The sequence below is a fragment of the Mus musculus genome, chromosome 9 (assembly GCF_000001635.26).
Source record: "Mus musculus strain C57BL/6J chromosome 9, GRCm38.p6 C57BL/6J".
Classification (NCBI taxonomy): Eukaryota; Metazoa; Chordata; class Mammalia; order Rodentia; family Muridae; genus Mus; species Mus musculus.
The window spans coordinates 67,801,524-68,089,881 of record NC_000075.6 but is presented as its reverse complement, the minus strand read 5'-3'; the positions used below and the strand labels follow the sequence as shown (position 1 = coordinate 68,089,881).

At 42.5% G+C, this 288,358-nt stretch overlaps 2 protein-coding genes and 1 long non-coding RNA gene across 9 annotated transcripts; 2 read left to right on the top strand and 1 right to left on the bottom strand.

The window, feature by feature from the left end:
- Positions 1-64,167: 64,167 nt before the first annotated feature.
- Gm20745 (predicted gene, 20745) lies at positions 64,168-71,918 on the top strand. Its single transcript, NR_045745.1, has 3 exons — positions 64,168-64,551; positions 64,928-65,248; positions 68,828-71,918. It is a non-coding gene; the product is annotated as a predicted gene, 20745 (long non-coding RNA).
- A 20,219-nt stretch (positions 71,919-92,137) lies between these two features.
- Positions 92,138-249,566, bottom strand: Vps13c (vacuolar protein sorting 13C). 7 transcript variants are annotated; one of them, XR_379424.2, is made up of 86 exons: positions 249,356-249,559; positions 237,348-237,391; positions 236,144-236,186; positions 230,997-231,092; positions 228,997-229,098; positions 223,640-223,702; positions 218,964-219,029; positions 218,597-218,706; positions 215,968-216,027; positions 213,596-213,655; positions 211,705-211,785; positions 210,747-210,804; positions 208,425-208,552; positions 206,323-206,429; positions 205,139-205,310; positions 203,563-203,625; positions 200,070-200,196; positions 199,493-199,587; positions 196,659-196,801; positions 195,732-195,924; positions 194,438-194,552; positions 193,658-193,794; positions 192,685-192,808; positions 191,132-191,249; positions 188,308-188,437; positions 186,963-187,041; positions 186,184-186,323; positions 183,936-184,089; positions 181,811-181,890; positions 180,261-180,320; positions 179,627-179,786; positions 178,259-178,375; positions 176,848-176,951; positions 176,509-176,676; positions 175,771-176,075; positions 174,154-174,301; positions 173,428-173,536; positions 170,511-170,644; positions 168,867-169,023; positions 167,963-168,042; positions 166,979-167,038; positions 166,040-166,202; positions 163,999-164,112; positions 162,859-162,962; positions 162,353-162,520; positions 160,217-160,521; positions 159,121-159,268; positions 157,292-157,442; positions 155,332-155,441; positions 153,421-153,590; positions 151,976-152,223; positions 150,730-150,959; positions 149,331-149,423; positions 146,160-146,525; positions 145,751-145,837; positions 144,246-144,395; positions 143,794-144,058; positions 141,605-141,765; positions 140,445-140,566; positions 139,355-139,649; positions 138,183-138,572; positions 136,844-136,948; positions 135,994-136,158; positions 135,216-135,344; positions 134,817-134,950; positions 134,089-134,215; positions 132,146-132,381; positions 128,147-128,288; positions 126,693-126,833; positions 125,742-125,823; positions 125,569-125,638; positions 124,306-124,417; positions 124,084-124,197; positions 122,703-122,842; positions 120,526-120,607; positions 117,781-117,894; positions 116,946-117,021; positions 116,437-116,600; positions 116,125-116,170; positions 113,977-114,100; positions 107,263-107,377; positions 106,476-106,559; positions 101,831-101,919; positions 96,821-96,944; positions 94,939-95,022; positions 92,140-94,594 (listed from the first exon to the last, which is right to left on the bottom strand). XR_379424.2 is itself a non-coding variant. In NM_177184.4 (85 exons), the coding sequence occupies exons 1-85, from the start codon at positions 249,453-249,455 to the stop codon at positions 94,493-94,495; spliced, it is 11,247 nt and encodes a 3,748-aa protein (NP_796158.2). In that variant the 5' UTR covers positions 249,456-249,531; the 3' UTR covers positions 92,138-94,492. The 7 variants fall into 7 exon arrangements, 5 of the variants coding, with proteins under 5 accessions (NP_796158.2, XP_006511287.1, XP_006511288.1 ...); NM_177184.4 differs by lacking the exon at positions 106,476-106,559 and having other exon boundaries at positions 92,138-94,594; positions 249,356-249,531; XM_006511224.2 differs by lacking the exons at positions 106,476-106,559; positions 218,964-219,029.
- Positions 249,567-257,551: 7,985 nt separating this feature from the next.
- Positions 257,552-259,350, top strand: C2cd4a (C2 calcium-dependent domain containing 4A). Its single transcript, NM_001163143.1, has 2 exons — positions 257,552-257,632; positions 258,080-259,350. Exon 2 carries the CDS (start codon positions 258,123-258,125, stop codon positions 259,125-259,127), a length of 1,005 nt encoding a protein of 334 aa, NP_001156615.1. The 5' UTR covers positions 257,552-257,632; positions 258,080-258,122; the 3' UTR covers positions 259,128-259,350.
- Positions 259,351-288,358: the final 29,008 nt, after the last annotated feature.

Sequence of the window (288,358 nt, the reverse complement as noted above, 5' to 3'; positions counted from 1 at the left end):
ACACGCACACACATCTTTACATGGATACACACACACATGAGCCCATACACACAAATATAATCTGACCAAGTGTTGTGGCAGGTATCTATAATTCCAACACTTGAGAGGCTGGGGCAAGGCGGTCCATGAGTTCAAGGAGGAGGAGGAGTTCAACAAGATCTTGACAAGGAGGGGAGGAAGAGAGGCAAGGAGGGGGAGGAGGAGGAGAAAAGGAAAAAGTGGTAGGAAAAGATGGGAGGTGGGATGGAGGAGAGGAAGAAACTATGAACCCTACAGAAAGGATGAACACAAACCAGTCACTGGTCATGAGGAACCTGTAGTTCAGCTACTGAAGTAAATCAGTTGTACAGTCAGTGATGCTGGAAAATCAGTATTCTTCACACCAAGCCATTTCTGGAATTGCTACATTCTACTTTATGGCTTTAAACTGTTCTGTGCTGCTAAGTATGGTAAACTCTCTTCTATAACACTAACACACAAAAGAGTCCAGAGAACATTTCGTTGCTTTGTGTGTTAAGGTGACTGCCTATTAGTGGCATTCTTTGTGTTATAGCCTCTCCTGGGGACACCTCTTCAGGGATCCCACTCTTTGTAATAATTTTTACAGCATTACATCTCACAAAAAATTTAATATGAGGCTGGTTTATTTTGCAAACCATGTGCATATCCAATTTTCTCTCCTTTTCACAATACACAACACATCTGTTATTTCAATGATAACAGATGTTCTGCTGAAATTGTAATAACTTGTGAGTTAACTATATTCAAAACTTTATAGTTACACACGTTCCAATAACTTAATCCCCTACCATTATCTCTTCAAATTGATTTAGCCCTGCAGAAGTTGGAGAAAATCAAATATTCATTGTGTTTGCTTCGTGCATACATACAAAAATCACATCATGATTTATCTCTCCTGGTATTAATCCTGTCTTCCCTGGAAAGATGGGGTAAAAATCCTAACAGCATCAACAGTCCCTTCCCTCTTTACTCATGAAGATAAATTTCATAGCCAATTCAGGCTTATTACATGTGCGTCTGTATGCAAGCATTTTTTATTATTTGTAGAAGCCCTATAAATCTGATCTGCATTTTTAGCCATTTACCATTTAAATAAATGGCCTTTATTCTCATCTCAGGGATGCAAGCCTACCCCCATTTGGCCATTTTCTCTTTTATTATGGAAGCAATTCTCTTCTTCCAAAGCCAGCCATCAGCCATCTTTTCCTTTCAGGGTTTCTCTCTCTCTCTCTCTCTCTCTCTCTCTCTCTCTCTCTCTCTCTCTCTCTCTCACACACACACACACACACACACACACACACACACACACACACCCCAAAAAGCTGAGACAAGCAAACCCTGTGCCAGGATGTGTTGGTTTTAGTACAGATCTCTGAGTAGAGCATGCAGGAGCCAGAGCATACGTTGAAGTCTAGAAGCAGTAAGCATCTTCTAGTATTTTCCATGCCGGAACAGAGCCACAACCATGAGTGAAAGTTCTCTGTGTTCTCTGACTATGTGCAAAGTGACTTGGTGAACGGTGGGGCTGGGGCCAAGACATGCCTTAAAAGAACAGAGGTAGAGCTGGTACAAGAAACTGGCTGGTGGGGATCGGTGTGATGCATTCCAACACAGCCAAAGCTCAGAGGTGACCTGGGAAAACTCCAGTGAATGAGCAATTGGGTATGAGCAAAGAGGATGCTGACCAGCCTCAAGCATAGGTCCATGCACTTTGTCATCTCTTCCCCCTTTGCATTTCTCTGCACTAAGTGTATGGAAACTTTCTTCTCCCACATATATGACACCAAGCACAAGTTCTATGATGCCGAATGCTGGATTTGAATCCCAGTGCAGCTGCTTCTAGCCTGACAGGTTTTTGTCTTCTGCTATATTTGGGTTTCCTCCTCTATGAGCTGGACAAAGCAGTGGACCCCACTGCATTGGGTTGTTACATGAGTTACAAGAGAGAAATACTAAAGAACCTAGAAAAAGACAGAAGCATTTAGTACCTACTGTTATTGCTGAGGCCATGTCACCCTGTCTGTGCTGGTTTTAAAGGTTAAGAATTTTTGCAGCCCACTGATGAACTGTCTAGTCAACAATTCCCTCTCCTTCCTTAACCCAAGTGGTTCCTGACCTTCGCCCACCAACACCCTGCTTAGATCTCTTTTTTTTCAAGTGATGTGTTAGGTGCAAACTCTGGTGTGAAGATTAATCATGTATACTATCTTTTGAATATTTCCCATTTCTCAAGATACTATAAGCCTTTCCTATAAATGCAATGTTGGTTCTGATAATGATACAATGAATAGTTGGCAGATTGAAAGAGACCATCCCTGTGTTTACAACAGGCTCCTCTCTATTGGCATCATGTCACTGTTAATGACAGGTCAGTGAACACCTTTCACACTTGGTATAAAATTTCCTCAGCTGCTGTACAATCTTTATAGAGTGTGACAGGTTTTACACAATTCCTAAAGACAACAGAAAATAGGAAAAGCTGTGTGTGTTACATGAGAGGCGAAGTATTAAGCCTCTAAAGAAAACTGAAACAAGGGGAAAGCCGGGTTAGATGGGCATTTGTAAAGGAATCCCTCTGAAAGCAGAAAGGACTCCAAGAATATTAAGTTTAACTCTGAATGTGTTAGTGTGCAAAAGTCTGACTTGCTTGGGGACATTAAAACCACATTTGGGGAGCTGGTACCTTCCCTAGACACATGTACCATGCTTTGTCTAATGTCCTCAATGCTGCAATGAACTGTTCATTGCTATTGAATACAATAATAAGCCTAAGTACGAACAGCCAGAAAGCACCAATAAAGGGGCAGAGGATACAACAGGGTCAGTGTGGAGAATTCATAACGTAAAATGAACATGAAGCATTGAAGAGATGGCTCAGTCAGAAAGAACTTACCTTGAAAGCATGAGGACCTGAGTTCGATCCCCAGTGCATCTCTTGGCATCGTTCTCTCATGCACTCTCACATCCTGGCTGGAGGTATTCTCAAAGCCCACATGCACGCTTCTGTCTAAGCAAAGAGGCGTATCATGAACAGAACAATCGACTCACCTTGGAGACCTGAAACATGCCAGGTGCTTCTTCTTCTATAGAAGCAATGATTGGCATCCTCAGGGGAATACAATGTAGTGAGGGATGGGGAATGATAGGAAAGTCTAACTCCATGATGACATCACGATAACACCATGGTGACATCACTAGGAGGAACAGAAATCGGGTGTGCAGAGGGGCAAGAAAACCAGCCCCAGAGAAGGTGGTAAAAGGTCCCCTGAGAACAAAGTAACGGAAATAATATTTGAAGCAGAATGAGAGTTAGCTAGGCAAAAGAAGAGGCAGAATGTTTCAAAGGAGTATGTTGGCGTGCTCAAGGGGCTGAAAAGGGGGGAGAGAGCAGCACAAATCATCGCCCTGAATATACCAAGCTTGGTGGCATGCACCTGTGATATCAGCTCTGGGGAGGTGGAGGAAGTTGGAGCAGAAGTTTAAGGGCATCCCTAGCTACACCCCTAGCCAGTCTGGGCTACAGAAGACCTTGTCTCAAAAATAAAAGTAAATAAATATAAAGGAATAAAATAAATAAGTATGAACTAGCTCTAAAGGCCAGAAGTAAGTCACCTGGCTTCACTGTACCACCAGGAGGGCAGGAATTAGAGTCCTCCAATGGCAGCTTTGAACAGAGAACTAGCTAATGCCCGTAGCCTTAAAGACCATCCAATCACAGTCTCTGGGGAGTCCAGGGGTTACCCTGCAAAGGCAGTCTACTGTCTCCAGGATAGCCCATTTCCTTCTTGCTCATTCTCAGTTGACAAACAATTCATCTTTCTAATAAATTAGAGGCTCCCTTCTCAGCATCTGTCCCTTGTTCTACACCCTCACCAGCAACGTTTTTCATCTTTCCCATGACAGACTCTCTCCTAGTCCGAGATAATTATCACACCCTCCCAGGTCCTCCGTTTAACAAATTGAATCAAAATTTCAATTAGTGGTTCAAAATTTCAAGCACCAAGAAAATATAGTGACATTAAATTGCAAGTTTGGGGAAAGTGCAGCCATTTGATCTAGCTTCAGAGTAGGAGATACAAGCTGACACATCGGAGGAGACAGAGATAATGGATTGGGAAGCAGGCTCCTATCTGTAGCTCAGGACAGAGGACCAAATAACATAGGATGTCTTTTTCTCTTTTGACTCAAATTAAATGTGAAATTCTCATTCTTCAGTTGCCACTTCGCTTCCAGCCTGATAGTCTAAAGATGTCTGTGCGGTTAGTTACCTTCTTTGACTGCTGGAGGTGGTTCCAACAAAGACACAAAGAAAGCTCAGAATGCCTCTGATTCTACTAATTGACTCATCTTATGTTTAGACAAGTGTTATTTGAGGCTAAATTACAGAGTCTTAATTCAGACAGAGACTCTTAGAATCTAAGACTAATGAATCTTCCCTTCGGCAGAAGTGTTTCTTAACGCAGCCACTTAAGAAGCCAGAAAAGACAACCAATCAGGGACTTTCCTTCTTCCTGGGCTGTGCTTATGAATTGTGGGTTAATTGCATAACAAGGCAGCCGGTTAACACCTGCTGTAGATTTACATCCTTGCAGCCATGTATCATCTCCCACCTGATATGGACTTTGTGGAATCCAGGATGCTTTAGCAGGACTGGAAGGTCAGGCCCATTTGTCAAAGCAGGGACGGTCCCTTTGTCTGAGACAGCCTTATCTGGGTTGTGGAGTCGCTCAAGGACATCATCTGCCTTCCGATCAGCATAGCCTTGAGAAAGTTGAGCTGTAAGACCAGCAGGTCTTCTTACTCATTTATTTCTAGCAACTACTTTTGTCCTTATTAGTAGGCCAGACTCTACAGGCTGCTGATGCAAAGGCAGCCATCATGTGCAAGAACCTGGGAATATAGTTCTCTAAGCCAAACCACAGCAGAGGTCATTCCAGTGGGTCCTTGCTTGAACTCCTTTCATCAGAGTAGTTTCGGGGTACTAGTGAAGTCAGGGAATGGAGTATATGTATCTCATGGACATGAGTAGGAATGGATACTGGCTAACATCTAATAGCGAACACATTAGCAAATACATTGATTTGGTAATTATTTATGGACCTAACCTTCTAATAAGCCTTGATAAGCACTAGAACTATTATATCTAAAGACTGCTAAATCTTTGTTCTCCTGGGTCTTACACTCTTGTGTAGGGCCAGGCACCAATCACACAATCACATCAATTATAATACTTAGCCTGTATCCAACAAGGACCTGGCTTTGTTCTATGTTCTTCATGCTTAACCCTTACAACCACCCTATGGAGAGATTCCTGTCCTCCTTCCTGATTACAGATAAGAAAACTGAGCTCTAAGGAGAACTGATCCCTTGCCTAGATCCTATAGCCAAGAAGTGGCAAAGGCAAGAACAGAGGGGAAGAGACAAGGTCCCAGTGTCACACTGCCTCACAGGGAATTCAGGAACTGTTCAAATGCCTTCAAGAACACTTTCCCCAAACAACGTAACAGTCACTCCCTCTGGAAATGACCTCAAAGCCTTTTCTCCACACTAGACTCGGCCGTTGCAGTACACCATCCTTGGGCATCTTGTTTTAGCATTTCTGATATCAGGGTACACACTAAAACCAAGAAACAAAGCTTACAAGGTAGAAATGTGATAGACTGTTTCCACTTAGTGATGGGGAACATAATGAGGATGCTTAAAGAGACAAAGAGTACAGATCCGTTGGGGAATTGCTAACCTAGTTTTCAGGAGGCCCAGGGTTCAATCTCCAGCACTGTATAAACTTGTGAGTGTGGTAGACACCTATAATCCTCACATTTCAGAAACACGAATGAAAATGAGAAATTCAAGGTTGAGAGATGGCTCAGTGGTTAAGATTGTATACTGCTCTTTTAGAAGATCATTAGCAACAAACACATTGGGTGACTCACAACTGCCTTTATCAGCAGCTCCAAGAGATCCAAGCCAATCTTCCAGTCTCCTCAGACACCTGTACTTATGTGTACATGCCCACACAGATACATACACACACACACACACACACACACACACACACACACACACACGTTTTTTATTTAAGAAAAGGAAGAATCACAAGCTCATCTTCAGCTATAACTTAAGTTTGAGACCAGTCTGGAGTACATAAGACATAGTGTCAGACAGAGTAGCAGACAAGACTTGCTGCTGGCTCTGTCCATCACACTGGCAAAGCACAGACTCAGGACAGAGCAAGATCCAGCTATTTGACAAATGAAGCATTACTTTCAAAAGCTGTCAACTGGAAAAGGGAGAACTCTGACCGTCTAGACACCAAGTCACACTCAGATCCAAGTGAGCTGTGGGAAATATCAGTCCACGCTGAAGAAGAAGCCAAGACCCAAGGACAAAGTCTTTCCCGTCCTGTCATGCCAGACAGTGCTTGACAGAGGTTGACTGGCCCTTTCTCCAATTCTGCCTAGCCCAGGCTGGCTCCTGATTCTCTCTCACCTAGGCTGGCTCCTGATGCCCTTCGCTCTCCCCAGCCAGACATCAAACCACAAGGAACCTAAAGCCACAGGCAGCCTGTGGCGAATGCTCTGCCTATTGTTCCCATTAAGTAAAATTCTTTACTCCATCTACAACAAAACAAATCTTTTGCCTTCAACCAAGGCATCCATAACAATAAACACAGTGTTCCCTGCAAGGAAAAAAAATCCTCATTTCCTGTACCCACAGTGGCTGAGTTTTACTCTGAATTCTTGGATGTCTCTCCTCCCACACTCCCTTGAACCAGGAGGTCTGATCTTTCCTGACCAACCAACAGTGGCTGTTAATCAAGGACTTTACAAATGGTTCTTTTGGCTTTGCACAGAATGCAGCAAGTTTTTTGAACCATAAGACATATGCACAGAGACATAAAATCTTTGAACCGGGGGAACCATGAACGTACAAGCAACCTTCTCTCTCTCTGTCTGCACCAAATAAAGAGGACAGGCATTTGGGAGACTTGAGTTGTGCCTTTCATTAGGACGCTGACTGCCAGCGTTCTCCCTAAAAATAGTCATCAGGCCAGTGGAGACTGCTCTGGAAGACTGTTCTGTACTGAGATCCTATTTAGCTGCTTAAGTCACAGGAATTTTAACTAAATTAGAATGTTCGCCACTTTGCTCCTTGTGAACATGGTACTTTTAAAGCCAGAACTCCTGAAACACGATTTGGAAAAGAAATGGGAAAATATCACCTTCAAGTCTGGGAATAAAGATGTTGGCGCTTGGGGAAGGGGGGTGCTGGAGAACGAATGGAAGCTGCTGCTTACAGGTGCCTACATAGTCCATTTCTTCACAGAGCTGTCTCCTTCAGGTACGCTTCTTGCTTCACCTATCAGCTCTGGGTATGGAATAATCAAGAAGCATCCAAGGGGTCAGATCCGCATTCTGAAGTGTCTCCATTTCTCCACATATAAGACACTAATGATTCTAGAACGCACAGTTGGGATGCCAAGCAAATAAACAATTCAAATCTGCTCAGTGAGATCTAAAAAGAATTCCCCAGCACTCGTTCCAAACTCCTCATCCAATTCCTTGGACTTCTTCTCTGAGCCTTCCATGGAGTCCTTAATTTCCATGTATCTCGCATCAGCTGTTGAGACGCTTTAAATATCAATTCTGTTTGCATATTTTAGTATGCTTTCTTATTTATGTTATATGTTTAGGGTACTTTCAGTCATATTATCTCACCACGGCTTCTCATACAAAACAGACTGGCTGGTGTGCGCAGGAGCCCTCGCGGGTAGACTGCATTAAGGTCTCCAGTAATAGTATTCACAATTAGTTTCCCGAAACTGCTTTCATCATGGCCATGTCTTTCTCAAAGGACATCATTATAGGGCTGGTAGGATTACTTAGCAGTCAAAGTAACTGCTTTGCACACACAAGGACCTGAGTTCAATCTCCAGATCCTACATAAAATTGCCAGGTGTGGTGGTATGTGTGTTTGTAATCCCAGGGTCCCAGAGGTGGAGGCAGGAGGATCTCTGGGACTTGTTTATCAGCCAATCTAGCCAAATTGGTGGAATCCAGGTTTAGACCCTGCCTCAAAGGAGGTAGACAGGATTCCTAAAGACAATACCTGAGGCTGTCCTCAAGCCTGAACAGGTATATCCTAGTATATGTGTGTGCACACAAACGACACACATGCACACATATACATAAAATTGCACTTCTACCAATAAAAATAATTTTGAGATCCAGGTGTGGTGGCACTTGGCTATAACTCTAGAACTTAGGAGGCTAAGGCAGGAGGATCACCAGTTTGAGACCACCCCGAGCTGAGTTCGATACCGGCCTAGGCTGCACAATAGAACACTGTCTCAGTAGCATTACAGCTAATTATTACAATAACTATGGTAGTGGCACATGCCTATTTTCCCAGGAGCCAAGGTGTAGAGCTAGCTGGAGCAGAAATTCAAGCTATTCTTGGTGTTACAGTGAGTTCAGGGTCAGCCTAGGGTACACAACACCCTGTCTAAAAGGGAAAAAAATCTTTTACAAATTCTTACTTGTACAAAGTTTATTGTTCTACTATTAAAGACTCTCCTGCCATACATTGCATGTGGAAAGTTAAGATGGCCGCCAACTCCAGGTGGAGATATCTTTAACAGTAGACAATGTTTTGTCTGAGGCAAGCATGTGAATGAGAGAGGATTTGGGGAGATTGCCACTCTCCTCGAAACACAGGATGTTCTGAGGGCAACCAAGGACAGGAGGGTATGACCAATCAAACATTGCCAAGTATGGAATTGCTAGCAGAATCCTCCAGCCCACCCTCAGTGTCTAAATACCCATTGCTCTGAGAGTTAACCCAGGCCAGTAGGTTAATGGTAGCCTGAGATGAATGTAGGCTTGGGCTTCTGTTGTTTGTGGGTTACTCGCATGGGGGTTAGGAAACACCGGATTCTAACAGCATGTAAAATAAACATCTCCCCAGAACCTGAAAAGGATCCAAGAGTGTTTTCAAAGTCTCAGAATTAAAATACACCAAACTTGACATTGATTCAATTGAGAATAAGGAGAAAAAAGTCTTTATTGTACTCTTAAAGCAAATATGCTTTTGTTGTTTCCAAGGAGTGTAGATATAAAACAGAAAATCTAAATGAGTGTAGCCACAGCAACAATTTTAGGAAATATCCTAAAAACCCATTATTATGTACCCAAGAGTAATTCCACTTCCAAACACTCTATACACACACACACACACACACACACACACACACACACACACACTCCTCTGAGGTCTTTTGAGTGGAGAAAGCAGTAAGATAATGAATAATGAGTCATGGTGCATCTAACCTCAGAGACACGTCATGGGTGAAGGAATGGTAAAACAGTAAGGAAGGGATAGTGACCCCTAAACAGTGGAGATCTTTAGATGAGACCAAATAAAGCTATAAAGAGAAAGTGGGAATGTCTAGAGTTTCTGGTTCTATAACACATTTAGGGATTGTTCATGACACAGAATCTCATTATGTATCTCAGGCTAATCTCGAACTTGCAAACATCGTCCTCAGCCTTAAGTGCTGAAATCACTTAAATATAACTCCACCACTCTATCTGCCTCTGTTTCTCTAATCATTGTACTCAGACTGCTTTACTCCTTAGTGACTTACTCCTATTCAGTCACTAAGTTACTAGGAAGCCCAGCAGTTTGGTTGAGTCAGCAGAGCCATGTTCTGTGGCAGATTGACTCTCTTCCATAACCCATAACACTAGAAACAAGGGAAGCCTTTTGCTTCCTTAAAATTCTTTGCTGTTGCTATGAAAAAAAAATTACCAGGATGCGGGCATAGCACCATGGTATAGAGTGCTTATCTAGCATACACAAGGTCCTGGGTTCAATTCCCAGCACTTCATAAACCTGGCATAGTGTTACAAGTCTCTATTCCTAGCACCTGGAGGTGGAAGCAAGGAATCACAAGTTTAAGGTCACCCTTACCTACATGGTGAATTTAAGGTCAGCCTGGGATACATGAGTCCTACATATTGGGTGCAGGGAGATTCTGCTAGTGATTGCATAAATAGTCACAAATTATAGGAATCTGAATAGTCACAAACCATTTGGTGTAGAAACTATAAAATGAAAAACTCCTGCCTATTGCTTTACCCACAGAAGTTAAATCTTAAAACAAACCATCCCATCACTATTTCTAAGACAACACATCGTCAATCAACAGCCCTGACACCCAAATCAAGATGTTTAGTGATGATAAAAAATAAAATACAAAGACTGGCCATTCTGAGGCTGCCATGTCAATCAACACACCCCATAAAGAAACCCAGGCAAGGAAAAAAAATCAATATTTCCAAATAGGAAAGAAAAAAACCACTTCCAATACTAAATCTGCAGAGAAGTTGACTTGCCTTTTCGAAATTCTTCCACGAAAGAGTTTTTTTTTTCAAATTATCATGCTAAATTCAGAATTCAAGTTTAAATGCCAGCTTATGCTTTCTTAGGAAACTTTATTTCCATAGTAGTATTAGTTATATACATATATATTTCACAGTCTTAGCCCTTGCTATTTTAGTTGCTCACATATGATTTTGGCTTTTTTAAGGAGTGTGGGGAAGAACAGCAGTTGTATTTAGCTAACCAAACATTCAATAATAAATCAAAGCCAATCAAATATGTGTAAGTGAAACTTTTGCTTATATCCACAGTGCTGCGAGTGATGCCAGACTAGCCTTACACTGTGAATGAGAAGAAAGCCAAGTCCACAGTCAGCTCGATACAGCAGGTGAATATTGTCCCTGACAGGGGACTCGGCACAGCACTGCCTTCTTTAGAGAAGGAAGCATAGACTGTTCAGCACCAGCACCAGCACCCAGCTTTCTGTTTAAGCTGGAGTTCAGGATCACAAGGGAAGGAAGGGATGCCCAGGAAGTATGAAGTCCTGAGCTGAAGGTGTTTACTGTGATTCTGGGCCAATGATTTGTGCTGATTTTCGAGACAGGATTTTGAAGTGTGTTGATCGAAGAGACAGTCGATTTTTGAGATCACAGAGGAGGGAGGAAGCTAGCTGGACAGGAAAGAAGTACCAGAAATCCATGTAACCAGGCTCTAGTGACGTGCAGGAAACACCAAGTTCCTTTAACTCCTACTAATAGAACACCGATTTATATCTCTCAGACCTTTCATGCAGCTGAGTATGTCCTGGATATATGATCTAAATGAAGATTACAAGAATCAGCTGGTGGAAAGGGGGAATGTGAACAGTTTGGAGACCCTGAACAACACTCCTAGTCATTCGACTGGAATTCTAGCCCAGAGCAACTAAAGTGTCTCTAACCAACATTTACTAATAAGGATCACAAGTATTAAACTATAAATGCACTGCTGGCTGTCTTTAGAGAGACCATGAAAGCCAATCATCCAATGTCCATTGCACAATCTAAATAGTTAGACTCACAAAGAGGCGAGAAGAGACCATTAATAACAAAGGGAGAAAAAATATCAGATCCAAGGAGGCCAGAGAAGTTCAAATTAGCAGACAGCCTTCAAAAACAGCTCCTGTGGTAAGACGCTCTTTCAAAAGATAGGCATAATAAAGACACGTGGCAATCTTAATAAGTGGATGAAAAGTGGGTTTCTTTTCAATTCTAGTCATGATAGAACTGAAAAATTCTAATAACTGAAAAGACAAAATTTTCCAAGTAACATTACAAATGCATTAACTAAACACTGCAAAAGAACATGGCCTTGGAGCCAAAGTAACAGGAAAGATCATGACTGAGACAGAAGGAGGAGAGAAAATGAACTAGGCTCTAGTGACGTGTAGGAAACACCAAGCTACCATTCCTACAATTGGAACCTAACAGCAGAAGACAAAGGATGAGAGTAGGAAAATATTTGCAGAAATAACTTGTGCAGCAATAACTTTCTTCAGCTAAATAACTTTTCACTGGTTGAGGATGTAAATCAATGTACTGGAGGAGTCCATGAAACTCCAGGAGCAAAGACACAAGAAAGCCACATATGTGTGCATGACAACCAGACGGACAAAAATAAAGATAAAGTGACTATCACAAGAACCAGAGGAAAGCACACATGACCAGGAAGAAGCAGGAGAAATGACTGGCAGCTTCCCTTCAGAGAGATACCAGCCAGAAGACAACAGAATGCTGTCTTTCAAATGCTGAAACCACCTTTCAACTGAGGGTTAAACTGACATACTTCCTCCAACGAAGCCACACCTACTCCAACAAGGCCATGCCTCCTAATCGTGCCACTCCCTATGGATTTATGGGGGCCAATTACATTCAAAGGACCATACTACATCAATTAGCAATTGAGAAAATGCCTCACAGACAAGTCCACAGACCAGTCTCATGGAGGCAACCCTTTAAAAGAGATTCCCTCTTCCCAGGTGAGTCAAGTTAACAATTAACACTAACTATGACACATAGAGATGCACTGACATATTCAGGCATACAACACATACCTGAGGAGAAAGGTGTTGCCCCAAGTTAAGACCTAGTCTTAAGTGGGTTTATTGACAACAAAGCTCTCAAAACAAGGAGCAAAGGTAAAAAGACACTTGTGATGATAAAGCTGTCAATGTCAGTTTAGAGGAAACACCTAAGGGTCCCTGTTATGCATAGATCCAACAGAACTTTAAGGTTCATGAAGCATGTGCTGAAGAGGAGATAGGTGATGCTAAAGTCACAGAGATAGAATCAACAGAACAAGTAGATAAAATCCAGTAAGACTACAACCTGCTAAGGCCGTGTCAGTTAATCCAACTGATATTTCCAGAAGGCTATTCCCACTCAAGAGCAGAGTGTACTTTCCTCGGGGATCACTCTGCACAGAGTTCATTGAATCAACCACAGACTAAGCTAGGAAACAGAGTTCTGAGAATACTGGAATCAGGGGATAGCCATCAGCCACCACAGGCCTACATAGAAGAGAGCAAGAAGACAGATGGAAATGCCCAAAATATTTGGACCTCAAGCACTCTTAAAAGCCAAGGAAGCAATCCTCAGGAAAGTCAGGAAATACTCAGAACTGAGTGATAATAAAGTCACATCAGGTGGAAACGCGTGGGATCCAGAAGAGCCGAGTGTAGAGCTTCAACTGCTTCTGTCTGCAGAGGGGATGCCATAAAAGCAATGATCTGAATTTCCTCCCTAAGAAGCTGAAGGAAGAAGAGAAACTTGAATCCAATGTAAGTAAAACATTGACCAGAGAGAACTAAAGTCTGTAAAACAGAAAATAGGGAAGATGAAACAAATGTAAGCAAATAGTTCTTTGGTTTAAAAATGCCACAACCTCCCTGGCTACATTTATCAAACTAAAAGAAGAGCAGGGATTGATGCTGTGGGTTTGTGTTCTAGCTAGTCTGGGGGCTGAGGCTGAAGAATCACAAGTTCAAAGTCAACCTGGACAGTTCTCTTGGTTTGTTTTCTGTTGTGGTAAAACACCATGAGCACAAGCAAGTTGGAGAGGAAAGGGTTTGTTATAAAAGCTTATAGTCCATTATGAAGGGAAGTCAGGACAACAACTCAAGGCAGGAACTAATACAGAAGCCATGGAAGAACAGTGCTTAGTGGATTGTTTCTCGTGCCTTCTTCAGCCTGATACCTTATAGCACCCAGGACCACCTGCCCAGGGATAGCATCAACCACAGTGAGCCAGGCCTTCCTGCATCCACCCTTAATCAAGACATTACCCTAAACACTTGCTGACAAGCCAGTTTAGTGTGAGGATTTTCTCAATTAAGATTTCCTCTTCCCAGATATGTCTAGGTTTGTATCGAGTTGACAAAAACCTATGAGCACAATGATTTAGTGAGACAGTGTTTCAAAATAGAAAAGTAAGAGGAGATAGCTACGGATATACCTCAGTGGAGAAGCACTTGTCTAGCATACAAAAAGACCTAGGTTCAATACCCAGCACTGCGAAAAAGTAAAAAAATGTAGGTAAATAAATCATAAAGTATACATGCATTAGCATATCTATAATAAAAGGGCTTCACTAGAGATAACATCATAAAATATTGCAAGGGAATATTACAAAAAACTATACCATTAAAAAGGTAATAATTTAGATAAGATGCATAAATTTGTTGAAAGATGCCATTATCATAGCTGACACAAGAGGATAGAGACAAACTTGAATAGCCACCCCTGGAAGAAGAAATTAAACTAATAATCAGAACTGTTTAACAGGGGGAATTTTAGTGCCAGATGACTTTTCAGGTTAATTTTTTTCAAAAATCAAAAGAATTCCAATCATATGCAAATTATTTCCACAAATAGAATTCTCACAATTTTCAAATTATTCAATGAGTTTACAGAATCTTACTGTCCAAACATGACTTTTACAGGAAAATCACAGCCAAGCACTCCTTGTAAAGAAAATAAAATATTTAAAAAAAAATTTTTTTGAAGTATTCAAATCTAGGAGCTGGAGATATGGATCAGAGGTTAAGAGTCCTACTCTTGCAAAGGACAAGAGTTTGATTCCCAGTACCCATATCAGGGAGCTTACAGTTGCCAGGGGATACAGATCCAGCACCCCCTTCTGGCCTCCATGAGCACTGCACTTATATATGTGCACATAGACACACAGAGATACACACACATAATAATAATGAAAATCTTTGAAAAGGGAATCAAAACCAGAATGATATGAGAAGATTCATATTTCATGGCAAGGAGAGTTGCCTTCACATAAGGAATACAAGGACACTTTGACATATGAAAAGAAAAGCACAATGAAGTAACTTTAGTTTTCGTAATTATTCTCGGCAATTCTGTTATACAACCCAGGATTTCATAGATTTCCCTGCAAAGACATTCTTTTCTTAGATTTGTTCCTAAGTATCTCACTGTGTCTGTTGCTGTTGCAACTCATACTGGTTTTAAATGTTTTCATTTTCCAATGGGGACTACTATTTAAAAACACAGTGCCACATATTGACCTGATAACTATCACTCCAACACAATTCGTGTATTAAGTCTAATATTTGACTTTGGGTTCATAAGACCTTCTGTGAAGACAACCATCTACTGGAGAAAAGGATTTCATGACTTCATTTCCAGTTTTATACCTTTTAGTTTTTCTTTATCTTTTGTTCTAGAAATAAGCAATGGTGCCTGGCTGGAAGATCCTAAACTTACTGTTTCAGATGAGGCTGAAACGTAATTTACCAGTTTCTAGCAAACAAAATGACTCGGGGAAATGCTGAAACATGTTTCGTGTGGTTTGCTGTCTTTAAGAGCAGTGTGGCGATTTTTCAAAGAAAGCAAAGATTTTTTTTCTTGTCCTTAACCAGTGGCATGGGTTTATGTTTGCAATTATTTCTGATCCACAAATATGTATTTCAAAAAAATTTAAGCATTATTTTACAGGTTCTGGAGGCTTCAGTTTGGGTTTTCGTCCATTTTCCCCATCTTATTCTCTCTCCCTCTCTGTCTTACACAGCAGAGGGTTGCTGCTGGGTTATTCTCAGTGTCACTGGCTCTTTCTCCTGCCATATTCTGTTACTGAGCCCATCCTGGGAATTTTCCCCAACATTTTAGACATTGTACTTTCATGTTCCTAACCTTTCTTTCCTTTTTCTTGTCCTTTTTACGTCTTTCATTTCTTTGCTGTGAATATGTGACCTCATTTCCCGAAGCACAGCTTCAGTAGCTGCCTAACAGTTTCAGCCTCTCTCAGTTCTACCTGTTGATTATCCTTTTCCTCAAATGTTAGACCTTCCCTGGGTCTTCTCACACTGAGTGTGCTTAGGCTGTATCTTGTCTTGGTCTCTTGGAAGCCCTACAAAGAAACATGATACTTGCCTGCTCGCTTTTGTGACCCAGCAGCTAGACTAGGCTTTGCAAGTTCAAATCTAGTTTCTTGTCCGCTGTCATTGTGTTCTGACTTCAGTATTGACTGTTCTGTTTGGTTCCTTATTTCTGCATGCCAGAATTCTGAGGCTAGGATCCCATCCATCATCTACCCCGCAGCTAAAGTTTCAAAGCACGCATTGTGACGTTTAGGATCTGTACCCGCGCAGTTTGGAGGTGAACTTAAAAATTCATACTCAACTTTGAGGGTAGCTCCTTTAATCTCCTCAGTACTTTCCAACTCTCTGGAGTTTCTCTTCTCAGCACTATAGCCAAAAACCAGGGACTTTCACTACCAATGCTTGCCCCAAACATTGGACCTATTAAGTAGTTGGAAAAGAGGAAAGAAAAAGGTAGCCAGTGGGGTTCAACCCTCACAGGAAAATAGATCTCCTCAGAATGAACATTGCCAGCTTCAGACTTCCACAACCTTGTTGCTCTCACCCACTCTTGGTGCATCTTCCAGGGAAAGGCATGGAAGAGGGATAAAGATTTCCCTCTCTCTGGATTATATAGGACATTTTCTGCTATGAGGACCACAAGGCATCACTAAGTTAGAGAGTTCAGTCAGTGCAAGGATCTGATCGTCAGATCCCCAGAGCCCAGATGTAGCAAGTAATTACAATCCCAGCACTGGGGAAGTAAAGACAGGAGGATCTCTGGGCTTCACCAGCCAGCCAGTCCAGCCTAATTAATCAACAAATGCCAGGCCATGGAGAGACCCTGTCTCAAAAATTCCAGTGTATCCTTCTGGCTCTCAGACTATATTGAGTTCCAACTAAGTGACCCACAGGAAAAGAAACAGAGGATCTTCCTCCTGCAGTCGGGAGGAGGTGGGAGCCTCCTCCTAATTTATTTCCAGCTCTCATGGACCCGGTCTAGCATTCCACTTTAAGTTTACTAGAAGGGGCAAGGCAAAGTGTGTTGACCTATCTCCCAGAAAGTGAGCAGTTGAAACTCTGTTTGTTTGTTTTTTAATTCTCTTAATCAGACTGTTGAAAATCATGATGAATGTGTAAACACACTGTATATCAATAAAAAAGAAACTACGAGAATGTGCATTTGTGCCACTGCCAGGTTATTTTACTGTATTCTTTAAGATATTAACTTTATTTATGTGTGTGCGCACATGTATCTGTATGGAGGTATGTGCACATGAATGCAGTACCTGTGAGGACCAGTAGAGGGTGAACTGGAGTAAGAGGAATTTGCATACGATCTCATGTCGGTACTGGGATCCAAACTCAGATCCTCTGGAAGAGCAGTAGAGGCTCTTAACCACTGAGCCAACTCCTCTGCCCAAATTTTTATGTAGCTCTCAGAATAAAGTTCCTCCTACCTTTTATTGTAATGCAAGAACTCTCTGAGGGAGCAGGTAAGCTGTGAGAAACCTTAAAATCTGCAACTACTGACCTTTCTTAATATTGCCAAATCTGAATGTTTTGTTTTTAAATAAATCTAAAGCAGATGCTGAACTTAGTGAAGGTTGCCATCATCACCAGGGACCAGCAGGTTCAAACACCTGCATTCCTCAGATACTTCCCTGTTTGTGCTGATTAAATATGCATAGTTAAGTTTTGAGCTGATAAAATATTTTGCTATTAAAATATCTACCAATTTAAGCCCATTGGTCCCTTCTGGGATTTTGATGGCAGGGGGAGTACTTGAAAAAGGGGTGGCAATCAGGAAGCCAGGATCCTGGAAGGGAACACATTTCATAGAGCTGAGAATATTCACCTCCCACCAAACCTTCCCCCAACCCCATTCCAAGAAAACACACACACACACAGAGGGAGAGAGAGAGAGAGAGAGAGAGAGAGAGAGAGAGAGAGAGAGAGAGAGAGAGAGAGAGAGAGAGAGAGAGAGAGAGAGAAAGAGAGAAAGACAGAGAGAGAGATCTATATTTTTATAAACATAGTGGGTTTTTATCCATCACTGACTATCTTTAAAAAACACACCATCTGAACTGAACCCAAATAGCTAACTGTTTTCTCAAGTTGAACTAAATCAGTCATTTCTTTCAGCCAGGGCCTTGGCTCCACAAACAGGAAGCTCAGGGGACTTGGGGTTCAGGGCAACAACAATGTTGTAAACAAACTGCCTGCAAACCTAGGTGAAGAGGTCCAGGAAAGATTAATCGTGTGCTTCCCACAGCAAGTCCTGAGGTAGGAACCCTTCAACGGGGAGAAGACGTATTAGGAGGGAAATGACAGTCAAGCCATATTACCAAAAAATGACACAAGACGCGGGTTTTGTACTTGACATAGACGAAGGTCACAGAATTAGATTTCCTCCATGCATCTCCATTCAGGTTGCCTCCTGTTCTTGTCTAAGTGCTGGGCCTTGTGTTCTGGAAGTGCTCTCCTGTGGATTTAGACTTGAAATATGCCCCGTAGCTCTCAGAAGGACAGGGTCAAGTACCTGGGAGGTAAACGCAGGCTCTTTCTTCACGTGTCACACAGCCACGTCCCTCTGCTGGAAAATAAACTGGTTGGCTATCACTCTGTCCACCGGTGTGAAGTATGGATGCAGAGGAAGCATTTATCTTTTCACCGACCTCTATCCAGGACAGAGCCTGTTCTTCACATCAAAGTCACCTACTTACTCACACACTTCTTTGGAAAGCCAGAGCCTTCTGCCTAATAGGGATGATATGTGCTCAGTCTGAAAGTGATCTTGGAGGATGCTCCAGTTAGTGTTTCCTGGAGGCTCGGGGACAAGAACACAGAAACCCGAAAAGCATAAATGGAGTTTGCTCACAAGAGATCAAAGCTGACTATAGACCCCTTTATATGACACCTGTCAAACTGTATTTTGGTATTAGCCAGACTGACAGATAAGAAATGCTGTACATTTGGAGTGGAATTAAATTATGCACCGCATTCTCATTGTTCTCTGTGGGAGCATCCTATGGGTTAGATACTAATCAATCTGAAAGAACTTTGCACAAATGTATCAGTTTTATCCCAGAGCTTATGGGTCACTGGTCATAAGACAAGCCTGGACCAAGGGAATGGTTTGAAGGCTGCGTGGCTGAACAGCATTGTTAAGTAGCAGAGACAGGAGGAAGAAGCTAAAAGCCTTGGAGTGGAAGAGATAGCAATGTTTGGGAATTCTCAAGGCTCTCTGACAACCCATTTTCAGAGAGTTCCTTCTTACTGTGTGTTCAACAATTCTGTCTAGTGGACATTTCTTTTTGTCCAACAAGCATTTGGTTTAACTGTGTAAAAGCAATGAGTCTAAGGGAACATGAAGGACACGAGACCTCATTTAGCAATGCTTCCCATTTGAAACCCTGAAAGAGCTGTGTTCAAGAAAAGCATGGGGCATTCCCTGTATGTATGACTACACAGAAGTGTTACTCCCAAATGGAGAGTGAATGTCTATCACATTTAACCTGGGTCAGCTGCATGAGGCTGGGAGGATATTTACTCAATCAAGGGCAGTTTACCAGTGGCTACACCCCTGGGCTTTGACTCCTGTAGGTGTCTGTAAACAAGTCCATTTTTACCTGACTCGGGATGTTTTCTAGTTCTATCCACTTGCCTGCAAAATTCACGACATCCTCGTTTTTAATAGCTGAATAGTATTCCATTGTGTAAATGAACCACATTTTCTTTACCTATTCTTTGGTTGAGGGACATCTAGCTTGTTTCCAGTTTCTGGCTATTACAAATAAAACTATGAACATAGTAGAGCACAAGTCCTTGTGGTATGGTGGAGCGTCTTTTTGGTATATGCTCAGGAGCAGTATAGCTGGGTCTTCATGTAGAGTTATTTCCAATTTTCTGAGAAACTGCCAGATTGGTTTCCAGAGTGGTTGTACAAGTTTACAATCCTACCAGCAATGGAGGAGTGTTCCATTTCTCCACACCCTCACCAGCATGTACTGTCACTTGAGATTTGATCTCAGCCATTATGATTGGTGTCCAATGGAATCTCAGGGTCATTTTGACTTTCATTTCCCTGATGACTTAGGATGCTGGGCATTTCTTTAAGTGATTCTCCATCATTTGAGTTCCCTTTGTTAAGAATTCTTTGTTTAGCTCTGTATCCCATTTTTTTAATTTGGTTATTTGGTTTGTTGGAGTTTAACTTCTGAGTTCTTCATAGATTTTGGACATTAGCTCTCTGTCAAATATAGGGTTAGTTAAGATCTTTTCCCAATCTATCAGCTGCTCTTGAGGTAACCCAAACTCAAAGGGACATGAGTAGTATGTAGTTACTAATAAGTGGATATTATACATAAAGTACAGAATACCCATGATACACCCCACAGAAACAAAGAAGTTAAAGAAGAAGGAAGGCCCAAGCAAGGATGCTTGAATCACACTTAGAAGGGGAAGCAAAACAGTCACAGGCAGAGATGGGGAGAGAACTGGGTGGGAGAGGGGAAGGGAAGTAGAATGAGGAGATAGGATGAGGTGTGGGGGAAACAGGAGAGAGAACCAGAGGGCCAGGATAATGAACAGAAACCTGCAGCAGCTGGGGGTAGGGGAGGGGAGACTCTCTAGGAAGTTCCAGAGACCTGGGATAAGGAAGGCTCCTAGGAGTCAATGTGGGTGACCTTAGCCAAGATGCAAAACAGGGGGGACATGGAAACTAAAATGGCCACATCCTGTAACCAGGCAGGACCCCCAGCAGAGGGATAAGGACAGCAACCCACCGACAAAAGTTTCCACCAAAATTTGTCCTGTCCAAAAGAAATGCAGGGATGGAGCAGAGATTGAAAGAAAGGCTAACCAATTACTGGCCCAACTCTAAACCCATCCCATTTGGCAAGCACCAGTCCCTAACATTATTAATAATACTCTGTTAAGCCTGCAGACAGGAGCCTCTAGCATAACTGTGGTCTGTGGTCTAAGAGGTTCTATATAACCGTTCCCTAAAAGGTTCTACCCAACAGCTATGACTGAAACAGATGCAGATAACCACAGCCAGACTTTGGACGGAGGTCTGAGACTCCTGGAAGAGTTGAGGGGAGGATTGAAGGGGTGGGAGCCCCAAAGGAAGACCAACAGAGCCAACTAATCTAGACCCTTGGGAGTTTTCAGAGAATGAGCCACCAAGCAAAGTGCATATCCTGGCACACAAGTGGCAGACGTACAGCTAAGGCCTCAACAACTGAAGTGAAGACTCTCCCTAAAGCTATAGCCGGACTGTGGTAGCCGTTCCCCAACAGAGCATCTTTATCTGACCTCAGTGGAAGAGGATGTGTCTAACCTGGCAAAGACTTGAAGTGCCAGGAGGGGGGATGAGGGAAGGGACTCAGGAACAGGGAGGGGGAGCAGCATTTGGGATGTTAATTAATTAATTAATTAATTAATTTTTTAAAGTCCTTTTTTGTGTTATCTATGAATATTTTTCTTCAAGACTGGTTTGTCTCTTTTATTGTGCTAACAGTGATTTTAAAATGAGGAATATTTAGTTTGGTGAAGTCAAATTTATCAAAATGTTCCTTTGTAGTTAATGCCTTTTGTTCTCCTTCATCTGTGGAATGGAGTTAATAATACATGTGTATGTGTAAACAAAGGTACGTGCAGGTAGAGTGTAACATGCAGAATAACTGCTGCAATAACAGAAGAACCACTGTTAGGAGAGGAAGGAGAGCCGAAACAATAACGGGCAGACACAGGTTACCAACAGACATAGGTTACGAAAGAGGCCGCAGAGCTAGTTATCTTTCTAGTTCTAATTCTCTCATAGACATGTTTGGTGGCTGATGAAAATATATCTGATAGTGAATGCTTTCAAATCCAATATGATGCTCCACGGCTTCAGAATTTGTATTCAACCCGTACTGAAGTTAATGGAGACATATGAGCTTCAAGTCTGGTTCATTTTGATGTAGGACCTTTTCACTTGCAATATTTCTGTAATAAAATTCACAAATGTTAACAAATAATTAATGGTTTCTTAAATTCCATCTTCAAAAAAATCATTACCTTATTTCCAAAAGATTCCAACCATCTATCCTATATTCACAATGTAGAGACTCAGGCTTAATAGTTTAGGTCTAGGCTCATTTATTCATCCACACGTGCCGACTTGTTCGTGGGAAGGTAGTGTTTGGGGCAAGAATGATATAGTCTTCATTTGAATCCATGTGCACATGTAGGGAAATGCAGTAACCATCAAGTGGGAGCCTGGAACTAAAAACAGCATTGATGCTGAGACTTGGGATCAAGGTTTTGCAGAATTTAAACCCACTGGATTTGGTCAGACCCTCGTTAAAATATATCTCACCTCCAAGAGAGAGGCTAAGGATGCCATTGGATAAAAAAGGGCAGAAGTGCTTTGAGCACTACATGGTCAACTGAATTCTCAGCACTCAACACAGGTTTTAAGCATGAAAATCCTACTACCCACCTTGGCTGTGGGCAAAGTAAAGGGAAGCAGAGAAACAATTTGAAGGCAAAAACAACTATGAGTTCCAAAATTATGGCAGTGGCAGAGTTGTCAAAAAAAATCCCTAAATAATACATATTGCAACCAAATATAACTTTCACAGATTCAAACATGGGGGACGCAGGATTTAAGCAACTTTAAGCCTCCACAAGAAGAGAAATTGCTAATCTCGGTCTAGTAAGCTTTCCTACAAACAAATCTTATGTCATCTGCCAGCCTCTAGTATTCACTATAAATATTTCAACTTGAGTTCTTGTTCTTTCTGATAGGCTAAAGCACAGACATAAAGATGTTGCAGGCCTTTCTGACTAATGACAGCTAACAAACGTGACTGTGGATGTCCTATCTTACCTAGCTCTTACTGTTCAGAATCTGTGTTCCCTTGACTCCCAGATTTGGTGAGAGGGAAAGTGGGTTTGTAGCCAAAGTTTGTTTCCCCTGTGAAAGGGAGGCACTTGCTCAGCAAGACGACATGTGAACGAGTGCTCAGAATAGCAGGGTGAACTCAGATACTCAGATTAAGCTGTTTAGCAACAGGCATAGTAACAGGTATAAAACTGGAGGAGGGCAACACCACACTGGCAAGACCTAAAGGAAGACCCTGTGAGGGGTCTGCCCACCCCTGCCCTACCCCTGTCCCATCCCACCACACCCTACCCTTCTTCCTGTGCTAACTGCTACCAGTTCTTGAATGTGGACTTTGGGGCAGGGTGCTCCCAAACTTCTCCTTACGTTGGTTTGCAGAGCATTCAAGCACTAAGCAACCACAGCAAGCAAATTGGGCTAATGAGAGATCAGTAGCATGTACAATCTCTGGCTGGCTTTCTCCAACTAGGTACAACTCTGATTGGCACTGCATTTAGAATAATGTTCTATATCCCATGATCCTCCTTGACAACCTCTGCAGTCTGTCTGTACCATAAGAGAAACATAAGATAAAATACATGAAACAAAACAAGCCAATCCTATTAAAATGTAATTTACTAGCAATCATACATACTTTCGGTTTTTATATTGGGATATATATTTATATGCCTATAATACAGCAATATCTGTACTTGAGTATCACATCGAACACAAGGGCAAGTCAAGATTGAAGCTTGTTCTTTTTGAAGATAGGTCAAAGTAAATGTCTCAGTTAATTTTACATAATTTTGTCTAAGAACAACTCAGAGGATGTGAGGTTTGTTTGGTCCTAAGGTTTCAGGGGGTTCCATCCATGGTTTCTTTAGACACATGGGTTAAGAAAGAACCTGAAAGTAATAGAATTGGAGTGGGTGGAGCCATTCACTTCATAGTGGGCAGGAAGTAGAGAGAATAAAGACAGGCCTAGAACAAGTTGCACCCCCCTCCAAGAGGCATGACCCCAGGGACCTGCTTCTTGAAGCTGGGCTCCATCTACCAGTTTTTCTAGAATCTTCCAAAATAGTGTCACTAGCTGTGGACCAAACCGTCAATACGTAAGCCTTTGAGTCGACAACTTCATATCCAAGTCATAATAGTCTTTAGCCTGAACAAGAGTGCTAAACTCTGGATGGTTGGAACCAGCGATAGCCATGTCAAGCTGGGTGTTCAACTGACTTTTCTTTTCTTTTAATGATTGCAGTTTTTTAAGTTCATGTTAAATGAACTGACATTTCCACAGTTTACCTCACAAGTTCCAAACATTCTCTCAGAAGCCATAAAAACCTTTTGGGCGTGGCCTAGTTAAATTCCTAACAGTACAAAGCTTATACTGGAGCCCATCTTTCTATCCTAAAAAAATCGCCATGCTCTCCTTTGCCCCAACACGTTTTCCATATAATTTATGTCAGAAAAAAAAAGTCTATATGGGGATCCATAATTCAACTTCAGGGCCATCTAGGAAGAGATAAAATTGGCAAGACATTTGAAGAGTTTCCAGGTGTTTCCTGATTTATCATTTCAAAGAAATTGACAGAGAATTTGGTATCTCACCTCCATCTTGGAGGCAACTCTACAGACAGATGAGTGTTTGTGAGGCCGTCCCTGTGTCTCTGTCTGTATCAGCAGCTAAGGCGAGAAGAGTTTGAATTTTTCAGCCGCATCCAGAGTGGTAGTAACTTCAAGGCATGAGTTGAAAGATTTATCTCATTCATATGGTTAAAAATACCTTCAAGGTCAGAGACTCTTGGGTAAAACTCTTTCTTCAGAAAGTTTCAAGAGTGGGTTTTCTTTTCCTTGAGAAGTGACAGTCCCCTTTTCCCTTTTAGTGATGGTTGCTGGTCCTCCCCCAAAACAACCTTTACGGGGGGGCGGGGGGTAGGAAGGCTTCTCTATCTTGACTCCACTTCTTGGAAAAGCTGTCTTAATACCCTATAATTCAAAGACCTGTTCTATATGTGCATGCAGGTGCATGTGTGTGTACATGTGTATGCATATGCACATGTGTGTACAGATGTATGCGTGTGCATCTCCACATGTATGTAGCATGTATGTGTAGATATATACATGTTTATGCATATGTATACAACTGCCTTGGACTTTTAGTAGAAATAGGGACTCTCACTGGCCTGGAGCTCACAGAGCAGTCTAGGCTGATTAGCTGGTGAATGCCTTGGTCTGCCCAGCTCCATTTCACCTGATCTGTGATTACAGGCATATATCATCATGCCTCAAATTTTATTACATGACATTTAGGAAACAAAGTCAGGTCCCATGGTTGCCTTAAATATAGCAAACAGTTTATTGAATGAACCATCTCCCCAGCCCAGGGATCTGCTTTTCTTTTTTCTTTTTTTGCTTCTTTTTATTTTTTATTGGATATTTATTTTATTTACATTTCAAATGTTTTCCCCTTTCCAGGTCTCCCTTTCGAAAACCTCCTATCCCATCCCCCCTTCCCCTGCCTCTATGAGGGTGTTCTCCTACCTACCCACTCCCATCTTCCCTCCCTGGCATTCCCCTACACTGGGGAATAGAAAACCCTCAGGCCCAAGGGCCTCTCCTCCCACTGATGTCCAACAAGTCCATCCTCTGCTACATATGTGGCCAGCACCTTGGGTTCCTCCATGTATATTCTTTGGTTTGTGGTCCAGTTCCCAGGAGATCAGGTGGGTCTGGCCAGTTGACACTTGCTGCCTTCATGGGGCTGCAAACCCCTTCAGTCCCTTCTCCAACTCCTTCGTCCAGACCCCGTACTCAGTCCAATGGTTGGCTTCAAGCATCTGACTCTGTATTTGTCAGGCTCTGGCAGAATCTTTCAGGAGACAGCAGTAACAGGCTTCTGTCAGCAAGTGCTTCAATACTGTCAGCATCCACAATAGCATCAGGGTTTGGTGGCTGTATATGGGATGGATCCCCAAGTGGGGCAGTCTCTAAATGTCCTTTTCTTCAGTCTCTGCTCTACACTTGGATTCCATATTTCATCCTGTGAGTATTTTGTTCCCCCTTCTAAAAGCATGGAAGCATTCAAGTTTTGGTCTTCCTTCTTGGGCTTCATATGGTCTATGAATTGAATCTTGAATATTCCAAGCTTTTGGGCTAATATCCACTTATCAGTGAGTACATACTGTGTATGTTCTTTTGTGACTGAGTTATCTCACTCAGGATGATATTTTCAAGTTCCATTCATTTGCCTGCAAATTTCATGAAGTCATTGTTTTTAATAGCTAAGTAATATTCCATTGTGTAAATGTACCACATTTTCTGTATCCATTCTTCTGTTGAGGGACATCTGGATTGTTTCCAGCTTCTGGCTATTAAAAGTGTAGCTGCTATGAACATAGTGGAGCATGTGTTCTTATTACATGTTGGAGCATCTTCTGAGTATATGCCCAGGAGTGGTATAGCTGGGTCCTCAGGTAGTACTATGTCCAATTTTCTGAGGAAGCACCAGACTGATTTCCAAAGTGGTTGTACCAGCTTGCAATCCCACCAGCAATGAAGGAGAGTTCCTCTTTCTCCACATCCTTGCCAGCATCTATCTGTTGTCTCCTGAGTTTGTGATCTTAGCCATTCTGACTGGTGTGAGATATAATCTCAGGGTTGTTTTGATCTGCATTTCCATGATGACTAAGGAACATTTCTTTAGGTGCTTCTCAGCCATTCCAGTTTCCTCAGTTGAGAATTCTCTGTTTAGCTCTGTTCCCCATTTTTAATAGGGTTTTTTAGTTCTCTGAGTCTAACTTCTTGAGTTCTTTGTATATATTTGATGCTAGCCCTTAATTGGATGTAGGATTGGTAAAGATCTTTTCCCAATTTGTTGATTGCCACTTTGTCCTATTGAGAGTATCCTTTGCCTTACAGAAGCTTTGCAATGTTATGAGGTCCCATTTGTCAAGTCTTGATCTTAGAGCATAAGCCATTGAAAGCTTAGGAAATTTTCCCCTGTGCTCATGTGTTTGAGACTTTTCCCCACTTTCTCTTCTATTGGATTCAGTGCATCTGGTTTTATGTGGAAGCCCTTGGCCCACTTGGACTTGAACTTTGTAAAGGGAGATAAGAGTGACTAAATTAGCCTTCTTCTACCTATTGACTGTCAGTTGAACCAGCACCATTTGTTGAAAATGCTGTCTTTTTTTCCACTGGATAATTTTCGCTCCTTTGTCAAAGATCAAGTGACAATAGGTGTGTGGGTTCATTTCTGGGTCTTTAATTCTATTCCATTGATCTACCTGCCTGTCATTTTACCAATGCCATGTAGTTTTTATCACTATTGTTCTGTAGTACAGCTTGAGGTCAGGGATGGTGATTCCCCCCAGAAGTTCTTTTATTGTTGAGAATAGTTTTCACTATCCTGGGTTTTTTGTTATTCCAAATGAATTTGACAATTGCTTTGTCTAACTCTATGAAGAACTGAATTGGAATTTTGATGGGGATTGCATTGAAGCTGTAGATTGCTTTCAGCAAGGTGGCCATTTTTACTATATTAATCCTGCCAATCCACAAGCATGGGAGATCTTTCCATCTTCTAAGGTCTTTGATTTCTTTCTTCAGAGACTTGAGGTTCTTGACATACAAAATTTTCACTTGTTTGGTTGGAGTCACACCAAGATATTTTATATTGTTTGTGACTATTGTGAAGGGTGTCATTTCCCTAATTTCTTTCTCAGCCCGTTTTTCCTTTGAGTAGAGGAAGGCTACTGATTTCTTTGAGTTAAGTTTATATTCAGCCACTTTTCTGAAGTTGTTTATCAGCTGTAGGAGTTCTCTAGTGGAATATTTGGGGTCACTTAAGTACACTATCGTATCATCTGAAAATGGTGATATTTTTACTTCTTCCTTTCCAATTTGTATCCCTTTGACCTGCATATGTTGTCTAATTGCTCAGGCTAGAACTTCAAGTACTATATTGACTAGATAGGGTAAGAGTAGGCAACCTTGTCTAGTCCCTGATTTTAGTGGTATTGCTTCAAGTTACTCTGCATTTAGTTTGATGTTGACTACTGGTTTGCTGTAATTGCTTTAACTATGTTTAGGTATGGGCCTTGAATTCCTGATCTTTTCAAAACTTTTAACATGAAGTGATGTTGAATTTTGTCATACACTTCTACAGCATCTTATGAAATGATCATGTTGGGTTTTTTTTTTTCCTTTGAGTATGTTTATGTAGTGGATTTCTGTATATCAAATCACCCCTGCATCCCTAGGATGAAGCCTACTTGATCGTGGTTAATGATCATTTTGATGTGTTCTTGGATTCAGATTGTGAGAATTTTATTGAGTATTTTTGCGACGATACTCATAAGGGATATTGGTCTGAAGTTCTCTTTCTTTGTTGGGTCTTTGTGCGGTTTTGGTATCAACATAACTGTAGCTTCATAGAACGAATTGGGTAGTGTTCCTTCTGTTTCTATTTTGTGGAACAGTTTGAAGAATATTGGTATTGATATTGGATCTTTTCTTTTTTCTCTATATAGCCCTGACTGTCCTGGAACTCACTCTGTAGACCAGGCTGGCCTCGAACTCAGAAATCCACCTGCCTCTGCCTCCCAAGTGCTGGGATTAAAGGCATGTGCCACCACTGCCCAGTAGTATTGGATCTTCTTTGAAAGCCTGATAGAACTCTGCACTAAACCATTTGTTTTGTTTTGTTGTTGGTTTTTTGTTGTTGTTTTTTTTTTGTTTGTTTGTTTTTTTGGTTGGGAGATTTTAATGAGTAATTCTATTTCTTTAGGGGTTATGGGACTGTTTCAATGGTTTATCTAATCCTGGTTTAACTTTGGTATTTGGTATCTCTCTAGAAAATTGTCCATTTCATCTAGATTTTCCAGTTTTGTTGAGTATAGGCTTTTGCAGTAGGATCTGATGATTTTTTGAATTTCCTCAGTTTCTGTTGTTAAATCTCCCTTTTCATTCTGATTTTGTTAATTTCGTTACTGTCTCTGTGCCCTCTGGTTAGTCTGGTTTCTCAAAGGACCAGCTACTGGTTTTGTTAATTTTTTTTTGTATAGTTCCTTTTGTTTCTATTTGGTTGATTTCAGCCCTGAGTTTGATTATTTCCTGCCATCTACTCTTCTTGCGTGAATTTGCTTCTTTTTGTTCTCGAGCTTTCAGGTGTGCTGTTAAGCTGCTGGTGTATGTTCTCTCCAGTTTCTTTTTGGAGGCACTCCGAGCTATGAGGTTTTTCTCTTAACACTGCTTTCATTGTGTCCCATAAGTTTGGGTATGTTGTACCTTCATTTTCATTAAATTCTAAAAAGTCTTTAATTCCTTTATTTCTTCCTTGACCAAGTTGTCATTGAGTAGAGCATTGTTCAGCTTCCATGTGTATGTGGGCTTTCTGTTGCTTTTGTTGTTATTGAAGACCAGCCTTAGTCAATGGTGATCTTATAGGATTCATGTGATTATTTCAATCTTCTTATATCTGTTGAGGTCTGTTTTGTGACCAATTATATGGTTAATATAATTGGAGAAGGTATCATGAGGCTGAGAAGAAAGTATATTCTTTTGTTTTAGGATAAAATAGATATCTGTTGAATCCATTTGGTCCATAACTTCTGTTAGTTTCACTGTGTCTCTGTTCAGTTTGTGTTTCCATGATATGTCCATTGATGAGAGTGGGGTGTTGAAGTCACCTACTACTGTTGTGTGAGGTGCAATGTGTGCTTTGAGCTTTAATAAAGTTTCTTTTATGAATGTGGGCGCTCTTGCACTTGTAGCATAGATGTTCAGAATTGAGAGTTCTTGGTAGATTTTTCCCTTGATGAGTATAAAGTGTCCTTTATCCTTTTTGATAAGTTTTGGTTGAAAGTCGATTTTATTCTATATTAGAATGGCTATCCCAGTTTGTTTCTTGGAAAATTGTTTTCCAGCCCTTTACTCTGAGGTAGTGTCTGTCTTTGACACCGAGGTGAATTTCCTGTATGCAGCAAAATCCTGCGTCCTGTTTACAAATCTAGTCTGTTAGTCTATGTCTCTTTATTGGGGAATTGAGGCCATTGATGTTAAGAGATATTGAGGAATAGTGATTGTTTCTTCCTGTTATTTTCGATGTTATTTTTATGTTTGTGTGTCTATCTGCTTTTGGGTTTGTTTTAAAAAAATAGATTACTTTCTTGCTTTTTCTAGAATGTACTTTCCCTCCTTGTGTTGGTGTTTTCCATCTATTATCCTTTGTAAGGCTGGCTTTATGGAAAGATATTGTGTAAATTTGGTTTTGTCATGGAATATATTGGTTTCTCCCCCTATGGTTTTGAGAGTTTTGCTGGGTATAGTAGTCTGGGCTGGCATTTGTGTTCTCTTAGGGTCTGCATGACATCTGCCCAGAATCTTCTAGCTTTCATAGTCTCTGATGAGAAGTCTGGTATAATTCTGATACGTCTGCCTTTATATGTTACTTGACCTTTTTCCCTTATTGCTTTCAATATTTTTTCTTTGTTTTGTGCATTTGGTGTTTTGACTATTATGTGATGGGAGGAATTTCTTTTCGGATCCAATCTATTTCTAGTTCTGTGGCCTCCTTGTATGTTCATGGGCATCTCTTTCTTTAGGTTAGAGAAGTTTTCTTCTATAATTTTGTTGAAGATATTTACTGGTCCTTTAAGTTGGGAATCTTCACTCTCTTCTATACCTAGTATCCTTTGGTTTGCTCTTCTCATTGTGTCCTGGATTTCCTGGATGTTTTGGGTTAGGAGCTTTTTGCATTTTGCATTTTCTTTGACTGTTGTGTCAATGTTTTCTATGGTATCTTCTGCACCTGAGATTCTCTCTTCTATCTCTTGTATTCTATTGGTGATGCTTGCATCTATGACTCCTGATCTATTTCCTAGGTTTCCTATATCCAGGGTTGTCTCTCTTTGTGATTTCTTTATTGTTTCTATTTCCATTTTTAGATCCTGGATGGTTTTGCTCAATTCCTTCACATGTTTAGTTGTGTTTTCCTGTATTTCTTTAAGGGAGTTATTTATGTCCTTCTTAAAATCCTCTATCATCATCATGAGATGTGATTTTAAATCATAATCTTCCTTTTCTGGTGTGTTGGAGTATCCAGGGCTTGCTGTTGTGGGAGAACTGGGTTCTGATGATGTCAAGTAGCCTTGGTTACTGTTGCTTATGTTCTTGCCCTTGCCTCTAACCATCTGGGGTTATCTCTGGTGTTAGCTTCTCTTGCTGGTCTCTTACTGTGGCTTGTCCCTCCTGCAAGCCTGTATGTCAGTACTCCTGGGAGACCAGTTCTCTCTTGGAGGAATTTGGGTATGGATAGCTGTGGTGCAGGGTCAGTTCTGGATTGCAGACAGAAACCAGAAGGATCCTGTCCCAGGCTGTTCCTTGGTTCCTGTGTCCTAATGGCTCTGGGAAGGTTCCTCTTGGGCCAGGAATTTGAACAGAAGTGGTGGTCTTACAGGTGCTCACAGGTGTGTTGGCACTCCTAGGAGACTGGCTTTTTCTCAGCAGTATTTGGGTATGGAGAGCTGTGGCACAGGGTCAGTTCCAGGCACAGGCAGAAACTGAAAGGATCCTGTCCCAGGCTGTTCCTCAATTCCTAGTGGGTCCCTCTGAGCAGAAGTGATGGTCTTACCTGCATTCACAGGTGTGTCCACACTCCCGGGAGACTAGCTCTTGGGTATGGAGCACTGTGGCACAGGAACAGCACCAGATGCAGACCCAGAGATCTGCTTTTAATGAAGGTGAAAACCCTGTGGATGTTGACAAAGCGTCTTCCAGGATTGTTGGAAGGAGCTATATACCAATGCACATCTGTGCTGAAAGGAATGAATGACACGGACACAAGGAGCTCCCATTTTCACCCCACACCCAAAGTGGATGCCTTGTGGAGCATTTCAGAATACCATCTGCAGGATCCTAAGCTCTTTTATTTCTAGGCAAAGCTTTGTTTGGGGAAAAAATGTTTCTACCATTTCCAAATACTGAAGGGCTTTGTAGTGTCCAAAAGGGACTCTCAGAATAAGAATTCTCTAAAGGCATCAGTGTGCACATAGGGAGCAAAGGCAGGGAGCTGGCTATCATGAGAAGCATCTGCTTTCCTCCTCCATGCACTGAGCATGCCAATTCTTCATGGCAGATTTCAGAAGGGTTTTCTTAAAAGTCAACTATAGCAGACCAGTGCCCACAATCAAGCAAGAGTGCTGCAATCAGCTTCTACCCTCTGTTCCAGTCCACAAACCAGCCCAGGCTGGGCTAAGACATATGGTTTCTACCACTATCTTTCCAGTAGCATGGTGCTTCCTTATTTGGCAAATGCAAACTTGGAAGTGTGCTATACAAAGCTAAGAATTTTCGTGGAACCATCTAGTTCTTCAAACTTTAGCAAACTCTGAGAACTGGCAACCAATTTTCACAAGTTTATCAACAAAGAGTTGAAGATAAAGAATACTTGAAAGTAAGATAAATGGGGCTGGAAAGATGGCTCTGTGATTAAGATCGTGGACTGCTCTTCCAGAGGACTAGAGATCAGTTCTCAGCACACATGCTGGGGTGATTCACAACTTTCCAGTAAATCCAGCTCCAAGGAATCGGATGCCCTCTTCCAGCCTCTGCAGGTACCTGTGCACCCTCAGCTGAATACTACACAGACACACCATAGACACAAATAAGAATAAAATAAATCTTTAAAAGTCATAAATTAATTTTTAATGTAATACAAGTTCTTATGAAAGAACAAATAATTTCAGCTATATTGGTGCCATTGCTCAAACAGGACAATTGAATACTCCTTCTAGCAGCATCTCTTAAAAACTGATGTGGTACCAAAGTAATGATACATATATGGTGCCTCCATTTACAAACAATTGGATGTGTTGCCAAGTGTCATGTGATGTCAGCTCATGTCAAGCCATAGATATACTAGCACCACTGTGGTTTGATGACTAGACTAATGGTTGGAAGAAATGCTAAGTATCACTTTGATATTTCTGAAAATGGAAATGTATTATTTCTCCCATCCAAACTAGTAGACTCTATGAAATTGGTCTTAAAAACAAACTTAAGAACAAGCTAACTCATAAAAGGAGAAAAGGCATGGGCTTCTACTTGATCTCATGGAATGTAGATGTTGCCTAGTGGGAACCAATATAGTATAAAATAAAGATGAAAGACTAGAAAAGAAGTAATGGGACAAACTTCTCAGAATAGACATAAAATGTGAAGCTATTGCACCCATATAAATGGCCACCTGAAGCATTCACAGTGGAGACAGTAATGTATCAGGTAGACAAAATGTCCAATTCTGTGGTTAGCCCCTTTCTCTATTCACCTGTTACTTGTTCAACAGGTGAGATGCCTGCTCATGTACAAAATGACTACATCTGCACAGATAAATGATGAAAACCTTGATAACAATGTGGCAATATTCTCAAGAATAAAAGGTATGTAGTTCACAGCTAGCCTAGTCTAACACTTGTGAAGGCTGATCTCAATATTGAAAGGTTCACATGTCATTAGTTAACAATGCTAAATGGTACCAGTTGATTAAATTAGACCTCTCTGCTAGTAGAATGGGTTTGTCCTGTCATTTTAGGATTAGGCATATAAGATAGACATGTGTTTGCCATATCCATCCAAGCTGCTTGGACTAAAGATGCCATTACAGACTTACAGGGTATCTTATTCAGTGTGGTTCCCAAGGTCATGTTGTCCCAAACAAGAGGACACATTTTACAACAGTAAGATCAGACATTGGGTACTGCTGAGAAACCCAATGGTCTTACCACACTCCAAAGTGTCTGGTTCTGTGTAGTTGTGATGTGACCTCCTGAAGGCTTAGTTTCAAGCCATCCAGAAAAACACCTGTGAGCTTAGTCCAACAGGACTCAGAATGTAATTGAACCACTTTTGGGGTACCAAGTGGTTTCATATTTCTCACAGACAGGATTTCAAGAAACTAATAAGAAATCTAAGCAACTACTAGAAAATGAATATGCTATCATTTTCCATAACTTACTTAAATAATTAGTGCTTCTCATCCCTGCAACCTGGATTCAGCAAGTTTGGAAGTCATAGTTCCAGTGTGCCAATGAGTTGGAGGCTGAGACTGCTCACTGAACATTCTGACCTCACATAACTGAACTAAAAGGAATTAAAAAGGGTTGATTCATGAGCATGGATGCAGTATCCAGGAAGAATATGGATCACCAATGTCTTAGAAAACAAGAACTGGATTAGGAACCCAAAATGTTCTCATGTTCTCTCTCTCTCTCTCTCTCTCTCTCTCTCTCTCTCTCTCTCTCTCTCTCTCTCTTTCTCTCTCTCTCTCTCTCTTTGGGTGCGCGCGCGCTTGTGTGTGTGTGTGTGTGTGTGTGTGTGTGTGTGTGTGTGTGTGTGTGTGTGATGACAGGTACATGAGCACTTGTGTGCATTTCAGTAGAGGCCAGATATCTCCCTCGGTTGTTCAATGTCTTATTTTTTGAGTCAGGGTCTCTCATTGAATCTTGAGCTTGCCAATTTGAGTACGCTGGATGACCAGCAAGCTCTGGGGATCTGTCTATGTCTGCCTACTCAGTGATGGGTTTACAGATGCAGGCTGCCATACCCAGCTTTGAGTGCTGGTTCTGGAATCCAAACAAGTACTCAGTCTTGTACAGCCAATACTTTACTGACTGAGCGATCACCCCATCCCCTGGAGTGCTCTGTGAACGCTTCCTTAGATAATGGATTTGACCAGTTGACCTCAATAGAATGAAGTCCACCACCCTAATGGAATGAAGGTTCCAGTGTCTTCAGTCATGCAGAAATTTAAAAGCCCATTCAAACATGGGGCTAGCAAAGGGTACAAGAAACATGGAACCAATGAAGAATGAAATAATCTTGATTATCATTCTGACCCTCAAGGCTCACTACAGAAGTAAGGACAAGAGCATCTATGTAACTCAATTGTGCAGTTTCTCCTTTGTTATCTTGTATTTGAACATTATCAGTGATTGTGGGTCATGTTTCTCTCATAAGAGAAAACAGAGTGATGGTGATTTAGCATTTGCTAAATGGAAACTGTGATGTTTCAATGCCACAAAGGACAAAAGTGGGCTCAGCAGATCCCAATTGTTGGACTGTTTTAGCTCTTCCTTTTCCTCACCTACATCTACTCATCTTCTTTCTCTGTCTTGTTCTACTCTTGGACTCAGGACTGAGCTGATTCACAAGTGCAGAGCCTTCTCCTGGTTTTTGGCTATGGTCTTTAGGACCTCTTGTAGATCAAAGGGACAGACACAAGGAGAGATACAGGACCTATGGACTCAACAACCCTCTCTTGAAACATTTGAGACCAGAAGTGTTTTGATATTTCAGGTTTCTTTTTGGATTTGGGAATCTTTGCATATACAAAATGAGGTGTCTTGTGGGAAGATCCAAGTCCAAATAGAAAATGCATGTTTCATGCACACCTCATACATGTAGGTTAAAGGTACTTTTGTTCAATGTTTCCAGTGTATCTGTCGTGGCTATGACCATCACAGAACATCAAGGGTAAAATTTTCCACTTGTAGAATCACATTCAGAACTCAATTGTTTCAGATTTGGGGATATTTTGAGTTTCCTATTTTTGGGCTAGGTCTGTACAACCTGTGCATGACCTGCTAGGTCTGGCTTCCCACAATGTGGCCTTTTAGGAATGACTGACCTTTTAGGTTGGATCCTGGTAACTCATCTCTTTGGAATGAAGAATAATGATGGGTCTCCCCTCTGCATTCTTTTGACAGCACTAGCTCTATTTCAACTGGTGGCTTTGCTACACACACACACACACACACACACACACACACACACACACACCATGGACTCACCCTAACATGAGGATATCATCTATTCCTTTATGAAGCCTTGACTGACATGGAAATTGTCTAAGGGTGTTGAATGTCAAGTTGAAGCTTAGCAATTCACCACAGGACAGTGCATGGGACAGAGAAAACCATTGATTTCACCAACCTCCCAGGACTTAAAGGCCTGAAGAAAAAAAAAAAATACCGTGGGTTCATGGGAGCACATGGCAGGAATGCACAATTCCAAAGAAACTTGAATTTAGTATCCTTGTATATGCCATCTTCCTATGAGTGGCAGAAAGCAGAATCCAAACATGTCAAATCTGGTCCGTGGGAATATGTTACTTTCCTTTTCAGAGAAGATTGCCTGACTGGAAACAAACTCACAGACTGAGTCCTATTCTGTAAGGTGAAATACAATGCTAATCTCATTGGAAAGCACAGCATTCCCCCTCAGGTTGGCAGAAACAACTATCGCCCCATCAGAATACAGAAATGGCCACAGCCAACTCCACTCTACATCACGGAAACCATTTTCCTCTTTTCTTCTTTCCTCCACTGAGCAGGAAGGCAGGCCCCTGGGAGTGTCCTGACTATCCACTTGGAAGAATATGTGGATACTGGCTGAAGAGTATATTTGCTTTGTTTAGAAAAATCTGCAAGAAAACTGTAGGCATGAAGAAGGCATTCATGGCAAGAGCAGGGACCTCATTGAGTGGTAGCTTCTACGGTCCTGATTTTCCTGGCAGGTTGCTGACTGTCTCTGCTTCCAGTTTGCTTCCTGCTAAACTAGCCTTTACAAAGACACTGGACTCATGGTTTTCATTCATATTATTCTTCCCCAGCCAAGACTTTCTGAACATTTTATTGCCACCAGTACCTTTGGAAATATGTGGATTGGCTAAAAGCTAACACTATATACAGCTGGCCTATGGAGATGGCTTAGTAGATATAGCATTTGTCACACAATCATAAGGACTGGAGTTTGGATCCCCAGCTCCACATAAATGCCAGGCAGGGTATGACCTCTCTGTAACCCCAGCACTCAGTACATGGAGATGAGGAACTGACTCTCATAGCAAGCTGACCAGTTAGACTTGATGAATGGGTGAGCTTTAGGTTCAAGTGAGAGACCCAAGATCAGTATATAAATGGAAAGTGATCAGCAAAGACACTAGCCATCAGCCTCTGACTTCCACATACAAGTGCACACACACACACATACGTGTATATATGTACACACACACACACACACACACACACACACACACATTTCCAGGCATCCAGGTTTTGTTCACTGACTAATCTCCCTTGATAAAAAAAATGCTGGCATTTCTAAATAAATAGATGACCATCTGCATGCCATTACCTTAGGCAAATCTGCAGAACCAGGCCCCTCTTTATCAGACACATCACTAATTAGCACACACATTATTTTTGAGATGCTAGGGCACATGATCTGCATGGCTTCCACAGACACTGAAACCAAATCTATGTTCTCAAAAGTGTCTTCAGTCTCCTTTGTGGCACATTAACAGCCTGTCGCTCAGCTGTCCAAGGACTTGATTTAATTATGCTGTGAGTCTCTGTCGTCATTGAAAGTCTCCACACATGCTGAGTCCTCCACTATCATGACTCTCTCTTCCTCTCTGCTGCTATAGGCTCATCCTTCCACAGGCTTTAGTGGCTAATAGACATTTGTATTAATTTCCATTTCTCCAGGTACTTAATAAGCATTCTCTCAGGCACATATCCTGGAAATGGAATCCATTTAATGCAACCAAAAAACGTAATTCCATGCCCTTCCTAGATCCAAAATGTGTCTTTCAATTGCCTCCAGACATCCTCCAATTGCCTCCAAACATCCTCCAATTGCCTTTGAGGGATCATTTCCCAAACATCACAGACTCTGGCCTGGACCTAAGTGGCTTATGCTTATATAAACTTTTTTTTTTTGGATGCCATCCTTTGATGTGTCTCATAAAAGTCATGTATGTGCATATACTATGGAGAAAATCCTATTTTTCATCCAGAAAGAGTTAAGGAGACTGTAGTACTCACTCTATAGAGGAATTTGCAAGCAGTACAGAGAACTCCATGCAAGGGTCTGAGAGAATGCTTACATTGTGCTGTTTATAAGCACAACTATCCATATAGTGTTGTCACGACCAAGGTATAAAATGTTACTATTCACATCCAAGACAGACACAGGACAGAGTCAGCTGGAGGCTTTACACTGGTGACTGTAAACAGAATGTGTCTGTATTAAAATTATTTTGTGTATCATTGTATGTGAAATAGGGGTGTGTGTGTGTGTGTGTGTGTGTGTGTGTGCTCTCTAGGGCATGTCGAGAGGTCAGAGCACAACTTTCAAGAGTTGTGCCATGCAGACCATTAGTCACACTCAAGTGGCCAGGCCCCTAGAGCAAGCACTTCCAACCACTAAGCCATCTTATTAGTCTTTTACACGTTTTTTAAAAAGATGTTTATTTCATTTTTAGTGAATTATGTATATATCTGTGTGCATATATGTGCACAGAAGAGGGTATTGGGCCTTATGGAATTGAGTTATGGATGGCTATGAACTGCCCTACACAGGTGCTGGTAACCAAAACTCAGGTCATCTGCCAGAGTAAGATGTGCTCTTAATTGCAGAGACTTCTCTCCTGTGCCCCGTTAGCTACTTTTAATTGGCAAAAGGTGTGTCTGTGTGTGTGTGAATGTGTGTGTGTACACACATCCATACATATGCATATTTATACATACATTGTGAACTGGCCAAATCAAGCTAACTAGTGTATCCATTGCTTCAAACACTCACCACTTTTCGTACTGAAAACATTTAAAGCACCTCTTCTGGAAATTTTCAACTACACATTAACAACTCTGGTCACCTTGCCAACAGCTCTACACATCTATTCTTCTAATGAAACCCTTATAACCTTTGAACCTTCCCTGGTCCTCCTATATCCTCTCTGGTACAAACCATCCTTCTCCTGTCTCTGAGAGTCAACCTGCCTAGATTCCATGTGTATGAGAGGCCATGTCTCCAGATAAGGCTTATTTCACTTCATAATATATATGAACCACCTCCTAAGTTTGTTCATACTGTTACAAATGACAGGGTTTCCCTATTTGAAGGTTGAATAGAACTCCATTGTATACACATACCACATTGTCTGTCTTAACTCTTCTGCTGATGAACACTTGGCATGACTCATATTGTGAATAATTCTTCAGTAAACATGGACCAGGCAGCTCCTCAGCCCACTACTGCGCTTCCTCTGGTTGTGCAGAATGAAGGAGACTGCTGGACCTTATAGAATGTCTGCTTTTAATTCTCTGAAGAAACACCATACTATTTTCCACAATCATTGTACCAATTCATATTCCCACCAACAATGTCCAAGTGTCTCCTGTCTCCACATCCTAGTCTACACACATCTTTTTCATAATGGCTGCCTTTAACAGGTTAAGGACTTTCAATTTCATGTCCTTGATGACTGCTAGTGCTAAGCACTTACACACACAGACACACACAAACACACACACATTTATATATATATATATATATATATATATATATATATATATATATATATATATACACACACACACACACACACACACACACAGAGACACACACACATTTATATATTTACATATATATGTATACGTGTGTGTGTGTGTGTGTGTGTGTGTGTGTGTGTGTGTGTGTGTATGCTGGTGCTAAGCATTTATACCTGTTGGCCAGCCTTTCTTTTTGAGAAAAGCTTTTTTCTTTTCCAGTCATCTTTTCTTTTCTAGTCATTTTCCACATTGGACTACTTGCTGTCTTGTTCTAAGTCAAGCTCCTTACGGATATCAGTTGTTGGCTGTTTTGCAGACACCCAGCTTACAGACAACTACATCATTCTCAGTCTTCACTCCTTTGCTATAAATCAGCATCTTCCTCTAATATAATCTCATTATCCTGTTTTGTTTTTCTCTTGTCTCCTCTTTGCTTTGGCTTCAGTTCCAAACAACCCTTGCTCAGATCAGTGTTATATGGATGTCTCCAATTTCTTCTAGAATTTTAGAGTTTTATGTTTCATTTTGGTGAATGGAGTGATATATGGTCTGATTTCATTTTTGGACAAGGGCTAGGCAATGTGTTGCTTAGGAAATGACTATCCTTCCCTCATTGTATGTTCTTGGTGCATTTGTCAATGAGCAGTTGGCCATAAATGCTGGGCTTATCACACAGCTCTCTAGTCTTTTCCTTTAGTATAGAGATCTGTTTTTACATTGGTGCCAGGATGGGTTTATCCCTATTGCTTTGTAGCAAATTTTCAAATCAGATAGTATGACACCTTCAACTTTTCTTCTTCTGATCAAGATTGCTTTGGCTATTTGGGCTCTTCTGCAGTTCCATACAGTTTTGAGGATTGTTTTCTCTATTTCTGTGGAAGCTAGCCAACTATCCATGCTTAGTGAGGTCATAGATCTTTGGGGCACGCTTACTACTGCTACTTCCCTAAACAAGTGTAATTCTTTTTTTTTTTTTTTTTTTTTTTATGTAAAAGCATGAGGTAGTTTAATGGCGGAGCTCTGGGCCGACACGTATCTCCCACAGGAGACAGAGGTGTTGACCACAAGGCTTGGAAGCTAGGGGTTTTTTTTTTATAGAAAATGGGTGGGGCTGGGGGAGGAATTGGCGTGGTTTCATATGATTGGTCCATTTAAACATCAGCAGCCTGTTAACATTTAACTTAGGTCAGAAGGGTGGGAGATAGGGAGGTGCCGGACCAGTCTGGCATGTCATTCTCTTTATCTTTATTGCTAAGCAGCCTCAGGAATGTCTTAACAACGGACCTTCCCGTGCATGTCCTGGCCTGTTCTGCTATGTTCACAGCCCGAGGTTTCAAAGCTCACAAACAACTCTTTGGGCTATTTGACATAAATTACATGAATCACAGGTCTCAAGTTTTATTTCCTTTCATTCCCCTCTTCCTCTACTAAGTAATTCTAATCTTAGAATTTTAGAAGTCTATATCTCTATGTGGAGAATAGAAATCATAACATGAGCCAAAGGTTAAGAACAAAAACAGAATAAGAAGGGATAGTAAACAGAACTAGGCAGGGACCCTTCTAATGAGGTTTGAGGGTCTGGGCATGATGTAGGTGTACGTGACCAGACTTTTTTCTGCACCACCTGCAAGCCTTTTAGCTTAGCATACAGATTATTACAACAACATGTAGGTTTAAACACATCATTTAAGACAGTGATGGGCATGGGGAAGGAGCACCAAGTCTGCACCAGTCTCTTTTAGAATTCTATTCATCTTTTCTACCTGTCCTGAGCTTCAGAGCCTATATGCACAATGTAACTTCTAACCAATCTCTAACATCTTGGCCAGTCCCTGATTTACCTGGGCAACAAAGGCAGGTCCATTACCTTGGGAAGATTTCTTTTAGGATCTTCTTGGCTATCACATTGGCCGTCTCAGTCCTGGTAGGAAAAGCTTCTATCCACCTTGAAAAGGTGTCTATAAACTCCCCAGCAGGCTCATGGCTGCTCTAGGAAGCCAGGCAGGGCGGCGCGGGGCCCGTGGGCCTTGCCCCTCTTTCTTTTCTTGCCCATCCCGCAGGCGGTGAAATCCATGGTGGGGGGGGGAGGGGCATCCCGGGAAAACCTCCACATTGGTGTTCCCCCCTGGGCCACGGTTTCCCACGTGGCACCTCACCTCGGCCAGCGAGCGCTGCTGCCGCCTCCGAAGCTGGAAGTTCTCAGTCCGGTCCTGCTGCTGCATATGGCCAGGGACATGCGCTGAGTTGTTTTTCTTAACTATCACTGACAAATTCTGTCCTAACGTCAGTCCAAGTCCACAGTCGGCACCACACACACAGTCTGTCCCATGACGAAAACCACAAACAAAAACAAGACAGCAACACAAAAACAAGACAGCAACAGGGAATAAAAGACACCAGTATCTAAGTACACTTGTTCCTCACTCTGCCAGATGTAAAACCAAAGCCCGAGGTGGGACTCGAACCCACAATCTCGGAACCCTAAAACCAAGTCACGAGGTGGGACTTGAACCCATGATCTCGGAACCCTAAAACCAAGACACAAATTCACAAACCAAGACACAAATTCAGTGGTGCCACACTTAGACAACAGACAACATGTAAGATGCACACAAATAAACGTACCTCCAAGGGGTCTTTTGGGGTTCCTGGGAGTCACGCAGATCTTGCTGGGGCCTCCAAATGAAAGAACCTAGTGGGGAAACCCCCACTCAATTCCTGATTCAGCGTGCACCCAAGAATCACGAACAGACGACCATCTTGATGTAAAAACATGAGATAGTTTAATCACGGAGGAGACAGAGGTGTCGACAACAAGTGTAATTCTTAACTACATTCTAAATACTGACCTTTATAACCAAAAACAGGTGTGCTTCTCATCTCTCATCAAAGAAGCTTCTTTTTGAAGCAGAGAGAGACCAAAACTGACGTCCACAGTTGGTCATCATGCCAACAAGTGACCATGAGATGCCAGTCCCAACTGGTACATCCACAATATAATGTCTCCCTATATCATAAGTCTCAGGAAATATCACAGGAAAGAGAGAGAAAGAATATAAGGGCCACAGGACCTCTGAGCTGTGTCCTTTAGACATGACAGGGGAGCTATATTCATAATACCTCAATAATATGGCTGCCTAAACCACACCTGAATGATAAAAGTATAAACTATCAAGCCAGCAAAGATGGAGAAATCTCATAGTGCCCTTAGCCCTAAATGAAAAGCTTCAAGGAGCCAACAAGTGCTAAGAAGGAGAATTTCATCTTCCCCAGGAATAATATACCTAGGTGGTCATCTAATGCCAAGTGGTCAGCCCTACAAAACACAACATTTGAATTCTAAACATCTACACACCAAACACAATTACACCCAATTCCACATGATCTACAATTAGATGTAAAACTACAGAACATCCACAACATAATGATGGTGGGTTATATAAATCTCCTACTCTCACCAATAAACAAGTCATTCGGACAAAACCTAAACAGAGAAACACATCTACAGAATATTCAAGAATAAACTAGATTTTCTGAGTTACAAGGATTTTAGAAGTTATAAGACATTATCAATACTGTGCTAGAGAGATGGCTCAGTGGTTATGAGGTCTTGATGCTCTTGTAGAAGATCCAGTCTGAACCAACACCATCCCTGTTACCATTAGTACTGGCTGAACCCGAAGTGTCATGTCTGAGTCTCTTACAGGTGACTCAAACTCATGTCTAAGAAGATCCCAGAAACAGAAATGACATCTACAGAATGTTCCACCCAAACATGAAAGAATATATTATTATCTTCTCAGCAGACCACAGAACTTCCTCCTAAACTGATCACATATTATGACACAAAGCAAATCTCAACAAATATAGAAAATTTTAAATCTCAGTCTCTATTCTTTCTAACCACAGTAGAATAAAACTGGATATCCACAGCCACAGGGCTAGAGAAAATACACCAGTGATTCTCTATCTTCCTAGTGCTGTGACCCTTTAATACAGTTCATGTTGTGGTGACCCCCAACCATAAAATTACTTTGTTTGTTCCTTCATAACTGTAATTTTCTACTGTCATGAATTGTAATATAAATATTATACTATAATATATGTGGGGTGTCTGATCTGTAACCCACAAAGGGGTTGTGATCCACAGGTTAAGAGCAGCTGAAGTACACAAATCCATAGACATTAAACAACATACTAATATTAACTGGGTCACTGAAGAAATCAAAAGGGAAATAAAAAAGTGTCCTAAGACTTAAATGAAAATTAAAATATAACATACCAAAATCCTAGGGATGTAATGAAGGCAGTCCTAAGAGGAAAGTTTACAGCAGCAAATGCCATCATTTATGTTTGTTGCTTAACTTCTTGAAGTTTTCACCACTCTGAACCTATTTTAGATTGGCTCCTGTGTTTTTTCAATCTCAAATTTCTCCTCCATCTCTTGGGTCATATTATCTTTACCTCGCCCACCTCATGAAATCAAGAAATTCTGTAAGGATCTCATATTTAGCAACAGAAGACATAGTCCTGGTAGCTATCATTTTGCAAATACTTTCAAGATCTATTTGTATTTTGGGAATCACTTCTATCGCACAGTAGCATTTCACTGTATGAACATACAGGAGTTTATTCATTCATGCAGTGGCTGAGAGACATTTGTGTCGTTCCCATGGTTTGGGTGGTTATAAATTAGGCAACCACAAACCAAACGCACTTCTCAGGTCAACATAATGTTCATTCATGATAGGACTACATTTGAAACTCTAAAAATCTGTTGAAGAACTAAAGGTAACATCAGGTTCTACTTCTTTCACCAGCATCTGAGTTTGACTCTTGAACTGCAGTCATGCTGAAGCCTGTAGTTTCTGTTTACATTGTAACAATCATGTTATTGAGGGTCTTTCTGTTTACATGCTTGCTGTCTGTGTATTACACTTCTTTGTTATGCATTCAAGTGGCTCTTCTTCTTCTTCCTCCTCCTCCTCCTCCTCTTCTTCTTCTTCTTCCTCCTCCTCCTCTTCCTCCTTCTCCTCTTCTTCCTCCTCCTCCTCCTCCTCTTCCCTTTCTTATTCTTAGATTTAATTATATTTTATTATCTTTATATGGGGGGATGGCATGTGCCTGTGAGTACAGGTGTCCAAAGAATTCAAAAAAATACATCTGAGCCCCTGCAGACAGAGTTATAGTCAGCTGTGAGCCTGAGAACTTAACTGAGGTCCTCAGTAGGATTTTAAGCACTGAGCTATCTCTCCAGCCACATTAGTCCATCTTTCTGATATAAAAGCTCAGGTTATAAAAGTTGTCTAAGAGCGTGAGCCTAAGACATCATGTTTCTGGGATCTTCTTAGACATGAGTTTGAGTCATTTCTAAGACTCAGACATGACACTTCAGGGTTGAGCCAGTACTAATGGTAACAGGGATGGTGTTGGTTCAGACTGGATCTTCTACAAGAGCACCAAGACCTCATAACCACTGAGCCATCTCTCTAGCACAGTATTGATAACGTCTTATAACTTCTAAAATCCTTGTAACTCAGAAAAATCTAGTTTATTCTACATGTGAACTATAAGGTTTGTTGTCTTTCACTTTTCTCTGAAATGACTCATCAACTACTTTATAAAGTGATGACTTTGGGAATAAATTTCCCATCATTTTCCTGTGCTGATATGGGGTCCTGCAGATTTTACTGTCTTTGCCAACCTCAGTTTCGCTCCAGACCTCTCCCTAATTCAATTGTTTCCACTCTGTTCATATGACTCACTCCACGTCATTAACTGGATTGGTAAGCAACCCAAAAGCCTAATCAGTATTTCCTTCCAAAACAAACCTCTCTTTGGAAAGTTGCTGCTCTGAATAGAATGTGAGATTTGGGTTACAATCAAGGAGCGGAGAACTTTATCGAATTAGCCGTTTATCTTACTGCTTTCATTTCACAGTCCATTAATCTTCATCTGAATTGTCTCCCAGTTCCTTCATAAATAAGATTTTTTTAAAGGTGTTATTCAGGCAGGTCCAGATTAGGCACTTGTGACTTGTTTTATTGTTGTGTTCTAGCGATCTCAGTAAATTGCATTCCGAGTGGAATATTCCAGTCAACTTTCCTTTACGTGGAATCCTCAATTCACCATAGGCCACATGCATTATCTGCATCCAGGGCAAGTACAGAATCAAAAGGGCATGTGTCCTCCTTTGTAATTTCTACAACCTGTGGCAAAGATGTCAGGATGTCTCCTAGGGCCTGGAGTTAGTCTCAAATGTTGATTTGCTTTGCTTTGAAGTCTTTGTTTTCATCCCAAGAACAAAAATGGGGGAAATGACCTAGGCCCTCTATATAGACAGATCCTACAGCTGTATAGCTTGGTCTTCTTGTAGGACTCCTAAAATTGGGAGCAGGGGCTGTCTCCGACTCTTTTGTCAGATTTTGGAATCCTTTTCTTCATACTGGTTGCCTTAATATGAGGATACATTCCTAATTTTACAGCAACTTGATATGCCACGCTTGGTTGATATCCATTGGAGGTCTACTCTTTTCTGAATGGAAATAGAGAAGTGGATGGGGGTAGGGTAGAGGGGAGTTGGTAGTGGGGACTGGGAGGACAGAGGGAGGAGAAACTGCAGTAGGAATGTATATAATAGTGATACTACTAATAATAATAATATATTAAATATATAAATAATATAAATATATAAAGAATAAAATTATATAAGTATATATGTGTGTGTGTATATATATATGTGTGTGTGTGTGTGTGTGTGTGTGTGTATTTGTTTATATTTTATATTTAGATTTAGAGAAACTCCACTCCATATTCAGAGGTGACTCGGGAACGGGTAACAGTCAGGATATCCAGACAAGAGCCTTGTGTGCACTTCCAATGCATGTGAGGAAACCCTCATGACATCTTAGTTTCTGAACAGTCACTCCTGTGCAGAGTCCAGCTAGCCTCCAAGGCTAAAGTGAGGCTGGCCCCTGCACTCCCCTTCGCCTGCCCACTGTTCACATAGGAATAGGAAGTACAAAGGCAGCTGTAGAGAGGAGAAAGCACATCAAAACTGTCTTCAACCTAAATACTGTGATTTCAAGTTATTTTTCCGTGCTGAGAAAGAAAAAAATAAATAAAACAGTAGCCAAGCCTCTGAAGGCGGTGTTTACTCTTGCAGGAAAGAGGATGCGTCGGAGGCCTTCTGACAGGGCTGTCACAGTGCTCCGCAATTTAACTATTAATAATAGTAAAAAAAAAAAAAAAAAAAAAAAAACCACACACACATAAATAAAGCTTTGAATTAATCCAGCATCTTTCATCTCCACGTATCAAAGAGCACCCCAATAACCACGCATCTGTGAAACATGGAAGTGACATAGGTTGTCATCCATCAGAGGCAGATGAAAGAGCAGAACAGCTATGAAGCCCTCCCCCTACCAAGCAGCCAGAATGAAGAAGGCCCTCAACAAGGGTCCCTTCTCCCCAGGGCTGTGGGAGTCCTTCCATTAAGGGCCAAAGTATAATGAGTCAGGAGGGAGGCCCTGAGCTTCTCTCTCTAGAATTCTGACACTCAAGAACATCCAGGAAGAGCATTGTATCTATCCATGATGGTAAGTCAGAGGTGGGGGGAGCAAGGAAGAACTGGGGCTTTTCAGGAGTTTCTATTCATTTGACATTATGGGAGCCATGTTTCTGCTCAATGTTTACCATGTGTCCCTACTGTGTCTTTCAATCTCATAATCATCTCTGATTTTATGAGGTTTTTTTGTTTGTTTGTTTGTTTGCTTGCTTTTACTCCCCCATCCCCATCCCCATCCCCGCCCCCAGTTCCCCAGCTGCTTACTTCTAGCAGCCTGGTTAGACATACGCTTGGATCTCTAAGTCTGTCTTCCATGTCTGCTAACTTGTCTTTTTTACTTTTTATCTCTGGCTTTGTGCAAGCCTCAGGGTGAAGTCACTAGTGTTACATCCCCAAATTCATTGCTGCTGTTTTAGACATACCTAGTTCAAAGTTGATCTTGTCTTGGAAACAAGTTTTTATCCCAAATTATTTTTTTCCATGTGTGGAAGCCAATTAGTTCGTTTTCATAGGCATCTGCTCTTGATTTCCCTGGGGCTGTTTTTGTTTCATAATTTCTTGACCTTTTATGTATCATTCCTTCTTCTGTATCTTTGTAAAACTCAGACATGCTCATTTTAAAGTCATCTTCTGATTATTCTGTGCGGTGGTTTGAATAGGAAATGGCCCCACAGGATTAGAACATGTGGCCTTGTTGGGGTAGGTGTGACCTTGTTGGAGGAAGCGTGTCCCTGAGAGTGGACTTTGAAGTTTCAGAAGCTCAAGCCAAGCACGGTCTCTCTCTCTCTCTCTCTCTCTCTCTCTCTCTCTCTCTCTCTCTCTCTCTCTGTCTGTCTCTCTCTCTCTCTCTCCCCCTCCCTCCCTCCCTCCCTCCCTCCCTCCCTCCTGCCTGCAGATCCAGATATGAAACTAAAATTCTCTTTTCCTTCTCCAGCACCATGTCTGCCTGTGTGCTGCTATACTTCCTGCCACACTGACAATGGACTAAACCTCTGAATCCCAGTTAAATGTTTTCCTTTATAAGAGTCTCTGTGGTCATGGTGTCTCTTCAAAGCAATAGAAACCCTAACTAAGACACTTTGGTATTCATATTTCAATGGGAGTAAATGCTACTGTTTGTAGCTCACTGGCTATTCCCTGTAGTTGTGAGTCTCCACTCCTAGCCCTTGTGCTTTGGAATTTTCTTTGGGAAAATCCTTTCTTTCAAGTTGGTTAGTTTCTTCCCTTAGGATCCACAGCCCAGGGCCAGGTTCTATGATGATAGCTTGGCTATCTTGTTCTGAGGGTCTTGATATCATCACAGATTTAGTCATTGAATCAGCAGGAGCCACTTGAGGCACTGGAGATATGGCTTTAAATATTCTTTCCTTCCACACAGACATTCATCTCTATAATACACCATAGTGCAAAGCATCAGTGGAAACCACCCCCAGGGCCAGCAAGATGGCTCAGTAGATAAAAGTACTTGTTGACAAAGCCTGATGACCTGAGTTCCATCCTCTGAATCAAGAATGGTGAAAGAACCAACTTCCACAAGTTGTCCTCTGATAGCATACACACACACACACACACACACACACACACACACACACAATGTGTGGCAGGGATAAAACATTGAAAAAGAATCTCCTTCCAGCCACTGAATAGAAGACAGGCATGTGTTATAGTTGCCAGTTTCATCTAATTATTTTTGGCCCTGTCTTCCAGAGCCTTTGGACCCTAACATCACAGAGAAATTAGAGCATACCACCTCTACCTGTTCTCAAGGCCCAGAACCCAGTACGTCTACAGCATCATCTGCTATCTACTGAAGTTTGGGTTCTGGGTAACTGAAGTGTTAATCTTGTTGAATAAGCCTATGCATAAATTCTTTTTGAAACATTTATTTTATCATTGAGAGGTCTTTGAGCCAAAAGGTCATTTACCATGTGAACCAACATTCACATTACATAGAGTTAGTCCAGAAGTTTTTACAGTATGGTAGTCCTTACACAACCATCCCTAGATATCCAGACTTTGCTCACTTACCTTCCAGCTGAGCTATCCAGATCTAGGTCCTGGGCCCATGAAAGCCAGACTTACACCATGCAGAGCTCTTAGCCTTGAGGCAGAGAAGATATGACCTGCCTGTGAGTACTAAAGGCACAGAGCCCTTAGCAATGAGCTAGAGAAGATATGCCTGCTTGTGTACTAATGGCAGACTTGCCACTGGGTACCACCATGGCCCTAAGCAGCAACTCCTTGTAAAGCAAGAACCCAGCATCCGAGCGTGTGCTATCCAAGTAGCTTCTGGGGATAGAAAAGGAGGCTGAGATCCTTGCCTAGAAGGTTTACTCTTCTGACCTCTTAAGTCCACATTTTTGGGAGATTTATTTTTTAGATCCTCATTAAAACATTTTGTGTGTGTGTGTGTGTGTGTGTGTGTGTGTGTGTACATATACATACACATAACCATTTGATATCATCACTTTAACGTAAGAACTCTCATGTCAGACCCTGTGAACATGGATCCCTTGTACACTGAAGCTGAATCGAATTCTCTGGCTCAGTCAGAATCCAAATCCTCTTCCAGGTCTTTACCATGCTCTTCCCAGTATGGACCTGAATCATGCCTTTGTTTTCTGACGGGCAATCTTGCCTCACTCATCTGGGACTGGACATGAGGTATGGAGTTAATATGTTCTCTTGTGTAATCCTTACCATAGTCTTATAAGTAGATCTCACCACCACTTTGTCCTTCCTACCTACAACAGTTAAAGTGGATGCGATTCTTGCAGTTACCCAGTGAAGTAGCTACTGTTATCATGACTCCCTCAAAACAGAGATGAGAACAGACTAAGCGACAGTTTCCAAGATCCTAGAAATACTGAGTCTTTAAATCAAGATTGAAGGCTTCATTGACTTTAACTCAAAGCCTGTGCTCTCAGTGGGATGCTGTGCACCCAAATCTGCCCTGGCATTGGTCCCATAAGGTCACTTGATGGTATATAACACTGTCACTTGTGTCTTCCTGAAAAATGTTCCCTCTTTGGAGTTCCATGACATTGCTCTGGAGTAACTTCTCCGACCTCTGTCTTCTCCTTCCAGACTCTTGTGAGTAGCACTATCTCCTAGGCTACTCTATGAGCTGTGTAAGAGAGAAGAAAGCCAGCTAAGGGCAAACAAACAAGCAAGAACAGAAGGGCTTATCCTCAACTTGACTGCAGATGCCATGTGACTAGCTGCTTCAGTTTTTACCTTGACTTTTTCAAAATGACAGGCTGCAACCTGGACTTGTAAGCCTAATAACTCCTTCCTCCACTGTGTTCTTTTTTGTAAGGATGTTTTATCACAGCAACAGAAATAAAACTAAAATACAGGTGGATCATCTTTCCATCTTTGAATCCTGGTGTTCCCTGGACTCAGTTATCTTTTCTCACATGCCGCTCTCGCCAGTGAGCTACACCTCTATACTCAGCTACATCCAAAGTCCAATCATTATCAAACCTTCCTATCTTTGTTTGTTTGTTTCCAACCCATATCTCTTTCAACTCCCATCTTCTTAGAGATACTCACAACTCCTCCATTTCCACAAAGGTGAAGTCACTGGATTCACTACTTAGATCACTGTGTATATCTTTCCCAGCAACGCTGTCATCTGTTGGAATATGTCACTCACAGTCTCATGACCAAAACAGCAAGTCATTTTTTAGTGACAGGGTCCCGAAAAGGAAAGTCCATGGTATCAGAGATAAAGTAGATAGAATAAGTAGACTCAGGATATTGCCCAAGCTCTATCTATGGTAAGCCATCTTATGAAGAAGTACAGCACCATATATACTATTTCCAGAGGAGAAAGGGGACAAAGTCAGCAGGAAGCTAATCAGGCTATAAGGGAGTAACACAGAAAATCTCAAGAACATTACAGACAGAGCACACAGCAGCCTTGGAAATCAGGGGGAGTTGTACGGGGGCGGGGGGGGAGGGAGAAATGGGTGTTCAGGATCTGAAGCCACAGCTTCCTCCATGGCTCTGGCCTCAGACTACTTCCAACTCTGCCAAGCATGTTCCTGGTTTTAGAGCAGGAGCTATGCTATGTTCCTTCTCTATCATCAAGGCCTCAGGGGAAAACCCCCACATTCCTGAATAAAAGGTCGTGACTAAAATTCTCACAAGGTCATCCTCTGCTTGTAGTGAGTTAGAGTGTGTTCTTGGATACATGAGACTCTGTGTCTAACTGAATAAATGAAAAACAAACAAAAAAGGTAATCTAGTTCGGATCTTCATTGTCCCCAAAGGTCTTATGTTGAATTGAAGGCTTGCTTCCCAGCGTGTGGTGCTAGAGAAATGCAATAAGACTTTTAAAAGGCAGGGTCTCACAAAAAGTTGGGCCCTTGGGAGCACGCCCAGAGGCTTGTTTCCTGGACTCTAGATCCCATCAACTTGACAGCTAGAATGAACCATCACACCAGAAAAGACAGAAACTCGCTTACATCTGCTCACTTAACCCACCACAGCCCCCTCAGAGGCTGCAGCTGTAGCTGACCATTCTTCTTCCTAGCCTGGCTTCCTCTCGCCCTCACCATCTCCATGGCAGAAGCTAGTCACTGATCCCTGGTACAGAGTGGTTAGGGTAGCAGAGGAGGGACCAAGAAATCCAAGAAACCAGGTTGGTCCTCCCTGCAGAGGCCAACCCCCTCCCCCATCAAGAGGGATGGAGGTCAAGTCAATCTGATGCCAGACATCCAAGTCTAGAGTACTGCAGCTAGGACAAAAAGATCAGTCTTCCTCCCCCAGAACTAAACGTGTCTCAGGCTGCAGGGCTTGGGAAATGCGACCAACCTCCTTGTTATCAATGTAAAAACTAAGCCAAGCTATTTGTGATCTAAATCAAAATAGAACTGTGTCTGGCAAACTCATTTTTCTCAGGTCCCAGCAGCTCCCCAAGATACATTGTCTACTGATAGGGGGGGGGAGAGAGACAGACAATGGCAACTGCCAGGAGCCATTGATCACTTGTTTCATGTGCAGAATGAACCCTTAATCACTGTCGCTTCAGAAAAAAAAAGGGGGGGGGGAATTGAGATGGATTCTCAAGTGCCAACAGCAGAGAACTTGGTAATTGCAGCTCTTTCGTTAAAACTTTGGAGCATGGAAAGTTCACTGCAAATGTTCATCTCTGCCTCGGGCCCATTTAGACCTCTGCTGGACTCTCCTCTAAGGGGTGAGGTAGAGTGTTGTGAAAGTCAGGGGAGGATCTTCTCTCACAGTGAGATGGGGCAAAGGAAGCTTATTTTATCATCTGTGACCTAGTATGGGGCATCAGGTCTTGGCACTGGATGACCTGTCAATTAGACCCTGTCCCTCCCCTGGCCACACACACCACACATCCCTTGCCTTCCTTTTCTTATTTGTGAATTGCACAGAGCATCTCCTCGTTCACCCCAAGTTCATTCTGCCCCACATCTTGAGCTAGTTCTGCCATGGACAATGGCGTTTATTTATTCTTCCATTTAGTTTGTACACACCCATTGATGACTTAGTCTGTGTTTGATGGCCACTGAAGAAATGTAGCTTCCACCTACTTGAGGTTCTTGTCCTCAATGGAAGGTAATATTGTCCCAGCCCCATAGTTCTCAGGGAGTACACAAATCTTAGGGCTTTCATATATAAAGCATAACCATGCCTTACATAGACAAATATGCAGCATATTTTCAAATTTCATGGTGGGTCAGAAAGGGATAGAGAGGAAAATGATATCACTCAGAAACACCTAGAGAGGAGAAATCACAAAAGAAGTGTCACTTGTCTGTATTTGTTTCGTGGTGTGCCTTCTTCTATCTGCTGTGTGCTCTCAGCAAATGTCTGTTCCCTTTGGCCCCCATGTGACCCTCGCATAGCTAACCAGCAGGAGTAGTCTTGAAGCTCCCACCCTTATTCTATCTCCAAAACTGTCTTATAGAGTGATTTCAGGCAAGGATCACATTGTAGTCTTTAGTGGTTGTGAAGACAGAATAAATGCCTGCAGGATAAACATGAGGATCTGAGATCAAATCCAACAATCATGAAACAAGCCAGGCACTTTGTCACATGCCTGTAATCCCAGTGCTTGAAATATGAGAACTGACAGATCATTGGGGCTTAGTGGCCAGCCAGCCTCATAAAACTGCAAGCCCCAGGTCCTGGTGAGAAACTCTGTCTCAGAGTCTAGGTAGATGGTTCCTAAGAAACAATTGTTAAGGTTGAACTCTGGCCATCATATGCACTTGCATACATGTGTTTGGGGACCCACCACACACACACACACACACACACACACACACACACACACACACACACAAACACACACCTAAACATATACACATAAGCAAAAAGTAAAACAAATAAAATAAAGCCTTAGACTGTAACAACTAGTCAGTACCCAGTATGTATTTAATAAATGTAGAGTGAATGAGTGTGTAATGGTATATGTATGGTTTTGTTCTTGATTAATTAGAAGTACCAATACTTACTGAGACCCTCTGGGCTCTGCGCATCCTGGTGATCTACCACATGGCCTACCACCATGTGTTCATACCATCCCAAGAGACAGCAAGATAGAGATAGAAACTATCTCTGGGGAAACAAGAGTTAAGTGGAGTTCTAGGCAGTGGTGTGCCTGCTACTCACCAGAGCCTATTACATCCTTCAAGAATTTTTCAACCTATTAAGTCACTGACTATTTGAAATTGGACACGATGGGAATATTTCTACCGTGGAAGCTGGCAAACATCACAAATCAGGGGTTTTGACCTTCCTCCCCCAAGAAGGCATCTGCCAAAATGTCACTGGCTCTGTGACTGGCAAGTAGCAGCCAGCACAGGCTTTCCCATTGTGTCAGGTTGCCTCCTACCAGCTGCCAGGGAGACAGAGGGAAACATCTACCCATTGGAAGGCTCCCTCCCACATCTCTATGAATGCTTCCTTTTTAATATCACAATAGACTTCATAGTCCTTGAATTAATTTGAACGGGAAGATGCACAAAAGGGGACACTTGAAAGCCACCTCTTGAACACTTGGGGTCACAGAGGTAGAGACAGGGAAGAGGACTCATGAATCTGCCTCATTATTAACAGCTCAAGGTCTTCCAGGGAGTCTGATGGAAGCTTTACAAAGGATGTTGCAAGCACATCTTCCCCTTTCTCTATCAAGTACATTTCCTTACTGCCATGTTCATGATCTGTCTCCAGATACGTACAGCCTGATATTCTCACACAGTTACCAGCAGCTGTGTTTGTTGAAACACACAATACCCAATCTAGGGTATCCCACAAAATACCTCCCCCCATGGATCATAACAGACTAAGTTACCCTGGAAGAGCAAAGAAGTCTCCTAAATCTGTGACCCCCATGTATGTCCCCAGATATTCCAGTTAAAGTCTAAGTATGTGGAATTTCTTCTTCTGCATCCTCTAAATGACAAGCCTCTTACTAGACGAAGGAGTTTAGGTCTGATACCTTTAGAATACAGTTTTTTTTTTCAGAGTAGCATCCATGATAGCTGGTGATAGACCAACCATTCCATTCACATCCAGCCACTTGCTGGACACATATCTTTTAGGGTCCAGTCTTTACTTTCTGACAGCTCAACAAACCAAGCAAGAAAGACAAAGAAAGCTCCAGGTCCATCGGTTTTTTTTCCCCCTTGCATTAAGTTCTGTGATGGGCTTCCTGATGCAAGCTTAAGGTTCAGCTGATGATGTCTGATGAGACAAGTGATAGGGCCATGTCAAGCCTGGTATGCTATGTTAGTCTGGGCCCACGTACTGTGTTGGTATTTATCATAGGGTAAATAAGGAGTTTGTTTCTAGAAAGGAGCATTATGACAGAATTAATATTGGAAATGTAGAAATAAAGATGCACAGGGTAGGAAAACTGTCCTTATTGGAGACTAAGAGTCAACAAGTAAGATATAGTTTTGGTGAATATGGACAAAATGGTTGTATGTTCTAAGGAGGTTTTGTTCCTTCTGGCTGCTTGTCCTACAATCTCTACAAACATCGTCCTCAATCACCATTAGGAAAGGAAGAACTAAGACTTCTCTCCACAGTGACCAAACAACCTAGATCTGTTTCCTTAAACAATGATAAATTCCTGAGGCCTGCTGTCAGTGTGAGAAGCAGGGCTCACCACCCAGTTATACCAAGAGACTCTAATTCTGTGGCTTTTCATATCAATATAGTCACAAGCCTGGGTCAAAACCAGTATTCTCAGTGTTCACATCTGCCCTTTAACATCTCTTCCCATTTAGTCCATAAGTCAAGCACTTGTGTTCACAGAGAGTCTGGGATACAGAGTGTGGGGTGCAGAGGAAGTTCCACAGCCTGGAGGTTTGAGGTCCAACTTCTATACCAGGCCCTTCATCTCCCAATGTGTGGCTTCCTTCCATCCTTCTTTCTTACCCACCCACCTCACACACCCCTGAAGCTCAGGGTCATTTATTTTCCAGTGACACAAGATGTGCTACAGAAAAGCAGGTCAAAGGATGCCTTTGTTATTGTTTACCAACTTGACAGCCTCCAGACTCACCTAGGAGACACACCTCTGGCACGCCTGTGAGGGAGGAGTTCTAGAGTAGGTTGGATGAAGCGAGAAGATGCATCCTCACTGGGTAGGCTGCGCCCCTACATTGCCTGGGTTGATAGACTATATTTTAAAAAAGGAGCAAGTAAGCAGAGTACAGTATCCCCCTCTCTCTCTGCTTTCCTGATTATAGATACAATGTAACCAGCTCTTTCAGGCTCCTGCCACCATGCCTTTCCTGCCATGATTGTCTAAACCCTTAAACTATGAGCTAAAATAAATGCTTTCTTCCTTAGGTTGCTTCTGTCAGGAATTCTGTCACAGCAGCAAGAAAAGCAGTAAATGCAGTGGAGGGGGTTCTAAACCTCCCTGATGCTGTGAACTTTAATGGGTTGCTTATGTTCTGGTGACCCCCCAACTATAAAACTATTTCGCTGCTACTTCTTAACTGTAAATGTTACTACTGTTAGGAATGATAATGCAAATACCTGATATGCAGGGCACCTGGGCGCCGTGACCCACAAGTTAAGAACCACTGCTATAGATGGTTCAAAAGCCCATAGCCACCAATGAGTCTTGGATCAGAGTTACAGACTACTTCCTCGGACTGTCTATGTCAAATCCTTTGTTTCTTGGGTGATATAGAAGCAGCCACTTACCCTCACTCTTGTGTGACGTAGGGCAGCAGTCATGACACTCCAGCAGGGCTGAGTCTGTTAGAGCCCAGTGCACGATCTCCCCTCCTTCTACCTTCTTTCAACGTTTTTGTTGAAAGCATTGGTCTGAGTCCAGCAGCCTGTGTGACTCACATGCTCTCCTACCCTCCCACAGTTCCTTCTCATAAGGGGCTGGGTCCCAGCAGGAAGATCACAGCCAGCAGCTCTGTACAAAGACAGCAAGAGAGTTATAGCCAAGATGACATGAGGCAAACAGCTGGAGATGGTGTAGCCAGCCATCGCTTGGGGCCTAATTACCAGCAGTCAAAGCCCTGATGACATCTGAGGTCCCTATCAACCCTGAATGCCCTCAGATGCCATGCTAGCTGGAGTTTTCTATCTAGGTAGCAAATTAAACAAGGCGTGAGGTGTTATGGTGGCCTCCAGGGGCCATCTCTAGCCCCAGCCCACTAAATCTCTGGCTCCTAAAGAAACTGCAGGTGTAAACCTGCAGCAGAAATGCCATGTCAGGCAAGAAAGAGAGCACAGAGGAGCATCCCACGGAGCATCCAATCACACCTGCTGCTGTAACAGGTGAGGAGAGAGGGTCCTGCTTACTAGGTATCCTGCAGCTAAAACCTGGCAGAACTGGTGTCTGACCCCAAGGCCAGCCTGTCACTGGGTCCTGTTCCTTCCCCCACTGCCCTTTTTCCTGACTGCAAAACAAGATTTCAGATCACGTTGGCAGTGGAGGTCAAAGTCCTGTAATACATCCCAGCAGCTCGTGTAAGATTTGTGGTTATGGAGACCCTTATCCTTCACCCTACACCCCACCATCAGCTACTTCCTAGCAAAAAAATGTTCAACCAGTATGCTGGAGTCAGAATTTTCAATGGAATGGTATTTTGATGGAGAATTTGAGAAGTAAATAGTCTTGTACAAGATTGTGAGGGAGGAGTCTAAGGTGGCACGAGTGCCCATATAAAGGAAGGAGAGGTGCTGAGGGAGGAAGAGATATGTTCCTCAGTGGCACAGCCATTGGTACATTGTCCATGCCCTTGTAAATGACCCCTTACCCACAGTCCTGTAAGCAACCTTAATTAGACTCATTGGTGAAACAACAAAGAGATTCCAAAGTAAAGGGGCCACAGGGAAGAGAGAGGGGATTCACACAGTGCAGGTTGGAGGGGACTAGAGAGAGGGCGATGAATATGATCAAAATATATTCTATGAAAATGTCATAATAAATTGTGTAGTGGGCTGAGATGGCCCCTGGAGGCCACCGTAACACCTCATGCCCTTGTTTCATTTGCTACCTAGAGAGAAAACTCCAGCTTGCATGGCATCTGAGGGCATTCAGGGTTGATAGGGACCTCATAAAAATGCCATTATTGCATACAATTAATGTATGCTAATAAAAAGCTTTTCTAAAAAGGTAGAGTAGGGAGGGTATACCTAGAAGCTGATGATGCGAAAACCAGAAAGAGGGGTTCTCACCAAGCACCAAGTGCGTAACACCCCAATCTCAGAATTTTAGGTTCCAAAATCTTGAAAAATGAATGTCTGAGCCACAGATCACCTGTTCCAGCAGCCCCACCTAAGGCATAGCAGGACGGCACAGAGCAATGTTCAGAGCCTCCCCTGATGAGGTCATATCTGCCCTTCCTCACTCAGTCATGTTTATCTGGTAAATACCAGTTGGTACCAGGCCCTTGGGAGACAATCAACACAAGCTGTTCCTTTCCTATAACAAATTTCATAACTTATGGGGCAGCTTAGTGGGTAAAGTGCCTGCTGCAAACACATGAGGACCTGACCTGAATTCAGATCCCCAGCATCCACACAAAAAGCCAGGATGGCAAAGCAGGCTTGTAACTGTCACAGTGGGCATGGGGTGAGGCAGAGCCTGGGAATTCTCTGGCCAGCTAGCCCAGCTGAAAAGGCAAACTCCAGTTTCAGGGGGAGAGTCTATCTCAACAATAAGATGGAGAACAAAGGAGGAAGATGCTAGAAGTTGACCTCTGACCTTACAACACACACACAGTGCCACACACATGCACACACACACATGCTTGCACTCTAACACAAATATACACACAGTAACACATACATATTGACACACTGACACACACACACACATACGCATATACACATATGCATGCACACTGGTACATACACATATGTATATGCATAAACATACATGTAAATATATACAGAAACATATGCACAGATCCATGTACACTGGCACACACATACAAGCTCACACAGATGCAGTTGCTTGCATTCTGGTGGACACACATAAGCATATGCATACACCAAACTCATAGTGAAACCAAATTACACCAAAAAGGCTATAAGGAGCAGCTCTATGAACAGATAGATACCTATCATATAATGTTTTCAAGAAGATATGGTAGCCCAGGAGATCTTTCAGGAAGCCCGTGTGGAGAGGCAGGCTGGTTCCAGAAATTTCCAAGGAAGGATGCCTGAGTTGAACTCTGAAGTGAGCACTAACACTAGGACAGTATAGTCTAACAACAAAACGGCCTTGGATTGATGAGTGAGTGAGCCTATCCTTTTCACTCTGGTGATGCACAATTTAAAGGGATAGGCCCTTCTTCACTGGTCACTAAACATACAGATGACCCTTACAGGAAACCCCAAAGAGTTCTACATAGCTGGGACATAAAGACTGAGATCAGCAGACGTGACTAGAGCTAAGGTGGAGTAAAGGGTGACGGGGTCCAACAACAAACAGCCTTGTGTCACACATAAAAAAACATCAAAACTTAACCATGGTTCTGGAATTCTATATCCACTATCTTCAGACTTTAGTGCCCTGTCCCTTTAAATTGTAAGGACAATGTATGCATGAATTCAGCCTCCATCAAATTCTGAAAGAGACTTATGACCCAAACAGGCTAACGATAAGTAGGATAGGCATTGAAACATGTTGGAAGGTTGTAAGCCAGTAAGACCAAGGTAACATGCAGTAGCGTGGATCCTGTTGGCATATGAGAACAGGGACCTTGGCTCTTTTTCTCTCAGATGAGACCCTAGTATATATCAGTAGGCTTGCTCCATGGAGGCCTTCCAGAGTCAAAAGACAGCTTGGAGTCAGTCGTCAATGCGGTGCACTGACAGAGCAGGAGGCAGGAGGAGAGCTTGCCAAATGTTGGTATAGAATGAAAGCAATCTCATAGCTGAGCATTAAACATCACCGATGAAACAGAGAAGATGGGAAGCATTTGGTGATGTCTGCCTGGATGTGACCAGTGTGAGGAGAATGCTGGGTGGCAGTGGTACAGGTGGGCTGGACCTTAGAGACAAGATCTGAGCTGGAGCTGGAGATACAAAAATTAGCACACAAAAGGGTTGAAACTCAACACAGGCAATAAGAAGGATAGTGTAAGTCACATGATAAAGACTCGTACACATGAGGAATTCTTGATCCCTTATTGTCTCTCTCTTCTGCTAGGCTAGGACTTCTTGAAAGGCATGAACTATAGTTTATAGTTATCAGAATTTCCCCTCCATAGAAATGATGAGGTATTTATTCATGACTCACTCATTAGCTATTGAGTATCTAGAGTGTAGCAGGCTCGGCCCTAGGCCTTTGGACAAAATCAGTAATATATAAGCAAACAAATTTTTAAAACAAGAAAAGAGAAAGACTTGGATCTCATAGTCCCTACCTATGATGGCTAATATTGTCTCAGAGATCAGTGAAGTTCCTTTCTACCTGTGTGTGTAAGGTGTTTCCAGAGAGGACTGAAGAGGGATGACCCACGCTCAGGATGGGAGTCACTATCCCATAGACTGGAGGCCCATATGGAATAAAGAAGGAAAAAGGGAGAGGTAGATAGCCCAGGCACTCACAGTTGGTATCTCTCTGTCTCTCTCTCTGTCTCTCTGTGTATGTCTCTCTCTGTGTCTCTCTGTCTCTCTATGTCTCTGTCTCTTTCTCTTCCTCCAAAACCCCCTCCCTCCCTCCTTTCCTAGCTGCCTAGAGCAGCGGGAGGAGTCCTCTATAAGTCACAGGCTCAGTGCTGTACTTACCCAGGCCTGCCTGACATCTGAGCACAGGAATATACCCACAAGACAGGGCACAGGATACATTTGACAGGACAAAAGTAAAGGCTCATGGGCAACACAATTACCTTCCCCAGCATCCTCAGCCAGGCATTCTCCACGTTCAAGCTGACCACTCCCAACGCCTCTTCCTCAGACTCTGAGATCACCCATGCTTGTCCCTTCAATGGTCCCCAGAGAAGAACAGGCCAGACTCAAAATCCAGAAATGGACATGGACCATTGCAGAATTATACCCAGCTGCCCCATCACCCTGACACACTCCACTCTGCCAGGACTTGTTCCCCCTTGAGGAGACACAATGACTTTCTGCAAGGACCTTCAAACACATGGAGACCTACCAGGATGATTATAAAGAGAGTGTCTTCTGAAACTGACAAGATTAAAAAAAAAAAAAAAGAATCCCTGTGGATTATCTTCCATATGTGAAAAATAGAAATGTATGAAAGAAATAGCTAGGTGATGAAGTGTGTATGTGCATCCGTGTGTGCATATACGTAGAACATATATTTATGTGCATGCTAAGGGAGGCTAATGTCTGGTGTCATCCTTAGTCACTCTCCATCTGAGTTTTTGAGACAGGACCTCACACTGAACCTAGAGCTCACCAATTCAGCTAGACTACAGAGCCCCAGTCCCTGCTCCCCAACACCAAGCTGACAGATACACAGACCCATGCCTGGCTTTGCTCCATAGGTGCTGAGGATCTGGCCTTGGGTCCTTATGCAACAAACATATTCCCAGGTAAGCCATCTCCCCAGCTCCTGAAGTTTGCTCCTCACTGGGACACCTCACTGAGCAATGAGGCTAGTGGGGACAGGAGAAGATGCTGCCTAATGTCAGCAGATTGAGACAATTGCATTAGGCCAGCATCAATCTTTAATGCTCATGTGTAAATTAGCCGGTGAAATTGGTTGTTCACAAATCAAAGATCTAAGGCAGTCTAAGACAGGAGCGGTGAAAAGGAAGGAGACAGGGGATGGAGAAGGCTGAATTCAGGGGCTGGGTAGAAAGGCACGGGCTTCAGGTTCACAGAACCTGAGATAAAAATACCACAGGATAATCACACACACACCAACCACAGGGTGGTTACACATCTTCCACACATCCTTGACGTCATTCACGCCCACAAGCCAGGATGAGAGAGATCAGAATCACCCCCCAGAGGCAGCACAGCCCACTCTGCAGCTCCACCAGCTGCTATTTGGGCAACTTAACCCTTGTGGGAAGATAACTGTTGTGCCAAGCTCCTAAGAGCTCCTCTGGGAATTGGATGAGTTCATCCTGGGGACTCTCCTAAAATGTGTTGGACTTAGGGTCAGCACTCAACAATGAACATCAGCTGTTGTCTTTTCTAAGGTTTATTGTTTTTTAATTCAGGTGTATTTGTGTGTGTGTGTGTGTGTGTGTGTGTGTGAGTTTATGGGCACCGCATGTGGGAAAGAGCCCATAAAGGCAAGAATAGATGTCAGAATTCCTGGAAATACAGTTACAGATGGTTGTGAGGCACTAGGTGGGTGCTGGAAACTGAATCTGGGTCCTCTACAAGAGCAACAAGTGATCTTAGTCATGGAGCCATCTCTCCAGTCATATTGTTAATTTTTTTTACATCCATTGGTTGATTCACTGATTGGGGTGTGTGTGTGTCTGTGTGTGTGTGTGTGTGTGTGTGTGTGTGTGTGTGTGTGTGTACAACTGTAAGAATCGGTTCTCTCCTTGTATCATATGGGGTCCTGGGACTGAACTCAGGTTATCAAGCTTGGTGACAAGTGTCCCTGCCAGCTGAGCCCTCTCTCCAGCCCCTGCTATTATATTCTATAAATAAGTACAACAAGACAGAGGTGAAGACACTTAGCTAATACCACCAGTCACAAAATAGCAAAGCTTAGACCAGCGTGACTTCATGGAACACAGACAGAGGAATCGCACCGGGACCACCATGACAGGTACAACTGTCCAGGTGCCACACTGTATGATCCGATCACTTGGGCAGGTGGAGCACAGGAGAGAAATCACAGGAACTCAGCCTTACACACAAGATGAACTTCCCCAGAGATTTCTAACTTAGGAAGCACTAGTTGTGGACTCTGAGGCTTCTCCTACTATACCCATCCACTATCCAGGAGACCCCAGGGTACTGTGAAGCACTCTTCCATACAGTTCCCTAGCCAATAGCCTGCCTTTCTCTAGCTTCCATTGAGTCAGGGTCAGGGCGGAAGTCAGGCGGAGAGGCAGCATTGTCAGAGAAGAAAGCTTTTTTCCAAGACCAGGTGTTGTCACACCAAGCTGTGCTTCAGGGAGCATCTAGCCAATGGGGTCTGCGAGGAAGATGCTGACATAATCTTAATTACAGGAGAGACTTTCTCAAGGATGGAAGTGTGTGACCTAGACCACGCCATGAACATGTCCTCCTGTGAGGGAAGTCACCGGGTAGAATATTATGGGTAAGAAGATATAATGCATCTTCTTATCACATCATCCCCATCTGTGGCTTAGCAAGGTAGTATTCGGAAGGAATGGAGAGGGGAAAGGCATTCACACACACACACACATACACACGCCATATATATCAGACTTGGGATCCCTCCTGCCTGCATGGGAGACCAGGGTGAACTTTCTACCCGACTGTTTTACATTTCAGATGAAGTACATTCTATTTCAGGTGCCACTGAAAATGCAGGAAAAGTACCAGAGACTCAAGTCCCAGGAATTCAGCTGGCCTCAGTTCAGAGACAGTGAGTGGTCTCATACCATCTTTTCTGCATATTCATAATTTCTCAATGTGAAGAGGTCCTTGCTACTCAACAGGAAAAGAAAAGAAGGCTGAAAGAGGGAGAAAAAAAATAGAAAGTTTCCTTGAGACATATCATCTCAAATAAAACCGGGAAGACCATCCCAGCAGCCCCCAGAGGCCTTGTCTGCCTTCAGTATCTGTTCCCCAGCGCTTACTTGGCCTTCTGTTCTCACTGACCAGCACTTCTTTGCCCAGGTATGAATGGGGCAGGCTTGCAGATAGATTACACTACAGTCGCCAATCAAGGCTGCCTCCTGAGAAGGGAGTATTTAGCTCAGTCACTAGGATGACTTAGGCAAGAATAGGCGACAGATGTGATGAGATTTATTAAGAGAAATAAAGGGCACACGGTCTTGAGCGGTGCCTTGTATGGGAGCTATGTCACCTGCTAGCCCCTGGCCGGCTCCCATGGGCTGCCAGTTGCAATGGGTATTCATCTGTGGAAATGGAAAACCACCACAATGCTTTATGTTAATGCCGCATCAATTTATTTTGATAAATATATATGCTTTGGGAACAGTGTCCCTTATTAGAATAGAGGCCATTTGCATCACCATAGAATGAATGTTCTAGCGTGCTCTATTCCATGACCTCCCTGGATGTGACGACTCCCCTGCTATCTATATCAAGGTAGCATTGCCTGATCTTGAGCTAACACCATTAGGACCAAAGAGTAGGTCTCTGGTGTCTTTTGCACTATGTCATCTTTCAATATGCCACAGGATGTATCCACAGTTCACTGATACTCTAGCCCAAATGTCTGTGTTCCTCCCCCCATCTCTAGAATCCCTGGCTAAAATCTGATCCCCAATAAAAAGATATTTGTGCATGGGCCTCTAAGGTAATTAGGTCATGGTGGCAGCTATACCATGAATGGGATTAGTAATACCTTTAACATTCACATACATGCACATACATGCATATACACACGTAAACATACATACATATGCATAAACACAAACACACACACAAATATATACACATATACATGTACCCACACAAAAACACATATGCACACAAACACACATGAAAACAAGCACACACATAAACACACTGGCACATCCATACGAGCACACACACATGCACATTACATGCACACACACACACATATCATTCACCCATTCTACATGAGGACCCAGCAAGAGAAAGTGGCAAGAAGCAAGCTGTCATTAGACACCAAATGATTTCTACCTACAGGCCTCCTAGCCTACAGAATATAACGGTCTCACCCTGCATCGGTCAAATGAAAGACCCTCCACTCAGTAATCCCACTACTCACAGAAGCATCCACCTACCCGTCCTTGAATAAGCAAAGCCTTTGGCTTCCCATGAACCAATCTCATCATGTGCGTTTTGGGCTTTACAGGGATCTGACCTGAAGGATCCTAATCTCCAGGAAGCACTTGGGTTAACCCTTGAGTTAACTTCCTGTCCCTCTTGTCATCTTTCCTCCCAGAAGTCCCTTCCAGGCTCCACACTGTGCATGGTTTGGATCAGTTAGATCCAAGCAAGATGGGAAGAGCTCCAGGCTCCACCATGAGCAGTCCCATCAGCTCTAGTGTGAAGGAGGTAGTGGCCCAAGGTTTCTCAAGGCCTCAGAGTCTCTGCTAAATTATTCTTCTTCTCAAATTGCCTCCACACTTCAGGAGCAAGCACAATCATAGTTCATTGGTGGAATACACACTTCCGAAGCAATTTTAAAATAATCGCACTGTATGCTAAACCTTGGGAAGGAGACAAAAAGAAAAAGCCCGCAGCCAAGTCATTCTAGCCTGAGCAGCGACGACAGGATTTCATAATTAGGAAACGCGGTGTCATTTCTGAACGCTAAGGCACCTTTGAAACACCTTACCGAACGGTAGGCTGAATATCTGATACCGGATTGATTTCAGATTTCAAGTCAACTGCAGCAAAATAATGAGCTGCCTCCATCCTGAGCTGCCAAGCTCCAGTATGGGGGTAGGAGGATGGTGCTGCAGTGGGAGGGAGGAGGAGGGAGGAGGAGGATGGTGCTGCAGCGGGAGGGAGGAGGAGGAAGGCATGGGAGGGACTAGCACAGAGGCCTCTGCATAGCTGAGGGGCTGCAGGCTACAGGACCCTACCATACCCTGCACAAAGTCATTTGCCCCAAGGGTCTATTCTGGACCTCAGCCATTATTTGAAGTGCTCTGAGGCTCAGAGTGAAGGGGATGACAGACTGGACCCAGAGTAACTGCAGGTGTTTCTTGGCACAGGTAGAAGAACAAGACACATAGTGTGACTTCACGTTCTGAAAAGTGATGGTGGTAGTCTCCACCGCCAGCCCTTCGACAGCATCACCAAGCAGCAGCTAGCATGCACTAATCCCTGAGCTCCCATATAGAAAATGGAACTCCTTAGACCTGGAAAAGGGCAACGAGCCATTCTTTTCAACAGCTCCTGCCAAGCCAGCATCCCACCACAGCATCCTCAAGATCTGGCCCTCTAGCCTCTGTGGCTGGAGAGGATGTTGCTTTGCAAAGCCTCCCAAACATGAGGGCTGGAATTTGGATCTTCAGAACCCATGTGAATGCCAGGTAGGTATGGTGGCCCACCTGCAATTTTGGCCTCAGCAGGCAGAGACAGGGGATCCAGACCAAGCTGACGAGCAAGATAAGCCATTTCAGGGAGCTCTGAGTTTGACTGAAGGACCCTGCCTCCTCAGTGAATAAGGGGAAGAGTGTTGAGATAGCTCATAATACAAACCCTGACCTCCTCATGCAGGCACACACATGTGTCCACACACCTGCAAACATGCACAACATACACACGCACGTTTGAAAATGAAAAAAAAAGAAAACACTCTTTCCCATCATCCCAAGTTTCCTTAATGTCACTGTCAAATTCCTAAGGACAGTAGCCTGTGACACATGTGTGGGGAGCCTGCTCACCAAGCCCCCCATTACCAGGCACCTCACTCTTTGAGTCCTTGGGAAGACCTCTGGGCACAGCTACAAAGACAGATGGGTGTTGCCATACAAGTCATGTCCCATCCCCTCTGGAAGGATGGGATAACTAAAATATATTCAGCATCCCACTCCCTACAGCTCCCCCAGTGTCAAATCTCCAATTACTCAAGGTAGCCACCTTCCCCATTTTATTCCCCTCATCAGGACCCCTTCCACTGTTGTATGGAATTTCCTATCAAAATACACGTACCCAACCCCTGGATCAGAGTGCGTGCCTCAAGAACCTACTAAGGGATGCTCCACGTATGCCCTCTACCCCAGGCCAAGTAGTCCTCATGCCTTCTCTCATTCCTAATGTGATGGTCCCAGGCCTGTGATTACCCTAGCAAGGCCAGTGCAGGGTCAGCCTTGCAAAGGGTTCTCCTAATACAAAAGCCTGAGTCAGGATCCAATGCTGTCTGCTCCTCTGTCCAAGATATTTCAATGCCATCATTGCTCTGGATCAGAGCACAAGGCTCACTTCTTAGTGCAGGCACATTTGCTTCTCCATCAGATCACGCCTCAGTCCAGAATCCCCTTCTTAATATGAAGTGTCCGTGCCTTTTGATTTCATCTGGGAATGCTCATCATTTCTGAGTCTTCTATAGACTAAATATTTATACTCTCCATGTCTTCACACAAATGGTCAATGTGAGCGTTAAGCAGGATGGGTTCCAAGTCCCATTGTAGCCTTAGACACCTCAACTCTGCCGTGACTCCCTAAACATACCCAGTGGCTACAGGTTCATGATCCACCACAGGCATGCTAGCAAGTCCATCATTTCTCTATTAGACCTTCAAGGATATCAGATGAGGTTCCATAGACGCCCCCAAGGAAAGCCAGACTAGCCATCTAAAAGGCTAAATGGAATTCAGTTAAATGCCAGGGTCTTTCATCTTCCTGCCTTTACCAGTCTCCTCTTCCACAAAGGTCCCATCAAGAGGAAAATGTTTCTCATACACTTTGGTTACCAAATTCTAATATATGTATGTGTGTTGGGGGCAGGGGGTCAAAGCCAGGGCCTTGGGCAAGCCCCTCTACCACTAAGCCACGCCCCAGCCTCAAACTTGCAAAACTTTAAACATCAGGATGCCTTTGATGTAACTGCTGTCTGGTTTGAGCCTAAGAGCTACAGTCAAAGTAGCTGTAAACAGATCAACACAGCTGCACACCCATAAAAATGTAATGGGCACTGAAGTTTGAATTTTGACATACCACCAAGTATAGTTTCTTTTTACGTGATGCCAGCCCCCCTCCACGCTCGACTCTCACTCCCGAGGTTTCTCCCAAGCACTAAGGGCCAGCTGCCCAAGATTTTCCCCATGTTAGGAACAAAAGTTCCCTATCTTGGGAATTCTCTTGGCTTTATGCAAACCATGACAGTCATTTGGAAGCTCTCTCTGGACAGCTGGTTGGTGTCTGGTTTTTGCTAAGCATGGTGGGGGCTGGAGGAAGGACAGAAGAACACAATGCATACTTGACGCACCAGATCCCCTTACCTTGAATATAAGGACAGGTGGCTGCAAATAGCCCACCATGCAAGATGTATTCACAGGGCAATGCTGCAAGCCCCACGTTCAGGAAGAAACTGCAGAGGTTGCCCATACTCTGGGAGGCTCTCCAGCTGCAACCTCAAGTCCCAACCATTCCTCCCCTCTCTTCCCCATTCAGCATGACCATCAGGGTCTGGCTCACATATCTCTGGCACCCGGAAGCTCTTTGAGGGCTGAGGCAGCCCCCAGATGACTTGAAAAAGGACAAAGTTCAGAAAGCTAAAACTGTCAGGGCAGTGACTGAACTGCTCTCTGCCAGCAACAGAACGTCTTAAAGGACACTGCCGTGGCTAATTGGGTCCTAGGGTTCTAGAAAGTCAACTGGCCTGACCAGGCCCTACCTTCCCTTTGGAAGCACAGTTTACTTCTTCTACCACTTCCTGAGATCGAAATCAGCTATTTTTTGGTAGAGAGAGGTCAAGGTATCATATAGCCCAGGCAAGCTTTGAACTCTAACAAAGATAAGCTTAGAATCCTAACCTTTCTCTTTCCAAACACTGGGATTCCCGGTGTGCACCACCTAGTCCAGTTTATGTGGTGCTAGACTAGCTCAAACTCAGAACTTCCTGCATGATACACCAGCACCCTACCAAGTCACACGCCCCCTCCCCCCAGGAGTCTCAGCTCTGCAGACATACTCCTCACCTCCTTTCCTGTATGTTCATGCTGTGCCTCTTACTTGGGACTGAGACTCTATCTACCCTATTGTCACTCTGGTTACCCATGGCAACCTTCACCCTCTGCCATATAGGCTTCCTCTCCCACAAGTCAATCAAGACTAAATCTCATGAGAAGGTGAGTGTTGCATCATGGTTATTTTTTTAAAGTCTCACACGTGATACCCACGTTCATCCCAGAACAAGCCCATTGTCTGAGGTAGTCTCCACCCTGCCATGGAAGGATAGTACTAACAGGGAATGACCCCGCCCCTTTGTTCCTCTGTCACCTGGACAAAGTGAGCACCTTGCACACTATGAATCCTCTCATTTATGAAATGGGGTTGATTACAGCATTTACCACATAATTGAGGAGAATTAATAGAAACAAAAATAAAATCCCCTATCACAAGACCAGCAAGCACCATGTTACCTAGTAGCCACTTACTATGTAGTATAAAACAGTGTATGATAGTTGCCCAGCAGGTGGATTTTTAACATGGAGGAAGAAGGTAAAGTCTGAGGGCTTTAGGGAGCAGTCAAGCCATGGGAAAGGAAGGAAGGACAAGGACCAGTTTTGCTGGTGTTCCAGTTCTGGCCCAGAGGATGCTGGCAATGCATTGTGTGTCACCTGTTGGATCACCTTTGGTTCTCTGGCTCCCTTGTTCTTGAAGACAATGGTGTTCCTATGCCCTCTTTAACCAGGGTTGAAGAAGGCCTTTCCTAAGAAGCAATATCAGCTATTCTCCGCGGGTGGGGGCTCCTCATTCTTGGTTCGTGAGGTCACTGGCATGGACAAACAGAGGAAACCAGAACTTGGCCTGGAGGGACTTGGAGGCACCAGGCCAGTTCTGAGCTCAGTTTAATTCTACCAGCCACAAATCTTTCTCAATGTCATCCAACGTGCTATGAGCATTGACAAATATTAAACAATAGTGAAACAAATCATGTTCTTCAGCCTTCAGGGCCTCCTCTGAGTACCAGCCAGAGCCGCCGAGATGACTTGGGAAGAAAACCTTGTCCTTGGCCTCCTGCAACCCCACCTAGGAGAGGAGAGGCCATGGGTGGCAATGAATATGAACTCACACTCTCTCAGCTCCATGGGCCTGCGGAAGCAGAACTCAGGAAGGAAGCAGCAGATGTGGAAGTATCCCTGAGCTTCTACTACACGTGGCTCATCCCTTTGCCCACAGACAGTCCAAGCACACCCAAGGCCAGTGACCCCTGCCTTGCCACTGTTCTGACTGGGCTTTCCCACCATTCAGGATTCATCTTGCTTGTCTATTATGATCTGTTGCTGGTGCCGACCTAAAGAAGTGCATCAAGAAAACCTGGGGGAAGGCAAAAAGATGGATCAGGTGGTTAAAGTAGTTGCCATCCAAGGGTGAGGATGGAGCTCAGATCCTCAGAGCCCATATTAATGCCAGGTGGGCATGGAAGCCTGCTTGTAATTCTAGCCTTGGTGGATGGAGACAGAGGAGCCCCACAGCATGCTGGCTAATGCGACTTGACAAATCAGTGAGCCCTGGGATTGATTGAGAGCCCTGCCTCAATGAATAAGGCAGAAGAGCTATTGAGGATGATTGCTGACATAAACTCAGGCCTCCACATGCATGTGCACATATGTGCCCACACACATGCAAACACTTAGACATCCACCCATGTACCCATATACACATATACACAATGGTGTGTGTATATGTGTGTATACATGTGTGTGTGTGTGTGTGTGTGTGTTTGTGAGAGAGAGAGAGAGAGAGAGAGAGAGAGAGAGAGAGAGAGAGAGAGAGAGCCTGAGAGATAGGCTCAATTCAGTAGCAGAGTATCTGCTTAACAGACACAGGCCCTGGGTTCTACTTTCAACACCACAACTGTGAAAAGGAAAATAGCATGTAATTCCTTGCTAGGCACACCAGCACACACTCATAATCCCAGCTACTTGGGAGGCTGAGGCAAGAGGATTATTGGAGTTCAGTAGTCCCAGGCCAGCATAGGCAACATTGTGAGACTCTAACAGAACACGACAGAAAGCAAACACTGGATAACTTCCTTGGGTAAAGGCAAGCTCTCTGGAGGCCCCTGTGGAGGTGACCTTCCTACCAGGTCGTGCTGTGCCTGGCAAGGTTCAGTGTACACAATTTTGCTACATTACTATTTTAAAAACAAACAACAAAAGCCTTTAAAAGGAAGGACAGAGAACTTTGTTCCAGTTGCACGGTGTCACTGTGGGGAAAGGATGTGACTAGCAAAGACAGGTACACATCCAAAGCCAGGCTCCCAGCATGCCCTGCACACAGAGGGGACTGTAGGCATGGAAGGATTGCCATTTCGGCACTCACTGGTGAAGGGTCACCTACCCTCTGCTTCTCCAGGAGGCACAAAGCGTCATGGGATAAATGACCTTGCTCAACTACCCTTTCTCTGTCCACTCAGCTCAGCTCCCAGAATGTAGGACGTACTCAGTAAAGCCTGGTGGATACGGACGAGGGTTGGCCGGACATTAGTGAGGATGCTGGGTGTTATGTAACTTAGAGACCCAGAAAATACTGCGCTTTAGATGCAGGGATGAAGCCTCATCTCCGGTCAGTTTCCCCCACTGGCCTGTAAGCTCCTTAAAGGTTCAGCCACACTCAGCTGCTGCTGTCTTGCCCAGATGTTTTGGGTTTGTGGAAGCAGGAGGCCTCTTGCTGACCGTGCCTGGAGAGGAGACCAAGAGGGCTGTCCCTATCAGGAGCTCCCACAGAAGACACAGAGAATGGTCCATAGACATCACAGACCCTCCCAAGAAAATGGCACAGAAGAAGACAGGGATTTCAGCCTTCCTGGCTCTGCTCCAGGACCCAGAGATTTCTTTATTCAAAACTTACAAACTCTGTAAAAAAAAAAAATTAATTCTGTGGCTTAAGATACAGGGATTTCATGCAAGGTGTATCTGCCCTGACAGCGACCTTGTCTGTTCAGCTCCACAGCCACCTCATGGAGACTGAGGAACCTGGGGGTGGGGTAAAGGGATGAGAGTCAGGGAGAGTTAGGGGTACCATGCAGAGCCTACTATGGCAGAGCCAGGGATGAACAAGGAAGATGTCTCTACAGCCTCTATATCAGCCTGACCTCATTCTATCCATGGAGAGGATAGATGTGTCTAAACAAAGCCAACTTCTCATCTGAGTCAAGGGGATTGAATGCAGGGGTCCCTGGGGACCCCTGAGCAGGCTCTGTAGAGCAGACCAGGTCCTGGGGACAACCTGTCTTCACCATGGATGTAGCTTGGACACCCCATCTGGAGCCACTGCCACTGACAGAATTCAGCCAGAGAGCCGGGCATCATTGACTTGGTACTTTGCAGATTATGAGATTGCGGAAGGCCCTGAGAAGTGGACTCACCCACTGGAGGGCCCCTGTCTCTGGGCATCAAGTCAGCCATCTGGGGTAGAGCTGTGGAGTGCTCACAAGGTGCTCCCAGCCGATCTTCATGGAGGCTCCCTGTGTGCATGAGGTTAATCTCAGTCCGATCGGATCTTGAATCAGCTGAGAGACACAATTCTAGACATGTCTGTGGGGCCATTTCTAGGAAAGGATGGGCTGAGAGGAGAAGACTCTTCCCCATGGGACAGAGCAATTTCCAGTGGCAGCCCGGATACAAAGAGGTTAGAGGAAAAGGCGGTATTTCTTACTTGCCTGCCTTCACTTCTAAATAGTGGGTGTGTGCGTCATCTGCTGCGGAAGAAGAGGAGGGGGAGGGGGAGGGGGAGGAGAATAGTAATGATGATGGCCGTGGTGGTGATAGGAGTGCCATCCTTTGCTGACATCAGAACCCAATTTCTTTGTCCTTCCAACATGATCCAAAGACTAGCACCTCCCCAGGAATCCATGCAGCCTGTAGCATGAGATTGGGACTGCTGAGGTGCCCAGCCTCATGCATGGAAGGACCAGAGGGTCTCAGCATCTCTAGTATACAAAAGCTGTTACTGGACCATTTGGCTTTTGTTTGTTTGTTTGTTTGTTTGTTTGTTTGTTTTATGTGAGGCAATCTAGTTAAACTCCTTTGCACAGATATTCATTCAATCAGTTCTGTTCCTCTAGCGAATATTAATACAGTGTGTATCTCAGGCACAGTCTGCCTACAGGTCATGATCCACCAGGCTGTAGAGATGGCATCAATCCCTGGTGGGTCTCAGTTCTCAGCCCTAAAGGGCTTCTGCTGGGCGGGCATCCTTGCTGCTGAAAGCTGGGAAGATCCAAGCGGGGGGAACTAAGCACACAACTCCTCTACACACACCTTTACCAACCAAGTGGGGAACAGCCAGTATAAAGCACAGTTCCAAGAAGGCCTGGCCAATGCTAGCGCCACTAGACGGGACCTGAGCAGGGTGTTCCTCCCTCCAAGCACAAGCATGGACCCGACCTGTGTCTTCATCACTAGACCCCAGACAGCATACAGGAGGATCCCAGGACATTCCCACACCAGAGTTTAGAACACGTGTGCCTTAGTATCCACCAGAGGTGGGAAAGACTGTGTGTGCCTCTGTAGGTCAGATTCCCTCAGTGTTTCCAGTGTGTGAAGACACACAGCAAGAGAACCAGAGGATGCACTGCCCCAGTCAGGTAACCTTTCTGAAGCAGAGGCCATGCCCTTTTCCATCTTTCTCCTATACTCACTTGTCCAGAGCAAGGGTTTCTCCTCGGGCTCAGCACCATGGGACCAGGATGGCATATCTTCCTAGCCCTCTGGACAGGGAGGACTGTGTCTATGTCACTGTCATTCCTAATAGTGTTCCACTGGGATTTATAAAAACAGAATCATCAAAAGCTTTCCTTATTTGACAAATGAATGATACTCATAGTTGTTCATTTCCAACACCTTCTCTGGCCTGCAAGGGTACCCATATGTGCATACCCCTCCCCAAACACACACACACACACACACACACACACACACACACACACACACTGTCATGTAAATATTTTTAAAAGAAAGGGAGGGAGAAAAGGTCACCTAGGGGTGGGAAGAGATGATGGCTGTATAGTTATATATAGAGAGAGATGAGCCTGCCTGGCATCTGCTAATGGGCTTTGTGCTGCATTTGATTTTGACGCCTCAACCATCCTCAGCACAGCCCCTCCAACTTCTTCAGAATCCTACATCCCTTCACCTCCTCACACCAAAACTAAGAGTTCTCACAAACACCAAGTCCCGTGCCAAGTCTCCCTTGCTCCACTCTGCTCCCTTTGAACAGAGCTGAAGGGCCTCCCTGTCCTGAGACGAGATGTCAGCCAGAAACTTAAGTTGCTATGCCATCATGTGGCTGACAGAAGGACAGCAGGCTTGGTACAGGGCTGAAGAGGGGAGACAATAAGGCATCCAGCCAGACATTCTAAAGTCCATCAGAGACATGGGCAACACCTAAAGGGCTCCATTCTGGGTGTTAATTGGACTTGAAAAGCCCTGGACTTAGACATGGAACACAGACATTCAAGGGGGGCTGGTCTTCAATCTCTGGGTGCTTTGTTCTGTAAAACTGTGTGATTAGAAGCCACCCTCCCTCACGTATGCCCAGCACATCCTTCCTCAAAGGGCACCCTCTACCCACCCAGAGCCCTGTTCCATTTTATGAAGAGCACCAGGAGGAAAGGGTGGGGTCTCCTGAGAGCCCCACCTTGGAGCCTGAAGGTCATGGGGTCAGGTTTTCTCTAAAGTCGAACCCAAGTTCCTACTCCAGTAAAGGACTGTGGGAAACAGTCATGAGCCATGCCTCTTGATCAGATGACCCGAGATCAAGTCTTAAGCTTCTGCACTCCCTTGCTCTGGGTCTCATCATCCTTTCTGGGAAATGGGAGAGCCAGAAGTCATAATCCCAGCCTGTGCTCAAAGGCACCAGAAGCAGAGGGCCTCACACGTGCGGAAGCACAATGGGGACATTAGGGTCAGCGGGAATGGGACAGGGCACCTGTTGTGACTGTTTCAATGACAGATGTGATTCACATGGAGCAGTTGTTCAAAGTCAGGGCCCTCAAACCCAGAGCAGGAGATAGAAGAAGGAGCGTGCCTGAGTTAGGGGGAGCAGGACACCTCACGACCACCTTCAGGCTGGAGGAGGAGAGCCTTGTAGAGTGTGACCATCCCTAAAGGCAGTGGCCAGCCAGTTACAATTCAACACCGGGTTCCAGGGACCATCAGCTCTGAGCTGATCAAAGCTCTACCTTCAAATACATACGTTCTTTCTACCATAAAAAAAAAAGTATGTTCTAGGCAGGGTTGACACTTCCCCTTCAGGAAATGTCCCCAAAGCCCTAGCATCTACCATAACTCATCCCCAAAGCACCATTTCAAAAGGAAAAGAGACGGTAATGGGAGAGCTGGTTCCAAAGGCTGGAGGATTACTAGGGGTAGAAGAGTACAGGCAGGAATGCGGCTGTGGGGAGGGCGGGGACCAGAGATGGAAGAGAGGATGCAAAGGAGATCCCATCCAAACTGAGCATGTGTGAAAATGCCTCACGGAAGTGTGCTACTTTGTATCCTACTTTTACAAATAAATTGGGAAAAACAAACACCAAGGTTCTGAACTCAGGTCCCTGCAAAGTAGGGATGCCACAGTCCAGGTTCTTTCCAGCAAGTCTTGAGAGCTACTTCCTGAGGAATCCTGCGTCCCAGGCTGCTACCCAAATCCTCCTGAGATGCCAGGACCTATCCTGTAGGTCCGGGTATCATAGCTTCCTCAGAGAGCACGCACAGTTGGTGGCGTCTGCCCTCTAGTGGAGTATCAGGGAAAGACAGTCCGGAGTGGGCAAAGAGAAGCACCAAACAACGCAGTCTGTGTGGGGTTTCCTTCCAGTTTCCTCTTCTCCTTCCCTTCCCTCGACCCCACACTTCACCCCCGGGCTGTAGGGCCCCTACACAAGGCTACTTCCACGTTGGCTGGTGGTTCAGGCTCGGGAGCTTTGGGCAATGCAGGCCAGGAAATGACCTTGGATGCGTAACAAATTGCAGAAACCCTGGAAATTTTTCTGAGCAGCAGCTCTTTCCAACCTCCAAGAAAAACAATACAGTCTGATGCCTGGGAAGCCTTTCTCCCTTGATGTGTTCCACACGTGGTTCTCCTAGATCCTGGAATTTCCGAGGCTGGGCAGCAAAGTCAGGCAGAGCTTGTTCCAAAAGGATGTCTGAAAACCAAAACAAATAGTGTCTTTTTAAAAGTGTCTCATTTCATCTGCAGAATGCTTGGTCCTTTTAAAATATAAAATCCCTTTTTATTAGTCTCTTTTTAAAAAAATCCATTCTGTGATACATGCAGTGGATTCCAGAAATCACTCGAGAAGATGTGTGTGATCAAGACGGGCTCACACTTGCATGTAGAAGGTGTAGGTTAAGACAGAATTTTTGGAGCCAAAGAGCTAGGTGAGAATCTGAGTTGGATTCAACATCCACTAAAGGGCCAGGCACATCAGCTGCTCAACTGTAATCCCAGCTACGGCAGAAGGCGCTCTAAATCTAGCGGGTCAGTCAGTGTAGCTGAGTCTGTGAGCTCTGGGTTCACTGGGAGGCCCTGTCCCTAAAACTGGGGAGCAGAAACTAAAGGAAGGCCCCAACATCGACCCCTGGTCTCCACATGCACCATGCATGGGCACACACACAAACGAATACACACGCATACACGGGACGGGGTGGAATTTTTTTAAGCAGCATGTGAGGGTTCTTATAAATTGTTTTTAACATGCCTGTTGCAAGTAACTGATCTGGCCTTTTGAATACTGATACAACACAGTAACTTCAATTACAATATTTAAATGTAATTAATAAGAATGCTGGTTCAAATGTCAAAAACCACAAAGAGTACTAGCCCTTAGTTACTAGCACCTAGTGACTAGTTACCCTCTATTTGGTTCATCTGAACGTTAAACCCTGCAATAGACACTGTATACACATAGTCTCATTTAACTCTAAGGACAAACCAGGAATTGTTATTATCATCATCATCATCACTACTAATTACCTTTACTGTTAATCTGATACCCACAGAGTGGCTCAGCTGGGATTCATTGGGGTATGCTGGTCAAATAGGGCTCTAACTCTCCATGCTGCTCTCTTGCCTTCTAGCCAAGTGAGGAGCATACTGGTAAGACTAACCCATTTCTAAAGTACCCCACACCCAATGATGCTGAACAAATAAGGCAAATTGTCATAACAAATAAAATTACTGATCTGAAAGAACCAATTAGAGCAAATATTTAAAAGGAAAGGGATGTGGTGCAAAAAGGGTCACCCAAAGACAGCCTTTGGGAAAGATACCTGGGTCTGGACAAATGTGCACATGAACGTGTGTGTGTGTGTGTGTGTGTGTGTGTGTGTGTGTGTGTAGGTAGGGGGCAGAGATAGATATTTTCCCCTGTTGCATCCACCTCATTTTTGAGAAAGAACCTCTCAGTGGATCTGCAGCTCACCTGATCTCTCCAATCAGCTAGCCAGTGAACCCCCAGGGTCCACTTGTCTCTGCCCCTCCAGACTCCAGGTGCCACAGCTGACTATTTACACAAGGTCTGGGGATTTGAGCACAGGTCCTCATGCAGCAAGCACGTCACCCACTGAGCCATTTCCCATAATCCTACATATGGGATCCCGAAGATCAAACTCAAATTGTGAATAAAATAGTGGCAAGCATTCCCAAGAAGACACAGCACAGTTCTACTTAAAGCACGTTTGACGCACAGACTGGAAAATAAAGATAGATAAATAGATGGTTTCTTTTTTTTTAATTTTTTTTATTAGATACTTTCTTCATTTACATTTCAAATGCTATCCCGAAATTCCTCTATACCCTCTCCCCCCCACCCCCCCCCCGCCCTGCTCCCCTACCCACTCACTCCGACTTCTTAGCTCTGGCATTCCCCTGTACTGGGGTATATAAAGTTTGCAAGACCAAGGGGCCTCTCTTCCCAATGATGGCCAACTACGCCATCTTCTGCTACATATGCAGCTAGAAACACAAGCTCTGGGGGTACTGATTAGTTCATATTGTTGTTCCACCTATAGGATTGCAGACCCCTTCAGCTCCTTGGGTACTTTGTCTAGCTCCTCCATTGGGGGCCCTGTGTCCCATCCAATAGATGACTATGAGCATCCACTTCTGTATTTGCCAGGCACTGGCATAGCCTCACAAGAGAAAGCTATATCAGGGTCGTGTCATCAATGTCTTTCTGGCATATGCAATAGTGTCTGGGTTTGGTGGTTGTATATGGGATGGATCCCCGGGTGGGGCAGTCCTGGAAAGAACCCAGATGCCCCTCAAAGAGGAATGGATACAGAAAATGTGGTACATTTACACAATAGAGTACTACTCAGCTATTAAAAACAATGAATTCATGAAATTCTTAGGCAAATGGATGGATCTGGAGGGTATCATCCTGAGTGAGGTAGCCCAGTCCCAAAAGAACACACATGGTATGCACTCACTGATAAGTGGATATTAGCCCAGAAACTTAGAATATCCAAGATACAATTTGCAAAACACATGAGACACAAGAAGAAGGAAGACCAAAGTGTGGATACTTCGCTCCTTCTTAGAATGGTGAACAAAATACCCATGGAAGGAGTTACAGAGACAAAGTTCGGAGCTAAGATGGAAGGAAAGACCATCCAAATAGATGGTTTCTTAGAAGAAGAAGAAAAAAAAAGGATGACTTCAGGAAGGGGAGGTGGTGGTGGCGAGATGGCTCAGTGATTAAGAGCACTAGCTACTCAGGCAGAGGACCCAGGTTCAGTTCTCAACACCCACGCGGCAGCTCACAACAATCTGCAGCTGCAGTCCCAGGGGATCCAGTATCTTCTTCTGGACTCTGCAGCATCAGGTCCACAAGTGGTGCACAGACGCACATGCAGACACAACACTCATACACATGAGATAAGTAAGTCTTTACAAGAAACAAACTGCCAGGCAGTGGTGGCGCACGCCTTTAATCCCAGCACTTGGGAGGCAGAGGCAGGTAGATCTCTGAGTTCGAGGCCAGCCTGGTCTACAGAGTGAGTTCCGGGACAGCCAGAGCTATACAGAGAAACCCTGTCTCGAAAACAAAAAAAAAAAAACAAAAAAAAAAAAACAAAAAAAAAAAAGAAAGAAAGAAAAAGAAAGAAACAGACTGCTTTGGGTCCTCCTCAGCAATGCATTGGCACTTACCAAGACACAGTAAATAATGTAAAAATAACTTCAAATGATTAATTAATCCCACACTTCACCTTTTCCTAAGATTAAATGCCTTCAGTGCCAAGGCCTGGTGTTGGGTCGAAGAGAGAATTTAGTTAGCATTTATAAACTGTCGGTGAGGATAATTTTCAAGAAACACACGATTACTTTAGCTCAAGAAACCAACTCAGCATTTATAAAAGGCAACTGAGTCCATCAGCACACCTGTCCATTTCTCTTTCTGCATTAATAAGACTGTCCCTCATAGTTTAACTGTAAAGTGTGCAGTTCAAGTGTGTGATTCATAATTATGCACATATCAATAGGGAATATGTGAACCAGTGTATAATTTTGCTGCAAGAAGCCTAAATAAAGAGAAAGTTATCTCCCAGCTTCCAAGAACTATCAAAATTACATCTGAGGATCCTGCTTATGACCATCTCCCTTTACCAACTGTCCCAGGTGAACCGTGACCAGGCACTTCTGGCTGCAGATTTGATCACTGAAAAGATTTACCAAAAGTGCAGGTTAGTTTCATGTCAATTTGACACAAGCTTGAGTCACTGGAGAGAAAGGAGCCTCAATTGAGCAAGCCATGGGGAGCAAGCCATGAGGAGCAAGTCATGAGGAGCAAGTCATGGGGAGCAAGCCATGGGGAGCAAGTCATGAGGAGCAAGTCATGGGGAGCAAGCCATGGGGAGCAAGCCATGGGGAGCAAGCCATGAGGAGCAAGCCAGCAAGCACCCCTCCACGGCCTCTGCATCAGTTCCTGCCTCCAGGTCCCTGCCCTATTTGAGTTCCTGCCCTGACTTCCTTCAATAATGAGCAGTGATGTGGACACTTAAGCCAGATAAACCCTTTCCTCCCCGGGTTGCTTTGGTCATGGTGTTTCATTACAGCAATGCTAGCCCTAACTGGGACACCAAGACACAAATCTCTAAGATCAACACAACATGGACATTTTAGTCATGGATCAGATGAGTGGATGCCCAGAGGGGCAATGAGAGTTTTCAGAGCCTGCCAGTCTCAGCAAGACTGTGTACTGTGAGATGAGAGGCAAGGACAGGCCTGAGACCCCCCCCCCTACCCAGGTCTGTCTGCCCAGAGCAGGCTCCATGGGGCACTCACCTGGTGGGATAACAGTGATGCTTCTCTAATCCCAGTGACAAACCAACTGCCACATCCTGCACAGCCAAGCAGTAACAGCATTCTGCCTACCCCAACCCACCACAGCCCAGGCTTGTCAGCGGTCAGCTCTGAGTCCTTCCCCTTCAGGGGCCAAGGTAAGGCAAGGAAGCAGATTGGAAAAGGATCAGGGGATTCTTTAATTAGGGCTTAAGATGAGTGGCATCCCATTAAGAATTAGGGAGATGGAGATAGAAGGAAAATGTTATTACCGACAGGTCCTGGGGCCACACATCTGCAAGATAGAGAAAGGAAAGAAAAATCTGGGGACCCCAGTAGATTAAAAGTGTTCCCCTGATATTTCTGTCTGGTGGCCTTTAACCAAGCAGATAGGGACAAGTTCTGAGAAACCTCACTGTGGTCAAGAAGAGGTTACTATCTGTAGAGCCCATGAAGTTCCTGGGGTTCAGGCTGCATGTGGCTGGCTGTAGAAACCTAAGCAATGGGAAAGTGACAGAGGGCAGACCTCTGGATGGTATCCATGGAGGAGCGGGGCTTGGAGTGGGATTGAGCCAGAAATAGTGTCCAGGGTGAAACAGCCCTGTTCAGAGCATGAAACTGTAAGGACGTTCCCATATAACTCAGAAGCTGGCTTGGCCCTGCTAAGCTTCCGAGACCAGACAATACTGGGTATATTCAGGTGATGTGACTGTAGGGGAGATTGTGAAAAATTCTCCACAGGAACAGAAGGGACAATCACAAGTGGAATCAAGCTCAGGAGGGGGACAGTTGTCATTCTTGTTCTGCCTCTAGCTCCATGAAGACAAGATCCACTCCCTAGGACCCACTCCCTACCTCTATACAGAGAGATGTTCCACACAAGCCTCTGCAGAAGGAAAAAGTCAAGGCAAGCTCCCCAAGAACAAAAGCATAGGGGCTCATTCTCAACCCCCCCCCCAGGGGGCTTAGCATCTCCGTTTATCTTTGTTTTGACAAAGATATCAAGGAAAGAGAAAATATTTCTAGAAGGAGCCAGCCTCCCCTCCCCCCACACATGCTGTCTTCATTAATCTGATCAGCCCTTAGTCACAGTGGCTTCAGCTCTTTGGTCCTACCTTAGAACAGGGATATTTTCAATCAAACCATTTCATTAGATGCTAAATAGTGCAGGCTGCCTTGTGTAGAAGCTAAATAAGAGAGTTCAGAGAGGGCAAAGTCCAGACTAGATTCCTGTCAGAACTCCATCCAGGAAAAAAAAAAAAATGTTCTTGCCCAGAAAACTGCATCAGCACCAATTGCCAGTGTGAGTCAGCCAGGCTTTGGCTTCCGCTCCATCAATGAAATGTACAACTTAGGGAGAGCTAATTAATAGTATCAAGTACCGCTTAAATTACCTCTCAAGCATTCTCAATTACCTGAGAAGGAGCAATTGACAATCATTTGGTGTATGAGATATGAATCAACTTTATCTAATTCATTAAGGCGCCCCTCCCCCGAGCCCTGGCCAACCATGCCTGGATAGCCTAGTTCAAGTGACTGATAGTATTTTTGTACCTGAAAGAGAAAGAACGAACTTGTCTTAGAAAGCCCCCTCCTGGAGCAGGGGGATGCCTCAGTCAGTAAAGTTCTTGCAATGAAAGCTCGAGGAGCTGGGTTCGATCCCCGGGACATACGGCAGAGACGGGAGGCTTTTTTAGAGCTCTCTGGCGGGACATCACTGGCTTAGCAGCAAGCTTCAGGTTTAGTGAGACCCTGTCTCAAAAAATAAGGTGGAGAGTGGTGGAAGAAAGCATCCAACGCCGACCTCTGGCCTCAATCTCTGACCTTGAAATGCACATGCATACACACACTGCACACATGTACATACATATGTGCAACCTTTTACATATGTCCAACCTTTTGCACGGTTGGACTTTACATATTTTATGCAATTTGACAAGACTGGACACATTCAGGGTGGCAATGTCATAGACAGACTTTCTGTATTTTAAGCTACTTTACAAAAGAAAATGCCTGGATTGTGGCCTTGTCCTCCTTGGTTAGCTCTTGGGCAGCTCCTCGCGCCCCCCCCCCCAATATGGCTCTGGGGGGCTTTGCTCACTCTTCTCTGACACAAGAGACATCATATCTGAAGCCCTCTATCTCTCAGAGCCCACCCGAGGTCCCCTGTGACCCATCACAGCAGCTGTCAGATGTCAAGATTAAACACTGACATTTCGTTGGGGAACCTTGAGCTGTCAGAAGTTGCCAATGTCAAAGAAATCTCAAAAAATGTCAACAATTTCTTGGGCAAATCGGTTTCTTCTAAAGAAAAAAAGAAAAGCCGTGTTTTTTTTGTCTTGCTCCCTGAGTGGGACAGTCGGGCTGAACAGAGAGATGATAGAGGCCGCACGGGGAAGGTCCTACTGCATCAAATGTTAGTCTTTGCTTGATATGTCCCCCATTCCAGTAAACTAGTTCCAGGAAAGTCATATAGAGTTGGAGCCGCCCAATACCCTGAGCACAGCAAGGCTGGCTTCTCCAGGGAGCAGGATACCATCTTGCACTGCCCCTACAGTGCCCGACATCCTTCCTTACACACTAAGTCAGGGAAAGTATTAGTAGATGGACAGTGGATGCCTTCAAACCACTCATTTACAGAGCATCATTGAATCTCTGGCTCCACCGAGTTTCACCCCAAATGCAGTATTCTCTTGGCCCTGAAGTGGCTTTCTGCTAGCTGACATCTTCCACACCGTACCCTTTGCTTCTCTCTTATTTTCTTGCTAAGTTGACATCACCCCTCCCTTTCTGCCTGTCTCAGTTAGAGTTTCTATTGCTGTGGCGAAACACCATGACCAAAAGCAACCGTGAGGAGAACAGTTAACAGTTCATCATGGAAAGTCAAGCAGGGACCTGGCGGCAGGAGCTGATGTAGAGGCCGTGGAAGGCACTGCTTACTGGCTTGCTCAGCCTACTCTCTAATAGAACCCAGGAACCACCAGCCAAGGACAGCATCACCCAGGATGAGCCTGGCTCTTAATCACTAATTACGAAAATGCCCTACAGGCTTGCCTACAGCCTGATTTTATGGAGGATTTTCTTAGTTGGGGTTCCCTCCTTTCAAATGGCTCTAGCTAGTGTCAAGTTGACATAAAACTAGCCAGAACACCACCCTACCTCAGAGGCTGCCCCCTCAGTCCTTCCCTAGCCTATAGACTTAGGCAGGGTGAAACCAACTGCTTACCCCCAGTCTCTGGTCCTCCCCTTTGCCTCCCTCCCAGGTAGAAGCACTCAAACGCCTTCTGTCCTCTCTGCCCCACCCCCATCCCCCAGTGACCTCCTTTTCCACATCAGCCCTCTGTCTCCAACACTGATCTGACGAGGAGAGAAACCTGGCCCCTTTCTGGTCCATCCATGAAGAAAGAGCGGGTGGTTCCAAAGGCCTATTCTTGCCCATTGACTTCACCTTGGCCACAAAGAAAAAGTCCATTCACCCCTCAACCTGCCTCTCCTACCTTCCGCTGACCCTCTCCTTCCATTTAAATATTATGTTTCATAAACACAAAGTATGACATGTAATTTCAAAAACACACTCACCCTCTAGGACAGTGGTTCTCACCCTCCCTAATGCTGTGACCTTTGAATGCAGTTCCTCACGTTATGGTGATTCCCCCCCCCCCCCAACCATAAAATTATTTTTGTTGCTACTCCATAACTGTAATTTTGCTATGATAATGAATCATAATGTAAATATCTGTGTTTTTCGATGGTCTTAGGCAACCCCTGTGGGAAGGGTCGCGACCCACAGGTTGAGAACCACTGCTCTAGCAACAGATGTGAACATTTTGCCATTTTTGTTAACTACCTTGCTCTTTTGATTTAATGAACAAATCTTTGTGGATATAACCAAAACCCATCCCCTCCCCGCTCCATTCCCTCCCTCTTTCCTTTCTGGGAAATAATCACTTCCCTAAAGTTGGCATAGATGCTTTTCATGCACGCCTCACGGACTGTGCGCCTTACATTTGCATGAACTATATTTGAACATGAACTATATTGGCAACCAAGACTTCTCTCTAAAAAAATTTTTTTAGATTGTCTGTTTCTGCAAAATCCTCTCTTATACTTTAGGTCCTCTCGAGACTATCTATTATACCTAACATAATGTAAATGGTATGTAAATAGCTCTCATATGCAACTGTTTTAGAAACGATAGGAATTGGTCAGATCCATAGAGAGAGACCCTGAACACTGGACTGAAGTGATGGCTCCATGGATCAGTGTACTGTGCAAGCGTGAGGACCTGAGTCTGGGTCCCTAACACTCATATGAAAAGCTGGATGTAGCTCACACACCTCTAACCCAAGAGCAGCTGGGGAGGGCTATCTGAGACAGAGGTGGTTCAAAGTCTATGTATTGACATAGGAAGACAGGTCTATAGAGTCTGTTGTTTATAATACTCTATTTTAGCTCTCTTGCACATCTTTTTAGTCCACTACTGGTAGACAGCTGTGCACACACTGTTGTCAATATCTGGAGTGTTGCAGCAAGTGTCATGCCGCTTACCATCTTTCTCATTGCTTGTATGCGTTTCTGCATGAATGCCTAAAGAGAACTGTTATCTATGTGTGCCTGGCAGAGGCAGACATTGGGAATCTTTTGAGCATGGTTCTACTTCCCAGTACCACTCCATCCCATAACACATTGGCTACTCAACCATCCACTTTAGTCAGGCGTCTGGTTGCGTCAAGTGGCTTGTCCTGGAATTATCTTCAGATTTCTTTCTTGTGAGTTGTCTGCTCACAGCCTTTGCTCGTTTTCCTGGTGAGTTGTTTTCTTCATATTGAGTGAGGGGAATTCTTAACGTGTTATAAACCACAGCTTTCTTTGCCGGTTATGTTGGTCATCCATGGCTTGACAATGTCACACGTCTATAACTTTCTGACTTTTCTCACCTCTCCCCTCTCTTACGTCTCCCCCATCCCTCTCAATCACATGCCCATCTTCCTTACCTGACTCTCAGGATCCGTAACTTTTCATTTTGTTTTGTGACACACATTTAACCTTACATCTCTTAACAAGACATGTCAAGTATTTTTTACCACTTGGTTATATTTTTTAAAGATTTATATTTATTATTATTATTTATGCATGTTTGAGTGTCTACAGGTCTGTATGTGTGAATGTGAGCGTCGGATCCCAGGAAGCTGGAGTTCTGGGCACTTTGTGAGTTTCCTAATACAGTTCCTAAGAACTCAGCTCGGGGCCTTTGATAGCCAGGTGTGTGCTCTTAACCACTGAGCCACCTTTCCAGCCCTGCCTTGTAGTTATTATGAAGAAAGACACTAACACTGACATACACAGTGCCATTTCTAAGGATAAATGAGACTATGCAAAGCACTTAACCTGGTGCCTGATACACTTGCTTACTCTTCTTTTCACAAACTTTTGCCTGCTTGTGGTCTCTGTTTGCTCTCCTTGTTCTGACCTCTTTGTTTCTCTCCGTTCGACTTCTATTCCTAAAGTGGATTTGGTAATTCCTGGCCTTTTGTTCTTTTATGTACAGCCTGCTGAGATCCATGAATTAACGAGATGCTGTCTAGAACACTTGACTTTGAGTATCACAACCTTCTAGTGGGATGCATCCAAGAACACCTTACAGCTTAGAATTTAAGAAAAATATAACGTTGCTTCAATAGTTTATCATTTTCTTGTAGTCTTGATCAACTTATACATCTTGGCTACACTCTATTACTAATTTATTCCAATTATATTTTGTATTTTATGTCTACTCTTGGTTTTATTACTCTTCTCCTGACGTGCATTGTTTAGTCATCTCTCTCTCTCTTTCTCTCTCTCTCTCTCTTTCTCTCTCTTTCGTGTGTGCGTGTGTGTGAGTGTGCGCATGTGTGTGTGTGTTTACGTGTATGTGCCTATATGCACCCACAGGGGCCAGAAGCTGATGCTTGATGTCTTCTCCCATCATCCTCCATGTTGTGTTCTGAAACAGGGTTCCTCCTTGAACCTAGAGATCACTGGTTGGCAAAGCTACCCAACTAATGAGCCCTGGTGTCCTCCTGTCTGTCTCTCAATACTGAGACCACAGGTTCTGGAGATCCTGAACTGAGGTCCCCATTCTTGCATGGTAGGCTCTTCGCTCGCTGATTCCCTCCCTACCCCCTAGCAGTGTCTTAAGAAATTACCTGAGACTGGAAACCTTCCCCTTGAATGAATGTTAATTTAACTGATTAAACACAACTAAATGATCAATATTCTCTTAGTCACATCCCACTTGGTGATGTCTCCCAGGTGTGACAGTTAAGGATTCTGCTGTCAATCCTAATTATTGATCCCCTTTTAGTAACCTTTCTGTTCTTTCTAGCGGCCTTCTGCCGTTTTCTTTGTGTTTACAAATGTGTCCCATGCCCCTTAAGACTGCAACACATGTGAACACGTGTTCAGCTCAAGTGGGATGTTAAGGCATTAACCAGATGATGGTTTTAGTGGCACACGAGAACCCCATGTTGACTCTATGAAAAGGCCCTGTGATTAAGGAACCCAGAGAACACGAAGCTTTCTTATGGGAGGAGAACAGCTCTAAGGTGAAGCCACGGGAGCCATCATGTCTTTCCACCTCGTCATGAGAGAATTCGGTCAGATGAATACACTTGAAGGTACACATAAAGAGAGCAAAGATATTTAAGGCTTCATTCACGCCCATTATAATCTGCTTTGTCTATGCTGCTTTCTCAAGCTTGAAATGTCTAGACCTAGGCTACTGCCGTGCCTACAAAGAGGTAGTGCCAAGCATCAGGTCACTCACGTCTTGGTGAGTAAATCCTCCTATGAACTTGTTTCTTCATCTGGAAAGCAAAGGCAGCTTACTGTGGTGCCCGACGATGGCTGTCAAGTTTGAAAGGTGCGCTAAGGCTTTCTGAGTGGCCGTGATCTTCTCTGCTACTGAAACAGAGGGTGTGCCACTGTAGGAGGAAGGATCCATCCCGCAGTCATGGCGAGCTCCAGGATTAGTCATGCCCACGCTCAGATCCGCCAGGCGTCTTCATTATCTGTCTCTGAGTCCAGACCATTCCCACATGAAAAGGCTAGCAACTGTTTCCCATGCCTTCTCTTCTTTTTCAGCTAAAGGCTGTGTGCTTTTATAAAAGAGCTCATAGGTAGTTTAGAATATACGCCTAATGTCTGTGGGGCAGTTGTGAGGAAGCAGGAAGAAAGGTTTCCTTTAGAAACACACCTCACACTTTTAAAATAACCTAAAATTGGTCATTTTACCCATATCCAAACTCAAAGGTTAACATAAAGGCACATTTAGTCCAAAAGACTCATTTTTAAATGAAGAAATAAGACTAAAAGAATAAAAGATAGTTTTCTCAGTATATATATATATATATATATATATATATATATATATACATACATACACACACACACACACACACACACACACACACATCTGTACAAGTTTACAAATGTACCGTTTAGTAAAAGTTATTACAAGGCTAACTCATGCTCTAGAGATAGCCCAGGGGTTACAAAGCATTTGGTGGGGCTGCAGGGGACCTGGGTTTGGTTCCCATCACCTATATCGTGTAGCTCAAAACTGCCTATACATAGAGTTCCAGGGTATCTGATGCTCTGCTCTTCCTAGCCTCTGCACATACATGGCGCACACAAAATCATGCAGGCACACACATATAAAAGTCTAATAAAAAAGATAATGTAGTTATTTCTGTGTATATAGAGAATATTTTTGGTTTGGGGCCTAACCATTAGCAACTAAGCCATCTCTCCAGCCTGGATATAGAAAATAAATTATGATAATAGCGACATTTTATTTCATGTAAGTAATTTCTTTTAAGGCTGAGATACTTTTTCCTGTTGGGGAAGCAATGGGAAATTTGCAATTGTCTGAGGCCCACTCCATCTCAGTTGGTTCTGATGGCACAGATGGTGATCCATGCAACTATATCCTAAGAGGGTGAATGGGGTGGATCAGGTACATGAGATGACTTGATGTCATTCTGACTATGGATGGTCTAGGTAGGAGATGATGAAAACTTGGAAACTCCCATTTATGGTTGAATGGATGGCAGCACCCAAGGCAGCCTTCAGTTCTATTTAAGAGTGTTTCATACTCAAGCTTCCACACAGACACATCCTTAGTGTGTTGTGTCTGGGACTACGTGCAATGGATGAAAAGCCACAAGGAGATATGCCTGTGCTGGATATAAAAACTGCCCATGATTAACTATTACTATAACTCAACATCTAGCTGAAGCATCTCAAAGAGAAAGCAGATTTATTTTGGTTCAGTGGATACAGTCCATCCTGCTGGGAAAGTCATAGCATCTGGCCTGGCTCCATGGATCATGGTAGGAGCATGAGAAGGGAGAGCCTCCCGTGCTGGAGAACAAAAAAGCAGAGAGCTTGGGCAGGCACGAGAAGTGGGTATTATATAACCTTTAAGGCCTGACTCCAGTGACTCACTTCTGCTAGCTGAGCTACAGAATCCAAAGGTCCCACAACCTCCCCAAGCACAACCGCTAGCTAGGGACTGAGTATTCAAACACAGGAGCCTGGGGAGGACATTTAGACTCGAGCTCTCACAGGTCCCCAAGGAGATGGCTTTCTTCAAAATTCATTAAATCACAATCATTTGACATATAAACATTGCGGGTGATTGTAAGAGAGTTGATTTCTAACTCCATGTTCATTGACTGAGCAGTCATTTCAGGTGACCCAGGGAATACAGTCTTATCCACTGAGCTAAGTCGCACGTGATCCACCTTCACAGCCTTCACCAAGCGGCATTCTCAAGTGGCTCCCATCCACCCTGCACTGCACTGACAGATGTGTAAGAGTCTTTGCTCTTTTGAGGTCACCTTGCAACAAGCTTCTTCTGGGTCTCTAAACTTTACCTACAGGAATCTTTGACATGAGCAAGCTATAGTTTCCTGCTGGCAGTGACTTCAGACACAATTCTAAATGTTCCATAGGCCTCAGTGCTCTTCCAGAATCTCCCAGGAGTGTGATTTCCTGAGGGGGAAAAAATCTGCTATTTATAATAGATTACTCAAATGACTGGAGTTCATTATTGGAAAAGCTAAGAACTCGGATATTAATTCACTAATTCATACACCCCCCCCCATTACTTTTTGAAAGCGTGAACCACTGTGAATTGAGTGAAGTAGGGAAGATTTGATCAGAAGTGTCAAAGTAGGTTAAGCTCCTCACAGAACTCCACGGGGAAGGAAGCCATGCCCTCTTCAACTATAGTTGCTTAATTTAAACCATCAATAACTGCGTGCTTAACTAAGCTGTAGCACCCTCTGGTGAGGCTAACCCTTTACAGCTCCCATTCAAGTCACATCTTTCAGTGCCTGCTCATTCATTGCATCACTGCTCTCTGCCATGCCCTGCCATCTAAAATACCATCTCTTCCTGGGCATGTCCCCAGCCTTGGTGAGGAAGCACCTATCCTTGGCCTGTGTACTGTTTCTGATAGCAGAACTAGCTAATGGCTTGCGGTAGAACCTGGAGCGATTCATTCTTAGTTCTAAGGAGCATTAGAGAGGTCAAGTTTTTTCTTCCTCCCTATTATACCTCAAAGGCTACATAAATTATTAACTGTCTCAGTAACATTAGAGTACATGTTAGAATTCTCCAGGATCTGGGAAATAGTTTAAACCAAGGGCTGGCTGGCTTAGACTCTTGAGTATTTTCTATGGGAAATGCCTATGCAACTGTTAGGCTTACAACACATAGAGAGGAAGTAAAAAAAACATTGGGCAGGGGGGCAAAGGCACAAAGTTTTAAAAGAAATATAAGACACCAATACAGGCCATGCTGATTACATGCTGATACTTAGTATCCCTCTCTAGCAAGGGCAGAGGGTGGGGAGTGGAGACGGAGTCTTGAAAGACATGCTCAGCCCTGATTTCACTTACTCCCTCACTGCAGCATCGTAGGTGCCTCATTTGGAGCCTGCATCTGCTCCACCTGAAAAGTCTTAAGAACTAAAATGTTAATGTCAAAGCTTTGCTCTCTTGTCCCACAGCTACTAACTGTCCCCTGTAGTGTGAAGCTAGCTATAACCAATGAATGGGTATCACTGTGCGCCTATTAAACTTTATTTAGAAGACTTTTTTACCTGGGGTCTTCTTTAGCAACCACTGGTCAATAAAGATAATTTGCTAACATGGAAGGAGATAATCACAGAAATGCAATGGAGTGTAACAAGAAAGCCTGAAAAGATGGCCCAAAAGGAAAGATGGCCAAGGGAGACACTGGTGTCAAAAGGTATTCTCCACAAAAGCTACCAAACTCAGAGTCAAGATTCACAATCAATTTTTGATAAAAAAAAAAAAAATGGTTTATCGTGGGATTTGAGCCACATTTAGAAAACCAGAGGCAGCCTAGTCCATCTCAGGAGAGGTCACCTGATCTTTCTTTGGGTTTATGAGAATTACTGCTGAGGAAGTAAGTCCTCTCTGAAAAGGCTCCTTATTATCTTAGTGAATGAGATTGACCCAAGGGACCAGGATGTTCTATTTTCTCACCATCCGATTGTTTTCTCACTAGAGGTCACTTATTTAAAACCCTCCCTTCCAGCTAATACTTAATACACAAGAGGGAGAGAACTACTTCATTCTTGGTTTTTGTTTCTTCTGGATGTCACAAATCCTTGTGTTGCACCACCGAGGGGGAACTTTGTTCTGCTAGACATCAATCTCAATAGCAAAATGCTTTGCTAGTGGAACTGTAAAGCACGGTAGTGATGTGGTCGGAATAGGAAAAAATCCTATTGCCTTTCACTGACAATCCTATGGTCTGGTTTTGTTGTTTTGTTTTTTGGGTAAATTTTGAGAAGTTTAATAATCCAATGTTATTCATTAAATAAAATAATTAAAATGTTAATAGCCTGAAGTTAATAATTTTGAGGGTGTGTGGTTAATATTGTTAACCACATGGGCTCTGGAATCACCTGGGAGACAAACATCTGGATATGTCATGAAGAAGTTTCTAAATTGGAATGAGGTGAGATGACCCACCCTATCTTTGAGTGACACCATTCAATGAGCTGGAGTCTCCAACTTAATAAAAAAAAAAAAAAAGAGCAAGTTCTTAACAGCAGTCACCTCTGCTTCCTGACTACAGCTGCAGTGCAATCCACTGCTTGACACTCCCGCCTCTACCTTCCCTGCCATGACAAACTGCACCCTCTGGAAGCCAGAATAAGCTCCTTATTGGCTTGAGATAGGTTAACTGACACAGAACAGAGACCTCTACAACCTCTTCTGGGGCTCCTGGGCCAAATGTACTTCAGAATATAGAAGTGCAGACTAGAGAGGCAACAAGGTTCCTATCCCACGGGGCCACACCCCATAATCATCAAAGGCGTTCAGATTCAGCCAAACGTCTTTACACGAAGAAAGAACACAAAGAACCTCAGGCCGGGTCAGGTCAGATTTTGCTGCCAGGTGACTTTGTTTTAAACCTGTGAAGAGTCTTTTGGCTTTCAGAGCTTTCTGTACTAAGTAAGGGACTATACAGGTACAGTATATGAAAACAAAACATTGGTGCAAATTCTTCCTGAAGGTTCTTTCAGTCCAAAATGACCCACGATAAGGATTATTTAAATGGCTTGGGCTTTTCCATGGAGGAGGTTTTGAAAATAAGTCAGGAAGAAATTTAAATTCAGAGGCATGGTCACCATTAGAGTGAGCTATGTCCCTCTGTCCTGGTAGGTTCCACTCTCTTTTCAGAGAAAACACACATGGCCTAGAACCCCTCTTAGCAGTAGTCACAAGAATCATGGCCACAACATTCAACCAAAAGGCCTTCCTCAAGGACACATGACTATGAAATGAGCAACCTTCTGTTTTTTAAGATTCTTTGCGGGGACAGTAAATTGGCTCAGCAGGGAAGCTTGACAAACTGGATTTAATTCTTGAGATCAGCATGGCAGGAGAGAATCATGAAAGCAACTCTTACAATCACCATCTGACCACACATGAGCCTTGACATGCCCCAGCCAAACAACTAAATGCCATAATTTTTTTTTTTAAATCTTTCTCTCCAAGATGAAGATGGTCTTGTAGTTCAGCAGTAACTGCAATGCCTGATTGGGACTGATATCTGGAAAGCTTTTGGAGCCTGTTTTAAGTGAGATCATTAATTTTTAGTTCTGGCTGTGCCTCAGAAACAAACCTGGAGCTTTGTTAAGAAACAAAACAATAAAACAAAACACCAGATGTCCAAAGATTCCCCCCAGATCAATGAATTTAAAGTCCCAAAGTGCCACAAAGATATTAGTATTCTCTCATACATAATTTAAACTAGAACACCACTATCCCTCCCCAGGAATCTCAGGTAAGAAGTCTATCCCAGATTAGATTTTCTTAGGAAGCCCAAGGGTATTCTTCTAATGTTTTGTTCACTTTGGATTATGATGTATCTGCCTTGCTACAGGCCCAGTGTGAGCCTCCTCTACCCACCTGATAACTCAGTGCCTGAAGGGCTTTCAAAATGTTGTACCCAGGGGGAGAGGTGGGGAGCCAGGAATGGAAAGACTAAAGGGGTTGCAAGAGATGGGGAGAAGCATTCCGGATCTTCAAAACCATTGAAGAGAATGCATGCCCAAGACTGCCACAGTGAATTCTGCTCCCCAGGACGCCTGCCTTCGCATCCCTGTCACTCTTCCCAGTGACTGAGAACTCATGACAGGCAGGACTCAGCGCAATGCTATTGTGCTTCCAGAGTGCTGCAGCTGGACCACACAGCTCCAGTGTGGGAGGGAGGCTCAGAGCCTTAGAACAGGCTTTCCCTCACCAGCACCATGTAAAACTCTCTGCAGTGTCTCACCTGTCTTCTGACTATCATGAAAGCAGATGGGCAAAGGGGAATGTTGAAATAAAGAAGAGAATGAGACTTCGGTATTTAGCACAAACACAGAGATCTCACACATATAAACAATGTAACAATGTTTTATTTCTCTCAAAAAGTTATAAGCAAGTCACTGCCCCTGAATGCATTTGTAAAAAAGACCACACACCTAATTACATACAACCAGTGGGTTACTCCTGTACCAGAACACTGTATCAAATAAAAATGCCACAGGTATCAACTGAGACAATGAGTTTATAGACTTGACTATTCTTAGTCTAATGTTCTGTACATTTGTTTCTGGAATAAACCATCAGTGCAATATAATGCCTTAAATATTTATAATACCATTGACAGCTGGGATTAACATGAAAAATGTAGTCAGATATTCAAATTCCTGATTAAGTCAGTTTTAAAGACATAGATTGCTAGTGTACTTCCTAGGCTTATCATACTGCCTTCTAGCTCTAGAAAGTTCAATTAGGTTTAAAGCTATCAGTTTTATATGTAATGATTTTCTTAACAGGAATAACAGTATTAAGCTAGGCACAGTGGCGCATGCCTTTTATCCCAGCACTTGGGAGGCAGAGGTAGGCAGATCTCTGTGAGTTTAAGGCCAGCCTGTTCTACATTGTGAGATCCTATCAAAAGGATGGAAAGAGGGAAGGAAGAAAGGAAGGAAAGAGAGAAGGAAGGAAGGAAAGAAAGAAAGGAAGAGACAGAGAGGGAGGGAAGGAGGGAGGGAAGAAGGAAGGAAGGAAAGAAGGAAGGAAGGAAGGAAGGGAGGGAGGGAGAGAGGGAGGGAGAGAGGGAGGGAGGGAGGGAGGGAGAAAGAGAGAGAGAGAGAGAGAGAGAGAGAGAAAGAGAGAAAGAGAGAGAGAGAGAGAGAGAAAGAGAGAAAGAGAGAGGAAGGAAGGAAGGAAGGAAGGAAGGAAGGAAGGAAGGAAGGAAGGAAGGAAGGAAGGACAGGAGGGGAGGGAGGGAGGGAGGGGAAGAGAAAAAGATAGAGAGAGAGAAAGAGAGAGAGAAAGAGAGAGGAAGGAAGGAAGGAAGGAAGGAAGGAAGGAAGGAAGGAAGGAAGGAAGGGAGGGAGGGAGGAAGGAACTGGAGATTGGAGATGGGGGGCATGGTGAGGATAAGAAATGAAGGAATTGAATTAAAAATCTAACAACTACTAAAAATCAGATACTGATTTCTGCACTCTCCCTTAGAGAAACATGAAGCAGCAGTGGGAAGCTAAGAAGTCTTCCTGTGCAATCTTGAAAGCGTGACTGGCATTGAGGGTGGAAGGAGGACCTGCATCAACAAAGGCAAAGCAAGATGAGCATCCATACCTTCCTCATCTCATCGCTGACTGTGCGCTTTAACTCAATGCCATGTTCAACACCCTGAAAAAGGCTAAATAAAGGTCCACCCAAAGAAATAAAATCCCTCAGAGTAACAGGCAGCCCGTGCCCCTCTACCTAACCTGCCAACAGGCAGCCCCGACCTAACAAGCCTCAGGGAGACGAGGAAGGACAGCAGCTTGATGCATACAGGGAACACCCGTTTCCCAACTCTGTACAGACCTTGAAGAAAACCTATACAATAAAGTAAGTAGGGATTTTTCATTCTTCCTAACAGGTATTTAAAAGACATTTACAGGTATGCATTAGAATTAAATGTTCATTTATGGCGCCCTTTGTAGTCTTTTATATTCTAAAATAGATCTCTGGAAATATAAAAAAATATTGTATTTTATATATTCCTGAATGCTGAGGAGCTCATAGTGCAATTTCTCAGTTTCTATTTCTCAAGAATCCGTCGTTGTGCTCATGCTCTGACAGCCGGTGGGTGCCTCGCTACAGACAGCGGTGCAGGGCTGCCCACCAAAGCTGCCAGACCGCCCATGGTCTGAGACTAGATAGAAAGGAGAAGAAAAAGCACTCGTGTAAAACTCATCCTATTAGAAGAAAAATAACATTTTCATAAAATGAACATAGAAAATGCACTGCCTCTCCTTTAGATACATTTCTTCAGTCAACTGACTGGCTTACCAAAAGTGTTCTCTTAGTTCAATTATTGCACAAATTACTTTTAAACAAATGTCAGTGTCCACTATTTGTCTGAATAAAACCTTTCAAAGAATACTACTCATTTTAAAATCTCCTCTCTTCAGTAAAGATTAATTAAAAACAAGCCCACCACTCTTTGCTTCACAATTTTAATATTAATGAATAAGTCTCTCCAAGCTGAAGTGGTATTTCTTTGAGGTCTGACCTAAACGTGTAGCAGTAGATTCCTAATATATGCAGAATTCCCAAGACTCAAAATTAAGAGTCAAAAACAAAAAACAAAACAAAACACCAAAACCCAGAGCCAAGGAATCGCTGGAAATGTTCTCTTGAGCAGGCCCTGCAGCGGCCGCTTCCCCCTCAGAAGCCTTGTAGAATCCATGGTCAAGACGGCCCCTGGGGCCTGAGGAGTTTCACTGACGACTGCCTCATGAGCTTCTGCTGCTGCCTTGCTGACTGGGCGCTCTCAATGGCATCAAAGGCCCTCTGGAAGGAAAAGCAGGGTTATCAACTGCAAAGATGACCTCTGGCTCCCCGAGGGTAGGGGAAGGCAGAGACCCGGAGTCTCCATGCAGGTGTGGACAAGGACCAGGCTACCACCTCACATGAGGTATGAACCATGACTCTCTCAGGCTGTACCACCCACCCACGCAATGTGAACCATGACCTTCCACTCTGGTGAGTTTCCAGCCCACCATTCACAGGAGCATTAACTCAAAATTACCAGTAGTAGAGAGTATGTGAGAGGTAATGGCGACTAACTGTTACCCCAGCTTGTAAAGGTTTTCCCATTAAAATCCTTGAGGGGGTTGTTAAAATGAACTCTTTACCTTGGCTGTGATGGGATCCTTCAGGTAAATTTTCCGAAGATGGCCTATATTGGCACTGTCTTTTTTATGGAACAGACCCTGCTCCTGGTTTTAAAAGAAATAATGACAGGAAAGGAATTATTCTTTAGAAAAAAAATACCTTAATCTTTAACTGGATGCTTAAATGTCAACTTATTTCATAAGCACTACACCACTGGAATGCAAGTATGCTGTGAAATAAATCACCTTGCTACAAGGAAAGTGGCTGCACACTAGAGTCATAATTTATAGACCTATTTGTGTAAAATAAAGGCTTCAGCAGGCAACAATAAATAGCCTACAGGATCACACTGTGACAACACATGACAGCTGACAGACAAGTGGCGAACCAAAAGGCCCCCCCTTCATCTCCTGATAGATAAAATTCTTATACAATGTAAAAATACACCGAGTCAATTCTTACCACTGATGTGAAGCCAAGATGCTGCAGTAGTTTGAATGAGATTGGCTCCCATAGGCTTATATGTTTGAATATTTGGTACCTCCCTGGTGGAACTATTTGGGAAGGATTAGGGGTGTGGCCTTGTTGGGGACAGGCTTTGAGGGTTCAAAAGACTGCACCACGCCCAGTCTCGCTTTCTCTCTACCTCCCACTTTCAGATCACAATGTATGTGGCTCAGCTGTTCTAGTCACCAGGCCTTTGCTCCAGAATCATGGATCCCATCTTCTGAAACCCAAAGCCCCAGTTAGACTGTTTCTTTTATACATTGCCTTCTCGTGGTGCTTTCTTACTGCAGCAAGGGAAAAGTAGCTGAGAGACAGGTGGTAACCAGGGGACTGTAAACTATGCACGGACAGTCTGCCCCAGCTCCAGGGCACTGTTTCCTGCCAGGGCGCCCTGTGCTGTGACAATCTGCACCAGAGCACACACGGGCAGGCTGACTCGGGATTCTCTTGTCTATACATGTCTATAATGAGAGAAGTAAAGGACAATCACTTTAAACCCATTCAAAATCTGTGGGTAATGTTGTTTGGAGAGTTTTAATAAAGAGGATAATATCATTGTTGTTTAAGCAAAACAAAGGTATTATACACAATGCCATATTTACAATGCCAACTGTGTATGTTTTCTTAAGAGAGATAAAAATACATCTAGAGAGGTGTGTGTGTGTGTGTGTGTGTGTGTGTGTGTGTGTGTGTGAATGGTGGGTAAGCCTGAGAACCCAGCAAAGACAAGGTATAACTTCTGCTAACCCCATACTGTGCAATGCAAAGTCCGTCCTTAGCAAAGGATGGGAGGAAAGACACAGGTCACACACATGTAAGTTATATTCACATTCTGTGTGCACCAGATCATAAATGGGGCTATTTAGACCTAATCTATTTTTAACGGTTTGTGTGTGTGATGTGTTGACAAGCAGGTGTGAGCTGAGGTCAAGACAACTCTGCAGGGTCATTTGCTTCCATGGGGGTTCTGGGGATCGAACTCAGGGGCCATGCTTGCACAGCAAGTGCTTCTGCCTGCTCAGCGTCCGATGACCTTAGACGGAACATTTACTTTCCCTGAGGCACATAGCCTACCAATTGCTTAGCAAAAAGAATATCTGTAGAAATGTCTAAGGTTGTTGCAAAATGGGTGTACATAAGAAGAAACAAAAACTCCTACTCACTAATGCTTAATTTTACCAAAAGGCAGAAGCAATTCTGGCGAATCAATTGATACTATACTCTATGTCAGAAGATAAAAGAGTTACACAAATTAGTTGTTTGTTTACGGTTTAGCATGCGCCAGCACAGGGATGGCCCTGCTCCTCCACTCGGCCTGCCTCTGTAACTGTGAGGCAGCCAGAAAGCACTGACTGAGTCTCTCTGGCTCTGAAGGTCTGATTCATATTTTCTCACCTTAACTGAAATCTTCAGCAGATTTTCACTGACTTCAGGAGGACATACAAAATCTTCAAACAGACACTGCCAGTCCACAGACATATGGCCTAGGATTTCAACCTCCTTTATAAACAGTGCTCGCCTGTGTTGGAAAAGAAAACAAGCACAGCCGCGGATCAGCTCCATCTTTACTCTGTGTGTGTTTAGTAAACAACAAAAGCTGACCCCCATAGGGTGCTGAGGGTCGGAAGCTGAGTGAAGAACAAAGAGGGATGGGAAACATTTATCAACTTCCCCGTCCCAGGGCTCAGGGAGGAGCAGGCAGAAAGAATATAGCAGCTGGAGGGTGAGAGGATTCTGGGAAATGCTGTCTTTTGGACATGACACGGCTACTGCCCTTAGGAACTCAAAGCCTCTGTGGCTACCATTAGGAGATGTGTACAAGATCAAGCTAGCCCACATCCCAGCACACGGTCTCCAGGCCCCACTGAGGGGCTCCTGCACTGGAGCGAGACTCAATCGTTCTCAGTGTGGCTGCTGGTAGGTTTCCCGTGCTCCACTGGATAGCAGATATTCATGTGCACACTATCAGTAAAAATTAGACTTAGAAAATAAAAAGGAAGAGGAAGATGGGGACATGAAGTTAAGGAAGAGGCACGTTGGGAGAAGGGACAAGGGCAGTTGGAAGGAAGAAATGGGGCATATATGATCATATTTCACTGTATATATGCATGAAACTCTCAAAAATAAACATTTTAAAAGGCACAGTCAATAGGACAAATTGACAACCTACAGATTAAGAAAAAAAATCTTCACTAACCCCATATCCAATAGAGGCTAATATCCAAAATATATAAAGAATTCAAGAATCTAACTTCCAAAAACCAAACAACCCAATCAAAAAATGAAGTACGGAGCTAAACAGAGGATTCACAACAAAGGAATCTCAATGGCTAAGAAGCACCTAAAGAAACCTTCAAAGTCCTTAGTCATCAGAGGAACACTCCTCCACTGCTGGTGGGATTGTAAACTGGTACAACCACTCTGGAAATCAGGTTTCTCAGAAAACTGGAAATAGATCTATCTGAAGACCCAGCTATACCACTATTGGGAATATGCCCAAAAAGATGCCCCACCATGCCATAGGGGCATGTGCTCCTCTATGTTCATAGTGGCCTTGTCTGTGATAGCCAGAAGCTAGAAACAACCAAGAAGCTCCACAACAGAAGAATGGATACAGAAAATGTGGTTTGTCGGGCGTGGTGGCGCACGCCTTTAATCCCAGCACTCAGGAGGCAGAGGCAGGTAGATTTCTGAGTTCAAGGCCAGCCTAGTCTACAAAGTGAGTTCCAGGATAGCCAGGGCTATACAGAGAAACCCTGTTTCAGAAAAAAAAAAAAAGAAAGAAAGAAAGGAAGGAAGGAAGGAAGGAAGGAAGGAAGGAAGGAAGGAAGGAAGGAAGGAAGGAAGAAAATGTGGTTCATTTACACAATGGAATACTACTCAGCCATTAAGAACATCATGAGTTTTCCAGGCAAATGGATAAAACTAGAAAATATCATCCTGAGTGAGGTAACTCAAACCCAAAAGGACATGCATGGTATATACTCATAAATGGATATTAGCCAAAAAAAGTACAGTATACCTAGGATACAATCCATATAACTCAATAAGGTTAACAAGCAGAGGGGCCCAAGTAAGGATGCTGCAATCCCACTTGGAAGGGAGAAGAAAGCAATCACAGAAGACAGAGGGAGGGAGGGACCTAGGTAGGAGTGGGTAGAGGGAAAGGGGGGAACATAATCAGGTATGGGGGTTGAGACATGACAGAAGCTCTGAGGGCCAGCAGAATGAATGGAAATATGCAACCTTGAGGTATAGGGAGAGGTGGGAGGACCCTCTAGAAAGTATCAGAGACCTGGGAGGTGAGAGGCTCTCAGGAATCAAAGGGAGAGGCCTTAGATGAAATGCCCAACAGTGAGAAGAGGGAACTCCAGTGAAAAGACAGGGCATCAAGTGGAGGAATTGGGTTACCATCCCACAGTCAAAAATTTTGACCCAGAATTGTTCCTATCTAAAAGAACTGAAGGGAAAATAATGGAAAATAAGGGGGGGGACAGCTGAACTGTAAAAAATAAAAATATAATAATAAAAATTTTAAAATTCACTCACAGAAAAGTATGCTCTTCATTTAAAAAAAAAAGTCTATGTAAATGTTAAATGGAATACAATATAACTCTCTACCAAACAAAAATGGACTTTAAAAATGCCCCTTCTGTCAATCTTGCAGAATTCAGGAATGCTGTTTTTGGTTTTAAACCAGCAAAACAAATGAGGAAAATCACATTTGAAACACAAGAGGTGCAGGATGGACCCTCATCTGGGAGGCGAGCAGAAGCCCCTGAAGAGGAGCGATTTGCTGGGAATCTTCCTAATTGCTCTTTCCTGTCAGTCACTTACGCCTTCCAGCCACGACAGATCATACAGGAAATGTCACAAGCCCAAATGTCAGCAAAGACTCACTTTGGACCTACTAATAAATACCAGACTTGAACATTTTAACGCTAATGTATATCACAGGAGAAATGTCTCGTTTTACTGAATAGCAATTGAAAAAATAGCATAATCCTTAAAGGACACCAAGACTGATTTTCTAGTCAGAGTCAGATTAATAATTGATGTAACTATACCTGATTTTAAGTCTCCACTAAAGACAGCAAAACTAGAAATGTATATTTGTGAATTCAAACACCACATAGGTGTGGGAGGAAAGAATAAAGGTGAGGACTCTGCCTGAGAGGGAGATGCCCAGAAGGGAAAATGAACACACAGACAACACATGCCACCACAAACTCAGAGCGCTGGAAACAGAAAGGCTGCACTGATGACATGGAGGGTGAGTTCAAGTTAACCACAAATAGAGGGTGTTCTCTTTATGGAGGCAGTGACAGTTTAGACAATACAGACACTCTGGGAGACTAAGTGTGCAAAGCAATGGTGTGTTACTCAGAATAGAACTCGGGGCCTTGCAAACGCTAGGCAAGCACTGTTTCAGCTATGCTCCCATGCATCTTGAGGCAGGTCTCACAACTTTGCCCAGGCTGGCCCTCAGACAGGTCTTGACCTTGCTGTCCTCTTGACTTGCTTTCCCAAGCAGCAGGGACAACAGCCTGTGCCATCAACCCCAAGCAGAAGGAAATGCTTGTTGGGGAGTGTGGAGGTCTGTGGCTGGAATACCAAATACATGCCTTGGTGAGAAAAATCACCTTAATGTCTAATTTTAGAATGATACTAGTGTCCTCTTTAAATTACAACTTTAACTTATGGGTAATCAGACACTATAGGAAGGTTATTTTAGACATACTTCTGGCGATAAGCAGAGAGAGCTGGGGCTCAGGGCCTGGAATAGAATATTAAGACCGAGGTTGCTGCAAAGCCTGAAGAGGAACCATTGACAGCCTCACTATGACAGTGGCTGAAAGGAGAGAGAAGAAAGGGCTAAACTTGGGTGTTCAGGAAGGCAGACCTGAATGAACCTGGTGATCAATGGGCAGGGGAATTAAAGCAGGCTCCTGATGCTGTTTCTCAAGGGGTACCATGAGAATTTTGGAATTCTTTGGGACGGATAGCTATAGGACCCTTGATCCTTGCCGAGCAAGAGCCAGCGGTGACTTCCTTCTTGTGACATTTCAATACCCACACACAGGTCTAGCCTGTCTCTGATGAGCATCCACACACCTGACCCTAAGCCCAGTGCAGTATCAGATAGCAAAGCCTTGTACCAAAGACAACTGACTGTTTTGTGCATTTTTTAAGTTCTCTCTTCTCCTGAGCACTACAGTTACACATTCTCCTACCATAAGAAGTCTCTATTCTCTCTCCTGCTCCAACTATCAGAGTTTAAATCTTGTCATCTCCTAGGTGACACACTCTGGTATGGAGTCTCCAAGACCTCCACTCGGATTTTTCAAAGGTTTATTTTGAAGTGTGTGTGTGAGTATGGGTGTGTGCACTTAAGTGCAGATCCCCGTAGATGTCAGAGGCATCAGCCAAAGGTGGGTGCTGAGAACTGAACCTGGGCCCCCACGAGAGCAGCAAGTGCTCTTGTCTGGCAAGCCATCTCCATAGCCCGTATTCACATCCCAACTAATGGACCAATACAGTGATTGAATAACCCTTCCTTATAGGTATCCTCTTTAGAAAGGCTCATTTCAATGTCTAGATTCTGTACTTCATTCAGCTTTTCTTACTTGTCCAGGTACATTTAAATCGAATAGGGAGGAGCTGGGGTTGCAGCTCGGTGGGAGAGCACTAGCTTAGCAACCATTACACCTTGGGTTTGGTTTCCAAAACTCAGGTGGATGGGATGGATACATTAGAGGGAAAGGGAGGGAGGAGGGAGGGGGGCAGAAAGAGACAGATTGGGGAGGAAGGGGGACGTAAAGGAGAGAGAGAAAGAACACTGAGCAGAGTGTGCCTGCTCTACATAATCTGCTTTAATCCTACATAACAGCACTTTGAAAATTATTGATCTACAGTAGTTATCTGAAGATAAGTTTATTTCTAGGGTAAATCCCAGGATGTTAAGTTTGATATTTTAGCACAAATCCCTTTTCTCTGGAGAAGGTGTTTGCTATTTCCAAAACACTCAGAAGGAACTAGGATGGCACACAGAGCACCACCATCCTGAAAAGGGATCTGGCAATAACCCACATAAAACCTTACAAGGGAAAGTGCCCTGCCTTCTTCTATTGGAAGTGGCTCCTTACAGTGTCCTCACTGCAAGAGGAAGGCCCCGCTCACTGTGTCCTCAGCCGCTCCTGAATGAGCCCAAAGCCAAGCTGGGCCGAGCTTCTGCATCGCCAGAACAAGGGGCTTGGAGCACGTGCAGTCAGAGAGCTAGCCAGAGCTGTGTGTCTCTGACATATGCAAATGGTCACCCTGCCCCTGCCCATCTGTCACTGTGGCCTCTGAAAGTCCTCCTGTGAGTATGAGCACAGCTGGATGCATCTGGAAGGCCGGAGATACCTGTTTGTGATCATAAGGACAGCCCTCTTGTTCCCGGGAACGGCACAGTGGAACTGGTAGGCCTCGCCCTCCAACTTCTTGATGTGATTCTGAAAAAGAAGCACGAGTTAAGACTTGGGAACTACATGTATTTAAATATAATTTGTATGGTAGCCGATGATAATCAAGGTTAGGAAAAGGTACGCTAGAAACAAAACCAGAATACTGCATCTTGGCATCTGCAGCAGGAAAACAGCCTATTTACAATACAGTTAAGGATTCACTATTGCACAGATGGACGGAATGCTTACCAAGTGAGCATCTGGTGAAAAATATTGTGTTCTTAGTAACTTAAAAATTCAAAGTTATCAGCTAGAAACAATCACACATCTTCATTAAGAATATATAAATATGGTAACATAAAACCGCCACATTAATGTCGCACTGGTCCTTAAAGGGTCCTTCCCTGGCAAGGACTTGGGGTGGCATAGACGTGAAATTCAGAAATAGTGGTTTTGAAATTCTTTTCACAGGATGGTTCACCTTTTTCTTCAGGTTCCTTTGAGAGAAGTATATGACCCTTCTTAAAAGCTGAGGCCCCGGGGCTGGAGAAATGGCTCAGTGGATAAGAGCACCGACTGCTCTTTCAGAGAGCACAGGTTCCATTTGCAGCATCCACACTACAGCTCACCATCTCCTGTAGCTCCAGGTCCAAGGACTCTGACGCCCTCTGCTGACCTCCAGAGGCTCAGTCATGCACATGGTGCATAGGCATGCGCCCAGGCACACACACAGACACATACAAAATCATTTCTTAAAAGCTAAGACCCAACCACTGATTTGGACAGGGTTATACACCACATAATGGTAAGTCTGCAAGGGCTTTGCTGTCTCTCTGTATTGGGTCATGTAGATTAAACACAAGTTGAAAAGAAACATCTTTGTATGAAATTATATTTCTTACTACAATAGACAATTATGGACACAAAGAATTTCTAGCATTTCAAAATATTTGCAGAGTATATTCCTAATGCACAAATAACCCAACTATAAATTGTAGCCAATAAAATATTTATTTTCTTTTTCAAGTATCTTAAAATTACTGACTTAAATTAGTCAATACACATTAGAAACAAATACAGTTTTATAACAAATACTAATAAATATCATTGATATCACCTATGATGAGTGATCAAAGTTCAAATGATACATGGGCATAAAATACAGAAGATAGACACACTGAGTGAACACGGCTGTCCCGCTGCATGACTGAGGAGAACGCACCCCTACGGCATCAGGATCATACAGTCAGCATACACACAGCCAGGAAAGCACGCTTGGTGTTGTGACTGTGAATCTTAAGTACATTTTTCATTTGTGCTGCAGGCAATGGAACCCACATCTTAAAAATATGTCAGTCCCTAGCCATTCCTTGCTAATTACAAAAACAAGCCACAAACAAGGATTGCAAAAGCCATAAACGAGGAAGACAATTCCCAGAGCTGAAGCGGCATCTTCAGAGTGCATCGCGGAGGGGAGATGGGCACTGGTTTCACAGTCCACCCTGTGAATTCTCAACAGTGTTTTACCATCAAACCCTCAGTTCCTTCAGAGAAAACAGGAAAACAGGACAGCATGCTGTAATAATGTAGTGGCTTTAGCTCGATCTAGGAATACACATGGCGGCAGGTTTAAGCCACAGAAGCTGGGGGAGCCTGCTTCTCTCCTCACATGTCCAGTCCTTATCAAGCTGTGCTTCACCCGCCAAGAGCCCTCATGTACAACTTATCACCAGGATACACTGAGAACATCTTTCCAGTGCTATTAAAGACACACTAGACTCTGAAATTCAGAGCGAGATACAATCACTGAGGGTAACAGGAGACCAGACTGACCAACACAAAACTTAACATGAGGGATTTAGTAACGTTTCGGTAAAGGAAAGGATCCTGTACCCATTCTTTTTCATCCCTTCCAAATTAATTCTAAGGAAACAGCACACGGCATGAAAAGGCAAAATGCAAATGTACAGTGGTATTTATCACAGAGTTAATAATATCACTGAGTACGGTACAAGAACCAATGTCGGAGGGAAGAACGGATTACACAATGCAAGACTACCTCAGTGGGTAGACAGGCAAGGGTTAAAGTGTTAGTAAAACATTTCCAAACACGGAAAAACAAAACTAGGTAGGAAAGCAAAGAAGACTGCATTAAATCTTGTATGACCGTTAAGAATCATCAGCAAAATAAATAAATTATTTAGAGTAAGTCAGTATTACAGTAAGAGCAAGGAAGATAAACTCTAATACTCCAGGACTCTGTGACATTTACAGGTCAGTGTTCCACTGACTCCCTAAAGGGCTCAATCCAACAGAGTCCACACAATCAGAATGTGCTCCCTCCTCAGCTCTGGCCACAGCAAGATGGGGAGAGCTGCAGGAGCTAAGCTCAGCTACAAGTCACCAAACCCTACAACAATTACCTTCTATTTCGTCCAAAATTATTACAGTAGATTACAGTTTAAAGGGTTGTCTGACATTGTAACAAAAACTTAAAGGCCACACAAGATGACTATAGTCTTAGCTAAAATAACCTTTGTGCTTAATACATACATTTATAAAAAGAGAAACCACAAGAATCACTAAGGAGCTAAAAAAATACAATAAAACATAATAAGTAACTAAAAAGACACAGATTTCAGAGGATCACAAAGTCTTGGTAAAACTGGAATATATTCAGGAAAACTAAAACTTGTGTCTCTCACACAAGGAGCTGCAGCATCTGAAGTCACAGACCGTGCTTGACTCTCTCGGAAGCTGCACGCACGGGGACACCGTGCCCATCCCCCATCACCCAGGCCCTAGAAGCTTCTTGGTTTTGTATTTTGGCTACGATTAATATTTACATATTTTTCTATATGTGGTCCCATGAGCACAGAAGTCTTGTTTTGAGGGAAACGTGGCAATGCCAGGGTTCAAACCCAAGCCTTGTGGCTGCTGCTTTACCTGAGCTGTGCCCCAGACAAGGATGCAGGTCATCCCTTCTGTCCATGAAGTGCTGTCTGGCCTTGGACATCAGTTATATTCTCTTTACAGTGTTTGCTTTAGACATAAAGTGTTCAACTAACTGCTTTTTATAACTATGCATTTAAAAACATAAATGCACACCTTTAATCCCAGCACATGAGAGGTATAATCAGGAGGGTATCTGTGAAGTCAAGGCCAGCCTGGTCTATACAGAGAGTTCCGAGCCAACCAGGGCTACATAGTAGACCCTGTCCAAAAAGAAAAAGAAAAAAAAAAAAAAAGCTTGTAGCTTGTATTTAACAGTTTCATTAACTTCAAATATATACTAGTGATCAAGTTTCTACTTTGGCTTCAATATTAGTTGATAGATAAGACACTGTTAAAGCACAAAATTAAACATTCTCATTATTATTTTAAATAGAAATTAAAATATCATTTACTTTGGGAATTAGCTGGGGTTTAAAGGCTAATTTATAGTTATTTTGTTCACATCAAGAAAACTCTCTGAGGATTAAATTTATGAAGTGTCAATGCCGCATGCACATGTCCATTTGTACAGGTGTGTGTGAAGGGGTGCACACATGTTACGTGTGGCATATGCATGTGGGCATTTGTGAACGTGTGGAGGACTGAGTTCATTATCAGGTGTCTTCCTCCATTACTATCTTTTGCTTTGCTCTGATTTCGAGCAAGATCTCTCACAAAATCTGGTACTCTCTAAAAGTAAGTGAGCTGGCCGTCAACAAACCCCAGGTTCTGCCTGCTTCCTGACCCCAGCTCCATTCAGCACTGGACAGACACGCACCACCCACCATGTGTGAGTACTGGAGATCTAAATTCAGGTCTTTGTGCTTGCTAGGAAGACTTTATCAACTGTGCCATCTCCCAGACCTCTAAGAGTTTGTTTATAAAAGGAGAGATATCTATACATTCAGCTGCCACAGAGGTAATCTGCCTAATTACATGTTCTGTTACTAACTCTACTTACAATAATTAAAACCAGTTAATTATGAGGTAAGCGTAACCAGCAATGGGGCTCAGTTTTCAAAAGGAATCCCTGATGAATGTTAGGGGTGCAGACCACATAAATTACTTCATAACTGAATTAAAAAAGAAAAAAATATATACGGAAGAAACATTCTACTACAATTCCTATGCCAAGACCATCTCAGGTCCAAGGACAAGCTCAGAGAAATGACATATTAGTTATTAAAATGCTACCTCCCAGGTTAATAGTCCCATGACTTGAGTAAGTTTGGGGTACTGTGTGGAGCAGAACTCTGCATAATTCCATCATCGAGATTCAGAAACACGGACATTCACTGCACAGACCTATCCTTTCCAACCTCATCTGACGGGTACACGGACAACCCCGTAGACAAGCCTTACAATTTCCAAAACGGTAGCAAAAGATGTGCTCTGGGCTCAATATCCTTTGAACTCCCAATCCCAAACCAGCGAAGTTATTTCCTGCACCATGGCATCTTTTACACCCATTGCTTAGCCCTGTGTAGAATTCCATGAAGTCACAATTTTCAACTATGAGCCACCATACTGAAAAGCTCAGGTGGAAGGGAGAGTTATAAAGAGATTTCTTTAAAATCGGCCGTGATTTACACACAGTCTGATTCACACACCGTCAAACAATAGTAGTATGATTTGCGTTTTAAGGATGGAGTCAGGCAGTACGGGGACATTTACTCCTGTGTCCCCATCTCTTGCTGTGTAGGCAGGAAAAAGAAAGAGAAGAAAGTTAGAAGCATGCAAAAAGATAAAATGTGACCACATATAATGAAAACCAGAAGCTAAGAATAACTAAGTCATCTTTATCATAAAGTATGGAAATATTAGTAAGTCTCTGCTGAGGGAAAGCCAGTCACGGAAGGATAGCAATTTAAGTATATGCATATTATTTAAGTATAATGAAACTATAGCCAAGACAAAATGCCAAAACACAATAATTCTTTTAAAACATTTAACAAGACTATAAATGTATAATCTCTTTTTCTCTCCTCTAGTTCTGTTTAGCAGAATAATTTTAGATTCTCACAGTAAGAGGAGTCGGGTATTGTGGCTGAGAGCAAAGGGTAGCAGCAAGAGAAACACTAGGCACAAAGCAAGAAGCCAGAATGAAGCATGGTAACTAAGCAAGCTGCCTCAGGGATGGTCAAGCAGCCTACAGCTGCTTCCAAGGCAGTCTTTTCTGCACAGAAAAGCCCTTGTGCCTTGCTCCTGTCCTGTACAGAAAAATGAGTTACCAATTAGCTCCCCTCAACATGCCAGGCCACCCTACAGAAAAACAAATTCTACTCTATAAACCATGAAGACTCCTTCAGAGAGTCACGATCAGGTACCTTAAAAATCACCCATGACATCTCTGCCCTAGCATCTTTCCATTTCACAGCCACGAAGACCAGCATTTACCTCTAATAGGTCGGAACCCTCCGATTCCTGCCTGTCATATGGACGAATGATACCGTCTTCGTGGATCAGACGAGGTGGACGGAGGCTGGACACCTCCTCAGTGGATTCTGCTACCCTGAATAACATAACAGAGAATATGTGAGCATCTTTCAAAATCAGACAAATTGATGTTGATCAAACTCACAGATAAATGAGTAAAAACTATCAATAATTTCTAAGACTCGTTCAAAGGGAAGAAAAGAATTATTAAAGCCATGCCTAAGCATCCACTCTTTCCTTGAAGAAAGAAAGAGTCAGACTCGGGGCCCCTTCCGCTCCACTCCAGCCCAGGGCTTCCTGGCCAGCAGAGTTGCCTGACACCCGCAAGGGCCCATACAGGATTCCCCACGGGATCCTAAGACCTCTGGTGAGTGGAACACAGCGCCGGCCCCAATCCAATCGCGTGGAACCTGAGACTGCGGTACATAGGGAAGCAGACTACCCGGGCCTGACCCAGGGCAAAAGCCCCTTCCGCTCCACTCGAGCCCCGGGCTTCCTTGCCAGCAGAGTCGCCTGACACCCGCAAGGGCCCACAAAGGATTCCCCACGGGATCCTAAGACCTCTAGTGAGTGGAACACAACTTCTGCCAGGAGTCCGGTTTGAACACCAGATATCTGGGTACCTTCCCGGCAAGAAGAGAGCTTTCCTGCAGAGAATACTCTACCCACTGAAACCAAGGAGAGTGCTACCCTCCAGGTCTGCTTATAGAGGCTAACAGAGTCACCTGAAGTACAAGCTCTTAACAGAGACAACTATAACAGCTAGTTTCAGAGATTACCAGATGGCGAAAGACAAACGTAAGAATCCTACTAACAGAAATCAAGACCACTCACCATCATCAGAACGCAGCACTCCCACCCCACCTAGTCCTGGGCACCCCAACACAACCGAAAATCTAGACCCAGATTTAAAAGCATTTTTCATGATGATGATAGAGGACATCAAGAAGGACTTTCATAAGTCACTTAAAGAATTACAGGAGAGCACTGCTAAAGAGTTACAGGCCCTTAAAGAAAAGCAGGAAAACACAGCCAAACAGGTAGAAGTCCTTAAAGAAAAACAGGAAAACACATCCAAACAGGTAATGGAAATGAACAAAACCATACTAGAACTAAAAAGGGAAGTAAACACAGTAAAGAAAACCCAAAGCGAGGCAACACTGGAGATAGAAACCCTAGGAAAGAGATCTGGAACCATAGATGCGAGCATCAGCAACAGAATACAAGAAATGGAAGAGAGAATCTCAGGTGCAGAAGATTCCATAGAGAACATCGACACAACAGTCAAAGAAAATACAAAATGCAAAAGGATCCTAACTCAAAACATCCAGGAAATCCAGGACACAATGAGAAGACCAAACCTACGCATAATAGGAGTGGATGAGAATGAAGATTTTCAACTCAAAGGACCAGCAAACATCTTCAACAAAATAATTGAAGAAAACTTCCCAAACATAAAGAAAGAGATGCCCATGATCATACAAGAAGCCTACAGAACTCCAAATAGACTGGACCAGAAAAGAAATTCCTCCCGACACATAATAATCAGAACAACAAATGCACTAAATAAAGATAGAATATTAAAAGCAGTAAGGGAGAAAGGTCAAGTAACATATAAAGGAAGGCCTATCAGAATTACACCAGACTTTTCACCAGAGACTATGAAAGCCAGAAGAGCCTGGACAGATGTTATACAGACACTAAGAGAACACAAATGCCAGCTACTATACCCGGCCAAACTCTCAATTACCATAGATGGAGAAACCAAAGTATTCCACGACAAAAACAAATTCACACAATATCTTTCCACGAATCCAGCCCTTCAAAGGATAATAACAGAAAAGAAGCAATACAAGGACGGAAATCACGCCCTAGAACAAACAAGAAAGTAATCCCTCAACAAAAAAAAAGAAGACAGTCACAAGAACAGAATGCCAACTCTAACAACAAAAATAAAAGGAAGCAACAATTACTTTTCCTTAATATCAATGGTCTCAATTCCCCAATAAAAAGACATAGACTAACAGACTGGCTACACAAACAGGACCCAACATTCTGCTGCTTACAGGAAACCCATCTCAGGGAAAAAGACAGACACTACCTCAGAGTGAAAGGCTGGAAAACAATTTTCGAAGCAAATGGTCTGAAGAAACAAGCTGGAGTAGCCATTCTAATATCGGATAAAATCGACTTCCAACCCAAAGTTATCAAAAAAGACAAGGAGGGACACTTCATACTCATCAAAGGTAAAATCCTCCAAGAGGAACTCTCAATTCTGAATATCTACGCTCCAAATGCAAGGGCAGCCACATTCATTAAAGACATTTTAGTAAAGCTCAAAGCACACATTGCACCTCACACAATAATAGTGGGAGACCTCAACACACCACTTTCATCAAGGGACAGATCGTGGAAACAGAAACTAAACAGGGACACAGTGAAACTAACAGAAGTTATGAAACAAATGGACCTAACAGATATCTACAGAACATTTTATCCTAAAACAAAAGGATATACCTTCTTCTCAGCACCTCATGGGACCTTCTCCAAAATTGACCATATAATTGGTCACAAAACAGGCCTCAACAGATACAAAAATATTGAAATTGTCCCATGTATCCTATCAGACCACCATGGCCTAAGACTGATCTTCAATAACAACATAAATAATGGAAAGCCAACATTCACGTGGAAACTGAACAACACTCTTCTCAATGATACCTTGGTCAAGGAAGGAATAAAGAAAGAAATTAAAGAATTTTTAGAGTTTAATGAAAATGAAGCCACAACGTACCCAAACCTTTGGGACACAATGAAAGCATTTCTAAGAGGGAAACTCATAGCTCTGAGTGCCTCCAAGAAGAAACGGGAGAGAGCACATACTAGCAGCTTGACAACACATCTAAAAGCTCTAGAAAAAAAGGAAGCAAATTCACCCAAGAGGAGTAGACGGCAGGAAATAATCAAACTCAGGGGTGAAATCAACCAAGTGGAAACAAAAAGAACTATTCAAAGAATTAACCAAACGAGGAGTTGGTTCTTTGAGAAAATCAACAAGATAGATAAACCCTTAGCTAGACTTACTAAAGGGCACAGGGACAAAATCCTAATTAACAAAATCAGAAATGAAAAGGGAGACATAACAACAGATCCTGAAGAAATCCAAAACACCATCAGATCCTTCTACCAAAGGTTATACTTAACAAAACTGGAAAACCTGGACGAAATGGACAAATTTCTAGACAGATCCCAAGTACCAAAGTTGAGTCAGGATCAAGTTGACCATCTAAACAGTCCCATATCACCTAAAGAAATAGAAGCAGTTATTAATAGTCTCCCAGCCAAAAAAAGCCCAGGACCAGACGGGTTTAGTGCAGAGTTCTATCAGACCTTCAAAGAAGATCTAATTCCAGTTCTGCACAAACTATTTCACAAAATAGAAGTAGAAGGTACTCTACCCAACTCATTTTATGAAGCCACTATTACTCTGATACCTAAACCACAGAAAGATTCAACAAAGATAGAGAACTTCAGACCAATTTCTCTTATGAATATCGATGCAAAAATCCTCAATAAAATTCTTGCTAACCGAATCAAAGAACATATTAAAGCAATCATCTATCCTGACCAAGTAGGTTTTATTCCAGGAATGCAGGGATGGTTTAATATACGAAAATCCATCAATGTAATCCATTATATAAACAAACTCAAAGACAAAAACCACATGATCATCTCGTTAGATGCAGAAAAAGCATTTGACAAGATCCAACACCCATTCATGATAAAAGTTTTGGAAAGATCAGGAATTCAAGGCCCATACCTAAACATGATAAAAGCAATCTACAGCAAACCAGTAGCCAACATCAAAGTAAATGGAGAGAAGCTGGAAGCAATCCCACTAAAATCAGGGACTAGACAAGGCTGCCCACTTTCTCCCTACCTTTTCAACATAGTACTTGAAGTATTAGCCAGAGCAATTCGACAACAAAAGGAGATCAAGGGGATACAAATTGGAAAAGAGGAAGTCAAAATATCACTTTTTGCAGATGATATGATAGTATATATAAGTGACCCTAAAAATTCCACCAGAGAACTCCTAAACCTGATAAACAGCTTCGGTGAAGTAGCTGGATATAAAATAAACTCAAACAAGTCAATGGCCTTTCTCTATACAAAGAATAAACAGGCTGAGAAAGAAATTAGGGAAACAACACCCTTCTCAATAGTCACAAATAGTATAAAATATCTTGGCGTAACTCTAACTAAGGAGGTGAAAGATCTGTATGATAAAAACTTCAAATCTCTGAAGAAAGAAATTAAAGAAGATCTCAGAAGATGGAAAGATCTCCCATGCTCATGGATTGGCAGGATCAACATTGTAAAAATGGCTATCTTGCCAAAAGCAATCTACAGATTCAATGCAATCCCCATCAAAATTCCAACTCAATTCTTCAACGAATTAGAAGGAGCAATTTGCAAATTCATCTGGAATAACAAAAAACCTAGGATAGCAAAAACTCTTCTCAAGGATAAAAGAACCTCTGGTGGAATCACCATGCCTGACCTAAAGCTTTACTACAGAGCAATTGTGATAAAAACTGCATGGTACTGGTATAGAAACAGACAAGTAGACCAATGGAATAGAATTGAAGACCCAGAAATGAACCCACACACCTATGGTCACTTGATCTTCGACAAGGGAGCTAAAACCATCCAGTGGAAGAAAGACAGCATTTTCAACAAATGGTGCTGGCACAACTGGTTGTTATCATATAGAAGAATGCGAATCGATCCATACTTATCTCCTTGTACTAAGGTCAAATCTAAGTGGATCAAAGAACTTCACATAAAACCAGAGACACTGAAACTTATAGAGGAGAAAGTGGGGAAAAGCCTTGAAGATATGGGCACAGGGGAAAAATTCCTGAACAGAACAGCAATGGCATGTGCTGTAAGATCGAGAATTGACAAATGGGACCTAATGAAACTCCAAAGTTTCTGCAAGGCAAAAGACACCGTCAACAAGACAAAAAGACCACCAACAGATTGGGAAAGGATCTTTACCTATCCTAAATCAGATAGGGGGCTAATATCCAACATATATAAAGAACTCAAGAAGGTGGACTTCAGAAAATCGAACAACCCCATTAAAAAATGGGGCTCAGAACTGAACAAAGAATTCTCACCCGAGGAATACCGAATGGCAGAGAAGCACCTGAAAAAATGTTCAACATCCTTAATCATCAGGGAAATGCAAATCAAAACAACCCTGAGATTCCACCTCACACCAGTCAGAATGGCTAAGATCAAAAATTCAGGTGACAGCAGATGCTGGCGTGGATGTGGAGAAAGAGGAACACTCCTCCATTGTTGGTGGGAGTGCAGGCTTGTACAACCACTCTGGAAATCAGTCTGGCGGTTCCTCAGAAAATTGGACATAGTACTACCGGAGGATCCAGCAATACCTCTCCTGGGCATTTATCCAGAAGATGCCCCAACCGGTAAGAAGGACACATGCTCCACTATGTTCATAGCAGCCTTATTTATAATAGCCAGAAGCTGGAAAGAACCCAGATGCCCCTCAACAGAGGAATGGATACAGAAAATGTGGTACATCTACACAATGGAGTACTACTCAGCTATTAAAAAGAATGAATTTATGAAATTCCTAGCCAAATGGATGGACCTGGAGGGCATCATCCTGAGTGAGGTAACACATTCACAAAGGAACTCACACAATATGTACTCACTGATAAGTGGATATTAGCCCCAAACCTAGGATTCCCAAGATATAAGGTACAATTTGCTAAACACATGAAACTCAAGAAGAATGAAGACTGAAGTGTGGACACTATGCCCCTCCATAGAATTGGGAACAAAACACCCATGGAAGGAGTTACAGAGACAAAGTTTGGAGCTGAGATGAAAGGATGGACCATGTAGCGACTGCCATATCCAGGGATCCACCCCATAATCAGCACCCAAATGCTGACACCATTGCATACACTAGCAAGATTTTATCGAAAGGACCCAGAGGTAGCTGTCTCTTGTGAGACTATGCCGGGGCCTAGCAAACACAGAAGTGGATGCTCACATTCAGCTAATGGATGGATCACAGGGCTCCCAATGGAGGAGCTAGAGAAAGAACCCAAGGAGCTAAAGGGATCTGCAACCCTATAGGTGGAACAACATTATGAACTAACCAGTACCCCGGAGCTCTTGACTCTAGCTGCATATGTAACAAAAGATGGCCTAATCGGCCATCATTGGAAAGAGAGGCCCATTGGACATGTAAACTTTGTATGCCCCAGTACAGGGGAACGCCAGGGCCAAAAAGGGGGAGTGGGTGGGTAGGGGAGTGGGGGTGGGTGGGTATGGGGGACTTTTGGTATAGCATTGGAAATGTAAATGAGCTAAATACCTAATAAAAAATGGAAAAAAAAAAAAAAGAGTCAGACTCGGAAAGGTCACAGACACTATGCAGCCAAGCTGTCTATCAGTGCCTGGATATGAAATGGAATGAAATGAAAACGAACGGGGCTTTAAGACTCATTTCTTTTTTACTCCTTTCCACAGTTCTTGGCCTCATAAAGCTGCCATGACTTCCAATTAGATCCAAGAGCCTTAAGAGCAGGTTAATACAGGATGCCCACACCAGTGTATGGATGCCCTTACCTCTGAATGCCTTGGAAGGTGCTGCTAGCCATATCTATGATCCCGCCAGTTGGACGAGCCACGGCACCCACAAGCCCTTTTCCAATTCCTTTAAAGAAGCCGGCAGCGCCCTCCTTCTTGGCACCTTTACAAAACCAAAGACAACAAATATATAATAGCAGTTTAAATAAGCAAGTCTGAACTCAACAAAAACCCAAGCCAACTCAAAAACCACAAGTATTTAGGTGTCTGGGGACGCTACATTTCATCTTAATGTGATGACATGGTTGCTCTCAAAGCACAGATCCCTGGGCCAGACCACTTCAGCGTATGCTTATGCCAAGGGTGGACACAGATCTCCAGGATACTGAAGCCCACACAGAGTTGAGAGGACTGATACAGCCTAACGTACGTGCCAGGGAGATCAGAGAACTTAGCAGAGAACACTCACTCACTCATTCCATTACAACCATTAGGATATCCAGGCAGTACATTAAAAACAACTCAATTTATTAAAAATTCTGTTCACACACTATAAAATGTCCCACTAGACAAATTAAATGCTTTCGGTCTATTAAGAACTGTACAACATCATCACAATCAATTTTAGAAAATCCTTGTCATCTCAGGAATCCACTCTGTGCCTACTGTCTGTCACTCTAGTTCCCCAGTCCTCATCTGAACCCATCGGGACACCTCCTCCTCTCCCCCGTTCCCGCCTCTTCAGACTTAGCCGTCACCCAGTCTGCTTTCCTCTGGACGCCACACTTGCGCAGCTTCCACCGAATGGTCTCCCGAGACTGGGCTTTGTTTACTCAGAACCATGCAGTCTGAATTCATCTGCACTGTGCATGTACCACTGCTTGGTTTCTGTTTATGGCTGAATAATATTCCATTGAGCAGATATGCCATATTTTATTTATTCATGCATTGGGGATAGACGGATCTTTTTATGTTTTAGTTATGATGAAAAATCAAGCTATGAGCATTAGCATGTAAGACTGAATGTCTGCTTTCAGCACTTTAGGGTACCTTGCTGACACACAGCATTTCTATGTCCAACTGTAGAGGGACAGGCAGAATGTTCTCCTATAGGTGGCTGTGCTACCACATGCTCCTACCAGCAGCCATGGAGATTCCAATTGCCCCACACCCTGACTTACATGAGTCATCCTAACTGATGTTTCGATTTCCATCCACACTACCCTGATGACTAAAGTGTACACTTGCATATCTTTGTTGAGGAATGGTCTATTCAGATCCTTTGCCTGTTTTAATCTGGGTTATCTTCTTATTATTAGCTTGTACAAGTTCTTCCTATAGTCAAGCAATAAATCTCTTACCAAATATAGTACAAAACTTTTATCTCATTTTGTTTATTTTTTTTCTTTTTACAGTAATATTTTCCAAGGCATAAGCTTTGTTTTAATTTTGGCAAACTATCCTTTTCATTTCCTCATGGAATCGTCCACCACATAAAAACTTAAATCTTGAGTCCAACTTATCTGCCTTGTCTTTTGTCACCCATGCCTTGGTGTCCTGTCCAAAAGGGCTCCTGTCTGACCACGGCACTAGCTGCTGTGTCTGCTTCTAAGTTCTGACTTCTACTCTCAGCCTCTGGCACTTCCTCCATCTGCTGAAGCCACTGCTGGAGTCAGCTTGGTGCCCACCTCAGAGATCCAGTACTTGCAAGGGTTCATTGACCTACATGTCCAACTTCAGGCCAGTATCATGCCACGTAAGCATAATCAGTGTAGCTTTATGATGCTTTAAAGTTGGGGCATGCAACATGTGCCTACACTACTCCTCCAACACTGCCTTTTAATTTTTAAAAGGTATTTGTGTGTGTGTGTGTGTGTGTGTGTGTGTGTGTATACCTTTATATTTTTAAAATATATATAAAAATATATATGCATATGTATATGTACCTAGCACATGTCAGTTGCTACTGAGGGCCTCAGAGAATTTAATTTCCTTCTGGCCTTGATGAGAACATCATTCAAAATCTGAGTCAGTCACTATTTAACCTCTCTGAGATAACACACTGATAATCACAACTGTAATATAAAGTTTAGTCCGTACTCCTCTCAGTCAAGCACGGAGTATCAATAGCATCTGGCATGCACGTACCCTTCCCCTCTGTGCAGGAGAGAAGTGTTTTCTACCTACCTTCCACGGGCTTTGTTATTATTCCAGTCACCCCACCAACAACTCCCTGCAAGAGAAATCAGTCATCAAGTCTCCAGCAACCCAAAGGTGCGTAACACTAAACCAACCACTAGAGGTCGCCATAGACACACTAATTTTTTTTTTCTGTTTTTCTGTTTAGTGAACAACATGCACATGTAAGTGCACACATTGATCTTTACAAACATTAAATCATAGGAAATTCACAGTAGAAAGAGCCACAAAGCATATGTCATTAGTCTAATAGCTTCAGTGCATCTATGACAGATTCCTGAAGCTCAACAGGAGACTCACACGCAGGAAGCCCTTCCCTCCTCTGGCAAGACTGTCTCCAAAATCTTTAGGCTGTCGCCCCATCTCCTCTCTTCTCTTCTGCTGATACTCTTTGTCCATTGTAATTGCGGCCAGGCCTTTCCCAACTGACCCAGTGATTCGAGATACGACTCCCGCTGCACCACCTACAGAGCAGACCAAGAAGTCAGTCGTCACTGCGCGCAGGTACAGCATGCACCTGCTTTCAACAAGTACCTACACAGTTCCTTCTCATATGCAAATGAAAAATTACGATGAATTATGCTACCAAGAGAAGTAACACAATTTTTAAAGCACACTCATCCAACCTGTGAACACTGAGAGCCCAGGAGTCACTGTTGCAGTCACACCCAGTTGAAATGATGGAAATGGACTTTAAAGGTTTATTAGGAAGGTGAACTCCCTCTTACTACATATAACCACTTGCTTTCCATAAACAACACACTTTAGAGCCGTAATTACACACACGGACAAATGTTGATCATACGCACCTACTGTGTGTCCAACGAGACTTCTCACCCCAATCACTAATCCTTCAGCAAATTCTTCAGGACCTTGGACAGCACCCTGATCCCCCCAAAAAGAGAAAAAGTTAGTATTAAACTTTAATAAGTGTAAGACTTTTAATCCAGCATTTTGACTATCTCATGAAGACAACAAAAGTATAAAAAACCATAAAGACTAGGACCAAACCATTTTCATGCTATCTCTTAAATACTCATAGATTTATACCAACTGTGCTTAGAAGTAGTTTCAATATTAGCACAATATTAGCAGATTCTACAAGACTAACATAGTACAGGTGTCAATCACTGGCTATGATTGCAGCATGCCGCTGGCTTCCCAGTGCACTGTACTGGCATACCAAAGCCAGCTGTGCTACAGGACCGACTCTACTCTGTCTGGCTCTCTTCTCCCTCTTACTCTCTCCACGTGGTCCTTCCAAACAAAACCCTTATGACTTTGGGCCTCTGGACTCTTGAAGCAAAGGTGGGCATGTGAGATGAGAGCGCCAAGGAGGACAGTCAGGTCCTTGGACCCCTCCCAGTCCTTTCCACAGCAGCAAAACTGTCTGTAATCTACCCAGCACTCAGACACTTATAACTACATGGAATACCAGGAAAACTCGGGCACAGTTTACTGCCCAAGATCAACAGTAGATGTGCTCATTTGAATGTAAAACAATCTTTCAATGTCATTTAAGTATTTTAAATAAAAACCTGAAGCTGATTTTTGTCATTATTATTTGAACATTATTCCATTGCCATATACAGTTAAATACAATTACATATCACTAGAAAGCAGGACATTTGTTTCAACCAGTACCTGGAAGGGCTCATAGAACAGTGCTTCAACTCCTTCGGACAGGCCCCTAATCAGTCCAAATGGGTTTCCAAGCACGTCTAAGCCCAATACAAGCACATACATCTGCTTCAAGAACTAAAGAGAAAAAAAAGAATAGATAAGTCCTTCCTGAACACTGAAGAACATTTAGGAAGCAATGGGAAGAGAAGATGACAGGGAAAACATTAAGGGACAACGTGTGCAATGGCCACCAGCAAGCACCTCCACACCTGATATCACAACATGTGTGTCTTAAATCAACAATTGCCATTTAGTAGTCACGTGGCCTCAGACAAGTCACCTGGTCTTTACTGTTGGCCTTCCCTGCTGCAAAGTGAAAGATCACAATGACCTTGCATGAAGAGTATGCATAGTAATGAATATAAAATTCAATGCTCATTAGCGTTAATATTGTACTGTTATTAAATTATATAGGGAATCATTAGTAATTATGGGAAAAATTTGTATTTGTTTGGACCTATTGTTCGCATGCACCACAAGAACAATCTCCCAGCAGAAGATGGAACAACAAAGGCAGCCCTGCAGTTCCACCTGAGTGGCTGTGACACTGCACCCTCCTTGCCTATTACCCAATCCACACAGTACCTGCTGGCGGGGAGGAGCTGGCTTAGAAACCCTCTTGCAATCCCCTAGCCTGCGTTTTACATTTCCTAACGTGGTAAAGTCTCCCTGAAAAGGGAAAGGAGCCTGGAGGAAAACACTTTAAACTGTGTAACAGAAGACAAGCTAAAGAAATAGAAATTACCTCCATGCACAAGACCCATACATCGCCCCAGCCAAAACCCAGCAGGGATAGGTAAGGGACCTTGAAGTCCCACACATCACTCAAAGCTTTAGCAACTGATGGCTACTGGGGAGGGAAAGGAGTCAATTTTCATGAGGGATGTGGTCATTGAGAGGCTACCCAGCTTCAGGGGACAATCCCACAGCCACGTGCAAAGGCAGCACTAAGTGGACTCAATGGGCTGAAAAAGATGAAGAGGGAGAAGGAGAGGGGGAAGAGGAGAAAGAAGAGGGGAGGGAGGGAGGGAGGGAGGGAGGGAGGGAGGGAGGGAGGGAGGGAGGACGAGAACACATAGGGGAGGGAAAGGGGGTGGAAGGAAATGGGGACATGGATTTAATCAAACATTATATGCACATGAAAAATGTTCAAGAGGGAAAAGTTAGAATTACTAAGAATGTCTTGCTATCCCTTCTTGATATGAACATCTAGGCTGCATTTAAAAAAAATCAGCTCATCGTAAGACGAGCCTAAAATTACCTTTGAGCCTTCATATCATAATGAAATAAAGGAAAGTTGATCTAAAACAAAACTCATTTTTATTAAAAAGGAACTGAAATTAGACACTTAAGTGGATATTAGCCAAAAAAAGAAGTACAGACTACTCAAGATACAGTTCACAGAACTTAAAAAGGTCAACAAGCTGAAGTACCTAAGTGAGGTCGCCTCAGTCCCACTTGGGAGAGAGAAGAAAGCAATCACAAGTGGGGAGGGAGGGAGGGGCCTGGGAGGGAAAGTAGATGGGGTGGGGGTAAGAAGTGAGGAAGAGAGGGGAACCAGATCTGGTATTGGGTGAGGGAAAAGGACTGAAGCCCTGAGGGCCAACACAAAGAATGAAAACAGGCAACCTGGGGAGGGAGGAAGTTGGGGGAACCCTCCAGAATGTAGTCATACAGAGACCTGGGAGGTGAGAGACTCCAGAGAGATACCAGACAGTAGGGAGAGGAAACTTATAGAGCCCACCTCCAGCAGGAAGACAGGGCATCAAATGAGGGAGGGAGGGCCACCCCACAGTCACAACTCTGACCCATAATTGTTCCTGTCTGAAAGAATTACAGGGATGGAAATGGAGAGGAGCTTGAGGAAATGAAAGTCCAGGGACAGGCCCAAAGTGGGATCCAGCTCAAGGGGAGGTCCCAAGGCCTGACACCATTACTGAGGCTATGGAGCACCCACAAAAAAGGACCTAGCTTGACTGTACTTCAGAAGACCCAACAAGCAGCTGAAAGAGTCAGAGGCAGATATTTGCACCCAACCAATGGACAGAAGCAGGTGACCCCTATTGAATTAGGGAAAGGCTGAAAGAAGCTGAGGAGAAGGGTGACCCTGTAAGAGGACCAGCAGCCTCAACTAATCTGGACCCCCGAGATCTCTCAAACACTTGACCACCAAACAAGCAGTATACACCAGCTGATATGAGGCCCCCAACACACATACAGCAGAGGATTGCAGGGTCTGTGATCATTCAGAGATGACACACCTAACCCTCAAGAGACTGGAGGCCCCAGGGAGTTTAGAGGTCTGATGAGGTAGGAGGTGGGAACATCCACGTGGAAATAGGGGGCTGGGGAGGAGGTATGGGATGTGGAACAGTCGGAGGGGAGGGGATAAAATATGAAGTGTAAAAAATTAATTAATTAGTTAATTAATTAAAAAATAAAAAGAAACCACTAAGCAATGCTGAGTGTGGTGGACATGCCTGTGAACCCAGGTCTAGGGAGACTGAGAAAGGAAGACTGTAAGTTCAAGGCCAGCCTGGACAGCAGGAGAGCATGTCTTAAACAGCCAACAACAGCAACAAAGTCACAGAGCGATAAGACTCTGAAGTCGGTCACATAACCATTTCCATCCATGCTATGCTCTCATGTACCCGTTTTATGGTGCTTTATGAAGTGTGTTCCCAAGCTACTGTAGGAGGAAGTTACCTGTTCACTGTAGTGTCTGACAACACTCCACATGAGCTGATCTCTCTTGTAAAACTGATAGCGAATCTCATAGTAAGCAAGCCTGGCAGAGACAAGGCAAAGAGTTAAGGCCAGTACAGTGATGCTCTGAGTACAAAGACACTGCCTGTAGCAGCTAATTCCTGTGACAATTTATAGTTGACAGCTAAATATTATAGTAATGAAATTATTCTAAAATCGATAATTCTCATGTAAGAGTCTTACGAATGAAGAAAGAAAAAAGTGGTTTTTAAAAGTCAGTCACAGAGCTGGAGATGTAGCGCAGTGCAAGAGCACTGTATGACCTCCTGTTTCTGCACTCAGCAGTGCACACGCATACATCCATGCACACATGCTCACACACACACAAATAAATATCACAATAAAAGTGACATGGTAAATTTTAAGTTCTTTCTTATTGCTGTTCACTTTTGATTCTTTTCTATGCATCCACAAAACCTAAAACATTCTGTATGTCACTTTTAAACTCAACATTATGAATTACACATTCACATTTTACTCGAGCTTCCCGGTAAGCATTTGAGCGCATGTAGAGCATTGCATTACACAGCAGTCGTGAAGAGAGTGATTCCTGCCTTCAGATGTACCCAAGGTTGTTATAACAAAGGGGACTGCCAGGTGCAGAGTAGGCATACCTGTTTGGCTTTATTTCAGGATCATTTTACAATAAGTCCCCTCACTGAGTAATCAATGACAAAATCCCTAAAGGCATCTTTGTGTGTGTGTGTCTGCATATGTGTGTATGATATGTATGCATACGCACAAAGTTTCCATTCATACACTAGCATTTTTAAAGTACCCATTACTTAAAGTCATCCATCTCTAGTGTTAGTTATCTTGTTTTGAATGCTTCATTTTATTTGCATGTATTTCTGATAACAATGGTGGACATCTCTAATACCTGCCTGCCACTTCCATTGTTTGGGAAGCCTCCACAGTCTGAGGCTGCTCTGTCCCTGACCCTTACTCTCAGTGTTTAACACTGCAACTAAGAACCATTTCCCTGTCCTGCCTGCCCATTCTATCCCAGAGGGTCCTTTTGAGAAAAGTGTCTGGGTTGTTTTCTTTTCCCTTGGAGAGATTGAACTGAAGACCTTGACTTCCCCCCACCTCTCTCTCTCACTGAGCTAACTCTATAGCCCAAGTATTTAACTTTTATGTAGTCAGTCCTATCTAGTATTTCTCACTGGAATTTTGTCACTGCTTCTAAAAGAGAAAGACAACACTAATCAGAGATTTATTCCATTCAACTTCTACTTATATGTTTGCTTTTGTGTGTGTGAATGTTTGTGGTGTGGTACTCCTGTGCCTTTGGGCACACATGCATATGTGCACACAAGCACGTAGAGCCTAGAGGTCAACCTTGCCTGCTACCCCAAGGTGTTCTCTGCCAGCCTTTCTGAGACAGGCTCTCATATTGGTCTGGAAATGGCCAAGTAGACTGGACCTGGCTGCACAGTGAGACCCAGGGACCCAGCTGCCTCCACCTCAACGGCACTGAGACCACAAGTGCATACCACCACACCTGGACTGTGTGTGTGTTCTGGGGACTGAGCTCAGGCCTCAAGCACTTTGACAGCTGAGCTTTCTCCCCAGCCCTTAACTTTTTCAAGTCTTTCAGTTTGGATTTTATACTTTTTTCCCTTGTTTTCTCAGAAACTTAGCACACATGTGAGATGGTAATGATCTACAAGGAGTTTTTCTCTCAGGTAACCACTTATTCCAATACTTTTGTGCACTATTCAGTTCAGCAGACAGCTATGGAGTGAAGATACAGCTGGCATGCACACACAGCCTCCTGTAATGTACAACACGGGGTTCTCCTTTCTACACTTGGCTACAGATCACACTGGAATCTCACTCCCCTGCTACATATTTCTTACTAGAACTCAATAGTAAAATACAGTCAATTCATAGGTTGAATGACTGTACAAAACAATTAGGTTTTTATTAAGTATTCACACACAACCAAAGTTGTAACTTGTCTTAAAGCCCTGAGTATAACTAGACACAGAGCACACTCTTCAAGTCAGGTAGGAAGACTCTCTAAGCCAAGGCTGCACCAATGGAGACAGTCAATGCCCTGAAGCACTTTGAGAAGGAGTGGCTCCCAGCATGCACTTAAGCAAGGCCCTTACTTGAATATGAGGTCATCCACGTCCGTCAGAGTGGCACCTATGCTCTTCAACAGCAGGTTCACAGAATGAATTGCAATCATTTCCTGTTTCTCTTTGTCTGATTCCTCACCTCCGGATCCCAAAGACAGACTCAGATGCAACTGAAAGAAAAACAGCACTCAATATAGGAAAGCCTGAACAAAGCTGTGTAGGACCAGATCTTCCTGCACCACCAAAGGTGCCCATGCCCTGCCCTGCTCACATGCTACAGAACAGATTCATCATGTGTGCATTTGATTTCTGCTCGTCTTTCCATAAAATACAAATTAGTCTGATCTAAGATTAAAGTTCTACTCCCAAAGTGAATAAACACCTCTGTGTCCAGATGGAAAAGATTGGAATCCTTTGCAAAATGGGATCACCATCTGAGAGTAAAAAAAACACCAACGGGCACAAAAACACTCTACCAGGCAAGGCAATGGCTAAGCATCTACTTCTATCTAGTTCAGGCAGTGCATTTAGAAAAACAACCAACAATAACAAACTCTGAAAACTTGTGTTAAAAACATTAATCCCAATAATAACAACTGATCTATCCTTATAGAATGAAACTGTATATAATCTATTACATAAATCAATGTTAGACTTAGTGTTCTGGAAATGCCGGATATCTCCAAACTAATAAAATGGCTTGAATAGCAATTCTGCCTTAAACGTCCTGTTAGCTGAACAGACTGGTGACTATAACCAAGTCTATGGCTGTGGTCAGTGCTGTGGTCAGTTCCTGAGACTGCAAAGGAACATTAATATTGGAATTGTCAATATGGTCCATTATGCAAGTACAGTGCACTCTAGCTGATTGCATTTGTGTATTTACTAAGAAGCCGTTCTTCCCTGTATGAGCTGAAAAGAACAACAAAAGGGGGGAAGGAAATGGGTTCACAAAGTACGAAGGCAGGGAAGTGAAAGGTATTCAATTTTCCACCCTCTTAGTTACAATCACACTCCGAAGGATCAAAAGCACCGCGTCAACAGCATAACGCCCGCTTCAGCGCTTTCCCGTGCCGGGGAGGGCGCCCATCGCAGCTCTGTTTAGACAGCGGTGGCTGCTACAAAGTGCAACCCAAACATTAAACACTGGTGAGCGCTCCACGCTTAATTAAGAAACACTGCTGTCAGCTTCTTCCTGAGCACAGGGGCTATTAATTCAGCACTGGAGAACATGCTCTGGTGAGTCCTCTGTGGGATTATGGCTGCACATATGTCACAGAGCACTGTCTCAATTGTCACCATTAGTCAAATGAAACCTCACCAAATACCTGATGCAACAAATGAAGCTACACTGGTTTGCAGACCCTCAGAAAGCTCAGAGGCAATTACACTCTACCTTCTAAAAACAAACCTTAACAGGGGAAATGTGGAAATGTTCAAAGAAACTCAGGATTGACATATCAGTCATTGAAGACTCCATCAACTCTGTGTTGAGAGCATCAATATCTTGTTGGATTAACTTTGTCTGGAAAAAAAAAATTAAATGGTTAATTTTTTCCCCCTCACTCCAAGAATTAGTTCAAAAATGGCTAATTTTTTCTTTATGTTTGGCTCAAGAAATAAATATTGTTACCCGTTTTCTTTCAGCCTCAGGATCAGTTGTGGGAGTAAACAGTGAAATAACAGCTCCAAGGAAGCCCTGATCAACCTTTAAGGCCATTTCCTGGATGAGAACCATAAAATACCTGTGCGAGAGTATATATATATATATATGTTTTAAGCTAGGAGTAGTGGTGCACATTATTTGAGCCCAGTACTCAGAAGGCAAGAACAGGCATAGCTCTGTTAGTTTGAGGACAGCCAGGACAAACAAACAAACAAACAAACAAACAAACAAAAAAATGCAAAACAACAATAACAAAAGTGGTTATAAGTGATTTTTTTCACCCAAAAGCTACAGTTCTTACTTCTTTGTGTCTTAACATTATGCTAATAAGATTGAAGCCTCCTTAAGCTGAGACTTATTTTTTTATTAATTAGGTATTTTCTTCATTTACATTTCCAATACTACCTCAAAAGTCCCCCAAACCCTCCCCCCCCACTCCCCTCCCCCCCACTCCCACTTCTTGGCCCTGGCGTTCCCCTGTACTGGGGCATATAAAGTTTGCAAGACCAATGGGCCTCTCTTTCCACTGATGGCCGACTAGGCCATCTTCTGATACATATGCAGCTAGAGACACGAGCTCCGGGGGGTACTGGTTAGTTCATATTGTTGTTCCACCTATAGGGTTGCAGACCCCTTTAGCAACTTGTGTACTTTCTCTAGCTTCTCCATTGGGGGCCCTGTGATCCATCCAATAACTGATTGTGAGCATCCACTTCTCTGTTTGCTAGGCCCCGGCATAGCCTCACAAGAGACAGCTGTATCAGGGTCCTTTCAGCAACATCTTGCCATTGTGAGACTTATTTATCACAGAGAAAACCACAACTAAAGTAATACTGCTGTATTAGCACTTATCACACTGAGAGCCCCAAATGCCCACATTTATCATGTCACAGGAGAGGTAATACATTAGAAAACATAGCATATACCATCTGATTCTTAAAGTTCAAGATGCCTGCTTTAAAGAACACAGCTCATGGATCTGTATACTTATATTCTAATTGGCGTTAGAGATGATTAAAATAATTCTGAATCGCCAAGTACATATAGACTACTTTAAAATACGTTTAAGTATTTAAAAGTTCACCAGCCCAATAGTTTAGATTAATATACTGGTTGGGAAAAGAGATTTTGTACAGAAGCCACTCCCAAACAAACAAACAAACAACAAATTAATTTTCAAAATTGACCCTTGTTTCTATGCCTGGAGCCAAACGGTAGACCTCTACTCACTTGAACTGTAAGACTTTACTGTACTCATTGAACCTCGTAATTACACTCACATCGATGAAAGGCTTGGGCTCTAAAAGAAACACAACAGAGAAGAACAAAGTCAGCCTTTGCACTAGTCAGACTGAGAGCTTCTAACGTTTTAATGAAGAGTGTGTCGATATTTTCTTCTTTACCTGAATCCAAAGCAATGGACTTAGGAGGAGCCACAGGGTGAAATACAACTGGGAACATTGTGCCTGGTAACTGATTATCGACCTGGAAGCACAAACCATTGGGTCAGGTTCGAATAATTCCAACATAAACACTCGGCTGTAGACAATAACTCAGCATCTGCATGCACAGGAGGTGCCATTAGCAGCTTCACTTTATGAAAAACAACGTTATGTGCCCCATGAGGCACTGACTGTGTGCAGCAGACTTCTGCACGCTGGAATGTGACAGTCTGATGCGGCGGGCTCAAATAAAACGCAAGTGGCAAGTGAACAGAAGATTAGAAAAAGTAGGAAGGACAAAGAGTATTCTAAATAAAACATGGTAGAGGTGGAAAGACAATGAAGGGAGGTGGAAGAGGGGAGGGAGGGCGGAGAGAGAGGACTAGCAAGCAATCACCCCCAAACTCGGCCCAATAAAGTCCTGCTCTTTGCCATGAAGAATGACAGAAAAATATTAATTAGGACTCTCATGTCAAACTGAAAGGAGCATTTAATAACAATGTAATAGTGAAGAAAACACCCTAGGCAGGCCTGTGGTCACACTGACACTCTTAATAGTATGTAGTGCCTTGGATTAGGACAGTGAACACACAGACACACAAATATTTATATATATGTGTATATATATATATATATACATATATACATATATATATATATACATATATATGCTATTCTAACACACACACACACACATATATATATATATATATATATATATATATATATATATGTATGTATATATTTACAACTTCTTTTTGAGGACTGGACCAAGGCCTTATGCACACTACACATACTCTCATACTCTTTTCAAGCTGCACCCCAGAGCATAATAATTTAACACAAATCACAGAGTAAATTAGGTCTCACTTTCATATTTTCCTAAGAGGTCACACAGACCTACTTAGTTACCTGGAGCCAATACAACCGGGCCCTTAGGCTTCTCTGGTGAGGAGACTGCTTAAACTCAACCTGAATCCCTGATAAGAAGTCCCGTTTAATAGGGCACCGGATAGGGAGGCGCATTTCCATCGGCACTTTGTCAAAATTGACCTGTAAGAAACAAAAGCGCTTTTGTGATGAGCTGGTGTCAACAGCAGCTATTTAATGGCATTTAAAACATCACACTCATGACCTTGCATCGAGTGAGCACAACATGGTCATGTCCCTGTCTCATGAAGGCCACTTACTTTATTCTGTCTTCTTTGAGATTGGACTCACTCTATAGCCTAGGCTGTCCTCAAACTCACAGCAATCCTCCCGCTCCAGCCTCCCAAGTTCAGACACTAAATGAACAAGTCACTGCACCAATCAGAAGGGCTTTTTGGGTAATATGCACCTTTAGCCCGCGCAAGCAGAAGCACTGTCTTTCTAACACTTATTAGGAAACTGGAATTCTGAAATTGTACTTAAAATGCTTTATAGAAAAAATTAATAGTAATACAGAATTCCAGACCATTCATTTTATAGATTTTACTTATTTTCTTTTTACATTATGTGTATGAGTGTTTTGCCTGCATGTGTATGAATGCCACTGCATGAAGTGCCTGTAAGGCCAGAAGAGGGCACTAAATGCCCTGAAACTGGAGTTAATGGACATTGTTAGCTGCCATTGGGTGGTGGGAATCAAACCTCAGTCCTCTGCGAGAGCAGCCAGTGATCTTAACTGCTGAGCCATCTCTCTAGCCCAATTCCAGGTAATCCTTAAGCAAATGGTTTTGGTTTCGTATGACTTAATGGCATAAACATTATCGTCCAGCCCACGAACACTGATGGGTGTAGGAAGGCACAGGACTAGGGGTTTGTGCAAACCCTGCCCTCAGACAGCAAAAGCAAGAGCAGCCAAAGCTCAGGCCTAGAGCAGAAGAGCCCAGAAATGCAGGGAAGCCTCTGGAGTCTTCTTGAAGCCAAGAAGACGGTGTTTTTACTCTGTGTGACCACGGAGAGCACACCTTTCTTTGTAGATGTTTAACCTAATTCCAGCAATCATTCACACTGGATGAAATCACAGGGCAAAGTTTATGTACATTTTCTATCCATGAAATATGTAATCTCAAGATCTATATTCATCAATGTGAAGGTGTTACTCAAAATACGAAAAAAAGTTTCAACAGTCATAATGTCCCCATGAGCTTACTGAAAACAAGTTCCATAGAACCGATCAGCAGGAAGAACAATCAATTAACACAGAAAAAAGACAAAGGTAAATAGTTTTGTAACTATGTTTGAATTAAGTACTTAGGCAATCGCTCCAATAAATACAGGTGTACTCACTTTTAAGTTAGTTTCTGTTCATAGGACATTAAAACTTTACTCACTGCTATCTAGACCAAAGTACCTATAAAACTGTAGAACCACAGCCATACCTCAAAATTACTGTCCAGCTTGACCCAGCCGCGGTCTTGTGATGCAAGGCGCTTCGAATAGGCCTGCTCCAGGGACATTATCTGCTTCTGACTAAACGGCTTCCATTTCTGTTTTGGCTTCATCTCCCAAACAACACCTGAGCTAAAATAATTCACAAAGGAAATTAAGCTATGAGTATGTATTTTCACAGAACTGCCGTTGAATTTCCTATTTATCTAGATATCAACATCCTGTGAAAATGACATTGATGCAAGAGATCCTTTTAGAACAGCCAATCTCACCTGCCTTCGAGGGAGCATGAAGAATAAAGCTAGGGGAAATATCTCTCATGGCAGCACACTGGCATCCATCATGCCAATGACTGTTTTTGTACAGGACCACAGAGATTGTACATTGACCATGTCAAGGGAAGAAAAGAAAAAAAGCTTCCATAAAATTTTTAACTAATGAAACTTAAAATATTAAAAAAAACTAAAGATGTCTATTTAAAAAATTCTTGTGAATAAGCCAACATTTTACATAGTTATTGTTCCTGATTCTCAAAATCAGGTGTGAATTTTTCAAGTGGAATTTTAAAAATGAAGATTTGTGTTTATGCAACTGTGTGTGTGTGTGTGTGTGTGTGCGTGTGTGTGTGCGCGTGTGCGTGCGCATGTGTGTCCTTTCATGTAGTGCTCATGGAAGCCAAAGGAGGGCATCAGAAACATAAGAGTTTTTTTTTTGAGTCACCCAACATGGGTGCTTATTTTGAGACTCTACTTCAAATTCTCTACAAGAACAGTACATACTCTCAACCTCTGCTCCATCTCTCCAGCCCTATATTTGTGCTGATTTATAACAACTATTTTATAACATCATTATAGACATTTGCTGCCAAGTACTGACATCAATCTATGAGAACACTGCATCTATTTTATTCTTATTTTATTTACTACCCCTGAGGGGTTTATAAAATTCTAAGAGACTACTGTGTTAATACTTGCCTTTCTGCCCATCAGCACATTGTGAATAATCAGATTACAAGAAAGTTCCTCAATTGGACAGATAGATTTTGAAATACAAACATTTTCTTCATACACACACACACCAAGATCAGAAAAAATGTTGTTCCAACTGAAGGCTTATGATATAAAATATGTCTTCTCCAAACATATGGGCATTAGAGACCTTTTAACTTAAGACAGCATGGGAAATACACATCAACGGTCTGACATGGCTTATGATTTAAGCATTACCTATCTTAAAACTGAGTTTGTGGCAACATAAATTTTGCACATAAGCACTGTCATCTGGCTTTCTAATTCTCAATTAAAGTTCATACAGAAACATGGCCAGTTCCTTGAGCAAGATGGCTTCCAGTTCTAGTTAAGAGTGGGAGAACAGTGCATGGGGGTGACTATTTACTCAGGGCTCTGAATTTGAAGAGTTCAGTGAGAGACTTCTAGTGCTACGTCATTCAACTGCTATGTAGTAAGACACAGGACAATGAGCTTCTACTGCCATCAAGCCACAGGAACGATGGGGTTAAAGCACAGACTGAGTTTGACAACACCCAACAGATCAAGTATTTCCTACCAAGCATCTGCTGACACATAACACAAAGAACAGAAGGTATGAAGTGCTTCATACTTTCAAAATTCTATGAACTTGACCAACTAAGATTGTGCTCGCAGTCATAATGCATCTTAGACTTCAGCTCAGTCATGCAGAATTTATCTTCCCCATTTGAAAAGATTCTCACCATCCATTTTAAGCTCTGCCCTGACTTCTCAGATACACAATGCTTGAGTGCAAGGGAGCACCAGCTGACTCCTCAGAGCTGGAGAGCCATCTGTGTCGCCAGCCTTTGTAGCTGACTGATGTTGTTCTGAATGTCCTCAAGTCCATGTAAAACTGTCCTCACAGAAACACTAATGGGCTTAGGTAATTTATCATCTCTGCACATATTTCTTTAGCTGCCACAATCAGACAGGATCAACTACAAAAGGCTTTCCTTGCTAGACTTAGCAAAGGAGTCCCTCAGAAGCTGACTTTGGCTATAGCCTCATTCATGGTGATCTTTGTGAAAACTTGTGTTGTGGTGAGACATTCTGTCTTACAGCTTTCTAACTTTTCCAGCCCCTGCTCACCTGCATGCACACTTAGTTTGGAAGTGGCAGTATCTTCCATATTCTTCTGGCACAGCGATAATTGCACGATGCAATAAGTTAATGCTTTGTCAAAAATAATGTGTATTCTACTATGCCCTCAAAGAGAGACATTCAAAGCCCATTCTTCCTGTTTTCACACGATGGGTATCCAGAGTAAGAATAAATAAATAAGCAATATAGCAAGACAATATTCATTGTGATTTGAGTGCACAGAGCAGCAGCGAGAAAGCAGCTACACATGCGTGACAATAAATAAACCACTCCTGGGCTGTGCACTGTGAACCTCATACATGTGCAACAATAAATAGTGGCCCCAACCACTCCTGGGCTGTGCACTGTGAACCTCATATAACTTCACTTCTCATAAAATATTATTTGGGTGTTCCCCATCTTTTCAATATTAAACACTTTGGTTTGAAATCAAAAGCTATACATAAACAGGCAGTGGTTTCACTGTGACTTATCATTCATACTTTACTGAGGTGTATTAAAGAAAACCGTTTATGAAATAAATATGAATCTATAATATTTTAATTTACCTAGCTTACTGAGACTAGCTAATGATGTTTCCTATGTGTTGCATAAATCCAGCAGCTCTTCCTGATAAAAACCATGAAACCTGGGAAAGCACCCTCATGTTTAGGGCATCTAAAGAGATTGTTGTTCTGTTGGGGGAAAACTGTCCTCTAAATAAGTCTTTTACCAAACTCACTGTGATTAGCAGACAAGAGAACCATACAAGTGTTTTCTCAGTAGAAACTGAACCAGAGGAATTAATGGGTGTGAAAGTTCTAAATAGCCATAATGGCTAATAATAAATGACATAATAACTAACTAATAATAAGTAATATAATAACTAACCACGAAACTTAAAATCCAGAGGAAACTGATGCTCAAGTATGGAGGGATTGGCTGGACTCTCCCTTCTCACACGCTGGTAGGCACAGCGAATTTCTAGCTAACAAGCTCTCAGTTAGATGTCTCACTTAGGGAGTGAGTTTACAGGGCTCTGACATTTCACAGTACCTGTAGTTACCGGTGCCCACACATTTCCTTTCCCACACTCTCCAGGCTGCCTGCTGGGGTATCAGAGAACTTAGCAGCTGTTCACTTGGGGAACCTGCCCCTTTCCTCAGAGATCTGTAACAAGGAACCCAGATGCTGCCACAAGGGCCTGACTCCACTCAGTGTTGTTCCTGCAATGTTGTGTGTGATATTGGAATATGAACTCTCCTAGAAGTGTGCTCCGCAACATGCTATCGTCTGTAAACATTAACCTTCAATGACCCATCAGTGTGTTCCTGAACCCACAAATACATATTACAGTGTGTGTGTGTGTGTGTGTGTGTGTGTGTGTGTGTGTCTTGCTTCCCTTATAAACATTTTTTTCTAATTTATTTCTAGTGGCTTCTCTCAAGGCATACTAGTTTCCCCAAATTCCACTGCATAAATGAATTATTTCTACTGCAGATGCAGATACTATTTTCAGTTTTTCTCAATGTTTTTATAACTCGTTTTTTAAAACAAAAAAGGAAAGAGGAGGAAAGGAAGGAGGACAGGAAGAAAGGAGGGAGGGAAGGAGGGAGGGAGGAAGGGAGGGAGGAAGGGAGGGAAGGGCTGACGGATGGACTGTCTTTCCTGCCAACTGACATGAATACTGTGAAAGCACAGAAGGCCCCTGAGTCCTCTGAGACTCTGGACCTATCTATCACCTGGCAGTCCAAACATTTACTTAGTACATATGTCAAATTGAGGACATGCATCTATCTGTATATAGTCTCACTAAATGTATATTGTGAACTTGGGGCTTTTTAAAGACTTCTGCATCTTATCTCTCTTTGTATATACCTGGTGATTCCGACATATGAGACTTCCTGCTTGTTTTCATTGTTAACCAGAGAGAGCCCGAGGCTGTGGAGCGACAAGGCTACTTCGTGATCGGCCTGTTCCATTTCTTCAGCTTGGAGTGCTTTGGAAACCAAAGCAACATCATCTGTGAAAAGCAGAACCCTCTGGCGCCCATCAAGGAAGGACACCCAGTGTATCTGGATGTTCGCATCGTACGGAAACTGACCACACTCATCCTGGAGAAAGAAAGACACTGAGTTAAACATGGACAGAATTTTCATACTTAAAGCTGGATATAAAAGAAAAGCTTCGAAAGATTGACTGTAAGACAGAGAACTCCAGTCATCAAACTGACATAAAGCCAGCACTTACATAAAAATAACAAGAACGCTAACCAGGTCTAGGAATATGGCTCCACGGATAAGGCAGGTCTGTAAGCAGGACCTACATTTTAGAGCTCTAGTACCCATTTAGAAGCTAGGAAGGAGAGTGGCTGCCTGCAATCCCAGCACTTTGGAGGCTGAGGCAGAGGAATTTGGGGCAAACTGGCTCCTTAGACTAGCCCCATTAGAGACCCTGTCTTGATAAAGTAGGAAATGACTGAGAAAGACACCAGAAATCAATTTGAGGGTGCTACATCCATAAGTACATGCACTCACAGACTCTTATATGTGCCAACACACATGTACACACACACACACACACACACACACACACACATATCATTGTTTTCCCTATCATCGACAGAGCAGTGCCTTGGCTTGCGTCCCTGGCTAGTGTGGCAGGGCTCTGTGCAGGATCTCAAGCTTGCTTTACTAGCACCAGTGTGGTAAGATGATTGCCTGTCTCTCCAACTGGAGAGCAGTTCCTGCTGAGAAAAGAAGTCAGCATAAGAAGAGGTGTGTGTGTGTGTGTGTGTGTGTGTGTGTGTGTGTACCTATGTGTGTGCCTATGTGTGTGCCTATGTGTGTGACAGGGGTAAATAAGTGGCAGTGGAAATCCCAGGATTTTTGAGATGCTGGACCCAGGGGGCATCTGTGAGAAAAGCTTCAGGTATGGAGGTGAGGGTGCTTCAGAGAGAGGGGCTGTGTCTGCTGCAGGCAGCAGAGCTGGCAGAGCAGGGTGACCCAGCCCTCTGTACCTCAGGTGATTCCTCCACAAGCCCTAGATGCTGAGCATGGAGCTGCAGGATTTCATGTTCTCCCTGCTGGATTCTCTCGTTTGCATATGATCATTCCATGCTTTGCCCCCACCCCCCGTTTTTGGACTAGAAATGTTTACTCTATGCCACAGTATGTTAGAAATATGTAACTTTTTCATGATTGTCCAAGACTCACAGTTCTAAACAGTGTTGGGACTCTTAACAACTAGAGGGTCTTGTGAAGGTTGACTGAATGCATTTTGCCTTATTAAATGGTCACAACACAGGGCCAAGAGATGGAAGGCTGGTATAAAAGTAAATGGCTGGCTGTGTGGTTGACCAGGGATTCGCCTGTAATAGTTTATACTGATTGCCAATTTGATAGGATCTAGAATCACCTTGGAGACAAATCTCTGGACATGCTTATGAGGGATTTTCTAAATAAATGAACAGAAATAGAGAAATAAGCCTAAATGTGGACAGCACGCTTGCTGGAGCTGGAGTCCTAGCCTGAATCAAAAGGAAAAAGCAAGCTGAGCACTGGCTTTCACCTCTGCTCCATCACTCCAGACACAATGTGGCCAGCTTCGTCAACTTCCCTGCCTTGACAGACTGTAGCTCCATGAATATCAGAGGCCCAAACACCTTCCTCCTTAAAGATGCCTTGCATCGCACTTTATCTTAGCAACCAGAGAAACGACTCATACAAATGGTTTGCAGTATAAAACACAAAAGGAACAGTCTTAGAACATTTCAATTCACTTTGTTTCCATGAAAACAGCATTTCCATATCAAAGGGTACCTTTAAGAGATCATGCTCCCCAAAGTTAGCTGCATAGTTCCAAGTGAGTTTCCTGATGCCAGTGGGATCTGCCCAGGCAAAGAGTCGAGTTTCTCCTGGCAGCAATACTAGTTCCTCCTGTGACCCACTGAAACAGTTGACAGAAGATCAGCATGTCCTGGCCTTGAGACACCACAAAGGCCTTATAAACTTGCTTAGTCAATAACATACAACTCAGCCCCAAAACAAGTACACTAATACGCCCTGTAGCTAGCAGTTCTGGCACCTGGGCAGACAGACTATGTCAGTGCAGCACAGTTCCAGACACGCATTTACAGGAACGGGGTCACTGCCATTACCAAGTGACTAAGAGAAGGATAATGTTTAATACATAATTTCACAGACCTTTGTCTGCATTCTGAAATTTATAAAGACCCAAAGCCCAAAGATTTTTCTCAGGTTTGCTCTCAAGCCATTTGGCAAAAAGACCCATTTGAGTTGATTGGGATATTTAAAAGCATCTCTTTGTCCCAGTTCATATCAGACACGTAAGTTTTGCTGTAGAAATATAAATGTGTTTGGTGAATACTATGTCAAAACTTGCCAGTGCATTAGGAATAAACAGCACATGCCTCTTACCACCGTTGTCAAGTCTGAAGCCATCTGGGGTGTGAAACTGTAACATTTCCCAGAAAGGACCATGGATTATTGAAAGCAAAGTGGAGATCTAACCCCGCCTTGTCTCATACCTCTGTTTATACGTGAGGACATCCCACTGTGTGTGGTTCATTATCAGAGCAGGCGCAGACCCCTCATGATAGTCACTGAAGGTTATGACAGTTGAGTGTTCAGCAGTGTTTATGTCCACCAGGATGCCTCCATTCTGTTTCAGAGAAGAAGAAGTGTGCTCAGCCTACTGGCTAAGTATCTCAACTGCATGGACCCATCCCACGTTCAATCAGCTTTACAAACACGTCCCTTATCTCTAAAGTTCTCACTGGCTCTGGCTCCCACAAACGTGTGTTGTCATTAAAATGCCCCCAGAAGCCCTACAAGGCATCTCCAGATCTCTATAGCATGACTCACAGGAAAAGTTCAGTCAACTTTCAAAAGTCAAAGACATGATATTTTGCAATCTGAAGACTTACCAGATCCTCTAAGCTCAATAAAGTGCCGTTGTCTTGTCGGTTGTAAAAGAATGGCTTGGAAGAGCCTTCGTAGCCCACCACTCTCACACAAAGTTTGCCAGACAAATTTTCAGGCCAAAATGGAATACACTGAAAAAAGTATAATACCAGGACATAAGACAGCGGTTCATTAAACACATTGGGTAATTAAATTTTCAAGTCTAGATCTTATTTAATAAAATATCAGTAAAATTGTTCAAATGTCCTCTATACCTCATAGTAAAAACCCTGACAACACTGACGAGCTGGGTGTGGTGGCACACGCAGAAGCTGAAGCGGGAGCTTCCTAAGTTCAAGGCCAGCCCAGGTTACACAGCAAGAACCCATTTAAAAAAACAAAAACAAAAAAGCAAAACAAAAAGAAAACCCTACTGATATAATCATGAGACCACAGTGCATTCATCAGAATAAAAATCTATTAATCTATATGTACTTATAGCAATTACATTATAAAAAACTCAAGAGCTTACTGATTAAGAATGCCTCCATCTCCTGTGTACTTAAAAATCTCACTCTTCACTGCATTTGCCTTGCCAAGTTCATGGATCAATTTTAGTCATATGGGGATAACTAGAAAATGACTGCTAGCCATCTAGACTGAGCTAATAGAAAATATTACCAATTATTTTCTAATAGGGTGAAATAAAGATCTTTTGTAGTTGCTGTCACAGTTAACACATATGCGTGTCTATGCTTATCTGTACATTTTGGGAATCAGCCATATCTTAGGGAAATTTACCTCTGACGAAGCAACATAGTGCCATTTGTTGGTGGGTATGGAACCATCTGAAGCAATCTCTCCAACTTCTAGGTCTAACGAGGACTTATTTGCAACAGTACAGAAGGGAGTCAGAGTGACTACTCGTGAGAGATTAAAACTGCTCATCTTGATGCTAACCCCGACCTGAGGGAAGGAGACAAACAAGGTCATTCTCCTGCTCTTTATTCAGTGTCAAAAATGAAGACATAGGTCACACACGTGCAACTGAGAATATATAAACTAGGAGTCTTAGATAAGTAACTAGTAAAAGCTGTATTCTATTATTGTCCTCTACAGAAAGGTCTGGCTTCTCACACCAGCTTTACCAGAAATCAACTACAAAACACAGATCACACGCTCAATGACATCTCGCAATGATCGATTTACTGTCTGGTTTGTTGTTGTTTTTTTTTTTTTACTTATTAATAATCTAAATGTTAAGTGCTTTATAGTTAGTAGGCTCAAATTTAATTGCTTTGTCTATTACCAATAAAATCAGAATTCTGAAGCAGTAGAAAATGGGTCATGTGGCATCCGATTATTCAGATTTTCAAAGTAGTCAGGCTTAAGATTTAAGATATAACTGACAGGGTATATGGAATGAAGATTTGAATGTATCTTGAATATTACTAAAGTTGCCCAATCCAATGAAGTCAACCCATTTGAATTTTGACAAATTCAAGTTCTGCTTTGATAAAATAATAGAAATCTGCAGACCATCTTCCAAAGAACTTTTGATTTCAGACTTCTGTGCTCCTTAGGAGCCGGCTTGTTTGCTGAAGTGTGGGGAAGCAAATGAAGCCAAAGGTCATGAAGCAGCCCCTCTTACCAGGTATTCCATATTGGTGGCCGGGCACTTCACACACCCGTAACTGCCCACAGTGTCCAGTGAGAAACCATTGGACCAGGCACTGGTTGAAATTTTTAGCTGTACCTACACAAGAGAATATATGATATCATGTAAGAAACCTAAAAGATGAAACTAATTTTACTTCATAGAAAAATTTCTAGACTTATAGAAATTTCCCCAGTATCTTGAAACACAGAAAAATACAGTCACAACCATACTGAATGGGTATAGGGAACCAAGGAAGAGAAGTATAACCCTGACCATCCCATTCACCTTAGCAATAAATGAAAATTTGTCTTTAATTATTTAATTATAATTACTAAAGTTAGACACGTCCCTCATGTTAGTTTTAAAGGGACACAGCTGCCGTCTTCAGTGAGCATGGAACTCAACAGAGATAAAAGGAAGCACGTTCTAAGAATTATGACACCACACAAGAGGTGTAAAACGCAGCTGGGGAGAGGATGGTGGCGTTCCTCTGGGATTTAGGTGGAGTCTTGCAGAAGAGACTGGCCTGTGCCCTGCCAGTCTGCTTACCCCTACCCATCCACCAAGATCATAACAAGCATAAGGACAGCCCAAGATGACACACAGAGGCAACTCCATATATTGACCTGAACTCTAAAGAGTTGCTCCCACACAGCAGCTGCATCTGAGACTGTTTACAGACACATTCTCAGGCTCTGTCCAGAATCACTAAAGTGAACCTAAGGGCAGGATTAAGCAAACAATTGCAAAGCCATCTAAGTGACAATAATGGACACTGAGATGATTTGAGTCCCATGGATCTAAGCAACAGGACTGGGATAGGTAAAGTCACTGTAAACAGAAAATGCATTAGCGATGAGCAGTATCTAAGAATGAACAACAGATACAACAGGACAGACAAAATAGGTAGAGTTGGGGGACTAGCAATCGGGGTAGAGGGCAGAGCATACATAAAGTCAAAGTGTGAGCACTGACCATGCTTGGACACAGGACTTCTTCTCTAAAGACTGGCTTAGGAAACACAGGAGGCCCAACTCAACTGCTGAGTGTTTTCACATGCCACACCAGCGCAGGAGCCGGGGATAAAATAAAGCTGTTGCATGCAGCAGGACTTCAATGACAGCAGTTATCTTATAGCCCTGAAGAACGGGGAGCCCTGCTTCAGCTGATTGCTGCTGTGAGTTCCTAATGTCCAGCTACACTCTGCAGTCTTTAGAGTCTCCTTGGATTTAATTTATACCAAGAGCGATGCATACACAGCTGAGCATGCTTTTAGATTCCTGTGTCTCTAGATTTAGTAGCTTTCCTATTTTAACTTGGTAGAGCATACCTTGTTTTTACTAAAAATGTTCTTCTTCTTGAAAGAGAATAAAATGATGTCCCTGAAATCAGCTGGGTGTTTAACATGTATCTCCTCAGAGCGATACTGGAGAACCCGAGAAGTTTTGTTGATTAGCCAATAGGGACTAAAGACAGACAGCTCCATTCGGCAGCCAATCCGCCTGACGTGAACTGACAGGTCAACTGTCATCACTTCTGCAGTGTCTGAGGAAAAGCACACGAGGAAGAACTCGGGAAGTGTGTCACAGATGCGGAAGTGTCCGTTCCAGTTCTTGCCCAGGTATTTCACCAGGACGAGCTCTATGATCTCGCCACTGATCCGTGAGTGAAGGACGTCAGCAGAACTGCCTTCTGCCAGCTCGTGGGTTTCTGCGGTTCCCTAAAAACAACCACACAAAACCAAGTTTACTGAGCACACTTCTTTACTAACAAAATCTCTATTTTACACAGTGCTAAATATCCTCCCAAGGAAGGCTGACCACCAAGTCTAGCCATGCTTATATGTTAGAAATTCTCAGCAATTACTAGGGACTCCAAAGGAAACCGTCTATCACAGCCACAGTGAGAGTGTCTTCTTGCTATCGCATAGGCAAACCATCCTTAATTTTGGGAAAAATCTGTGTCTATGTCAAAGACTGGGTCTTAGACCCCAGCTATTCCCAGTAGAGCTGGATTATCAAATGAGCCACCTGAACTACTGGGTGTCAGTTTCATCCTTTTTATTCCTATACCATGGGGATTCTATCACAGCTACTATAATTACAGAAACCAGGAACATCAGGCTCGGCAGGGTGGATCTGCTCTAAAAACCAATGCTAGGGCTGGAGAGATGGCTCAGCATTACTGGCCTTGCAGAGGAACTTGACAGGAGCAACCCCTGCTGCTTCAGCTCCCAGCACCCACACAGTGGCTAACAACCACCGGCAACTCCCAGCTCCAGGAAACAGACCTTCCTCCAGACTGCTTGGACACTGCCCTCAGTCATGGACACATACACACTTAAAAACAAAAATGCCAGGTTAGCTATAATAAACACATCTTAAAAACATGAAACACCAATTAGAGCTAATGGCACAAAACAGAACAAGCATTTACTCTGTTTAGTAACAACAACAACAACAACAACAACAATAATAATAATAATAAATAAAAGGCACGTACCTCAAGTAAGTATCTTAGCGAATACGGGAGAAGGTTCCGCAAGGTGAGAGGAGGGTAAAGATGAATGACGTAGGCTGGATCCCAGTCTTCCCCGTGGGCACCGATGTAACTCAGCTCATCGGGCAGAGCGACCGTGTTCACGATGAGGGGTAGGAAGCTGACTTCCACTGCAGGACACTGCAGCATGCACCTGACCTCCCTGCTGCGGTGAAGCTCCTCCTTCCAGGAAATGTAGGTGGAGGAGTGTGTGTACTGCTGCTCCAAGCCGCCAGCCGGCTGAACATACAACTGGCACCTGCAACGGAAGGTGAGGCAACGAACCTCAGACTCTTCGCTATGACTCTATAAGGTGGGGAACAATATTCTTACAAATGTCAAAACCACTGCTAAGAAAGTTCAGGACGCACCCAAAGTGACAAAGCTGCCAACAGAGGAAGAACAACTTGAAATATTTTTATTTTGACTGTAAAGACAAATAAAATAATAACTATAACTAATAAAATATATAATTTTAGAAAATTGTGAAGTATTAAATATCAGATGAAGAGTTTATATTGTAAATTCAATAACATGCATTTCTTTTTTTTTTTTTTTTTGGTTTTGTTGAGACAGGGTTTCTCTGTATAGCTCTGGCTGTCCTGGAACTCACTTAGACGACCAGGCTGACCTCAAACTCAGAAATCTGCCTGCCTCTGCCTCTCAAGTGCTGAGATTAAAGGTGTGCACCACCACCGCCCAGCTGATAACATGTATTTCTAATCAAAAGAATAAACTTTTATGTGTTCTAAAAATGACTGTTGTATGGCTAGGTCAATAAATATGCAAGGCTACCCTCTCTAAAAACGGAGATATACTTCATAAAACTAGGAATACATGAGTTTTTCTTTCCTAAAACTTGTTTATTTATGTAATTAACAACCCACATTAATTGTACAAATTAACAGGCTTCACTATGGTATATTTCCACACACCCTATGCTATCATGCACACTCACCCTTCTGGACCCACCACCCCTCAAGACCCTAAAAGTCCTCCCAGCTCTGCTGACCGCCACCCCACTTGGAAGCTAAGTGCATGCAGACGTGCACACCTATAGGAATCCAGAGGAACATGGAACTCTTCCTCAGGTCTGGCTATTCCGATGCGCTCCAACAGCTTAACATTCTTGACAAATTTGTAGATGATAAATGCTATTGAGAAGTGGTTTTTAATCTGTTGGAATGGACATATAACTTCTTAAATTGCATATTAGTTAAATGGAAAGCATTAGCAGCATAACATTTAAGATCTAAAAAGCTTCCACTTAATATTGGAAGGTATTCCCGTTAGCTAACAACAATATTTAGGTATCTAAGTATTATATATAAACACTAAACTTAATGTTTAAGTGACAGTTCCAAATCAGCATTACCACATCATCTATGCATCATATGTGTATGTAGTTAGTCTACGCCACCACTAAAGATGCACCACTCGTGAAGATTTCAGCCATGTTTTCTTCATTACAACCTCACACCAACACACCATGTGACAAAGAAATAAGGAGAGCCATGGAAATCTTTTCCTGACTGCACTGGGGTCTACACTTATTGGGAGCTGAGAACAACTTAAAAAGTAACAGGGTCCAAAGTGTAGATGCGTTCCCATCCAATGCATGAGTTGGGTGGGGAGAAGTGTTCTTCACACTGCTACACACTGAAGCCTGGAGTTAATGCTAGAAAGACTAAAAGGTGTAGTATAACCACAAGAGCAGAAAGAAAAATGTTTATATAGATTAAACTGCCTTCCTTTTTCTTTTTTTTTTACATGAAAGTAGATCATTCCAAACACCTTACACTCACTGGAAAAATATAGCCTCAAGTGATGGTGGTATAGTAAGAGATTGGGATGTTATCCTGCTTGACAATCAACCGTAATTATAGAGTCTCAGTTTGAAATGCCTAGGGAAACATAGTAATGTTCAGATGTTTAAGTGTTTCAAATCTCTAAAGAAAAATACTAAGTGCTTATGGGTTTGTGGACTTAAATAAATAAATAAATAAATAAATAAATAAATAAATACTGCTTTTCAAGTCATCTAAGTTAAACCACAGGAACAGAGTGGGGTGGAAGCAGAAGCTGCCTCACTTTGGCACTTATTTCTGAATAATCAGAGGTGCTTGAGCAAGTTGTCCTACACCTCCCAATCTCAGCTAAATGACTGACCTCTGCCTAGCACCCACAAGGGGACACATTCCCTGACAGCATTACCTGCAGAGGTGAGCGAAGAGTGACAACCTTATTGCCTTCTGTTGCGTCAATCTGCACCAACACGGAATCCGAATGGCTGGCACTGGGGTTCCGCACATTATACAATCGTCGGCCAGGCCTGGCGACAGGAACACTAGCTACTTCTGTATAACCATATGGTACTGAAGAGAAGAGAAGTAAAAATATTTACCTTTCAATAATAACCAACCCTGGACCTGGAGAGATGGCTCAACAGTTATGGGCACATGTTGCTCTTGCTGAGGACCTGGGTTTGAGTCCCAGCACCCATATGGCCCTCACAACCATCTGTAATACCAGTGATAGGGTTAATACAGTGATCCGAGGTCCTCTTTTGGCCTCGAAGGACCCTGGGCATGCATATGGTACACAGACATACATGTATACAAAATACCATAAAATAAATAACAAATAAAATAGTAACACCTCACAATTAATAGCAAGGATATGTTTTCTCATCATTAGAAATATAAATGTTTTCCTAAGACTCTGAGATTAAAAAAAAGAAAAATAATAACTAATATAAAACTTTTGCTACAAGCAATGAGAAGGTAAGTGTGCTAAGACAAATAGAAAAAAAAATCATCCTGAGAGAGGTAACCCAGGCCCAGAAAGACGAAACTGGTGTATACTCAAGTGTAAGTGGGTATAAGTCATAAAGCACTGGGTATCTATGCTATAAACCACAGACCCAAAGAAGCTCAGTAACAAGGAGGGCCTAGGGAGGAGATGCTTGAATCTCACTGAGAAGGCAAAATAGAAAAGACACTGGGTATGGATAAAGGGAGAGGACTGGCTGGGGGAGGGGTAGGAATGGGAACAGCAGGAATAAGGTAGGTGGAGAAGGAAGGGAGAGAGAGAGTACTGAGAGAGACCTCTGGACTAGGGAGGGGGCACATCTTCGGAACAAGCTAGAAACTTGGACAATGGAAACTCCTAGAAATCTTTGAGAGTAGCCCTAGCTAAGACTGCAAGCAATGAGGGATGCGCAGCCTGAACCGGCCATCTCCTGTAACCAGGCAAGACTTCCAATGGAGAGATTAGGACACTAACACAGGCACAAAACCTTAGACCCACGATCTGTCCTGACTACAAGATGTGCAGGGGTAAAAGATGGAGCAGAATTTGAGGGAAAACCAATGACTGGGCCAGCTTAAGACCCATACCATGGGAGAGAGCCAAGCCCTGACAATATTAACAACAGTCTGCTACACTTGCAGATAGGAGCCTAGCAACTGATGGAAACTGATGCACAGACCCACAGCCAAACATTAGGCAGAGCTTGGGGATCCCTAAGGAAGAGGGCAAGGAAGGATTGTGGAACTAGAGGGGTTAAGGACACCAGAAAAAAAAAAAACTACAGAATCAGCTAACATCTACAAAATAGGGGCTCACAGGAACTGCAATGCCAACCAGAGAGCATGCCTAGGATGGACCTATGCCCTCTGCACATACGCAACAGTAGTTGTGCGGCCTGGTCTTCATATGGGACTCCTAAAGCGGGAGCAGGGGCTGCATCTGACAACATGTTAGATAATCCCTTGTCCCTAGCATGGCTGTCCTAGCTCAGTACAAGATGGGTATAGTCTTACTGCAAGGTGATATGCCAAAGTTGGTTGCTATCCAGGGGAGGCCTCCCTTTTCTGAGGAGGAGAGGGGAAGGGCAGATGGCCGGGGAGCTGAGGTGAGAGGGAGGGACTAGGAGCAAAGGAAGGAGGGGAAGCTGCAACCAAGATGTAAAGTAAATAAATAATGAATAAAAATATTGAGCATACAAATTAAAACAAAGTAAAATAAAAATTCAACTTTTTAAATTATTCTTTCAACTAGATAATAATTTCCTTGTCTTTGTAATGGTATCATTACCATGAATACCTTAGACTTCTGAGTATGGCCACTTTTCTCCCTTAACTGAATGTTCATCCTTTTTGAAACATAATGCTTATTTCTTAGGGCATAGAAATTAATAATCATGTTTTATAAGGTGCTTATTAATTAGAGTCTATCTTATGTTTAGAAGAAATCCAGAGGAGAATTATCAACTATTTATTGGAAACCTGGACAAATGTCTCCCAGGATATCTTTGGCGAAATAGTATTGGCTGACTTATCAAAACTGCGCTGTGCCATCCCTGCGAAGCTCTGAAAACACAGCAAGCGCAGCAACCATACCAAAGGTCAGTGTGAAGAGCGAGCTCTCCTGCCGGCTCAGGATGGACAGCTTCCCTTGGCGCGAAGGTTCCAGGCTGGCGTAGTCCAGCTCCAAGTGCTGACCAGCGCCCACGTCATAAATGTCACTCTTCTCAGGGGAGCCCATGACCTTGAGGTTACGATTGGGCTGCACCTTCATGGGGACACCCAGCGCATTTTTGACTGTAAAAGGAGCCCTGTCTTTCAGAGAGTAGTCAAACGTAGAAGCCGCTCCCTCGGAGAAACCCTGCAAAGGAACACAGCCCAGTAAGACCTCAGCGATGCACCTCTATGAGCACTTTACCATGGCTACATGCTTTCTGAAATTTATTTTGATGACAAAAACAAAAAACAAAAAAAACACACAAAAAAAATCTATACATGCTTCTTTCCTAAACACAACATGAAATATTCCACACTAGAATACCACATACTTTTGCTAAATTGCTGAAAACATTAAGACAGCTTTTGGATATTGTGATATTCATCGTAGCTCCTGAAGAAATATGAACTGCTGTTTGTGGCTCAGGAATAAAGTCATCTCCTGGCATCAAACTTTTATCCTGGATCGGGTTTTTCTTTACCTAGGAAGACAAACAGCGTACAGAATTGATCAGCCAACGAATCAATGGCAGCAATTAAAAGCTCTACCTGGAGGGATCCAGCTGAACTGGATATCTTAGAATACAGATCCTCAGGGTTTCATTTTCAACCACATGCACACCTCTCTGACTCAGCAAAGAATGGTAGCCTTCTCTCTGCACATAGGTCATGAATAGGAAATGCTCAGTACACTGCCGAGGAAGCCTGACAAGTCAGCCCCACCATTTGACTCCTTGCCAGAGCAAGCGAGCTCCTACAACAGTTCTGTGTTAATTAGCAATGAAGGTGACTCCAACTCTCCACTGACCCTGGCTATAGTCATCTGGAAATAAAAGGACTCTTCCTACTACTTCTTGGTAAATAATATGGTAAGCTTTCGGATCAAACTTATTCCAGATAACATTCACATTTTCATTCCAATAGCATTTCGAAACCTTTGCTAAATATTCTTTTTCAGTCTCATTATTCCAGAGAGAGGTAGACAGATATCATCTCTACTTTAGTCAGAAGGAATTGGGTTACAAGGTTAGTGATGGCGCACGGCTTTAATCCCAGCACTTGGGAGGCAGAGGCAGGTGGATTTCTGAGTTCGAGGCCAGCCTGGTCTACAGAGTGAGTTCTAGGACAGCCAGGGCTACACAGAGAAACCCTTTCTCCAAAAAAAAAAAAAAAAAGAGTTATCATCTTTAAAAGAAGAATTTGCTGCAGCGGTTTCTGTGTGTGACCCCTCCGTCTGACCACAGAGCGGTGAGCAGTAAGAGCATAGCTCAGAGTCCCGTGTTCTCAGGGGAAAAACCATACTTCCACAGCAAGGGTTCTGAGAAATGTCAGTCAGAGGGTTCATCATATTAATTCTCAATTTTTGGGTGGTCACCCCTAAAAAAAAATTACTGAATAATTCAAAAGTTTCCATCATGAGATTTACCTACCAATATATAGTACATTAGAAATAAAAACTGAGAAAAAAGTTAATATTTAAAATTTTTAAATTATGTGTTAACATTTTAGTGGGAACTATCTTGAAAATGTAAATATGGATATAGGTTTGGACAAGTGTCCTGAAGGCCTGTAGTAAGCAGATGAATTCTCACTCCCGCTACACATTCAGCCACTGAACTTTTTTATCCAGTCTCTCAAAAAGTCAATTGTACATTCATGAGAAAATAGGAATAAAGAGCTATGCGTGATGCTTCCCCATTACTATGAGAGGAGTTATGGCCTCAAGAACTTTAAGGAGTTTCCTGGACCCTAGACCAAATTTTGAAAGTCACTGAGCTTAAAAACTACTGTAGTAGGATGACGACACCATGCTATGCATGAGCACTGGCTTCCTTACATTAAGCTTTAAGCTCCACGGCTTGTTCCCCTCCACTCTTTCAATCAGTGGCTCCCAGACGGCATGAGTTTCATTGTAATAGTGAACCTAAAAAGGGTGAAGAACTTCAATTACTTGGTTGTTCAACATTAATCATATAATTATACAATCAGTGGGAAAAGGTATATTAAGCTACGGTTTTATAGCAAAAGACACTTGAAAACCCCACCTAAAGAAATACACACAAAACACGATGTAGTTCCCCCTTCCCATTGCTCTACTGTCAGGTCTTACTGAGCAAGAGATGTTTAAGGCTAACAATCACAGGTCACACCATCACATTAAACATTAGATTATTCACTGGCCACAGCAGTGCATCTTACTTCTGCAATGGTACTTTCCAGCTCTGAAGGTGCCAATGTGGCCATACCTCTAGTGTCATGTCAGCAGCAGCGGCCATTAGAGAAGTCCAGTTTTTAATATTTCCAGAGAACTTGGACTCTGCCAATAACAGGGGCACAGTGCGATGCCCTAGGCCACACTCTAAGGTGACTTGAACTGACTCCACAGCAACCACACAATTTTCCTCTATCGATGGATGTTCAGAGTCTCTAAAATTTTCTGTTACTTCTGTTGCCATGTCAACCCCGAGAAACCAAGAGTTATAATCAGTAATAGATTTGACAGCCCAGAGATTGTCTGTCTCCTTAGGAGTGTCTTTCCATTCATCTTCTTTGGTCTTTGGAGACATAGCAGCCATGATTGTCATTACAGTATTAAGGATTATAGGTGAGATCTTTAAAAATAAAAGCAGAAAAATATTTAGAATAAATTCTTTCCCAAATGAGAGTTAAAATATATGATTTAAAAGTTAACAATTACGTAACTTAAATTTAAATATACTAAATATTCCTGAACAAAAGAACATAAGAAAACAGGACTCAACTAACTACATAAGGATTTCTGCTTGGATTGTCTGGAATTAAGTAGTTCATGTTGTATCAACAGTCAAAACCCAATGGAGAAACGGATAATTCAGAATCAGATAATGTCATCACACACACACACACACACACACACACACACACACACACACACACAGAGTGAACTTTTCCCTATATTCCTAGTTAACTTTCCTAATCAAGGTCAGAAGCAGGAGGCTGAGATGGAAGAGCATTTTATTACACCCCAAGTCCTAGGAAATGACACCTCCTCATCTCTGGAGAATGCCCTGGCTCACTCTCACTCCTATCTCTGCCACAGCACTATACAAATAATGACCTTTAATCCACCTGATACCCTCAGCCTGCCCTCCAAAATATCCCCAGCACAACTATTTTAAAGCCAAACCCAGGCAAGTCACTGCTGGGTTAAGATCCCTGGTAACTTTCCAGCATTCTCCATATAAATTCAAATTTAGAAAGCTGCTTGTGAGGCAGTGCCTGTTCAACTGGCTAGCCAGAATCTGAGACACAGCAGGGTAAGTAAAAAGATTCCTTTACTCTTCGTTCGGAATTAGGACATTACCAAACCGAGACTCCAGCACACACTGCTTGCTAACCTGTCAGCATCCAAGGCCTTTATTTTCCCTTGCCTTCTGACTATCACCTACTGTTAGTTAGCAAATGCTCACTCAGTCTTACACTCTACACACCATCTGTCTGGCTATAGAGGCCCACCCTCAAAGTTCTTCTTGAGTTCTTCTTCTGCAGACTTTGCCTTTGCGCACACGTCCCTCCAGTTCTGTATGGATAGACTTGTCCTCCTCTTCACCAATCATTCAACTTCTATCAAGTCTGGAAACTTAATTCAGGAAGCCCTGCTTACAGATAGCTTTTCCTATGCACTCCCTTGTATGCATGCTTTTCTCCCAACAGCCCCTGTGCATGCTGCCTGCACTAAAGCTATGATCACTGTTCTCCTTCCTCCTCCTCTGTGTGTCATTAACTCTCTCCTCTGCTGGGACTGTGGATATCAACGCCCTACATAGGATTTACACACAGTAAAGAAAAAGTGTTTGGTAGAGTGTAGTAGTGCAGAACTCCAATTCCAGCACTAGAGAGACAGAGGCAGAGGGATCTCTGTGAGTTAAAGCCCAGATGGGGCTACAAAATAAGACCCTGCCTACAAAATAAGAAGATAAAATAGTTCTTTAATACATACATACATGTATACATACATACACACAGATATGAACTATTATCCTAGCAGTTAACCTAGTGTCTTAGAGAAAACACATATGAATTCAAAGAGGCTTTGTTCCATGTATTTAAACTGGAAAATTTATTAATTTGCAAAACACAATTTAAGACAATTTAATAAAATACAGCATTTTTTAAATTTGGGAAGATGTACCATTATTTATACAATACTACAGATGAAATTCATTTAGCCTAAATTCAACCATTATCTGTCTCTGACCTACAAAGCAAAGCTCCTACCATTACTGGCACAAACCCCTTCATGTTTTTCATATTCTGTATTTTCCACTCATGAATGGGCACAAAGTCAAGCTTAAGGAATGTAAAGGCCAGACTGGGAGATGCTAGATGCGTGAAGTGCTCTCTGGAAAAGCCATGAGGACCTGAGCCCAGATCTCAAGCAGCCATGTAAAAGGCCAGGTGTGGCTGGATCTGTGAGCTTGCTGAACAGCCAAGGCAGCCTACCAATGAGCTACAGAGACACCATCTCAAAGAAATAAGGAGGAGAGAAAGAAACCAAAGGCCAACTTCTGCCTTGCCATGCACACACCACGCAGAGTGATACAGAAGAAAACGGACACAGAGAATCTGAATGCTGTTTGAGAAGCCAGAGGCTTTTATCTTTCAATGCTTTACATAAGGGTTTAAAACACAACAGATCCTCATCATTCATCTCACAGGCATACCTGCCGTTTGCATATCTGAAAGCCAAAGAGAATATTTGACCAAAGTTATTGAACTGAATCAAATTAAATCGTAAATAAAAGCCAAACAAATAGCTACAAATAAAGGATTCTCATCTTTATCTCGCTGCCCTTTCTTTCCTCTCCATCTCTGTTCTCCCCTCCATACAACCCCAACACACATATGCAATATAAAAGATACTAGAAACTCTCATAATTTGTACCAGTAAGAGGTATTATTACAGGCAGGTAGGATAGCTCAGTGGATAAAATCTTGCCATGCAAGCCTGTCAACCTGAGTTCAAGCCCTGGAGACACAGTAGAAGAAAGAACTGACTCCAGAAAGTTGTTCTATGAACTCTACACAGTGCCATGGTATACATATTCACACACACACACACACACACACACACACACCCCACAAACACACACACACACAGGTATCCACAAGTACATGCATACACACACAGTAATAAATAGATTTATGAAGATATTTCAAAAAGTGTCCTTTATAAAACAACACAAATAACCATGTCTACTAAAGAAAAGGTGTTCAAGTGACAGAGCTATCCTGATTTTCAAAATTGTGCCCAGCAATAATTCAAAGAGTATGAGAAAGGCACCAAAAGATACTGCTGCAAAGCACTGAGAATACACAATAGTGCATAAGAGTAAAACTGAACCTCCCGCCAGAGAATGTGCAGGAGCAGCACCTACCTTAATCACAAACTCTTTAACCACAATATTGATGTTTTGTTTCCCGGAAGCCCATGTGCACTTTTCCATAAATAAGGAGCAAGGTTGCAACACCTAGAAAGAGAAAAATGAAAGTCAGGTTTCCCCAGTAAGCGATCCCTTATGCACTGCACACTTATGAGAACTAGCCTAGCTACAGCACAAGCAAAGGCACAGCACTGAGGCTCTTAGTAAAGCTCTTCTCTACACAAGCCCACACCACTTTAAGTAGTAAGGACTTTAAATAGACCTGGAAAAAGTCTTCACTCCAAATCCAAAAGAAGGACTAGGGATGCAGGCTTACTATCCCAAAGCCTTGCCTTCTTGCTAGAACATCTTCTCTCTCAACCTCTCTAATGCCTTGACCCTTTAAGGCAGTTCATGTTGTGATGACCCCAAACCATAAAATTATTCTCATTGCTACTTTATGGCTGTAATTTTGCTACTCTTATGAATCATAATGTAAGTATCTGATATCCGGGATATCTGATATCTGACCTCTAGGGATGACCCACAAGAACCATTGTTTGAAATGATGCCCTGCATCAATTGTCCCTTTGGGATAACTATAAACGGGAGCTAGCACCTAGGGTACACCTAGCATATGACATTTCGTGAAGACAAACAGGGCTGTGAATACCACACACAGATGGTCCTTCTGAGAACAAACCTCATCTTCAGGCTTGATGGAGCAGTGAACTATGAAACCTGGAATCTCACGTATATCACTGGAGATATAAAGTGACTGAGCCTTAATACAGAGGCTGCGACAATGGCATGGGATTTTAATTAGAACCTGATTCAAAGAAGTGGTTGCTATCAGCTTTCTGTGACACGTAAAAGAAAAACTCACTATCAAGCACAGGAGCCTAGGCCCCACTTCTTTTAGCATAGAACATAGCTTGAAAATTCTCCAAACTCAAAACAATGCTGCGAGTGAGCCAAACAGTGTTAAGGGTCTCTTATCGTAAACTCACAGATATGGCACAAGAAATAACTGGTATAACTGAAGTAATTAACTAAAATCACAAATTTCAATAATAATGCAATGCATAATTTAAATTAACTTTTAACAACAAACATAACCATCTCTTTTGGTCACATGACTCCAATTAGATTTTTTTTTTTCATAGCAAGTTTACTTTTTCATTCGATTACTGGCTTTACTTCAAAGAACAAATAAAAAGCTGGAAAAATTCATCTGGAGAAGCCCTACTTCTGTCACTAGAGGCCATGACTGAGCCTCCTAACATCATGAAACCTCAAGGCAGGGTCCTCAAAGCCTGTCTGTGGCTTCCAGGAGGCACTCTCCCCTCTGGCAGAGCCTGCTGTGATCCCACCCTCACACTAGCTGCCCACCAGCATCCACAGTCTTTCTCACCGTGGTGATGCTCTTTCCTCTCCTTTCTCTGAGGAAAGGGCAGGCCAGCACTTTCAGGTCTCTCACAGAAGCTTCCATCATCTGCTCCAGTTTGGACGTTGAGAGGGAGAGGTTGCACTGGAAGGAGGCCGTGAGAGCGGGAGCATCGGCCTTAGTCAGGCTGGCAACAAACACCACTTCTGGGTCTGTGATCATGGCCTTCAGAGTCATATTTGGCCTCACAGAGTCATCTGGAGGAACAGCAGGGCAGAAAACATTTAATGTAAATTTTCACAGTGGGTCATGTACCCACTGCTGAGTCTATAAAAAAAATGCAATTAGACAGCAAGCCAAAGTCGGCCACTCCTACTTGGACCTTTTAGCAATGGCATGGTCTGGGAAGTTTCTTTTAGCAATGGCATGGTCTGGGGAGTTTCTTGGGATGCAATTCAGGTGCACAGATAAAGAAACACACAGTGTTAAGTAATGTTATGGGGCAAGGAGCAGAATACAAGACTGAGTCGCCAGGAGAAGAGCCTCTGATGAAGGAAAGTAACCTGTCACTAGTTTACTATACTTTACCCACAGAGCACTCTCTGTGCCATGCCATCCACAGTACAAACTTACAGAAGCCAACATGATGTTATGTGGTGTGACCACTATTCAGAACATCACAGCAAATGGGAAAATACTCCAATCTTGCCAATATATGCTCAGTTTGCAAGTTTGCCAGGTTTTACACTAAACAAAATACCTGACCTTAAAGCAATTTAAAATTTAACATAGAAAAATCTCCAATCTATTTGATAAAGCTGGCAAATAAAAACTACCAAGCTGAGAATGGCTTCCACCATTCTCCTACTACAGGCATTCACAGGCTTCCTCAGAGTCAAAGGTCTGCCATGCTTTGTTCTCCTCTGTGCCAGCCTCTGCCTTCCAGCTTCTCTACTGCCCATCAATGCACTAGAATCCTTCAAATAATCTTGTCTGGATAAATGACTCCCTTTTATAAAACAGTATTCTGCCCCGACTGGTTAACTCCCTCTGTTTCTAAGTGAAGAAAATCAAATGGAGTCAAGGCAGCTTCTGCCCCATCACAGAGCATGTCTGTCACACCTCACTTAAAAACATTTCCTTGCTGGAGTTTTACAAAGAATATGCTTAAATCTAAAAGCCTAATTTTACTTCCTCAAATTCTTTGTTCTCCTGTTTCTAATATTTGTTAAGATATGGACATCTTCAGGACAGACAGGTAAGTTCTGCTAACCTTTCTCCATCTTGACTCTTCCCGCGGCAGTCTGTCTTGATGGAATCTGTATTTCTTTGGCTATGTTTTCTGGACTCTGAGGCATAGCTTTGATGAAGAAATCAGCCACGGTCATCAGAAACTCCACACTGGCACACACGTACAGCTTGTCAAGGACAGCATCGACCTGGCTTCCATTTTTATCCTGGCTATAACTTATATCAATCATAGAGCTGTTGTTGTCCTGGTCATTCTTTTTGTCAATCATCCTGAAAAACAAATGTGCCATTCATTATCTGGCCCCCTCTTCTCTGAATAAAATAGTAAAGGAATGGAAATGTTCCCTTGCATCTTAATCATCTTCCTTTCACCTTTCAGCTGCTAGGCTGAACAGAAATACAACAGTGTTAATTGGAACCTAATCACCCAATTAGCAACCAAGACATGGCTGCCTAATCTTCAAAGAAAGACTCATGCGATTAAGCATTATGAGATATTCTGTAATTATAATGCAATTCCAGGAAAGCCAAGGACTACTGAAAACGATCTTGAGCAATTAGCAATGCATGAATGCAGTCCCTCAAAATATAACATGACCTCCTTATTCTACTAAATTAACCCTTCCCTGAAAGAATATATCTATATAAAATGATTACCCTATAGAATTTATTCCCCTAGTGCTCAATGCAACCCAAACCAACAAGTGTTTATCAGTCCACAATGACGGTTCCTACACACCCTCACAAGTGCTAGAGAGATTAGGCTACCAAACAAGAAGATTTTATCAATCAATCAATCACAATGACCTAAAGTGCTATGAACAGCTACCCTGGCCATGAAGTTTATAACCAGGAAACCTGGATATGAAATAGCACACTTTCCTTATGTGTTCAATTCCCCGAAAAACACAGGCTTCAGCAGAATCCAGAAAATAGTCAACGGTGCCCAAGTTTAAATAGCAACATAGTCGTTCACACATAAAAAAGTACAAAATATGACACGTAACTTGAGAAATTAAATTTCATACAAGACTGTCATTTTTCAAAATGAGTTGATAATATGGTGATGCGACAGAGTATATTCCTGATAAAAATTAAATTCTGCAGAATTGTTTTGAAAGACAAAGTAAACAAGAAAACAAAGGGATGCATGAATTTAAGGATCCTAAAACAATCACGATAATTCTGCCAACTGGCAATCATCCAGAAAAATACGTTACCAACCCATGTGGATTAAACCATGAAAACTCCTTTGGCTCTCACTGCTCAGCTGGCATTTTTGTTTTATTAATAAATTCCCCTTTCATTTAAAGTTTGAGGCAGAGGAATCAGAGAGGGCTATGTCTCTTCTTGCAACTCAATTGTGAGACTATGGCCAAAGGCTAGACTCTTCTGAGGATCCCACCCTCACAGTGGCAGGCTGGCATTCACCTGAAACTCTGCACGACAAACTCTGAGCTGACAAACCTGGAGGTGGCTCTCTCGATTCCTTCTCGGAGATCATCAAGCGTGCACGTCTTAAGTTTAAGGCTGACATTCATAGACCCATCCTTGAACATCTTCCCAGCAGAAGCCATCAGGTGTAGTGTGAGCTCACCCAAACGGAAACTGTCATTGTGAAATGAAAGCCTGGGCTCCTGTGGTACATTTGTCAAGCAAAGGAATACAAGATCTTTAAATATTACATGAGTTCATTTAAGCACATTCCTTAACTCAAAGCTTTTTGAAAACAAATCAACTCACGAAGTCTCTAAGTGCAGAATCACATATATGACACTGAGTACATGAACACAGGTGAGTCCAAGGGTGCGCTCAGGCATCTGTCTGCACCCTGGGCACACTGGACACTACTCAACATGTGCACTGACTCCAGACAGTACAGTGAACGCAAGGCATTGTGAATGATAGGACTGTTGGCAAACAGAATGCTTTTAACTTATAAACACAGACACACAAACTTGGGTAACTATTGACAGAAATGGCTTGTTACACAGCTGATGCCTGTAATACACAGACATTTCCAATCAATCCGTGATACAGATGATCTGGAATGAGGGTTTTTTAGATAAAGTGAGGATCATGTAGCATAACATTCAATGTTTCGAAGCAAAATAAGAAGCTCTAAGTGGCTCCATGAGAATCACCAAGGATACAAACTGTCCCTCTGCCTAGTACAGATAACAGAAGCCTCTGCAATATATGTGTGAGCTAAAAAAAAACAGAGCTGAAATAAAGCAGTGAGAAATTTCAGGAAACGGGATATTTACCAAAAGAAAAGTGACAGTGTGCAGTGTCTGAATGAGGAAGGTTAAAGAAAGAAGCTGAACTTTATATGACCCAATACAGGGCCAAGAAGTGGGAGTGAGTGGGTAGGGGAGCAGGGCAGGGGGGGGGTGTATAGGGGACTTTTGGGATAGCATTTGAAATGTAAATGAAGAAAATATCTAATAAAAAAATAAAATTAAAAAAGAAAGAAAGAAAGAAAGAGAGAGAGAGAAAGAAGGAAGGAAGGAAGGAAGGAAGGAAGGAAGGAAGGAAGGAAGGAGAGAGAGAGAGAGAGAGAGAGAGAGAGAGAGAGAGAGAAGCTGAAAATGGCAGCTGCATCTTAAGGCTGGATCAACAGACAACCGTCCTTAAGTGAAATGAAGAATGTGTAAGTTTACTGACAGTGGTCAGTAAAGGCATTCGCTGAGGCTTGCCTGAACACCAAGGGCTAGAGATTTAGGCAGCTTAATGCATAAATGACAGATATTATCACAAAGCTCAACTGTAGAAATATATGAATATTGTATAACTTCTAAAAATCATAAAGTACAAATTAGCATATGAAATGCACATGAACATGGATATAAAATCTATAATAAATATAGATTATGGGTATTTATATGACATGTTATCAGCATTAAAATATGACATAACTAATTTATAAAATAAAAATATTCATTAAAAGATATTATGCAATGCAAAGTGGCTTTCTAAAATACTTTGATCTACTATATAAATGCTTCTCTATGACTGACTGAGACATAATCATGAAAGGCTCCAAAGACAGTATTAAATTATTCTTCCTAAATAGTGATGACTACGGATGCATTAAATTAAGCACATGGCCTGTTGGTCATATGTACAACTTCTCTATTAGTGATGGATAGGATGCATTTGCGGCTGTGTTCCTAGACAGAGAGAAACCCTACGCACCTTTCCTTAGCCTGGCAGGATTAGAAACACAGCAGCCTAGAGACCCACGCATACATTTCAGGTTAAACAGTGGTTTGTAGATGCACTGAATTTTATTAATAGTTAGAATGAAAAATGCCAACATTCGAAAGCTGAATACTCTCAAGAGCAAAGGATTCACTTCAGGAATGTCCTCCTTACCTGGCTGCTATCACTGTTGTAAAGGATGATGGAAAGAGAGTCAAAGTGGAAATCAAACTGAAGAGTGACGGTCTGGTCCCCGGGCGGCTTTGGGTCCGCCAGCTCTTGTTCTGATGGTTCAAGCATGAGTAAGAAAATCACAGAGCTCTTATGGAGGCACATCACTTTAAACATTTTAAAGCTGGGATGATAAATTGTTATTCCAAATTTACACCATATTTAAATAACTCCCCAGACACTAAAAATGGCAATGACTGATCACTATATATTTAGTAAAGGGCAAAGTGTTAGAAGTAGACCACAGGAAAAAAATGATCTTATAAATAATATCAAGGCAACGTTGTGAAACGACCCTTCAAAGTAAGGCTAGTTTCTGCAGTAACCACAGCACATTTGTCCTAACTGGTTCGGTCATGCTCAAGACATCATGAAACTGAGCATGCAGTGAAGTCAAACACTGCTTAGTCTGAGAGGCTGGCCAAGGTTTTCTGTGGGCTCAGGACACTCTCCACGATCTCCGATGCACCTTAGAAAAGATTAGCACGCTAGCAGAGCTGAAGCGCATCACGGTGGGAACCGTTGGAATACTGACATGAAGGGACTCCAAAAGGAACTTCATTTTCCTTCCTGTCTTTAGGCAGGCAGGACACACAGAAGAGATCCTCTACAATCCTTCTGGAGACTAGGGGTCATTCTTTAGGAAAGTCACCTCAAGTTACTAGAAAAGCAAAGCTTTGCAGGCTGGAAAAAACCCGGAGCTTTGGTTCCATGGTTTCAGAGAAGAATTTCTGTCCCAACCTTCACTGTTGATATGTATTTTTAATTTGAGTATTTGTAATTCGCATCTGAACACATTTATATTTTCCCGGGTATCCCATTAAGCAGAAAGTGAGAACCAGAATCACAAATCTGATCACGGCTAAGCTTGCTCACCTCCACAGTATCCCGTCTAACTGTAACCACAGCCTGCTTACCTAGCACCTGCCCACACCCAATACAGCCAAGTCTCATCTACTTAAACCAGAAACCTCTTTCACACACTCTTTGAATCCCAAAACATGCCTCGCCTACATTATAGACGTAATGCTGATATCTTAATAGTAATCACTGATGGCAGCTTCAACAGTTAACTCCATGCCCTGAGTCTCATAAAGGACACAGAACAGACTAGAGGTTTTCATGGGCACAAAGGGTCCTTTATCTTGCTTTAGTTGTGGAAATAACACCCACTGACTATCTCATAAAACATCTGCTAGCCACATCAATGGCTTTAAATAAAGGAAAATGTAAAGTTGGGCACGGCAGAGCACACCTGTAACTCTAGCACCCAGGGACCGAATCAGCAGAACCATCACAGGTTTGAGGCCAGCTTGGCTACACAGTGAGAGTCTTCCTCAAAAACAATTAGAAAAGAAAGAAAAATGACTGTAATTATATTCCACGTAGCACTTTAAATGGGTGAATTTAAAGGACCACAGAGCTCTTAGGACATTTAACTTTAATGATCTAAACCTGTCTTGTGCTCACGGCATCATTCTCCATGAAGGCCAGACATAAAGCTGCTACTGTAAGAGAATACCTACCTTCCTCGTGTTCAGTCACATACCAAGATCCTTCCTCTCTGAATTACTCTGACATCTTACTACACTGCCTGCCTGCTTCGAGTTTTCTCTCAATGTAGATCACCTCAGTGCCTGGTGAATTTAGCACATTTAACTTCCACAAGCCAATCACAACTAATCGCTATGCAGGCAAGAACAACTGGCCCTCCCCTCACCAGAGACAACACATACAACCTCCCTGGGCACTTTGGTAGGCAGCCCCAACTCCAGCAGGCCTTCCACGGTAACCACTAAGAGCAGTAGGTCCTTTTACAGCACACTGTGCTGAAGAGCTAACACAACAATGTATCATCTTGATGAGTTTTCCATACCAACACAAAAGCCCCATCAGCCTTTACCTTTAAGATAGTCAGGCCCACTCCGAGTATCTCTCTTCACCCGTGCAGCCTCCTGTGCATACTGTGTAGGGCTTGGTTGTGAAGAAGCTTCCCCAAGGTTTTCCAGCAAAATTTTCATTAAAACTGTCAAGTCATCTTGACTGAGAGCAACCTGAAAACCACCATAATGTATTTATGTAATGTAAAAAAAAAAAAACAAAAAAAACAAAAAAAACCCACATAGTATTATGCCTTTATAGCTACTATTGATGAATGAGTGATTCATCTATTTTTGAGAGAGAACACCTGAGCTGAGCATCAGTAGAGACGCATGCCTCCAGTGCAGCCAGATCCTCTGGAAGCCAATACCCTTCCTGCTGACCTGGGACCACAGCACCCTTTCCCAGGCCTCACTCCAGCCTCCATCCTGCCCCTCTCTTGTGTCACCAGCTCCAGAGCCTGTGCTATGCTTCCCTCCAAGCGCGGTCCAGAGAGGTGCTCAGTTTCTGACCTCTACCCGGACTGAGATGTTCTCTTGCTCGGTAGCTCTCTTCTCAGCACAGACATAAGTGGCTATACACAAAATATCTGTTTATCTTAGCAAGCAATACTACCTCTTATAATCATATCTAATCCAACTACTGAGTACTTTCTAAAGCCATCATGCATACCAGGAAGGCGGCATCTCCCTTTTACGTTACAAAAAAGGTGAGACGAAAAGAAAGAACAAAAACCTGGAGACAGATCTGTATCAGCTCTATGCCTTTAAGCTCTGTGTGAGCCAAGTTTCTCAGCTTCTTTATTGCAAGTCTTTTTTATCGTTAGGACATGAATAATAACACCTTCCTAGTGGCAAGCTGAACAACACGAAGCAGCCAGACTGAATGTGACTGCCAAAGGCTATTAAGCTCCATTAAGTCAAGCTTTGCTTTGAAGCTTCTCGTCCTTCTCCTTGGACCACCCTCCCTCCCTGCAGCACATACAACAGCCCGTACAAAACACATACATGCACACTCATCAAGCTCTGTCTACCTTCCTGCCTATGTGATGATGGGGGAACACGAAGCACCAGGTAATAGCCAAGAACCTTTTGCTTATCCCAAGCCCAGTCCTCTGGTAACAAGTGTGGCATCTACTTTAAAACTTCCTTGGGTGCCCATTCCTACTTGTGATGTCACCCAAAGTGACAGACCTGCCTGCAGACTAGCCAACGTGAGAAACTGTATCACCTACTGCCCTTCCATACATCTGGAGGACAAGGCTTAGAGGTGACCCCAAGGTTTCTAAGAACTATCCAACTGGAAACACACTGCTGGGGTCATCTACTGATATCCTTCCTAGTTTAACACTTGACCTCAGAAACCCAAACAGACCCAAACTACACCTCTGAAAATACTGCTGCTTCCCAAATAAATGCAAATGTCTGCTCAAGTAACTATTTCTAAAGGGTAATACTAGCCAGGTGATTGTGCCTCAACACATGCAAATCATGCATCAAGAAAACATTGCAAACCTAGAAAGAACACTTTCCTTTTGAATATAGTATCTGAGCCTCACTTTTAACTCTCTGACAATTTCACTACATTAAGAAGTTAATCAAATTTTCTAAATTAAGAAAGATATTTTCAGTAGATCCCCACTGGCCAGATCCTGGTTTTACCTAACTAAAGTGGAATAAGGGAGAGTGTGGGACAAGGACAATGTCCCTGCTGGTTTTCAGGCACATCAGGAACTGAGCTGCCAGCAAGGCAAGCCCCGCCCCTCAGCCTTTCCACAGCTCTTTCACAGGCTCACCTGCATAGGTTTAAGCCCCGCCCCCCAGGCTTTCCACAGCTCGCTCACAGGCTCACCTGCATAGGTTTAAGTTCGCCTTTTATCTCCATGCCTGGAATCTGTGTGTACCACGCTGCTGACAAATTCCGCTGTATGCATAAAAGCATGTTCACAGGTTTTAAGATTTCAACGTCATGCTGAGGTGAATCAGCTTGTAAAACAGTTCTGAAAGAAAAAAAATGAGGATTTTTTTACAGATATCTATATACTTTTAAATTTACTTAAAATGAGGACTGCCCTGTTCCAAATGCTTTTATAACCCTTCCCTAAACGCTTAAAAGCTGTGATCAGGATTATTTTAGAACATGTTTCTAGATCAGATTTATAGGCAGAGCTACTGGATACAATAAACTCAGACAAACTTTGAATCAGGTCTAAAGAATGTGTCTACGATCACCAAGACAGTGTTGTGTACACAAAGGCCATACCTTGTCAAAACTGAATCATAAGAAATTCACTGTGCATTTATCCCTTGATACGGTTCTCCAAACTCCAGGAGAAAAGCATATCAACTTACAAGTTACTGCCCACATAACAAGGGCTATTTCTAACCTGTCTGCCGATAACCCTTCACATAGCCTAAGGGCTGCTCCTCAATAGCTTCAAGGCTTTCTCTCCCACTGGGATTCAGGGACTCTGGGACGCTTCACTGAAAACTAAATGTAACAAGGTTTAGGAGCAAGCAACTTAAATTGTATTAAATCCGGAAGGTCTCTCCCACAAAGAAAAATAAATACTATGTGGAACTTAGGAAAACAAAAACAAATGTTACTGAGTACACTAGAGTTTAGCATCTTGACATAGGCTCTCATTATGTTGACTAAGCTCATCTCAAACTCATGAGCTCATGCCGCGCTCACCTCGGCATCCTGAATAGGTGGGAATAGAGACATGTGGACCATCCCCATTCCTCATTAGGAAATTTTAATTTTATAAGCATTTTTAAAAGAATGAAAAGAATAACCATACTGCACAGGCCCTACAAAGCACACTGCTATTAACCACTGGCCAGAAAGCAGTAGTCAAAGTCTCCTGATTGGAATAAACAAAGAATGAGAGTTATGAAGTGACACACGCGTACCTAGAGAGCTCAGTGAAGTGACACACACGTACCTGGCAAGCTTCAGCTGGGTGAGCTGGATGCTCATCTCGTCGGCCACTGGGGGAAGCGCGAGCTGCTCCACAGAAACCAAGCTAAACTTGTTCTCAACTCTGATCAAGCCCAGATCTGCTATAACGACATTTGGTGACACAGAAGACTGGGGAATAGTGATGACAGGTGCTTTCAAATCGATGTCCATCAGAAGCCGGAAGCTCTTCTGGGCCAGGTCCTTCACACTGGACGCAGCTCTCTCTGCAGCCTGGACTGTGGCTGTGCTCAAGGCTTCCTTGGCAGCTTGGAAATTGTTGAGGAAGCTCTGTTAGGACAGAAGGAGAGGTTGATTGTTAGAGAATGACAGACAGGTAGGCACAGTCCCCCAAGGAAGTGAAAGGGAGCTCAATGGAGAGGGCACAAGAGAGAAACGGGATTTATGACATAATCAGCATTTTCCTCAGAATAACCAGGCACCTTAAATTGGAATTTAAATGAAAAGGATGTTGGACAGCACTTTATCCCAAAGCAGACTCCACTCTGTACTTTCTGGCTGCAAGAACAGAATTTAATCTCAGCAACTAAGGCCTTAGCAGCTTACTCATGAAGATTTTGTAATGTACTGGAGATATGCAAATACGGTTGTCTATCATCTAGCAATCATTAACAGGAATCAAAAGTTATTTGTAGTTAAGATACACTTCACTTCCATTTCCCAAATGAAGTATTTCCCAAATGAAGACTCTAAATCTAAATATTCTTAGCATGCATCCCTTAATCATACAGAGGGACTTCATCTCTCTCACTACCCCCAAGATGCACACATTCTAAAAACACAAACATGATGGTTTAGGTATAAATGGATGACCAGTAAGCTCATGAACTGGCAGGTTTAAACTCTTCAGACCAACATTGGTAAGGACCCAGTAAAACTAAGAATTTCATGGCCTTGTTTATCAAAAATACAGTCAAAACTCTTAAGTTTCGATATTTATTTTTCAACTGCATGATGACTTTTCAGCATTCTACCAAACAACTAATATTGAAAAGTCCTAAATTAAAATATTAAATCATACAAACAATAAGATACATAAAAATAATAGCTAATGAGTATAGTGGTGCACACCTTTAGTTCTCAGCACTTGGGAGGTAGAGGGAGGAAGATTAGGAATTCAAGATCATACTACGCTACACAGTGACAGTGAACCTGAAGCCAGTCTGGGCTATATAAGATCCTGTATATTAAAAAACAAGTAGCAAAAAACATACATATAGTATGTATATGTATATGTACATAAATAAAAATAAAATGCCAAAAAGTACTTTAAAAGTACTATGAAAATGTTAGAGAATGATAGAGTTTACATTCAAAACAATGATTAAAGCTTCCATTTTGGGGACAGCAACATGACTCAATTGGTATAGGTGCTTACTGCCCAAGTCTGGCAACATGAATTTGATCCCTGGAACATATGAAAGGTAGAAGAAAAAAACTGACTCCATAACGTTGTCCTCTGTCTAGCAAACATGATGCTGCAACATGCATGCCACACACATCATACATGGGTACATGTACACATAAGTAATTTTAAGAATTTTAAGCAAATTCCATTTGCTTTACCAGCATTCAAAAGGTTGACTTAATTAGAACACTCTGTTCAGCGTTCAGGTGGTTACAGCCCTTCAGTATGTCTGAACCTTAAACGCTCGTCAAGGAACCTGTAGTGAGGACTGGGCTAGCAGGCTGCAACACCACTGATGGCACCGTGACTGTTAGAAAGGAGGGCCTGATGGAAGGAAGGGTAGTCACTGGAGCATGCTCTATATGGGGACACTGGGACCTGGCCCCATCTCTCCTCTCTGTTCCCCAGCATCCATGAGGTCACCAGCCCTGCCCAGCACACACCCTCCTTCAGAATGGTCTCCCTCATCACAAACTCTAAAACAAGAGAGCCGAGCAATGGAAGAAAAACTCTTACTCTTCAAGTCCAAATAGTCTATTCCTGTTTTGAGCTATGTATTTCAGGCGCCTTTGTTAGGTGAGGGGAGGCTAGCAAACATGCCCCAGCAGTGAAAACATAACTACCTAGGTTCAGGCACATAGTCGCCATACTTATACTTCAGTGAGAAACAAAAACAAGTAGAAATGAACTTACCAAGAGAGACATAAAGAATTTATGAACATAGACAATCTGAATACAGCCCACTTTGAGACTAAGTCTGCCATCCACTTTAGACATATCGCCATAATTCTCTCCTTCTGTGGCATCTGGATACAGACTCATCTGGAACCGGAAGACTTCATCTCCCAAAATAGAGACAGCCTGCCATTACAAAACAAAGGGTTATTAGGTCAGAGCTACACAAGCCTGCTCCCTGGACTCTCAGGACACTTCCTGACCACAGGAGCCTGACAGGTGAAAAAGCCATATGGAAATTCAACATCAGCCAATGCTCTGCATTTCTATAAATGTCACCTCATTAATAAAGTACTGACCCACCACTGAGCTTCCCAGGAGTCACTTTTCAAAATCATTACACAAAACCTCCCATCTTCATCTGCAGCTCTAATCTGCCCACCGTGTCAGACAAAAAACAAATGTATAGTGGCATCTGGCCCCCAAAAGTCACACTCCAACACAGAAATCAGTTTTGTGATTACCTTTTTGTGAATGGACAGTGAATCAACATTCATAACTATGATATTCTTAAGTCTGGCAAATACATCAGTCTGCTTTGGCTTCACAGAAATCGAGGCATCCATTCCTGCAGAAGAGATACCATTTACAGATATTTCCTTTTTGTAAGCAAACTCAAAAGCACTAACATACAACTGAAATACAAGATAAATGAAAAGTACTATGGAACCCGTTATCACAATCACCTCCCATGTAGGTGGTATCTATAAAAGGTGAACCACTTTTAAGTCAACATAACTCCTCATACTTAACAGTTGAGGAAATTTAAAAGTTTTAAATAAATTAGTGGCATATTCTCTGAAAACAGTATGCTATGCATTGGTTCGACCAGAGCCACTCACTTGGGGAGACTTTAGTATTTTTCAATGCACTTCATAAATATGTCTTTTTAAAACTGAAACAAACCAACATTGCCTTACGGCTAAGAATTATTTCTATAATAATTTATATCTATGGTCTAATCATCTAAAGTCAGAAGTTTGCCATGCTCATTATTTCAGACAAGAGACTGCCTACAGCTAAAACTTGGTAGTGTTTGCTGAATAGGGCTGATGGTTCAATCTTCTGAAACTGCTTACAACATCTGACACACTTGTGCACACAATAATAAATCTATCATTGTCACCCTCACAACAACCTTTACAGGGGGAAATAAGGAACAGAAAATTATATAAAACTGTTCAACAGTAGCCTGTGCTTAGCTACAAGGTCTGAGCCATGCCAGCCTTCTCAGAACTTACTGTATAACCTGAGGCTGAAGTCTCGAATCAAATAAAGTTGAAAATGTCTTTTACAAATTATTTTTGCTAAGCCAAATATGGTCAAAATGCAAGGGTAATGACTTTTATTTTTACCCTGGGAGAGTTACTATGATACTCACCTAAGTTTAAAGCTCTCTTATTCTGTAAAGGAAACCATAATAAAAACCTTACGCCTCAGATTTATTCTGAAAAGTTCTAAATAGATAATGAATATCTCATGTCAGGAATAAATCATAACAAGTTTCAAAGCACTTCTGTTCAAAGCTTGCGTATATTTTCTATACAAAGTAATCCAGCCATCTTTCCATCTTTCCAATATACTATGTAAAAAGAATTACTTACCATGTATTTTAATTTCTGCTATGTTACTCTTCTGATCACAAATGAAGATGTTAAAGGCATTTAATTCAGCTGTGATCTTCAAATCAAACGCGTCACCCTCATAAGAGCTGGGCACTGAAAAGCAGTGGGAACCAGAGGTCAGTGCTGCATGATACACAAAGATAAGGAAACACAGTAATAGTTCACCAATAAAAATCACGCAATATACAAAAGGAACCATTGAAGTCTCCGTTAAGGCAACAAAAATAAGGATTTTGCCACTCAGATAAAACCTAGCAAGTTGTCCTTCAGTGATGAATAACGGCCACCACAATACCTTGATGGAACCATTCACTGGGTGAACATGCTCCTGACACTGTTTCTCCCAGGGAGAAAAAAGGAAACCCTCTAAGTTAGAGTCTAGAATTTGGTTAGTACAAACATTTTAACTAGTCCTATCACATACTAGATCAAAGAATAATTCATGAAAATTGAGATAAACAATCAATGAAATTCATTATTATTTAAGAATTATTTATGTTCTTTAATGAAAAAAATCCTGTTTATTTAGATTATATATCATGGGTCCATAAGCAATTCTACAACAGAGTTGCCAAGAAAACTACATAATATGTTAAAGTTTAAAAAAAATCACCAAAAAATGTGTATGTAAGAAAATAGTCAAGCTGAGTGTTAGCAAATCCTGCATTCAAGAGGCTAACGTGGAAGAATTACCTGAGTTTGAGGCTAGCCTGAGCTACCCAGTGAGATCAAGCCCAGTCTGGGATATTTAGTAAGATGTTATTTCAAAAAACCAGATAGATAGGTAGGTAGGTAGATTGGTAGATAGATAGATAGATAGATAGATAGATAGATAGATAGATAGATGAAAGACTCACAACTAAATGGGTTTAATTTTTTTTGTGTGTGTAGGTCCTTATTTATTTAGAATATGCCTTTCCATGTCTCTGTCTTACATGCAGGAAACAGAACTTTCCCATAAACAAAAAGCATGGGGGCTCTCAACTTTTAATCCTAATATTATAGGCTGTTTGCTGGCTCAATATCCAGTGCAGGATAAAGAAGCCATAAAGTCAAGTTGTGCAGAAAAACCAGAGAAGAGTTCAGTGGGCTAATGCTGCGTGGACACTGACTGTAGCTTGCACACTGGCCTTGCATTCCCTCAGATCAGCTACAAATGGTATGCACATATGTTATAAAGAGATGACATTTTTAAGAAAACTCTCTCTTAAAGATCTTAGTTTGTTAAGCACATTATGATAAGTCAGGTGTAGTGGCCACATTTAGGAAGCCCTCTCATTCAGGAGGCTGAGGCCAACCTGGTCTACACAGCAAGACACTGTCAAAACAACAAAGCAGGTAAAATTCTGCTTCTAGCAGCATTATTTTTCTATGGTTTTAAAAGTTCAGTTCCTTTTACTAGATTGAATAGCACTAAAAATTTTATACTTACGATATCAGTAATATAGATTTAATTCAAGCTGAGAATTATCAGTAATTTACATAATTTTTAAAAATTAATTAAATGTCTGAATTAAAAAAATCAAGCACATGTTCTTCATTCACTATTTGATGTCCAACATTTCAGAATACAAGTAACATACATGGTGAACGTAGACCACGTTTTATGTGTGACTGAAAGAGAGAAGACATCAGAGGTCAAGCTGGTGCCCAAAAAGAACTCACAGCTGCTGTGCACAGCAGCACTGTCTGAAGAGGACCTCTGTGGCTGAGCATGACAGACACCATGTTTTAACTTCTTACCTTCTCACTGTTACTAGACAGAAGGCTGAAGAAGTGTCAATGCTAAGAACCTACAAATTCTATTTCAAATCAAGAGCCAGAGAGGGAAATCCCCTGGAAGTACATGATTCCTATTAACATTTATTCCCAATTCTTCAGGCATGCAGTCCTGTCAGAATAGAAGCTGCTTTCTTCTGCAGCTACGCTCATCAGTTAAACACTGTGTTCATCAAGGTGTTGGCGTTCATCCTAGCTGCACATATGAGTTAGTCTGAGAGCACATAGGAGAGACTGTTACCGGCTCTGATGGCAAGACTTCTGGACTCCCCCACAAGTGGCTTTAGCTCAGGTTCCTTCTCAGAGGAAGAAGAGTCAGAGGATGGGATAGCAGATGACAAAAAATCCATGAGGGAAAGTAAAGCTTCCAAATGAAGTACCAAGTCCAAGGATGAAAACGAAACCTAAGGCGGTGAATACCAGAAACAAGAACTTCAGGTATGGTGTTCGCACCACTGTGGGCCCTGCTATGCTGATGGGGATATGCCACTGAGGGTCAGTCACACCACTAGGGGGGATGGTGGTCATGTCAACGGGGACACAGTCACACCATTGGGTTGAGTTTCAGTGTATGTAACTAACACAAGAATAGTTCAATGCTTTCTAAACAATTAAGAATGACTTACTAGTATGGTTTTAATCATTTTCATTACTATTATACTGTCAATCTTTACCAAGCAACAAACCAATGTTCTGCCCACTCCCAGTGCAGACATTAATTCTAACCTCAACCAAGCCTGATGAGTCTTAAATGAAGACACAAGAGTATTCCTACGCTGTCTACATATGCCCAAATGACACTGTGTGTCTGCACTAGACTGTGCACTATACTCGTCCTTAATCTTACTCTAAACCTAAAACCAATACAGAATTCAAATGTTCAGTGTTGCCAGCAACATCAGACCAAATAACTATGTTACACTAAAGTAAACAAAATTCCCTAAAAATAAAAAGTATTTGTATATTCCACAAACAATTTTCAATTCACATTTTAAAATAATTTTTTCAGAAACAAGTTTTGACAAGACCTTTATTTCAATTCTATATGCACTAATTTTATATCTATTGCTACTGCCCCCAATCTAATTTTAGATCTTACATCTTACAACTGAAAATGGTATCAAGGTCCATTGGATCTCACAAAGCTAGTCTTAGGATGAATTACAAGAGACTTACTTACCTTCAGCTTCTGTTTGGTGTTATCATGAATGGTCTTAAAGTCTGGTCCATCACTGTCTGCCTATAAGCAATTGATAATTAAACCACTGAGTTAAAAACACTAACATTTCACACATTGAAAACATATATATTTTACAACTTAAGTATGCTATTAAAAACCAACAAGGATGTTTCTTACAGGCAAATAATAATATGCCCCCAAAACTGACCACATAAATGTGTTCTACATACTGTAGATGCAAAATCCAAGGTTCCTTATTCTATTCCGAAGGAGATGTCAGTGCATATAATTAGGTAGGCCCATTCGAACGGGAAAACTTCTGCTACCTAATTTATAACACAGCTTGCCTCAGGACATAGCTCAGCTTTGACTGTTCACTCCTATTTATTCAACTCCCCAAGGACGCTCATGAGGTTAATGGAGTATAAAAGATTTTGATACGCTTCTATAATTCATCATCAACCAACTTGGACTGAAAAGCTTAGGGAAGAATTCAAATATTAAGAATGAGAGGAAAATAAGCAATATCATATATTTAAATATTGATCCCAGACATGAAATGAGGTTTGTGACGCTTAGCTTTAATTATCAGCTTCACAAAACCTAGAGTAATCTGGAAAGCAAGTCTCAATGTGGGTTGTCTACACTGGGCTGGCCTGTGGACGTGTCTATAAAAAGTTTTCTTCAGTTAATTGATAGGGGAAGACCAGTGCACTGTGGGCCACACCATTCCCTAGGCAAGGGGACTCTAACAGTACAATAGTAGGGAAAGAGGGCTGGGCACAAACAAGCAGGAAACACATATGTGTCCATCTCTGTCTGCACTTGACTAAAGATGTGTAATGTCACTGGGGGTTTGAAGTTCCTGTGCTGATTTACCCACAATGATAGACTGAATTATAAAGTGATAATGTCCCTTTCTCCACTAAACTGACTTTCTGTCAGGATATTTATCCCAGCAACAGAAGAAACTATAACAGACACCTTGATGAACAGCAGTTTCAGGAGGATCCCATCAGACACATCAGAGGTGTTGACAATGCGCAGAGGCTCCCCTTTAGAATCTGGAAGGGAAAAACACAAGTCCAATCTTATCATCCCTTCAGCACCTCAAACATCCTGTAAAATGGACCCAGCCAGTCACACAGAGAAATGCTCACTAGAGAACTGTACATAAAGCAGGCAAATGGATTATACTATCTACAACTCATACCGCAGTCAGTCTAACTTTGAAAAACTGGAAAGAAAAATCGAAGACCACAAAATTAACAAATCTAAAGAGCTCTAGTCAATAACATCTCTTATCTATAGCACTACAGGTATTATCCTCATGTGAACAAACATTAACAGAAGAAAATAGCAGCTATAAAATACAAGAAGGAATTATTCTCAACACAAGTTTATCTTCTCAAAAATGCTCCACAGAGGCCTTTAGAAGCTTAAACAAACAAGAACTATAAAATTCAGATAGCCTCAGACTTAGACAGTGAATTGCCCATTGAACTACAGCTTCATAGTCACTTGGGAGGAAGCGAGAGGAGCAGTTGAGGCTGCATATCTCCTTCTATATATTTATGTTTTGTTTAACATTTACTTTTTACAAGCACACATTAATGTAATTTAAAACAGACCTTACCATTCATGTGATTTGCAATGAAATCAATGTAAACTTAAGCTTCTTAATAAATTTTCAAAGGGGTCTTCGGGTTCTAGGATTTGACTTCTTAATGTCACTACAATCATTTAAGTGAGATTTACTACAGCATCACCAACACACTGTATATGTAAGGAATAGACACAGCACATAGAAGAATGCAGAAAATGAGCCCTGTGCCTATATTGGTTTTAAGAGCTGCATTGTCTTTCACAGATGGCCCTGCACACTTACCAGGGAAGTGGAAACACCGCATGCTAATGTTCCTGAGGTAGGCTGCAGCAGTCATGTCGTGGGCTTTTACTTTAGCTTCCATCCCAAGATGCAGGATCTTTAGTTCATGAAAGGGGCTTCCTTTCCTTTCTGCTTTTTTCATCAAAGTAACCACAACCTAAAAGAATGAGCATGGATTATCATGAACTGCTTCACTAGTGTACAGTGTCAGTAAGAAGCCAAATAAAGAAATTCACACAACCGAGCACTCGGGAGGCAGAGGCAGGCGGATTTCTGAGTTTGAGGCCAGCGTGGTCTACAAAGTGAGTTCCAGGACAGCCAGGGCTACACAGAGAAAGCCTGTCTCAAAAAAAAAAAAAAAAAAACAAAAAAAACAAAACAAAACAAAACAAAAAAAAAAAAACAAAAGAAATTCACACAAGAAAAAGATATTCTGAGTCTAAAAAATGTCTATCGTTATTTACCTTATACGCATTTGAGATACCACCACTGTTTTCTGACTTTCAAAGGTGAAATGCCAAAATAAATAAATAAACAAGCAAAATTAATTAATGAACTTAATTAAATTAAAGGGTGCATGGTAGAGCGGCCAGAAGGGAGGCAGGTAGTGGTCCAATCCTAGAAGTCCTAATTGTGAGCAGCTTCTGCCTGAAATTCTATTGAAAGCAGCTGCTGGTTTTCACACTAATCTCTAGGCAAGGCTTCTTCGCCTTGGGTGCTATCCTGACCATAATAGGTCACGTGAGCACCCCTGTCTCTACCCACCAGTTGGCAGCTCCCTGTATACAGTAACAGCATGACACCTTTAAATACCCATCTAGCAGGCACAAATTTCTCCCCCCCCCCCCCCAGCTCAACCAGGTCTGCAGGGATGGAACTGCAGCAGTATATATAACAAATGCTAGGAAAAGAACACATGCATTTCTATGTCCACCCCTTTCTACCTATGCCCATCCATTCTCTCGAACTGGCCCCTTTCTTCATTCCATTTTCTTAAACTATTTATTTACTTTACTTTACAAACTCCACTCAAATGTCACTTCCTCCCAGAAACCTCTCCTAACCCTCTCTGCCTGCTCAGGTGCCCAGTCACTACCATTTATACTACAGACTCTGAACGTAGCCTATCCTGAGCATATTTTTAATGGAGACGCACCACTGTATTTAGAACCTATATATTTTCTAATGTATCCTTGGCTCTGGCATGTACTGCACAGTTGTTGAATCGATAAAGAAAGAAGAAAATCCATACTGAAGCAAGGTAGCATTTTTAAATGCACATGACCTGTGCTTTACTCTATGGAGAGCTTCTAACGTTTATTTACAAAATTCCTCTATCTCCCTTCTCTTGCTCTTCTCACAAGAAGATCCAACACAAGCCACATTTTAACATCCTATACTGATTAAAAAGCAAGTTACATGAATTGCTTCCATTTCTCTCTAAAAGAGAGAAAGAGAGAGAGAGAGGGAGAGAGAGAGAGAACTAGATCCCTAAAATGTAACTGGATCTTAATAAATTCTCAAATTTTAAAGCACATTAACAGTCTAAGGTTTTTTTCATACATATTACCTACAAAATTAGCTTAATAGAAATAGCCATAATCTTTTCACCTCACTTTATTAAAATGTGATAAAATTACACACCTCTTTAATTTCAAAGTTCAACAGTACATTAATGATGTCTACGGGTCTGGTCTCCTCCACTCTGGCTGCTGGCACACCTTGTGTGGTGTGCACATCCTGCGGTGTAGAGACTTCTCGGCAGGCTTTTGTTTCACCTAAAGATGTTAAATAGAAACATGTGCTTCTATTCTTTCGTTTCTTTATTCATAGATACTTGCTGCAAACTTGTATGAGCACCTTAAGATCCACAAATCCATATCAGCTCTCAGCCTTAGAAAGCTCATGGTCTAGTAAAAGCGACAGACATGTGAAAATCAGATCAAAGAATCAAGCTGAACCTACTCACAAGAAGCAGGCAAATGTTAATGGGCTGGCTATCAAATGCACGGAGAAGAGACAACGAGGTGAAGATGTATTAACACAGAGGAACTACTCACACGGAGCAGGAGGAGTCCTCCACAGAAAGGATAGTGCGCCTTTTTTAAAAGTAAGAATGAAAACCATACAGGCAAAAATGATGGCACATGGCCAGGTCTGCAAATAGAGCAGACTGTAGAAAGGCTAGGGCATGGTAGGTAACAAGATACAAGGCTAAGAAAGAGAAAAGGACCATGCATGCCAGTCTAGGAAGGGAAAGAAAGACTCCACGGCTGATGCTGTTCTGAAACACATACCATGGCGTGCAATAAAAGTGTTTTCTAACCTATAACACACAAATAGTAAAGCTAGGATTTGTTATATGTGTAACATACTCCAGACACTTCGTGATAAGCTATGCATTGACTGTCTTGCGGAAGTCTTAAACCACTCTTCTGGAGGAAGAACTTCATTGTCCCCAACTCACAAATGAGCACGATAATTTTTTAAACAAATTTGGAGCCTTGCCTACTGTCATATGTAAGGGCCAATTCATGTCCATCAGTCTGACCTGACAGCCTTCACTATCAACTATACAACTGTCACCACAGTATTGCAGTTAACATCCTGACACCCAAGCCCTGCAGTAAAGTATACCAGAAACCCACATGGAAATCTACCCTACTCACTAATACCCTTAGAAAGGCAATACATCTATCATCTTACCTCAGAACTGCATCAGATAAAAATAATTGTTAACAGGTTTGGACAGTCACAAAGAAGATACCCAAGTAGTCAAAAGGCATGTATAAAATAGCTTACTTGGTTAGTAGTGAGGACCAAATGAAAACCCCAGTATGGGGCTGTGGACATGGCTCAGTAGCTAAAGCACTTGCCATGCAAGCAAGGGGACAAAAGTTTGGATCCCTCAGAACCAAGTAAGAGCTGAGTGTTGTGCAAGCTCAACTGTGATTCTAGCCACAAGGGCGGAAACAGGGATCCCTGGAGAAAAGACCAGCACAGAAGCCGCCCGAATGAATCTCATGAATCACAGAAAAGAAGCCACACATTAAAGTGCAAACTTGTCATGGATCCACTCATTAAATTAATGAAAAAGCAAGATTAAGCCCTGAGTACCAGAGGTCAGAGAGCAGTGAGCTCTGAGTGGGGCAGGGGCAGGCAGGGTCCGTCTTAGCAGCAGGAAGATGGCTGAAGGATGCTGAGGAACAGGCTCGATCTTGCTCAGAGTGAGTACGCAGGTGATTAACACTTAGAGCGATATGCTTAGACTTGCATACAAGAAAAAAGTAAAAATGTACAGTGAAGTAATTTTTACTCAATCAATGGGCAAAATTTTCAGAAAATTGATAAAACTGTTAGAAAGGTACAGAAAACAACACGACAGAGTACAGAGAACACGTTCCTCTCGATCTATAAAATTTTAAATTAATCAGAACATATTATATTATCTATGTATGAAATTCTCAATTAAGCTTTAAATTTTAAATTAATTTATAAAAACTTTGTATTTACTTAGCTCTTTGTTAGATATGAGTTATATTAATAAAGATTATACAACCTCTCACTGGTGAGACAGGACAGGTATGCACACAAAAGTAGATATCAAGGGATATTTCAGTGCAACATGGGTAAGAGTGAAAACTTAACCTGAATATCTATCTGTAGAAGCTTGCTAAAAATGATGATTCTTCAACAGAATTTAATACCAGGAAATCATTAAAAGCACTGAGGGGAGTCACCACACAGCACAAACATGGATATGAGATATGTACAACTCCAACTGTTAGTGTAGAAAATCACCAGCAAAGAAAGGGTAGCAAGCACACACACAGGTGCCACCACTTGTTTGAAAAGAACAAGGGTGCCTCCTTTGTGCTTAATATATTCGTTATGTGTGCATACACATGTGTATGTTTAAGTAAAAATGCCCATAACTAATAATTTAAACTTCCTGCTATCTTTATTTTACTATACTATGTTTACTGTGATAAACATTAATAATTTAAATTCTTACACTTTACCCCTGTCTTATTTAAATATCAGATAGAATACCATGCCACAGCCTAGCATTCTTCAATTTTTTTTTAATACACAAATTAAGACTTTTTACAGAGATCTAACACTGGCTAATGGCCACCTTTCCTAATGACCTCCCAACTCAGGCATCTTAGAAGCGAGCTGAATGTTAACTGCTTAGCTACAAAGAGACAATAAGCTTCAGTCATGCTAGCATTCAACAACATCTTGTTATTTTCTTGGCAAAACAAATCACAATTTGTATGTATTTGTGCACTACATGTTTATTGAGTCTCAGGCTGGAGATGTAACTGGACATTATGGTGTGCACCACAGCACGGCCAAGACCCTGGTTCAATCCCTACTGTGGCAAAACAAACAAACAAACAAACAAAAAAGGAACCACTTTAAAACCTGAAAACAAGATTCAAAGTGCACTGAACTATAGAGAGACGCGTGTGCATGTGTCACCACCATCAGGATTCAGTGTGTACTGGACTAGAGAGAGACACTTGCACGTATGTCCCCACTATCGGGCTCTCACCTCTCTCTTGTATTCTAGGTTTCCCTTTATCCAAGTCTTCAGTGGCCTCGCCAAGATTTTCTGCCAATATTCTAAACAGAAGATTAAGATCCTCTTGATTTAGACTAACCTGTGAATAAACAAAAAGAGATCATTTTAAGATGAAAGAACTACTATATAGACAACAGATTCTCGGTCATGAAACAGAATAATCTTAACAGTAGCTGAGACGTGACACCTCAGATCCTCAGATCGGCACCTGAGGACTTTACCACTTGCTTCACCTTCACTCCTACAATTTTAAATAAGATATTAAAACGTATAAATAATAATTTTTGCAAATCAATGTTAGCCCTATTGGCTGAATTTTACTTAAAGTTAATTGTACTTAAAGAAGTCTTGGCCATTTTTTTAAATAACAAATTCTGGAAACGATCACTCTTTAAAGAATACAATAGTTATCTGAGGCATATCTCAATCTCCTTAAAAACAAGTGTTTAAATAATACACATTATGAGAGACAATGTAATAAGTAATTTGTGCACAGATTTCTACAATGGGTGTATAGCAGATTTAAAAGTTAATAATACGTAACTGAAGATTAAATTCTACTGGATTTGTTGGACAAAGTTTGACTAAAATGTTTCTTTCACTATGCAGGAAATAATCTGCACGTTCCTTGTGCATATGAGAAAGCTTTCAGGGTTGACACATCAACAGTAAAGTTATTTTCATGCATGTACTTACATTCATTGAGTCAAGACGCCCTTTAATTTCTACAACAGGCACCTTATGGTACCAATTTGCAGCTAGATTCCGACTTACAAAAAACTCCAAGTTAATTGGGTGCAACAGCTGAATATCAGGGTGGGAGGTGCCTGGCTGGATTGCTGTCCTAGTAAACAGAAGACAGGCTGTCACAGAGAGCAATGAACTATAACAGCAAGCAGAGCGCCATCCACTTAATCCATCAGCATTAGGCATACCTACCAGATTACCCAACAGACACATAACATGCAGACAGCCCTACCCATCCTACATAGAACGTTCGGGCAGTTATGCATAATACTTAACCTTTCACAAGATGGTAAATGACCCCATCAGCTGTTTCCTCGTCGACTATACTTCCTACAATTTTAGACTCTCTTCTTCCTACTTGTAAGAAAATTTCATGTATTGTGTGTCTTGGCTGCATTGAGACACACAGAAGGACTGCCCTAGGCTGATGACAATGACCCGTCACTGACAGTGCCTTCCTCCGAGTGCATGCTTGTGGTTAAGCAGAGGACAGCAGTGTGTTTGTTGGTACTGAGACCAAAGACACAACAGTGAAGGAGCAGCAGCACAGGGAATCAGGAAATCAGAAAGCACAGCCCTCGCTGAGCCATTTCAGAAAGCACAGGGATTCTCTTCTTCACCCATAACTGTCTCTTATTTATTCTGAATAATTAAATCGCCTTTGGTGAGATGAAAATCATTTTTAAATCTTTTTGTGTCCTCACATGCCACACACCATGAATACTGAGGACACAGTATTACTTACACAGCTACCAAAATGTGTAAGCTCGCTGAAGTCCTGAGTCACCAGGAGAGCCAGGGCATCGACCTCATGAATCATGGGCGAAGGGCTGTTACAGAGTAAAGATCTGCTACTGCAGAAACCATCTCAACAGCAGAGGGCCCATGGACGCCATGTGTGATTCCAAGGGTGGGGAGAGGGAACAGGCAGAGGGGGTTACTACAGTGAACATCACCCCAATAACTGACGCCACCTCAAGCCTGATCCACGTTACACAGCGTGCCAATATTAACTTCTAGAAACTACTATTCATATCATAGGTTAACAAGAATAAATGGCCTTACTTTGAGAAATACAATTTAAGGCATTCAGGGACACAGAATCAAAATGTATATTCTGTTATTTCATTCTCTCTCACTTGTTCTTTTTTTTTAATTTTTCAATTTTTATTTGAGATAGTGTCTCACTCTATAGCTCTGGCTGTCCTGGTACTCTCTGTGTAGACCAGGCTAGCCTCAAACTCAGAGATCTGCCTATTTCTGCCTCCCAAGTGCTGGAATTAAAGGTGTGCATCACTACACCTGGCTAAGATTTCTATTCTCAAATAGTTAGCAACCACTGTTTTGGACAGTAATATATACATATTTTAAAACAAGCAAGGTAAAGAATTAAACAAGCTGGCAGAGCTACAGGAAGAATGTATATACACATGAACTCCAGCTGACCAAAAATTAGAGTTTTTTGCAACTTTTTATATCAGAAAATGATTCAGTTAAAGAAACATGGTGTGAAAATCCCATGAGAACATAGTACATACTTCATGGCACAGCTCTGGGCATGCGTACCTAGAGAGTTTCAGTTTCGTGAGCTGCACCTCCATTTTGTCGATCACTGGAGGATTTGCAGTGTCTTCTCCAGACACCAGACTGAACCGATTGTGAACTCTAATTAGCCCAAGATCCACCACAACAGCATTGGTGGAGAGAGAGGACTGCGGAATGACAATGACGGGTGCTTTCAAATCAATATCGACAGAAACACGGAAGCTTCTCTGGGCGAGATCCTTCACGCTCGTGGCCGCCTTTTCCGCAGCCTGGGCAGTGGCTGCACTCAGCGCCTCCTTGGCCACCTGGAAATTGTTCAGGAAGCTCTGTGGGCAATATGTAAAAGGAGAAGTTCAGAAGCCAGGCATCTGTGGATAAGCCTACCTTCTGCTGACACACCTGCACTTTCCTCTAAGCGTCTTTAGAGTTGAGCCCTAGTCTAGTGAACGGAAGAACTGCGGAAGGCCATCCTCAGTCACTGCCCAGCTTTGAGCAGTGATCTGTCACTCACTGGGGGGCAGCGGGAGCCCAGGGGTGTGAACACATTTTCAACACTTCAGCACGTGTGTTCTAGGAAACCAATTTCAACCACAGACAGAAATCATTCAATGACTTAGATTTCAAGAGTTAGAGAGGGCTTTTGGCTACTACTTTCATACATAAACACCAGGCATAATCAAACCGCCCACGGCCTAAAGCCCCAAGTTACAACATGTGTGATCACAGCCCTACAGCTTCTCGGGGCAATGTGGACTTTACCAGCAGCGACATAAGGAATTTATGAAGGTAGACAATCTGAATACAGCCGACGTGCAGTGCCACCACGCCATCCACTGTGGACATGTCAGTGTAGGAATCCCCTTCAGTAGCATCCGGATACAAATCCAGGTTAAAGCGAAAAACTTCATTCCCAACTATGGATACAGCCTGAAAAGCCAGAAATGTAAATGTACTCTTCCCCCAGAAAAGCAATAGCAAAAAAAAGCCTCAGTCAGAAAAGGCCTGAAATTATAATCTTCATAGAAATACATTTAATTTTTAAAATAAGGTTCTATGCAATAATCAAAAGCTAGTGACTACCCATTCGGTGTTACATACTTTCTTATGAATTGTTTTGGGATCAACATCTGTGACAATAATGTTTTCCAGCCTGGCAAAAAGTGACTGCTTCTTTGATTGAAGAGAAAGAGAAGAATCAAGGCCTGAAAAAAATTAAGTACTGTAATTTCTATAAATACAACAAATATTTCATTTCATTATGACTTGGGAATATACAGAATGTCTAAACTCACATTAGTAAAATTCCTGTTAAATATTTTTAGTTTTCTAAATAGCAAACTTATTTTTTGGTTATAATCTAATTATATATGCCCTACTCCTTACTAAAGAGCAGGTGATAGCAGTTTGGTGAGGAGGAATCACTGCTCTTTGGGGGTGTGAGCACTGTAGGTTACCCACTCTCCCAGATGTGACCTCTCATCCTCGCGCACTCGGGCAGCACTATGGGATTTAGTGGGTCACTAAGTGTAATAAGGGGACGTGAAGTTGAGAGGGGACATGCTGGGAGCACCTGAGAGGAGCTACAGTGCGGAAATGGTGGTAGCTATGATCATCTTGCCTAGTATACACATATGAAATTCTCAAAGAATAAAAGAAGTAGAAAAATACATTAAATATCATTTTTCTATGACATGAAAAAGATTCCTATTATCTTGAGTGTATAATAAAGTGTTTTTAAAAAGGCAATAAAATAAAATATAATTGCATAAATTTTCAGTTCCCTGGGAGGAAATCTAGTACAAAGGAATCAATCAGGATAAGTGAGCCAAAAATACATTTTTATGCCTTTATAGATATTAAGTCATTTACTTGAAGACTGTGCTGGCTGGTTTTATGTCACTTGGGAAGAGGGACTCTCATCTGAGAAGACGTGTCCATAAGAGTAACCTGTAGGTAAGCCCATAAGGCACTGCCTTACTTAGTGATTGGTGTGTTAGGGTCCAGCCCATGGTATGTGGTGCCACTCTGGAATAACGGTCCTAGGTTGTAAAAGAAAGCAGGCTGAGCAAGCCAGGAGGGGCAAGCCAGTACGCAGTATTTTTCTATGGTTTCTGCTTCAGTTCCTGCTTCCCAGTTCCTGTCCTGCCTTTCTTCAGTGATGGACTGATGTGGAAGTACAAACTGAAATCAACCCTCTCCTCCCTAGGTTTTGGTCCTGGTGTTCACCACAGCAGTAAACGCCTTGCCTGAGGTGAAGGCTACAAACGTTTTGTGAACAAAGTTTATATAAGTAGGTGTGTTACCAATTTGGAAAGGAAAGAAGAAAACAACTACACTAGCTAGAATTTGGACATCCTCTAATCCTAAGCATCCAGTCCAGCCACGCCCTGCAACTGTGTGCAGTTCAGAGCCCCCTCTACATACCTTCTCTAACACTGCAGAAAGAGAATGAAGGGAAGGGGAGAAGACGCTTAGTGTTAAACAGCTGGGAAATACTGTGACACCTTACCTTGTATCTTGATTTCAGCAATATTGCTCTTCTCATCACAGACAGTGACACAGAAAGCATTCAGTTTGGCAAACAGCCTAAAGCCAATCACGTCACTATCTCTGGAGGGGACCATCACTAAAAATAAAGCAATGGATTCTAGTAAGCTAAACCCTACAGAAGTTTCTTCATATATTTTACATAATATATAATATATGAGTATAAAACATTTGTAAAACATTAAATGTTATACAAAACACATACATATAAAAACAAAAAGTCTAAAGTAAATAGAACATAAAACAAAAAAGTAAAGTAATGTGCCTAGAGTCACACAGTTTTAAGTTGTATAATCAGAAAATGAACTAAGTTCTTTTGGATTCAAATTCTAGGGATTCTCAACAATGACAGGAAGTCTTTGAGGTGCTAGAGAAATGGATCAGAGAACTGGGATCCCAGCACCCACATGGTGACTCACAGTTCCAGAAGCTCGAATGTCCTCTTCTGGACTCCATGGGCACTGCACATGTGATGTATACACATACATGTAGACAGAACACCCAACACATAGAAAATAAGATTGTTTCAAAGATGCAAATAGTCCCTGCCTTCATATCTCAGGGTCTCTTTCCTCAAAGGCTGTCTGTCCTGAGGAGACTTCTAGACCCACTAGGATGGGAAGAAGGACTCAGCACACACACATGGAGTTTCCTCTAGTGATCCTCCTAAAGCAATCCCCAGCCACAGGAAGAAAACAAAGTGTCTTAGAACAGTAGTATTGTTTATATTTTTCCGTGTGTGTGTGTGTGCGCTGCTTTATTTTTTTATTTTTTTTTTTTTTTTTGAATCAAGGATTTCTATGCCACCTACCCAAATGGCCTGGAAATCATGATCCTCCTGCCTCAGCCTCTCAAATACTGAAACTGCAACTATGTTTCTCTATATCCACTACCCCTGCTTTATGCACCAGGTGATTCAATTGAGGAAAACCCTAGAAGCAGAGGTAATGGTATTCCAATGACTGGAGATTTGTCAGTTTGTTTACTGTGTTTGTTTTGAAAGAGAATGGAATACTATGACTCTGACTTTCATCAACAGATAAATCCATTAACAGCTTCATAATCTAATGGCATTATTGGGAGATAATACACTGGTGTGCCTTTGCAGGGCATGGCTTATCTTTAGACCACCTCTGTCTGTCTGCCTCCTAGTCACCTCAATCTCCACCATATGCTTCATCATGCTTTGCCTGGCAACACACAGGCTCAGGAGCAACAGAACCAAGTGTCCATGGGTCGACATCTCTGAAACTGTAAGCAAAGCAAAGCTTTGCTCCTTCAATTGTTCTCCTTGGATGTGTGCCATGGAGACCACTGATTACTCTCATACCTTTCTGCAGGGGAGAGTTCTTTTGTTTCTCAGGCATGGCCTGCACCTCCTTGGCCACACCCGTGTTCTGACTGTCTGATGGGATGACAGTTGTCAAGTAGTTAAGAGAAGACAGAAGAGCTTGCGTTTGTAGCAACAGATTCAAAGATGAAAAGGCCACCTGAAAGTTTTACAGAGAAAATTAGTTCTTCCCTAGTTGCCCCCTGTGGTTTCAGCAAAGGCCGCCTCCAAAATAGGAAAGAGAAAGAGAGAGAAAAGACCACCACTCCCTGATGTAGAGATATAGGGATAGCATATGACACCTACACACTCAGGGACACAGGAGAGCATCACGGTAACTAAATACTCCATTCCCAAACAGAATGGTCATGGAGCCAATAACTGCCCGCCCTGGCCATCTGCACAGTCAACATGTAAGTGGCTTCCTGGTCTTCAACAGGCCAGCGTGATTATAGAAATGCCAGGTGTTAGTATGAAGCTCCAGAATCACTGGGTGCTACCATATCTAGAAGTGATTCCAAACGTGGCGTCCATGACAGTTAAGCTTAAGGAGCAGAAATGTGAACACAAACTCAAGTAAGAAGTGAGTGGTTTCTTTTCAAATAAGATACGCTACTTTTGTAAAACTTCTTACCTTAACAGTTTGTTCAGTTTTCTCAAAAGTAGTTTGAAAACTAGGCCCATTCCTATCAACCTGAAAAAAAATAAAAGTTCCAAAGAACAAATTAAGAGCAAAGTAAATTTTTATAACCTTTTTGTGTGTGCCCATGTGCATACCCATGTGCATGCTTATGTGGAGAGATATGGAGGAAGAGAAAGGGGAGGTGGAAAGGGAAGAAGGTGGGGGAGAGAGAACACATACTGGGGTGGTTCACAGAAGTTGCCCCCAAAGGCTCATATATTTGAATGCTCTGTCCCCAATTGGTAGAACTTTTTGGAGAGGATTAGAAGGTGTGGCCCTGTGAAGGAAATGTGTCACTGACAGTAGACTTTGAGGTTTCAAATACCACACCATTCTCAGGTCTATGCTTCTATTTACAGACAAGGATATAAGCTCCCAGCTGATGCTCCTGTACCGTGCCTGCCTTCCTACTGCCTGCTCTCAGCCATAATCGTCATGGACTCTAACCCTTGAAATTGTGAGCCCCAAATTAGACGCTGGTATCTGATCACAGCATAGGTATCTAAGACACCATATATCATGTTGTCTTATTTTAAAAGTACATGCGCTCCTTTTCCTAACAGTGCAAAGTGCTCTTATTAAGCATGGAGGAACATGCATTCCCTCAGGTAATTGAAAAGATAAAGACAAGGAGAGAACAGGTAAGGGTGACCTCACCCAGCCATCATCTGATGCTTGTACCACTCTACAAAGCTTAGTTCAATCGCTGGTGAGAGAAACCCCAGTTCTTCACAAATTGAATCTCTAGAGAAAGTTCTGTTGTAGTGGGGTCTTTGTTCTAAGTCAAAACATTTGTCTCTCACCATAAGCACTGCCTGGCCTCAGTTCTGTCCTTTGGGAGCTAAGAGGAAACGAGAACTCTGAGGACCGCCTCCTATGAGCAGCTTTCTGCCCTGGCTACCTTGCCGGCCTCTCCACAGCCTCTCTGCACTGTGCTTTTCCTTAGAAAAGCAGTCACTGTGTTTTCAATCAGCCAAGACTACATTTTAATTCTTGTCTGTTTGCACATCTCTCTCTTCTAACTTACAATCACTTTAAGAACAGGAAAAAGCAACTTCAATCCAAATGTCCAACAGCACAGACATTCAACAACCCTCGCAGACAGAACAAAGAGCCAGGGAATCACTAGAACGAAGGTGAACACCATAGATTTCTTCCATCCCTTTCACTGGGGTACATTTTTCAGTCCATCCCCGGTCCTGGCAGATCTCTTCTCAACTCAGTCTAACCTCACTTTCCCTTTTTAATGTAGTATACTCAAATAATTGCCAGGAGAAGTGTAGTGGTGCAAATACGCCCCAGAGACAGAAGAGCACCTGCTGTGCCCTGGGTTCGGCCTCTGGGTTAACAGCCCGGCAGCTTTGTAATAGCCCTGTTCTCAATGAAAGCAGAAGGCTGAGAGCAAGTTACTCTACTGAGCTATATTCCTTACACACAGTCATCCTCTCTCCAGGGTACAGAGTGGGGCCCAGGCAGCTGTGCCATCCTCCTGTGGCCCTTACCTTAATGTACTCCACTTTTAAAAGATCTAGTCCAGGTCTGTCTGAAGAGCTAATCAAGTGAATTGGCTTCTTTCTGGATCCTAAAAGAGAAATGCAAATGAGTTGCTTTTTTGAAACATTAGATTGTTCTGCATGTGTTTGTCTAGTGGTGCTTTAAAAATATATCTGTGTACATTTTCATGGCTATGAAGTAACAAGGATACTGGTGAGGACGTAAGGCAGCTGAAATCCTGACCTTAGACTCCCAGCTTACTTAAAGCCCTTCACTTGCTTTCATACTGTGCTCAAAAGAGTCAAAACCTCTGAAGATATTTTTAAGGAGGCCTGTGTATTTATAGGCAGCAGAGTGAACTATGGGTGTAAGAATCTGGAAATGTGAACTCTAATTTATCTCTGACCTTAACCTACAGCTATTTAACTTTCGCAACTATGAAACTGAAGATCTAGTAGATTCTTAAACTGTTTTAAAATATTTTATTTATAGCTACTAAACTCAAATAATTTAAACAATGTCTTTGCTTAGACCTGGGGTTGTGGGGAAGAATACAAAAACTTTATTTTTAAACAGAGGATGACAATTCAAAATTACATTTTAGTAGGCTGTGGTGACTTACAGCTGTAATCGCAGTCCTTGGGAGATAGAAGGAAAAGGACCCTTGTAGTATAGACCCACTGGGACTATATGATGAGTCTGAGGCCAGCATGGGCTACGGAGTAAGCCTTGGTTTCAAAGCTGAAACAAACTTCTCCTTTGAGCTCAAAACTATACGTGTGTGTGGACACAGAGGATCTGGCTCCCAGGTCTGTGTAGGGAGGGCTGGCTCGGCAATCACTGAGCCATGCCCATGCTTCTCTTTCCATGGTCTGTCAATTCTGCTTCTAGAACAGCTAGAAAGCACCCACCCCTCATCTTCCCCTTTTATAACTAATTTTTTAATATTTATATGTGTGAGTATATTATTCTCATGTATGTGTGTGCACTATGTGTGTGCACTATGTGCCTGGTGCCCTAGGAATTCAGAAGGGTTAGATCTCCTGGACCAGGAGTTGCAGACAGCTGTGAGGTGTCATGTGGATGCTGGGACTCAAACCCAGCCACTCTCAATGGCTGAGCTCTCTCTCCAGCCCCCTCTCTAGTCTTATTTGACACAAAGAAGAAAACAGCCTAGAAAACTTATCGTTTACAATTATTACTCATGTCTGTAATATAAGTTCTATCATAGTCTATTACCTAAGAAAATTGGCAACACTTAGTTGAAGTTTACTTTGGTTTCAGCTATTTTCTAAAAATCATAAAATGTCTTAGTATTTGACTAAAGCATTGGGCAAATTTGGGGGGAATTTTAATTGTCACTCATTCATGCCTCAAATATCTGAGGTCATAAGAAATACATTGAAATGATGAACTATAGAAATTTACGAGAGCATGGCCTTTGCACCTCCTGAACTTTTTAATTCTATCACAATTCTTGTGCGCTGTGCACACACTCTACCACAGTGCTTCTCAACCTGTGGGCTGCAACCCCCTTGGCTGACAGGGGTCATCCAAGACCATCAGAAAACACAGGTATTATAATTTATAACCACAGCAAACCTACATAACTATGAAGTATGAACAAAATCATTTCATGTTTGGGGGTCTTGACAACATGAGGAAAGTATTAAAGGTCGCAGTATCAGGACAGCTCTAACAGAATACGCTTCTGTACCCTTAGTCCAGAACTAAATTCTAAAATCCATCATGGACAAGATAGAGGGTAAGAGCAAGTTATTTTGGGTTCTTCAGCCTTTCTCTGCCTATGAAATGGAACTGATACTCCCTAACGTCGGTGGACTTTCTGAGGACACGTACCATAATGGCTGGGGACACCAGACCCCAGAACCAGGCTTCCAATGTCTCAGTCAGGGCTCTGTCCCCTACAGTTGTTTGAACTTGGGTGAATGATCAACCTGTATATTAGTTACATGTGAACTGAAGACAGTAACATGAATACCTAATGGCCATTGTTCTAGAATGGAGTTAGTATTCATAAAGTGTTCATTGTGCTCTGCATACTATAACCATCATAATGAAATGCAAATGTTTCATTATAAATGAGACTATTTCTATTTCCACGGCTGTTACCTTTAATGTCATGGTAATCCAAGCTGATTTTCCTCAAATAGGACACCGCAGTCAGGTCAAATGTCCTCATTGTTGCTTCTGTCCCTAACTGAGTGACATTAAATACTAGGATTGTCTCTTCTTCTTTCTGTTGTTTAGTGAGTTCCAAAACCACCTAAAAGAATCCACAGGGCAGGGGAAAGTTGTAGTAAGTGGTAGTCATTCTTAAAATGACAGAAGCACAGTCATTTCTCACACAGATCACTGCTAGAGTGACGATTCTAATCACATCCTCACACCAGACACAAAGACTGGGGATCAGGACTGATAGGCCATGCAAATAAGGATAGGGTTCTTAGCATTTTTTAATTTGAAAAAAAAAACACTGATAGATTCTTCTGATAATAGCAAAAAGTGGGAGTGTTCATTCCCACAGTATTTAAATTGATTTTGGAAATAACAGCCAAAAATATTTAGCCAATAAAAAAAAAAATCAAAACATGTGAGGCAATTTTTTCAAAACATAAGAAACGATGTTGAGAGAATATCTTGTGTATTGTATGGATGCATCACCTGTCAATTAAAAAGCCTATGGCTTAGGAATGAGATAAAGGTGGGACATCCGGAGGAGAAGAGAATTCTGGGATAGAGACCTTCAGGAAATTTGTCTGGAAAGATGTGAAGAGACAGACACATGGTACCTGAGCACCTGTAACCAGCCACACGGCAGAATGTAAGTTAAAATAGTTATTTTAATTATTATCTAGTCAGAGTAGAACCTAGCTATATGGGCAAGGTATCTGTAAATATATTTTGAGTCTGAGTCTTATTTCTGGGAGCATGGGGCTGGAGGGAAAACTGGGTCTAACTTCTACAAATGATGGAGGCTGAAGTAGCACTGCAGCAGCTGAAGAGAAGAACAACTACCCTGAAGCATCTGAAGACAGGGGTCAAGGGTCAAAGTGTAAAAAAAAGAGACAAGTCAAAAGCCAAGGAAGGGTAGGAAACAGACCAAGAAAATACCAGTAAGACTTAAGATTTATCAAATCTGACATGATGATTTAGGAAATCAATATCTATCATTCTACAATATCAAAGTCAACCATGAGCATCTCTGTATTATTTTGCACTTTCTAAGACAAAGGTGGAGATGGAAAGCTGCAATCCCAGCAATGTGGAGATGAACACTGTCCTTTACAGAGCAAACTTACACACGTAGCTAAAAGGAATCATATGCAGGGCACAGAAATCTCCTTTTACCCTCAAAATATGCTGTGACCTTCTCATTGGATTTCCTTTTCCTGTGCGTCTACTCTTTAGAAACAGTCCTCAGGACTGAAGTTCGAGCCTCACAAGCTGTCGGCATCTCGGCATCACATCATCACGTCCCCAGCTCTGTCTCCAGTCAGTCCCACCCCCTCTTTTGGGTTTCAGTTTCTTTTGTTTTGTTTCCTTTTTGAAACAGGGTCTTGTTAAATTAACCAGAATGCCCTGTATCTCCAGCAGAGAATAATGTTGTAATCTGCCTGCCTCAGCTTCCTTGATAACTAGAAGTACAGGCCTATACAACTATGCTTGGCTTTCTATGTGACTTTTTTCTTCATGATGGAATTTAGAGGCTCTGATGTCAAAATCAATAAAATGTTTTTACCTACCAATTAACACTAACCCTTCTCTTATACAGAAGCCCTGACTAAGCCATCTATCTTTTTTTAAAGCAAAAAAAAAAAAAGTTTAGAAGTTTAGTTTGCTAAAATTTTCCACAGAAGACAAGCATGACAATGACCAACACTATTTAGCTCAAAGGGAATTTACACTGCTTGTGACACACAGACTTATAATCTCAGCACTCAGGAGGGTAAGGTAGGAGGAATGCCCTACAGTTAAAGAGAACCAAGGCTACAAAGTGAGATAGTTCAAGGCCAGTTTGGAATTCACAGCCCAACTGTAGTTTGAAAAAAAAAAAAAAAATGAAAGGAGCTGGTGGGGGGAGGTAATATATACATACATACATAGAGACAAAAATCTTATTCAGAGATGCAAATCCTAATTAAGAGACCTGAGTTTTCCCAGAATAGATTACACTCACTGATTCCCCCAAAACCATTTTTTAAAATAATTTCTATGGTTTCGAAATTGCATGTGCATTTGTGTACACTCACATGTACCAGAAAAGAAACTAGGATACACATTTTTAATGCACTTGAGCTGAGGCCAGCTCCCAGTCCAGAAGACTGACAAGAGCGTGCTCAGGGACAGAAACACATACCTCTTTAATCTCAAACTTGAGCAGGAGACTAACCAGCTCCTCATTTGGAACTTCAGCAGCTTTTTTCAGTTCTGAGGCTTTGACAGTTCTAGCAGCCTGCGAGTCTCCGTCCTCAGCATCAAAGAACTCCTCGTCAGACTCTAAAGGACAGAGACACTCGTTAACCCAGACAGCATCCACTGAGAACCCACATGGACACAGAGCCTAGATTTAACACAGTAAACTCCATCCACACATAGAACTTTCATATTCAGACAGAATACTTTCAATGTACTTTTCAAGTCCCAAAGGGACTTGAACTGGCATGTACTAAAACTTAAACCAAACTTATTTTTCACTTTAGTTCATTCGTTCAATATCCAGTAAAATATTTACTGGGCATCATCTATCATCAAGATGTGACTACCACTATGGACACCAGAGTGGCCAGGCCTTAACCTTGTTAGATTCACCTATATCTACAAGTTGACATTCTATATTGTAATCTGAAATTGTAAAGCATCACTTAGCCCTAGCTAGAGAAAAGTATTACAGAGAAATACAATACCTTATTTGAATATTTGGAAAACACTGTCAAGTCCCATTATCCACCCTTAAGACAAACAACATACAACTCTTTACTTATCCAACAGAGATGTGAACATCAAAGACTAAAATGCCCTGAAGTCAGTGTTGGTTGGCAGCACAGATAAGAGACTCCTTACTCTCCGCAAACACCCTCACTACATAACAACGCATAGGTTTCGTGTCACAGAGAAACAGCGTATGCCAATCTTCACCTGATTCCACTCCATCTAGCAACAATGAAGTCCCAAGAAGTGCTTTCGTCCCTCCTGAAAGAACAGGAATTGAGGCTACCTAGCAAAGAATGCAAAAATTTTTAATACATGCTGATGAGAAGGATTAAATAACACAGGTGACATCTCTATATACCAAAAACATAGAAAGGAAGATAAAGGAAGATGGAAAGAAAAATACCTGTACAGACATCACAGGCAAATCTTCCACAAGTTAAAACAACCAAGTAACAGTCAGCCGGAGCCTACACAGTATTAAAATTACTCCCCATATTTATAAAGATATAATTATGCACAAATCAAGGAGTAAGTTTATGTCTCCGTGTATCACTTAGTTGCTGTGAGTAACAATATAAAAACAGTACACATTTATCATAGGGCCTTGAAAATGGCATCATCACCAGCTAACTTTCTCAAACTTCTTTTCTAAGTAAGTAGAAATCCAACATTTATTTTAAGCTATAAGGATTATTCAATTAAAGTGATGTAGAACATTTAAGAGTCACCAAAAAAGGACAATCTCCACTTGAAATTTTATCTGCAAATTTATTTTAAAGCATTCTATTTCTAGTTCTATATAAGGTATATTTTATACATTGTTGAGGCCTGCCCCACCTCCAGCATAGCTGTTCCATGCTCATTTTGTTCCATGCTTGCCAACTCTTTCATATTGTTGCTATGTCAGTCATTGACAACAGACAAATAACTTGACTCTGAGCAAGGTCATGCTGATCACACATCCTGTTATGTTCTGTATGAGGTTTGTTCATCTTAAGAAATTCTGCGAAGCTTTATGCAGGACGTATCAAATTAAAGGTCAATATGAACTGCTAAGTCTAAAAGAGCTTGAGTCAGAGCTGATCACCAGGTGGCACTTCCTGCACTCATGTGGGTTTTTGCGGTTTTAGCCTTTATAAGTTGACAGAGAAAGCTTGTTCAAGGTTGTACCCCAAATTCTGAGCCCTGATTGATCAGTCTTAAGGTGTGTGTTCAATAAACCATCTCTGTCTGACTGAGATCAGTGTTTGTGTGGTTTGTGGGCGACTCTTGAACCCCAACACAAATGTGAACATCTTCCTTTTATTTCTGTTGCTTTCTGATTTTGTTTGTTTGTTTAGAGACAGCATCTCACTATGCAGCCCTACCTGGGCTGCAGCTTGCTGTGTAGACCAGGCCGGCCTGGGAATCAGAGATCTGCCTGTCTCTGTGCCATCACACCAGGCCCCATCCTGTGGTTAGAAGGCCTGTCCTCAAACTATCAGCAGTACTCAAAAGGTGTGGCTTTCTAGAAATCAACTTGGCATTTCCTCCATAGTCACATACTCACCTGTCTCTCTGGAGACGGTGTGGATGACTTCTGTGGCAAAGGTATACTGTTAATCAAACACAGCGCATCCTTTATCTTCTGGTCAGAAATCCTCACATGCATCAAAGGCAGTCCTCCTGACACTTTAAATCTAAGAATACAATTTGACAGTGAGGTCTCAGGGAGGGGAAGGGAATGGGTAGGAGACCACAGAGGTCAAGGGTTAGCCAGCCATGTTTCAATCTCATTACATTTAGACCACTCTTAGAGAAGGGAAAGTTCTCTGTGAACCAATTTTCCAGACCTTCTAAAGCATCTTTCTTAATCAAACCAGTGGCTCTCAACCCGTAGGTCACAACCCCTTTAGGGGATCTAGGGACCCTTTCACATGGTTTGCCTCGGTAAGCACAGATATTTGCATTACAATTCATAATGGTAGTAAAATTAAAGTTACGAAGCAGCAACAAAAATAAATGTACGGTTGGGAGTCAGCACAATCTAAGAACTGTGTTAAAGGGGCACAACACTAGGAAGAGTGAAGACCACTGCAGTAAATGGTTTGTTTGTTTGTTTGTTTGTTTGTTTTTAATGAACTTTTTAAAAACAGGGTTTCACTATGTAGCCCCAGCTGGCCTTGTACTTGCTATGAAATCAGGCTGGCCTCACCTCTCAGACTCTCTGCCTCCCGGCTGCTGTGATTAGGGGAGTGTATCGCCACACACAGCCTGAAGCTCACTAATGCATTATGAAAGTCCTATTGAACACAATTCTCTACTATTAAAAACCAAAACCACAATATATATTTTACTTCCTGGCATCAAAGGTTTCTTTCTATTAATATCAGAGTGCCTGCGCCATCTCTCTTTGCCTCCTTTTGTCCTGCTCTGCTCATCCAGAGCTCTGGGCAGCACCTGACACGTGGCCTGTGCACTTATTTCCCGTCCCTTCAGATTGAAATGCAAGCTCCCTGAGGTCACGTTTTGCTGCTGAGGGTCCAGTCTGCTTGCACCACTCACTTGCCTTCTGGCAGCTGCTTGCCTCCTGTCTTTCCCAGCACAATCTTGACCACAGCTGCTCACATGCTTCTCCAGCCTACTCTCCTGCTGCCCGGCTAAGCTGTGACCAGCTCAAGCTGGCAGATACCTAATTCCTAAATAGGTTCCTGCCATTCAGTACAATAGTATTTAAGTAAAACTCTTAGTACTAATTATCTCTATTAGAAAAAAAGAAAAGTATCTAATTAATGACCTTCTAAGAAGCTAGGATAAAATGCAGGTAAAACTCAGAGAGTGTACAGAAAAATTATAATAAACCTAGAGTGGAAAACATAAAGATTAAAGAATAAAAACGAATGAGAAATAACTGAACCCAAAAGCTGGCTGATCAGGAAAAAGAAACAAAGGCACTACTGCTTGTGTCCAGAACGAGAGAGCAAGCATCTACAGACTGTCCTTAATGCAGGCAGAAAAGATGAGCACTTTCTACAGCTCAACCTCCAAGCTGGTCAAATGCAAACACAGAATGCTCACCTAGAACACTTCCAACATAGTTCACACTCATTCACAAAAACGTCCAGAACGTTTAAATACTCCCTAAAAGAAAACTGTAGGCCTAGAACACATGAAGTCTGTAAGGATCTACTGACACAACATTAAAGAAAGCAACCACACGGTGAATCTTTTTTTTTTTTTTAATTAGATATTTCCTTTTTTTACATTTCAAATGTTGTCCCCTTCCCTGGTGATATCACAGTGAATCTTAATCTTACAGAAAGAAGTCAGACAAAAAAAAGCTAAAGCTCAATGATTTCACTCATTAGAAATTCTAGAAAATTCTACCAAATCTTCAGGATCAAGGAACATGTCAATGTTTTCCAGGGAAAGAAGTGGGCACAGGAAAAAGAGAGGGTGGATGGAGCTCAAGGAAGCTTCTGCAGGTGGCAGACATGTTGTCCCCACTGCAGTGATGACCCCATGGAGACACAGACAGCACATTAAAGGACATCCAGAGTGTCAGTTAAACCTCAGTAAAGCTGCTTTTAGGAAGACAGCGTAACAATTTCATGAGGATATACTAACCTCACAGTCTAGCTTCTACTTCTTTATTCCTTTAGGACATTTCTCAAGATTGTCCGTGGTTTCATGACCAAAAGAGCTAACTTCCTTTGAAACTTTTATTTCACGGATAGTGAATCCTGATGCTCACACATTCAGAATCTCAGATAGCCGATATTTATACAATGTAAAACTCTAACTATGAATTCTGAAATAGGAGACACATCATGTCTTAGTGGGGGTTACTACTGCTGTAATGAACACTATGAGCAAAAGCAACTTGGGGGAAAAAGGGTTTATCTGGCTTAGACTTCCACATCAGAGTTCATCACTGAAGTCAGGACAAAAGCTCAAACGGGGCAGGAACCTGGAGGCAGGGGCTGATGCAGAGGCCATGGAGGATGCTGCGTACTGGCTTGCTCATCATGGTTGCTCAGCCTGCGTTCTTAGAGAACCCAGGACCACTAGCCCAGGCGGCTGGGCCCTCCTACATCAATCACTAATCAAGAAAATAGTCTAAAGTTTTACCTACAACACAATCTTATGGAGTCATTCTCTCAATTGAAGTTGTCTCCTCTAAGATAACTATAGCTTGTGTCAACCTGACATAAAACTAGCCAGCATAAAAGCCTATACAAGTATTTTCTTTAAAATGTATTTGTATTATAAGATAGAATAGTCACTGTTTTTCCCTCTCCCACATATATCCACCTCTGTGTCCTTACATTTCAGTAGGTAATATGGGTGCAGCATCTTTGTTGACGTCTAATACAAAAGACAGTCATACTTACTTGGCCATTCTAACATCCTTCTCCACCATTGCCTTGGCCAACTCAACGTGAATATCCATTGGCTGCAGTATATGCATAGTCGATGGATGCTGGAATCTACACTTTTTCCAATTTTCCTCTTTAAAAATAATAATTTTGATATTAATTATCAAAAATAACCAGATAGTCTGTATAAAACCACTTTACATTGCTAGAAAATACTTAACAAATTCAGTGAACAAATTTTCACTTCCTTCAGCATACAAATTAAATCATCTGTATTTTAATACAGATTAGTAGAAGATTAAAAAAATAATAATAAAAAACACTCATGTGTAATAGCCACTACTGTTCCAAAAGGAAGATTCCAAAGATGGATTTTTCAGAAGGCTAATACAGTCAAATATAGATCTTTATCTATGACAGGGACTGAAGAGTTCATTGCTCAAATAATTGTTGGTAAGGGAATGCAATAAAAAGGGCAGTTTTTACGGACTGTGTAAACACTCTCCTTTAAGAACCTCTGAGGCTCTTTACAGACAATAGCAGACATGTCATCTTAATGTTAACAGATCTCACTGGGCAGAGGAGAGCACAGCCTCGGTAGGCAGAGATTCCGTCCTCAGGTGACTGTCCACAAAATGACATGCTCAGAGATATTTAATCAACACTACTTCTTCTAGTAACAAAAGCAATATGGAAAACTGAAAAGCTGTGCTTAAGCAACAGAAAACACCAAAGCTTTGAGACATAAACTATTTAAGTCTTGAGAGCTTATCTACAGGATGAATGCCTGTAATGAAAACACGGTACAGCGGAGAGGAGATCTTAGTAAGATCTAAGAATATGTATGAACATAGCAAGATATCCTGGGGATGGGACCCAACTGTACACACAAGTCCAGCTGTGTAACTTGGCACCTGCAGGGCACGTGGGCTTCTAGGGCAGCCCATCATCTGAGATCGTGTGTGGCATGAATCATTTATAGCATCATATCAGCAGTTAAAATGTTTTAGATTCGGGAACATCTCTCATTTAAGATTTTTTAATCAAAGAAGCTTCTTGTGGAGTTTTTAGATATGGTATTCTTCAAATATAAGTCTCTCAGACATCTATAAAAGTAGTTATAATAATACAAAATTAAAGACTGGGCTAGAACACAAAATATTTTCAAATAAAGGCAGCATAGAGACCATGAAAACATGCCAAAGCATTGAGAGTGAAGAGCCAGAACCAGCTGCAACTTCTGCTGTGTTCAGACACCTCATGTGTCGTGTGTGGCCTGTCTGTCATGCTACAGACAGGCCACACATGAGCTTAGGTGCAAATGGTGCTGAGTACCCTAGGGTTAATAGTCCCATGTTGACCTCTGTTACAACTGTGGCATTCTGCATTGGGCCACTCCTACCGGGTTTTCTAAAGTGATCAGCAGGACAAGTGCACAGGCAGTGTCTAGGACTGATGCCCAGGAGCAAACAGAGCAAACAGAGCATCAAGGCTAACAATGCACGCACATACTTGAACAAAGCTACTGGAGCTAATCTGCCTGCCCTGAGAGCTGAGCAGTGGCTGACCTGCTTTTGCAAAGAGCAACTGCACACTCCTTATCTCCACATCAAACTTGTCATACGCCTTGTCTATTATTTCTTCAAGGGATGCATTAGCAGTCTTCTGTGCGCCTTGGTCTTTACTGTTGAGCTAAAACGGAGTGAAGGAAAACAACTGAATTTCTTTCTATAACAGAAAAGCATACATACATATCAGCATGCCTTAGTCACATTTCAAAACTTCTAACTAAAGAGAGGAGAGTGCCTAATTTCCTGATGATCTGTAAGCAGCTCGCTAGGAGTGCATTACCCCACCACAGGTCTGTTCCGCTTGAGCAATAGATGCATCTGCAGTCACTGAGCCAATTACACAGCTGTCTGCTTCAAATAGCCTGCCCAGAGGGAGAGCTCCTTCCTCAGCCTGACTCCTGAGAGGACTGCCAACTGTGGCTCAGCTCTCCTACTGCCCACCCTGAACCCTTTGCCTTCTGGACACTGCCCCGGAAGAGGCCGTCAGGACGCGGCTCCACCCTCTGCTTCCTTTTCCCAGCTGGAATAAAGGCTCCGTTCAGTTTAACGCCTACCTGTTCCCAAATGCTGAGACTTGAGAGGAAAATCCAAAACCTCACTTTGGTTATTTAGAGCAATCAAAAGATAGGTAGGTAGATAGACAGATAGATAGATAGATAGATAGATAGATAGATAGATAGATAGATAGATAGATAGATAGATAGAAGATAGATAGACAGACAGACTGACTTTTTGTCAAAATCTATAGCCCAGAAATTGACACTGTAAAATTAAACTCTATAAACCATGAAAACTAAGATGGTTTCCATCCAGAAAACAGAAAAAACATCCATCAAGATCTCAATGCCAAATTATTGCCATTCTGGGTAGCCATATAATACATATGCAATAAGTCTAGAGTTAGTTCAAGTGAACTGAAAAAAAAATAGGAGACAGAGACAGAGAGAGAGAGAGGTGCTCATATACCTACCTGAAAAGTACCAAAATCTAAAATGAGAAGATTTGACTTTTCATGGTGAAAACCTGTCTGTGGAATTATCAGGTAAGAAGGCTTCAGATTTATCCTTAAATCGAGAACTTTCCGAGTCTCAATGATATGCGTAAGTCCTAAAAGAAGGCCAGGGAAACAATGATGTGGTCAAGCTGTACATGGTGATACTACTAACAAAAAGACTAAGAATTTCACTTGAAAGATATCAAGTAGTGTCAGTCCTGCCAAAAGCTGCATTCTCTCTCTCTCTCTCTCTCTCTCTCTCTCTCTGTATGTGTGCGTGTGTGTGTGTGTGTATACATATGTACATATGTATATGTGTATATATTACATATGCATATTTTATACATATTAATATATATTATTATATATTACAGTAAATCCTATATAACTAGTATTAGGTCTAGGCATAGAACGATTTGCAAGCTGATTGTTAAGCAACCTGACGTAACAGTCTGCTGGGTTCTTTAAAACTAGGCATGCACAGCACCATGAACGGCTCTGAAGAGTGGAGGTGGGGGTGGTGCTCCACCTCAAGGTCACTCTAAAGCTCAGGTTCTTGGCTGTAACGCAGGAAAAGCATCTCAACGCTCCATTACTCTCTTCCTCTCTACCAAGTCTATTCAACTCTGAGTTAGCCATGTCCAATGTATGATATAGACAGAAAAGAAAGCCTAAACTACTTTAAACACACTGTTTCCATTAAGATGGCCACCTTTGGAGTTTAGCTGGTGCTGATAGACACACTAAAGATTTCACCTGTAGCTGTCCTCTCTTTAATCTCTTCCAGTTTCATCAAGGTAGCTGATGTAATTTGCTCAAGATCCAACCCCTTATTTGACTGAAAGAATTCAACAACAGCATTGATAGTTTTCTGTAAAAGAAATTTAAAACACGACAGGTTGTACATTAAATCTATGTTACAAATCTGAAGAATTCACCTCATTTATAAACAGCTATGGCTTTGAAGCATGGGATCCAAAGCTATTCTGTGTTACTACTTCCCTTCAAGAGTGAGAGACAACCATGAGCAAGGACCAGCCTAGTGAGCTGATGGGAGAGGAGATATGTCACAGCACTGGCAAGAGGTCTAAGTGGGGCTTGTGGAAGTAGCAACTGGCACGCCCTCCAGTTTTAGCCTCCAGTTAGAGAGGAAAGCCTATCCCTCAACACTAAACTTGGATTATGTCATACTTTGACATTTAGAAAAGAAATAGAGGAAAGCTATTCACTCTTACCTACTTATAAGACTTGATTATAAAAAATATGAAAGGTTTTATTTGACAAAGAAAGTTCTGGAGTTGTGCAAGAACTTAAGTGTCCAAGAACACTTGGGTCACAATACAGATGTGGCTGTGTTAAACAAACTGCACCACATTCCTAAAATGTGTAAATTACTAAAATGTGTACAATGGAAAGTCTGGTCATGGGTATTGCCCTGCAATGTAAAATGTTTTCAACTTCATTCTATCACTGTGTGTGAGTGCTTGTGCACATGTGAACACACATATCATAGCACATGTATGGGGATCAGAGGATAGCTCTGTGGAGTCAGCTCTCTCCGACTGCCTTTACTTGGGCTCCAACCACTGAACTCAGATCATCAGGGTTACATGGCAGAGCCTTTACCCTGCGCCATCCTTTCAGCCCTAAAAAAGGAAACTTTTAAATTCATTTTTCATGTCTGTATATGGCATATGCATGTGTAATACATAATCATGTGTGTATGTGGCTGAGTGCACCCAGGTTCATGTGCAGAGGACAGAGGAGAATATGCTGCCCTGTTCTGTCACTCTCTCCACTTTATTCTCTTCAAGCGGGGCTTCTCATGAACATGGAGCTAGGCTGGAGGCAAACAAGTCCGACCAATCCTGCCTGCCTCCCACAGTGCTGGGATACAGGCACCTGACCATAGCAGTCCCCTACTTGAAGGCCGAGGATGCAGACTCACTCTTGTATTTCATAGCACACTCAGTTTCCCCGTGCACTTACATAGTAATTCATCCCTCAACCCTAGAGACAGCTTCAAAAGCCGCTTTCTGCCTGCACTTACAGCGTCATAGATGACCTCCACGGGCTGTGACTGAACAATCAGAGTCTGGTCAGCAGGACTGTTCTCAGGGTTGGTTTCAAACTCAATTTTGAGCAAGGACGATGTAGTGTCACCAATGGAAGCCACCAGTGATGGCACAATGTCTTGTTGTCGCAAACCTGTGACGTACCAGTGTTCTAATTTTGCTTCTATCCTATCCAATGAGGAAAGAGCAAGCATGTAACAGATAAAATTAGGGCTATCTCTTTGAAAATTGCCCTGACAACCAGCCCTATGCCCAAAGTTACAGTTCATCTTCTTAAGCTGGCCTCCATTTACCTACAAAACCTGCTTTTGTTGCTGAGAGTCAGTGTCTCCTTAGCTATTTATCATCCACAGGAAACGCCTACATTAGTCAACCCCAGGACATGGCATAGGTTCCCATCACAGGGTTTAGACATAGATAATGCTATCACCATGTTTCTACATCACTCCCACATCCTCTAGCTGCCTCCTGCTTCTCTTGGAACCCTTCCTGTTCAGCTGTCTACACCTCCTACTGTTTCAGTTTCCCTCCCCCACAACTGAGCTACACAGTATACCTGTCCTATTCATGCCATGCTCTACAGTAAACTGTCTAATGTGTGAAAGTCTTCAATTAGCTCTTCTGCATATCCTTTTATCAGATACAATATAAATGTCCTGAACACAGAAATGTATTGTACCCTAAGCCACTGCCACAGGGCAGACACTCTAAATAAAACACTACCTGACAAACACTTGCAGAAAGGAGAGAGGACAGAAGAGTAAATTACACAATTCACAATAAAACATGCAAAATAAAAGAAATGAAAGAAAAGCTGTTTCTCTTCGGTATTCTTTCATGTTGCAGAAGATGATATATTTAGGGCCTAAAGCCATAAATGAAAATAAGTTCTTAAAACTTACTTCAATGCTTGTGCTCCTGGTCGCTGGGAGACTTGGGTACCCAAGCCAATTATCTGGACTCTCAAGATTTCTGGAACATTCCTGTTTTCTCTTATTATAATAGAGGTGCTGACCAACTTCAGAGTCAGTATATGGGCCACATACTAAACAGGAATAAATAAAAACAGTTAACATGCAAATGACTGCTAGCTTTAATGGTTTCTCTTTAATTAAATATGGTGCCTTATCAAACAATTCAACAAAGCTTGTGAGTTCCAGCACCTAAATACTCTCCATGAATAAACAAGACTAGAAAACTCAATGAAAGCCTATCAGACAGACCGCACACTTAGAAATGATCCAAGTTTGTCTGCTTAGTTTAAAAGAAACAGTGACAGAAGCAGAGAGTGTCCACCGAGAAGCCTTCACCTAAGCAAACTACGCATCTCAGACCAATGCTCTAGCTGAAGAAAAGAAAAACTAAGCCTGCTGGATGGCTGTCGAATTACACACACACACATACACACATACACACACATGCACAACATACACAAACACACACACACAACATACACAAACACACATACACACACACACACACATGCACACACACATTGCCATTACACACAAATATGTGTGCCCATGTGATACTCCAAACCAAAAACGTAGTTGAAACAGCCACTGGGGAGATGATACAGAATTTGGGGATGTATTTCCCCTCGAAGAATATTAAGTTTTAAGAGCATGAAGGCAGCCTGTGAAATAAGGCTCCCAAGAAAATACTAGAAATCAGGTCCTAACACAAGGCAGGGCACTGATGAAACGCCCTCTAGACTGACTGAGACCCAGGAACAGCTAAAGAGAATTAGAGGAAGCTCTCCGGGTGAAGAGTGGAGAGACAGAAATGCAGGGAGCTGAAAGGGGGATAGCTCACATTCCAAAGGAGGACCCAGAGAGCAGTGGGGCAGAGACTACTCTCACTGACGAGACTTATGACATTCCAACTATGTAAACAAAAGCAAGTATAAATGTATATCACAGCAAATCCTGAAAACCTAAAGAAAAGAGTTAAAAACTTTCTCCACTGGATGACCCCATATGAGCTACACTAATTGGACTTGTGAGTTGTTAGAGTCAGGGAGGACAGTGAGTAGAGGAAGAAAGAAAGAAATAGTTGGGAGGAGACATGTTGGGGGATACGGGGGACATGGAAGTGGGAAACAGAGGTGGACTTGATCATATTTCATTGTAGTCATGTATGAATTTCTCAAGAATAAAGAAAAATTAGAAATTATACTATAAAAATTTAAGTAAATAAAAATGCCCTTCATTGATTAAAACAGCATACACAGGAACTAAGTGAACATACACATCAGTATAATGGAGTATGGCTCACAAACAGCAAAAGCCAGACAGCAATAGAATTATGGACTCAAAAAAAAAAAAAAAAAAAGAATTGAACAACCTAGAATTCTAAACACAATGTGGGGGGAGTATCCATAAGACAAGCAGGAAAATATTACAAACAGCTCTTCATTAGAGGGAAGAAAACTACAGACATCATTCAAGAGAAGGGAAATATGGGCAAAGGTCAGAGAGAGAGAGAGAGAGAGAGAGAGAGAGAGAGAGCACGCAATGAGCACACACAATATGCGACTCACTGACACTCCCCATCTCCCCCAAATCATCTCCAGAGTCAGCGTAACCTCTAACAACACAACAGCAGCATGCATTACTGAGAGCACAACCTGACTCTAACAACACAACAGCAGCATGCATTACTGAGAGCACAACCTGACTCTAAAAGCTATACACAAATGCAAAAGACAGGACATGAGCTGTAAGTAAATCCATAGACAACAATGGAAGAACAAACCTTACCCAACTTAAACTGGGCACTTACAAATGAGCCAGGATGGCCAACGAGCCATGGAAACATGGTCAATATTATTATTGGAGAATACAAGTTAAAAAGACAGTAAGGTAGTATGCCATCCTCTTAGAATGGCTAAAAATAAACATAAAGAATGGCCATCACAGTGAGTGATGTTTAGGGAACTTCTGTTTCTTTTAAGTTATACATACATCTGCCCTGTCACCCAACAATCTCACTCCTAGCAACTGACTCAGTGGAAATGAAAACACACGTTAAAAAAGAAAGAAAGTGAAATAGAAACAAAGACAACCCAAGTGCTTCTTAACAAAAGCATAAGTAAGCAAGTTTGGGTGTTTTCAAAAGATAGAATCCTACACAGCAATGAAAATGAGCAAAATATATTAGGTACAACAGTAGAGATGACTCCAACAGCAAAGCAAGACGAGAGAAAAACATTCGCTGTGCCTCCATTTACAGAAAGACAAAAATATGCAGAACAAAACCATGGTGTTATAGCAAAACACAAAAGGAAATGAACAAATGCTTGTGGGAATAGTAAGGACACAGCTTATCTCTGGATAGAAGGGAGGGGAGGTGTGGGAGAGTCTAGGATGGTCGCAATATTCTAAATCATGACACCGGAAGTCACTGCAGCCAGTGACCTTTCAGCCTATCAAATAAGCAGGCTGTTTTTGATTTGTTCCCTCTTGCTATGAGTTAAATGTCACAATAAAAGTGTTTTGAAGATTTAACCGCACACTCTAACAAGAACCTGTATCAGGTTTTCTCTCACTCAGTCAATCAAGCAGTCCTACCGTTGAGGAATTTTAACTGGTAAGGTCCCAGAACGGCATATGGCAATGACACTGAAGACAACATATTTGCAGTAGCTACTTAATTAGCTGGATCACTAATGTAATCCAACCCAAGATAATCCAGCAAGGGAATCAAAGCCCATGTGAAGACATCTGACACCTACCTGCTTGGGCAAAGCCAAGTTGTAGGCATTCTCACTGTACCCAATGGCAGTGAAGAGCTTGTCCTTCTCCTCTGGAGTCATAAGGTCATCGATGGCTGTGAGACAAGACAGTCATTCAGGAAATGAATGGCTTCCGTTTTACAGATAATGTTTTTAAAGTTCTACAGAGAGAAATGCTAAAGCAAACCCAGCCACCTAATTCCCGCAGACACACCACTTTGGCTCAGTTAAAAGAAACTGTTGGTGTTAAGAAACTGCGAAAAGACACTTGCTGTTAGCGAAATTCAGTTCTCAAATATACATATTTTTAAATTCCCTAAAATTTTCAAAACTAAACTTGTCGTTAAAATCCACCTAAAGCTTAACAATAAGGAGCACTGGACGCTGAGACCCCTAAGCATCAGACACGTTAAATTTCTCACAAGCCATTTTTCAATAAATTTGAAGATTTTCTCCAGGTAGATACACAAGCAATTATGCAGTCTGTTGCATTGTTCATTGATGCCTGTGCTGGCTGCGTGGGGCAGAATCTGCATGGCTTTCCCTCCAGGTCAATGACTCCTGCACTGAGACTTACTCTCAGGGACTGAAGACTCCTCATCTCTCTTCTTAGATTCCTTCTTGCCCCAAAACCCACTAAACCAGCCACGTTTCTCTCCTGCCTCCGCAGACTTTTTCCTTAACTTCTGCCCAGAATGAATGACCTGAAAAATGAAAACTGAAGATTAATTCAGAAGAAACACTGTTCACCGTTAAGTCTATGTATGGTCGGATCAGCCGAATGCTTTGATGGAGGAGGCCAATCATTTCCTTCTGAAATGAGCCTCATAGGATGGCTTACTTCCTACGCCTACTAACAGAATTTAACAAAGGCACACTGTGGAGCTGTAACTGAGACTGTGGGGGAATTTCTCTGCGTACTGTAATGTGCAGGTACTTAAGGAGGCACTGGCATCAGGGGTTTGTAATTGAGAACAATTCCTATGATGAAGATGCTTCTGCATCTGAAATGTACTATTCTAAGAAGCACGTTTCAGAATTCACACGCATTATAGGTTTGCTAAGCTGTTCGTGGTGGGACAGAGAGACAGTGACAGGAAGAGCCCTCAAAGCCCCTCACCTCTTGCTTCAGATACAGCCTAAGGTGCTCCCCCCCCTCCTCCTCCTCCTCCCCCTCTTCCCCCCCCCTCCTCCTCCTCCCCCTCCCCCTTCCTCCTCCTCCTAGCCTACTTCTTCAGAGTGCGTGATTTAGACTCTACCATCATTCTCTGATCTTCAACAATTTCCAAATTCACTTTTAAGAGAATTTTCAAGGGATAGTAAATCATTAACATATTTAAGTATCCCATAATAAAAAGTAAAACAATCCAAAAGAGAAGTTAAAGGGGAATAAGTAAGTTCTAAAATGAAAGAGGACATTTGATGACCGAACATAAGGCTAAGCACAGAGAAAATGCCCAGTGTCTGTCCCAAGTCGCCCGTGAGTGCAAGCACTCAAGAGTTAAGAGATATGGAATAGACAGGAAAAGATATGAAGATATATTAAATGTGGTATTTTCATTCTAGCATTAACATATATGTACATATATACACTCTGAGTGTTTATTTTACATAGATGTTTACATGTGTGTGCTTGTGTATAGACAGAGAAAGAGAGAGACAGGCATCAGTCATTCAAAGAGAAGAGAAGGAAGAAATACTATGTGAAAGCATTCCACACCCACACGTGTCGGCTTACATCTCTGAGTCACTCAGCGGCCACTCAGGCGTGTCTATCACAGGTAGCCATAAGGGGTCAGAGTGTTCTCTGCCTAGAAGCCCTTTTCTGCCTGAATTTGGAACTGTGTTAATAAAACTTCCCTCCTTCAACTCAGCAACACCCATGGTCACTTCTGAGTTGTTTCCCATCTCTCTAAGCAGGACATCAGAAGGCTTATGGTCTCTTCCCTCACTCCTTAGGTGACTTTATCCAGACTCACACTTCTAAGCCATCCTGAATTTATACATGCAGCAGACTTCTGAACTCCGAGTTCACATTGTTGTATCTACTCACCTTGCACCCAGGTTGTTCCACCCAATCTTCTCCATTTGTTTGATGACAGATCTATACTTTTTTATATTATTATTGGATATTTTCTTTATTTATAATTCAAATGTTATCCCCTTTCCTGGTTTCCACTCCGAAAAACACCCTCCCCCTATTTCCTCCCCCCCTCCCTGCTCGCCAACCCACCCACTCCCTCTTCCTGGCCCTGGCATTCCCCCACTCTGGGGCATAGAGGCCTTCAAAGGGCCTCTCCCCACAACTGATGTCCAACTAGGCCATCCTCTGCTGCATATGCAGCTGGTGCCATGAGTCCTACCATGTGTGCTCTTTGGTTGGTGTCTTAGTCCCTGGGAGCTCTGGGGGTACTGGTTAGTTCATATTGTTGTTCCTCCTATGGGGCTGCAAACCCCTTCAGCTCCTTAGGCCTTTCTCTAGCTCTTTCATTGGGGACCCTATGCTCACTCAGTCCAATGGGTCGCAGTGAGCATCCATTTCTGTATTTGTCAGGCACTGGCAGAGCCTCTCAGGAGAGAGCTATATCAGGCTCCTGTCAGGAAGCACTTGTTGGCATCCACAACAGTGTCTGGGTTTAGTGATTGTATATGGGATAGATCCTCAGGAGAGTCAGCCTCTGAATGGTCGATACCAAAATAACCCAAGGTTTTTAACTCTCTTATCTCTAATCTGTATCAGGTAATATGGGTTCTGCCTTCAAACACCTAGACTCTGGCACGTTCCATCCCCTCCACTGAAACCAAGCTCCTCCCCTGTTGAGGTAAGGTCTTTTGCTAGGTATTATAATGCTAAATACCACCTCCCCCTCCCCCAAAGGCTTGACTGCCATGCATACCTTGCTCCTTAATGTACAACTATTGGTTAAATAAAGATGGTGACAGCCTAAAGCTGGGCAGAAGAGAGGTAGGTGGGGTTTCAGTTCCCAGGCTTGCTAACTGAGGTAGGACCAAGAAGAAGGGGAAAGTAGAAGAAGTTCTAAAGCATCCCCAATGATAACATCCTGTTTCTCAAATTCAATATTAACGACTTGCCAATTCAAGCCAAAATCCACAGCTGCTTCTAAGATCCCACACCAGCCTGGTGACCTGCCAGACTCCCAGCAGCCCCACTTCCACTCCACCCTGCCACTTCCTGTAAATCACAGTGGCTGCCACCCTCCCCAGGCCAAAAGCCTTCAACTGGTCCATTCCTTCCTCCTGAGTCAGCTCTGCCCTTGCACATCTTTCTGGTGTCTCTCTCAACCTCCTTGGGCCCAATCCTTCTGAGTGAAGCTTTCTCTGCCCTCCTTGTTAAACCTACAGTCCCAGTGATCATCACGGCCTAGCCAAAGCCCTCTATATCCCTGCTGTTCATGTTTAATTCCTTCTGTCCCTTTGGAAGGGATTTCTTTATTTTGCTCTCTTCCATATGCTAAAACCAATGACAAAGAGAAAGATGAAAAAAATCACTTGCATAGTCATTCCTAAGGGCCAGGCCCACAACAAAGTGTTTTAAATGATTTATCACATATTCCCCTACAATAAACACAAGATACAGGTTACATTATATAAAGGAGAAAACCAAAGCACAAAGAGAATACATAGCTAGTGCCAAGTCATAAAACCAAAAGTCTGCAAATTTTGGACCATCTGAACCTCAAGTCCACACACTTAACCAGAATCAAGAATAACAGAAATTCATTAAGTTTTTGCTAAGTCATAAGGAATAGCACGTGCCTGATGCTGAAGGTTAACTGACAGTTCCGGACTGTTAGAATGACGAGGAACTTAGACTTAACTATGTTACAAAGTTTTGATTACATAGTTTTAAAGCTCTTCCTTCTCATGTTAACAGCTTTTTTTCAGTTAGTTTTCCCTAGACACAAAATGAAACAATAAGGACCCATCCCTATTCTCATTTGGGTAAATCTTAGCAACTTCTCATAAGACCGGATTTCTTCATCCGCGGTTTAAAGAAGTGGCATTAACTTGATGAATAAAGAATAAAGTCCGTTAGGCAAAATGATTACCTCAACTTGTGCTTGTTGTCTCACTAAAATTATGTTAAAAACATCTAGACTCTTCTCCAAGTCCTGCAAAACAAAAGAAAAAAAGAGGATTATATAAAACTATACTGATACAGTCATCTAGGCAGTACCACCCCTGGCAGTGTGCTAAGGAAGCAGTGGGCACAGATTACTGTCACTGCTCCCAGCCGCTGCACTACGGACATAAATACATCTTTTTAAAGTTGTTTTTTGCTGTTTGTTTGTTTGTTTGTTTAAGGAGAGAGTGTGCAGAGCTAAAGAAGTGCTGGAAAACATCAGTAGATACCCTGCAAAGACTGGAGCTCAGTCCCCAGCACCTATATCTGGCAGCTCCCAGCTACCTATAAGTCCAGCTCAAGGGCATCTGATGCCCCCTTCTGGCCTCCTCCAGTACCTGTACACATTTGTACAAACACACAGAGAAACATGCGTATACACATAATCTTAAAGGCATAAAATTTAAAGAAGAATAAAAACTGGAGAGCAGCTTCAGCTATTTTCTTGTGATCCTTAGTTTTTACTCTCCCCTCTTCTGTATTATTTTATAGATATTGTATCATTAATTACTTTAAAAAAAAAGAATGTAAATTACTCAAGTCACCAAGTAGACTACAGGAGAAACTGAGACTCTAACATTAATCAGATGATCTGAACCCTCGTGAATTTGTTCATACAGCTGTCAGGACTACAGGACAGGCGTTGTCTTCACTTTATTCCTGAGAAGAAACCTGAGCAGCTGAAAAACCCATGTCTATATGTCTCTGACAGAACACCTGGTAAACACCAAAAACTGAGTCCTGATCTTTGTCCCCCACACTTATGCCCTTCCTGTATCACATTGGTCACTGTCATGGTTCCAAACCACAGGTTTCCAGCCCAGTCTTGTTCTGTTTTGTTTTGTTTGTTTTTTGTTTGTTTGTTTGTTTGTTTTCAGCCCAGTCTTATATCTCGGACACAATGACTGAATGGCAGCCATGGCCACCACATATTATTAAACAAATTCTGTATTCAGGGTGCAAGTAAGACTCCCAGCCTTTCTCAGGGAAAAGGGATTTATATTTGTTGTGTTTATAAACAATATTTTAAGCTCTAAAATGAAGAAAACAGAATTGTATAAGTGTGCAAATTTTTATGAACAAATAAGATCGAACAAATAAACTAATGTCCATTTTCTAAACAGTACTAGGAAAACCAGACATATTTTCTCAAATAGCCTGTAGTAGTTTTATTATATGTCACATTATGCTATGGAAAAGGGATTGTTGGTTAATAAAAAGACATGAAAAATAAGGAAGGACACTCTTATTTTCTCACGTATGAGTCTGTTGTCATATTATATTCCTATTCCAACCAGATACATAAGAATGTTAAAGGAGCTGCGTGTAGTAGTGCACGCCTTTAATCCCAGCACTTGGGAGGCAGAGACAGGCGGATCTCTGTGAGTTTGAGGTCAGCCTGGTGTGGATAGTGAGTTCCAGGACAGCCAGAGCTACAGAGTGAGAGACAGGATATTAAAGGGTGATGAGAAGTTAGCAGTAGTAACACATGCAAACCATACCTGTATTTGTTTCTGTATCTCTTCTGAGACTTTGGCTTGTGTTAACTTGGTTTTGTAGGCCATTTTGTAACTCTTGAGTAACTGCCTATGGTTTTTTATGTTACTCCATGACCATGGCTGAGTATATCTTCTTATATGAACTTCAAGAACAGAATCAATAGCATATTTCCACCTGAAGTCAGATTTTGTTAATGTACATGTGAATATAAAAATGCAAGAAAACAGTTTAGACTTCTCAGAGATACCACACCATTGATTTTGTTGTTGCTGCTGTTGTTCTTTACCATCTACAGTAACACTGCGAGTCACCAGTACAACTCCCTGGCCTAAATAGAGTAAGCAAAGGAACACTCCAGGAGGAAGATATGCTGAAGCAAAACCACAACGGCACAAAGTGATGCATGTGGAAAACAGCAGTCCTGTGCTTAACAGCAACTTCTTCTTAAGTGGCAGACCACATCCAGCACAATGGCTGCACTGAGTTATATTATCTCGTGATGGCATAGCTATTTTAGTTCCCACAGCATGATACCCACACAATCCTGAAATGCATTTCTCACACACACACACACACACACACACACACACACACACCTCCCCTGCTAAGTGAAATATGGCTACAGGCTGTATTCCTATAACCTTGAGTCCATGTGGAAAACTGACAAGACTTTTAAAAACATGTTCGAAGTCTTGACTGCTAAGATAAACTTCAGGAGTTCAGAAGCAGAATATCAAATGAGGCATTAGTGAGGGTGGGGGAAACCAGCGCAGACAGAAAAAGGTCTCTCTTTTCTTATTGTTTTTGAAGTGTCTAAACAGTAAGACCGTAAACCTTCCTTAACTCTGAAGGCCCTGACTATACGATTATTCATCTCTTGAAAACAAAAGAACAAAAGGAAGGCGATGACTCCGTGCTCAAGCGCTCGCTCGCTAGATGAACAACACAAGAACCTGAGGTGCATCCCCAGAATGCGTGTAAACGTAGGGCTCCCTGGGCCACAGCTGCTGCAGCCCCAGTGCTGGGTGATGGGAGGTGGCCAGGGTCAATGAGAGACTTTGTCTCAGAAAGCAGGGATGAGAGAAGCAATCGGGGAAGACAGACAACATCCATCTCTACTCTCCATACATACTCACACAGGCAAGCGCATCTTCATACAAAAGAGGGGGTAGTGGTTCTAACTTACCATTGCCGACAGTTGGTGTGAAGTGGCAAGCAAGGTTTGTACTTCCTGTATGGTGCATTTCTAACCATATAATCCAGTGACTCCAAAAAGTCAATCATGCTTAAATACTATTAAGACAAGAACAAAATTAGGTTTGTTACAGTGAACATATAAATAAAAATGAGATTCTCTTTTTCTAGAGGACTCCAAAAATCTCTGATAATTCAGTAATATACTAACTATACCTGATTAAACATGACATTACCAATTAAGCAAGATACTTTAAGTTCTTTTTAAACTGTCACACAACCAGTAATACACATCCTTTTTTCAAATTCTAAAGTGGAAAAAATATGTATCTTGGAAATAATAAAATGGTATGTCTCCCAGTGTCGATTGTATTTGTGTTTCTGAGCCTGCCTGCTTTTCCTCTGGACCCTTGTTTTTTGTTTTTTTTTTTGTTTGTTTGTTTGGTTTTTTTGGGGTTTTTTTTTGCCACAGCTACAGTAGCTAATTCCCAAACTGCTACAGAAAACTGAGGCCTAACTAAGCAAGCCGAAGCTATTGAAGCATCCACTTTACTACCAACACAACTTTATGTTATACAGGCCTGACAAACAGTTCAAATAAAGAGAAACACACAAGAAGAGGAGGGCAACAATCACAGGCTCTGCTAGACAAAGGGCTAGCTTCCTTTGAATCCTCCTTAATGTAATTCTATCTAAAGGTTACTAGACAAATGTATGTAGCCTAAACTGCAAAAATAAACTCTATCACCGATTTCAAAGATATAAGGGAGAAAGGATACAAAATACTAGTTACACCTTATATTCACAATGTTAAAAATAACATTGTAGGCCGGTGTGGTGGCCCACGCCTTTAATCCCAGCACTCAGGAGGCAGAGGCAGGCGAATTTCTGAGTTCGAGGCCAGCCTGGTCTATAGAGTGAGTTCCAGGACAGCCAGGACTATACAGAGAAACCCTGTCTCGAAAAACCCAAAATAAATAAATAAATAACATTGTAGAAACATTATGTTAAGTAAAATAGATTATTAAGGTTTGTTTTGAGCTAGGCATGGTGGTACACATCTATAGACCTAGCATGAGACAGGAGGGTTGCGGCAAATTCAAACCCATCCTGAGCAATATAGTGAGTTCTAGACCACGCAAGACTAAACAGAAGCGCAGATACTTCCCTCTTTGGTGATGTAGCTACTAGAAAATCTACAATGGTAAAGGCCTTTCACACTCTTTATTAGACAACTCTAAACTAAAAGCCCAGGTCCCATCCTCTCAGCTCAGGTCTCCAGCTCTGCTATCCAAAGCCTCTGTGCATATGGCCACACTTGGAAAACAGAGAGAGGAAAAACACTTGCTCTAAAAAATTAAAGGAATGGTACTTGAGTGTTTGCTATTAAAAACGAAGGTGACAGGGTTGGAGAGATGGCTCAGTGGTTAGGAGCAGGGGCTGCTGATGCAAAGGGCCTGGGTTTGATTCCAGCACCATGTGGCAGCTCACAGCCCCCAATAACTTCAGTTCCTGGGACCTCATACCCTCACCTCATCTTCTTAGGCTCCTGCAAGCATGAGTGCCCATGCATTCACAGAGGCTCACACACTATATATAAGTACAAATAAAAAAGGTTGTTAAAAATTGGAAAAGTAGCTCAGGGCTTGTACCAAGTTCAACAGCCTGAGTTCAATCCCGAAAGCCTACAAGGTGGAGGGAGATAACTGAATCCTTCACATTATCCTCTGACCCCACACACACGCACACATGCATGTACACACACACACACACACACACACTGCTAAAAGATGAGAAGAAAAAATAATGAGAGAAGAAAAGCACACTGTAATTCCCCTACGATTATGATTTCAAAGGGAATAACATCATTCAGTACAGTTTAATAAGATCAAGTATAGTTTGGGGGGAAAGATCAGATTAATGGAAACTATTTGTCTGAAATCTCTTTTTTTAATCTTTCCTTTTTTTTTTTCCATCAAATGTCAACAGAAAGAAACAAAGGTACCACCACACTACAGACAACGACTAATGACAAGCACAAGAGCGATCAGAACGCAGGGCTGATTACACCAGAGCTGCCCACGGGAGCCTTACCTGAGGCTTCGTCAGCTCGATGGCAATATTCTGCACCTCTACGTTCCCATCGAGTTTGGGGGTTTTGAGCTCTGATTCTGCACCAGGATTCATGTAGAGTTTTGCAGAGGCTGATATTGGCTGGAAAACTGGCATCATGTGGAAAGATGGAAAATAGGCTTACATGTACTTAACTATGAACAACTATAAATAATTATGAGAATATTATACACTGAAAGTAAAAAGGTAAAAGATGCTATGAATATGTAATAAAATCACTAACAAGAAATATGCAAGGCCTCACATAAATGAAGACAGCACACACAGGACCTGCACAGGTTCAAGCCAGATGGGGTCCCAGTACTGAGAGGGGGAAGTGGACATGAGCTCCCACCCCTAACCAAGAAGCTACTCCGAGGGAGTCTCACTGAGTGTACAACACTTAAAGGCAGGCCCCATGCCCAGTAATAGGGCCAACACAACACTAACTCTATAGCATCTTCAGCAGTTTATTTTTGTCTCATTATGCTTTCTCTGGGCATTTTTTACTTGACTGGTCTTTTGATTATAAATTACAGTCCAGTTTTGTGTTTCTATGACTGTCCTGTGTGTGCTGTTGTCTCTGTGTGTGTATGTATTTTTATGGCTGTCCTGTATGTGCTGTGTCTCTATGTGTGTATGTGTTTTTATGGCTCTCCTGTGTGTGCTGTGTCTCTGTGTGTGTGTCTTTATGGCTCTCCTGTGTGTGCTGTGTCTCTGTGTGTGTATGTGTTTTTATGGCTTTCCTGTATGTGCTGTGTCTCTGGGTGTGTATGTGTTTTTATGGCTGTCCTGTGTATGCTGTATCTCCCGGTGTGTATGTGTTTTTATGGCTGTCCTGTGTGTGCTGTGTCTCCCGGTGTGTGTGTGCTTCTCGTGTTTCTTCTTTGTTTTTTGACTGTTTATCGGTTTTGTTCTATTCTTCTGGTTTTGTATTTGCCTGTTTTCTACAGAGAGAGAAAGAAGCACAGAGCTGAATGGATGGTGATGTAGGGAGGGCCCAGAAGCCTATTTTCAATCAAAAAAGAGAAACAGATTGGGGGGGGGACTGCACGGGGGGGGGGAACTGCACGGGGAGGGGGGGGTGCGTGTGCAAGAGAAAGTGATATATAAGGATCTAGCAAGTTAGGTAGCTTGCTAGTTAAACCCACTCTCCATGGTTTCCTGGGAGTCATGGGCTCCCAAGTAAGGAGAATACAGAACACAGTTCCTGTCTGCAGCTGGGTTTCTCTATGATTTAATACTTTATTATTCATTTAAAATATTAAAATAGGAGAAATAAAATCTATTTTTTCTTAATAATTGACAAAATTTAGAAACAAATAAAATCATCCTAGGAAACAAATGACCAGTATACTGTTTTCAAGTTCATCATATACAAACAACATGAGAAAAACTATAAACACTTTAAGGTTGAGTAACAGTAAAAACTAAAAGTCTACTAGGGATGGTAATAGTGATACATTATAACTATGAATAGAATCAAGTCCAGATAGGTGTATTTATTACCTTATAAGTATAATTTGCAATAAATTGTATAATATTTTGACTGACTTATGTGATTGATAAATGCCTAAGAATTAAGATGAATATTTTCTAAACTATTTTTAATCAATGAAACTGAAATTTTTTTACAAACTTTAAATTTCTGTCATTATTCAAGTGGATGAACGTAACAGAAAGCACCATCATCTACAACGATGAGCTACGAAGGACAGGAGGGAAAGCTTAGAGAACCAGGACAACCGGAATGTGGAAAGAAATGGACATGGAAGTTAAGGATGATTATAAAGAAGTTCACTGAATGACAGCAAACTAATAGCTTCTCAGGATGAAAGAGATAAGCAGGAAGCTCTGTCAGAGAAACAAAGGAGAGGCTGCCAAAAAATTACAAACTTCACTTTAAAAAATATCCAGCGTGATTGTCTTACACTGCTAGAGGTGAGATGAACACCACAACCCCAGAGATTCCAAAACTAGGGAGAGAAAGAAGGAAAAAAAGAAGAGGAGGAAGGTAAAGGGAGAGAAGGGAGAGAGGAGCCAAACCACAAGACAAAGAACTGTAACAAGGTAACAGAAGGGGAGGTCAAAAGGAGGCTGGCTACAGGCGTGAGCCCAGCTCCTCTGCCTCCCCCATCTTTCTCCAGCACTTTGTGGCTAGGTCTAGTCCTGAGGAGTTACCATCCAAATATGCATGTGTGGCCAAGTACCATAAAATTAACACATTCTGTCTGCTAAAGTAACTTCATTAAGAAACGTCTGTCTCCATGTCTCTTCCATAAATGAACTCTCCCTGGTACTCACTGTACTGATGGTCTGGGGGGATGTTTGTACTTGTAAGAATTTCACGTTTCAGTTGCTCCTGAAGAGATTTAAAGTTGAGAATGAAAGACAAAGACAGTTAGCCACAAGTACCAAAAATTAAAAAAAAAAAAAAAAAAGAAAAAAAAAAGGTTCTCACATCTGTACCTTCATTGTTCTCTTACTAATAACTATCATGAGAAAAATATACAGTCCTGGAACTCACTCTGTAGACCAGGCTGGCCTTGAACTCAGAAATTCGCCTGCCTCTGCCTCCCGAGTGCTGGGATTAAAGGTTGCCTGCCCAGCTTCTTCCCCCCACCCCCTGTGGGGGGAGGTTTAGACAGTATAAATGTACAGGTATTTTTCTTTATAATAAACACACAATGACCTGAATATCTAGGAGCATAATATCACACTCCTCTCTATGAAAGCCACCCAGAGACAGTTAAATATCTACGACATCCTAGACAAAGACTGAGTCTCTGTTAGAGTTCCTAGAATCTGAACGCTTATCTAATCCAGAGAGTGCGGCTGTTCTGCCTCCCTTTTCTAACTGAAGAAATGAGACACTGGCTCAGTACACTGGGCCACCATGCAGGAAATCATCACCACAGCCATTTGAAGACTTGTAAGACGCATGAGCTCCAGGTCTGAGGGGTGGCATCCTCACAATACTCGTACTCCTTCTTACAGGAAACAGCATCGTAAGAGCACCACAAACTGTGCATGAACAACCACAGGGGGCGCTCCCTGTCACCGCCAGGGGAACGGTTTCAGAACGAATTATCAGAGGGCTCCTCTGAAGAGACGGACTAAGTTCAAATGTTGTTTCAGACTTCTGATTTAGTGATCTGCCAGTTAACCAAATGTCTGCAGCCTGCCCTCACTAAGCCCCCCCCCCCCTTTTAAACACACTTAGGGCACACAGTCAGCACATCAAGGTAAAAATGGAAATTACCAAGATGTGCTCCCTCGATCCACGGTAAGACATGCAGCAGCCAACGTTCCAATAGGCGCTGAGACTGTCCAGCTTCACGAGCTATGCAAAAGAAATGGAAGTGGTCAGGCCTCTAGAGCACCCTAAAACTGTGCAACAGCAGTCAACACTACCCTCCAGCTCACTAAAAATCTGAACGTTAAAGGAAAGAAAATAGCCAAAAATGAAGGGGAGTGTATACAAAGGACTTTTAAGTTTAGCATTTGTTAATTTTTTTAATGTTGTTTGATTTTAAATTTTAGCCAATCAGGATTCTGGGTGATCTACCTATGACTACTCTTGAATTTAAAAGAGCAAATGTTATATTTTAAATTGGCTGTCTTAATCAATTTGTTAAATAGACTATTTCTGAATTTTAAAATAACTCTTGTTGCCTTTGACAGACTTAGGTATTTCATATAGATTGAATGTTCCGATAAGAGAAACATTCTTTTAAACGTGTTTCTGGGAACACAGTTTCAGGAAATTCACATTCGTTCAATTATCAAATAGTAAAAATTTAGCATCTAGCAGACTGTTTGCCTGATAAGGAAATCCAAGCTCCCTGCAGCAGTTATCGGGGCTGCGCTGAGGAGGGCTGTGGGAAGGACCTTATGGGCAGCGAAGCTGGGAGAGCTACAGACTGCAATGGTGGAGGTGCTGGGGAGCAAGCATGCTGAGGAACCACGGCAAGCCCTGACAAGCCCCGCAGTTAAACACAGCACATGCCTGCTCGGGTATGCATGGTGTGCAGCTTAACCACACCACAAGTTACGCTTTCTGCATCTACGACCTCATCTGGCTAGTCTTACATGACCTACCACCTGGGAGGTTGCTTGTGTCCAGACCCTTCACTTGATGGATGAACCTAAACTGCAGCGCAAATAAGTGATCACAGAGTCTCATACGACAAACACTGGCTCCAAACCAGATCTCGGACTCTTCCATGCCTGACTCATCTTTATTAACAAACTACAAAGGCAACATAAGTCCTTAAAGTTCAAGGCATTTTAGGCTCACTTAGTCACCCATATTAAACACATTTTCCCTAATGAGCTAACTTTGCCAAGGAACACGTCAACCCTATTAAAATACCTCTGACACTCAACATGTTTTATTTGTTTGTGCTTTATGAGGGAGAGTGTTAAACTCTCAATCAGTATGAAATACCTAAGTCTGTCAAAGGCAACGAGTATTAGTTTAAAATTCAGAAATAGGTTATTTAACAAATTGATTGACAGCCTATTTAAAATACAGACTCTTAAACTCAAGTGGTTGTATACAGATCACTACGAATCCTGATTGGCTAAAATTTAGAATCAATCAAAACTTATTCCATAAATACATTAAATGTCCAAAGACATCTCAATTTTTAACTTTAAAATGTTAAAAATAAGTTATTACCATACTAAAAGATATTATCAGGATGCCCCCAACTGTGCATACAATATTCCCTGGCATGACACTTGCTAATTTTATAATATACAAAGATTGTGACGTTTCCTCTAAATACCAGCATTTTATATGACCAGAAGTAGTTCCTAAGAGTTGGATCTTTTACTAGAAATCAAATATGCTTATATTTACTCCCATGCCTTCCCAAAGTTCCTGAAGGCTTAGATGTTACTTTTGATCTACCCCCAAAATGTACTGAACACTTTTGCAAAGTTTGCATTGAAATGACTAAATGATTGTACTTTGGGGGCAGAGTGAAATGAGACACCTCTCCAAGCTGGCCCCGATGGCTGGATGCTGACAATGCTGTTCTCTCCTACCAACAGATACTTCTGTTCTAAAAGATCTTATCCACACGAGCACAAAAATTGATCCCCACCAAGAAATTCTAGAACCATGTATATGAAAAATATAATACCTTATATATAATTTTTTCTGCTTCATTTAAAATGCATGGAGTCCAGTGTTCATTAGTTGTCTAAAAAGAAAAGAAGGTCAACTCTTACAAAGCAGTATGTGTCATACACACTTTAGTATCTGTAAGTAATAATCAAATAATTTAGAAAGAAAAGTGTCCAGCCAGATGGCTGAATGGGTAAAATCATTTGCCACCAAATCTAACAACTTGAATTCAACCCCAGGACCCACATGGTCTAAGGGGAAACAGAATCCTACAAGTTGGTCTGATTTTCACTGTGTGTTATGGTGAAGAGATGCCCCCTCCCCTCTCTCCAACACACACACACACACACACACATTTACAAAATAATTTTTTTTTAAGTTTAAACCTTACCTAGGTAGTGTCAGGTAAAGTTTGCTGTTTCTTTATATATTCATATAACAAAAAGAAGCAATGAAATTTAAATTTGAAGGAACTCTGTTTCAACCAGTTTCCTTCATTTAGAAAATTATTGTTGGGTTACTATATGTCTGAAGTCATAGACAGGAATAAAAACAGAGAGCTGGTATGTACAGGTGAAGAAGATACACATCCCTGAGAACTAAAAATTGCTGTAAGGTAGGATGGAAACACAGGGAGTGTGGAAGTCAGCACAACATGTGTGTGGCATGGCTGACAAGGCCAAGTACTAACATCCACTAGGGGGCATTGCTGACGGACTGCCTGACAGATTTCACAAGCTGAAGAGTCAGAAGGAACTAAGTGGGAGTCAGGGAAAGCAGACAGTTCTCAACAAGCCTGGCTAAGGAAAGGGTGGAGAAGAGCTGGTTAGAGTCAGGCCGGGGATGGACACTTAAACAGAGCCTTTTTAAGTTTTGTTGTGAGGAAGAGATAAGAATATTTAAGACTAGCATTAATACCAGCACTCAAGAGGCAGAGGCAGGAGGATCTCCATGAGTTCAAGGCCAGCCTAGTCTACTTAATGAGTTCCAGACAGCCATACATACATAATAAGACTTTTTCTCAAAAATAAAAACAAAATGTGCTTAACTGATTATAGGACGATATAAAGAAAGAGAAAAGCTGATCTGGAAGAGAGGATGACAGAACGCAGGAATGTGGAGACAATGAGACCTGTAGACACGGGGGACCTAATGTGGAAGCAAGGCTGTCACTGAGAAGACAAAAGGAAGAAAGGTGTGTATACAAAAGAGGCAGCAGACTTCCTGACAGCTTCTTATCAGTGAGGCCCAGCAGCTGAAGCAGGACAATGAGCCACACACGTGAGATAGACTCAATCTCACAAAACACAAAAGGGACACTCTCTGAATCAGCTGGTACGTGTAGCTTAGCTAGAAGCCCAGCTCAGTACCTGGGATAACAACATGTTATGGATCTTGTCACACTAAGACAGGGAGAATGAGGGAGGGCGTTAATAAATGCTAAGAAGAAAGTAAAAACAAACAACAAAGGCAAGCCACTCCCTCGCATGAGTTCTAAAACCTGAGCAAAATCACCAGGCTGTAAAAGGGAAAGGCTACACGGGAAAACAAAACAGCAGGCACCAGCACACAGTAGGACCACTTGCACTACACACAGTAAGACCACTTGCACTAGCATGCCTTACAGACCAGGTGAAGTGGTCTGCTAGCTCTCAGGTTTTTTGTTTTTTGTTTGTTTGTTTTTATTTACTTGGTAGACACTCAAAAGTATGGTGTTGTTTATGAAGTCTACTATTTGGCTATTTTCCAGATCAATGACCCCTCTTCTACCCTTAAGAACTCAGGCTCTGGTTGCTACTGAGTGTTAAAAGCTACTTCATGTCCCCAAGTATGTTTCTTACCGCTTAGTTACTTAGAAGAGTAAAAAAAAAAAAAAACACTCTGCCTATACTAACATACCCTATATTGCTTAAAAGAGACTAAAGAGAAAATATATGTATTATAAAATATCTAATCAATATAAATAATTTAACACATCCCAGTCTTCTCTCTCTCCCTCTCTCTCTCTCTTCTTTCCCTTCTTCCTCTCCTCTCCCTCTCTCTCTGCACGCGCGCGCGTGCACACACACACACACACACACACTTTCTCTACTCGCTGGAGATCCTAGAAAATATTACCAAGTACAAGCTCAGAACACTACAGAGACACAGCATCTATTTCTTCTGAATGCTTTAACATTTGTTATGTGGAAGCATTTAAAAAAATCAAGATATTACTAAATATCAATTATTACTGAAAATGGCAAACTTGGAGAAAATGTGCAGCAAGAGAGTTCTTCAGAAACACAAAAGCTGTTTAAAGCAACAGTGTGTCTTAGTCAACTCAGTTCATTTCAGAATAGTAATACTTTACAGATTCCACAGAAGTTTGAAATAAGCCAACATTACCAACAGACTAAATTCTCTCAGGGTGACACCAAATGAAAGCGGCCTTTCTGGATCCGTGATCTACCAAAGAAGAAAGGGAACATTAAATATAAGATGGTGGCGCCTTGCCTTGTCTTGCCTCAGTAGGAGAGGATGTGCCTAGTCCTGCAGTGACTGTATGGGCCAGGGTGGGTTGGTACCCAGTGGGTTGCTCCCCACTCTTCTCAGAGGAGAAGGGGAGGAGAGCATGGGGGTAGGGGCTGTGTGATGCTAGACTGTGATCTGAATGTAAAGTGAACAAATAAATTAATGGGAAAAGAAAGACTGTGAAGCCTTTAAAACAGACAGCATTCCCATAAGTGGTCAGTCCACATAAACAACACCAAATAAATTCAGAGGTTGTTTTTTTTTTTTTGTAACTAAAAATAATGATTTAAAAAGTAGAGGTCATGATTTTGAGACAAAGTTTAGGGAACACAGAAGGAGCTGGAGAGTGTGGCAGGGAGGGTTGGAAATTATATAAATACAGGATTTATATATGCAATTCTCAAAAGAATAAAAAATTTAAATTTAAAATAAAATGTAAACAATAAAAATAATAAATAGGCAGCTGGTGAACACATGTCCAAGAGGAAGTCACACAGCCCAGGACCTGCAAAGACAGGAGCTGGGTGCTGACATGGCTGTGTGTCCATAGAAGCGTTACAACAGCTCCTAGGCCACTAATGTGCTATTTTCCCAGAACTATGACCAGCAGACTCTTGCTTAGATGGTTAGAAAGAGATGGACCTTTGTGTGTATCGTGATGTTCTCCACAAACAATGACGTCAGCACTTTTAGTGACTGCCCCAGCACTTAAGGTTTCCATCTTTGGAAATGTGACCCATCTTTATGGTTTTCCTTCCCTTGACACTTCAAGAGTATCTGGTGAGGAAAGGCTCTAGGTCTTGTGTTTTGCTGAGGTTGTTCTGTTTTTCTTGAAACAGGATCTCACTTTGAAATCCAGCCTGGTCTTGAACTTTCAACCCTCCTCTTGCGGCCACGCTTTAGAATCTTAATATTTACTTGACCAAGTCTATTTATCCCAAACCTACCACGGAGGGACTGCTTTTCTATTTCTGAACTTTGATACGTGATAGTTATAAATGAATGGTGTTCAGCCTGTATCACAATGAGCATGATGTCTGTCTGTGACCATTGAAGGATGCTCGAAAGCCATGGGCAACCATGTGCTTGTGATGGAGGTATGAACTACGACAAAATAAATTGTAAATGTGTTCTACAGCATCCAAATGGAACGCCACAGTCTTGTCAGACAGACCCTTATCAAACAGGAAACGTGTATATATGCTCTGGGGTAGCTGGAAAGCACAAACAGCTTCAAGACTTTATTTGTAATTAATACATATAAGTATTTAATTTATATGAATGTATAATGGAGACAGCCATGGTGGTGCACACCTATAATTCTCATACTCAGATATATATACAGATATAGATATAGATAGATAGATATAGAGATATAGATATAGAGATATGTGAGATCATGCAGTATTTGTCTCTGTATAAGTAGTGTATTTCACTTTATGATAATCACCAGTTCCAGCCATGTTGCTGTGAATGACAGAACTGCCTGTTTTCAGGCCTAACAGTATTTCACTGTGGAAATGTACAGTATTTTTGCTAGGCATTCATCTGTCCACTGAATTTCAGCTGCCTCTGTACCTAAGTTATTGTAAACAAACCTGCAGGTGTCTCTTCAAGATGCTTCATTCAATGTATTCAGCTTTATACCTAGAAATCAGTTGTTGGGCCTTCTGGTACTCTTAATCTGCTTTCAAAACCAGTTCTAATCATTTGCATTTGCAGCCACAGTAGAGAAGTGCCCCATTTTTCCACACAGCTTTAACAATAACTCATTTCCATAATATACTGGGTACATTTTTCCTGACTTGCTACAGCAAGATACAAAGTATCTTGGTTAGCAAAGTTTACTTTAATACCTCCAGAAAGCCAAGAGATAAAGTAAGCAGCAGAGTGGTTTGCTTGTTTGTTTGTTTGTTTGTTTTCTCTCTCTCAGACTACATATGCATCTCATTGAATACTGTCACACAAAGCACCCAGGAAGGGGAAATAAAATCCTGTCCATCAATAGTCTTCTAATCTAGTCAAACTTAAGGCAAATTAACATGGAAATCCAAGTTGGCCTCCCCCAAGATCAGCTTCTAACCCCAGTGTGGGTGCTTCTGAGCCGTCCAAGCCCCCTCAGGGGCTGGTAAGAGGCTGTAACTACACTGACCAGAGGCCCTGCCTGCTGACTGTCAATACCAAAAGTTACTCCATCACCTTTCACAACTAATTGTTTTGACAATATAAATGAAATTAGTTTCTTAAAGTTACATCAGAGCACATACAACAAAATCCAAATAAAGCAGAGAGAACAGTCAACCCCTGCAGCGGTTTTCCACTCTGTTTATGTATGCATGGCCTGGCCAGCACTGCTGAGTGGGAAGGGTGGAACACTAGCATATTTACAGGGGTGGCTATCCTAAATTTAAATTAGGTTCAGTTAATCTATAGATGGAACATCATAAGATACAGAATGTCATAAAACACATTCAATGACCAGCAAAATACTGAAATTACTTACATCATCTTCATATTTAATGTGAATGTCTGTAATTTTCACTTGAACATTTTTTATTACTTGAGTTGCCAATTTTTCCAGAAATGTATCCTTTTTTGCTTCTTTGGGCTTATCTATGACAAAGAAAAACAGGAGCTCAAGACTTGCAGATCTTACACACCTCACGACCGATGGTCAAAGAGCGCTAAAGGCACTACACAACGGAAATTACAACGTATGCTATGGTCCTTAGATTTATTTTAGAATCTGGCAAATAGTTCCAGCTTAAAGTTTAGTTTTATGTTTAAGCTGCACACTAATGTTCATTTTACCTTCTTAGACAGAAATCAAGGTGTATAAACAGCACAGGTAGAGAACTGCTTGTACCTACCTTTGGAGCGATCAAGACCTTTAAAACGTTTCTTAAAATGTTTTTTGTGCTTTTTACGCTTACGTCCTTCTCAGTGGAAGCATTTTAGTGAGAAAAGGATAAAAGTCAAGTTAGCAGACAAGAGGACAGAAAAGAAAATATGAGAATTCTTCCTGACATCAAAGCTCAGCGAGACTTACCTCCCTCCACACTCACTGACCTACTACTTCAACAATAAATACAAACTCACAAGCTTTCTTTACTATATCAACATTCTGCAGTAAAGAACAACTTTTATCCTAGAGAATAACTTGGCAGGTACATTTGCATAAAATATGGATAAAATGTATCCATTCCCAATGGAGTTTCAATATTAATAACTACACATTACAGTGTCACTTTAAATTCAATGTAACCAAATATTGGAAATGTAATGATAATGATATAAAGCCTTCCGGGAAAGGTTTTGAGCAATGTGCGGCAGGGGCACAGGAATACAAATGGGATGGCATTGGGTTGAGGGCCATGGCCTCTCTAGATGATGATCTTCACAAACAAAATTGCTCAAGCATGAGGTAGAGCTCATGAAAGTAGGAGGGTATAAAGCGTACACTAACCAGTACGTTCAGCTAGCAGTGGTTCCTCTAAATTGTACCCTCCTTATCTGGCTTTCTCACATTAGCCAACACCTTTCTTACCCAACCTTCGAGTGTTCTGATCAACTGACAGCCGGGCATCAGCCGTGACCTGACCTCCAGAGGCAATTCTGGGTAGTCTCCTGACTCTGTCCCCATCCTCCCCTTCTGCTGAAAGGACCTTCTGCACTGCTACTGCATCTAATATACTAGTTGAGCCTGTCAGTTCCAAGTCAGGTAAAGGCTCTCTGCAGCCTGACAAATAAAATCGAACGAGTGTGCATGACACAGGCCGGGCCTTTGCCACGCGTGCCAGCCACCCACGTGGGAAACTGCAGAACTGTTGTTTGTAATTTCCAAAACACACTCATGCCGATGCTACCGCCTCCCTACACACCACTCTGCAATCAGGCTGCCGTCCTCAAATTCTTTACGGAGCCAACTTTTAGGTGTTGCTGTCTCATGTCCAACCCTCCTGCTGTATGACTCACCCCCTGTATGAAACTTTCCACAGCTCTGTGCAGCCTCGGGACCTGAACCTTACCCAAAATTCTAATAAATAACAAGAGCTCTGTATCTGAACTGTTTGCCTGATTTTTGTGCCAGTGGGCAAGAGGCTCCCATCCAGCAAGAGACTTCCAAGGACAGAGATCCGTATCTACGCACAGGTACATAATATATGCTGTTCACACGAACTGAAACATCCACACATAAACATTATAACAAAATACAAAAATACGACCGGAATATACTGTATATAGCTGCAAGTTCTATTTTATTTTGTTGATATTTGCAAATTGCTCTACCATAAAATTAAGACAAGAGCTAGAATTACAAGAATAAACTGATTTTTCAGAAGAAGTCCCTTACACACAGGACAGAAGCTGAATGGCGCAGCCACTAGCGTTCCAACTCCATAAATCAAGCATACAGAAGACTGCGTTCTCAAAGAAACACCACGTGGAGAAGGTAAGAGAGGCACTGCACTTGGCTGGAGCCTCCCACCCTGACCACTGTCTCTCGAGTTCCCAAGTGCTCTAGCCCCTGTTCTATCTTTAATGTCAGTGTGGGAGGCCCCACGTCAGCCCTCCTAAAACCATCTTAGCTCTACAAAAAAGCTACACAATTTTGAAAGAAAATCCTTATTTAATCTAACGAAGAATAAATTTCTGATTCTCAAATACTCTAAAAACAGTTCTCAAAATTTTGGTCTCAAGACCCTTTAAACTCACATTTAAAGCATGAGCAATTTGAAGAGATTTTAAGTAATATAGGCTATTATTATTCATATTTATGATGCTAGAAATAAAAAACTATTTTTAATTCATTCAACATAATATTAAACTATCACTTGATTATAGTTATGTACTACGTATACATATAATATATATACATACATGTGTATATATATTATATTCACAGTGAGAAGAATCACATGATTTTACATTTGTACAAATGTAATATCTGGCTTTAGTGGAAGCCTTTAATATCAGGTTTAGTGGAAGATGGCAAGATTCACATATCTGCTTCTGCCTTCAATCTGCTGAGATATGTTGTTCTGATTGAAGTACATGATGCAAATATGATTTCAAAGCAGATATGCAACTGGAAAAAGGAAGAGAGTTTGCATGGTCTTGTGTAATTATGAGGAATGCATTCAAGCTTAGTAAATAGAGTTTCTCAATTAGGTTTTTAAATTATATATAAGATCTATCATCTAATTACAGTCAGCCAATAAAAGTCAGCTGGCCACCGCACATGTGACATGGGCCTTTCAGACAGCCATGGCTCTCCAATCCTTGGGCATATGGAAATCATGCTGCAGTGAGTGAGGCAGAGCCTCCTCATGCTTCATCCTGCCGTGTTTAACACAAGAGGCGAATTAGCTGCAATCACCCCAGTCTCCCGGGAATGTCTGGGCATACTAGGTGGCTCTCAAGCTCGAGGTGGCAACTAAGGGGTTCTTAACATTCTAATGTTTCCTTAAAAGCACCAAGTGTTCCTACTCAAATATGACAGTTCACTCTTACTTTGTTTTGTATAGTCGCTACACACTCAAACTTGAATGATGAGAATCTGTCAATCTTTCGAGTAAAAACAGCCTTTGTCCCTAAGAAGCAAGTTCACACAGTTCACACATCTGCATGAACAATCATCCCTGAGAATCAGCTACCTCAGCATTCAGAAATGCTTCACACACACTCTCTCCTGTGTGTCCCACAACATTTTAGAGACCTGCTCAAGAGTTAGTGTCCTTTTAAATTTAAATTCTATTTTGTCAAGAAAAAACTTTAAGAAACACTGGCACATTTGATTTGCTTTTGCTTTTGTAATGAGTGCACAGTAGCAAAGAACACAGTGACCGGTGGTCCAGTGAGCTGTCCTTCCTTGAATCAGGCCATGACAGCCACTGTAACAAGCCATTACTTCTACCAGCATACAAATCAACTCAGTGGAAATATCACCATGAAAATAGCTCTAATAGCCCTGCCTTTCTGAGAATTGATACTCTAATGTTTAAAAAAAATGACATGAATATGCACTGAAAAACTGAAAGGGGAAAGTGTCCTGAAGAGCACGCGCTGCCAGCTACGGGAAGGACGATGCCATCATCAAAGGAATCTTGTCACTGCACTGAGAGCCTCACTTCACCAGGATTACTCTAAAGTCTAGAGGAAGAAAGGTAATGAGTCAGCTAAGGCTTTCCTCACTGTGCCTTCTGCTGGCTTTCACAAGGCCAGTGGCTGTGTAAGGCATGAGGATAGGTCACCAGCATTCATTATAGCTTCCAGGCAGACTCTTCCTAGAAGGGCCAGAAGACAGCCGGTTCATTGCAGCCTATAAAACTGCACAATGGGCCCTAAAATTCTCCGTGCTATCCTCCTATTGAACAAAATAACAAATTAGCAGTCAGCCATGGCTACTACAGTGGTAGATCTGTATAGAAACAAATTTAGCAGTCAGTCATGATTACTACCATGATAGATTTGTAAAGTAGCAAATTACAGTCAATCATGGTTACTACTGGGGTTTATTTGTAAATTAACAAATTAGCAAATCTGATTACAAATCTCCGCCATGGTAACTTCCATACCTAGATTTTTAAAATGAGAAATTGTTCTTATGCTGTGAAACTGCCATGCAAATTCTCTCACTATCAAACATATATATTAAAGAAGTTAATTATCTGCATAGGAATTCTACCATAGCGTTCAGTATTTGAAATTTGAGCTGCAGACCCATTTACCATTTAGTCAAAGCAAATCTAAATTGTGCTGAAATTAACATAAACTCCTGAAGAGTTATAAAGATATAATATTTCATTTAAAATACTGAAACTGTTGCTAAATATCTGGTACACATCCTAGTGTACTTAAGATTTCCATTCTAAATCCTACAGCAAACAGCCTTCAGTTTGCTTTTGTGAAGCTTCGGGTTTCAGCTATACAGGACAACAGACTAGAGAAGATTGTACAGTCAGGAGGACAGGAGAGGGAACGCAGGAGTTCCTCCTTGAGGCTATGGATGAAGTATTAAATATACACACACACACACACATATATATGTATGTGTGTATATATGTATACATATATGTATACATATATACATATATAATATATATTATGTATAATATTATATATATATATATATATTCCATCTTACTGCTTCTTGCAGATTTGAAACTCTCTGCTGTAAGCAAGAGAAAGCCCTCAGTTGGGAAACACTATTACTGTACTAAAAACTAAGGCCAAAGGGAGGGCAGTGCGCATTTCCCAGTCACTGGCAGAGCTGAGAATTCTACAGGGGCAGTGAACTGTGCTGGCTCACTCACAAACAGCAAGCTCCCAGCACAGAGTTTTCCAGGAGACACTCAAAGACTCAGTGAATGAATGAATGGCTGCGGAGGGTGGAAAAAGGAAGAGATGGCAAGGGTATGAATGTGAATTACATTTCCATATTTCCCAAAGGACGCACACTATGCAGTGGACTCCACTCAAAGCTCAGACATAAATAAGAATATCAGTTTCATGAAGTTAAGTAAAATTAACCATGCATACCCACCAGGCTTGACGTCCTTGTAAAGCAAGTTTTCCAAGCCATACATGAACTCCCCTGAGTGTGCACCTGCATCCCACGGCAGCAGGAACCAAAACGCAAAGCATGGTAAGACACCTTTAGTTTTGCATGGGAAATGCACCCAAACTTAGCTTCAAAAACTCAGAAACCACATTGCAGGACATGTGAAGAGGCAGGGGCATAAAACCATCTTCCCCAAGGAAACATTCTTTCAACATATAAACCTTCCTTTTATATTCAAACAAAACTCCCATTGTGAAAGTTGTAACAATCAAATTGGGCAAGGCAGGTAAAGAGCATTGACGGCTTGGGTCTCAGTGTCATCTCGAATTTTCAAACACAACACAAATCTGCCATCTGGGTTCTCCTCCTGCCTGTCCTGTGGCCCACTTTCATTATGTTCCCATGATGCGTGCCACTAACTTTAAAGTCAGATGAGAAAGTCTCCTCTTAGTTCACTGTGTAACTTGTTCCTTGCAGACAAGCTGCCCGCAGACTTTACTCACTCGAGTCAATATGGCTAGACAACTCCCTCTCCCACTTCTCTCCCTAAGGAAGCCCAGCCCAGACTGCAACTTCAGACTTCAAAGAAAGGTTATGAACTCCCCCTCCTCAGCCGCTGGAGGCTAAAGTTCACCTTTGCACTGGCAAACGTGGTCCTTGACCTCATCGCCCGGTCATTCAAATCTCTTTAAAGTAATCTCACCTAGTTTCCCAACCGTACATGCAACCAATCTCTCTCTCTGTCTCTCTGTCTCTCTATCTCTCTGTCTCTCTGTCTCTCCATCTTTCACTCTCTCTGTGTGTCTCTGTGTCTGTCTGTCTGTCTGTCTCTCTCTCTCTCCCCTTAACTTCCAGCTGTTCCCCACATGTGCTCTGGGTTTTTCTACCCTGTCTACCCTGCCTCCCCGACCTGGAGAACTCTTTCCTTCTCTCTTCCATGTTCACAGAACACACTGATCTGCACAACTTAACAGTGTCATCCCATTCTGAAGTCTCCTAGCACTCTACCTGTGCATTGTTGATGAGACTTAGCACTTTCTCCTGTTCATCATTGAACAAACACCTTCTTGCCCAATTCAAATTGCCTGATATCAGAGTTCCATTTTCAGCAACATATAAGAGCATAGTGCCTCAAAATCACCCAGAAGCTAGCAGACACAGCATGCAACAGCTGAATTCTCAACCTCCTTAATACTGTGTTTTGAGTTTTTAATTGTTGTTTGGTCCGGTAGGTCTGGAAGGCTGGGGGTTTCTTGGGGGGGGGTGGGGGGACTGTGTGTCTGTGTGTAGTGTGTGTCTGTTTTGAAACAGTTCTATAGTCAACCTCTCCTGCCCCATCCTCCTGTTAGTATGAACTACCACTTCCAGGATCTTGAATGTGATATTCTAAGCCCAGGGGAAAAAAGAAATCTAGCATTCAGCCTTGAGCGAAATTTCAGTCACACTGAGAGCTAGTAGATGTGCCCAGCAAACACAGGAGGAAACAAAAGAACAGGCAAGGCAGCCATGGAGCCATGGAGGCGCTAACTCAGCAGAGAAGTAACAGGACAGGCTCAGCAAGACTACGTGTGCAGACCCAAACCCTAAGTGAATTTTAAACTACACAGGCACCGAAAGTGAAGCTCAGTAGTAGAGCTCCTGCCTGGTGAGGAAACGAGGCTCATTTATGCAGCACTGAAATAAACTAGAGGGGAAAAAAAGAATTCAGAAAGAAAACTCCAAGAAAAAAATAATAAGGCATATGTAGAGAGAACCAAAACAGGAATTAAAGCAGTTGGAAAACACCTGGAAAACCACCAAGTCATATGTGTCAAACTTAGTGCATTTCACAGCAGATTAAACAAAGAATGAAAGGGAATGTTTACAAGTCAAGAAAAACAAGACCTCTAGAAGGAAGTATAATCGTAGTCTGTCAGTAGACCTTTCTACTGAACAATTACCTTGTCATAGGAGGTAACTGGCCTAAAATTATGACCCATTCAGACTTCGCAAAAATGCAAGGGCATGTCTCTGTGGCCTTTGGACTCGTGTCAACACAAGGCAGGGGGTTGGGGTGAAAAGAAACAACAATGGCAGACGTTAATGAACCAGAAAAGAACAGCACTGAGACTCCTAAATCATAACCTGGCTTAAAAGAACAGGGTATGAAGGACAGCAGAGTGTGCACAGGGGACTGCCACCTATCACCCTAAGTGTTATGGGGGCCATTTGATTGTTAAGTGTATGTATATATTACCTTGCAAAATTAACATTTTAAATGTGGAAGCTAACATAGGAGAAGCTGTATATGATGGCTTCCCAAGTACAGAAAGCCACTCCAGAGAAATAAAAGGGAAAAAAAAAAGCTTATCTTTATAGCTAAGCAAATTCTATAAAATTGAAATAAAAAACTTCAGATTTTTGTTCCAAACAACAGTAACAGCATTTTTTTTTTTTTGGTTTTTCGAGACAGGGTTTTTCTGTATAGCCCTGGCTGTCCCGGAACTCATCTATCACCCTTTATACTTTCTACTTTGTACACCAGGATGGCCTCAAACTCAGAAATCCGCCTGCCTCTGCCTCCCAAGTGCTGGGATTAAAGGAGTGCACCACCACTGCCCAGCCAGTAACAGCATTTTAAGGAAGCTATGTATTTTAGAGTAAATCGACATGAGGGTTTTATCTTCGCTTGTATTTATCTGCCCATGCAGGCCAGAGCATCCCCTCTCGTTATCTCCCTGAGTCCCTACACAGGCAATGGTACCCCAGACTTTAAAATCAAGAAAGACTGGGAAAGCAAGTCTAAAGAAAGTGCGATAATAATGTAGTAACTATTAATGAATATGGTAAGATGAGAAGCAGTTAACCAATGGTCACAATCCCCTCAGGTATCAAATAACAAATATTCAATATATCAGATATTTATATCACAGTTCATAACCACAGCAAAATTACAACTGTGAAGCAACAATGAAATAACTCTATTGTAAGAGGTCACCATGTCATAAGGTCACAGTGTTAGGAAGGTTGAGAACCACTGATTTAAAGGATGTTTATCACTCAGATAAAAAGCTCACAAGAAGATGATGCATATCCAACAGAAACTAGGAAAGAATATTTATAAACATGGTCAAAATGATAAACCAGTTTTCTTCAGTTATAGGAAAATAATCTCTCATCATATTCCTCAGTTCCTAAATTAATCTATGTTACATTCAGAACCCAGTACCTGAAGCTGAATTTCACCTTCTGATTTTTAAATACATTCTGACAAATCTGAAAACTCATCACCCAAGAAGCTGCCATGTTTGCATTTCCTACTGCACAGGCCTAACAGGCCTAACACAGGACAGGCTCCATAGGTGTTCACCCTCCATAGAGAAAGCACGAGTCTCCACCAGACACAAACACATCAGCGAAGAGCTGACTTATTATGCCAATTGAACCATCAACTACTAAAACAGACCAGATCACACCTTTCTTATAGAGCACTGAAAACACTTAGTTACTTTTTAAGCTCTTAAATTAATCCTTGAAAAACAGTGAGTTGGAGACTTCACAAAGGTAAAATATTAATTATATATGTGACTGATTATAAATGTATAGTTATGTATCACTATACCTAAATATGCCATTATGCCTAGATGAATATATGTGTGTACATGTATATGCACATTTATGTGCATGTATGTGCACTGGTGTACGTGTGTGTGTGCGCGTGCGTGCGTGTGCGTGTGTGTATGTGTGTGTGTGTGTGTGTGTGTGTGTGTGTGTGTGTGTGTGTGTAAATTAAGAAAATAAACTAACTTGGAATTATATAGAAAGAAATGAAGTCCCACTAGTGTCCAAGTGACACACCTCATTTTTTATTGAACTACTTCTACATACGCTAATGAAGCAAAATGGATTTTTTTTCTTAGAAACCATAGACACTACTGGACTGCCATCAGAACCCCTCATCATGCTTTATTAAAGTGTAAAGGAGAAAAGGGGAAAAACTCTTAGGCTTTCACATATTTTCTTCCATTTTGATAGCCTCTGTATTAAGACTGGCATTAGTAACTTCTAGTAAAGAATCAACATTTCTACAAAGGAAAAACCTACTTGGAAAAGAGGAATTATGGTCAGTGATGTGGAAACCCCAAGAGCAGATACTGTTTCTGAGGCTGTTGTTTGAGAAGAGTCTCCGATGTTGCTCACACTACTGGGCCATGGCATCTCCCACATCAACCTCCAGAGCGGCCAGAGTTAAACAACCACACTCAGCTCAAGAAGTCATTGTAAAATAGACTCCTCACTGGCTCGTGTTTCCAGAGCCACAGAAAGAGGCTCCCCATCTCGAGTGCAACTGAAATTCAACTCACTTCTAAGTTAATATCTGCTTTGTCTTGTTGTTTTACTTGTAGAAAAAAAGACATAAACACAGCATGAAAGAATAAAATTCAAAAATATGTAATAAGAAACTACCTGCCTTCGTCATTGAAATTCATATACACACCACCAAATGATTCAAAAATGATACAAAATACTGATAAATTGTGTCTCGGTCAGAAACAGGATATGGTTTAATTTTATAGAGATAAACTGACTGGAATCTAGAAGAGTCCTTCACTCATGACTCTACAGACTAATAATGCTTTCATTTCATCCCACCCTAGCTCTAGAAATCAAAGTCAAAATCAAAATGTACTGTAATTATCAAATTTATCTGACCAAAAAAAAAGAGAGAGAGAGAGAAATTATTGAGAGTGTTGAAATGTTGAAGCCTGCAGAAAACCTTGTTTTGAAAATCCTTTCTCTCATGAAGAGATGGAAACAGAATACCAGCAGCAAAGCCTTGTACATAGCAATACTCCTCCTACTGTGACACCTTAACCCTGTCATCATACAAATACACAGGTGTTTGTAGTGAACACATACAAAATGTGTAAATGAACACACACAAATTACACACCTCAATGTCATTCAAAACACAGTTGCCTTCAGGAACTTAAAATAAAACTGTCACCAGACAAAACCAATCGATCCTCAATGTTGGCCACTGAAATATTTATAAACAGTATTTTAAGATCTGAAAAGAAGGTTCATTCTTTGGAACTGGGCTTGAAAGCTGGGTAGTGGTAGTGACACACGACTTTTACCCCAGCACTCCAGAGACAGAGGCAGGTGGATTTCTTTGAGTTCTAGGCCAGCCTGATCTACAAAGTGAGTTCCAGGACAGCCAGGGCTACATGCAGAAACTCTGACTCAATAAATAAGTAAATAAACAAACAAACACCTTATGAAATGACATTAAATATGCCTAAAACATAGGTATGTCTAGGTATTTACAGTGAGCTTAATTAATAAAATAAGCTTACCTTTCTCTGCTGCTTTCTGAAGGGCTTCTTCAATTCGGCAAAGTTCTTTCTGTTTAATATCCTGCAAGGATTTTTCTTCTTTCTCAGCGTCATACTTAATACCTAAAAGCATACAGTTAATTCTCACAAAGAAATCAGCAAACAAATAGAAAACTTTAACCTTATTTTAATTATATGTTAACATCATTTTTATAAGATAAAAAACCACTTCTGCAAAAATTAACCTACAAAACATTTACACATATATGATTCCTATTTTTTTTTATTAACCTCACAAAAGAAAAAAGAAAGAAATTAGAAGGAAGTAGTTAAAGCCAGGAAAGATGGAAAAGGCTGGGTAGATAACTAAAAGAGAAAAGCAGAAGATAGAAAATATGTCAGAATACTGGCTGCTACTGCCTGATAAGAGGTTTAGTACCTTAAAAATTATTTAAGGGAGCTAGAGCTATGGCACAGTGGTTTAGCACCTTTGCTGCTCTCGCAGAGGACCCAAGTTCAGTTCCCAGCATCCATATCAGGCAGCTTACAACTCCAGGGAACCTGTACACACGTGGTGAGCATAAACTCACAAAGGCACACACAAATACACATAAATAAATAAATCTTTAAAATAAGTAAATAAAAGCTGGGTGCGATGGTGCATGCCTTTGATCCCAGCACTCGAAGGCAGGGGCAGGTGGATCTCGTGTTTCCAGAGCCACAGAAAGAGGCTCCCCATCTCGAGTGCAACTGAAATTCAACTCATTTCTGAGTTAATATCTGCTCTGTCGTGTTGTTTTACTTATGGAAAAAAAGACATAAACACAGCATGAAAGAATAAAATTCAAAAATATTCAAGCTCAAGGCCAGCCTAGTCTACAAAGTGAGTTCCAGGGCAGCAAGGGCTACACAGAGAAATCCTTCCTCAAAAAACAAGAAAGAAAAGAAGAAAAGAAAAGAAGGCAGGCAAGTAGGCCTCATCTGGGCCTCTACATTGACATCATCTGGAGTCAATGTAGATTGATAAAAATGTTTTCACAAAGTATTTTAGGAATAATTAATAACCACAACATCACTTTTATCTGTAATCTCATATCTCATAATATATGTTAAGAAAATAGAAAAGTTAAATCTATAAGGAGATTTTAAAAGAAATACATATATGAAGCTGCCATGATGAAAGGCAATATTTATATGGTGAACTAAAAAACTGATTTTAAATAGAGAAGGAAATAGCTATAATATTTTATAATAAAAAAAACAGTTAATATTCGCTACCTTTCCAGCTTTTCACTATCACCGTGAAAACCATAAGACACAGACATATGAAAAAGTCAAGCTAATGCTACGTATTTAATGTGGTGGCTGGAAAGTAAGGACCCAGTGCCATAGATAGTGATGCAGGCGAGATGAAAATAAACAGGATATCTGCGTTACGGTTGGGAAAACATTCAAATTGTTCTCATATTGTACATTTTAGCTGAAAACACTAATAACTAAAGATATTAAGCTTCAGTATTTCAAGATACTGATTATTACTAAAATACTGTGATTCCTAAAAAAGAAACTACCTGTTATACCTGTGTGAAAGAACACTTGTTTAAAATCAGAGGCAAGAAAATGTGGGAAAAGTTTCTAGTCTTGAAATATGTAAATTAATGTATTGGTAGATTTTTAAATTTCTTACTTCAGTTCATTCTTCAATAGTACATCTGTCAAGTGCATCTCAACTTTTAAAAAAAAGCTTCAGATACAAAGTAGTATCTCTCTACCTCCATTATTCGTGGGAGGATAAGCTTAAAAAGAGACTGAATTTCAGCAACAACAGAAAAGCATTCGGTACACAAACATTTGACGATACACACATGTGCATATGTAAATGCACGCACATTCACTACACTGTAGACACAGGATCAGTTTCTTGCACACACTCTAGCTTCCTCCTTATATTAGAATACTTCACAGGGAACAATTTCACTTCATTGCAATGTTACTGAATGATTACAATGTAAACAGCATACTTGCTCCAGGGACCACAAGCAGGTATAATCCTTCTAGCGTGGCAACGACTGCTTCTCCATAAAGGTTTTTCCAAGGAATCTTCAAAGTTAATTTATCTAAAGAAACATAATTTCCATCTTAAATCCTTACTTGACTGCTAAAGAAGACACAAATAAAGTTTTCATATCCCGGGGAAAAGTATGTTTGCCACTCAGGAAAAAAAAAAGGGAGGGGAAGAGAATCAATATTCAAAATGTATATTTTATACTTTCCAAACTTTATGAAAACGACCTCATTTGGTATTTCAAAGCCCTAGGGTAAGTCAAACAGTAGTCACTGCAATTTGGAAGAGGAAAAGGCAGCTCATTGTCACTAATCATTGATGCCCAGCAAGGTCATCAATAAGGATGCTGGAGCCAGAGCTCAGCGCTGGACAACCTGAAAACTACACGTGCTCTTCCAGCTCCGCCACCAACTAACTCAGCACAGCCAATACTATGCAAATAGGAACCAAAGCAGCAGAGAAGTCCCCTCTCTTCTTTATGAATGTGGGCAGCAGGTCAAGCAGCTATGAATGGAAGGGGCCGGATTCAAAGGCAAAGCATGCTGTTTCGCAATCAGTACTCTCATCTTTTATGTTGCTGATGCTATAAAATTCAGATTTAACTTCCAAATTTGTACTCACAAATCACTTAGAAGCAGAACATACTTTCTCTTTTAGAAACAACTGTATTAAGCTGAGCATGGTGGTGCACACCTGTAATCCCAGTAGTTGGGAGTTGGAAGCAGGAGGATCAGGAGTTCAAAGCCAACCATGCTACACAGCGAGTTGAAGGTCATCCTAATGACACTCAGAAAGGAGCCAGTTAAAAACACCTACTTTCAACTGAAGAACTATGGGCCTAACATTTGTAACTCACTTGGTGTTATATGAGGAGAAGGCTATGCATGGCAGAAGAGAAAGGAAATATGAATTCTGAAAGAGGCAAAACCATTTCAGGGGGCGCTTCTTATCTCTATCTTTTTCCCAGTTTCTAGAGCTCCTCTTTCCAAGGCCACAGACGGCTAATGTGCCAGTCAGCTGTCATGACTGCTACACGTCTGTCCTAACCTTTCCTACCCCAGAAGTTTTCCATGATCCAAAAATAAAATATCTTCCTCCATTATAATTTTTACTTATATGTTTTGTGTGTGTGTACTTGTTTGGGCAGCATGTATGTCTGTGGAAGCCAGAAGAGAGTGTTGGAGCCCCTGTAACTGGAATTAAGATGTAAGCTGCCACGTGGGTGCAGGGGATTGAACCCAGTTCTTCTGTAAGAGCAGCTGGTGCTCTTAACTGAGAAACCTTCTCTCTAGTCCCCTTCATTATAATTTTGATAAATAATGGCATTAGGTCAGTGCTGCTAGCAAGACTTAGTAGAAAAGAATCTGACTTGACTCCCTCGTGGATATGAACAACTATGTCATATGACCAGCATCGCTGGCATAGTTAGAGAAAGGTGTTCAACAATCAAACAACTTGATACAACAAACTGAAAGGAAATAAAATAATGTTATACAAGGGAGAATATTCTGGCCAACTGGGTAGCTATATAACCATGTCAGTTTTATGTGGATACTGTAGTCCAGGGATAAAATTTCAAATTATTTCTGCATTAAAAAGTTCATTTCTCAGGGGCCAGAGAAACGGTCAATGGTTAGGCTAAGCATACCTAGTGCCCTTTCAGAGGGTCCAAGCTCAGTTCCCAGCACCCACATCAGGTGGATGGCAAAAACCTCTAACTCCAACCCCAAGGGCATCTGAGCTCCATGGCATTCCTGACCTGACACACACACATATAATTTAAATTTATAAAACTTTTTAAATTTTAATTTCTCTTCAGTTTTCAAAGCTGTTGGGTTTCTTATATGGCTTCCAGGCCAGGGGAGCCTAAGCAACATCAGTACACTTCTGGATCACTTCTAATTCTTGTGGATTTAGAGTAATTACCATCTGTATTTACAACGGATAATACCTACATCTAACTTAATGACCTCCTAACAAGGCAACTGCCTTCTTAGTGAGTATAAGGTCAAAACCACAGGCAACACTTCTTTAACGGGGAGCACTCAGAGAGTAGGGGAAGCACTCAGCAGAGTAGGGGGAGCACTCAGTCATTGCTGGTGGCACTGCAAACTTGTAGTCACTATGGAAGCTAGTATCGCTGTTCCTCAGGAAGATGGAATTGATCTACCTCAAGATCCAGCCATAACACTCTTGGGCATCTACCCAAAGGACTCTTCATCCTAGCACAAGGACACTTGCTCAGCCATGTTCATTGCTGTTCTACTCACAATAGCCAGGAATTGGGAAAAACCTAAATAACCTTCAACAGAAGAATGGGTAAGGAAAATCGGTTACATTACAAAAGAAGAATGGTACTTAGCCACTGAAAAGAAAGAAAGAAAGAAAGAAAGAAAGAAAGAAAGAAAGAAAGAAAGAAAGAAAGAAAGAAAGAAAGGGAAAGGAAAGGAAAGGAAAGGAAAGGAAAGGAAAGGAAAGGAAAGGAAGGAAAAGAAAAGAAGAGAAACGAAACCATGAAATTCCCAAGTAATTCAATGAAACCAGAAAAAACAATCATCCTGGGTGAGATATTCCAGACCCAGAAAGACAAATATGACATGCATTCATTTATATGTGGACATCAGCTGTTAAGTCAGTGGTAGCCAAGTTTCAATCTGAGGTTAGGTATAGGTTAGGTATAGACTAAGGGACTAGGGGGACAAATAGATCTCATTAGGAGAGGGAAATAAAACAGATAGTTCTAGATGGATGCAGAAGACTGATATGGAAGGATAAAGTAAGGAGGGAGAGGGAAGAGGGAAATGAGGGAGAGAATACACGGAGAGACAGCTAAAACAAAGGGCCACTAAATAGGCATTACATTATGGAAACCAAACACAGTAGTAGCTTCCATATATATATAATATAAGAAATTTTATATATATATATATATATATATATATATATATATATATACATACATATATACACATATATTATACGCCTATCTAAATGAAACTGTCAAATAATGGAGGAGACAAACCTCAACTGGCCATCACAAATGGAGTTTCTGGTACCGAGATTGGGTTACACCTAATTGAGTTGTTGGCCAAAGTGATCCCAGGGGAATCCCTAAACAACCCAGGCTATTGCCAAAACTACCAATTACTCTGTACAAACGGATGGCAAGTCCCCATTACTAAAGACAACACCTACACAACTCATTAAGTATAGAGATGTTGAGTTGGTCTCTACTTAGAGCCTTCACTCCTATATTTTAGAGTCTTTGGTACAGGAAGGTAGTCTGCATACTCCCAAAGGAGAAACATAAATACAAACCCACCCTCAAACCTTTTTATCTACAATGCTATCCTGTCTGCAAGATATGCTAGGGCAATAGTGGCACAAAGCTTGTGGGAGTAAGCAACCAACATCTTATTTGACTTAGGGCACACTCCATAAGATGGAAACCATACCGGACATTTGGGGAAACAAACATGTGAGACTAGATAGCTCAGGGACCTAGGGGAAAAGCAAACACTACAGTTCTAGATGATGAGATGATGATGATGATGATAAATGTAGCAATCAAATGAATCCTAATGACATTCTGATATACTCATAGATCAGTGTCTTGCTCAGCCCTCAGAAAAGCTTCCTCCTGCAGTAGATGGGAACAAATATAGAGATTCACAGCTGCACGTTATACAGAGTGAGAGACCTTGGAATGCTTAGCCCTAAATGTGACACCTCCATCAAATCCCTTCCCTCAGGGCTCAAGTAACCCTAAGGAAGAGGTAGCCAGACAGAGTGTAAGAGCCAGATGGGATGGAAGGCATCACATGATCAAAGTTCATATGAACTCAGAGAGACTGAGGCAGCATGCACAGGGCCTGCACAGGTCTGCACCAGGTCCTCTGCATACGTAGCATAGATTACAGTTCAGTGTTCTCATGGGATTGCTGAGCGTGCTAATCAGTGGGTCTCTGATTCTTGTGTGTTCTCTTGGGTGCTTTTCCTTGTTTGTTTTGTCCAACTCAGACATGTTAACTTCTTTATATGTTATATTATGTCATTATATTATATTAATATATTATTATCCTTTAGAAGCTTGTTTATCTTCTCATGAGAAACAGAAAGAGAGTAGACTCAGGTAGAAGGGGAGGTGGGGAAGAACTGGTGGTTTAGAGGAAGGGGAAATGGTAATAAGGATCTTCTATGTGAGAAAAAAAATCTATTTTCAATATAAGGGGGAGAAAGATGCTAAAATGGTAAAGGATAAAGCTAAAATTCAGCAGGATAGCAATGAAGAAAGTAAATTATGTAATCTAGCAGCAGGCTGTAGATGAGGAGTGGCTAAGTCATTAAGTCAAATTCTAAAGTGATAGTAACCCATCTGGAGCTGAACTTTAGACAGATCATTGATTAGATGGATGGATGGATGGATAATAGATAGATAGATGGATGGATAGATAGATAGATAGATAGATAGATAGATAGATAGATAATAAATAGGCAACAGATAAATGATAGATATAACAGGAAAAAACTCAAGTCACTTGAACTATTTGGGAGAGTTTTGTAGATAGAATTTCATATTGATGTCTCCAGCAGACATGTATGCTGAGTTATGAATAATGGATAAGAGTTTGGCTGCAAAGAAGGAGACTTCGTACTTACCAAGGCACATAGTCCATACCACACTGCTGCATAACACATCAAGTGAAGATGAGTGAGCAAACAGGAGGGGCATGAGCTTCATTTAAGTCTACTGAACAGAGTTTTAAAACTGTATGGCTTTCACAAATATAAAGAGACTGCACAGGAAGCCGGACTATCACTTTGGAAATGGAGGTGTTTTATGTAGGAAAGCCAAAGCCCAGAGGTCACAACTACAGCTCTAATGTCATTCCACTTTAGAGTAATTCTCTAGCTCCTTGGTTTTTTAAAGTAGATATGTATTATATATGACGCACATTAGGCTTAGAACTCTGAAATTAATATAAGACAAAAAATTCCCACGTTTCTGGTGAAGCCAAGAAGACTTCTCGGGTTAAACAGTACAGGCAAAATGAACTCTATAGAGAGAGAACTAAGCAACTGGATGTAGAGTGAAGTACTCACCAATCTGGCCAGCCTTGACTTTGAAAGGAACGTCCAATTCACTCTTCAGAAGGAAGACAAAAATTAAAGGTCATCTTTACACAGGCCCCAAATCCCTTGTGCACATCAATGATAGAGCTGAGTAACTCATAGCTATGATTGCTTCCCTAAATGGTAGGTTTGCATAAAGAAGTTCCAAAGAAGCAAAATTATAAACAGGAAAAACAGAAAACAGTTCATAAGGAAAGTAATTACATAAACTGGTTATTTTAATAACTGAAACAGATGGACACTGTTTACCTGAAATACAAGAAGAAGAAAAGAACAGAGTCTGTACACGTAAGTCAGATGAAAACAATCACTGAATAATTCTCAGATAATATTTAGCAAATGAGTAAACAAAGCCCCCTGGAAAGGAAGGCTCTAACATGCTATTTACCAAACTAGCATTCCTCTTCAATAAATGACACATACCAACAAACAGTAATAAATTTTGCCTTATCTGTGCTCCATGGTACTAAACCATAACTCTCATTCATAACAATTTCAAATCTCCAGAATTACTAAACTTTAACCAGACAGCACTGAGTTCCTATTAGGTATTATTTAGCTGCGATGTCACTTAAGAAGTTTTATTCCTCACACTTTAGATTACTGCATGTGCTTGGGGGGCGGGGGAAGCAGATGTCAGTTTTGCATACCAGGTTAAAATGTATCCTCACTGGGTGGAGGGTGAGCACTGCTTGGCTGCTTGGCTTTTAGCTCAAAGGCAAATGATACAAACTCCTCACTAAAGCTGATGGGTAAGTCCCCCCTTACACCTTACTATTCCCTCAGGACTCTATGGCTAACAACGTCACCGCACTGCTCCAGTGGTAGCCTAGGTCATTGATTACCACCAAATGCTAATTTGCCTGGAAAATGCATAAAGATAATTTTGAAGAAAAATATGTCTATAAGAGAAACAGAGACAACAAAGCTATATAGTCAAATTAGGTCATGGACTGAATCCCATTTTGAAAAAAAAAATTGATCATTAAATGGAAAACTGTAGATCTTTAATCTCATGATTTCCAATGACAAATAGTTAAATAAAGAACCCAACTTGGAGTGACTCAGTCACTTTATCTGGTACCTGGTACAGATGTCTAGTAACCAAACGTTTCTAAGAGCTTGCCAAATTAGCTGAGTTATTAAGCATAATTTAAAAAATAATAACCCTTACCAGAGCATTTTCTTTTATCTGCAGATTATCCAAAGCCACATTACCTGTTTAAAAAAAGGGGGGGGAGACAAGAAATGTAACATTAATACGGCCATTATTATAACATGTTACATCTATCAAACACTAAGGATGCAATGCTAAGAACACAGATGGAAGAAATCTGTGAGAACTCAAGGTCCAGCAGGAGGCAGAGGCCGGAACATACCTGCATTACAGAACAAAACAAAGAGGGACATGGAAAAATGTTTGCAGACTAGCGTTTTCTAAAAGGCTACATACCATCCAGACTTTTTTGTTTGTTTGTTTTTTGTTGTTGTTGTTGTTTTTGTTTCTTTTCGAGACAGGGTTTCTCTGTTTAGCCCTGGCTGTCCTGAAACTCACTTCGTAGACCAGGCTGGCCTCGAACTCAGAAATCCTCCTGCCTCTGCCTCCCGAGTGCTGGGATTAAAGGTGTGTGCCACCACCGCCTGGCTCAGACTTTTTAAATAACTTTTTAAAACTATATATGCATGTGTATATTCATAACACCAACAAACAGCTGCCAAATATAAGCTATGACAGCACAATGCCTCTTCTACAAACAGTATGTGTTTCCTGTGTATATGCAATTGTTTCTAAAGCACACTGTTGAAAGTTAACAAGAAAGCCAGGGAAGCAATAAGAAAGCCCTGGGAAGGGGCAGAAAATATTACAGCTTTGTACATAGAAAGAAGGAACAAATACAACTGTTTGGCAGCCTCTACAGTGCAGCTGGATAGAACCTAAAATCTGAAAAAACAGGCATGGCGGGCAGTGTATACCTGTGACCACAGCACTTGGGAGGCTAAGTCTGAGAGACATTAGTTTGAGAACAGGTGAATTCCAAGCCACCCTGGTCTATACAGAAATACCTCTCCCAAAAAACATGCACACATACATATATATCTACCTAAAATAAGCCAATAACTTCAGTGTCAAACAGGGGCCATCACAGTAAAGACAAATTCTGAAACCAGAATAGAAAGGATGGCACTACTACAAACATAAAAATCATAAGGTAATCCTAGAAGACTGACATGCATTCAGTATTTGGAGGAATCCTGTGTGTGTGTGTGTGTGTGTGTGTGTGTGTGTGTGTGTGTGTGTGTGTGTTCCGCATGCATGTCTATGCACCACACACAGTGTCTATGGAGGCCATAAGAGGGCGCCAAATCCACTAAAAGTGGAGTTACAGGCAGTTGTGAGCTGGCATGTGGATGCTGGATACAGAACTCTTGCAAGAGCAGCCACAAAGCCCTTAACCTCGCCCCACAGAGCCGTTCTGAAGAATCATAACCTCTAAGGTTACAGAAGTACTGAGATGGCTTTGCATTTAACTATATACTGATGTCTTATACAGATTACTACTGAGCCCCCTATTCGAGTCAACAAAAGAAATTTGCACACAACACTTATTTTCAGTCATGCAAAGCAGTTTAACAAGCTCTATGGACAGCACAGACCCCAAAGCTGCTCATGAGCTCTGAGACTCGGTGAGTGGGGTCACTGTCACCAGGAGTACTCAGATCATCCACACTAAAAATGGCATCTTCACAATCACTAAGACAGTAGCATGTGTGTATCAGACAAATGTGACCATTAACTAAAGTAAATCACTAGCAATCACTCAAAATAGCAAGTGGGTGAGTACAACATGAGAGATTTTACCATTAAGTAAAGAGAGACCTCTAGGGATGGAGAAATGGCTCAAGAGTTAAGCGTACTGGCTATTCTTCCAGAAGACCCAGGCTCCATTTTCAAACCCCACATAGGCTTCATATAACTTTCAGTAACTCTAGTTGCAAGGGATCCAATGCCTTCTTCTAACCACAGCAGGTGTCAGGCATGCACATGATGCAGAAACATATATGAATGTGTACATCTTTCTAAAAATGGGGCTGTTTCTACTGCAGTAAACTGTGGTTCCACAATGAAGTAACAGGTATCAGTTGATCACTGCCAATGTGGCAAACAAAGTTTAAAGTGTATTTTACAACCTTACAGAATATTGAAAGTGATGATCACTGTTGGTGAGACAAATGTGACTTTTTATTAACTGTTTTCATTATTTTCCAGTTTTTATAATTATCAGGTATTACTTTTAATTGAAATCATGACACAAAATAAGGGAAAAAGAAGAAATAAAAAGTAAAACAATGAAATTCTGAAGTTAATTTGGCTCAGCATTTGGATATGAACCCTTTCCATACCCAACACCTATTTTACTTTCAGACACATAAAACTAACAAAGAACAGCGAGGTCTGTTCACACTTCCTGGATAAATGACATAAAGGGTAGCCATAGCAATATCATTTTGTAGCTATTTGCACTAAGGGAGGGGCCCCCAGTCCAGTAAAAAAGAGAGGGAGGGAAATTAGCAGCTTGCAGATTAGCAGAGGCCCAGGGAATGGGGGAAAGTGCATTCATCCCTCAGCCAGGAGACTGTGGCCTGGCTAGGTGAGGCACCAGCCTACTCGCTGACGCAATGCATGCTGTTCAGCCAGGCACAGGTACATGTGTCCCAGTTCATGGTCTAAGAATGCAGAAACTTCCATTTAAATCATCTGTAAGACTGAGACATAGCAACCTAAAAATCAACCATTTCATACTGAACTGGGTACTGGAAAAAAAAGTATCCTAAAAAAGATGGCGTTATCCTTCCAGAAACAGTCATCCCAAACACACAGAAGTAACCCTCCTATTTAGCTAGCTCACCAGAGATAAGAACACTTAAGGGTCACAGGAGGAAAAATCAAAGAATCAATAATCGTGTCTTATCTTAAAAATAAAGAAAAGAAACAAGGTCAGGAGGATGAATGACGGGAGGGAGACACGCTATGCTCTGCCAGCAAGGAAAACACGAGGCCAGGCTTGTCATCAGGTGGCGCTTAACCTCAAGTCCACAGACATCGCGGAGACAGGCAGGTAAGGAGCTCTGACGTGACCTCTGGTGCAGACTGGCAGGGCTGAAGGGTCTGGGTGAGGAGTGTGGTGCAGGAGTCCAGCTTTGAAGGAGACCTCACTCACTGCTCACGAGGAAGCTATGGAAATCTTACTTTGAGCTCACAGTGCGGAAAGTTACACAGAGAGCTTCGGCGTTAAGGGTATCTCAACATGGTGAGCCTGAATCAGAATGCATGAAATAATCTGTGCTAATGAATTAAAGATAGAAATGAAAGCAAGCCCACTAAACTAGCAAGTTACACCATCTTTAAAAAAAAAAGAAAAGAAAAGAAAGAAAAGAAAAAAGAAAAAGAAACAGTTGGGAAGAGAGCCCCTTGGTCTTGTACAGGGGAACACCAGGGCCAACAAGTGGGAGTGGGTGGATGGGGGAAGGGTATAGGGGACTTTCGGGATAGCATTTGAAATGTAAATTTAGAAAATACCTAATAAAAAATTGGAAAAAGTTAAAGAAAGAAAGAAAGGAAGGAAGGAAGGAAGGAAGGAAGGAAGGAAGGAAGGAAGGAAGAAAGAAAGAAAGAAAGAAAGAAAGAAAGAAAGAAAGAAAGAAAGAAAGAAAGAAAGAAAGAGTGGTTAAGTTAGAAGAGACAACCAAGGGGCTGGAGAGGTGGCTCAGTGGTTAAAGAACACTTGCTGCTCTTGCAGAGGACCCAAGTTCAGTTACCAGCACCCACTCTGGGCAGCTCACAGTCACCCAGCCCCAATGGGATCCAATGCCCCGTTCTGGCCTCCTGGCCTCTTCGGGTATCAGGTGCACAAACAGTGCACATACATACATGCAAACACTCCATTTGGTTGTGTTTGTTTGTTTTTTAATCAACTGGAACTGTCATAACACAGGACAGGCTTGCCTAAGTTCTAAATCCAAGAAAAGCTTGTATACATGTATTCATCTACCAAATAAACACAGGAAACACTGTTGCTCCATGTTTGGTGATTCAGGCCTGTTCTCCCAGCAGTCATTCATGAGGTGGAGGCTGGAGGATCGGGCACCTAAGCTAGCTTGTGCTACCCTCAGCTACACAGGGAGTTTAAATACTGTCTCAAAAAGAAAAATGAAACTAGTGCTGATACGAAATAATTTCAACCAGAAACAATCTCTCCGCGATCTCACTGAGGCTTGCTTGAGCTGCATCTCCCCAGGGTAGTTTAAGTTTACCTAAATCCACGGCACAATTATGACCTCCTTACCAGTGTCCCTCGTCACTGGTGCTCAGGAAACACTTGCTTAATTGCCTTAGGACGCACAGAGCTCCGGGGCAGAAACAACTACTATGAGGCCTTCAATTAATATTTCAAAAAGTATGTTCAGATGTGCTACATGACTGGATCCCCCACAGTCTCACAGCAGGAGGCAGGTAGCACGCACCTATCAAGAAAGAGAAACTGAAGGTATCTGGAGGTTAAACAAACGGCCTATGAAAACATGGCAATATACACGTGGAAAGGCCACCACTCAGTCTTCTGACACTCAACACTATGTCCAACACACCGTGCTCTCTTCTAGACAATGGGGCAGAACAGGTAAAGGGCTCGATCCCACCGAATAAATCTACTTCCATTACCACACAATAGTCAGAGAGGCCGGTTGGTGCTATGCTGGTTTTTAAGGTTATATAAAATCTAAAAATGAGTGGGTTGCATAGAGTCAGAGGATTACATCAGGAGCACCAGAAGGGGTAATTCCTCAGGGACATGGGAGGAGGCACTGCAGATGGCCATGCTAGACCTTTTCTCTACAAACAGTTCCTAAGCTGCATGCCAGCAGTGCTCCAGGAGCACACAACGCTCACTGCCAGCCCTCTCTGCACTATCGCATGGAGCAGCTGGCATTCAAGCTGAATGGGTAGTTTCTCCAAGGTTAGACAGTAATTAATAGTGCCACTGTAGCTACTGACTCCCTGGTCAGTTCTTAATAGAAACCATAAAGATTAATCCAAACAATGGTACAACAATGACAACAACAAATGACCAACAAATAAAAGCACCAGACCCTAAACACGGCCAAAACCAGTGACAAACGCCTATGCAGTGCTGTGATGCAAGGTTTCTCAGATCTGGTTCTAGCGAAAGTATCCACCATCTTCTTCCCTTGTATCAAATGTATCAAAAGCTCTTCCCAACCACCGAGCAGCCTGCAAAAGTACGAACCGGTTTACTGTAATGACTCATGTTTTCACAGACACCCAAGAAAATATTGTACCAATTCCTTCCAAATGAATTGAACTATCCGACTCCAAACCAAACCAATCCAGATTGTTTCGGTTGGGAGATTGCTACGCAGCAAAAAGGAAGTAACCGACTCTTACTTTCCAGCTTCCTGTTGAAAGAAGAAGTCTTGGCAGAGAAAGGCAGAAAGAAAGCTGCTCCGAAGTCATCAAGACTTTCTCCTTTCAAACACCACACACACAGAGCCTAAAACCCAAGGCATGGCTTCCCTGCAAGTGGTTTCAAGGCACCAACTTCTGGCTGGACTTCTAGAAAAGGGGTGGATTTTTAACTAATGATGGTGCTATGTACATGCAAAGATGGGTGTACCCAGTTTAGCTTTCCAAACTCCGCTTTGGTATATTGTCCCACCTTGCTGGGAAATGGTTCAAATGCTTAACTTAATTCGGCACCCAAAAGCCACACTTCACCCTGAAAAGACACCCCGAGGGTCCCTGCCCCTAACTGGCTTTGATTGGTAATGAAGAATTGCTGTACAGCCAATGGCTGGGCAAGGAGATGGGAGGCGAGGCAGGGACTTTTAGGATTTTTAGATGGCAGGGGGAAAAGGGACTGACTGAGGGAGAAGAACAGGAGGATCGCCATGATGGGAAAGCAAAGAGAGCAGACTTAAAGGCCTGCCCACATGTAAGATTCCAGGAAAGTGGCCCTAGAAGCCATTACCCCAACTGGGTCTAGGGTAGCAGAGATGAAATACAGATTTTAAAAGAATGTTAACTCAGGAATACCACGGGGGGGGGGGGTGCACTAGCTGTGGGGAGGTTTAGAAGTGCCCAGCCATTGAGCAAGTTAGGCATATCGAAATTAGCTGGCGTGTATGTCACTTCTCCTAGAATCCCGAGAGCTCTGGCAGATGACTAGGGACTCAACCACCTGCCAGGAGGGAGCTTGTAAAAAGAAAAAAAAAATCCTTCTGGGGATGAGGACTTGATGGCTCAGTGGTCAAGAGCACTCCCTGCTCTCACAGAGGACCCAAGTTCAGTTCCCAGCTCCCACATGGTGGCTCACAACCATTCCTAACTCAAAAAAAAAAAAAAAAAAAAAAAAAAATCAGATACCCTCTTCTGGCCTCCACGGGCACTGCAAGAACATGGTGCATACACATACCTACAGGTAAAGCACTCACATGAAATAAAATAAAATTATTTTTTAAAAAATACTCCCTCAGTGAGTAAATACTTAGACACTACAGTGTTTTATAAAATGTGGCTAAAGAAAGTAAACACAAATCACACAGGTGGTTTTCTTCTGTCATCCCCAGTCTGCCCCACCTGCCTCGTATAGATGTGGCTTCTTTACCGTGTGTATTCTGCGACTGGCTCTTCCCCATCAGTACAGATGGAAGGAGGAAGGACAGAGCTGTGCCTGGGCCAGCAAGCCTCACACTGGCTGCAGGCAGCCCAGCACCACTTCCCTAAGGAAGGGCTAAGGCTGCTCCCGGCTCCCTCAAACCACGGGTGCTTAAAGCCCAAGAAGACATGCTCACCCACATGCTCACCTCGTTCCTTTGCAGAGAAGAAACAGATGGCTTCCTGTCAGTGACTGCCAAAAGCCCTACACCTGGTGGAAGATGACTTCCTGCCCAATTTCCTCACCCTCTCTCTCCTTCTTTGTGCTGCTTTCTGCCAGCAAGACAAGCTGATCATCAGAAATCTAAAGTTCAAAACTTTTGGGTGCTGACATGTTGCCACAGACCCAATCTTGCATGGTACACTGCTTTGAAATGCAGCATGCTGGAAATAATTGTAAGGCTATGTGCATTATATGCATATGAAATACAACTGCATTTTATACTCACTTGGTTGTCATCCCCAAGAAATCACATTACACACTTATCAATATTCTAAGTTCTAAAAACACAAAATCCAGAATCTACAGCAATTCTAGTCCTCAGCATTGAGAATAAGAACTCCACCCATAGCTGTGGGCAGACAGGGAAGGGCCTCCGAGGGAAAGGACAGGAGCTGAAACTACACTCAGAGCCTGGCTTAAGGGGATGTCATCCTAACACACATGTCTAAGGTTCAGTCCGCTGGGTTAAGGGATGTGAAAGCCACAGAGTCCTGAATGGAAGCTGTTCCTGTTCCTCCACAGTAAAAAAAAAAAAAGCTTTGAAAAAATCAAATTGGCAGATTCTACATTGCAACACCACTTAACCCAAATTGCAAAAGATCTGACATTTCGACACACTGTTTTAGAGACATGTTACGCTTAAAACAATTATACCCTGGATACCTCTCAAACAGCCAGGGGCTGTTAATTTATCTGCTGGTTTGTGGGGATCAAAAGCCTAGGTAAACATTTTCATCTGGAAGCACCTGCCCACCAGGCACACGTCTGAGCCTTTGAAGGCTGTCCTACACACACTGTTACAGAAAACGTGAGCATTGTCAAGTATAAATTAATTGCAAAAGGTTTCCTTGCTTTTAAGAATTTGGAGGGAGGGTCAAAGATATCCACATGCAGGTATGGTGCTAGCAGATGCATGATGTCAGAGGAAACATGCTTCAGAAAATGCAACAGCGGGCTGACCCGCCCACCATTACCGTCCATCACTAACAATGACAGGAGTTCCATCACGGACACTTCCTGTTGTATTTCTCTTTACAGATTAGGAAACTGAGGCTTTGAGAAGGAAAACGTTTTCCTCTGGGATCCTGTAAGTAGTGAGCTGGGCCCTGTTTCTACAGCAGCAAGTTTTAAAAATGTATTTTGCCTAAACCACTTTCAAAAATACTTAAGAACTGTGTGGCATTAAATAATCTTTTAAGAATAAAATCCAAGCCAGGAGGTGGTAATACATGCCTTTTTATCCCAGTACTCAAAAGGCAGAGGCAGGAGGATCTCTGAGTTTGAGTCCAGCCTGGTCTAGAGTTCCAGGACAGACAGACAGACAGCGCTACACAGAGAAACCCTATTTCAAGAAGGAGAAGAAAGAGGAGAAGGAGAAGAAAAAGAAGAGGAGGAGGAAGAAGAAGTAGTAGTAGTTCCAAAAGATAGTCACAAAGTTTAAGAGCCCTTTATGTCCTCTCTGAATTATTATTATTATTATTATTGCCTTTCTTCTTCAGTTACAAAGGTTTGAAAAACTATTGCATTTGTATATATGGGGGATTGCCGTTGTGCCTGCACGTGAGGTCTGAGGACAACTTGCAGGAGTCAGTTCTCTCCTCCTATTAGGTGCATGGCAGGGACTGAACTCTGATAGTCAGGCTTGGCAGTAAGCATGCTCACCCCCTGAGCCTGCCATCCTGCTGGCCTTGCTCGTTCTTCAACTTAAAAGCAACTTCCAGAATATATATAACAAGACTAAACTTTCTAACAACTCGCTCCTTCTCCTCCTGGATGCCCATTACAGAGATTATGAGCCATCATGTGGTTGCTGGGAATTGAACTCATGATCTCTGGAAGAGCAGTTGGTGCTCTTAACCACTGAGCCATCTCTCCAGCCCTCACTCCTTCTTTTGCATGCTACACTTTTCTTCTTTATTGAGGCTTTCATTGTTTCGTTGTGTGGCTATTTCCTAGGCCCAACACAATGTTTTTCAGGTTATAGTAACACTATATTTTGACTCTCAAAACTCACATCAAAACAAAGATCATGCATGTTTGTGCATAAGATATATGTCAGTCATTTAAGATACCTGTTTGTCTTGTTAGAAATCTCTTAAGAGTAATGTACTCTCTCTAGATCCACTTTTACTCCCTAGTAAAAGCTGTTAACCCCCTAGGTCTCATTATATACAAGAGACAATCTCCATTTTCTCCTTAGGCCAGTTCAACTACTGTGCAGGGCTGGACAGCACTTCCTTACTGACTGTCCGTCTCTCACACTACCAGGTGGTTTCAGCAGTATTCCTAGAACCTACCTAACACACACCAGCAACCTCCTCAGTCAACAGCATTTCAAGCACTGCCAAACCACCCTCCTGACACTGAAATCAACTGCTTGGGGCTAGCCTAACACTCTAGTCCAAAGAACAAAAACAAAAAAAAACAAAAAACTACATATGTAAAACTTCTACAGGAAGAGTCCCCCCCCCCCATTCTAAAGTTTGGAACATGCAAAGGTTTAAAAAGGATTTTTTTAAAAAGCACTGACATATAAATTTTACCTGCTAACACACATGCAGCTTTCAAAAAGGACTGCATATCACTTTCAAATTTCCTTGAAAAGCTTTGTCAGCACCATGGATGCCTTATCAACGATTTCATTAATATCCCATCTGCTTCCTGACCCCATAAAGGTTAAGACCAGTTTCTCCAGCACTATTGTCTTGAGTAATAGTCAACTCAGACTCGTCTTTCTATTTTAAGGAGAATCGGATTAGAAGACCACGTGTTGAGCAATAACTACAAAGCACATGACATCCAGAAACCATTAGTTAAACTTTACAGGGCTGAGCTGTGAGCTGACAAAATGCAATCGCTGACTTGTTCCCAGGGCAGCTGGTGAAAGAAACCCATGTATCTGCTGCTCAGACACACTGCACAGTTAGGGCATACTACTGGCAGAATGTGTTATTCTAGAAATAAAATAAAATAAAATAAATAAAATAAAATAAAATAAAATGGAGCTGAGGGTATATATTAGCTCATTGCAGAATATCACTGGGCACCATCAAGGTCTGGACTTGAAGCCCTAGCACCACAAAGTAAGTTAAAGCAGAAAACAGGATAAAGAAAAGTCTCAGCCGGTCGTGGTGGCGCATGCCTTTAATCCCAGCACTCGGGAGGCAGAGGCAGATGGATCTCTGAGTTCGAGGCCAGCCTGGTCTAGAGTGTGAGTTCCAGGACAGCCAGGGCTACACAGAGAAACCCTGTCTCAAAAAAAAAAGAAAGAAAAGGAAAAAAAAAGAAAAGTCTCATTCCTAGATTTCACTAGAGACAATGAGGCGGGAGGTTCAACACAGCTCTGTAACCCTTAGATTCAGTGTGAATAAGCTCGAAATCTCCAGACTCTATTCACTGTCCAACGGTTTACAAACTGAACAGCCTCAGATGCTAACGTGTCCAACTCCAACCCTTAAAAGTGAGCACGATTTGGTAGTGAAGGAATCTTCAACCGTACCCATACATTTTATTTCTTTTTTAAAAGAACTAAAGTCAGGACCAGGCAACCAGTAAAACCCGAGGAGTGGTTAATGGGAATGTCATCTTGTCAGGTGTGATTCAAACTCCTCTGAACATACAATCGCTTTCTCTGTGGAAGCGGAAAGAAAAACCAAAGGTTTTTACTTACTTTTACTTTTACTGTAAATGGCTTGCCCAACACACTAGCAGGCCTAGAACTATAGGAGTTCTAGCTTAGAGTTCACGCTGACCTGAAGCACTCTTTTCAAAACCGTTTCACAAAGAATAACTGACATTACTGCGAGAATTCTAAAGAAACACTCGCCCTCTCTTTGTGCAGAAGGATCTGGATGCTCCTTTTAAAAACTTTTCCTTTTGTATTATGTAGCAGGGACGGGTACACAAAATGTGTATTTATGGAAAGAAACCTGTTTTAAAATAAAATAAATATGTGTTCCAATGTAATTCAGGAGACTAGTCATAATTCACATTGTCCAATAAAAATAGGGTGCCTCTCCCTAATCACCGATTTTAGGAGCCCAGAGTTTTGATAGACATAATGTGGAAATCCTTTGTAATTGCTCGTGCTAGGTATAGCGATAAGCAAGCCGAGCAGAGCGGATGGGAACAGCCTATGCCTTTTAGCTTCCTGATTATATTTCTTGTAACCTCATCATAAATTGACCTTGTAGTTGATGATGGGTCTGAATTTTAATAATGTATTTAACTCAAATCTAGTCAAATACCATTTCAACATGTAGCCAACATAAAATTTATTGAGATGCTAATTTTTTTTGGTCCTCCATTAGGAAAAATGCTTATCTTCAAAACCCAGAGTACTTTATACTCAGAGCAAGTAACCACATTTCAAGCACCTAACAGCTAGTTTCTCCATTGGCAAATGCCAACCTGACAGACCCAGCCTATACTTAAATCGCTGACAATTAAAAGTAGCTCCATCCATTTAAGTTGGATGTTATTTTTTTAATTTCCTCCCAAAGCTGACAAAATTCTCAAGCCTTATAGTAACTTAGTATATGAATACAAGCACACCCCCCCATACCCTCCAAACACCCAATCTGTTTTGGTATTCTACGGTGCTGAGGAGGCTCGAAGCACAAGTTCTGCCACTGAGATACACTCCCAAATCCAAGTTTACTGAAGAATGCAGAAGTAGGCTGCTTATCATAAGACTTTTCTACTCCTAATCGTCAGGATAATAACCTTAGCAGGTTTTCTCGAATTTGCATCCTAGCAGACAACCCTAATTAATCATGCCTCTGGCCAGTGGCTCGAATGTCTATTTCAAAACAAAAACAAAAACCTGCAGAGCCCTCTACCTAACTAGGAAGTGGGCAATGGTAGGAATCTCTGAGTTAAAAGTCCTAGGGGACAAGACATGCCTTTCTTCTCACTGTCACCCCTGCCCATCCTACCTCCCCGGGCTGGGAACCAGGAAGCCTGGTCCTGGGGCTATGAGATGCAAGGGGAGACAATCTGGCACCGTAGGGAGCATGAGCCACACTCTGACGTCCGCTGCTGAGGTAAATAATTACTTTTTTTTCCTTGTTTTATTCTGAGGCATTGATGGGGACTGCTAAGCAGCGCGCTGCCCCTGTGTGGCTACATCGACAGCAGGGGCAAGCCCAGCGAGGTCACGGGGTCCTCAGGCTCCCACACGCGCAGCCCCCTTTCCCACGCCGGTAGGCCGTGGCATCGCGCTTACCGCCCCAGATCCCCAGCTTTAGCTGGGACTTGTTCAGGTTCTCCACGTAGTCCCCTAGGAAGCGGTTCAGCAAGTCAGCGACCACCGACTCCAGCACCATGGCGGGGACCAGGAGGCGGGAGAGGGAGGAGCCGGAACGCAGCGCGCAGGGGAGGGCTGTGGCCGGCGCAGAGACTGACAGCTGCGGCCCGCCCCGCCCCGCCCCGCCCCGCGCCGCGCGTGCGCGACGCCGCCAGTGCGCAGGCGTGACCCCACCCCCACCTCCGCGATTGCGGGGGGGGGGGGGGGCAACGAGAGAGAGAGAGAGAGAGAGAGACAGAGAGACAGAGACAGAGACAGAGACAGAGAGACAGAGAGAGAGAGAGACAGGGAGACAGGCCTGGGGTAAGGTGCTGTCGCTCTCCTGCACAAAGCTGTGTTCGAGTCCTGAGCATCTCATAATCGCGGCATAGTAATGCACTTCTCTTAACCCCAGCAACTGGGGAGACCAAGGAGAGTCAGAATTTCAAGGTCATCCTTGGCTACATAGCCAATTCAAGGCCAGGCTACAAAGCTAGTTCAAGGCTAGGCTACACAGTCAGTTCCAGACCAGACTAGGCTATATGAGGCCCTGTATTAAGAATTATTTTTTTTAAGTAATACAATAGACTGGTGAGATGGCTCTGCCCGTAAAGGTGCACGCTGCTAAGTCTGATGATTTGAGTTCAATTCTGAAACTCAATGGTGGAAGGAGAGAACAGACACTTTCAAGTTGTTGTGACCTCCATACTCATTATACCTTGCATGCATGCAAACACACAGAGAGAAAACCAAAGATACATAGTAAGACCCTGTCTCAAAAATAAATAAATAAACAAACAAACAAACAAACAAACAAATGCAACTTAAAAGTAAAGTCTGGGCATGGTGAGCGGCATCGTTAGCCTCAGGCAGATCTCTGTGAGTACAAGGCCAGCCTAGTCATACATAATAGGGAAGAAAAGAAAAAAAAAGGACAGTGCTAACCAATAACTAACAAAGACCTACCGTTCTTCCACTCTTGCCACATACATAAATCCTTAACCATCTGTTTCCCTTGCTCCTTCGGACTAAACCTAGACCTTCTCACCTTCCCTGTGTATAACCAATGAACAGCAAGTCTGCCTGTTCTATAGTGATTCTGTTGCCTTAATTCTGTCTTGCTTGCACCAGCTCACTGGTACCTACTAACTGCCCCACTAGCCCCCAACCCTTTTCTTTCCTTCGATCTAGCCCTCAGACTGTCACCAGAACTCACTTTTCCAGAGCACAGAGAAATCTGTTAGTCACCTACTGTTTGGGGTCCACTTAACTCCAACACAACTCAAACACCAGGTCAATGCAGATGACAAAATTTTATTGACATCAAACCGTTACTGATCCACTGGGGCCGAGCAGACTCAGGAGCTGAACTGCAATGCTGAAGAGATGCTGTACAGCCCATTTAAAGGATGAAACCAGAGAAGGGGAGCTGGGTGGGATGCAGCATTGTCCTATTAGATTTTGACATGAGGGTTTGAGCAAGAGAGTTTCCACCAATCAGGATAGGAGTTGGTTCCTGGCCTGGGAACATGACCTTAGTGTGATCCTGCCAGCAAGATGGAGAAGTTAGTTGTCCCTGAGATGTCTGGACTCAGACAACTGTTTCCTTTCAACAGAAGCTGTTCTGCTATTGGGAAGTCCTAAGCTCCCCTAGGGCCTGGGACCTTGAATTTAGTTTCTCCCTATGATTAAGTAGAGTCTGCAAATGAATAAAGTGCTTAGAATAATTTTCTTTTGGTTTGTTCTCAACACACTAAAAAGTAATAACCTAATATTTACAATATACTCTTCAATCTTATTCAACAACTCCCAACATTTAGAACGTTCTCTCTGGGCTGTCCCCAAGTTCTTTCTAATCATACCCCTTGGGATGGTTAATCTCAATTGTCGATCTGATAAGATATGGAACCACCTGGGAGATAGGCAGGCATGCCAGTCCCTAAATTCTTTCTAATCATACTCTTTGGGATGGTTGATCTCAATTGTCAATTTGATAAGATATGAAGCCACCTGGGAGATAGGCCTCTGGGCACGCCAGTAGGGGATTAGCTTGATATGGATAAATGAGGTAGGAAGCCCTGTCCACGGAGAGTGGCACCATGCTGGAGGGTGCGATCCTGAACTGTCTAAAAAGAAGAGAGTTGAGCATAAGACTGACTCTGTCTCTGTCTCTGTCTCTGTCTCTGTTTTTCTCTCTGTGTTTCTCTCTCTCTCTCTCTCTCTCTCTCTCTCACACACACACACACACACACACACACACACACAGACACACACGCATACACACACACACCTCCACCCCACCCCTGTCTTTATCACGGATGTCACATGGCTAGCTGCTCCAAGCTCCTACTGCCTTGACTTCCACAGCTTGATGAATTCTGTTCCTAGAGCCAAATCAAAGCTGAAGTTGCTTTGCTGGATATTTTACCACAGTAAATGACTAAAGCCACGTCCCTCTCCCTCCCTCTCCCTGCCTGTGCTCCTACTGACCAGTCACTGAGGGAGTTAAAACAATGTCTGTTGCTGTTGACTTGAGGTAAGCAATAAATATACAACAAAGGGATGCCCTGGGTATGGAAGGCAGTGAGACTTGGACACAGAAGCATGGCGTGGCCCAGCCGGGAAAGGAGGAAGTACGGCCTAGTGAGGAGTGTGAGCCCCACTGAGCCTCCAGTAGCCATGGCCTAGATCTCAACAGCACTTTACAGTTTTGAAAGAATACTGGAGGAGCATGCTCTTCTGAGCTTAATTCTGTTTTATGGGTTTTTTTTTTCAACCAGAATATCAGGAATTCTGTCATTAGTTGTCATCTTGCTGTGTGTCTCACTAACAATTCGAGAAGTAATTAATTTTAATAGAGGAAAATGTAGTGAAATTTTAACCTCAAGAATGCTAAACAACACCCTCCAAATCACAGAGGAGTAACTAATTTCCTTCTTTAAAGGCTGCCACCCTCTCCTCTGTCAATCATTACACAAGGTAATCACCCCTGGACTATCAGCCATTCTTAGGTCTCTTTCAGAGGCTACTAACAGAATAAAAAACTTAAAATGGAAAATCCAAACATTTTAGTGCAAATAACACTATTGTCTACTAATGAAAGCTTTGAAATTTTGCTGTTTTCCACCTTGAGCCTGTCTGGAGACGCTGCTGACTGACTGTATACCGCCAGTATATACCAAATTCCTCAGCCAGGCAGTGGTGGTGCACACCTTTATTCCCAGCACTTGGAAGGCAGAGGCAGGTGGACTTCTGTGAATTTGAGGCTAGCTAGGTCTTCAGAATGAGCTGCAGGACAGGCAGGACTACACAGAGAAACCCTTAGGGATGGATTTCTGATTCTAAACTGGACAGAGAAAAATCCCATAAGGCCACAACACTACACAAAGAACTACAGGCAACTGAAAAAAGGCTGACAGCAGGAAAGCTGACCTTCCTTAAGGAAGAGCACGCCATTGGTCATCCAGTTTCAGCCAGTCCTGAAGACATTCGTACACATAACATTATAAAGAGCGAACAGGTTATATTTAGGAATGAACAGACAGGCAGACAGGCAGACGTATATAAAAATACGTAAATGCATACAATAACAATTGATGAAAAAGAGGCCATGAGTTTGAAGGAGAATGGAGAGAGTACATAGGAGGGTTTGGAGAGAGGAAAGGAGAAGGGGAAATGTCGTTATTATATTATAATCCCAAAAATAAATAAATAAAAAGAAAAATTTAAGAACCTCATCCATGAGTACTGTGTCTACATCATTTCTCTCTCCCACAACTAATGTCAAAACACTATCGGGGCTAGACGCAGTGATTACGAGAAATGATTGCTCTTCCAGGGGACCCAATGTCCAGTGCCCACACAGCTGTTCACAGCCACCTGTAATTCCAGTTCCAATGGATCCAACGATCTCTCCTGACCTCTGTGGGCACTGCATACACGTGGTGCACAGACATACATGCATGCAGACACTTGTGCATAAAATAATGATAATTTTAAAACTTAAAACACTATCAGCCCTACAGGGGAAATAAATTGAAAGCGTGGGCTAGCTAGAGAATACGGGCACCACAGTGATCACAGTTACTATGGCTTTGTAAACCAGAATTAATGAGAGTAAGAACACCTTAGTTTGTTTCTGCCTTTCACGTGTGCACCAAAGCATGCACACGCGCGCACACACACACACACACACACACACACACACACACACACACACACACACGTTCACAGATCAAGGGGTAGGACTAAGTGGATCAAAGGCAGGAGAGAGCACAGCAAGGAAGCCTGACAGACACCTGGTTCATCCAATCACCTAAAGCAGCGGTTCTCAACCCTCCCAATGCTGCGACCCTTTAATACAGTTCCTCGTGTTGTAGTGACACCCAACCATGACATTATTTTGTTGCTACTCCCTAACTGTAATGTTGCTACTGCTACGAATTGTGATGTAAAGACCTGATATGCAGGATATCTGATGTGCAATCCCCCAGGAGGTCGTGACCCCCATGTTGAGAACTGAAGGGTTCACCCAGTGTTCCACAGGTTGAAAACCCTAAAGCCAAAGCCCACAGGTCCTGCACTCCATACTTTCCAGGGCTGAAGGAGATGTGTGAATCAGAGCATCAGCAGGTAATCTCTCTTGCTTTCTAGCACCCAACCTTCTGAGTTGTTTTTGTAAATCTGTATATGACTTTCTTTTTTTATTGACACACACACAAATGTTCATTGTACTAGTTATAACACAGTGTGATTTAGGGTTTTTCTCTTTTTTAAAAGATTTATTTATTTCATTTGTATGAGTAACTATAGCTGTCTTCAGACACACCAGAAGAGTGTCCCATTTCAGATGGTTGTGAACTACCATATGGTTGCTGGGAATTGAACTCAGGATCTCTGGAAGAGCAGTCAGTGCTCTTAACCACTGAGCCATCTCTCCAGCTCCAGGGTTTTTCTTTTTTTAATATTTATTTATTTATATATTTATTATATGTAAGTACACTGTAGCTGCCTTCAGACACTCCAGAAGAGGGCATCAGATTTCGTTACGGATGGTTGTGAGCCACCATGTGGTTGCTGGGATTTGAACTCAGGACCTTTAGAAGAGCAGTCGGCACTCTTAACCGCTGAGCCATCTCATCAGCCCCAGGGTTTTTCTTAATATCAAGGAATTTTCTGATGAAGATAATTAACATAGCCATCACTTTAAACCTGTATTTGCCTGAATGGCAAATGCATTCAAAATCTTTCCTAGCTATTTTCAGTTATATATAATGCAACACTGTTAACTGTCTTCGCCAGACTGTGCCACAGAACACTAGAACCCATCTCCTCTTCACCTTCAACCCCTCCCATTCCTTCCTCACTAAATCTGTTCTTAAATGTTCCTTTTCTATTTACTCTGAGGATACATCCAGCCACGATGGGTGTTGTTTTCACAGATCCATCTCTAGATGGCCCCACGGCTACAGGTGTGAGCCCAGAAAGATCACTGCCTTCTTTTGAGTAGATTTGTGTGTTCTGGACACCTGGCTGGACCAGACGACAGCAACCTCCCAAGTACCGGATGGCTCATGCTTCCGTGTCAAGTAAAACATGAGACTTCTGTGGTCACAGAGAATTGGCCTACGAGGCTGCTTCTCTGTTGTTTTCAAGAAACCTTATACAGGAAATGTCTATAAGGTGTTACTAAAGAAGGTGGACTGTTAATAAAAATAAAACAAGCCCACTCTGCTTGGCTGAGCAGAGGGTTTGTTTTTCAAGGCTTGCAGTGTGAATCAGCTAATTCCTGGCTAAACAAGCATGCATGGTAACAATAACAACGGCTGTTAGCCAGCACTTGCTGTCTGCCCAGAGAATCCACAAGAATGTCTTTACTCTGACAGCAATCTATGTGATAGATATGATCACTTCTATCTACAAGCTGCACTCAGCAGGAGAGTAACCTTGAGTCACAACTTCTCAGACTGAGTTCTCGTGGTCCTTGTCGATGTAACCAACATCCAGGATCACATGCAATCGGCAGCACTTTTCCTCAGGAGAAAAACCTTGAGTTTGAACATCTGTACATGGCCTTTAGGTAAAGCTTAACAATTACTCTCTTACAGACTGAACCTTGGTCCAAGAATTTGAGCCAGGAATAGAGACGTTATAAGATGAAGGAGAAGCTAGTCACAGACCCAGGGACCCTCGCCTATCCTATCAGACTAAATGTTAAAAGAGTCCAAAGTCCCTTGAAGTTGGAGAGATGGTTCCGTGGCTAAAGGCACTTGATGCTCTTGTGAAGGGCCAAAGTTAGGTTCCCAGCACCCCTGGGAGACAGCTCACAACCGGGACTTCAGCTCCTGGGAATTCGTCGCCCTCTTCTGGCCTCTGGGTGCAGGCACGTGCATGAGTGTGTGTGTGTGTGTGTGTGCGCGCGCGCGCACATGTGCCCTCATGTGCATACACATATTAAAAATAAAATAGTTTTACATTTTTTCTTCTTTACTACCTCCCTGGCTAGATGAAATTCAAATATTTCAACTTTACCATTTCCTTTTTCTTCTAAGAGTTGAACATAAGCTGACTGGGTCTGGGACAGCCTGGATTCATGGATCTATCATGACAGAACCCAGGAAGCAGTATATAAATTCTGCTTTAAACACATGAATGATCTAAGGAGTGTTTAAAGTACTGACAGCGGACAGAACAGCTAACATTATGCACATCTGGTCCTATGCTAAAGTGTTCATTTGCATTGCATATGTTATCCAAGGGCAAACCCACACTGTGTATTATTGTGGTCTTTACGTTGGATACCAAGGCTCAGAAACACTCAGTAACCTGCTCATAATAAGCTGCTCATAGTAAGATACCTGTCTGCCGTGAATTCAAAGCCAGTGTTCTTAATTTCTGCCACTGTTCCCACTCTCATTGAAAGTAACCAAACTGATGCCACAGAACACTAGAACAGCAGAACTCACTGCTTGTGTCTTTAACATTTGCTATGTTCCATTCACGTTGCGTAACAATATATATTACTCCCCTAATAATGCATTTACTACTCATTAATGGGCATTCCTTTCATTTCCTTCCTTAGTGACAATGGGTAAGTTATTTAACATCTGAAGTGCTGGGGGGAGGTGTTTGTTTATAAAACATGGATAATCCAAATTTCCTAAGGTTTCTGTGACAACTTTATAGCACATTACCTGTATGTTCTGTATGCAAAACACACACAGGACATGCCCCAAACAGAACCTCCCCCCCCCACTTGCCTAAAGTTGACTAACTCATTCAACACTGCTTGAAGAGGCCATTAATTTGCAAGGCAGCTACTCAGAAATACCCTATGTCCATACTCTGATCCAGATGTTTCGGAATCTCTTTCCACTCGAGCTGCAAGCAACTCTCTTAAAGGATAAACACCAGTTTTCAAGAGAAAGGATGGAGGTCTCAGATAGACACAGTGTGCAAAGGTCAGATATGGCTAGTGTGTGTTTCCAAAGGGACGATACCAGTGGCTGGATGTGTGGAGTATAATTGAATCCCTAGTTAAAAATTAGCATCCTGCTTAAGAAGGCTGTGGTTTTTTTTATTTTAAAATATATATCTTAAGTGTACACTGGATGATTTCTTTACATAGGAATACACCCCTGTAACCCCACCCAAGACAAATATGTAACGTTTCCGGAACCCCATAACCCCCACCACCACCCAAGAGTGATTTAAAATCAACAGAGAAATGACCTCTAAAATCAGAACAGAAAGCAGAAAGTTAAAAAAAAAAAAAAAAAAAAAAGGCAATGCTGGCAGCAAGAAGGTGGGAGATGGGAACGGCCATTTGGGTAAGACAAACCCGATTTCTGGCTTCTTTCCAATGGTGCGTGCAGAGTGCTTCTGTGCACTCACGTTCATTTTGCCCATCCGTCCTCACAAGGACTGCGACATGGTCCACACTAAATCTTGTTTTCCATGTGAGGAAACAAACTCGTTCAGGGTTTTAGAGAACAGCTCCAACCACAGCAGAACTAGCTGCAGGATCAGCTCAGCAAATCCATCCACGTGGCAGAGGGACCTGGGAGGGCCAGGCGTCAGGTTACCAAGCAGCAGCGTGACAGCTCGTATAAAAGCCCGGACCAGCTATCCTGGAACATCAGGAATCAACTCTGCCGCGCTCTTTTGAATTTCTCCGCGTTTCTCCGGGTTGGAAAACCATCTGACTCTGAATACCAGGTATATGAATGGGAATCCAGTTCCCTCCTGGGTGTTAGACCCAGGTGGCCCGAAGCTCTCTAGAAGGAGAAACCATTTCTGGGGTGTGTGTGTGTGTTCTCGCGCAGAACTAGAGTGTACTAGACACTTAAGGTTTCAGGAAATGAGTGCACAAATGATCAAAGCAAAGCGCCTCTTGGAACTAGGGACAGAGGCGCAAGTTAGAAGACAAAGGTAAAGAGGTAGGACGGAAAAGACTGAAGCAAACTGCAAATCTACCTGGCATCTGACTAGAGACAGGGTGGGCGATATACGATTGTTTTTCAATCTGTAAAAACAGTTTGTAATTGTGGTGAGGGATGCATTTTGTCTTGTAAGGCTCAGGACAGGACGATGTCAAAGAAAAGAGACAGAAATTCCTGCTTTCCTCCAGACTGTCTCTGACTGGTATGTGTTTATGTGTTGCAGGCAGCCTGGAACAGGATCACAGGGTTCAGACACTAGCGGCCAGATGTGGTGTCTGGAGCGGCTCTTGCGGGACCGAGATGGGTTTCTCCCGGGGCGCGTCCACCGCTCCAAAGCTCGCTCATCCGCTGCGTGCGCAAACGTGCTCACTCCAGACCGCATCCCAGAGTTCTTCATCCCGCCGAGGCTGGAACCTAGCACGGCCTGGGCTGCGCTGCGCGAAGCCTGGGCTGCAGACACGGAGGCCGACGACGGCGCGGGCCGCACAGACTGGGACCCGCGCTCCCAGGCTGCGCTCTCGCTGCCGCACCTACCCCGCGCGCGCACCGCTTACGGCTTCTGCGCGCTGCTCGAGAGCCCGCACACGCGCCGAAAGGAGTCGCTCTTCCTCGGCCACCCAGGTGTCCCGGTCCGCCGGCCTGGGCTTCGCCACCGCACGCACACCTACGCGAGCCCCCGCCGAGTCCCGGACGCTCCGCGCCCTGCCCCGGGCGACCCAGACGCTGCCCGGGTCCCGACGCCCACTCCTGCTCCCAGCAGACGCCGCCTCCTACGCTCCCCGGGCAAGCTGCTGAGCCGCGCACTTCGAGCCCCTCGACGTCTGGCCAGCGCGCGCCCCCCGTGCCGCGGCGACGAGCACGAGCGCGCCGCCTCCTGCGCGCCCCCGGTCCCCAGCAGCCCGGATCCCGAGCGCCTGCAAGCTGAAGCCAGCGTGGCTCTGGGCCGCGGGGGTTGCACGCTGCGCCTGGCGGCCGAATACTGTCCGCGCAGCGCCTGCCTCCGCCTCCGCCTGCTGCGCGCTGAGGGCCCGGCCGCCGCGCTGGAACCCCGCGCCCTGGGCTGCCGCCTCAGCCTGGTGCTGAGGCCGTCGGGCCAGCAGCGTGCCAGTGTGGTCCGCCGCAGCCGCAAGGCCGCCCTGGACCAGGACTGCTGCTTTGACCGGCTCCCGGAGGAGCAGCTGCGCCGCCTGGCCGTGCGCATCAAGGCGGAGAGCAAGGGACGGCGGCTGGGCCAGGGCGAGCTGCTGCTGGGCTCTCTGCTACTGCTATGAGCGCGGCTTCCCTGGAGCCCTGGACACCTAAGGTCGCTTGGCCATGAGATGCACAGAGACTCTTGGCCCAGAGACACTTGTAGCCTCCTCTTGGTCCTGGAACACTTGCAGCTTCTTGGCCCTGAGACACTCTTAGGTTTTGGTCCTGGCACACTCTCAGCCTCTTGGCTCTTGGACAATGACTGACAGCCATTTGTACAAAATAAACATGTGTTCATTTTTCTAGCCAGGGCTTTGTTTCAGTCCAATTCTGGCAGAGCTAATCCTAAATTATTATAGTAATATACGTCGCTTCTTTTTGTGTGGGCAGACACCTTGAAATTTCTGTTGTGCAATGGGGTAGTGTTGAGCAGTGTTCCCCACTGTAGGCAGCAATTGTATTTAATCTGTTCACACATTCCAACTGGAAAATAGTTACTGTCGATGTCAGACCAGCCTCGTTTTTAAAGTTCATTTATTCCATGGCGTCCTTTGAGACTGATAGTGTCAGTTACTTACGATGCATTAAGATGTTACATAAGAAAGGCCAGTGTCTAGTAACATTGATGAATGGGTAAAGGTGCTTGCCACCAGGCCTCATGGCCATAATTGGAATCTAGTGAAGATTGTGGGACCTTCATGAGGGAAGGAGAGGAAAAATCCCTGCAAGCTTTACTCCGGGGTGACCTCACCCCAACCCTAATAATAGGCACGACTATTCCCATCTTGCAGATGAGAATACTGAGGCACAAAATAAAGAAAAGTCGGGGGTTGAATGTTGGACGTCAGTATTAAAATGCTTGTCTGGGAATTGGGGCATAGCTCAGTTAGTAGAGTGCTTGCCTCACACATACAAAGTCCTAGGTTCCATCCCCAGGACTGTATGACCCTTAGTTCCTATCAACACACACCTGTAATCACAATACTGGAAGGAGAAAGCAGATGTGTCAGGAGTTCAAGGTCATCCTCTGCTATGCAGGGAGTAAAAGCTAGCATAAGCTAAATGAGCCCCTGCCTGAAATAAACAAACAAACAAATAAATATTCATCCTCCAAAAGTGTCTGAAAAAAATGGTTCTGAGTTTGAAATCATATTCCCCATTTTCATCAGGGAAAGCAGACTGGTGGAAACGGTGACATATGGACAAATGCTAATGCCATCAGTCTGAGACTGAGGAAAATGCTAAGCCACCTCAGACCCATAGGATCCAGAACCCCATTTCCACTGACTCCCGCTGAGCTAATCCGCCATTGCAGCACACTGGAGAGCACACAGGATGGTGTTCTACCTCTGGCTTCTAATAAGCTTTCCTGTGTCCTAAGGATGGTTTTCCTTCATCCCTCATACTCACTATCAAGCTGGGTTACTCCTCCCTTTCTTGGGCAGGTGAGTAGAAGACATGGCCTAAGCAAGGGCAAACCACATTAAAATGTACAAGACAGCATAAACGGTGGCCACATTATCAGGCTGGACTCAGAAATGGTTTCCGTGACCACTCTGTTTGGCAGTGTTAACAATGGGTGCCCCCAAAGGATGCCATTAAGAAAAGAGTTTCCGTTTCTGGTACATCTCAGACTGAATACTGAGGTGAGGATTTACAACAGCGACCAGTGGAAAATATCACCACAGTCTAAATCCCCTGCTTCTAGCAGCTTGCTGTTGTTAGCCACATGAGCGATGGTGGAACAGTAGTTCTTGTCCGACTCCTGCCCTTTTTCGTATTTACTATATCCTTGCCCTTCAAGCCTATTGTTTTTCTGTGTATAAGCCTTTTCATGATTTTAGAGGTCTCCTAAAGTGAGAATAGAAAGTGCAAACAACCTAGCTGTGTGACATGTTGCTGTGGGTTTTCTGTTTTCTTTGCACTGGTAGTTGAGGTGTGGCCAGTCTTTATTCTAGAAAGTGCAGTCTCTATCCACACTAGATTATACACATGCCATTTTATTAGGCAAATTTCTCCAAGAAGGTAAATTGATATATTTTAAAGTCCTAGATTCTCCAAGAAATCTTGGTGGGTCTTTCTAACCAGCATCCCCATCAGTAAAGGTTACAGTTGAAGTCTAAGACTGTAGTGGGAAGGATTCCTAAGAGACCGAAGTACAATGAAAAAGCAATCGTTTTTGTGTGACTATATAATGTCTTAAGAGTGGGTCAAAATGGTAAATATTAGATGGCTTCAAATCACATACATGATTTGTAAGAGCTAAAACCAGAACTAATTCTTTTGTCTGCTAACCTAGTGAACTCCTGCACCACTGATTACAAAAGAGAAACAGTTGCATAGATTTACTGCACATCCTTGAGCTCATTTGAATCACATTTAACAAGTCATGTCTGTAATATATAGACCGGCAGTCTTGTCTGGAAGCAAAGCTAAATTTGGTTGTGCTTGCTGCCCTCTAGTGGATTGGTCAGGGTTTGTTCGTGGAGCTCACCTTGGTAGACCATCTCAAGTAATCAAAGCTCTGTTTTCTTTTTCTTTCTTTCTTTTTCATAATCTTTTTTTTTTTAATGGTTTCTCTTATACCCCCAGTCTGGACATCTCAAAATAGCTATGTGGCCAAAGATGACCTTGAACGCCTGATTCTCCTAGCTCCACCTCCCAGCTGCTGGAAGTATGGGCATTTGTCACCACATCCAGCTCAAAAACAGATGTTGTTGAAATTGTTCAATATTAGATTGTAGTAGAATTCCCCCAAAACAAAAATAACTAAATATAAATGAGAAAGAAGGTGTAAAAACATCCTATAATAGTAAGGGAGGGCTTAGTGATGCACCTTTGTAATCTCAACCTGGAAGATCCCCACAAGTTCAAGTGAATCCTGGGCTACACAGCAAGATGTATCAAAACTGAGAGAGAAAGAGGTCAAGCCTGGGCTACATAGCAAGATCCTGTATTAAAGGGGAGGGAGAGAGAGAGAAAGGGAGAGGGAGGGAGGGAGGGAGAGAGAGAGAGAGAGAGAGAGAGAGAGATCACAACGGATTTTTTTTCCAGTACAGCGAGTCTTTGCATTGGAAAATGAGTCCTGATAAATTAGTTTCTAGATCCATACAGATGCTGAAATCTTAATATGCTCCAAGTCCCTTATATAAAATGATACATTGTTTCATTATTTGCATAGAGCCTATGCACATCTTCTAAATAATTTGTAGGCTGACTAGTACAGCTAACACGGTATGAATGCCTTGTTAAGTAGATTTTATGTGTGTTGTGTAGGGATTATGAAAAGAAAAAATGTGCACATACCAATACAGAAGCAATTAAAACAGTATTTCAAACAATAGTTGGTGACATGTATTAGCTAAGTATTAGAATAAAGGGGTGTGTGCATAGTGACAGTGGCTTGTTGGTTTTGGAAACCTTCTGTAACCATGCTCTGAGGCTGGAGAGGTGGCTCAGTGGTTAAGAGTACTTGCTGCTCTTGCAGAGGACCCAGGTTCATTTCTCAGCACCCATACCAAGTGGCTCATAACCACTTGTGACACCAACTCTTGGGGGGTCCAATGTCCTCTTCTGAACTCTCTGGGCACCTTCATACATGTGGTGCCCATACAGACATGCAGGCGCGCACACATACAAGCGACAAGAATGACTCGCCCAAACAGCGGTTGTGAAGCTAGAAGCTCACAAAGAATTTATTTGCCATTAAAAAAAAAAAACATAAAAGGAAAACAAGAAAGGAAAGAAAAATCCATGTGTTATTGACACACCTTGATAATTCATATTGATTGTCAACTTGATGTGAGCAAGACTCACCTACAGAACCAAGCTGTGACCGTGTCTCTGAGGGGGTGTCCAGATTAGGCTCATTAAGGTGGTGAGGCCCACCTGAACTGTGGCTGGGGTCCAAATGAGAAGGAAAAAGGGGCTTATCATGGGATTCATCTTCCTTTACGTCCCTACTGAAGGCCCAGTGAGCCACCTGCTTCAACCTCCTGCCCCCGTGACTCCCCACCATGATGGAAGGCACACAGCAGATGCAGTAGAAGCCCAAGCCAGTCCTCCTTTCCGTCTATTATTTTGGCCAGGCATTCAGTAACAACAATGAAAGAAACAATGTCCCCAAAAGCCAGTTTGAGCAGTGTGTGGCCTTCTTTCAAACGGTTGTCATAGCGGTTATAGGCCCATAATAAAATTCATAGCTAATGAGATTCGCTATATCCATGCCAAAAGAATATAAAAGCTGGGTTTATAAGCACGGTAGGGTATTTCAGATTAGTTTCCTGTTTATTTAATGTTGGCTTTACAAGTCTGGGGGAAGAAGACCCTCTTTATAGACCAGGATTCACCTGGGAATACTTCCAACTAGTGGCAAGGTATTAGCAGACTCCCTGGGAAAGTGGTACCTCGAAATGGATGACCTAGCAGATGTGCGGACATTACAAAATGGCATTATCTTCTACAGCATCCGTACTCAAGAAGTGCATAGTAAGGTTCTCAAAAACAACCACGTTTTCAGTGAGTTTTGCGTTTGGCTCCATTGGTTGGTAACCTTGGTAAATTGTGGCTGTACGGATCCCATGGACTCCCGGTCACATATGCCTGGACAGACATTGGATTCCTTTAAACATCCTATCTTTCTCTTGCTTTAATATCATAGAGATCACCTAGAGACCAGTTTCTTTCTTGTATTTCCAGGGGGAACTGCTGGGGTGCGTGTAAAAGGAAAACCGGAAACACGTCATCATTTAGGCAGGTTCAAGTCACGCCGAAGCTTGTGTCTGGGGAGCAGAACGCACTGTCTTTGTGAAATAAACTAACAAAACAGTGTTTTTTAAATTTTTACTCAGAAAAAGAAAGCCACTTAAACTGGCAGTTTACTTTATTGCCTGGAAGGTTTCCGTTATGTTAAGACATTTAACCACAGAGGCAGGATTGCATTTATCATATGCAATGATAGGCCCCTAGAGCCCAGCGAGAAATGAGAACTCTCTTTTTCCATCCCACCCTCTAATTTTTTTCCATAAAATTTTTATTTTTTAGGTAAGTGTTCGTGCGTGTCTATGCGCACCCCATGTATGCAGTTGCCCACAGAGGTCAGAAGAGGGCGCCAGAGCCCCTGAAGCTGGAGTTACAGGTGGTTGTGAGCTACCTCCCTTGGGTGCTGGGAACTGAACCTGGCTCCTCTGCATGATGATGTACCCAGCGCTCCTAACAACTTCCTGATGCTCCATAATGATCCTTGCCTTCCTCCTCTGCTTCCGGCCTATCTCCCACCCCAAGAAGCCAAACTGCTCATCTGTTCCCTATTGCTGTAAATGATTTGGCATGTGTGGGATTTTATGTGAATTAAAAAGCAGTGTTCTTTTTGGTGAGTGTGGCTCCATTTTCATAGTTTACTATATGAGATGTATCCATGCCATTTCCCACGTCAATGGTCTATTCCTTTATACTGCTAAAGATGACCATTGTGGGGAAATTCTTCATGCACGCACTTGCTTGAACTGTTTTCTGTTCCTTGTTTTTGCCCTTTCTCTCCCCTCTTCTCGCTCTTTTCCTCGAGCCTTCGGTTTTAGTTGAGAACTTCATATGACTATTTTTCTCTTCTCTCTTAGCACAGAAACTATATTTCTTCTTATAATTTCCCTAGGAGTTAGCCTAGTCTCTGTGCATATGTGGTATACATTATAATTAAATTTAAGCCCACTTCTTATCTGAAACAGAGTCTCATGATCTCATGTAGCCCAGGCTGGCTTCAAACTTACTATACAGCCAAGAATGACCTTGAACTCCTGAATTCTGTCCCATCTGTCTCTCTTCTATGTGCTAGGATACTGCCATGTGTCATGACAGCTGACTTAGTCCACTTTCTAGTAACCTTACACGGCTCCATTCTGTCAACCTAGAATAACAGAGGAGATGGTCACAAAAGGATAACATTTATTTGGGTATAGCAGAGCAACACACGTGCCATAGTCAACTAAGGGCAAATCCAAAGAGGCTGAAGCAAGAGGAAGTTTTTAAAGGTGAAATGGGAAATATCACATAAGGTGTTTCAAAACAATAACCCTGGGCTACAAGGATCAATAGCAAACATGGCAGCCATTCAAGTTTAAACAGAGAGTTTCTGGGAAATGTCTTCCCAGAAAGTCTGGTGACCCACATGTAAGGCCAAGGTCCTTAGTCTTCTGTGAATTCATTATTGTTATGTCTTCACAGAAGGTCTGGTGACTGTCCTATCATGCATGGTCCTGTCAGTCTTCTATGAATTTATTATTGTTATTATCAATGAGATCTGCACACATTTCCTCCTTCACAGCCTTCCTGCTTCCTTTCTCCTTTATACCATCATTTTTAGAGACACAAGTCTGCATCTGTATCACTGCTGCTGACCTTGGCAATGGACCACTGCAGGAGGAAGAGTGAAGCCCCAAGGTTTTCCCCCTAGCCTTTAAGACTGCTGTCTTCAGTCCTTCCACACGTCTCATCTTTGGCTTCTGCCATTCCTTTTATCAAACCTTTACCTATTTCTCCCCAGATATCTGGCTCCTACCGCCTCTTCCTGTTTCTCCTAGCATGTCAACCACAAATGTGTCAATCACTCACATGCTCACTTGACACCTTCAGGAGCTGCCATGCGAATCTTGGATCTTTTGCCCTGGGTCTTTCTTTCACATTTCAGCATAAGACTTCTGGTCATTCCTCAGCCATGTTGTTTTCAAGGAAGCCACGTCTGTTGCAGCATTTTAAATCCCTAGTATTGCCTTTAGATCTTTTAGCAGTGTACATGTTTCTATTGCCTTTCTCCCCCTTGAGTGGTGTTTTCTTTACCCACTACAAACCTTAACACCTAAAACAGAACAGTTTATTTAAAACCCCAGATCCAATCATGAAAATTGGACAACATATCCCAATGTAAATCTTCTGTTTTCCGTGTCTCTTTAGACTGTTTCCCTCTTGTCTTTAGTGTGCCTTGTAATTTTTATTGAAAGATGAACACAATGTACTATAGACATAGGAACTGAACCACTAGGGCCTTTTGTGTGTATACGAGGAGTTAATAGCATGCTTACTGTTTGTGGTAGCTGTAGGGCTGAGGGCTTCAGTTCACCTCAGTGCCCTTGTTTTTAATCTCCTCTGTTGTCTTTGGTTTGCCCTGACAGCATCTTCTTAGAGCTCTTCTTAGACCCTGTAGCTCTTTCAGCCTTTCACTGCTACACTGGAGCCTGCTGGTGCAGTGGTACTTGTCGAAGAGGGGAAACTGCAGACAATCTACCATCAGTTCTGGGTCTTTTAGGGACAGCAAGATGGCTCACTGGGTAAAACAAGCCTGGCATTGTGAGTCCAACCCCACACAAAAATCAGAAGTACCCAGGTGGGTTTATGGAGAGCCCTTCGTCAGGAAGCCGACAATCCTGCCCTCTCTTCCTGTATCACCAGCAGCTGTTAGAGCAGAAATATGAGTAGTCTGTTGACATCAGAGCCACAGCACCCGGGTGGAGTCAGTTTCTAACAGTCACCGGCCAGAGGCTCCGCTCCATCCACAAATGGATGTTGGGCCTGACCTCTCCACAGTCACTCTGCTAAGTGTTGGCTGTTAGTAACACTTTGTTTTTTGTCTCTGGAATCCAAGCTGACAGCAAAACATTTTCCAAAAGAGATCTTAAATTTAAAATAAGAAGAATGTGAGTTTATTTTTTTGTATCCAACTCTCAACTATCATTTAGCGTCTGTGTCTTTTGGCCAGCTAGCCTTTCTAAATGCCATTTCTTCACAAGTCAAGAAAAACACTATTACCAACTACATGCGGTTTCTCTCTTTTCTCTTCCTTCTTCCCTCCCTCCCTTCCTTCCTCCCTCCCCCTTCTCTTTCTTTCTTTTGTTCTTTCTTTCTTTCTTTCTTTCTTTCTTTCTTTCTTTCTTTACTTTTCTTTCTTTTTCCTTTGAGACAGGGTCTCACAAGAGAGCCACAGCTGGCCTGGAACTTGCTACATGGACCAGGCCAGCCTTGAACTCACAGAGATCAGTTTGCTTCTGCCTCCTGAGTACACCACCATGCCTAGCCCCATATGTAATAAAGGCTGAAAGGAAATGATATTATTTTAAGTTCTGAGTTAGTATCTGGTTCTCAGAAGCGCTTGATAAAGATTCTACATTTGTTTCCCTTTTCACAAGAAACTGGACTTTCTTGTCAAACTTGTAGAGTGTTAGGCAGACATTATCTCCTATATCCAAAAGAGCTGGTAGGAAAGCCAGGGAGGGATGAACTCTGACCCACCGAGGAAGGGCATTAAAAGGTAGCCTTACGAAAGGAACTAAGTTTGAGAGCCCAAATAAACTGTGTTGCAGAAACATCCCGAAAGTCCACAGGAGCTTCTTTCCAGAAGGTTCCCTCGGTGACCACATCGTTGGTGGGAATTTAACCTCCTGCCTTCTCAGCACACGTAATTAGAATATCAGTTGTCTCTTAACAATTAGAAGACAGCAGTCAAAATCCCAGTCATTCACTCATATTTGATCACCGCTGCCACCCTCATTCCTCCATCTTTGGAAAATATTTGGCTGAGCATCAGTTGAAAGAATAAGCTGACCTGGAAAGTAAGTCAATCAAAGCATTTGTTCTAAAAGTGCAATGACTGGGTTTGAGCCAAGATTGATTTTTATTATTTTTTTTATTTAATTTAATCCATTCTTCTGAGAATGACTAAATAAGAGTTGAAATGAGTTCTAAATGAGAGTTTCATTGCTGGACAAAGGCCCTGAAATCTGGTAACTACTGATTGTCCCAAAACATTTTCAAACGTTAATTCAAGCGGAAAGTCCACAGCAGATGACAGAACCTAAATGTACGTGTTAACTTAAAAGCGACTTGCTCAGCATCCTCACATTGTAGGTAAAGGAGAGATGGGAGGCAGTGGTTCCTCAGGTTTGAACTGCTAGTTAATGATACTTCCTGACTTCCAAGCCATGCTTTCGTGTGACACAGCCCAAGCTACATTGTTGTATTGTTGTTTTTTTAGACTATAAATGGTTTCATCTGTAAAGTGCTTGCTATGCAAATCTGAAGACCTGGGTTCGTATCTATAAATAGATAAAAATCTGTACCATTACAGAATATTTGATACGCCAAAATAGAACCACTCTGCTTTCAACTAAGGCCGAAAGTATTTCTGTCTTTGTCTACCACCTCTCAGCCTTGCTCCTGAGTGAGATTATATGCATATGTTTATATGATTCTGACAAGAATGCACACTGTTATGACTATAATTTAATAATTGCTCCTGTTGTCATTAAGTCTTCATTAGCATAGTCTTTGAAGAAGATATATAATAATTAACATTTCTCTATTGTTGACCTCTTCCTACTTTATTTTATTTTATTTTTCCTTAAAAAAAATTTTAGAGTCTATCAGCAAAGCCTTGTGTTGGCCCATAGCAAACACTCATAAACACACTCTTCCAGGTTGGCTGTACTTTCTTTGACAAAGTAATGTGGAAAGACAGGGAGGGTGAAAGCCCTAAATTTAATAAGCATAGGTATACACTACAGGGCTTGGGAAGTGGTTCAGTTGGAAAAGTGTTTGCTTGCAAGCATGGGGACCTGAGTTTAAGTTCTAGAATGCTAGAAGGCCCAGGACATTGAGAGACCATGTCTAAAAAGGGTAATGTGGGTGGAGAATGGAAAATGAAGACTTGAGGTTGCCTCTGGACTTACTATTCATACACGTATGCACACCAGTATACAAGCGAACACGCATACACACACAAACACGTGAAGAAAAAAACTGAAAACAAAAGAGATTATAGATTAAAGTAAAAGTGAGAATTTGTGCTGCACTATTCAAAGATTGTATGACCAATAAGAACAAAGGGAAAGTATAAGAATATAGAATGAAGACAACTGGTATTTGGGGATCATAACCAGGAAATTTCATCTTTAGACTCTGTGATGTAATATTGCACACTTAATAAAAGGGATCTACTCCCAGAAAACAAAACAAAATAAAACAAAACAGTTCAGGTCCTCCTATACATGATCAAAGCAGAGCCATCCACACAGAATTATCTTAAAAACAAGAAGTTACGTCGTGAAATTATTTGAAAGATCCCTATGGGTCAAAGACTTCATTGTCAAAAGAGCAAAGGGGCACAGCTATCTGCAGTGACATTACATGCACATGGAAATGCCAGGCTAACACCTGGGGAGAAGAACTCAAATGTATGCAGGCCTTTTGCCAGTGGAAACACACTCTCTTTGTGAAGAACTGATGCTTAGCCTTATTGCCTTAAACAAAGTAGGGAGAGGTGAATCTGTCAGAAGCCCTTGAATTTGCAAAGCCTTCAAACACCCCCACACTAGTTGCTCTTCTCCATGTTGTAACAAAATGCCCTACAGATGCAACTTAAAGAGAAGCAGCTTATTTCAGCTCATGGTTTACAGAGTCCAGTCCACTGTGTCACGGTAAACGTAGTGACTGGAGCAGCCCTGCCAGAGGCAGTAGGCATTTGTTCACATCTTAGCTGGTCAGAACTGAAACCCTGGGATGTTTATGCATCAAGATCCATCTTTGGCAGCTTATGCCTATCAATTAGACACCGAGTCCCAAAATTTCCATGGCCTTCCAGAAATAGCATTGACAACTGTGGCTGAAGTATGAAGATGCATTATAGGGGGCACCCCACATATAAGGAATCCATATTGCAAACACAAGTGCTCAACTTTTTAATGCATTTTAAAGTATTTAGCTACTTATGAGTTATCACTTTCATATATATGAAAATTTTGATTATATATGTGTGTGCATATATATATATATATATATATATATATATATATGAGCTTACTATGTGTTAGAGGTTGACCTTGACTTCTGATCTTCCTACCTCTTCCTCCTCAGTACTGGGACTACAAGAGTGCATCAGCACACCTGGCTTATGGGAGGTGCAATGAGTATAATGGTGCAGCCCAATGTCTTAGTTAGGGTTTCTCTTACTATGATAAACACTAGGACCAAAAGCAACTTGGAGAGGAAAGGGTTTACTTCAGATTACAGCTTGTAGTCCATCATCCAGGGAAGTCAGGACGGGAACTCAAAGCAGGAACTTGGAGGCAGGAACTGGTTGATACAGAGCCCATGGAAGGATGCTACTTACTGGCATGCTCCTCAAGGCTTGCTCAGACTTCTTTCTTATTGACCCAGGGGCACAAGTCTAGGAGTGGCACTTTCCACAGTGAGTTGCACTCTCTCGTATCAATCATCAATAGAAAAAAATGTACCAGGGGCCTGCTCGTGGGCCAGTCTGGTAGAGGTATTTCTCAATTGAGGTTCCTTCTTCCCCCAAAGACTCCACCTTGTGTCAAGTTTACATAAACTTCAGGCATGTTAGGTGACCAGTCTATGAACTGAGCTGCATCCCTTAGATCTGTTGTTCTGAATTCTCATTGTTGTGAGAAGGCACCATTCAGATTATCTATCCAATTACCTCACCATTCATGGATACAGGATGAAATCCCAGTGATCGACATACAATCAGATATTCACAAATGAACTTAGCCTTTGAGGGACATTCAGAAACCAGCCCTTAATGGTCTCTCTTGTGCCTCTGTCTGAGTGAATACTTGAAGAAAGAGCTCAGAGTCAAAGACACTTCCACAAGAAATGGTTTTCCTATGGTCTGGATAAGAAGCAGCTGCCCTTAAATCTTTTCATTGATCAACACCTTCCTTCAGGGCCATGCAAACCATTCAACCAGGATGGACCCTCACTTCTAAAAGTCTGCAAATCACGATGGGCTTACCTCAAGCACACACTTCCAAGTATCAACTGATCAATGGCTGGCTCAGAGAATAGTCTTGTTTCTGTCTGTTTATCTGTGTCTCAACGTTCTCCAGTCTCTGAGCTCCATGGTTCCTAGCAGCCTCTCCTAACGTCATCAAGTCTCTTCTGCCCAGGGACCGTGCACCCTGTCAGCACGTATAAGCCAGAGCTTGCACGAAGGGTGTGCTTAACTCAGGAGCAGCCTTCTCCCAGGCACTGGAAAACAGCCTGGAGCAAGATGCAATTGGATACAAACAATAATGAACTTAAAGATAGATCACATGGTAGACCCAGATACAATCAGCAGCTGACAGATAATTCAACAGAGTGAGGAGACAGAAGCTGACAGCCATCTTAGCCCATCTTGGCAGACAGACCATCTGAAGTAGGTCAGGCCAATCCTGCCAGGCCCAGGGATACAGTACCCTGGGCAGGGACCACAGTGCCTGACAATGAGCCTCTCTGCTCCAACTACTCATCCTGGAAGGAAGGGGTGGGGTGGGTGGGGTGGTGTGCTCTGCCTGTGTGTCAAATTACAGGTTCCTAAAACTCCAGAACCTTCCCGAGATCAGTAATAGCTGCACCATTGTGGACACTTGCTGTCTTTTTATTTGAAGTGGGTGGGGTGGTACATGACACAGATCTGTCGGCGTGTCTATGGCTGTCCAGATGTTTCTTCTCCCAAGACTCGATGAAGGGAAGAGGGGTGAACCACCTGCCGGGGGGGGAACCAGGGACCAGATGGTGGTGTTTACAGCCTCCTTCACCTTTGCATATGTGAGGAATGCTTGCGACATTTCTAGGAACCGAGCAGCAAATTAAAAAAAAAAAAGAAAAAAAAAAAACCTGTTACTGACAGCACCAATGTACCTAATCATACTTGAGCTGGAAATAGAAAACCGAGCTTATCACACCCTTCAAAGCCTGTCACAGGCAGTAATCCGAGCCTAGAAGAGATGGGGAGGGCTGTCTTTGGAGAGTCCGGTTCCTGTCAGCACTTCTCAGAATGGAAATGAGTAACTGTAAGACCAAGAATCTCTGAGGCAGGAGTGAAGGCAGGACCTTCTGGGGGAATAACTGGTAAGTATTCTGAAGGAGTCTGGCAGCCTGAGTCAGGAGAGATGGGCTGTCTTGAGGTTCTACTCTGGCCGTGTGTGGGTCTCCTCTAAGTGCGGGCTCCCCCTCTGTGGGAATGAAGGATCTGGCCACAGGGGTAGTTTCCCAAAAACAATTTCTCAGTATGGAGTCGTGTCTGCAAATGGAATCTTATGCAGAGCTGAAAGTCAAAGGGAACTGTCAGGTCACAGTATCTCTGGTGGAGAAAGGGACCTGGATGCCGGCTCATTCACTCATTTCTCAATTCCGGCATTTCCTTTTGAAATATGTGTTTTTGTTTATTTCTTTTTATGTGTATACTCGTGGGTGCATGCATGTATGAGGTGAACATCCATGTACGTAGAGGTCAGAGGTCAGTCTTAGCAGCCACTCCTCAAGAGTTATCCACCTACTTCATTTTGTTTCTTTAGAGGGTTTTTTCTTCTGTGTATGCGTGATCTGCCTACATGCATGCATGTGCACCACCTGTGTGTTCGGTGCCTGTGGAGCCAGAAGAGGGCGTTGGATGCCCTAGAAATGGAGTTACGAGTGGTTGTGAACCACCATGTGGTTGCCTGGAACCAGGTCCTCTGGAAGAGCGGTCAATATTTCTAACTGCTGTGCCGTTTCTCCAGCATTTGTATATACGTATACGTAGTATATACATATAAAAATGCTTTTGCTTAGCCGGGCGTGGTGGCGCATGCCTTTAATCCCAGCACTCGGGAGGCAGAGGCAGGCAGATTTCTGAGTTCGAGGCCAGCCTGGTCTACAAAGAGAGTTCCAGGACAGCCAGGGCTACACAGAGAAACCCTGTCTCAAAAATACAAAAAACAAAAAACAAAAAGCAAAAAAACAAAAAACAAAAACAAAAACAAAAAAAAAATCCTTTGCTTTTTCGAGACAGAGTCTCTCCTTTATCAGGAGCTCGCCAAAGAGGCTAGGCTAGCTGGCCAAGGAGGACAGTAACAGGGATGATCTGCCTCTCAGCACTGGGATCCCGAGGATAAGCCATGGTGCCAGGCTTTTTTACATTGATACTGCAGTTCAAACTTGGGTCCTCATGAGTCTCTATGGGTTGAACTTGATCTCTGAGCCCTACCTGGTCTTGTTTCTGTTTTGTGCCAGGCTGTGTTATCATTAGTGAGCCAAACAAACACATGTCTCAACTCTCATGGGGTTTATAATCTGGCAAGGGGAGGCAGGTTAAGTCAACATAATAAGTTAACAAAGTATACAGTGTGCTAACTGTTGGGGTTTGGTCTGGTGCTGCTATGACTACAAATGCTAACTTCTGAAACTCAAGATCTGGTTGCACCCCCAACAGCACATGAGCAAGTACACCAAATGATATTGTATGAAGCTGGCTCCCCTATAACCTCTGATTGGTCAACTAAAAGGTTAGACAGCCTGTAGCTGGGCAGAAGAGGAGTAGCTTTCATTTCCAAGGCTTGGGATCACAGGCAGGGACCACAAGGCAGAGATGGGGTGGGGAGTAAGCCAGGAAAGAGAAGAAGGAAGTCACCATGGGCTAGTGGGGCTTGTGAGCACGTGGCCAGGAGGACTGGCCTGGTGAAGCAGGAGAAACACCAATGGAACAGATGCAAGGGGAACCAGACAAGATAGCTTAGGTTGATATCAGCCTAGCTGTGGTGCTTTAAAGCTTGTTATAAATCTAAAGGTCTCTCTGTCTTTTATTTGGAAACTAAATGATGGGAAGTGGGTTAGAAAGCTCTATTAGATATTTAAAGGCAACATGGGGATATACCAAGCCTACATAATAATAGCAACCACTACAGTTAACAGGTGATACCTATGCCAGAGGGGAAAAAGAGAAGCTGGGGAGGAGGAGTTCCCAAAAGCACAGGGGGGGAAGAGAAAATGATGAAAACACTGTCTGAAAAAAGAAAATAGAGCCGGGCAGTGGTGGCACACGCCTTTAATTCCAGCACTTGGAAGGCAGAGGCAGGTGGATTTCTGAGTTCAAGCCCAGCCTGATCTACAGAGTGAGTTCCAGGACAGCCAGGACTACACAGAGAAACCCTGATTCGAAAACAAACAAACAAACAAAATAGAGAATGATTACACAAGATGCAGAACATTCATCTCTGGCCACTGCTCCCAAATGCATGTGCACACACACACACACACACACACACACACACACACGCGCGCATGCACGCACAGATCCCTCTACACACGGCACTATTCCATTTGTGACAAGAAAATAGGTTGCATTGATTTGCATCCATGCTGAACTCCACCCAGAAACCGTTGAGAGAGAGAGTGAGAGAGAGAGAGAGAGAGAGAGAGAGAGAGAGAGAGAGAGAGAGAGAGAGATGTTTCTGGCACAGACAAGTACAGAGTGTCCATCTCCCTGACTCACCCATCTCCGCAGCCTCTATTTCTGGAATTATCACAGTTTAATCTAGTATGACAAGCAGAATTGATCTCCTAACCCTGAAATGGTCAATTAGTGAAGGCTGCTCAGCAGTGTTTGAAGGTAGAGAAGCCACACCCAGGATCAACGTCAACTACAGGAGAACAGTGATCAGTTAGTAATGTCTACCCCAGTCAACTACAGGAGAACTGTGATCAGTTAGTAATGTCTACCCCAGGCACTACACAATAGATCACTGTCTCACCTCCCATTCTTGTTTGGAGCCTTTCTTTTACTTATTTGTACTATATCTTTTATATCTTTTTCCCCCTTCTATTCAGAAGGCACCAATTAAAACACAGGCACCAACACTGAAGCTATGTGCATCCATCCCAATGTTTATGAGCTTTGAGGGGCAATGTCCATTAATGAAATGTGACCTTGAGCCCTTACTTGGCTGTAGTGTGATCCACCATTCAGAGTACAGCCCCTATTACTGTTTCTAGAGGGCAGATCATGTGATCACAGTAAAGTTGAAACATCACATCTTCAAAGTAAGTGTTCAGCTCAAGTTGGCTGTCCACTGTCTTTTGGCTCCTTAGCCTTAGAGAAGTTGCTTTTTGAGACTTTATTTTTTTTTGCCAAGTGATCTATATGTCACATTCTCCATTTCCAGAGCTGGCTCTAGGTGTTCAATTACTATAAGGTCCTAGACAAAGGATCTTTGTCCATTTCTGCCTTCCAAGTCCCTGCTTTCTTTTGCTTTAAAAAAAAAATTGGGGGAATGGGCTGAACAATTGTCTCAGCAGTTAAAAGCACTGCCTGCTCTTCCAGAGAAGGAGGTGGGGGTAGACTCCCATGGCAGCTCACAATTGTCTGTATCTCCAGTTCCAGACCATCTGATGCCCCCTCCTGGCCTCTGTCTGCACCAGCGATTCAGGTGGTGCACAGACATACATTCAAACACACCAAATAAACATAAATCAAATTTTTTTTTAAAGTTGGGACCTGGAAAGAGCTCTGTTGGTAAAATGCTTTCTCTAAAAGCATGGGGACCTGGATTGAAACCCCCAAACTCGTGTTTAAAAAAAGATACGTGCTATAGCATCCATTTGTAATCCTAACACTGGGAGGTGGAGGAAGGTAGATTCCCCAGGGCTGGTTGGCCAGCCAGCCTAGTCTAATGGTGGAGTTCCAGGCGAGGGAGAGACCATATCTCAAACAACAGCAAGGTGGATAGCACCTGAAGAAGAAACAGATACACACACACACATACACACCTGCACAAACACATGTGCACCCACACACATGAACAGGTACACATGAGCACACAGAATTTTGGAGTCAGCATGCTCTAGCATCACCTCTTACAGAGAGGATTTAGCTGTGAAGTCACCAAGGGACTGGCAAGCCTTGTGAGTGAGGCTTGTGACTTCACCAAGTAAAGCCCCAAAGGTTATTAACATGATTCAATGTAGCCTGAAGCCCTCCCGCAGCCAGCCAGCCAGTCGCTTGTTTGTATCTCCTCCATAAAATGGAAATGTCATCTGGATGTGACGTCGCCTCTTTCTGCCAGTGATATTTTGAAAGAGGTGAGTGTTTTCTCGGAGCTCACATTTCCCTTGGCCTCCTACTTCCCTCTGCTCCTCCCCCAGCCGCCTTCTGCCAAAGCTTTTGCTGGGGAAAGGCCAGTCAGGTGTCAAGTTTCCAAATCCCAGGCCAGGAGGGAACTTCCCCAGAAGTGTGCACCTCTGCTCCACAGAAACCGGAAACTCTGCACTGCAGCCTTCCACTGACACTTGTGGTTTTGAATTGAGAGTGTTAAGAAACAATCTTTTCTGGCCTAGTCGGCCATCACTGGAAAGAGAGGCCCATTGGACACGCAGACTTTGTGTGCCCCGGTACAGGGGAACGCCAGGGCCAAAGGGGGGGAGTGGGTGGGTAGGGGAGTGGGGGTGGGTGGGTAAGGGGGACTTTTGGTATAGCATTGGAAATGTAAATGAGCTAAATACCTAATAAAAAATGGAAAAAAAAAAAAAAAAAAAAAAGAAACAATCTTTTCAGACTCTTTGCCTTCTGCATTCAAAACAACAGTCACAGAAACAGCTGGTGAACATCAGGATCAAAGCAGCTGCTGCCGTTGTAGCAGCTTCTGCCACAAAGGCTGCATGGAGGACACATGGATCCCTGAGTGTTGTGTGACAAAACTTTTCCTGGGGACATGCCATGCGTACGTGTCAGGAACCTCCAGCTAGGGAACCTACAGCAGACCAATACCACGGAACTTAGGGTTTTATTGCTGTGAAGAGGTATCATGACCTCTGCAACTCTTAGAGAGGCAAACATTTTATTGGGGCTGGCTTACAATGTCAGAGGTTTAATCCATTATCATCATGACAGAAAGCATGGTGGCATACAGGCACACAAAAACCTATTCAAACCACCACACCACCAAAGTCCAGTTTGGTGACTGATGAATTTTATTAGGGTTACTTATGGGAGCAGAAATGACTCAAAGACAGCTACACCACCAAGACCCACCCCAGCATGGCTCATAGCTCACAAAAGCTGGGGACATAAAGCACACTGCACATCCTGTAGGCAGCTCAACAGCTTGGAGAGTATCCTTTCCAAGTGACTTCCGCCTAAAACCCTTCCAGGCAGCATGGCTGGTTTCTGCTTCTTCTAGGTAGATGATCTGGTCTCAAAGCCTTCTTTTTCACTTGGCTTGTCTGAGTCTTCTTTACAGCTTAACTCCACTCTTCTGAGAGGAACTCTAGGCTTTTATTGTTTACTCTGGGGTGGGGTGGGGTGGGGTGAATCTAGTCAGTTTCAGGGACTTCCTGAAGCTATTTTGAATTCTTTGCCTTTCTGTTTAAGGAGCTTCCCTGCAGAATAGAATGTTTCAGTCTAGGAAGAAACTGTTACATAATAACTGGGGCTACTTCTGTCGTCTACTAGAAGCTCAAAATCACTGGGGAATGAGGCTGGAGAGATGATGTCATAGCTAGGAGCTCATACTGCTCTTTGAGAGAGTCTTAGTTCTGTTTTCAGCATCCACATCAAAGAGTTCATAACTCCTATAACTCCAGCTCTTCGGGATCTGATGCCCTCTTCTAGCATCTGTGAGCACCTGCACACACATGCACATACCAATTACTCACACACACACACACACATGAAATTTAAAATAATACATATATTAATTATATATATACATATATATATGAAAACTTGACTGAAACTGGGTAATTCTCTGCCTCTCACTAACTGTGACTTGGGACACATTTCTTGACCTTGCTGTTTCTCAGTTTCCTCCACTACATGTTGGGGATTGAAACTGGGCCTATAGAAAAATTATAGAGTGGTCGTGAGAATAAAATATGACCTTAGTGTGAACTTAATTCTCCATAATAGCTTAACATACATGGAAGCTCAGTGAGCATCCCTTGTTAGCACAGACATTGATCACAAAACAGGTACAGGATTAGCAAACTGGAATCAGAGTGCACAAAAGATATTGTCCATTGGGGTGGTATGCTTGGTTGTGCCTATAATCCCAGATACAAGAGAGACTGAAGCGAGAGAATTGCAAGTTCAAGGTCAGCTTGGGCAGCCTAGCAAGATCCTGTCTCAAAATAAAAGGTTAAAAAAATGGGGCTGGGCACATAGCTCAGTGGCAAACTTTTGCCTGGTGTGGGCAAGGTCCTGGGTCCTGGATCAGTCTCCAATACTGCTATCATCAAACTGCTTTCATGGAGTGGAGGAAATGATGAGTGGGGCCAAGCTGACAACATTTACAGGTTCTTGTTTATCTGTGTGTTTTCTATATTCATATGTGTGTACGTGGGCATATACACATATGTATGTACTTGTACTTGGCGTCTAGAGGTCAGCATCAGTTGCCTTCCTCCGTGGCTTTCCATATTATTTATTAATACTATTACTATTTTGCTACTGGCTGTCTCATAGACCTGGAGCTCGCTGACGCTTGAATGGCTGGCCTGCCAGCTCCAGGGACATATCTGTCACTACCACCCTAGTGCTGTGGTGCACATCTCTAAACCCAGCTTTTTAAAAATTAGGTCATCTCTCTAGCTTTTTAATCAAACCAATGCCCTCAGAGGAAGCATAAGATCCCTGACAGAACCTCTGACTGGCCAAGCTTAGCAGTGTGATCTTCCCAGGCCAAGCCCAGAGTGACAAAGGAAAAGGGAAAAATATGCTGGATGTCCAATAAGACCTCAGGGAGATGGGAACGCTGTCCTAGAAGGCAGGTCAGGGACAGTAGCAAGGCAAAAAAACAACAGATGTTCCTGCAACACCCACTTATGTTTCGTAAACCAAGCTGAGTTTGCCGCACATGAGAACATGACTGGATTCATAGCCAAACCTCAGTCTTTGTGATAAAAAAAAAATTGTATGTGAACCACGGCAGAAATTTAAAAACAAAGGAAACAATAAGGAAAAAAAAATCTGCCAAAATAAATCCCATTGTTAGCATTGGAAGTTGCCCTTTTCATCTACTTAAATTACTAAAGTAATGCATTTTGTCGGGGTTATGCAGAGGAACTTTGTCTTGAAAAACAAAACAAATCCTTTCCTACAGGGGCCCTTCAACAGCATTTGTTATGTAGTTTGCGGATGAGAGCAACGTTCTGGGATGAATGCAGTGACAGAACTTGTCAGAAATAAAACTTGTTGAGAATACGGTTCAGGGCTAGAGACACGGCTCACTGGCTAAGAGCCCTGGTGGCTCTTACAGAGGGCCTAGTTTCCATTCCCAGTGGCCACAGGGCAGCACACAACCATCTGTAACTCCAGAAGAGGAAACCCACGCCCTCTTCTGGCCTCTGTGGGCACTACACAGATGTGGTGCACAGAAACCCGTGGAGACAAAATGTCCAGTTTGAGGAAACTTCCACATCCTCTTGACTATAACTCACTGTCATGAATCTTTGTCTTTGTTGACTATGACAGAAAATTCTAACACCTCTGCCTAAGATCAAGTTTCTCCTAGCAAATCTCCAGACTGGTGGCGAAACTGATGTAGGTCTCTGAGTGTTGGAATAACCCAGGGAGCTCTGCACTGTCCCCAGGTCTCAGAGCACACCTGATCACCAGCAGCATTTGTCAGAGTAGAGGGACTCCGAACCGTATAGCTAATGTGGGGATCTGTGTCCACATTAATTTTTAATTAGTTCTGTCTATTTAATCCAAAAACACTTAGCCGATTAGGAATTAAGAAGGAACACTTTAGAATACCAGGTGTGTAACAGGATCATTTATTGCTTCTAGCCTTTGGAACAAATCTAGGCATATCCAATCTTTTGATATTACAATGCAATATTGTCACCTACAAAGTTTACACTCAGGAACTGCGCAATCTAATTACCGTCCTCCAAATGCTCCCGCAAATCCCGTGTTATGATTTTATGTATGATAGGAATCGCAGAGCTGGATGTGGCCCCACAGGCACATATTGAACACAGCACGGATATGCTTTTGTGTCTGATATTCTTCCTTCCCATTGTAATGGAAATGATAAAGCCAATCAATTTTTTGTAGCACGGGACCATAAGTGCCTATGGTTTACACTCACACACACACAGATCATATTAACCTTCCTCAGTGCGCATGCTGATGCTCACACGGCCCACCCCTTCTATAGAGGGCTTCCTGTTGGGGCTTTGCAGAGGAAAGTGGCTGGAGTGTTCTGTAAGAGTCAGCTTTTCCTTAGATAAGGCAAGGACACACAGGGAAGCGTCCGTTTATTGTGGGGTAGCATGAGCTGTGAGGACTGACTGAGCCGAGCAAAGGAGCAGGGACTCGTTTAAATTCCGAGTCAGGACAATAAAGTAATAGAGACACAGGATAATCACACGAAATCCTGTGCTGTGTGCACCGTCAGCTTCCGGAGCAAACAAAAGAAAAAAAATGTTTTCTTTAATCAGCAAAGATGCTGCCTGGTTCCTTTTGTTCTTTTGTTTTGTTTTATTGATTTTCTTATTTTTCCTTTCTTTCTTTCTTTTATAAAAGGGAATAAAGGTTGGAAACCCGAGATATCATTTGAGAAAAATGTAACATATCTATATTTTATGTTCCCCTTAGTCATCCCTTGAGAAAGATACATATTTACTTGCATAAACACTGTGATGGTTAGTTTTGGCTGTCAACTTGACACAATTTAGAATTACCTAGAAAAATCATCTGGATCAGGCTGACCTGGGGTTTTATCTGGGAGGGGGTGCTATTATTATTATTGATTAGCATGGGAGGACTCAGCCCACTTTGGGTAGAGCCATTCCCTAGGTACATGAACCTGAACTGCATAGGAGAAATAGCTGGCCATAACTTACTATCAGCAAGCAGCATCCTCCATAGTTCCTGCCGTACTCTTTGCTATGAAGTGAGTTCCAAGGTTGGAATGGCAAGCAGGCCTTCCTTCGAGCTCCTGCCTCAGTGATATGGTACATCTTGAAACTGTAAGCTAAGTGAACCTTTCCACTCCCAAAGTTGCTTTTGGTTGAGATATTTGTCACAGCAACATAAACTAAACGAGGTCAATTATCTAGCATCTAAATATCTGAGTTCCCTCAAACCTGATTCTTGACAGGACCCGAGACTTGATAGCACCCGAAGCTGAAAGGACCACACTCATTTCTTTATCTTTCCTTGTCACTACGACAGGTTCATACAGCATCATGTCAGCACTAATGGCTGCTGCATGGTCTGAATCTTTATAGACTGAACAAGTACTGTTGTCAGTGGCACACTGCTGTCACTTTTTCTGGCTATAAAGAGTCCCTTTGTCTCTCCCGTTTTTGAAGTCCAATCCTTTAACTTTCTTGAGATCCCATGAGGTAATAAATCCATTTTCTTCTTAAATGACTAGAATCCATTTCTGTTTCTTGCACTCAAGACTCTTGACTAACACAGTGACTTAGACTATCAATCTTCCTAGGGCTGTGTGTATCATGTGCGTCTCTTTCTGGTCGGTACAACTTTGTTAGCTCACTGCAATCATGAGAGAAGTGTGGAAGAGCTTTCCAGGGAAAATCAGATGATTGCATTTATGTCAAAGGACTAATTAAAGTCATTAATTATATCTTATTATGAGTTCGCAGCCTTCCCCAAGAAGGATGAATCTTGTATGCATTGTCAGCTGAAAAATGAGAGCAACTACCCAGTAAATCATTGGGGAAAAAACATGATCGGTAGATGTTCTCAAACATAGCATATTTCCGACCTGGTCTTGGGTTAAAACTTGAAGGCAAGAAGTTACAGCGTCCCAATAAAATCCAGACTCTAAAACTGTTAGGTCGCATAGATGGCAAGCGACTTATCCCATGTAAGCCCATCTTTTTGAAATGTCTAAGTTGATGGAGCTGAGGAGTGAGCTCAGTGGGTAATGTGCTGGCTGTAACAGCGCGAGAACCTGAGTTCAGACCCCCAGCATCCACATAAAATACAGGACTGGCTGAACAACCCATAAGCTCAGCTTTGGGGAGATAGAGATGATAGTCATTTTAGCCAATTGTCAAGCAAGCTCCAAGTTCAGTGGGAGGTCCTGTCTCAAAATAAGGCAAGAAGGTCAGGCAGTGGTGGTGCACACCTTTAATCTCAGCCCTCGGGAGGCAGAGGCAGGCAGATCTCTGAGTTTGAGATCAGCCTGGTCTACCAAGGGAGCCCAGAAAGGCCAGGCTACACAGAAAAAAAAAAACTGTATCAAAAAAGCCCCACAAACAAACAAACAAAAAATAACAAAACAAAAACCCAAAGTGGATGGATGGATTGATAGATAGATAGATAGATAGATAGATAGATAGATAGATAGATAAGGCAGAGAATGCTGAAGAGAGGCAACCTAACATTGACCTCTGGCTTCCATGTGTACATATGCATACTCCCCACATTACAAGGTGTACACACATACATACAACACACCTCTAACACACAAACCTACACACACCATCTAGCTTCCATAGATCTGTCGTCAGATCCTTCCATCTCATATACTTGCTGTGATGGTAAGACATCAGATCCCTTCTGCAGGCTGGCCACAGCAAGGTTAAACAACCTATCCCACCTCACGTTCTCCCAACCCAAAAATAGCAGCTGGGGCCATATGCTTATCGCACGCTTAAGTGATAAGCTTGTCAAGGGGCCTTGTCTTGATTCCTTTTACATTACCCTCTCAGTGCTGAGTGCGGAGCCTAGCATCTACAGGTTGATTAATGAGAGCCTGTTAATTTAATCCAGAGCTAAAATGATTAGAGGCAGCAGCAGCCTAGAGACGGCAGTGGTCTGAAGTGTCTCATGCACACGGTCCAGGCTGCATGTATAGCAGCAGAGGCTGCACTGGGGCACTAGAGTTGGGGGAGGGGTGTTCACAGACGTACGGATTGACCATGGCAGTGCCAGGACAGTTGGGGGGTTTTCTACAGCAATGTTTAGGATGGCTGCTTTGGATTCATTCTAATGACAGCACTGTCATTGCTGTATGGACTAGCAGCAAGCTGGGTAATCTCTGGACAGTGAAAATGCTGGATAGGCACTCAACCTCATGATCCCTACCATCCCTAGAGAAGAGACAGGACAGCCAGAGGAGTCCTGCAGTGTGAACAGTTGTTTTTTCTTTTTTACTCTGTACTTGTAGCAAAAGTTATAGGAGCCAATGTGTTGCATCATTTCCAAAGAAATCATCACCATCACCATCACCACCACCACCACCATCACCATCACCATCACCATCACCATCATCATCTCTGTTCCTCATCCTCCCTAGTACATAGCCTCATCTGTCCCTCATTCTCCCTATCCCCCTCAGAGACTTCAGGCCACTTGCTACTGGATGGAGTGGGCAGTGAGAGAGTAGGCTGTTAATGATGTGTAGGATCACAGAGTTAGGTCACATCCCAGGCGAGCCACATGTGCCAGGTGCAAGGCAACAGACATTGACTTGGTCACTGGGGTTCCTATAATCATGAAACAGTAGGGGGGAGGGGGCTCGCCCTGCAGCAACTGGGCAACAGGCAGATTAGATAAGCCCGTGGCTTAAAGCAATGGCCCTCAATGAGCCGAGAGCACATCTCAAGGGGTACATTGGTAACTTGGGAGGGGAGTTCTAGCAAGCACAGAGGTTGAGAACATGATGCACGTCTGCTGGGGAGACTCGGGGTGCTAAACAGCCTGCAGTAAGCAAGATATTTTCATCCATCCAGTAATTTGCTCAAATCTCATTGGGATATCAAAAAGAAGCCCTTTCTATAATTGTGTGAACCTAGAATGTGTTTTCATATATGCCAATTTCCCAAGATTATGACTATTCATGGCAAACCTCAAGATGTTTCCCTGTCCTGTCTCCCTCTCCCCCACCTTCCAGAAGCCAGGCTCACCCTCTGCAGTTCTCGCTGGGACTGAGGGTAAATAAAGCATGCTAGCTTAGCCTTGTGACATCAGCACCAGCATCAGCACAGCACAGCATCACCACCAGCATCAGCCTCAGCCTCAGCCTCAGCCTCTCAGCCTCTCAGCCTCTCAGCCTCGCAGCCTCTCAGCCTCAGCCTCAGCCTCTCAGCCTCAGCCTCAGCCTCTCAGCCTCGGCCTCTCAGCCTCTCAGCCTCAGCCTCTCAGCCTCTCAGCCTCAGCCTCTCAGCCTCTCAGCCTCTCAGCCTCAGCCTCTCAGCCTCAGCCTCAGCCTCTCAGCCTCTCAGCCTCTGCCTCAGTCTCTCAGCCTCTCAGCCTCAGCCTCAGCCTCAGCTTCAGCCTCTCAGCCTCAGCCTCTCAGCCTCTCAGCCTCTCAGCCTCAGCCTCAGCCTCAGCCTCAGCCTCAGCCTCAGCACCACCCACAGCTGCAGGCAACTTCAAGACAACATTGAATTATAACTTCACTTTTATCTAGTACTTCTCTGCTCTCATCTTGTGACTTTTATCTTGTGACTCTTGACACATAGGCCAGGCCAGACTTGGCCATGTGCTACAGAGTTCATCAAACTCCCCTGCGAAAGCCTTATAAAGAGTCAGAAACCCACTTTGTTCTCTGGAATTGAAAGCCATATCATGGCTGCTTATGGCCCAAAGCCATATCACGTAGGGTTCTCTGATTTCAAGGTACAACCATGATGGGATTTATTTATCTATTTTTTTGTCTACTAATAAATTTCATCTGAATGGTAGTTTCACCTCAACTTTCTTTTCCTGCAAATAATATCTATGAATTGGGTAATTTTTCCTTGTTTATGCCAAATGTTTAATATGGTGAAAAGTCAGCCCATGTAACCTGGGCTTCACACAACCATGTCAGCCTACACTTGGAATTGGCCCACATAAAAATACAACAAAGACTTGAGGCTCTGCTGAGCAAATCAGACACTTTGGGCATATGTAAATCTAAATACTACTAAAATGAGAGTGTGCATTAAATGTAAGAATCATGTTGCATTTCACTGTATTTTCAATATGTAAAATTCTATCATCATGGACTTCTGATTTTTAAGCCGGTGAGGAGATGGGGGAATAACTAAGCGAGGCGGTTGCCCTCCAAGCACAGGGACCTGAGCCTGCTCTCTGGAACCCATGCAGATAGAAAGCTATGCGTGGTGATGTGTGCTCCTCCCAGCACCAAGGAGGTTACCTTTGAACGTAGATTTTTCAAAACCTACTTTAATAAGCGTTCTTAAATGCCTCCCTCCTAGCCCAATGGGGATATGAACCTGTTTGGAAGTAGTTCTTCTGGGCAATCCCAAGTGTTAATCAGTAGCAGCAGTAAAGTCCAGTTGGCAAACACCAAACACGCATCAGTAACAGCAGCTTGATCCAGAAGAAGCCATGAGGCTCTGCCGAGTCTGCAGAAAGTGGCAAGAAGCAGCCAGAATATGATGAGACATTCTTTGTAGCTTTTCCCTCTATGGTGTGTGAAGATCAGCAAAGCCCAGCAAAGCATTGTAAGTTGAACCAACACAAAGGGTCGTTCACTGTCTGTTGGGTTCTACTTACACACTTTCCAAATATCACACAACCTCCCAAGTGTCTGCTTCAGCAAAACCTCCTCTCATGTATCTGCTTCAGCAAAACATCCTCACAAGACAGCTTCCAGAAAAAACATCACGTGACACAACCGAGTCTCCAAAGAAACCAGAAATCCCCACCTCAAGATCCTGCCTCAAAAAACAAGGTAGATAGTCTTAAAGGACTATATCTAACACCTGAGTTTGACTCTCATCTCCACATCCAGGAATCTGTGCCCACACGAACCCACAAACAATATGCATACCCACGAACAAACCCTTGATAAGACAGTAAGAGCTCTAACAATGAAGCCGCTTGCTTATTTTAGGGCTGTCAATCATTTTCCCATCTTGCTCTATTAATGATGTGAGGTGCCTACTCCACAGCCTCCTGAATCATTGCTGTTTTCTAGAAAAAAAGATTTTGATTCTCCCCCGTGTATTAATAGTATGTTTCTGGTCTCCCAAGACTTTTTCGGGATTAGCAGTTGGATAGCAAAGCTAGGCAGAATGGTGATTGATGTGGGACAGCTTTGCAAATAGAAGACATGTTTTCCACAAAACAGCATCCTTCCTCAGTTGATGTCATAACGGTGGTCATGGATACAGTGCCTATAAATAAATCCCAGCCCTTCATCCTCTCCATGGTGTCCTTATGCTGTTTATTTTGGCCTGTTAGTCTCCTTTAATTAAGATTGCTTCCCACTTTATCTTGTCACAGACAAATATGCCTGGCCTGCAGCTACACAGCAACATCCTCAGATTCTGAGTCCTCCTGGGCATCAGGGATCCCTCACTATCCTGCACATCGTGAGTATCAGGCAACTTCTTATCTGCTGTCCCCGCTTAAAGGCCAGCTCATTTACCACACATACCATACAACCATGCTGTCAAATCAAAGTGAGAAACAACGTGGGGGGCAGAAGGATGGAAAGAAATGTTCTGGCTCCTCCCACTCTCCAGTCCTTTTCCACCAACTCCTCTCACTGGGAGCAGCCAGTGGACATAAGCTGGAGAAACATATAGGGCCAGTTTCACTTGGCCTCTCATCTGCCTTCTGTGACACTCTTCCCTGAGAAAACAGAAGGAAGAAAGCAAGGGATCTAAGAGCAAGCTGGTCCACACAGGCAACCTCCTGTACAAGCTGTGGAGCACTGAGGAGGGAGTTTTGGGACAAAGCAGAAGACAGAAGCGGGAAGTATCCATTTATTAGCCCTAAGAACTGAAAAAGGCGTGAGTCACGAAAAGGTCCAGCTAGGATTTTCCAGGATGTAGAGCCACTTTCTCAGAGAATAAAGTTGGATTCTGGCTTCTGATGATGATGATGTAAAATGGAACTAGCTCTGTGCCTACAATATAGAGTACAGCTTCCTTAAAAATGTTTTAAATTTTCTTGTGTTTTGTAAAGAAGGAAGACCAACGTGTGGATACTTCATTCCTCCTTAGAATAGGGAACAAAATATCCATGGAAGGAGTTACAGAGACAAAGTTTGGAGCTAAGACAAAAGTATGGACCATCCAGAGACTACCCCACCCAGGGATACATCCCATAATCAGCCACCAAACGCAGACACTATTGCACATGCCAGCAAGATTTTGCTGAAAGGACCCTGATATAGTTGTCTCCTGTGAGGCTATGGCAGTGCCTAGCAAATACAGAAGTGGATGCTCACAGTCATATATAGGATGGAACACAGGGCCCCCAATGGAGGAGCTAAAGAAAGTACCCAAGGAGCTGAAGGAGTCTGCAACTCTATAGGTGGAACACCTATATGAACTAACCAGTACCCCCTGGAACTCTTGTGTCTAGCTGCACATGTATCAGAAGATGGCCTAGTCGGCCATCATTGGGAACAGAGGCCTCTTGATCTTGCAAACTTTATATGCCCCAATAAAGGGGAATGCCAGGGCCAAGAAATGGGAGTGTGTGGGTAGGGGAGCAGGGCGAGGGGGTATAGGGGACTTTTGGGATAGCATTTGAAATGTAAATGAAGAAAATATCTAATAAAAAATTGAAAAAAACTTTTAAATTTATATCGTGTACTTATGTACACAGTCATGCAGTACTCCTAGCTTCCAGAAGATGGCGCCAGATTCCCTTAAACTGGAGTTACAGGTGGTTGCGAGCCGTCCAACATGTGTAAGAAATCTGAATTCAAGTCCTCCGCAAGAAAGCAGTGTGTGCTTCTAATTATTAAGCCATCTCCCCAGCTGCTGCTGCTGCTCCTCCTCCTCCTCCTTTTCTTCTCCTTCTTCTTCTTTTTTTTCTTTTTATTGGTGTTTGTTTGTTTGTTTGTTTGAGACAGAGTTTCTCTGTATAGCCCTGGCTGTCCTGGAACTCACTTTGTAGACCAGGCTGGCCTCGAACTCAGAGATCTGCCTGCCTCTGCCTCCTGAGTGCTGGGATTAAAGGTGTGCGCCACCACACCTGGATCCCCAGCTTCTTCTTAAATGGTGGTTTGTCACATGTAAGTAAATGCGGGGGTCACAAAAAAATTAACAATAGTAAAAGGTTTCTGAATGCTCAATGGCCAAAAATTCAAAATTAAACAAGTTACAAAACCAAGACATCAGCTCTCTCCCAAGTTGCCCTGCCCACTCACTTCACTGCAGCCTTGGTTCTGAATACACCCCATGGACCTTTGTACTATACAGTCTGTCCCTAGACACCGTGTTAGCAAATGCTGTCTGCATCCCCTTGGTTCTGATGGGAGAGTACTGCAGTGTTCTTACTGCAAACACAAAGTTTTCTGTTCTCACAAACACACGATAGTTTAATTATAGAAAAAAAAACTTAATAATGAATTACCTTCATTCCTTGAAGGCAAGCATTAAATTAGTCTTTGTTTCTTAAGATTTATTTATTTTATGTACGTGAGTACACTGTAGCTGTCTTCAGATACACCGGAAGAGGGCATCAGATCCCATTGCGGATAGTCGTGATCCACCATGTGGTTGCTGGGATTTGAACTCAGGACCTCTGGAAGAGCAGTCAGTGCTCTTAACCGCT

What these genes read in the sequence shown, in the direction of transcription:
- C2cd4a (NM_001163143.1), top strand. Translation starts at nt 258,123, where the DNA reads ATGTGGTGTCTGGAGCGGCTCTTGCGGGACCGAGATGGGTTTCTCCCG.
- Vps13c (NM_177184.4), bottom strand. Translation starts at nt 249,455, where the DNA reads ATGGTGCTGGAGTCGGTGGTCGCTGACTTGCTGAACCGCTTCCTAGGG. An exon ending in TGCTGAAATCAAGATACAAG is followed by an intron (nt 176,952 to 178,258) that starts GTAAGGTGTCAC and finishes AATTTTTTTCAG; the next exon opens with GCCTTGATTCTTCTCTTTCT. An exon ending in CTGCTGACATGACACTAGAG is followed by an intron (nt 145,838 to 146,159) that starts GTATGGCCACAT and finishes CACCCTTTTTAG; the next exon opens with GTTCACTATTACAATGAAAC.